The sequence below is a fragment of the Centruroides vittatus genome, unplaced genomic scaffold (assembly GCF_030686945.1).
Source record: "Centruroides vittatus isolate TY-2023 unplaced genomic scaffold, ASM3068694v2 contig_157, whole genome shotgun sequence".
Taxonomy (NCBI): Eukaryota; Metazoa; Arthropoda; class Arachnida; order Scorpiones; family Buthidae; genus Centruroides; species Centruroides vittatus.
The window spans coordinates 21,521-309,878 of NW_027120963.1; the positions used below are offsets into that span (position 1 = coordinate 21,521).

A 288,358-nucleotide genomic window follows, 5' to 3' on the forward strand; every position below is an offset into this window, starting at 1 on the left:
TGGAAATATTAGCAAGTACACAGAACTCGCCCAGGAAATAAGGCATCTGTGGAGGATGGATAGGGTGCTTATTGTACCTGTTGTTCTTTCCTCTACAGGTGTCATACCACACAAACTACACAAAAGCCTGGGCACATTACAATTGAATAGAAACACATACATCACACTACAGAAGGCCACTATATTGAATACTTGTCATATTGTGAGAAAATTCCTGAATACAGACACACACACTGATACACTTCTTTAATTTCTGTTTTGGTTACTTGCCTTGACTTTGGTCCGGCATAGTACACAGCAACCGGTGTTAACCGAGTATCTCTCACTTAACCCAACATAATAATAATAACGTCATCCGAAAAATTAATGAGATTTTCGATTTCGATAATTAAATATAGATAACGTAATGCCAAGATTTTGTTATTTGATGTTTATTATTAAAAAAGAATATTTGTTTTATACAACACCAATGTATTTGATCGAATGATTACATCAGATAAGAGTATATTAAATTGATAATAAAGAATATTTAAATTCTTATATAATAAAAGACGAATACATTTCAATTTTGCCTGTAATGTTTACTACTTTCACCTAATCTTAAATGGAAAATAAATCTATTTTATGCAAACAATAATTTATGCATCCGCTGTTCGTATTGTAGAGCAAACTGAAGCTTTATTTACCTTCACTCACATGAAAGTATAATAATAATGAGTACAAATTCGTGTATGTGTATTTTATGATAATTATAAGTCTAAAAGTGAGTCTAAAAAGTCTAAAAGTGAGGGTGCGGAGCAGCGCCGTAACTAATCTTTTATGCACCCGGTGCGAGCATCTGTAATTACGCCCCAAAACTATGATCCAGAACTTGGTCCAGGTCATTTCTGCGCCCCCAGGGTCTACGCCTTGTGCCTGGGCACCGCTGGCACCGCCCTAGTTACGGCACTCGCGCAGAGTGCTAAAAGAAGCAATGAATCAGATTGATTGGTACATTATGTATTTGTTTTCGTGGCAAACACAAGCAGAAATACTGCAAATTGTATTTATGGCCTGTACGATAATTTTTAAAACTAAAATATACTCGATTATTCAAGGCTTGTTTTTCCCTTTATAGTACATTACGGTATGTTTCGCCACATATGTAAATTCCAGGTATACGTGTATTATGATGCAATTACAATTTGTTTACATGTTGTAATGAACTAATGATTTGTGAAAAAGCAATGGTTAGAATTCATTACGATAATTTTCACTGTAAACAAAATTTTCATGTAAAAAAATTTGTTTTCAAAATATAAAAACACAATAATAAATACTTTTATGTTTTACAATGTGTTATTGGGCGGCAATTTGAAAAATTGTACATGTATAAATACATACTATCGAATGTCAGGTTGTCTGTCCGTTTTTAATCTCGAAAATGGTGTTATATAAATGAATGACAAGGCCAAAAATGGAGAGCGTAGGAGAAGGAAGCCCGACTAACTATATACGAACATCCGGTCTACACCACAAGTCACGTGACATCGATTCAAAATTGTTCCTCTGAATGGCGTTACATAAAGACTGGCATGACTCTGTTGTTATCAGGAAAAATATGATGTATAGGGCAAGACCCTATTAATTCGAGATCGGGACATATACAGGAATGTGTTTTAAAACGTTTGTTAAACAGTCTATTTCTCTTTTTCGAAACTTAACTGAAAATGATGGACATGTCATTGAAAACTTGATGACTTTTGTCAATGTTGACTGAACCTTTTTAAACCAATAAGTGTCTTCTCACAACCCTGTAGCCATAAATATGCAGTAAAACTGGATACTCCGCATTGTAAAGTATTGAAAGACATTGTTTTCTATCCATTCATATGCAAAGTACTGGTATCCAAAAATTTTAATTACTTGCAAAACATTTATAGAATGAAAATTATAAACAAAAGTTTATTAACGTTATAATTATTCAACATTATATTATTTATAAAATATAAATATTTTATATACAACAATACTTGCGAAAATTCAGCATCAATTTTTAAATGAACTAATTTGCATATAAAGTGAGACACGAATGACGTAATTCTTTCTAATTTGGTGAATGTAACGTGAGGGAAAATACACTGCAAAGCATCAGAAAAGTATTCGTTCGGTAAAAAATTGGGAAAATATTCGATATTATCTCTAAATTGGCGAGCATATTATTGATTTAATTAGTGAGAAGGAACGTGTCAAAGGTAAAAGTGGAAGAAATGTTTAATTATGACGAAGTGACTTTACTCAACGACGATGGAGAATCTGTGGTAGTATTACGAGAATCCTTGATAAAAAAGGGAGGATTACTAAATAACTCCATAATTGTGTGTCCGAATGAAAGGAAATTTATTCTCAAACTGCCACTTACGTTGGAAATGCTCAATGAATTTGCCAGGTTTGTACAATTATAATTATACAGTTCTTATTGTTTAAACACATACGCAATTGATCTTTATGGTTAATGTTACCTATGGTGACTCAAATGGCAGCGTTTCGGTTAGATTAAGTATATTTTTAGGAGACGTTTCCTTTCCTTTTTTTACTTTTCTCAAGAACTACCGTGAATCAACGAATAGTGACGTTAAACACTCCGCGGCCTGCCAGCGGCTCCCCTCCGGGAGGTCCATTGGGAGCAAGAACAGTCGGAAGCGCGGCAATTTTAGTCACCATAGGTAACATTAACCATCTTTAGTATATGTTTTTGCGATATTTACGAGTAACCCGTTGATGAGAAAAATTCTTTTTATTTTAAAAAATCAATGAAAATATTTAAAATTTGCTTGGAATAAAATAAAATTCATTAGTCGATTCGGTTAATATTACCTATGGTTCCAAAATGACTGTTCATCTCTGATTCCAGCAAATAGAAGAAAGGAAATAATGGGGACGCATGCTCTAACCTAACCTATTCTAATAATAATGTTGGTAATAATTATGGTAATTTATTAGAATAGGTTAGGTTAGAATGTGTGTCCCACTGTTTTCTTTCTTCTGTTTTCTTGAATCAGAGACGAACCGCCATTTTGGAATCATGAAATTCTTTTATTCGAATGAAAAAACGAGATAATTCATTCAATTGATCAATTTTATTAAATAAGAAAACAGTTAGTAATTAATTATTTTCGATATTGTTTCGTCGATAATTTCATTGTTCCAGATAAGTCACACAGCCAAAAAATAGTCTCGTTAGTATATATAATTTCAACAAAATAATTTCAAGTGATAGAACTTCATGTATAATCACAGCTATTAGTGTTTTTTATAATTTTATATTATTTTAAGTAATTTATGTATGACTTTATAACCTTTACTACAATGTACTTTTATTTCAGATATTTGAAGATAGACGTTTTTAACTGCCCTTCTGCGGATAGTGGATTCCAACTGTACTTAGTCAGCAAACGTTACTTCATCAGAGACCTGGAAGGAATGTGTTTATATTATTTCGTACGGTCGATTCTGCCCAAAAACATTTGTCGTGTCCACGATTTGGCATGCAGGCACGACGAAAAACAGTTGAAATATCGTTGTTGGGAATATTTTATTAGGTCCAAAAAGGACTTATTCGACACCGACGACTTTAAATCGTGTGAAGAAACCACCATGCACAAGTTATTGATGTGCTCCTACTTTTACGAGATGGATGAATTTGATTTGGTGCGTGGACTTCTCGAGTGGGTCGAGCAGAAACTTCGTAAATTGAGAAGGATAAATGATAATATATCGAAAGGAGACTTAATAAGACCTTTCCTCCCGTTAATTAGACTTTTTATTATAACACCAGAGTTAATAGAACGTCTTTTTACTTACATTACACGAGTTTGCATTTCGACAAGAGAAATTTAATCCATAAGAAAATATCAAACTCAGAAGAATGTAGCCACCCTTCCATCAATGATATTTGCTTACGCAACACAGCGAGAAATGTTAGATTATTATTCTATAGTTGCCGAAAACTTTAGGACCACAGAAGAGTTAAAACGAAACATAAGGATGAAAGCACACTTTCGGTTTATGGCCGATTTGTGGGTTCCTAAAAATTGTGTGATATGTGCATTTCAACTGCCAATAAAGCATCAAAACCAAAGAAAAATAAAGGTTTTGATGGGTATGAAGTCGACCTATTCACAGGATTTCGTATACGAAAGACACGTTTGTACTATGGATGGAGTCGTACGTTTTCCAAAACTGAAATACTTGAAGAGGCGCAGTTTTCACATATTTTTAATTAAGATTCTGAAGGAAGAAATAAAAGGAAAGGTCCACCTTCATACAGGTTTTAAAACTCAGTTCCAGATATCACCCGATCTATGATTTCAGAGATGAAGCTACAAGACTTTTGAAGGAGGAAACAACATTCGATTTTTGTATTTTCCTAACTTTCTAAAACTTGTAAACATGCTTTCTATTGGAAAATTTATATATTTTTAAACGACAGATGTTTCATTCGTCGCTTTCTTCGATCTTACGAATGTTTTTCCATGCGTTAATGGAGGTAATACAATTCAAAATAATTATTGCATTTCTGCTGAATTATGATGAAATGAATTGGTTATAAAACAGAATACTTTTAAAATATCTAATTTTTTTTCTGTATTTATTTGTTTTATGCAGTAATTTCTGAAAACAATTTTTATTTGAAATTTTTTATACAGTGAAAATTACCCAAATCAATTTTCACCATTTCTTTTTCGGCATAGTTACTTAGCGTCGGACTTAATTGCGATTTTACTCGTTATTAGTATTTATAATTTTTTATAAAACCCATCCATAATCTCAAAATTCAGCTTTTTGCCATTTTATAATAATTAAAAATACAATATTTTATTAGTAAATACATTTTATAACAGATGGTGCCACAAACGCAGTTTTAGCAGAGTTGATAGATATACTGGCGGATTCCAGTGTGTTCTCTTGTTTAGAGATCTCGGTGAATTCTGTGCCAGCAGTTTTAGCATGTCGTCCTCACGTCCTCTGACTCTTGCGTCTATAATACAGTTATTTCAAGAGAAAATAGACCACGCTAAAGCCTCAGTCGACAAATCGAAAAATTTCAGCAGAGAGCTAAAAGATAGCATGTGGTATAATCTAGGAGAAGCTACTTTCCTGTTTAACCATTTAAAGGATTCCTTTATCACAATAGCCGAAGAAAACAAAGAATTATAAGAAAAACTACAAAACAAAACTGGGACTTTGGCTTCCGCGAGCCACCCAACCCCACAACAAGCCACCTATGCGGATGTTGTCAAGCGTCCTCCTCCTCCCTCTAATGATAGGGTTATTTTAATCTATCCTAATGAAAAGAAGAAAGTCAAAAAGGTTATGGATAAAGTAGCAGATGACATTAACCCCTTCTCTATTGGAGTAGGTATTGAGAATATTCGGAGAATTAGAAAGGGATTTGCAGTCAGCTGTAACGACCCGGATGGTGCCACCAAACTAACTGAAGTTCTAAAAAAAGGGATGACATTAAGGTTAAATCTCCGACCTTACGGGACCCTACAATGATCATCTCCAACCTACATTGGGATTTGTCCGAGCAGGACGTGAGAGCACGCGTCCTCGGACAAGGCACAAAATCATCTAATAACGATGACATCAAACATATCTTCTTTATGGGAAAGGAGGAAAGAAAGATGAGATCTTGGGTGATCACAATTAGCCCCAAACTTAGAAGGAAACTAAAAGATCAAGGCGACAAGATTTACGTAGGATGGATGACAAAAAAATTATTCGACTTCCACTACTACAGGAGATGTACGAACTGTTGGTCGTACTCACATACTAGAGCTCAGTGCAAAGAGCAACGGATCTGTTCCGATTGTGCGTCGGATGCTCATCCATCCAAAGACTGCCAAGAAGCAGAAGAGGACCATACCTGCATCAATTGCCTAAAATATAACAAAACATGCAAGTCACCAAAGGATCGTGTTGACCCTGGTCATAGCGCCAGGAGCAGGCATTGCCCTGTACTTAAAGATGGATTGTATCTGATTAAGCTGTCGTAACCTTTTGAACCACGACTAGATCTGAATCCTAATGCTGTACATACTGTTTCATTGGACCATTTTTTAAAACACATTGATATTCGAGAAATGCAGACTAGTTGATCCTTTTTAAATGTGTTTTGTACAGCTGTCTTAACTTTCTTATCATTTTCTCAGTCTCTAAATTTTTGTATTCTATTCCTAACTAATCTTTTATGAAGATTGATTAATTTAAAGTGTAATTTAAAATTATCTTATCCTTTTTCAATATACCGCTTTTTAACTTATCAATTATTTTATCTTTATCTTTACATTCTTCAGAACTGTAGTCTTCATTGAATATTGTAGAATTATCATGTTGAAAATTATCTGTTGCTGGTTCATAACTTCATGCTTGTTGAAGACAACTTGAAACATATTTTGAAATTTTACAGGCTTTTGAAGGAAGTGGGTTTCTTGCTGGTGGAGACTTTCTAAGATCTTTTAGGTGGTTCGTATGAAAATATAAAAGGAACAGCATTATGGTTCGATTTTCTAGTTTCATCAATTCTAGTTTTTTCCCACTGATCATCAGGAAAATATACCCGAAAATCAGATTAAGTGTGTCATTTCAGTTATTAAGACAGCACATCTTGATTTAATCAATTTATGCTATGGTTTTTATGCAATTAAATATTGCATGGAACTTATTAAATATTTATGCAATTCAACACCATAACGTAACTAACATATACAAGTAAAAATTATAACAAGTAAAGAGCCTCATATTAATAATACATACGAGTTATTACTAAGAAATAGATTGATATAATATTATATAATATAAACCTATACATATATAATGTATAAAATATATAATTTATACAAATTTATATTATATGATATTATATCAATCTATTGCTTTTCGATTAAAGTAGTATTTTTATTTATTACATGCAAGATATTTATAATATTTAAGAATATTTGAATTTGAATTTTTTATTTTTATTATTTTATATAATTTTTTTAAATTTACGTAATAATGTAATTTAGTAACATAATACTTTAATTCTATAACAGGACTTTTAGAAGAATGTGTAATATTGTCTTTGAATACAGAGTTTTTAAATTATAATCATCTTATATGAAAATGTTAACTTAGAACGCTTTTCAGTTTTGGGCTTTTTTGGCATTGCATATGCATAATATATGTGAGAACCCGGACTTGACAAAAATTTTCCGGGTAAAAATTTAATTTTTGAAATTAAAACTTGCCATAATTTTTCCCACGATTGTTAAAATTGTGAAGGATATGATTTAATCCTTCTGTGGAGCCATTTCCCTTTCAAGATGAGACATCAAATGTGCCACCAGGAGCATGGCGACGAGAGTTTGCTATTGGACATAAACGTTGCAACATTGCCAAAAAAAGGCGATGGAGAAAAGAGGGAGGACCCCCAATAAAACGCAATGATTAATGATGACACTGAGTTCTTTCGTCCGACCGAGGAGTCCGTGATCATCGAAAGTTCGCCCTCGTCGGAATTACCCAAGCGCTCGGATACTTTACCTACCTAAGTGACTTTCTCCCTTCCAACGATTCATCCATTTATGCATCATTCCTCCATCAATTCGTTAAGTCGTGAACTCCATTAATCCGTAGTATCGAGAACACATCCTCAGATCCTTTACCTGGTATCTATGTAAACTCTCTCCAACTTACAACTCGCGGATTAGTTAATATCGGGGATGTAACCCTTATTAAAAAATATTAACCTGAAGAAAATAAGTACCGAATGACCATAATGTTCCACTCTCCAATTGTAAACCGCACATCTTTCGATTACCTGTAAATAGCTTAATAAACGGATATTTGTTATTGTTAGAATTGTGTGTGGTGCACTTCCTACGTCAACGCCTCGTAAGGAGTCGAGAGTTAAACGTACGATAAGTTTGGAATAACAATAGTTTGTTGGTTGTCTAAAAAGTACTGTACGTTAAATAATATAAGGACAAAGAAGCTAGACTTAATAAAGTTTCATATATTCAATTCTTACTTTTTGCATATGTACGAATAGCTATAAATTAAAAGTAAAAAAGAGAAATGGGAAATTAGTTTAATTTGCATAACATTTGTTTTCTCTTTCCCGTTTTTACTTCTGATACCTCTTAAACCTGAAAGTTGTTTTGCAGATGCAGATGTATGTCAAGGAATGGTTCTTGACATACATCTGCATATACAGTACATATAAACGTACATATAAGTACGTTTTGTACTGTACGTATCTGTAGCTTGTTTTCGCTTCTCGGTTTTTTCACTCTACGGGTTCTTTTCTGTATTATAATAATCATTTTCGCTCTCCGTTATTTTCCAATTTTTAAAGTTAACATTTTCTATTGATAGCGAGAATTACTGCAGTGACTCCGCGACAAGTGAAAATATCACCGATCGACTGTACTGTACATAAATTACAGTTGCGATTTTCAGGGCCGATTTTTCCGTCTATAGTAATTCTGAATATGTCGTTCGAAAGATAATTGTTTTCTTATGTAGTGTGCAAAATTCAGGTTTTTCTATAAAATGATTGAGAAAATATAATTGTGAGAACTCTCGGTGACAGAGATCGGAAGAAGAACCAAACTCCTATTTTGTTTTGTTTAAAAATCGTGAGATCTTTGTAAAGCCAGGAGCCTGACACCAGTTAAGAAATTTGATAAGAAAGCGATAAAAAGAATGTTTGAAATTTAACTGAAATCCGAGTGATTAATGTATGTGGTAAATCCTAGTGGTAGGAAGGAAATGCCAATTTGGCAATGAAATTCAACTTCGTGTAATATAACTATTTATTTACACAATGAAACATAATAAAAAGAATACATTTATATGTATACGACATGTACAAGTAAGCAACAAATATAATATCCGTATAATATCTCAGAAATGAAACAAAATATACGCCTTTACATAATCAATTTCTAAATTGAATTATTCCTATCGAGAGAACTTACATTACTAATTACAGTTACCCGTGAAGGTGAGGCAAGAACCTTTACCTCAGATCCTCTTTTCTTTATTTGATGAGTGAACAAGAACAAAAGGAATCTTAGTCAATAGGCTAAGGTTGACATAAACTAGGTGGCTAGTGACACGGTTAAACACGACGAAAAGCGAGGAAAAAGGTAACCCCCACCTTTTTATAATAAATCAGTGGATTATCAGTGTGGTGCTCGCCAAACTTCCAGGTTGATAGGTCAAAGTTCACAGGAGTTCCCCATACGACTAATTTACTTTTTTCGCTTAATTTCGTGCTTATAAGGATAAAAGCTCCCAGCATTAAAGGTTACTTCTACATGTTAAAACTATCTTTACCACTCACACCCTCAAAGGTGCACGCATCGCAGGTTAGAGTAATGACACTAAAGTTATTTTAATCTGAATCCATACAAAATTAGTTTGTTTCCGATTTATAGTAGTATCAGAAGTAGGATGTTTGTTTTAGACAGGTTTAACCTTAAAGAAAAGTATCGCCTTGACAGTATGATAATAGTTTGATAATTTATTGTAAATGTAATTTTTATTTAATGTCGTAACTTACGGATATTCACACAGAAAACATTTGCATAAGTATTCATTATTTATGACAATTTTATCTTTAATTCAATGTCAAATTATGTATTTTTTAAAGTTCTTTGATCTCGCAACATGATTCTATTAATTGTTTAAAACAAATCAACATATTAGCCTAAAGCTTCATATTTTTATTATTTTATTTTATAGTATTCTCTTCTTTCCCTGTTTGCAATACACCTGTCTGAGGAATATTTTATCTTTATGACCTCGATACTGTGATACTTCCTGGTAGCTTCGGACAATTAAAATGTAGGACAGGTTCAATACATCTTTACAATATATTTTTGTAATTTATAGTATAAAAATTTAATTAATTAATACCACAATAAATTACTTCAATGAACATTCTGTATTAACGATACCATAGGATTGTAGCATAAGTTAAAATGCAGCACTAGGAAGGACTTTCAATAAGGAAACAGGCTCCCATTTACCTGTTAAATTGCTAACTTATAAATTATTTTATTATCTTTATTGTGTTATATAGAAGTTCGGATATTATTTCTATTTGTTTTATATTTCTTCCTTGTTCGATAGCCCGAAAAACAATAATAAAATATAGCATGTAATCCGAATTTTATGAACTTATCATATTGCATCACTCTATTGTTTAGAATTTTCAAACATTTATTATTATTACTGGAGGAAATATTTTGATAAAGTTTTTTCCACAAACTATTGTTCTACGTATATTATATAAAATATATGGTTAATGTTACCTATGGTTCCAAAATGGCGGCTCGTCTCTGATTCAAGAAAACAGTGGGGGACACGTTCTAACCTAACCTAACCTATTCTAATAATTTTGATGGTAATAATTATGGTAATTTATTAGAACAGGTTAGGTTAGAATGTGTGTCCCACTGTTTTTTTTTTTTTTTCTGTTTCCTTGAATCAGAGACGATCCGCCATTTTGGAACCATAAGTAACATTAACCAAATTTATTAAATTAAAGATTCGAGCCAAACTGTACGTGATGGCCGAAGTGGTTAATTAATTAATTAAAAATAACAATTGGCATAAAACGATAATTATTGGAAGTGTCAATTTTAGATTTTTCTATTAAAAACGCAATTTTTAAATACAAAATATTTAAATCGCTAAAAGCATAATACGAAACAAAGCGTAATATTACATTGTATCCATTACTTGCAACGTACATTTTAAATTTATTATTTTAAATAGCACAAAATAGTTTAAATTTTGTGCCAAATCGAATTACATAAACACGAAATTAAAATTAACTTATTTTGTAAATAGAGTTATGTGTATTACATGTACAGTAAAATCTGTGTAAACCGGATTCGCAGATTTCTGTCTTAAACGGGGTTTTTCAACAAAAAAAAATCGCTAAGTTCCGACTAAATTTTTTTGTTTTGGACAGGTTTTTCTATGTATACAAACATATTATATACAGTATTATGTTATATATATGATCAAACAAGGAATACTACAAACCGATATAAAGTTTCTGATAATATTAACAATAATAAAACCCAAATTAGTAGTGTCTTGCCCTTGTATATCATACTTTTCTTGATATGGCAGTCATGCCAGTCATCTATGTAACTCTATTCAGGGAAAAAGTTTTGAACTGAATTCACGTAACTTCCGGTCTAAATCGAAAGTTCGTATACAGTTTATCTGGGCCAATTGCACCAAAGCTTTCCACGTCCGGTCTAAAGTTTTCCATGTCTAACACATTTTTTGAAATTAAGGTAAGACAGGCAGCAGACAACAGTGGGAATTTATAGGTCTACAATTTTTTCCAAATTGTAGCCCAATTAATAACAGAAAATCTAAAAATATAAATACAGTATAGGCGTAAAATGAATACACACGATGTAGTTATGTAAATTTCATGATATTATAAGCGCCCTTAGTCAAAAATTATAATAAACTGAACCCGGATGGTAAACACACCAGTCATTTATATTCAGAACGTTCCGTGCCCTGGAGCATCGCGGGGGATGGTAAATGTGTTTGAAAAATTTACAACATACAAGGTTAAATATTTCAATTATGAATTTGTCTGTAAGAATTCTCGGTATAAAAACATTCAGTATAGTGATACATGACACAAGTATTAGTTATTGCTGCAATCCTATAAATAGTAGAACAGGAAAAATATTCCAACTATTGACACTTCAACCATGGAGGAAATTACACAACTCCCGTGTAAAGAATCAGCAGATACATCTCTATATTACGAATACAGTTTATTAATATCCGGTTTTCTTGCCAGTTTCTACATTTTATCAGTTTTCAGTTACTTTTTCATTCGGTTCGTCTTCGTGTATATAGTTTGTCGTTTCTGCAATCCTCTTCGAAATGAAAGAGGAAGATGGGCAATCGTCACTGGTGGAAATTCGGGCATCGGCCGCAGTTACGCTTTCGAACTGGCCAAAAACGGGATAAATCTAATAATTGTGGCCAGAACAGAGCAAACGCTACGAACTACGGCCGAAGAAATCCGGAAAACTTACGGTGTTGAATGTCGTTACATCCCTGTCGACTTAGGAAATGACATTGCTTTCCAACGTGTGGCCGAGGAAGCGAGAGGTAAGGATATATCTGTGGTAATCAATAACGCTGGCATTATTGGAAATGTTCCTTGTCTCTTTCTATCAGAAACCGATAAAAATCTTCTGTCAATGATTAATTTACACGTTAAAGCAGTGGTGAATTTATCCCAGTTGATGTTACCATCCATGCTCTCTAAGAAACGAGGCATCGTAGTAACTATATCATCGTTTTCTTCCATTTATCCTGTTCCCTGCTTCAGTCACTATTCCTCTTGTAAAGCATTTTCGGATCGCTTTACTAGAGCAATTTCTTTCGAGTACGAAAACGAAGGACTTCGCATCCAATCCCTTATTCCTAATCTTGTATCGACTCGAGTTATAAACTTCGTTCGGTGCAAATATCTAATTCCTACCGGCGATGCGTTTGTTTCGGATGCTGTGAGAACCATAGGTGCCTCACGTCATACCACTGGATATTGGGCACACGAAATACAACGATACATAACAGAGTACTTACCTAAGTCATTATGGAAGTACTTAATGTTAAAGTTTGCCAGAAAAACCAGGAATTTTTTTAGAATGTCAGTAAATGTAAGCTGAATTACGTGTTAATGTAAAATTCATATAGGGTTTATTCATCTTAATTTAATACTAGGCATGCGGAAGATATTCTCTGCGCTGCACTTTTGCGACGTTATTATTTTTCATTTAAAATAACTGTATATTTTGTTAATATGTAATTCTTATATATTTTAAAAATTTGTATGAAATTTTACTCTATACTTGTATGGGTATTGTTTCAAATCGATAGTTCAGTGTAAAATGTACTTAAAATTAATAAAATTTGAATAATTTTCAGATTTTTAATTATATATATGTATAATTTCAGAACAGGTAAATATCAAGGATAGGAAACAATAAAAAATCCTTTTAAATTTACCGTTACAAATAAATACTTTCTTGTATTTCTTGCTCATTTTGCCCTGTAGGGCCTTTTTCCATTTTCGTGGATTTGGTAAGGCCCACGAAGGGGGCGATTGAATTATGAAGAGTGGTTTTCGACATACAGAGGTTGGACTTCTACACTAAGAAATTCTCGGGGAATTGCTTGCTAGATTCTATTCTGAGTCCCCCAGAGCAGTAGGCTGACGTTTTACCGCCTCAGCCATCAGGCGTTGTTGTTTGTGAATAAAAAATACATTGGGCATTTTTTAATAAAAATAATTATTTCAAATCTTTTAATTTAAAACTGTTTCCGCCCTATGGGCACTAACAGGACCTCTTTTAGAACCCCATTATGGGTTCGGCCAGGCCCACGATAGGGTAACCTTGTGGTATCGGACGAGCTGAAAAACTCTTAGGGCTTTTTTGACTCGTACGGATTCGATCCCGAGTGCCCCAGAGTAGTAGGCTGCCAACCGCTCGGCTAACCGGCCGTCGAATCTTAGTGAGATCTAGGAACCATTCTAAGACACAGTTCCTACCAAATTTGAAAAATGACTTCAATAAACCCAGTTTTAAGTAATCAAAAGTTACACGGGCAACGAGGTGGCCAGACAGTAGAAAATACATGAATAATCACTCTGTTGTTGATAAAATATTATCCCAGAAACTGCTGTATACATCTTTCAATATGTGGAGGCGGTCCATCTTACGTGAAAGTGGAAGACTCATGGTATTGCTACCGTTGCAATTGGTAAACGACGAGTGGGTCAAGCATCGGGCGATCACAAATCATTTCACAGACCTATTAGGATTAGTTTGTTCAAAGAAGAATTTTCCGAAGATAAATATAAATATAACTATAAATCTATATCACATTGTAACTCTATATTGAGTGAAGTGTGAATCAGCCGGAAAACACGAGGGATTATCGTGTCAGTTCAGCTGGGTTTATCGTTAAATGAGGAAGTTACAGATGTTCATTGTTACGCTGACGTGAAAACGTGCCTTGTCGCTCTATAAGAGTTTAAATGCCTACGACATTTCCTTTTATTCTGATTTGGAAAGTAAATGAAAAGGTGGTTGTGTTTTTCTATTAGAGGCATGCAGCTGCTGTTTCCGGCTAAGGATACGGATAACAATGCAGTACGTAGCGGATAACAATGCATCGTAGCGGATAAGAACGACATTTTAATTACTGTGGCCACTTTTATATTCAAAACTTGGATATAAAAGCGAAAAACGTGTGCTTATATGAAGAAACTTGTTTTTTCGTTGCTTGTAGCACCAAATGGAAATGTGTCCTGAAGGGTCAGTATGCCAGATTCGATTGCATTGCAACTGTTAAACACTGTATACATAATGTCTAGATAGGGCTGAATATGGGACTTAAATTATCATCACCCGATATTTAAGGTAAAAACTTTTGAGAGCTGCTTTTTCTATTACTATATGCTTATTATGTATTAAGATGAAAGTAAATTAATGTCTTTTTAAGCAATAAAGAATAAGATATTTTTAATTATATAATACTAAAAACAAAGCGTAACTTCATCAATTCATTATTCGATTTAACAGAAAAAGGTTTTGCAACAACAATTTCAAGATAAATACCAATTTTTACTTTGAGAAATCCATTGTCTTGTTTGGAAAAATATTACATTTATCATCATTTACAAGAACAATCCGTAACAACCGACAAAACCTTTATCTCCAAGAACTAATATCTCATCTGAAACGTTCTCACAATAACACGTCCAGGCATAACAATAGCCATAGGAACTCCCAGCTTTCGTGCAAGCATCATCACAAGTCGGATTGTTGTCTCCCAGTATCAAACAGGGAACTTCACAATTGTCAAGTACTGGATAACCTGATCTTCCAGATGCACGAAGTATGCCTATATCTATTAGTAAGTAATTTCAAAGTGTTAGTAATTACTACTGTTACTAGGAAAAATACTACCTAGAATAGAAATTTACCGCAACTCTTCTATATTTAAATTCTAGCTACATTGAAATATTATAATTTAACAATTGTAATTAAAATATAGTTCAGTTTAAGGTACTGTACTTCTTATCATTAATGATATCGCAAATTATATGCAAAATAACATACCTGTATTTAACAAACACAGAACAAATAAAATTACAAACTGCATTTCATGCAATTTTCGATCGATAATATTCACAGGACGGAACTTATTTATATTTATAATATTTGTGTTCATATTTAATATTTGTAAATACAAAACGAACTTGAGTGTTGTTTACATAATTTTTGTCTGTGTCTATTTTATTTTTAGTCAACAATTAACATAAATTTTAATTGATATGCGTGTAAATAAATAATCAAAATTTAAATCTTATTCGGGTGTTTCCTTAACCGATAAAGTTGAATTCTCCTCTACTGTTTTCTGCCATTGTCTTTATCTTTCAATCTTTATTAACTCATTAATGGCCGAATGAATAAAGCCAGTGAACACCGGTAGTTGGTCGCGAGTTCGCGCCTGATTAACGAACTGTTCACGTGGAATTTTTCCGGTTTTCTTCACGTGTCTAACACCAAATGGGGGTAACTTTCTCGGGGAAATCTTCCCGGAACGAACTCTCCCTTTGACAGATCTTCATTTTTTGTGTGGGACTTACTGCAAGAAAAATTTTGTTCTATATTTTGTCAGAATCCACCGTAGTGAATCAACGACAAGGATAAACGGAAAAAACGAACGAAGAACAGCATTGTATTATTACTGTACTGTTATGGATTGAGTAGTCGATATTTCAATTATTTAAATACACTATTCATTTTCTTTCTTTTCCTAGATTACTGTTATGTGCATTCTACGTAAATACGTTAGTAATGAATTAATAAATTAATCGGATTCCTATTTGCCAAACCTAATCAGTGCTTTCAAATTACAAATAATTCTAAACTTCAAAATAATTTTAACAGATCTAAAACTTCCCTCTAAAACTAACAGAATTCCCCTAAAACCTGAAACAAATTTCTTTAGATAGTTTTTCACGGGATGCTACGCATATCGTAAAAGTATTAGTCTTTTGACAATCCCGAGAAACAAATTTTTACTTTAAAGTGCAAGTGGCAAGGGCACAGATGACCAAAAGCGTCATACGACCCTCTTCGGATCAGGCCGCAAGATTCTCTCCCGAAAACAGTCGTGAGTTGTGACTTTTGAAGCTTTTACTTTACATTTTTCTTCTAAATTTCCATCCATTCTGCTGATTTTCCCCTAAATTTAGGGGAAAACCCCTAAGTTGGCATCACTGATAATTTATGGCTTTCATTTATTACGTTGCAAGTTTACTACAATTTATTTCTGATCATCCACGTATGTTTCGCGTGTTTGCAGCCAGTCTGTAATTTGGTATCTTCTAGCCAAGTATCTATGAATGACAGCTTGTGCAAATTTTTCACCTTTACAAATGCTCTCTAATTACTAGTTTCTGTTTTTGGTTTGAAGGCCCCTCCCAACCGGACCAAAACCACTCTTCATCCACTTGTATGGAGATTTTGCTTTATTAGTTGTAAATAGTTAATTATTTATTGCAGCCCTGGGGCATTTCGTACCTCCTTTCTCCCTTCTGAATGGTTTAAAAGTGGTTTAGTTTGTTTTGGCAACTGGCAGTTTATGTTGAAAAACGTGCAGACCATAATAATCGTTGTCTTGCTTCAAATGTATCAATTATTTTAATAAAATATAAATATTTTTTCTCCCTATCATCATCCCTTACATTGCCGATGTTTTTCGGGTTGATAAAATATTATTACTGTTTAGAAAATATGTCGATTGTTTCTAAAATATGACACTATAAAACTGTCCAGTATCAAATAATATTTGTTTTTAATTAAGATTTGCAAAACATGCAAATAATATAAACATAAATAAGCACAGTTCTCAACTGTTAGTCTTTAGGGCCGACAATGGCGGAAGAGTGGCGTTTGGATTCAATGGCGTTTCACGGTGATTCAATGGCGTTTTAGCCAATGAATCACAGTGTATTTTAACCAATAAGAGCACTTCTATGAAATTTGCAAGTTGATTGTGCATAGAATGAAAATCGCATGTGTATCGAGAGGACGATGAAGTCAAACTACCGCTTTTTGAATCGTGCGAATGCCGCTTTCTCGGCCATTTGTATGTCCACAGAAATCAGCAGAGTGATATGATAGCTATAACATCGCGAGCAACGAGAAGGCGCTCGTTGCGGTAGGTTAAGCTTGAAATTAATGGTGAATCCAGAACATTCACGTGACGTGAATCACAGTTAGATGGGCATGTGATGAAGCATAATATACACGAAAAGGTTTTTCTTGGGGCACAAATGGCTCAAAAAGTTACCAATTTGTCTGTTAACGGAGTTTGGTTTGGTTTTATGAGATACGGCAACACACCGCACAGGCGACTTGCGATGAATATCCGGTCCCTATTTTAGTGGCGTAGCGAGGGGAGTGCAAGGGGGTCTATCATGCACCGGGCGCCACTCGCAGAGGGGCGTCCAAATGGTTTCCAAAACAAACTATATGTTTCTGGAGGGGGAGGGGGCGCCAATAAAGTGTCGCGCCCCGGGCGCCAGTTATGTTCGCTACGCCACTGCCTTATTTATTAAACATTGAAGAAAACTCAGAAATACACGTCTCAGCCCGTTGGTCAGGCGCAAGTCCACGCCCGTAAAATCAAAGATTTCATTTATATAAATTTTTTAATAAAATCTCGAGTTTATATTATATTAATAAATTATCCAAGATACAAGTAATTAATAAAATAACAAATTAATAAACTAATAAAATTAAATTTAATTACCTAATTAAAAAAAATCCGTAATCGGCGCCCTTATCGCTCATTCGCCATATTGGATCGGCGAGAAATTGGGATATTTCGTTTAATAGTAAGAAAAATAATCAAAATGTTACGGAAGAAGAGTATTTTTGGTCAAGTGGACGGTCCGAGTTAAGTCGTAAGGATGAAGTTCGATGGAGTTACGTTTCAAGTAATTGTAAGATATGAATAATTCGTGTCGACGTAGAAATGATTGGTTGCAGAATCTTAGAAAATGTGAAGGATTTCAATGCTTTTGACCATTTCTGTTTATATCTGGTGCATTTGCAACTGGTAAATCGGATAAATCGACCACAGTTAATGTTTTAATCGCATTTCGACAGTTAATTATCAATTAATGCGTAATGTGTACTTCGTAGTTAAGAAGAATGGATTCGTTGTACTAAATTTAGCATTATTTTTAGTGTAAAAAAAAAAAACATTCCAAGATGTCAAAACCACCAAATGAGAATTTGACTACGTACAAACTGGTTGTAGTTGGAGATGGAGGAGTTGGAAAATCTGCACTCACCATTCAGTTCTTCCAAAAACTGTTTGTCACCGATTATGACCCGACCATTGAAGATTCGTACATTCAGCATACGGAAGTGGACGGTATCTGGTGTATTTTGGACGGTACGCTCTGTCTTTTATCTACGTCTTTACCGAGACGTGCGTCGTTTTCCCTTCGCGATCCTTCTCTAAAATGTGGAAGGCGTGCGTGGATTATTGTTTGTGGTCGCGGTTTTTCTGATTCTGCAGTTGTCTCGATATGCGACTCGCATTAACCGGTCGACTGGCTAATGTGAGTTGCGCTGTTTGTATTTGTCCCGGTGTGTTGTGCAGTTAAGTTGTCTTGCAACCGAATATTTTCTTGTTCTTGAAATTTCCTGTTTTTTGCTTTATTAGAGATCCGGACAGTCGTTGTCGAGATCCACATTCGTTTGAGAAGTTGATAAAACTAGTTTATGTTGTAAAGATTTTCCTACAGTTTTGAGTCGTCTTTGAGGGTACGGTTATTCAAAAACAATATTTTAAATTTGGTAATTTAATTAGTACTGGAATAAAGCAAAGGTTACCGATGTGATTAATATCTACATTTTTCCACTTTGTATTTCTTTTCATTTTGGTCGTGAGCAACCAAATTTGGTCCTAGTGTGTTACCCTGGGGCTTTGTCGACAATTTTATTTTCCCATTTTCTGCCTGCTGCACTAATTAATATGATGTTCGGGGCAGAGAACATTCAGATTAAACTTGACCAGTGAATACGTGAGAATAAACTGTATATTACTAGTTTGCGTAATATTAGCATCTATTATTTTAGTACCTAGTCTAATGGCAAGTATGGAGTATATTGGTACTTGGCACACTTTAAACCTACAACTCTATAATGAAACATGCATGTGGTCTGCTAGAAGCTTAGTTTTTACTTGAGACCCGCATCTGGGAAAGGTTGCTTGTCACTAGTTTAAATGTTTTAATTTAAAATTTGAATTCTTATATCTAATATTTGTTTTAATTTATTCTATGATTTCAATATCATTTACATTTTCAGAGGAAAAAAGAGATTTTATAATAGAATATAAGAAGAATGATGTTTTTGCAATATGTAAGCAGTTTAGATTTAAAAGTATCTCATTCAGTTTGATATTTATGTAGTTTTTTCTGTGGATATATTCCTGATGATCAGCACCATATTTAGCCTTTTATGCGCCCGGTGCGAGCATCTGTAACTACGCCCCAAAACTATGACCCAAAACTTGGTCCAGGTCATTTCTGCGCCCCCCCCCAGGGTCTACACCCTGTGCCTGGGCACCATCCTAGTTATGGCACTGCTGATGATAAGCCAAAAAGGCTTGAAAGTACTTGTGAAATGATGTAATTATTGTTAGGGTTTCTGATATAACAGGAAATAGTGATGGTGTTTTGCAATTATATGAACCATGTAGATTTGAAATTGCTTCTGCAAACATTTCTGCCAATGAGAAGATGGTAAAATCATAAAGCATTCTAATAACATGACTTTAAAAAATACCACACTTTGCTTGACAGAATGAATTAATTTCCTTTATCAAAAATATTCTACAATAAGAGACATAATAAATAATGAATAGTAAGATGATTGCTTATTTGTATATCTAGTAGTAGCATGTCTTTGTGATAGTAAATGTGGATCTGTTTGAAAATATTTCCTAATAGCAGTAAATGATGATATCAGTATTTGATCAGTCATTATCTAGCTCTCCCTCAAAGAACATTGAGTCTGGTAGCAACTGGTATATCACCGGAAACTTTATAGGTAGGCTTTGAATGATATCTGGTCTCATTAATTGAATTCCAAACAGACCTTTTCTTACGTAGCAACACTTATCAATATCACTAATTTAAACTTTTCATTTTAAATATAATAGTCTTTCCCGTATACATAGTACAATTCAAAACAGCCATTTCTCCCTCTCACTTTTAACCAATTTAGGGCAAATTGTACATATTTTGATCTTAAGGTTAAATACACTTTAAAATATATCAAGTATAATTCTGAAGATTAAAGTAATTCATAGAATTATCTTGACGCATTGTGGAATAAGCTATAAAGTAAATTAACTGGTTAATTTTAGGCAGTTAAAATCTTATCTGTATTGAAGTGAAGAAACAAGATGGCTAGCATTAATTCTGATTCCAGTGTGATATGCTTTATTTAGACTATTTAAGCAAAGTTTATTGCAATCCGACAGACTGTTTTGAAAAGGATGAGATCCTCTGCTTCCAATAATTGTAAATTTAAAAAATTGATTTTGATTTAAAAGCAAGTTTTACATTCATTGACAGAGTTAAATGAATCTCATTTTATATAACATAATTATGTTTAAATATTGTAGATAAGTTTTGCCCAAATATACAGTACTAACAAGGGGAACCCCGAAGGTTGTCGTCACCAATTTTGACAAAATTTTGTGGACGTGTAGTATTTACTCATACTTAAACTCTGCTAAAGCCATAGGATCCACTATTTAGGCATTCTTGAGAAAATGACAAAGTTTTTCTAGAACAAATAAACAACAACTAACCCGTTATACATAAAGATCAACCACTGCCGAATTATCAGGCTAGCAAATGGCTATAGCAATATTAATAAATTAAGATAATTGGTACTAGAGTTAGGCGTTAGGTGCCAACTCTTGCTAAATTTAATAATTAGAATTTTAATTAAATAATTTAAATAAATTTAGGCCTAACTGGAAGAAAAGAATCGGCCCGAAGCGGGACTCGAACCCGCAACTTCTGCTATCCGTGCAGACACGTTACCAGTTACGCTACTCGGACCTTCGGTTCGATCTCCTCTTCCAGTTGATATAAGATTACCGACGACCATCGACGGTCATTACAATGCTGGCTGGGGACACATTAATTGCCCATGTCCTCCCAAAGGCACTCAACCGGCCATCGCAACCTCGGGTAAGGCGTATTAATATAAATAAACAACAACTAACCCATTATACATAAAGATCAACCACTGCCGAATTATCAGGCTAGCAAATGGCTATAGCAATATTAATAAATTAAGATAATTGGTACTAGAGTTAGGCGTTAGGCGCCAACTCTTGCTAAATTTAATAATTAGAATTTTAATTAAATAATTTAAATATTGGCGCCTAACCCCTAACTCTAGTACCAAATTATCTTAATTTATTAATATTGCTATAGCCATTTGCTAGCCTGATAATTCGGCAGTGGTTGATCTTTTTTCTAGAACTATTAATACCTACATAGAAGCGCCATTCATGCATTCATGGAGTGGTGTGATTAGTTAAGGCATTCATTGAAGAGTGTTAATATGTGGGTTTGAATCCCATGTGAGATAAAATGTTTATATACATTCATAATTTAATCTTATTGTTATTAAATTTGTTATGTACAGTTTCTGAAATCATAGAAAACTTATTATTTTATTTTGATCTCTCCAGTTTTAGAAAATACATATGACATTATAATCACATTTTGTATTGTTTAACTTAATGTAGGTTCTTATATTATACATATCAATATATTTATATTACATTTTAAATATAAAGATACGAAGATATTATAATAAGCAACTCAACATCATCTATACTTTTTCCAGCAAAAAATATATTCTATATATTGTATATCAGGGATTCCCAACCTTGTGCCCTTGTGCCTATTTACATGCACTTGTGGCAAAGTGTTGAAATAATAATAAAAAAATTAAATATTAGAAATAAAGAAAATAAAAAGTTACTTTAGTTTTTAAAATCTTGCTAGATGTAGTGAGAAATTTGGTAAATTGGCTGCACATGGGCTACAATGACCACTGTCTAATCCATCACGCCTATTATAATCACGTCTCCAATGGCATCTCTATTGTATTAGTAGTATGGTATTAGTTGTTGTCGCTTGCTGTCGTAAACTCGTACCGTTGTCACCACATGCTATCGTTGCATTGTGTTTATATATATATATATATATATAAATAAACATTTTACCCAAAAATGAGTAATTCAAGTAAAGAAAAAACAACAACAAACCTATCATTTTAACGAAGATTGAGCAGATTACTTTGTTATCAAATCTGAGGAGAAATGTATTTGCTTAATATGCAACAGTGTTGTGTCAATGGCAAAAAAAACACATTGTCGAACATCATTACAAAACCAATCACAGTTCTTTTGAGGTTAGATATCTGCCTAAATCCGCATTAAGAAAAAGGAAATTCAATTACAAGATTTGCCGTTCTCAAACAATACAAGTACAAGAAGAATTCAGGCGATTTCAACAGATTTACAAAGTCAGTTGACAAATGATTTGGAAGAATGCGAGTGTTTCTCATTACAATTAGATGAGTCAATGGATATATCAGATACGGCGTAATTGGCAGCAATGATTAGAATGGTATTCGGTGATTTTAGTATGAAAGAACTATTAGTTTTTATCGATGCAAGAGCGAACAAGGGGTGAAGGTATTTATAATATTTTGAGCAAATCCTTTATCGCATAATTGTTTAAAGCCCTTGTAGAAAAGGATGAATCTTCCCAAGCTGACTTTATCTTACGTACAGATATAAGATGGTTAAGTAAATGCAAAGCACTTGGATGATTTTTTGATCTTTTGGAAGAGATAAAAAATTCCTTAATTCAAAAGAGCAAATGTTTGAACGATTGGATAACCTACAAAGGTTGATGGACTTGGCATTTTAACTAACATAAGTGAAAAATCAAACTTACTAATGCCAATCCTGAAGATTGTTTACAATTGGGATTATCATCTTACGCTCCCAACTGTGAGAAATTAGCAAATGAAATGCAGTATCAAAAGTCGCACTTTCGGGTTTTATAATAAATATATAATATGTTTTAGTAAATATATGTTACAAAATGCATGTTATAATAAAGGACATAATGACTAATTTTTTTTTTAAATTCGATTTGTGCCCGCTGCTATTTTTTTTATCTGGAATGCACCCACGTCACAAAAAGGTTGGGAACCCCTGATGTATATATTAGTAGGTAGATATGCCTAATCTAACCACGAAAGAAAACTAGACAAAGATTATACTTTCTGTCTGGATGGTTCAATTTTACCAGAGAGGTAAGGATGCTACTAGAATTCATCAGGTAGATGTAGAAAGGGAAGCAACCGAAGTTGACGGCAATGATTCTCTCTTTTCGTTCGCTAGTGACCCAAATAATGGACAGTATAAATAAAACCGTACAATGTATATCAACTAAATAAATAAATAAATAAAAGGATGAAAAAGTGCCTAGTGTTTGATTTAATTGCACTTTATAGTGTTTAAGCAACAAAAAAAAAATGAATGAAGTTTGTTTTTTACCCTTTGTTGTTCAAACAAAATGCAAATCAAATAACAATGATTTTTTGTGCACAGTGCACTGAACCATTGTCTTAACTGTTTCTATGATAAATACCATCCAAAATGTTGTCATATTCTTGTGAAACAGTAATTGTACGTAACAGTATATTTTTTGTGCCGAAAACTTTAAATTGTTGAAAAATACTTTTCAAATTTCCTGATATAAAGAATAATACATTTAAAATGGCATAAAAATTGTAGATAACAAATTTAATAACAATAAGATTAAATTATAAATGTAAAAAAACAAAGGATTTATCTCATATGGGATTCTAACTCAGATAATAATGCTCTTCATGCAATGCCTTAACTAGTCACGCTACACCATGAATACGTGAATGGTGCTTCTGCATAAGAAAAGCTTTAGTTGTTATTTTTCTTAAGAATACCTGAATAGTGGGTCCTGTGGCTTTGGAAGAGTTTAAGTATAAGTAAATATTACACATCCACAAAATTTCATAGAAATCGGTGATGACAACCTCCCACGTTCTCCTTGTAAGATATATTTTAGTCTTCACTTCAGCCCGTGCTTTCAACTTGCTCATTTTTCACACTTCCATCTTATTTAATCCCTCTTGGTAATGAAACTGTGCAATAAGGATTTTTCAAATAACTGGCTGTTAGCTTTCTGCTTAGTCAAAGTGGCTTGTGTAGCAAATGTAGCTCTATTCTTTATCTTTGAGATATGATTAAATTTATTCCATAGATAAAAATATTCTAAGATAAAACTTCTGTGGAAATTGGGCTATACTATAATGTACAAAAATTCATTACTTTGATGTTCTAATATGCGAAATGCAGAAGAATTCACATGTAAATTCAAATTTAAAATCATCTAGAATTGACTAATAGGACGTGTTCAAGTGTAAAAGTTATAAAATTGTATTTCATAATGATGTATCAGAGAGGGTCTGCCACGCTTGTGAAATGCACTTCTTCTCTTCAAAGTTTATATATATTGTCCCTGCTTCTATGCTTTAAAAATCTAAACTGCCTATAGTACTTTGCGTTGGTCATGTTTGCTGCTGTTCTAATTAATGTAGTATGTTGTAAACCAGGTTTAACTTCCTCCTCCTCCCCTGCAAAACTTTTCACGTGAAGCAAGTCTTAGAAGTAGACCGAAAATGTTTATTTTTCTGAAAAATCAGCTGGGCGAATATCAAGGTAGTGAATTTTTGTAAAATAAATTCTGTAGTATAAACAGTAACACGAGCATTATCCTCAATCAATGAAAAATTTAATAAATCTACCAGATTATTTTGAAATGGAAGCAGAAATTGAGCATTTCTGCCTTCTCAATGATGGTGAAACAGTCTTCACACAATTATTATATAATTCTTCTAATTATTTACTGGGATACTTATATATTCTGATAAATTCAAGATATTACATTTAGCAATATTACTCAAGTTTGTTTCAGCATGTTTGTGACTGCGTTTCTTTATGCAGCGAGAGTGTAGCGAAATGACGTCACGAGCAGTGTCAGCCAATTAGAAACTAGTTTCAGTGTGTTTGCTGTAAAGTTTTTCTCGAGCGCTGTATAAAGAAACATGGCCTGTTTCTCTTGTTTGGATGTACTCGATTTTACAACTAATTACAACCAGAATCTTATCTCCTAATTCTAGAAATAAATACAATAATATATCTTAACATTAAGTCATTAAGTTATAAATTTTAAAATATGACAGTTTTATAGCATAAAAAATTGATGACGATTAGCCTAGCTTGACACATTTTGCACATCTTGCTGGACATTAAAAGAATACATTTCTTAATTTTCATATTTATGGTATGATTTTGAACATATCAATTACGTTATCATAGAGCACAGTAGCACTTGATAGTAAAGCTCAGCCACACATGAAATGTTAAAGTGCCGCCAACTTTGATCTTTAATATCTCCACAACCAATGCACCAATTTGGATGAAATTTAAAATAGTTAATGTCCACATTAAATAGTGTAGCCATCTTAACTTTTGAATAAATTTGTTGGATTGTTTTGGATTAACCTTATTGGCATTTTCTTGCCTGGATTTACAAGAGAGAATCGTGACACTGAACTACTGAACAATCTAGGAGTCTGCATATGTTTAATGGCTCGTTTGAGAGCTGACTTTCTCCTGTTTGCTCTTTTGAAGATTTTATTTTAGAATATTGAGTATTTATAAAATAATAGTGCATTTATTAAATCTAAATGATTGGCAAATTATATCGGGCTATACTACTACTACTACTACTACTACTACTACTACTACTACTACTACTACTACTACTACAACAACAACAACAGTAAGCAGGAGTTGTAGGTCTGAGTTCTGTTTTGAGCCAATTCTTTTCTTCAGAACCTTCTAAGTTAATTATTAAAACATTAATTTAATTATAATTATTAAATTTAGCAAGAGGTGATACCTAACATCTCCAATGTTACTGTGACAATAAATCATGATTTGAGCTTTATTTCGTGTGTTAAAGTTCTTTCACTGATGTTGCTCAAAGATGCTCTAAATTTCAGACATATTGTGGATGCAACAACTTTACGACACAAAGTAAAGCTTGAAGCTTTTTTCTATGATGATGCTTGCTTTCTTGATTTATTATCTCTGACATTGCTTCCTCCAAAACGTCCTATAGTTGTAGTCTGTGTAATATGCACTTTATTCAAATGTAAGTGTTAATGTCAAATATGTTCTGGTGTTCTTATGCCACAACTTTCAAAAGTTTATTTAGGTGCTTTCATTGAGCTTTTTAACCTGGTTCCACCAGACGTTTTATGGGATATCTAATGTTGTTTGTTTGAATAAGAATACTTATTTATAAACAAGAATAATACCGTATTTTACGGACTATAAGACACACCTTTTTCTTCGAAAAATTGCCTCCAAAATTCAGGTGCGTCTTATAGTCCGTAGTGTCTTATAGCGTAGTGTCTTAATTTTTAAGCAATTTTTAAAAAATTGCTTAAAAATTAAGATGCGTCTTATAGTCGGTAAAATACGGTAATATTTACAGGTTTCCACCTCATCAGTGGGCTGGCTAAGCTTTCCAGATTTTCTTCGCTTATCTAACACCTAAATAGGGGCCAGTTTTCTATTGAAAGTTTTTCCATTGGCGGATCAACCAACTGTTGCATTGCCGTGTCTCGTCAGTTCAATCTACTATGTAGGGTCTGTTTAGAAATGATTACCAGTTCACCCACAAAGTCTGGGTGTCATTTAAAATCATTAACTATAAAGTTCCTGGTTAAAGTACCAGTTTCTACCAGTCTTACTGATCTTCAAGGGTGAGTTAGAGTGACCGACCAATGATATAATTCAACGCTAATAACCAATCGAGCAATAAGCATTTCTAAGCAGACCCATAAACACTCTTTGTTGTTCAGAAATGATTGCAGAAACATTATTTTTATTGACATCAATGTCTTTGGAATTGTACACATTCTATCTTTGAAGCTATCAAATGTCATAGCAATTTATTATTATCTAAGATCTTTTAATTCCTATCTACAAATTTGTGTGCTTGATTTTCTGGATGTATTTTTATATAATAATGTATGGTTATCATGTTATTCAAATTATTATCGTTCTAAAACTTAAAATTTATCCTTGAAGTTCTGGATACTGCCGGACAAGAAGAGTTCAGTGCAATGAGAGAACAGTACATGCGTAAAGGTGATGGATTTCTTCTCGTCTATTCCGTTACAGACAGGCAGAGCTTTCAGAACATACGTAATTTCCACACACAGATCCTGCGTGTCAAAGACCGGTAAGTAATTATTTTTCTTACTTCAGATATTTACAAAGAATTTTTTAAGTAATAAGTGCAAAAAAGTTAGATCCAATCTACTAAAACAAACATCTTTGGTACCTTGAAATTTATTATCCAAATAAAAAACCTTAATTGTTATAGGAATTGAAAGTATAGATGGTGTACCATAAGAGAGATGACAACAAGTGAATATTGAGTCATATGCAAGTATTGAATATGAAAACTGGTATCATTAATTACTAAAAGTTTGGCATTTCATTGATATAAAGAGGATAATAAATTATTCATAATATTTCAGTAAAGCATATAAATAATAGATGTTTCTTATAGTGGACTGGAATAGACTTTTCAGTGATAAAAAATGATTAATACTAATATAAATGCAGTATGCTTTTGCTCAAACCTCTCAATTATTCAGCATACTCACCAGTGTGATCACCTACAGGAGTTCTGTTTCCACAAAAATGTTAGTCATGCCACACATCCTGTTTACTCTGTTTTCATTTCTGTGTACAGTATTGCATGTCAGTATGTATTATTTTCCACTCGTCTCCAAACAGGATTGGCGATCAAAGGATGACAGGTCACTCACGTCATTTGGGCCTTTAATAGAAGTTTAGTGTAAAGGATACTTTTATAAATTGAACATTTTCAATATTTTCATATATCTTCTTTGGAAACAACATAATCGAACTAGAGCATGTTAAACAGAAAGCTTTGAAAATTTCAACAATGATTTTATAGTAGACCCCCTATAACACGGATTCGTATAACACGCTAAGAGAGACTCGTACGACACAGTAAAATGTCATCGCCGACTCATGTCACGACAGGATCGGTCGAATCTGAACCAATAGCGGATATTGTACAAACCATTGAGTTTAAATGAGCGCTGGACCTACTAAAAAACATTTATTATTCAACGGCCATAAAAATAATATTTTTATTAATGATGTCTCCAAAGTTAAGTTATTTTTCTACGAAAGATTCGCAGATCGGGAAACACGCGCCCGCCGTTCGACAAACCGCTCCGCGACGGAAACAAGCTTAAGCAATGGCATCGTCGAATGGTGCACACTTGGCAAGTAATCCTACAATTTTTTGTTTATAGCTTAATTTATATGGATTATTCCCAAAAAATTATACGTGATTTGGAAATATTGAGTCAAATTAGTCTAGAATCGATTAATTTTATGGAAGAAAACCTTTCAAACAGCCGTAACCCCTAATTGCACGCGTGCCGGGCTGTGATTGACTCGTGTATTTAAGTACTCGTACAACACGGATTCATATAACACGGAACGTATCTACCGTGTTGTAGGGTCTACTATATGTATTTTTATAATATTTTTAAAATATGTAAAAATACAGAAAAACCATTATATGTTAATATAAGGAACACAGTTACATGAACAAAATTGAAACTACAATATTAACAATTAGTATACACTTCCTATAAATCATATGTAAGACTTAGCATTATTGGATCACTGTATTCAGTGATTCAATAGTGCTAATGACAGAGAGTTTTTCAGCTTTAGTTCTGTAATTAAAAGTGTTTCCCAGATAAAAAGACGTCTTGGATTAGGGAATCGTTTTTTTCCTCATCTTACAAGGAGTTCGTATCTGTTGTCAAAATTCATTTTTGTAAGCTCTGTATGTGTCCTATTCTCAGTTAGGGGATTTCAGTCATAAGTTATAAGTATCAAGTGTTTGAGGAAAATCTGTATTAGGTTGCAAGTATATTTGATTAGGCCTCTATTCTCCAGAAAAACTTCAGATCTATTTCACCAACATATTAGACAAATCAGAGAATTAATGACTATTTTAAATCTGTGATTAGTGACTTTGCATTCCACCATTTTAAGATTAGATGTGATTAGTGCATTAATTAATCTTGACGGATATTTTTTAACAGGATTTATTAAACCTATTCTTAAAATCTCAAGATATACTTATCATTCAAAAATCTTCAAGTTCCAAGTCAGCTCAAGACACAGTATTAATGTGTAGAGTCTCGAGTCAACGATACAGACTTTTTTCGCACTCTGAAATTGTCACTGCCGTCTAGTAGTTGCTTAGGTCTATAGGTTGGTATTATCAATCAAGTAGGAGAGAGGGGTAGCATGTATGTCTGATTATTTAAAAATAATTCAATAAATTCTGACTCAAACTAAAAACTTCCTTAGATCCTAAATAAGGTAACATTCAGAGGACATAATAATTGTATTTGAAAAACGGACACACCAACATTAACTTTAATGGAATGTCGTAAACATAGGTATAGATATGGAACAGTATTGCTTCTAGAGCCTATCAAAACTGACAGATTTTTCTTCAGATGTAAAGAATCTTGCATTAAGATAACCTGCATTCTGTAAAATTATCCTTATGATTACAAGTTTATTATTTAAAAATTCCCGAGAGGACAAAATAAGGAAATCTCTTGCAAAGAGTGCTCTAATTGCATGACTCATATATCGACAATCATTTTTAATAACCCTTATCAGCTTCTCATAAACCTTAAACATTACAGGAAGTTTCATTTAATCTGTGAAGCTTAACTATCTTCAAAATAAATACAATTGCTACTGTAGAAATATGTAAAAGGATTAATATTTCTGCTGGTCATGTTTTTTCATTATTAATTGATAAATGAATTGATTTCATCACAATTACTTCCACACGTCAGATGTTCTTTCAATGGCAATGTAGTTTAAAAAAAAAAAATATGAAATTAATCGGCAGTGTAATAACAATCTACTCGTTTAAAAATAGAAAAATTCTTTCAAAAATAGGCAGTTGACACTGAAAATTAATCAATTGGATGTGATAATTTGCACCAAATGAGACTGAAACTTGTTCCATAAACAAAAATATTATATATATATAACATTATTTTTTAATGTTTGTTTTAAAGTAAAAATTATTAAATTATGTTTTTCTAATCGAATGATTATTTACTGATTACTCTAATTATCGGAGAGTTAATCTTCACTTAATGATTACTCTCTGGAGGAGCCAATTAATACAATTAGTAAATCATTAAACGATATCTCTCTTCTTCAAAGAAATTCTAGAATTAATTGCTAAAAGTGGGATAGATTAAATTGAATTTACAAGAACTTGAATGTACAGTACAAAAAGGCAAATTATAATGAATTGACTTAATTTAATATCACAAAAATGATTAATTTGATATATTTCTTAACTGGAACAATATTAACAAATTAAATTGATAAAATTTATTTAATACAGAGTGAAGCAAATATTTTTTAATATTAATAAGAATTTAAATAATAGTTTTTATACATCAATGGAAGGACGAAATGAAGTATTGAAACTCTATGAAAAGTATCGTTTTTCCAATAGATTGATTATCCTTATGATTACGAGTTTATTAGCGAGGTTGAGGCCGAAGTTTTCAACACGAAAACGTGTACGTCTGACATTTGGCATCGCTTTCCTGTAAGCCTAGAAGTTTGACAATGGAGTTTGGAATGTCGAGCACGATTCCACCGACTTTCCAAACGCCATTGTCAAACTTCTAGGCTTACAGAAAAGCAGAGCGGAACGTCCAACATATGCGTTTTCGCATTTAAAACTTCGACCTCGACTCGCTATTATTTAAAAATTCTAAGTTTTATTACTCGTGACCGATAATGTCTTTAAGGTAATTTTTCTTCAATTGCTATACATTTATTTTGTAATAACGACAGCTGAAGTTTTGTGTACCTCATTTCATCTCATCTTTGCAAATGGGTAATTTTACAGATTGATGAGGTCCTTTTTTCTGGAACAGAGTTTGTAACTGTCATAATGTGTAGAATGCACTCCATAATGCATGTGAAATACATGACATTGGTTCTTTTTGCACTATATGTCTGTGTGTCTCATGCACTTTGAGAAGCTAAGGATATATAGGGCTTGTAAGGAAAATAAGGCCATAAATTTCAAAGATAGCGACACCCTCCCTCTAGCGTGGAGATCTCTATTTGAAGTCCAGTAATAAATAATATATGTAACGACATAAACAACTAATCAAACGACTTCTCTTCCTTTAAATTGTGATGCTCAATTCATCTACATTCTAACAATGATAGCTAGTTTTATCAAAAAACTTTTTCTTATTAAATAATTTTTCATTTTTTCTACACTGTTTGTTATCTGTTTCTGTATTGTTTATATGTCAGCAAAATAAAGTAACTGTTTGCATAAATTAATACATAATGTTGCTTTTTATCATTTACAGTCTGAAATTCTTTATATCTTACACTATAAGTTTTAAAATAATTCCTTGCTGTTATCTTTGCTTTCAAGAGATAGGAAAAAGTGTACATATTGCCACAGAATCACATGCAATTTACACATGTCCCATTTTTGAATGACCTAATGTATTTTATTGTAAACGTCACAATGGTACTAATACATTCTTATGAATGTACTCGTGCAATACTCAAAATGAGTCTTTTACTCCTGGATTAGAAAGGTTTTGTCTTGCTGTAGTTAGTCATCAATCCAGTTTTTGAGAAGAAGGCAATTCAACATTATTTTTTTTGACAGTATATAAGATAAACCAAGTATAATTTTGTTGAAATGATAACAGATGATCAGGGACAAGACTGATGATTCAGACAAAATTATATTTGGGTTGGTCACGGACTCCTCCCTCACTGATGGGCACTTTAACTTCTCTAAATATGATGTTTCAGCCTCAAAACATTTGCTTCTGAATCATTAAACAAATTTATATATGTCTGAGGCAACTGTTCAAAATTCCCGTGTTGGAGAGAAGGAAATATAAAGATTATGTTCCTTAGTGTATAGGAATACTGTATATATATTTGTATAAAATATTGTAACATTGAAGGATTTGGTTTGATTTTAAAAGATTAACTGAAGAATATCCTTGTTATAGATTTTTATTTTGCATATGAATATGAACATTCATGTGTGTAGGTGTCAGAACTACAGCAAGACTCTACTTAACACTGCCTTGCTTAACTCTGATTCGATATAATGTGGTCTGCTTGGAGCCTAAAAAAAGCTCAAAATTTACGCCGATTTAAATTATCGCAGCATTTCATTGAGTCATATATAATACGATTATTTACGAACACGAACCAATCAGCAAAAGATGGCAAAAAGGTGTACTTTCTTTAAATCTACGTTTGGTGAAATTTTGGAAAAGACATAACATCGTGGATTCCATAGGCAATATCAGCTTTGCTTGGCAAGAATTAACTGATAAATGCATGAACAAAGTGTAGAAGAAGTTATGGCTGAAGGTATCCAAGAATTCTCAACAAGAAGAGCCTATCACTGTACCGTTAGGTTGACCAAACTCAACCTAATCGATACAGCGGGACTAGGAGATGAAGACGAGCAGGATATTAAGAAGTTACCGCAAGCTTCTGGTGAGACCTTTATCCGCGACTATCTTCAAGAACTGGCAGAACAAGGAATTCATATAGAACTGGAAAATAGAGATTCTGAAAACGAAGTACCCAAAAAAATTTCTCCAAAAAATTCGTTAGTAAAAGTTTGGTTCGATAACCGAAATCTTTGATCAAATTGTAGCGAATGATCTAGATTTTGAAAGAAGTGCAAAAGCAAAACAACACGTTTCGGATTCGATTTTCTGCTACCGACGTTTGCTCAAGGAAAGAAAAAAAAAGACAAATGAAACTCTCAAATCATCAATAAAGTCAGAAAGATAGCTAAAACCTTTCGTAAGTCACCCGTGAAGAATAATGTGTTACAAGAATACGTTAAACGGGATCATGGAAAACTCTTACATTTAATGTTGGATTCAAAAGCCAGATGGAACAGTCAACAGTCTTTTAGCTATGCTAGAACGGTATATTAAGCTAAGACCATTTGTGTTGAAAGCTTGCTCTCATTGATCTCAAAGAAGATAAAAATAGTATTCTTAGCCTTGAAAAACAAGAAGTCGATGTAATTCATGACATTGTGGCATTGCTAGAACCCTTAAAACTAGCTGTTGAAAAGCTAGGTAGAAGAAAATCTACTCTACTTTCAGCAGAGGATACTACCTCTTTCGTTTTTAATGAATTAAAACAATTGAACACTGCTTTTTTAAAAAAGTACATGAATATTTTGTCTTCCGCATAAAAGAGAGAAGAAACGAAAAATTGATGGGGACTGTTACTTTACCTCACTGGTGAAAACAAGTATAAGAAGTTTGAGATTGACAGCACATTCCAACAATCTGAGGCAATTATAATTTCATCAGCAAAACAAATATTTGATTGCCTTTTTGGAGAACCTGCTATCTCTGATTCTAGTGAAGGTAATGAACTCAAATATGTACAAGAATCACAGACTTTCACACTACCGAATGAAATGACTAGCCGACAAGCTAAATGCATATCTTGAAGCATTCGAGAGATCAAGAATATGACAAGAGGAGAGAGCAATAAACAAAGAATTAAGTGCTGGAGAGTAGTTAGAAACTGAGTTAGCAATCTTCAGAAAAACATGCGTAAAATCTCAGAAAATTTCTCTTCTTTCAAGAGCTTTGAAAACTATTCCACCCACCTCAATAGAGTCTGAAATGACATTTTTAGCTGCAAGTCTTTCTCTGACCAAATTGAGAACTAGATTAAGTGATCAAAGTAATAATTATTATGTTCATTAAAACTCCCAATGAAATGCTTTATTTTACTTTCATCTTATAATGTAGGAGAACATAAATTAATTGAGCCTGACACGTCCGTACGGGTGAGATTGGCCGTAAACTTTTAGTTACTTACTAGAAAATAAATTAAATTATTGAAATTTATGATATTCCTGTATGATATTTTTTATTCATAAGAAATTCTATTTTATCATCTCATCCTGGAATTTCCCTGGTCCCGGGAAAAGAAATTATTTTTCCCGTAATCCTGCTGGAGGCAAATTTCCCAGGAAATGAGAAACCCTAATTTGTGCGTATCTAATCTGGATTTGGACAGGATTCCGGGATTGCAATTCATTGTAAGTGTTTTATCACTTACAATGAATTGCGATCCCAGTGATAGTAGATGTTTGAATTATAGAAATTATTATTTATTTAAATATATTTTATAATTGAAAGTTTTTTATTTTATTTAAACAGTGATTCATATCCAATGTTACTGGTAGCAAACAAAGTGGATTTAATTCATTTGAGAAAAGTGACGGAAGATCAAGGACGAGACTTGGCTGCCCAATTAAAGGTATAATAATGCATTATATGATAACGTACAAGAAGACGTATTGTAATTTGTGATAAGAATTAGTAATACTACAAAACTTATTTAAAGTATATCTGTCTAGATCTTAAATGAATAAATAACATAATATTAAATAAGCAATATTCTCAGATATGACTTTAAATATACTCAAAAAATAAAGGTCTGTTTAAAGTTCAACGGCAATGTGGTGATACAATAGCAAAGTTCCACTATATTCACCGTGAGACGTGCACTTTTGATCTAGTGAAATGGCTCCAAAGTTGAATGATGTTCAACTTTGATGCCAATGCCACACACTGCCAAGTCAGCTGCTAGCCAGAGTTTGACTGTAAACCAATGTGTTTGTTGGCCCCAGCTGCAAATGGCTCCTTGAGACTCCACCCTGCCATTGAATTATAAACTGACCTTAAGAGTTATCCAGATAAATAGTACAGTAAGGCATTCCAGATCCAGATATGCATCTAATTTAGATTCCCCTAATGTATTAAGGATTTATTTTGATTAGGATGTCATAGCCTATCTCTCATTCATGCTTGCTGACCTAACTGTAGATCCAATCTGTATAAAATGGTTGAAAAGTCAGTCTGGTCATATGTTTGGATGTTATATGTCAAAAACAAAAACGGCAATCGATGTCAAACGTTCGGTAGGATGTCACCAAGCATTATCACCGCTCGAAGGTTTAACAGACATCCACTCTTATTTCAGTATTATCAAAATTCTTTAAAAATCTCTGGCGTGGCTTCGGTCTGTTCTTTATAACTCGTCACACACGTCTTTCAAACAACATATGCATCTTTATTAAATTTATGTATCATATTTTCTATTTTCAGATCTCTTACATTGAGACAAGTGCCAAAGATCCACCACTTAATGTGGACGCTGCCTTCCACGAAGTAGTTCGAATCATAAGGTCAGTAATTATTAAACTGGTTATCCGTTAACATTACCCATTATAAAATGATAGTTACTCGTGAATTTATAGTTACTGGCAATAATAATTAATTTGCTTGTCCCTTTAGAAATTTGCCACCACAGACCGATAAAAAGCGCCGTCGCGAATGGTGGAAAAATAGAAAATGCATTCTTCTCTAGCGTAACTTCGATTTTAAATCCGGAGAAAAATTACGTTTTCGTGTGGAATGTTAAAAGTTGAAAACGAAATGTTATTCTGTCATTCGTGCGAAATCGTAAAAAAAAAAAAAAAAAAAAAATATATATATATATCGGTAGTCAATTCTAAATTGTTGTTGCCTACAGTTGCTTTGTGGTATATACAATATATATACTGATATATTATTAAGTATGTATATCTAATATATACTGTATGTATTTGTGCGTATCTGTTTCACGTTTTCCATTCGATTATCGAATGATATTAATACGTTCCTGTAAATAATTTAGTTGCAGAATGAATTTATGATGTAAAAAATTTCCAAACGTGGGAAACCAATTCAGGAGATTTTGTTTTGAAATTGTTAATTGACGAGATGCTAAATCAAAATATTTCTTTTTTTGTTTCGTTTTTCATTTTTAATCGTTAAGCATAATACGGTTGTAATTATAGCTATGTACGAGGACATGATGTTCCGCGTGTTGATGGAGGATGAGATTTTAGAAATTTGAAATTGCAGCCAGGAGCACAAGTTTTTTGCCTACCAGGGGTTGCTTTATCAGTTAGCTTACGACAAAACAGTCTTACGGAGTTAGAGAACGGCACATGCTAAATTTTATAGCCTCTCGAATAGCAATTAACATTCAGAATAACCAAAATTATTAATATCCCGTCATTTTTATTCGTCTACATTGATTGGTATGGCAAAAAACTTAAATTTCGAACGGATAAATACCTAATGTAGTAACTCTGTCAAAGGTATCGAGTACCAAAGGCAATTTTATGATTTGTACAAGGTAAATTTTTGTTTACTAATAGCATCGCAAAAGGCGGACGAGCGGGAAGAATTTCATTGACACAGTTTTGGACATCACAATATCTAGATAATCATTTGCATTTTGTAAATACTGGTTCTAGTGCCATACCAGTACCTTCTGCGAAGGAAATTAGTTTATTGTATATCTATATACCATTTCAGAATGTGATGGTGTGTTTTATTTGGCTTTTTGCCAGAAATTTCTTACTGAAATATACTGTGTGTATGATTATTCATTTTATATACTTCTGTGATTTAAAGGCCATCTATTCTAATTAGTCGTTATTTTGCCGAGAGTAATCCGTATGTTTTCGACGTTAAACGATTCTTTTAAAGAGATAAATTCCATTTTCTATTGTGATCCTCTCGTTGCAGCTGAATTCATGTATGTGTTGATTACTGTTGTAATCATGTGAAATTTTCTGTATTTTGAAAGAAAGACTTATAATGAATATAAATTTCTTTACAAAATGTCGTGTGATGATTATTTCATTTATATTTACATCTTAACACTTTTTATTTTGAACAATATCATTTACAGTATACGGATAATGAAGGAAATCGAGTAACAATTTCATTATACGTGATATATCTACTGCCCCGAGTTCTAGTTCTGCTCTGGATCCTTCTGATTTCATGAAAGTTGTGAATTGAATCGTATTGCAGAAGAAATTAGATTATAAAAGATGAAATATGACAAGTATGCATTATCTACCTTACATCTCAAACCAGCCCTTAGTTTGGAGGTGGTCCATCTGGATATGTACGACCTCATCCCATTGTAGACTCGGCCATATCTATTATGAGCTTGCTAAAACAAATCTTCGAGTCCACGGGCAGAGTTTTAGAAAAACCAGCTTTTAATTTTTTTATAACACTTTCTAGAGCTGTTAACGACTGGACTATCTCCAATTATTCGAAGCAGTGGAAGTTAACTCGTGATATAAAACAGAGTAAGACATTTTTGCTCAGCTCGCTCTGGACAAACTAAGGATTTTTTGGTTTTGATCGGATTCGTGTTTGATTTTTGGTCGGAGTTATAACTGGTTTGTCACTTTTTCACAAATTCCCTCTAGGAGGAGGGTCAATACAATGACTGTGGTACAAACTTCTTCAAATAAGTAAAATACAGAATCAAGTCTATAAATTTGTTCTAGTTGGGTTTCTCAGTGTCCAGTGGATGAAGCTGCCAAACACTAGTAGTATATGCGTCTTGCCAATGAGCTGACTACCTAGAGTTTTCTTTACGTGCGTAATACCTAGATGGGACTTAAAAATCCTATGGGGGCATCCTCTCGACCAATCCACCCATGTGTTAATTCTAATCCACGTTCTGTATAATTGTCAATAACTTTGTTTGCTTTCAGACAATAAAAAACAAACATAATCTATTTGTGGTGATTGTATTATTTTCTTCTGACGTCATTCAGATCCAATTAATTACACTCAAACCTGTTTTTGTGCGGTCTTTTTTTTTGCGATTTTTTACACGTGCAACGTGTTTTGTGCAATTATTTTTGTGCAGTATACTAATTTGATGGAAATTCATATACCGCACACAAAACAAATCGCACAAAAATAGACCGCATAAAAACAGGTTTGAGTGTATTTAAACTGCCAAAGAATCTTCACAAACTCTCAATTGTTCATAATAACGATAAAAATATCGACCACGTTTAAGTGAATTGAATATTTGGCTGTAATATTCATTTCAAAAAATGCTAAAATGTCCTCTGCAGGTACAGCCTAAAGCACTGTTTTGGTGTCAATGGAACCAGTTTTAAAAGATGGGCATAGAGTTCAGATTTTCTCCCTAAATTCCCCATTCTGCTATTTTCCCAAATAGAACTGAGGACAAATATAACAGCATAATTCAACAAAAGATCACAAAACTATTTCAGTGCCATCTATCAGCAGAAAATGTAAGCTTTTATTGAAGTACAGTAGAGCGTCGTTAATCGGAACGTCGGTAATTGAAATGGCCGGAAATCGGAACGATTTTCAGTCGGACTGTGTCGTGCTGAATCGAACGTTTTTGATACTAGATTTACTTATAAAGTATAATTTTCATGTTTTTTATATTCTTCGATATATTTATTTTGTTTGTACAAAATGCAGAAATAATTTTTAACGATACGATAGCCTCGATTATTATTATAAAAATTTTCGTTAGGCTTAAAATCGACGAAAATTCAACACGAAGCGACACGCAACGGAGAAAAATTTGAACATCGGACAGGTTAATATATTTTTTCGTACAAAGTCGGAAATCGGAACAAATGACTAATTGGAACAACCCCAGTCCTCAATTGACTCCACTTTTCGACGCTCTACTGTATCATTTTACCAGTCTTACATAAATTAACAAAATATGTGTTTCTGTAGATTTTCTCCCAAGTAATTAAATTTAAATCTCATTTAGTAATCGAAGGAATTAAAAAGAAAAGGGACAGGTTAGCAGTCCTGTCGCCATCTATGGGGAAGAATAGAGTATGATCTTGTTTTCATAATAAAATAATCAGCGTATACATTAGTAGTCAGAATTAATGCTTAAAAACATTCCTCAAGTCGTTTTAAATAATATACTGAAAATAATTCATTGAAAAGATATTAAATGCCGAAACTTGGAAATTAAATAAGCAGAAAAATAGTTTTTATCCACAGATGGCGCTAAGACAATTGAAATTTTTTCAGAATTTTGTCGCAAAAAAGCAACACGCTGTTGATTTATAATATAAAAATTTAGGTATTTTGTTAAGCTTTTAAGTAAATAAAAAAATGCGAAAAATTATTTTGTTGGAATTATTTAATTAAAATGTCATATCTGCCATTAATTGGATTATTAGAGGTTTATTCGGCATTGTCAATTTTACTGTAGTTCTTACTGTGCTCACTAGGGGCGCACCATTCGGATAAGAATGCAGACGAATATTAAAAGTAATAACTTTTAGACTCAAACTAAACAGAAAGACACCCAAAATATCACCAAAAGTTATTTAAAACATTCTTTATTTTGAAATAATAAAGCATATAAAAGCAAATAAAAAAATATCGGTCGCATGTCCAAGAGGTTTTTTTTTAACTCTTTCCACCCTGTGGGCACTAAGAGGGCCTCTTTTAGAAGGCCCATTATGGGTCGGCCAGGCCCACAATGGGGCGACCGGGTGGTGAGGTGAGGGACGGAACCCGACATATCCGAACGGACCACTCCCCGAAAAATTCCTGGGGATTATTCGACCCGTTCGGATTCGATCCCGGGTCCCCCAGAGCGGTAGGCTGCCACCTTGACCGCTCGGCCATCCGGCCGTCTGTCCAAGAGGTTAAAAAGAGTATAGCCTATATGGCTAGTGAGAATTGACTTTTACTTCAACACCTGGACAATCTGTCAAAGAAAAGAAGTGTTAATTGGAAGGACTATTATGTGAAGTTGGACCATATTTAAAGGAATTTTTTTTAACTCTTTCTTCGCTATGGGCTACTCTTAGCAAGCCCATTATGGGTTCGCCAGGCCCACAATGGGGCGGCCTGATGGTGAGGGACGCGAACCGACATATCTGAACGGACCACCCCAAAAACTTCCTAGGGATTTTCCATCCTGGTTTCCCCAGAGCGGTAGCTGCCACCTTGACCGCTCGGCTATCCGGCCGTCCATATTTAGGTGTTAGACACGAGAAAACCAGGACCAACTACTATTGGTTTTATCCAATCGACCACTGGTGGACCACACCTAATTGGAATTGAATAAATTGTGGTTTTAATTGACTGATTAGTTTACTAGTTAAAGCCCCTTTACATCAGCACATTAAAGCTAAGTAACATTCCACAATTACGTTTATTACGAACGGGCCTGTTTTTTAATGCGATCGAGTAGTGTAATAAAAAACGGTGACACAACGTTTCGTATAAATACAAATCAGAGCATATTGCGTGTAATATGTTTCTTTCTATGTTTCAATTGAAACTGTTCACGTTGATAGTAGCATTCACAACTATTAAATCATTGTCCATGAAAATAATGAAATAGGATTCAGATCATTTGTAATTAAGTTTATGTATTAAACATTACACTTAACATTTAATATTTTTTATCGCTGTTTTGTTAATGAAGTGGAAGTTATTCTCTTTATTTATCTAATTTCTTACTCATAAAATTCTAATAGAAAATCCTGTAATACGAATTCATTATTATAAAACCGAAGGAAGATAAATCTTCTACGTGCTTTTTGTCGTCAAACGGATGAAAATGTTTGTAAAATTAATTTAATAAGAAGCAGTAAGCGTATATTTTAAGCAGCAAGTATTTGTAATAGGACGAAGCGACATAAACATAGAATCAGGAAAACTTCAATCGTTTAATGCGTGGCTAGCGAAAGATAAAGATTTTTGACATCAGACGATGAAGTATTAACTGAAGCATTAAGCATAAAATTACTAATTTTTACTTTTAATTTTTTCAATACGTTAAAAGCATAACTGGGAAACTAATCGCGTCACTTATTAAGCTGGGTTTAAGTTTTTGCGTGATGTCATTGCTAACGTGGATATGATGTCAGTTTGATGCCATTTTGCTGCATCTTTTATGCTACAAACAACATTTTAAATCTAGCTTTACCTTTTTATTAATGTACTTCAATATCCGAAAAACGTAAAAATGAAAGACAATTTTCATATCTAGTCATAGAATGTGAAGTAGTGATTTTTAATCTATGATTATTTATGCTAATTAAATGAATTAGTATTAAATATTTTTATACGCTTCTATAATTGTTCATTGGCATGAAAAATTGAACCGGAATAAGTCTGTTTCAAGTGGTAGCAGGCGAATTCATGCGAGCTTTTTTTAATCTTTCCTCTCCGTGAGCACTAAGAGTATGTTTTTATCAAACCCGTTGATAAAATTGCCATAATTTATAATGGGCTCATCTCCCATAATTTATTATGAGTGTCCCGACATATCAGGGACGGATTGCTCATTAAAACTTTTCCGAGGTTTTTCGATTCCGTGCCCCTCAGAGCGGTAGGTTGTCGGTTTAATTAACTGCGCGACCATCATAGCGAATCGATGTTTAAAGAAGTAACTTAAATGGATATAATCTGCGTATCAAAATTTAACTATAACTATATTTATCACAGAGGCCAGCAGGATCATTTGGCTAGTGCTTCTGATTTACGGAAGCCCCGAAAATATTTGTAACAAATCATTCATTTCAATTGACTTTCTTGTATATTAAGAAGAAACTTTTATATCATTAAATAAAGCCTGAGAAGGGTAAGTTATCCTTGCCTGTTGGCTTCTGAAAAGCCCTAATGATAAATTTATCATAAATAATGGATTAATTTAACTCAAAGAAAAATTCAATAAGAAGGGCATTACAGATTAGACGTATTTAACATCGAACTTTCTTTCTAACGTATTGAGAAATTTTTAATTTCCCGAATAAACCACAAGATCTAGTTTATTCTGAATAATCTTCATAAAAAATTGAGGAAGTAGTGTAATATTCATCCCCATTTGCAATGTTTATGATCTTACTTTTCATTCTATTCATTATAGATTTGTAAATTTGATCACATTGAAAGCAGCAGCAAATTTAAGGATTGAATTCAGGAAAAAAGCGTACAAGTTTGTTCATTTAAACTTGTTAACTGTAAACACTCATTTTCTCTTCATTTAGCCAATTAAAGTGAAATTCAGTCATGCGTAAACTGACTGCAAACTTTACTTTGTAATTCGAGAGGATTGAGGGAACTTTAATATAGTTTATATCATTTCCCGTGAGTAGTTTAGAGTGTGGATGATTCATAAAATATCACATCGTGAGATGAATATTAAATAAATGGAGGCACAAAATTAGTGACGTTTCTGGCATCCGTTTTTTCACTTATCTAAAAAAATGTTTAAACATCTACAGAAGCTTCTGTTTGATGATTCTTCTTTTCTTCCTCGTCCTTTTGTGTCTTCTCTTTCCTAAATTGAAGACCTGATATCCTGAAAATAATTATTATACAATTGCAGCTATAATGCAATTATTGGTGTATTAAGAATCAAAGCACCAGTTTGTTCTGCCAAGAATAGGTTTACAACATAAAATAAACCGTTCAAGAATTGCTTTGAAGATGTAAGAAATACAAATGAATGTGAGTAAATTGAACAAAAAAAAAAAAAAAAAAAAAAAAAAAATCATTGATTTATCAAACGTAGTTCCTGATTACGAAACAAGAGGAAAATGTGCGGAAGGAACACAAGCTGTTGTCGATATCTCTAGGGAGGGTGAGGCTTCCGATAGCCTATTTCTAGGTCAGTTATAATTTCCGACTATACGATAACACGTACAAGTTCAATAAACTTGTTAAATGTAAACATATTTTTCACTTAAAACTTTTAAATTAAAGCGAAGTATTATTTTACAATTTTTGTTCTTTTCCTAATTTGCACGTATCCAATTCCTAGTTAAGGCACTCCATTCTGTATTCTTCTCTGTTATAAGATCATCATCATTATCATAACGTAACTTCAAAGATCTTCAACATCTCTTGTAGCTATTGTCCGTTATTGTATTGTTCTCCATTCAATTTCCCACGTTGTTTTTTTTCTTGGTCTGTGTTCCACTTCGACACTTCCCATCATTCGCTCCTCGTTATAACTCCACTCTCTATTTTAAAAAATTGAAGGGACTATCCCTAAATTCAATTCTGTGAAATTTAAGTATTTCAACATTTAACTTTCATTTGTATACGAAAAATTCATGTTAAAAGGGTTAATTTTAATTTTTTACTGAATTTCATGTTTTTAAATTTGTTTATGAAATTCGTTTCTAGAACAGAATTCACATATATTAAATAATTTGCAATTATAAAACATACTAAATTTAGCCTAAATTACAGAATTTAGATTATAATGACACAATTAAATATGGTATACATATGTAAAATGGACCGCCATTTTATGAAAATTGCTTATGTTTAAGCTTTATCGTAATTAGTATATTATTTTATATTAGTTTAAGCTTTGAGAAGAATGTTTAGACAATGTACAACAATGATTAAAATAGAAAATTTGCGCGAGTGTTATCTGTTGACGTTGCAACATGAAACGGGCTTTAGCGGGGTGTTAACGGGGGATCCAGTATCGATTCGTCGATTTTCAATCTAAGTAATTCAACCGACCCTAATTCGATTTAATTAATAAAATGCTGCCAGCTCGAACATAAAACGGATTTTTTTTTAAGTAAAAAACGTTTAATAAATAAATTATATTATTTGTTACGTTCAAGTGTATTTGTATAGCGTACGTAATAAAAAATAAATGAAATTTAATAAATTATGTATTTAATATTTTTTTTAAAATATGAAATCTGGACTGAAGGTGGTTTTTTTACAAACCGGAAATCGTCTGCAGTCGTACATAGGGTCACGTGACCGCGTTGTTGACAACCGCCATTTTAACGAAAATCAAAGAGGGGCGAAGGAGTGTTTCGTGTTTGGGTGAAAGAACCGGAAAGTTTTTCTAGCGAATTTGCTAAGCAGGAACGTAAAATTGGTAAGTTTCACGGATAAAAAACACCCTTACGTGCTTAATTCGCGAGTATTTTCGTATAAATTCCGGTTTTTTTTACTGGTAAAAGTCGTATTAATGGCGACAGTTGCCGAATGGTTACTTACTATTTTGGCTGTTAATTCGATACGATTATGCAAAAGTTAGGCGTTTTTTAACGTTTACAAGCATCAAGATCATATTAAAGTTTATTTACTCGCGTAAATTTAGCTGAAATCGCGCTTTCTTACGCTGGTAATCCCTCCACATCGACCTATTTTTTTCACATCTAGGGTTAAAGGGGTCATTTAAAAAGTATTTTTCTCCGTAATTGTACTCAGTTAACTGCTTTAAATATTGTATTGTTTAAAAGTTTTAAGGGAATTATGTCACCGTTAAGTGATTGTTGAACGTGAAAGTTTAATAGAAACTAGACAATCGTTCTACTGTTTGCTTTCTGTTAGCCTGACTCAAAGACTCGATTGTTCGCTTTTGTAAAAGTTTAATCGCCATTTCTCAACTGTAAACTGTGTTAAAATGAAAAATTACTCGAGATTTTCTATAAATACATACATATTTCTGAGATACGTATTCGTTTAAGTGTTGTGATCGAGTTGTGTGTAAATACCAAATGCATTTTTAATGTCATTACTGTATATTTACAGATCTATGGACGATACTACTAAAATACGCCATTAAATCTGTAAATATATGTGTTTGTGATCTTTTTGGTGAGGAGAAGTATTGTTTGTTTACATTTTAAGTGACTGTTTACAAAATTTGGCCATTTAGCCAACAAAACTTGAATGTCCGGGACTTAAAAACTTGAGATCGGAACGGTGTTTTACGTGCATTGACGATAGTCGAAGTCGGAACTACCGTGGTATATAAAGATGTCGAATGTGCCTTGCTTTTCTGGCAATTAACTTTACATTTTCATTAATGACAGTTTATGAAACTTGGTTCTGTGTCCTTTACGAACGAACGAAAAAATTGGTTAATTTGCACACTTATATTAAAAGAAACATTCGATCATTCTTGACTTATGATAATCGAATTAACGAATAACGTATGTGTAAAACGTTCCGATCTTGAGTTGTAAGTTCTGGATGATGAGATTTTTTGGCTAAACGATTGACAGACTTTGCTAGTTGAACTGGGCAATTACTTTATTACTATATCGTATTGTAAATAAAAAATGATTGTTATATTATAATTTGATTAGTTACAAACAGAGTTGGAGAACATGCATTTATTTGGAAACCTTAAAAGTCTCTGTACTTAAGAATATCTTATCAGTACTGTTTGCAGTTCAAAGTGTATAAAAATTAGTGGAATACATAGTAAACTTTTATATTTTTCAATTGTTTTGTTTTCCTAAAATAGACATTTATATATAATTGAGAATTACTGTATTTTAATAGAGTATATTATATACTAAATTCTTTGGTGTGTTGTTTGTCTGAAATTATATTATTATAGCCTATTTAAGAATATTTTTAATTTTGTTTGCAATTTTAATACTAGCTGTATAATTATAATTGTTTGATGTGTAATATTTTGTTTATATATTATAACATTTATTTTAAATTGAAAGTTTAATTGTACATTTTATGAATTATCATTTTTATGCAACTTGATATGAATATTGAAATTGCCAAAAGTGTTTTTGAGATAAAATGTATTTTTTATCCTGCTTTAAACTACATTTTAATGAAGAGATTAATTAATTTTGTGTTCCCATCTTGAAGGAATTGCTTGTTTGTCTGATCCGAAATACCCTATTATATATCTTATTGATTTGCTTCGATAAATGTTTCGTCATAATGATCGTTTACTCCACCAACCTTATTAAGTACTATGATGTTATAAGAACCATATTACTATTTTTAAAAGCTATAGAATTTTCAGTTATAGTTTTAATTTTGGAGTTAACGGAAGAGAATTATTTTTGTTGAAATAAGACCTTAAGTGATAGAAACAAATCAAGAATTTTAAATAAGAGTAATTGAAAACAATAAAAACTATATTCTGCTGGGTTAATTTAGTAGATTTTGAAAAAAAATTTTTAGCATAGCATTGAAATATATTATTACGTCTTAAGGTTTTTGAAATTTTATAATATTTTTATTGAGTTTTATTGGATTTAAATAATATATTAAAAATTTTAAATATCCCAAAACTATTTTGTATTTTGAAATTATAAAATTTGCTGAAAAAAGCAAATAAATATTATTATATTTACTTCTATTAATATTATTTGAACTTTGATAATGTAAATGCTTTTATTGTAATTATTTATAAATTTTAAGATTTTGTTACCATTCAGCAATTTGAATTGTTTATTTTTCTGTTAATTGTATGAGTATTTTACATAAATTGCTAATGTTATCTGTCACTTTCTAATGAATATAATGTCCCATTCAGTAGAAAATATGAATGATTATTGATTTAAAAACATCCTTTACAGATATATTTATTACTTATGAATCAATTGTCAAATATAAGCACAAATTTTGGATTTAAATTCCATACCGAATTAATCTGTTTTTCCAAAATTTTTAAGTTTTTAATTAATTCAAAATGTAAATCGTTATAAACGATGATGTAACTATCAACCTTTAGGCCAGATTTTATCAATTACTTAACTAAAATTAGCTCTGGTTTAGCCAAAAGTAATCTGTCAGTTTAGAATTTGCCATTTGATATAAAAATTATGATGACAAATAATAAATTTAATTAAAGCAATAAAATTAATTAAAATATAATTAAATTACTAGAAGTTTTCTTTTTAAAGAAATTAAAAATATCTATTTGTATATGTAAGCCTTAATGCTACCTTTAATAAAATACACCTTCTACACCAGGTTTTAACCGGTCTCTACTAAAACACCTAGAGAGACTAGAAATCTATGGTGTTCTTTTAAAACTGCAGTTAACTATTGGGAGGCTGAGATCTTCAATTGTGAAAATCTGTTTGAAATATCTTTTTAGTCCAACACACATTTTTTTACACAATCTACATGCAATTTCATCGTAGATAAGTAGGTATTTCTAACATACAATTTAGATATGATTCTAACATGCTATAACATAGGATCCTCATAGATGAGAATACAGTAGAGCATCGATTATCCGACTCAATTGGGGACTGAGGTTGGTCGGATAACTGAAAAAACGGATAACCGAAAAGTATGAAAAAATGCGTTATTGGTATAGTGTATTAGTATATCCCATGAACAACAATAATATTAAAGTAGCCAAGACATAGCCAAATATTGTAGCGCCACATCACTAGCAGACATTTGAATTTGCCGACTAGAACGCGGTCGGTTAACCGATGTGACGGTTGATCGGGGGTCGGATAATCGATGCTCTGCTGTAATTGACTGTCTTTAAGAATATGTTAGGCTCTATTTAATTCTCTCGTAAGCCTTGTCACCAGTGCTGCCAAAGTTTGTGCGCTAACGTTTTCGGCCCCTCACTAGGTCCTTCTTCAAGCGAAAAGAGGATATTCTTCGTTTTAACGGTCAAAAAGAAAATGAATAAATTTTGCTTGAAGAAGGACCTAGTGAGGGACCGAAAACGTTAGCGCACGAACTTTGGCAGCACCGGTGACAAGGTTTACGAGAGAATTAAATGGTATCACCCCGGTGTGGATAGGTGAATTGTATGTTAGGCTCTTATGATATGCCTTACTTATTTAACCTGTTTAGTTGGTTAATCTTTCTGTAATTTATAAACAAATTATTAGAATCTCCTGCATGTTGGACCTTGTACTATATATCTACAACCTGATATATTATAAGATTATCCATGTTATGTTAGGTAATATCAGAGAACAAGATCCTTTACAGACTAGGTATATTTGTTTACTTTAAAATTTTAAATGTAAAAATGTTAAGGATAGTTTAAATTTATAGATTTTTATAATATATTATACTTAGTTTCCTTTAATTAAAATTATTATATTTTAAAAGCTTTATGATTGTTTAAATTCTGTAATTACTATTTAATTTTAAATATTTCTCCCCTATCTCTACTGGATACATTAAAATTAATATTTTGGGTTTACTTGATTAAAAAATTTCTTAAATATCAGATTTATCATGAATCAAAAATGACATATTTATGTAAATTGCGATTATAATAATTAATTATAAATATATTATATAATAATTACATTTACAATTAACATAAGTATGTCATTTCTGATTATTTGAATAATTAATTTATTTAAATAATTTATTTAAAGGTAAAATTATATCAATTAAATGTTTTAACAGATTTTCATATTTCATTATTATTTTAATAACAATTATATAATAATTATTTTATTTTATTACAATTACAAAATGTCATATATTCCAAAAATATTTTTCCCAATCTCATTGGAATGACAGTGCATTTGGTAAAATTTATAAATTATGAAATAGAGAGTCAAAAGGGTGTGGTTTGGAAAGCACACCCATACGAAATTGATTTAGATATAATTAATAATTTATGTATTTTATTATGTTCTTTGATATCATTTATCATTTGTAACTATAAAAGAAAATAATAGATGTCATACTTTGATTTCCTTGTTATTTCAAGGAAGATTTACTTGTTAAAAGCATAAGATTTAAAATACTGTACTGTATTTTTTCAAACTGTTTTTAAATGAATCATTGAATTCTTCAATGATAAACAATTTTAAAGAGATGGAAGTTTTGTTTTGCAATAAAATTAAAAGACTTAGGTGAATAAAAACTTGACACTTATATAGTATTAGTAGATCGTATATAAACTTTAAAATCTCACTTAGGATGCCAAATATATTATAATGAAAAAATTGTAATGTCTTGGTGTTGCATTTAATTTAGCAAACAAATAAATATAAGTACTTAGACATTTCAAAATGTTGAAGTAATTCAGCAAATAATGCCAAAAGACAGTACAATTTTTTCATTATAGATATATATATATATATGCAGTAGAGCATCGATTATCCGACCCCCGATTAACCGACTTATCGGTTAACCGACTGCGTTCTAGTCGGCAAATTCAAATGTCCGCTAGTGATGTGGCGCTACAATATTTGGTTACGTCTTGGCTACTTTAATATTATTTTTGTTAAATTTTTGCGTGTTTTAGCTGGCAGCACTGGCTCGACTATGAAAGGGAGGCTAGTATTTAAACCAGGCCTAATACACTATACTAATAATGTATTTTTTCATACTTTTCGGTTATCCGACTTTTTAGTTATCCGACCAACCCCAGTCCCCAATTAAGTCGGATAATTGATGCTCTACTGTATATATATAATGTGTTATATAATTGTTGAAATAGAAATAAAATTGTGCCTGTGGAGACTTTTAATTGGGACCACTAGAACTACAAAGTATCAAAGAATCAGCCAAATCCATTGGGATCCATTTCCTGTAAGATTTGTGTAGAGTCCTGTAAACAACGAATTTGGAAATATTTAATTTTTGAGTTGAGTAATTTTATTGTGTCGTATTTAAACACTGTCTGACTTGCTTTTCTTTATATACAACCTTGCTAATTTGAATGATTGTTCAAATTAGCAGGGCTATATTAATAAATAAAGAAACCTCATACAATAATTAGTTTAAATTTTTGAGCATGCAATGTAAAACAGTAATCTGAGTATAACTGTATTTTTTATCATTACAAGAATATTTGGATATATAAAGATTTATTAAGGAATGTCAAATGAATTGTTGGATTATATTGGGCTAGGATATTGCTGCTATCACTTGCTATACTATGATTCAACTATAATCTGGCAGTTTGTTTGGCATTTTTCACATAGTACAGTTATGGTTTTTTATTATTAAGGAAATTCCTCAAACATATATTCAAGTTTAGTAGCTCTTTTTAGAACAGAAATGTCTTAAAAACCAGTGCTTTTAGACTATACACCTACCAGGTGGCAAGATTTATTTTGATGGCTCTTGATGGATGTATAGTCTAAAACATTACTTTACTTTCAAATAAAGTAGTTTGAATTTGATCAAAAGATTTGTTAGCAATTATAAATTTTCCTTCCTATTAATCCTTATAATTGAGGATATTCTGTGTAATGTAACTAACTCAAAACTGGAAACAACTTGAATGAATAACACAACCTTGATATACATTAAACACTGGCTGCTCGCTCAATATTCTGTATTAACACACCTTTGTTAAACCGATATTCTGTATGTTTGGAGTAAAATAAACTATTCAAATGTTCTTATAAACATAATACTGTAAGGCAAAAAATGTACCCTCCGTAGCCAATATCAGGCATGAAAATTCAAAAACATAGTTTGGCAAACGCTAAGAACCTTGGAAGCGTTGGAAATATTCAAAGCAGATCGCAAATTAACCTGCATCAATTTTAAAGAAGAAATGAATCTCTCAACAGCTTGGCAATATTTATTGGATGACAAATCGTAATTTATTTTATGATTATTGCGATTATTATATCATGCGCACTTCATATCTCCACTTGTAAAAAATTATATATTTTTGAAACGGCACAAGATTGCCTTCCATATTTGAACATCTGGAAGTAAAGCACGTTCTGATTTGAAAAACATTCGATTGTAAGAATCCAGTTACAGCAAATTTGGCCTGAAGAAGAGCCCAGGAGGGGCATCAAAAGCGTTTGCCAACCTATGTTTTTGAATTTTTACACCGGATATTGGCTACAGAAGGTACATTTTTTGTCTTCTATGACTCTGTGTGGGTGAAACATATGTTTTTATTATAATACTATAGCCACTGAATCATCTTGAAACTTTTTAACCGGTGCGGTATGCTCAAAGTTCGTAAGCGAACGTTTTCGGCTCCCTCACTGGGGTCTTTTCTCAAGCTAGGGGCATCAAGCTGATTATAATACTGTAATAAATTCTGAATGCATAAAAAGCTTAAATTTTTATAATATAAAAGAATCATAAGATTATCTGAACCCTTTCACATATATTTTTTAATTATTTAGAGGGAAACATCTTTTTATTGAATAGGCATTCTGTATAATTTTATTTTATTAATAAAATAATTTTTATAAGAAATGTATATTAATATATTCTTAACACAAACACAAACATTTAACTTATAATTCATAGTTAATAAACTGTCATTGAAGACGTATTGTTACATTTCTAACTTCATAAAGATTAAAAAATTTGTTATTAAATAAAAGTATTGCAAATCACTCTTATTGATTAGTCAGTCATTGCTGAAATGAATTAAATTTCTTTTTTTAAAATTAAGTAAAATTTTGAGGAAAGAATATTAAAGATCTTTATCTGGACAATAGCTTTGTTGATATGATTCCAAATTACTTTATTTATAAGATCTACGTTTGTGCCAAAAGTTTTTATGAAACTGTTTAAAACTCTGCAAATGTATTATTATACATTTTGTTGTGCTTGTAACACAGTGTAAAATGAAAAAATTCATTACGGTTAATGTGTGTTTATATTTATAAATATTTGCAAATTTTATTGTATTCTTTGAGGTTAATGATTAGTTTTGAGTTATATTGATGCTTCATTATCTTAGTAAAATATAAAATTAAAATGAATGACTAAAAACGAATTCATTTTTATATAATTAAAATATCACAGAGCTATTTGAAATTTGCAATACATAATTGGTAAATCAATGATTTTTAAGAAAGAATGGACTTGCCTACACTTTATATTTCAGTTTTTCAGATTTAAGTGATAGCTCAAACATTTTTCGATGATTTTAAATTATATTCTGTAATTTTTTAAAAGCTTTGTTTAAAAATAAAAAGTATTCTTTCTTAGGGTAGATTTCTATTGTTAGTAGGCAGTAATTTCCCATTTAATAGTTTAAAAATATTTTTAAAAAATTTAATTGAAAGTCAATTGATAAATATCAGATAATAAGTGATATCTTTTTTACAATTATTAAATTACTTTAGTTTCCTTTATGGAAAACAGATGGTTAGCTTTGGTACTGTCTGTATGAAAAAACTAAGACTTATAAATAGAATTAGTTTAAAAAAAAAAACTTCTAAAAACAAATCAAATTATCCATTAATAATATCACCATCTAAATTTAACACATGCATCAAAATAGAGAGAAGTGTTCTAGATATTTATATTCTAATTCTGTTAGCCGGTGTAAAAAAATATCTGTATTTATAATATAGAAAATAAAAAACCAAAGACATTAAAACTATTTTAAATTGTATTAAGAGGGAGGAATCTTTTTAAAATGTCACTAAAGAAGAAACACTTGAAAATAATAGCATTGATTCTTTACTTGTAGACTATTCTGTCATTTTTAAGTGTCTATATGTTTGAAAAAGTTGTATATAGATGATATGAAGGTGTCTTCTCACCACCCAACCACAACTTTATTTCCGTATTGTGAATTTTTTTTAAATCTAACTACCAGAGGAGCTGACTTGCATTAACTTGTTTGCATTGTGAATCTTGCAAGAGACGTTTAAAAATTTGCTGTTTATCAACAAAGTTTTTAATGTACATGAAAGCTTTCGGTAGTCTTCAAGCTACATTACAAAAGAATGCATTTAAAATTCACATTCTTTGAAATTTGTATACATTTGAACAGCTACGGATATTCTTACATTGAACTTAATACAGTACATAAAAAGTACATATAAAAATCAAATTATATAAATTAATTATCTTAATAGTGTAATATTCACCAGTTGTAATTATATTGTTCATAAAAAATTTGATATGAATATTGAGTTGCATTCTCATTGTGGATTGGCAGTAAGAAGACACTTTGTATACAGGACTTTTTCTCAAGTACACGAAACAGTGGAATAGCCCATAAAGATTAAAGCTGTTATTTTCAAGTACTTTCATTTTAACAATATTTTTAAAAAGTTCTTTCATTTTATAAATTTTAAAATGCTTGTATTTGTTTATGTAGTATGCTGAAGACAAAAGTCTAGATGTATGTATATCATTCATAAATATAATTAAAAAATAACACAGATTTATCTAAATAAATTTGTTCGATATTGCTTTTGTTAACATTCTATTAAAATTTATTTTAATCCGTCGTAATGTCATAATTGAGAACAAATTTATCATTCATAATGACAAACCACCTGTTTCTATTTACAAAAATAAAAGGGAAATGCTCTATTATCCTAGTAATTCGTAATTTTTGTTTTTCTGTAAAAGAAATTTGTTGTTTTGTTTCTTTTATTGACATTTTTATTTGGATATTAAGATTACATTTAAATATATTTTGAGTTATACATGTTCAAAAGTATGATAGTATTTGCTTATATCAGTACACGTTCCTTTATTGAGTGCTTTGCAAACTGAACTTTTAAAACAAATTTGAAAGTTACTCAAGTATATTTTCTTTGAATATTTTCTGTATTGAAAAGATAAAAGTCAATAATTATTTTGTTTCTGTTCCAAACAACTACCAGATTAAATCAGGCTACTTCTCAGTGAACACCTGCCTCTAGTGACAAATTATTTAGAAATTAATTTAAAATAATCACGGAGAAGTAGCCTGATTTAATCCGGCAGTCGTTTGGCATATTACTATTATATTGGATTTCAAGATGTTTGTTTCTGTTCTGTTTCCACATTGAATAGGGCAAAGATGTACAATTCTGAAGTCTTAACAAAAAATAATTTCATTAGTTAACTTCTGCATTTGTTTACTAAACTGCTAATTCTTTTAAAAGCATATATAGATGGCCAGAAAACCAAGTCTGTAAAAGTTTCGGCACATTGCCATTCTAGGGGATTGGATTCAAGTCTGGGCTGCAGTTCAAGAACTTTCCGTGGTTATCTGAGATATATCGGGCTCAATTTCTCATCACTGGCTCTCCATTATGGACTTGGCTAAATCCGTAATAGACATGGAAGAGCAGCATAATAGGCAGAAAGACTTTTAAAAAGATAGTTATAATTTTATGCATTTATCTGTAATACAGTTATACCTTGGTTTTCTTTGATAATCAGTCCAAAAACAATTGTCCAAATTCGAAACTGACGAAAATCGAGGTAATTATTTCCATATGAATCAATGTAAATCCAAAAACGAAAGGAAAGCAATGGAATTGTTTGGCTAGAGGTGTGGGGTAATAATGCTCACACAATGAGAAATAATGCCACACTGACCAGGAAAACCCATGGATCGCCCTTTGTTTTCTCAAAATTAGCAGCAAGGTTGCATGGGCACACTGACAAAATCCGAGGTAACCAACAAAAACTAAGACAAGTTTTTCACAGAAAAAATCGACGACAACTGAAACTGATGATAACCAAAGTCAATGAAAACCGAGGTATTACTGTACTCTAATTTTATTTCATTTTAATAATAATCTAAAACAATTCATTAAAGTTCAAACAGTAGATAAATATTAGTCAAAATTTTTCTTAACTTCAAATCTTTCTTCTTATTCATTCACTTTAAACGGATCTAAAGCCAAAAGAAATGTCAAGTATTTATCTGTACATCACAATATCTTCTAGTCTGAATACCAGTATTATAAACAATCTCATACTCACTCGTTTAACCTTTATCATAGGTACTGCTTAAACTTCAGAAAACAAATGTGCGTTACATAGCATCAGCTATTTCTTGTTCTTCGCATATGTGGCACCAAGTGTATGAAAGCGGGTTGCCGTCTTTAGAGTTTATACATCTCTCTGTCTGGCCGGCCCTGTATATTTCAAGAGCCCTGTTGTGGTCAGTATGAAAGGCTCTATTTATCAATCTGACATTGGATAGTTCTGCGTGAACCTCTGGGTCGGTGGCGTAGGTGGATAGGGAGGTGTCCACCTACACCACCAAATCAGAGGTTACATAACACACACATATGTTCGAATTTATTTTAAAAACTCAACGTCATTTTAAGATTAGAAACTGGTTTTTTCTTTTTTTTTAACTTGAAGCAGACCTTGGGTGAGGCCGAAAACGTTTGTTTTCCGAAGTTTAAGCAGTACCGGTGATAAAGGTTAAATGAGCAAGTACAAGATTATTTTTCTGTATGTAATTTAGTTCTTCTTCGTTAAGGAAACAGTCAAAAGAATGACAAAATATTATTTAAATTATCAAGAAGTTAAAGGAGAATGACAAAATATTATAGAATTATTTTAATACTTCTTCCATTTCTGTTACTCAATAAAATGCATTGACTTAATTTTAATTTAATTTGCTCTCTCAAATGATTTTTACTCAAAATGGCTTAATTATTGATATGTCAATTAGAACTAATAATCATTTAAACAAACTGCTGTTAAATTTATATAATAGAATGTTTTCAAGACTTGAAAATAATTTTTGTTCTTCTAGACAGCTAATAATAGCTTTAAAAAAGTAATTAGGTTTTAATATTTAAAAATAAAAAACATCAGGAAATAAAAATTGATTAATATATATCCCCTTTGAGATTTTTATCAATTTCTTTCTTTCTGTTCATAAGTTAAAGGAAATTGCTTTTTTCCCCCTTGTCACGTATAAATGAATTACCGTACATCAGATATTAAATTTGTTTTTGTCATTGAAAGTAAATTAAAGTTTTGCTTTCTATACCAGAAATAAATTTTGTTTTATAAAATCTATTTGGTTGCAGTGTAAAATTATTTATGTTATTAGTTTTTTCTTGTTTTTCTGAATTAGACAGCACAAGTTTCCTATACTAGCGTCAAAACTGGCTCTCTGTTATCTGCTTGGTCTTCCGTTAGACTGTATCCTATTGGTTTGTAGTCCAGTGCAATATGGGTTATATTCTGAAATTTGCAATCTCCAAAGCAATGCTTTTTTGGATTATTTTATTAAATATAAATTAAGAAATGATTTTTTTATAAGGTAAAAGTTCAAATCTTTTCCAATGTGTTTGTAGCAGTATTGTTTAATGTGTCCTATATGTTTAAAAATAAACATTAAATTGAGATGATAATATTGTTCTAATCCAGATGTAGAAGATCCTATATATTTTTAAAATTTGTTAATTTTAATAATGGAAAAACATTAAAAAATTTAGAAAATAAATGGAAAAAATTGAGGATTTTCAATATTTATTATGCCCACTGTTGAATTTCCTGATCAAGTTTGTCCACTTTATTTATAGATGAATGAACAAATTTATTATTGCGGATAAGTGTGTCACCATTCATTGATAACTTTATTAATCACATCATTAAATAAAATCATTCAGATGGAAAGGTTGTAGAAAAATAATGATCCAGTACAGGAACTTGAATCTGCAACCTTGCATGCAGGGGATATAAATTTTCAATTATCCATTTGACTTACAATTGATACATATGATGCATTGTACATTCCATCAGCGCTAGTCAAACTCGTCTGTGAACAGTAATATTACTGGGCCCCTATGAGATTATACTTTAAATTTCATAATTTTATATATTAGGTTAATAAAACTGTTCACAAAGTCTTTAAAAATATTTTAAAAGAATATAATTTAATAGCGAGGATGAGGTTGAAGTTTTCGACACGAAAATGTGTACCTCGGACGTTCAGTGCGGCTTTCCTGTAAGCCTAAAAGTTAGACAGTGGTCTTTGGAATGTCGAGCATGATTCCATTGACATTCCAAACGCCATTGTCAAACTTCCTGGCTTACAAGAAAGCAGCGCCAAATGTCCAATGTACACGTTTTTGCGTTTAAAACTTCGGCTTCAACCTCACTATTGACTTTAATTTTTCTTTAGTAGTTAGATCTACAGGTAGACTGAAGATCAAAATCAGCATAGGAAATTACTTGAAAATGGCCCAAAAAAATTTTTTTTTTTTTTTATTTAATGGTTTAAATCAAATTTTATTAGTATATTCTCATACTAATTTAGTCTAACAATTAAAAGAAAAAATTGTAAAAATTAATTTGAAGTCAGTTCTCTTTGTTTTAAAAGATTTTTATTTCACAGAAATGCTCATTCATGAGGGTTGGAAGGAAAGAAAAAAACTAGTCTGAGAACACAAAGTTTGAAAAGCACCGTATTATATTAGGATACAGATGGTACTTTAATTGTATATCATCACATGAAAATATAAAGAAAAGGAATTGCAATAACAATATAATATTTACAACTTGATTTTGTCTTCATTATTGAATGCTGTAGTATTTAGAAATGGCATTGTGTGGCTATTATTATGATATTCAGCGAGAAAGATATAACATGAAGATATGAAGGCCAAATGTGTATTTAATAATCTGGTTTGTACATCAAATTTTAATATGTAACAATTGTATAACAACTGAAGAGGGACGATACGAGTCCAAAATGCCTTTTGTTAAAGGTACTTAAAAAGAATAAAACAAGAGTGTTATAACATACAGAAGTTGTTGTGATAAAACAGCACTATTAGGTTGAAATAATAATTTAATACAAATTCAAACAAGCTAAATGAAGAATGTTACATGATATATTATGCAATATTTTAAAATTGTAATTTATGTAATGTACAGGGTGTCCATAAAGTCTAAGTCAAGTTTATGGAATTTATAGCATGAGCACAGTAAGAGCTGCTGACAGCATGCATTGCCACAGCATAGACAGACACTCACAAGTCAGTTTCTCTCCCATTCACTATTTACACAATGTTGACTGTCATTGGTTACAAGTGAAAATGGTATCTGCACAGAAGCCATGGTAGTATGAGAGGAGTACAGTAACAATTCACCATCACTTCAGACGATGGTATGGATGAACCATCAATTCTGGGAGCTTAAAAGTGAGGTTTACAAAGTTCAAGGACATGGGAAATGTTGCATGCTTTCCAATCATATGTTAATGTACAAAATGTGGAGGATCCTTGCAGTGCCTAGATGCTCTGTGGATGATAAAAGATGGCCATATTGTGGTGTACTGATATCCTGACTAAAACTATTTGCATTTACCTATGTTTTAATGTGGGAACTGCATCTGTAAGTTTCATATTGTTTTTAAAAAATTTCTAAAACTTAACATACACTTTACATATGTAATAATTTATAATGTAATTAATGTTATATGTTTTATATATTATTGCACAATTTGTGTTATTTTCATGTAATAAACATTGTAGTATTTTAATATGAATTGTGATATTCATAATGGCATAGTTGTATATCTTATTGAATGACTTTAAAATATATGACAAGTCCTATATGTTGCATTACTTTATATAAAAATTTTAATGTTGTTTAGTGTTCTGTAATTCATATTTACACAGTGAAGAAAGCTAAATTGTAAATCCAGTCAAAAACAACGTTTCTTGGTGCAAAATTGTACTTTTAAGCTACATGACCAATTGGAGTCAACAAGAGAAATCTCTCTTATTAGCTATTCAGATAATTGCCATGTGGCCTGAAAACGCTTGGATTATTTAAAAATACAGTAGAGCATCGATTATCCGACTTAATTGGGGACTGGGGTTGGTCGGATAACTGAAAAGTCGAATAACCGAAAAGTATTGAAAAAAATACATTATTAGTATAGTGTATTAGGCCTGGTTTAAATACTAGCCTCCCTTTCATGGTCGAGCCAGTGCTGCCAGCTAAAACATGCAAAAATTTAACAAAAATAATATTAAAGTAGCCAAAACATAACCAAATATTGTAGCACCACATCACTAGCGGACATTTGAATTTGCCGACTAGAACGTGGTCGGTTAATCGGGGGTCGGATAATCGATGCTCTACTGTATTTACACTGAGAAAAGTGGTTTGAACTGCATTTACATAATATATTTTTCCGTTCCTGTAGTGTTAATTATGCACACGCTTTTTTTTTTCCTAGAATAAATGAATTTAAGATTTTGGGTGCTCTTATTTGCAAACAAAAATGCTAAAAAAATTATTTGTTCTAGAAAGCAGGTATATATAGTGTAAATACACAGATATAATTTGAATAAGTATGTTGTGTCTAAATGATAGATATCTGTTACTAAATACATAATCTGACTTACTTCATTTTAAATTGAATAAACAGACATAATTTTTATGAATTTAAGATTAAATTTATACATACGTACATCTGACGACGAAGCTAAAGACCAAAAGTATTGAAATAAATTAGACCTATATGGTTTGAAAATACTTTTAAACTGTAGAAGTCTGATTTAAAAAGTATAGTTTAAAAGTATCTTATTTGTTACTAATTATTTTTCTGTATTTGAAATACACCAGCAAGTTTTCTACTTAGAAGATGTAATTTGGTTTAGAACAATTGTAAATTTAAATCTGTGATATTGAATTCAATGAAATATTGGGTACATTGTCTGCTAAAGTAGATATAATGCAGCTGGATAAGAAAGCCAATGACAAAAGTTGTTTCAAATGAAATGGGCTATATCATATGTGTATCATAGAGTGTGGTGGTGCTCTATAGTAGAGCTTAGCCACATGTTTAATGTTAAAATTCCAAATTTGACTGTTAATATCTTGGCCAATGAACCAATTTGGATGAAATTTACAATATGTAATGTCTACAATAAGGACTATGGAAGATTTGAATTTTAAATAAATTTGTTGGATGGTTCTGGACTTACGCAATTCCAAATTTAGCATTCTTTTCACTATATTCACAACAAAACATTTTTGCAACACCAAGCTACTGAAAAATCTAGAAGGAATCTGTGTATGCTTAATGGCTCTTCCAAGAGCTGACCGCCTCTCTTGTGGTTCTTTTGAAGGTTTAATTTTAAAATATTGAGTATTTATAAAATTATAGCCCATTTTACTTTTATGATTCTTATGTACCTATACATGACAAGGGAAAGTATTGGAATCGTGTGAAATTTTAGAGCTTTTTTTATGCAAAACTCCATGTTTTCAGACCTTTTGTCCATTGCTATATATAGGTGATAGAATATTTGTCTCTCTGTTCTTAGCTTTTTATTATATTATATTATATATATATATATACACACACACATATGCCTTAAAGTTTTGACATTACACTACATTACATTAATTTACACTATACTAATTTACCCCCACTACATTAATTTGATTGAACGTTAGAATATATTTGAGCAGTATCAGCAAAAGAAGATTGGGCACAAGTAAAGCTCAAAGCCTTTTTCTGTGATGATGCTTATTTTTCTGATATGTTATCATGATGACTGCTGCTCCAAAACTTCCTGTAGTTGTAGGCTGTGTAATGTGCACTTTATTCACATGTTGAGTCTTACTGTCAAATCTGTTTCCACTGTTCTAATGCCACAACTTTCAAAAGTTTCTTTTACTTAGATGTTTCTGCTGAGCTCTACTTTTTTAACTTGGTTTCACCAGTTTTTTTTATAGGATAAACAATGGGCATACTTATCCAAATGCATTAAATCTGCTTTATTAGGCAACTTGTGCACCAATTTAAGTAGGCTGAAACACTTACTTTATAATTCAACTGGTTTTAAAAGTTGGTATATTATGTTATTCTCTGTAAAATAAAAGAATTTTTAATGTTTAAGATTTTATGTATTAACAAGTAATTTTCCTTAAAATCTTTGTTTGAAATTAAATTATTTAAGAGAAATTCTGGAAAGTTTTAAATGACAGAAAGAAAATTTAAATTTTACAATTTCAGTTAATTTGTTTAAGATTTCAACTAGTATATGCTCAGTTTAATACAACCTTTACAAAAATGTTTCTATAAATTACTGTTGCAAATCCTTATCATCTTATGAATCAGTACAAAAAAACTGTAATTGCAGATTAATTGCTAACCCAATTAACTAATGTTATTCCAGAAACTCCATTAAGAATTTCTTTCACACACGAAACCAAATACAGAGAAATTTATACTCTTGTAAATAATTTCACATATGTAAGTTGCGTGTTAAATGTGTGAATTTGAAATGTCATTTTAAAAAAATTAATGATAATTTAGCCTTAGAAGCAATATTTGTTTTATTTATAAGTTTGTGTTATTGAGTAGTTAATACAGGGATGATCCAAAAATTGGTTTAACAAGGTTTGTTTCGAGAACAGTTAAAACCAGTTTAGAAGAGCTGCACACTATTACTCGTGATGAGATCACTTTGAATGATTTTCCAAACACATCTTGGTTAGCCGACTTACGCGCAATCCTGCATAATTTTAATTTACTGTTTGAATGTAATTTATTAGATTTTTTTAAGATTCTGAAGTGCTGCAGCAGAAGGGATGTCAAAACTCTAATTTATAAAAGAAATATTGTCTTCAAAATGAACTAAATTTTAGAAAAATATTTGGAATTTGCGTTACATGTATTTGTTTTGTGGATAAGTATTTTAGGAGTAGTTTTTTTTAATCCAAGAAATATTTATAAATAGCATTAAGTTTTTAAGAATTTGACAAATTTATGATAACCAATCAGTTTAACCAAAGACTACTTTCTAAAAGAATAATTACCGAGGGACGAAACAACCAAAACATAGCTTTTTCTGGCAAGAAATCATTGTCATCCAAAGAAAAATTGTTTAGGATAGTTATCTGGGGAGAAGGGAGAGGAGAGAGAGAATTGTCTGGGGAAACACGTGAAGAATTATGTGGAGAACAAGTGTTGGAAGAAATTTTTGAAAATTCTGTATGATGAATTGTCTGAGGGGAAAACTATTGTAAATGAACTGTACAGAGATGAGTTTATTTGGGAAAAAATTGATTTGATATCCAGAAAATTTTCTTGTTACATTTTAAGAAAAATTTTATGTTAGTAAACACATTAATTTTTTATACAATTTAAGAAAATAATCTGTGATATAGAAAGTTGATTTTATTGATATTATTTTTTATTATATTTCAGTATTTATTTGAAAATACTGAAATATTTATTATGATATACTGAAATACTGTTTATTATGATTTGACATAATAAACATATAAAAATTGTATTTATAAACAGGTTAATATATAACTTAATAAAAAATTTAATTTGCAACATTACACTAGCGAGCGTTTCCTTAAAAAAAAATTTCCATTAAAATTGGAAATCACAAATATCTACAGCCAAAATGGGATTTAAACCTGCAGTCTGGTAAACTAGAAATGTCTTAACATATTCAGAATAAAATTAAAGATTTAGTTTTTGTTTGGTTAGCATACAAAACCATGTACCAAAATCATTATTAGAATTAAGGAGAATATTTTTGTATGTCTCTTATTGTAATTTCTGTATTTATTTGTCATTGCCGAGTCTTTGTCTAAAAGCTTTAGAACATATTTATATTAAATTACGACTCCAATTAAGACATGATTAATTCAGCTATTTAATAACATAAATCAAAGCCTCCTTATCCCAGATTTTAACTAACAAGTAATTTTAGACTGTGTGTGTCCATCTTTAGGGGATATTTATCTCTTGTGTTAATCTGTAGAGTGAGATACTTTTAAACTAAGCGTGTCCATTTTTAAGGAATATTTATTCTCCGAAGACAGATGTGTTTAGATTGAAAGTATCGCACTTAGTTCGTGCCTAGAACAGAGTATGTGTATCCATATTCATTTGTATCTGAGATGGACGTGTCGTCCGAACTAAGCAGTTATTGTGCATGGTCAAAAGTGACTTCTTGACAAGTCATAAATTACTATATACTAGTATTACTTTTGTACTTGGTCTGATATTACAAGACCAAGTACAGCAGATAAGAGGGTGCATGTAAGACTCCAAATACTAATGTTGTCTGTGGTTTTAGTTTAAATAATGAACTGCATGATGTGGAAAATTTTAAACCATTAGCAACTGGAGACATCATTCTACTTATTATAGTAATATAATAGACTACTGAAATTATGCACTTAACAATAAATTCTGCAAGGATTTTTTTGGATATATTTGTGGTTGTTATATTTTTAATGCAGTCTAATTACATTAGAATTAAAACATTGATTATTATTTGATTTTCAATAAAATGTGTTGGTTAAACTTATAATTTTCTTACAGGTTAGTTTGAACAAGTATTAGTACTTGCAGGTTGACAAACATAATAACATTGACACAATTATGAGAGGGAGACAAGAAAATAAGACATTTTACTAGCATATAGTTAATTACACGTAGATATAATGACGTCAGTGATTACTAGAAATTTGTGACAGAATGAGAAAGCATCTATTCATCACATTTTTCCTTTTTCTAAAAGAAAAAGACAATGACAACAACACATTCTTACCAAATATTAGTGTTATGCTGAAAAAACAAAGAAGTGAAGCCTTTTCTCTCTTGTGACAATAAAAGTTAAATTAATTAAAAAGCTGTGAGATCGTCTACCAAGATAAATTCTTTGGATTAAAAGGACGTTATACATAGAAATTAAATTAATGAAGTTAAATTAAAGTTAATTTTAAGGATGTGTGACTTGTACAAAGAGAGGCCCACACCTGCTCAATGCGTAGCCATCAGGAACTAGAAAAGACTCCATATTTATATTTTTTGCTGGGCCCTGCAAAATATGGAATTGATTCTAATGAGAGCTGTATAATGATTTTTATGGATGCATTGACAGATTATGGGAAATTTTTCATTTCATTTATTATGCTATCAAGAAGCTTTCTAAATAGAACACATGGAAAAAGCCATCCTGAAGAAGCATTTTGTAATGTTGAAAATGTTTGAAAGAGAAAAATATATAAGTTTTTATCTTGAATGTTATTTTTATCAGTTCTCAGTAGGAGAAAACATTTCTGCTACTGACAATTGATTTTATTTATTGTAATTGCACTAGAATTATTTAAGTTGAGACATGTATTTGAATCAACCTAACTTTAAATCAGGAATTTAGTTTAGTTCGTAGACCATATAAAATTATTTTCTAGTTTAATAATTTATAGTTTAAAGCGATATTAAAACTGTTGTATTTAGCTCAATTAAGCGTAACTAAACTAATTAGTTAATGCTGCTTCAATTTTTCAAATTAAAGTTCTTGTTTTTCTACATTTCGATCATTTCCTTAACGCAACTATTAATGGACATTAATTACCAGAGAAAGAGAATATAGAGAAATTAATAACAGTACTTCATAGGTAATTTTTAATTATTAAAAGTTAAGTAAATTACTGTACATTAAATATATTGTGGTTTTAATTATATAATAATGATGATAATTAAATTATTTCAAAGTAATGACGTTTAAGTTACCACATTTAAAAGTGAGAAGGTTACTTGGGAAAGTTAACGAAACTTGCCGGAGCATAAAAAAGTACTTTTACGAAGAACATTAATGGAGCATTTAGAATTGATGAAATCATGGGAAATTAATTGAATTAATGAGAAGAAAAATGATTGTGTTACAATTAATTAAATTATATTTATGATAAGAATTTTTGTAGAAAATTGTCATGCAGAACAAATGCATTTTGGATAATTGGGTGTTTAGATCCGGATTTTTATAATATAATCATAACATATTCTATTAATTATGGCTGTACAATGATCTCAATTCTGTTATAACATTGTCATGGATTATATGATATCTATGTCACTGTATACTATATAGTATCGGTTCATCTTCCATTACAAATTGACTTATTTATGTATGTATATTTTGAATACTGCTTGAGTTTTTGATAATAGTTTTAAAAGACACAAGTAAATACATAGGTTAATGTTGGCTATTTCCTATCGAAAAGCAGGTAGTTTGAAAGTATTTCTAATCAGTAAATTGTGGATTTCTTAGTATCAGTCCATTCTGTTTTTGTTTTTAATTGTTTAGATTTTTTTTTATTCTCTTCCTTAAATAAACAAGTGTGGAGGGTTTGAAAGACAATACATATGGTATGTTAGCCCTTTATGTGGAGTCAAAATAGCCAAAATAGTTTTTATTAGAATTAAATTTTATGAGATGGTGTTAAGGAATTATGTTATCATTTTAACCCCACTTGTTATTTGTATACATTTATAAACTTAGAAGAGTTGTAAAGAACAGTCAAAATTATAAGTATATGTAAGTAGAATTTTTCAAGTTATCCCTGCTTTTTTAATGTAATTTCAGTAAATAAGGGAAAAAACTGATTGAAAGTTAGATTTATTCATTAAAATTCATTAATTTTAAACAAGAACATGATTTGGATTGTTTTTAGAGTTAGAAGTTGTGTTATGTATGTCTTTAATAAAACAATGAATTGTTATAAATAGTAGCAATATATTTAAATTGACTTAAATCTACATTAATTATCTACATTTGTTATCATATTCTAATCCCCACACAAACATATATTTTGATATTATTGCTTGCTTACAATAATTTTATCAGTGTTACGGATATGTCGAAGGTAGTAGCAAAATACAGTAAAACGTTTTCTTTTATCAGAAATATATTTAGTTTGAACACACATTGTAAAAACAGATGCTTGTAATCTAGCAAGACAGAATCATTCCTTTGCTAGATCGTGGGTTTACTCTTGTCGATGCATTACCATAAAGCCTTAACAAGTGCTACCACCACATTGACAGAATTTGTTAAGGCTTTATGGTAATGTATTGATCTCCGTTCCGGAACGAGTTGCTTAATTTCATTAGCATAGGTGTAACATATGTTACTTGCGATTATATTATAATAAATGGAATTTCCGGCAAATTCCCTATTTGTTTAAAACAAATCTGTAGTTTATTTCAACTAGTGTTTCGCAGTTTGTAAAGTTAAATTACAGTGATTTAATTATAAAGCTTGTCTATTAATTTTATTCAAAGTAATAAAATAAATTTATTTTCATAATCTATGTTTTCCTGCTACATTTATTCTTTGTTTTCAGTTAAAATATTTACTAGTAAAATTCGGTTAAACTAACAAAGTCAATATCAACTATGTATCGTTACAGTTAACTAATTACTGATACACGGTGTATTATACAATTAATTTCGGGTTTGAGATAAAGGAATTTTTAAACGTCTTAGAATGGTAAGAACCAGAACACATGATAATTTTTAAAATTATAACGCACATTCACTAATCTCAAAAACTGGAGAAAAATTATGCAACATTTGTGTCAGTTGGACAATTGAAAACAAATACCCCACGAAAGTTTTTATCTGTCAGTGAGAATGGCAGACAGAAATTTCGTACACTAAAATCTTAAATTTGTTTATTTGTTAAATAATTCAATTTTATTTCAAATTATAATTAAAATTTCATTTTAATAGCTTCTTTTGTACTTTCAGATTTGAGTTTTCATTCATTGAAACACATTCAACGTCGGCAAGTTTGATTGTATAGACTATGTTTGGAAGAAATTTTCTCACAAAGTGGAACTATTTGCTCGAAAAAAACATTTAAAGATTCGAATTTAATTTTACTTTTTTTCTCTCCCTCAATATCACAGTCGGCTTTGTGTTTAATTCTATCCTAGTAGCATTATTCTTTTGAAAACAAAGTATTTCTTATAAAAATTGTAATTTTGGCCATACTATAATAAAATAAGATCAATATTCTCTATAATAACACCTGAAAGAGCTTATATTTGCTGTAATTTAATTTTAAGTGGACACATCTATCTACTTTGAAAGCAGATCAGGCAATTCATCATTTATTTTAATATTGTTCTGTTTAGTTTGGTGTAATCTGTATAATCCCTCATACAGATTACACCTGGCGAGTATTTACAGAGTATACGTTTATTGAATACATAAATTTCACACGATAATAGTAAGTTTAAGGCAGTTTTTGTAAATTTATGGAGCTGGCTTATACCTTGAACTGTTTGGAGTTATATCTTTGTATCGAACAGTAGTAAAGATTTCCATACAGTTATGGGTGACTTGAAATGTCTACAAACACTTGCTTAACATTAATGATTTTCAAATAGCATGCACACTTTCAGTGAAGTTTCTTTACTCTTAAACAGAATTCACACACACTACATCTTATGGAAGGAGTTTAATCTTTAATTACCTTATTACATTTACAATTAACCACTGCATAATTAAATTCGTAAGTTCTCGTTCATAGAGTGCCTTTAATCGTACAACACTCCTTTTCCAGACACCCTTAAAGGTAATCGAGCAAAACACTTCTAAATGCTTCACTTCTGTGTATAAATATCGGTTTTAATGCATGGAATTGTTCAACAGTGATATTAAAATTATCATTAAAAAAAGATAGCCTCTGCAAACAAAATCGGAAGGATTCTTTAAATACTAGTTACATTTACAGGAATCATTAAATAAAAAAAAGCTTAGTTTCACATCAATTGTATAACTGGTATTATCAGGTTTTAATGCATGGAATTGTTAGATTTATTTTAGAGGGGTCTGTTCTAAGCCATTCCCTAATTATCATTTGTAAAATTGGCTTCCAATTGTTACGTTGTGTTTTATATTAAGCAAATGCCTAATTTAAATTAGAAAAGGACCAATTCAAGACATAGATGCTTATACTTTATTGTAATTATAGTTGAGTGTGAAGATTAGGTACTAACTTTATTGTATGAAACTGCTATTGATGTATGTATTTATAAATTTATGTAAAATATATGGAATACCTGGAAGATTTATGCTTCATTTATGTCAAATTCTAAATAAAATTAATACAAATCCATTCTTGGTAGACTGAAAGGCCTTAAACAGATTACTTGTTTACGTTATACACTACTGTAAACAAACAAAGGAACGAAAACAAATGGAGAAAAAGTTGAAAATTTGGGAAATCCATTCGAACTCGTTTCCTTCGGAAGTGGTTTCTTGTGTTTTCGTAATTGTGTTCGAATTCAAAAACCCAAAGTCTTGCTTCCTACACCTCCACGTAATTCAGAAGTTTCGGAATTATTTGAAAATGTTAGGAGAATTAAGCAACATACGCGATCAATTCTCGAACGGAAGTTTAGGAAATTGGTCGAATTAAGTGATATTTATTTTTAAAAAATGACGACGACGACATCTTTTACTTTTAACAAACTGTTTCTATTCTTTATCATTTGGCTTTTCTCCAAACTACTCATCAGTTGATACGAATTTTATCTCGTTTGTAGCTCGTCTACTTAGTTGATACGCTCCAACGATTTCATTCTAATCAAAAACACTCGCTTGCTAATGCGGTGTACTACTACTACGAATTATGAATTTTTTTTTGTGGCACCGATACAAGAATTTCCCTCGATATCGCTGCTTCCCAACCGATTTTTTTTCCCTTCCAGCGATCGTTAACACGTGCCAGACGTGAACACACGTGTAGAATGGCAAAAATTTTATAACTTAAGCCACATTTGTAAAGAAGGATTCCTGTGTCGACCGAAAAGTCGGTTAAATTTTTTCGTTTAAATACGCGTTTTCGTCAATTTTGCCATAGAAAAAACGCCTTTTTCTGTAGTCGGGTGTTTGTGCTCCTATTTACGGTTACATCGGGAAGAGAAAGTCCAGTTTTAATTAATTTTTGGGCCACCCTACAGTTTTTAACCGTAAGCACTTTGTTATAGAATCGTCACTGTTGCATTGATTTTATACGACAATTGCAGCTACGTAAATTCTTTAGTGCTACAGTACTGTACATAGGGTGGCCAATCCACATTTTTATCGCGTTTGACCGATTTTGTGGATGAGAAGCAACTAAAATTAATTTAGGTCGCAACTGGAGCAGTCGCCGGCTTTCGTATAGACTCGAGACACGGATGATTGGTTACAGCAGCTCCATTTTCCCAGATAGAAAATATCGAATCCTTCTCTAATGATTTGTCTTTAATGCCATTGCAGATCGTTAATTAAACCACCTGTATCGTAGTAGATTGCCTAGTCACGACTCTGACCATTACCTCTTAATCCTGCATCCAAACTGATGGAGTTAACCCGCTGTTGGTCAATAATTCGCCGGCGTGTACCCCCGCTAGATGTTGCTCTAGTAATATCGAATGTTTGACTTCCTTTTGCTTTATCTATATTTATAGCATGTTTTTCTTATGCGATGCCGTATTTAACCATGGGGAGGATAACCGCATAAATCTGTTCTTCCGAATCCTCAGGTGAACGTATAGGTACAGTCAGGCCGATCCGAATACGGAATTTGGTAGTGTAAATAATCGAAAATGTATTCTGTATCATTCGATAAAGCCATTTCCGTTTCCTAAGCCTCTATGGATCGAAGTTAAGTGGTAAAGATCTAAAAAAACTAGATTTAGATTTCCAATATTTTGGGGTTTTAAAATGCTTTCCGGAAGCATTCGTTCGCTTACGAGTCGAAGTTCGATACTTTAGAATTGATTTCCGCGAAGGTCGAAACTTCTGGTTAACGCACCTTAACTTAAGGACCACTCTAAGTTTGTTATCGTTTCATTAATTAACACAAACGGATCGCTTATATGGGGGGCGAAGCGAGCGTCAGACGAAACTGTAAGCGTGCTGTACGATAGAGGTTAGAGAACACGCGATTTAACTGCTTTCTAATCGTCCTTCCCTTGTGTACGAGGGGAGGGAGAGATAGGGAAGGAGTCCTTGCCGTCGGCAAGCGACAAACCGATTAGATAAGTAAACGGAAGGCATGAATCAACTGGCATTTTTCGACTTTAAAGGGTTATCGGCGCGTAATGAAGCGAAAATCTACCCCCACGACAAATAACAGGAATTAGGAATTTCCAATGGAAATTAATCTGCACCTAGCATTACCTCAGATCGATAGAGAGAGAGGCGAAGAAATTAGACACCGAATTTTTTTTCCTTCTTTCCCGGCGAAGGTGTTAGTAAGTGGGGTCGAGAACGTCGATACAATCGAAGAAGTCTAGAAAATCTGTTTTGTATAGAGCCATATAATGTGGGTAAGCTTAATTGTTGGAAGGTTTTAAATTCTGGCCGCTTATTTTCCTGGAAATCGAATTATTTAGTGTTTGGATTGGCCGATCAATCGATGAAATTGTGTGTTACAACAAAAATTCAAGTGTACATGCACACTATTTTACAGTAGCATCAGAAGAAGTATGTGTTCAGCGTGATTGTTGGAATTCGTACAGGGGAGGCGAATTCGTTAATCTTCGCGACGTAGATGGAAGGTAGACAATTAGTCGTAAAATTTACACGGGGGAAGAGTAAATCGATGATTGTCGTTTCGATACGGGATGGAAGTCGACCACTTCGGGGCTTAAACGCGAGCCGGTGGACCGGAAATTCCTCACTTCTCGACAGGAAACGAATGCTTGGTTTGGTTCTTATCTTCGGACTCGGATAGGACGGGCGAAGAGACGAAATTTGCCCGACTATGAAATTAACATTTATCATTATGAAAGGCGGCCATGCTCCCAACTAAATGCATCAATCACAGATAAATATCGCCTTGACAAGTAATGAAATTAATGTTAATCTGTGTAAGACTACGATCCGCAGACGGTGGAATTAGTTTCTCTTATCTGTCCTTTGGCATCCTTTGTTCCGTTTCCTTCCTCTTCCTCCCATAATCGCATTCTTTTTTCTTTTTTCCGTGTCGTCTAGAACATGGATTTCTACTTTATCGGCTGGGTTTTAACGTAGAAAATTCGGTATTATCTCGAAAACTACCGGTTTCCTTTTTTCCCTCCCCCCTTTCCATTCTTACATCACACTTATCTTTACTTTCGTCTCGTTTGATGAAAACTTTTCTAGGTGAATTAATTGTAGGTGGGTTGGCATTCTTCTTCGACGATTCTCCGATTACGTAATTTCCTGTTCCTCTCTTTCTTACAAAAATTGATTTTTAGCGGTATTAAACTGTTGTAAAATGTGTTCAAACGAACAAATTTTAACACCACGTAACTCTTAAAATGGTTTCCTGTGCTAGACCAATGTTCCGCAACCGGTATGCCGTCACAAGGTAAAAGGTGTGACGTAAACTTTACATATATTTACATATTTTATTAATTTCAAGTTTTATTTATATATTTTTATCACAGTTGCTGTCCTTATGCTTGTATTTCATTCTCTGCTGCAGCACTGATGAAATAAGATGATGTTAATACAATAAACACATATGTCGTCCCAGTACTCACTTATTCTTTTGGAGTTATACATTGGACTCACACAGATCTTGAGCAACTCCAAATAAAAACAAGAACAACACTTACTAAGCATAAACATCATCATCCTAAATTCGCCATAGAAAGATTAACCCTTCTACGTAAAGATGGCAGATGTGGCCTGATCGACATATCGTTGTTAACCACTACAAACAAATACAGACACTGCGAGAGTTTTTCTACAAAAAACAAGAAACACCACAGTTACATAAAGCAGTAACTCCAGCAAACTCAAATAATACACCATTAAATTTATACCCACAACCTATGGACACGACACAGCATATAAATAGCAGAGACACCATTAAGCAATTATGGGTGAGAAAGGCACTCCATGGCAGGCATCCTTATGATCTGGCCCAGGATTTTGTTGACAAAACTGCGTCAAACAGCTGGTTAACTCGGGGATGCCTCTTTGGGGAGACGGAAGGATTCATGATCGCCATACAGGATCAGGTCATAAATACTAAAAACTACAGAAAACACATACTCAAAGATGCAACACTCACAAATGACACATGCAGAAAATGTCACATCATGCCAGAAACTATACAACACATCACCTCTGGTTGCAAGCTCTTGACACAGACAGATTATTTACATAGACATAATCAAGTAACAAATGCATTAAGAGCTTGCAAAGAAACACAAATTATTAGACATCCACGAACCATACTATAAATAGTCCTACATTCAACAGACAGTATTGGAAAACGACGTAGGACAGAGCCATAATCACAAAACAATTTACCACAACAGACCAGACATCACACTCATTGACAAACACAGTAAAATCGCATACATTATAGACATATCCATTCCAAACACTCACAATATACAAAGCACATGCACTGAAAAAAATCAGCAAGTACACAGAACTTGCCCAGGAAATAAGGCATCTGTGAAGGATGGATAGGGTGCTTATTGTACCTGTCGTTCTCTCCTCTACAGGTGTCATACCACACACGCTACGCAAAAGCCTGGGAACATTAAAATTGAATAGAAACGTATACATCACACTACAGAAGGCCACTATATTGAATACATGTCATATTGTTAGGAAATTCCTGAATACAGACACACACACTGACACACTTATTTAATTTTTGTCTTGCTTTAGTACACAGCCATCGGTGTCAACTGAGTATAACTCACAAAACCCAACATAATAATAATAATAATAGGTTTATGGCATTACGAAATTCTATTAATAGTATCATATTATTCGTTTTTGAGGGGAATAACATTTTGGTGTGCCGTGTTGAGTCGTGTCGAGTGATACGTGTGCCGCGAGTAGTAAAAGGTTGCGGAACACTGTGCTAGACGACATTCATAATCGGTGTTTAGAACAGAAATTCTACGTTCTTCACGAAGGATATTCGTTTAGGTGATCAAACCTCTTCCCTTCTATCAAACGTGATGATAAAGTAGGGAGCACGCGGAGAAATCCGGAAGAATTCGGTTTAATGTCTGTACCATTCGAAGCCCGGATAGTCCAAGATGAGGACAGTCTCCCGATAGCCGGAAAATCGAAAGACTCGAGAACGGGAAGATCAGACGAAAGCGAGAAAGTCGCTAGTAAATCCACCCTAATGGGAAGGCATTCAGTATCAATATCAGCGCTGTCATCACCATATCTATCGCTTGGGACGGAACTTTAGACGAGGTGAAAAGCCGGATACAACCATCGACTTCTCTTCGATAGTTGATAAGTCTTCTAGATACGGTGTGCCAACAAATATAGAAATAATAGATTGCCCCCCTTTCGAGTTGGGAGGTGTTTAGTAAACCGTCTTGGCGTATAAAGTTTAAATAGGTAGCGTGTATACGTCGAGGGAGAGGGCAGTTAAGTGTACTCTTTGCAAGGAGAAAGACGAGTAAAGTCGTGCCGTTGGAGTGTGTTTCGAAGATTTCCGGACAAATTTCTCTTTGATGGCTCGTAAATTGAACGCGAAAAGGTAATCTGTGACGAGAATTCCCCGATTGTAACGTCTCGATTGTACTATAAGTTAGTGTGCTCCGAGCATTTTAAAGTCGGACAATGAATTCTTCCGGCGTGCAAGCCTGTCTTCTGTCCTCAGTTTCTAGATACATGCTCGTTCTACACCTACACACGCGAGATGATTAATTATGTAGGTTTATGCTATACACAGACACGAGTTTACAGTTTATGCAGTTCTTTGGTGAATCTTTCGATAGAACGCTTGATGCAGTAAAGAAAGGCGCGGGTTCGAGCCTAAACACAAGTTTTGTAGTGTACTGTACACCTGGTTTCTGCGCCAGGCTTTCTACTTTCTACCGTGAATGTAGCCGAGAGCAGAAAGTGACGTTGATGTTTTATCTGGGTGTTAATCTTTGTGTTTTTCTGTCTTCGTCTGCGTCCTGCACTTTCGCTTTCCGTTTCGTTAATACCCGTGGACTGATGGGGTGTAGTGTGGCAAAGCCGGAAGTAACCCCGACGAAGGAGCACGGACGGGTTATAGGAGGACGGTCGAAGGGGGGTTAATCCGCGGGGTGGCGGGGATTATACGTTTCGTTTACCTCGCGTTTACCGTTCCGGGAGTCGGAAGGGGAAGCAGCCAAGCGAGATGGCGGCGCGCGCGCCGGTTATCAATATTCGTTACCTCTCGACTTTTTCCGGGACCGTTGCGGCCCCCGCCCTCTTCCATTAGTCCCCCGTCCCGGCAGGAGGAGGATTAAACCGCCGTCGGGCGTCGGAAATTATAAAAAGACGCTTTCCATCCATCATCGTTTCCCGTCCTCTCTTAATCCGCCGGCTAATGGGAGACGGGCGCGCCGGCGCGACGCGTCAACGCGCACCACCGGGGGGAGGGGGAACCGGCGGGATTAGCGCCCCGGTAGAGGGCATCTCGGGTTACTCGGCCCGACGACGCGCTTCCATTAGCGCCCTCCTCCCTGCGGCCTATCCCCTTACTCCTCGACAGATTGCTTTCCCGTCGAGTTTAAAAAAATAATAATAGAAAAAAAATGCCGTTTTAAAAGGCGACACCCGATACCTGGGTACGAATTTCGCATACGTCTCCCGGGTGCGAATTATTTCAACGTCAGGCCCGAGGAAGCAACCGATCCTCGTGGAAGACGAGACGGAGAACGAGTTCGTATCGAGACCGCCACCCCGAAATCCTAGAGGTTCTTTTAGCGAGGGGCGCGCGATATTGACCGTCTTAACCCACCCGGAAAGCGACGGAAGAGAAGAAACGATAAGTGAAGATGGAAGGGTCGATATCTCTATCGACTGGTTACCGTCCATTAGGGCCTTATCGATAAAATTTGAGGGAATTCGACGGAGGTTATCTGTGACGGGAACAGATAAGGGGGTCTTTGGACACACAGAAGAACCCTTTTCGAAGTAGAAAGCGGGAAATTTCCCGCTTCCCTCCTAAATTGGATCTTCTGTCAAGGAAACAGAGTCGAGATTCTCTTCGAATTCTGCAGTTTTTGCTACATTTTGCGGAGTGGATCCACCTCGAAATGGAAGAAGTGACGTAGTAGGACGTAATTCCACCCTTCACGGTTAACCTTTGACTTTTCTCTTATACTCGATGTACTTCGAGCTCTGCTTTCTAGTCGAAAGGTTAAAACTTACCGTCCGTCAAAGACGGAGGAGGATCCGAGCGCGTGTCGTACTCCGCGTCTACTTCCGGTCTCGTATCTCCCCTTCCGGAGCACCGATCGATGGAAGTTGGCGCCGTCGGGCTTAGGTCCGCTCGAAATTTTGTCAGTTCGGCAGTTTGGCACTGGGGAGGAAACGGCCAACGGAACGAACTCCCTCGCTTCCCTTCTCCTTCCTCATCTTCCACCTGTTGGATCCCGATCCGTTCCGATCGGGAGACGGCGGTCCGACCGGGGGGGTGGCGGAGCACGTGCGGTTTCTCCGCAACCCTCCTCTTCCGAGTGGTTGCGACCCGACAGGACCGCGCGCGCCCTCATCGATTTATTTTCCCTATCTGCCCGGTTGCGGATGCGCCGGGATTCCGGCCCCAGGCCGCTTCCGGTGAGTTTCCACCCTGTCGTCCTCCCGACCAGGAGATGAACGGCTCGACTGTTTCCTCATCCCTTCGTCTTCCGGTGCTACCTGTTGGGTAGTTCGCTCCTAGAATCGCTCCCGACTCTACCTAGTTCTAACGCTTCTCCCCCGGTAAATCGGTAACTTTTCTCGAAAATCTGTTCCGTATTGGACCCTTCATTTATCTTTTGTGTGTTTCTAGTAGCTTCCTCCCCCCTTTAGTTTTTTTACGCGCTTTTCGCTTTTTACTTACACTCCAACCCTTTCGGTGTCCATCCGAAATTTAAACGTGACCGGAAATGACGTGTATCCCGACAGATTTTTTGGTTATTTCTGTTCTGAAACGGGTGTAGGATGGAAGCGCGTGGAGCCCGTATCACGTGTCAGTCTACTAATTTGTATTGTTTTTTAATTTTTTCTTCTAGCCTCCGTCGACGGATTCCCGAATGACGACGGGACTGGGTGACCTTGACGTCTCTTGGACCTCCTCTGGCAGTCAATGAATGTCTTCTACCTTCGACCATCGCTTACCTCGGGTTGCCGGGGTGAGTATCATTAGTTTTTTTTTTCTTAATACAGTTTCTCTCACCGGATCCGGAAACCCGTGGAGAGTTTCCGTTTCCGGTCGGGGAGACGCGCGTGGCCGTTGTTTACTGCGAAGCTTAATGGAGCGCGGTTACGATTTCGCGATGTGGATAGAGTTTTGTGCATCCCTCGCTCCGTTTCTCTCATTCTCCAGCCGGAATGGGCGCGTTTTAAACCCGATTCGGACGGGTTACCGCCGACGGGAGCTTCCCCGCGTTCTGCTAATCCTCTTCTCCCCGTGGGGGATGGCGAGGTGACTCACTCCGTCCTCCCCTTCGAAACGGGTTTTCTCGTTTCGTGTTCGACCCGGTCCGGAAGACGTCGCGAAGTGTGACGTTTATGGATTTCCCATCCTTATCCCGTCCCGGAGGTGACGTCTGCGCGGTCAGATAAACCGCCGATCGAACGGAACCGGAAGTGACATTGTGTCGGCGCCGACGGGAGCGTGCCCAAATTGCCGTTGGAAGTAAGAGCCACCATTTACCTTTATCGACGTATTTCCGCCCCTTTTATCCGTCAACAAGTGAGGGAGGTGGTTCGACTCGTCCATTAAAACTCCCTTTTCTCTCGTCTCCTCCACCTTCGGTCGTGTCGCGTGCTTTACGGTCGGCTCCCATTTTTCCTCCGAAGGGGCATTAACGATTCCGGGTGGCTTTGGGGGGATAGAACGGGCGCCCGGCCCGCTTTTTGTGTCGATTGTTAGGCGGTCGGAATAGGAAAAACCGCGATTTCCATTCCCAGAATGATGGTTTTAGGATGGCAACAGTGCTTCGTGTCTTTCTACCGCGGTGGTTTGGGACCGGTGACGAAACACTCATCTCTGGGAAAGGAAAAGACTCGTTATCGGCGCGTAAACATCAGAAAAAGAAAGCGCAAAGGAAAAAGTTAGCTTTGTTTCATCGTTCCATCTGACAATAAACTAACATTTGAGTTTATTTAATAGTCCAAAACAGTTACGGAGTGATTCCTATAACTGTAGTAACAAGAACCGGGTTAAGTATTAAATACTTGATAGAATTACTAATACTTCGGATCTCTGATGAAAGACATTACGCGTAACGGACGTAACGTAAGGTTTTAATCCTCTCCAATCGATAGGGGACCGGAATATAGGCTACGTGTGTGTGTGTTAAGTCGTTACGCGGTTAAAAGCGAATTTTACTTTCCCAGCTGTTATGTATACATAACAAGGGAAAGTGTGGGAATCGTGTCAAATTTGACCCTCCGAGTTTGTTTGCAAATCTCCACGTTTTGAGACCCCCTGAATCCAAAAAAGTAAAAGGAAAGGCGAAACTACGTGTGTGTGGGCATTATTACGCTTAATATCTCAGGATTAAGGTTAAGTAACAAAGTTTGGCATGGTAACTTGTATATGAGGGTCAATGACGATATTAAATTTCGGCGGTTAAAGGTCGAGGGGGTGGGGAGATAAAGGGGGTCGCGTGTATCTCCAGTAGTGTCAGACTTAACGACGGTTTTACTCGTTAATAACACGCTTTTTTTTTGTTATAAAACTCGTCCCTACCTTCAAAATTAAGGTTTTTGTCGTTTTATAATAAGTAAAAATATTAGTTTTTTTTATAACAAACTTTTATAACAGATGGCGCGACACACAATTTAATTTATTATGATTAATTAATAATCTAAAAGTTATTTTAATAAAAACTCGTAACGGCCGAGATAGTTACGCAACTCACTTTGCCGTATTTTTTTAAAGATGGAGTCGGGATGGCGAGATTGATGTTCCTTTCTAGCCACGTGCGTAGTTCTAAAGGGTCTGGGTTATCTTTCAACCTGTAATAACGGGATACGCTCGGCTCGCGCCTCCTTAATTATCTTCTACCGGTATTTTCCCCTCCCGTAAATCCCGTAAATATCGAATTTCCGTGTTGCTCGTGTTTCCTGCGAGTCTCACTCGTGCGCTTTTCCAACTTCCATTTTTTTCTTCCCCCTCCCCCTCTCCTACTCCTCCTCCTCCTCCACCTTTCCTTAATTTGTTATTGTTTTATCAGCTGCGATTCTGCTGGGAGGTGGGTCGGTGGACCGATTCGAAATGGTTTCTACCCCTGCCTGAAAGTTTTAATTCCCGTCTGACTACGGAAAAATGATGCTCCCGCTGCCACATCTCGCAACAAATTTAGTTTTGCATGATTAATTGCGTAAAATGTGTCTCTCTTGTTCGAAAATTTTACCGATTACGCACTTCGGATGTGGGTGGAAAGTCGAATTTCCCCCCCCCCGGAAAGCCCCGTTAATGACGAAAAAACGTTTTAAAAATTATTAGGAAAACTTTAACTGGATGTTAGCCACTGTTTTTTGTGTACATGTGTTAGAGAATTTTGAAATTTACTAGAAATTAAGAATAAAGTTGTTGTAAAGGAGGGATGCTGCTGCTACTTTCGTTTGAGGAAAATGAATTAATTATAAACACTTCGAAGCCCCGACGAAAATATTTCGCTGTACGTAGTTCCAGGATGAGAAGCTCGATCGGAATTTTCTCAGTTGTGTTTGCTTAGAGCTGATTATTTTCAAACAAATTGTGAAATGTGTCAGTATAATTTCTAATAAAGCAATTTGTATTGGTTTTGTGAGGTTTTCCCCTTTGCTTAATTGCATTTTTTAGTTTCTAGTGGTGTACCAACTTTGCTAAAACTTTGTTTCGCATTTGCTTGGATACAAGATGCGAATCTGGTGAGACACCATTTCCTGGAGAAAATACGTTTATGATTAATAATTAAGCCATAGTTTCGAACAAATTAAACTAACTTATCCGTATCTAAACTTACATTTTGTTGATTTGATTTTTAATTTTTTTTAAAATAGGTTAACTGAAGTAGGCTTTCTGATACTATAAAAATTAAATTTTGAGCATATCAATTTACATATTAAATAATAAAGAGAAAACAACACCTTTCTTAAATTCCAGCAAAAGTTTAACTATATAAAAACGTTTTCAACTGATTTCATCAGTCTTCTTCAGTTACTCGAACAAAAAAACAAAAAGAAAGAACCAAATTCAAATTTACAAAATCACGAGAATGGAAAGAATTCTCGTGATTGCGCAGACTATGCAAAAACGATGTATCGATAAACGGTAAAAAATGCAAATTCTTGACAAAAAAATGCAGATTCTTGACAAACTATATATAATATCACAATCTTACGTTATCCAATGAATGATTTCCAAGCAGACGATAGCCCATCTGCGTCCCTGTGGTTGATGCAATGGGATGTTAATTGTGCCCTATATATTTCTAATTTCTCCAAATGTCTAACGGCCTGTTTAGATCTAGTGGCTTTTATGATGGAAGCACTATCCCAGTGTACCGTGATCTCCTGTTGCTTAGCAAATGCTGCTAGGACTGTGCTGTCAACTGTCCACTTAACTGATTGCTTATGCTCTTTTATATTTGCTGTAAACCACGCAAGGTGGCCCCAATGTACACTAGATCGGATTTAAAACGTTGGTCCCTGATTGGAATTGAGTACACTCCTGTTAGCTCATTTGGTTTCTCTTTCCTCTTATCATTCCTTAACAGACGGTATACTGTCGGGTTGCGCCTATATATTATGCGTAAGTTCCTTTCTTTGGATACCTTCTTAACAATACTTTTAATAAACGGAATATAGTCCATGACCACTGTTTTTTTCTGCTCAGTTCTGTGTTGTTGATGTTTACGTCTCTGTATATCCGTAATTAGACGGTTCACTACCCTTCTCTGATAGCCAAACTGTGTTGCTACGCTTCTTACGTACTCCAACTCCTTGTACGTGTCGCAAATACTTGAGCAATGTGTGTAAGCTCGTTGTATCCATGCTCGTAAAGCCGCTAACTTAAACTGTTCAGGATCCACGGAGTTTCTGGATATGATGCTAGGTTGATATACCGGTTTCCTGAAGATATCTGTCTGTATCTCCCCATCCTTACATGTGATCGTCAAGTCCAAGAAGTTAACCCTAAAGTCACTCTCTTGGTCCAACTCCACTGTGAGTCCGTAGGGGTTGCTGTTGATTGCATCAAGAAAGCGACGGGTATTGCGATCATTATGCCATATGATGAATATGTCATCAACATATCTGGTATAGAAAACTACTGGAATTTAAGAAAGGTGTTGTTTTCTCTTTATTATACCAGTTCCAGTAGGTTCGTTATTCATTTTTATATTAAATAATAAATGTAAAACAGTGATTTGAATTATAAAAATACAAAGTAAAACGAGTCTTTAAAAACATATTATCTAACAAAGAATAAAAGAAACGAAGAAGTCCGATAAAGCATTTTCGATATTTCTCTCGGCTTCTGCTCCTTTTCTTAATCGTTTCCATCTCAAGAAAAGGACGTAGAGTCGAGAAGTCTTTTCCGTCCGACGTCGCGTTTATAACCGTTCCGTCCGAGGGATCGTTTCGGACTTTTAAACAGCATAAAATTAATTTTTCTGCACTTGTATTCCCTTGTAGTAAAAGTACATTACAGCAATTCGGAAATTTATCCGGAGGAAAAAACTCTGGCTCATTTTTCTTGGTTTTTTTTTTTTTTTCATTTTGTAAGTAGAAAATGCATTCTCCATTTTGTGCCAAATGGCAAATAATTTTTTTAACACCCAGTTTTTAAAAAAATAAATAATGGTATTTTATTTTGTTCATAAAAATGAAAATAGTAGAATGTGTAAGTAGCGGACATAGAATTGATTAAATGGCGTATTTACTTCTCTGACATATTCGATACTTATCCTACTTGTGTGTATGAGAATGAAAAGAAAAAAAGAATAAGTCAAATGCTGTTGTTTATAACAGAAAGTTATAAGTGAAATTTTACCTCGCTCAATTGATTAAAATGTTATTTCACATATTTTGCATCATTAACTTGTTGTTTGTTGACAGCCCAATTGTAGTTGTTGTTTTGTATGTCAGGGTTTATGTGGCAATGCATTCTCTTATTGATTTTCTTACCAGTCGATCAACATTTTCTAACTAAAAGTGATGCAAACATTATCTGTTGCGGATATTTATTGGCCCGGTCGACTTTGTCGACGCGTCGAATTTTTGTCGGAAAAAATTCGAGTACTTATTTTAATTGGGCGAAGGGATGCATCTCCATTTACTTTGTTGCCCCCGATTATTGTCGTTAAAAAACAATTTACTCGCTGGTGTTGGTTGGTTGCATGCCAAGGACTTACATCAGATCTCTTTTACTCATAAATTTTCTTGTTTGTCTACTTCACAAAATTATATTCTTTAAACCAGATACATTTCTGTGATTTAGAAATGAATTTTGACATAAAGTTTCATTTTAAACATTCACGAATCTCTATTTCTAAATTTTAAATTGCATTAAAATTTATCCATTATAGATGTGACATTTTGTCTTCAAAAAGCAAGATATTTTGTTGCGGTTTTTAAAATTAGGACACATTTTTCGTCGGACGATTAGGTTTTCTCGTACAAGATAGTCTTTCGATGTGAAAATAGGGCGCGCAAACAATTTGTGCCATATTTGTCAAAATATGGAAGCGTCGGTTGTTTAGATCATGTCGTATTTATCAAATTTACAAAATTAATTAAATTTTGCAAAAGAATACCCGTAAGAAAGCTTTAATCAAATGAAAAGTAATCAACTGGAGAAGTTTTTAGCTAGTAAAAATTAAAATAGTTATTATTTATTACTATAGTGCATGGATGGCGAACCTATGGCACGTATAGAGAAATCATCCGGCACGTAACGTATCATACGATTTCGATTGATCATTTGTCTTTTTCAATCATCCTTTTTAAAATAAGCTTTTTGTACATTTATTCTAATTAAAGCATATTCGTTTAATTTCTTTAGATATCCTTATTCAAAGTCTAAAATTTTGGCACACATAAACATCTTTAAAGCTAAGTGTACTTACTATATGGCACACGGGCTCAGAAAGGTTCGCCACCCCTGCTATAGTGTATATTCCATTATTGTAGTGTAAGAAAAATATGACATTTTCCATCCTTACTCTGAAAATATGTCTTATCGGTGTTTCTTTAGTATCTAACACCTAAATAGGAGCCGCTACCAATATAAAGTCCTCCTAGGCTTTTGAATATAAATTTTGTAAACAGGGATCTAAGTTGGCTGAAAAGTATGACTTATATTCCTCATTTCATGGAGAGATTTAAAATATCTTTTGCTTAAATGAAACAGATTTTAAGACCTAAATCAAAATTTTTCATAGCGATGATGACAAATAGAATATTTACAAATTTGTCGTTGATAAAATAGTGATTGTATTGCCGAGGACAATTACTCGAAGGGAAAAATAGTACCAAGAATCTTTATGTATAGTTGAAAATTCAAATATTACATAAGTTAAATATTTGTTTTATATATTAGAAGTTATTAATTATACAATTTAATAATAAGAAGAAAAGCTCTTTCGCAGTTTCCATCATCAAGTAAAATAAATTTGGTAACTCACGCCAAGTTTTAACTGGGTTCTGGTAAAGAAACTTCACTGATTTCGGCGTTAAACTATTTCTTTTTTATTATCACAAGCACTTTCGACGAGTTTATTATCGTCGTCTTCAGGTGAAACGAATAATTTTTAAAAAACGAACGTGCAGAATGTTTTTTTTTAAAATAATTTGTTTCACCTGAAGACGACGATAATAAACTCGTCAAAAGTGCTTGTGATAATAAAAAAGAAATAGTTTAACGCCGAAGTCAGTGAAGTTTCTCTACCAGAACCCAGTTAAAACTTGGCGTGAGTTACCAAATTTATTTTACTTAATGATGGAAACTGCGAAAGATCTTTTCTTCTTATTGCTGAAGCAAGTGAAGCTGTGGCAAAAATTATTTACAATTTAATAAATAAATAACATAATCATAATTTCTTGAATTTTTAAAATATTTTAAAATTTACCCAGAGAATTTTTGTTCTTCTGTTACGACCTGTTAACGTTACGTGATAAGTAATAAATTCTAACCGGTGAGTTCCAGAATGTAATTTCTTGACCGAAAAGCCAAGGAATTATATTTGTGCTTCTGTTTAATAGAATTTTGTGCAGGAAAGTAAGAGTGTAATCATAATTTTCGCTTTATAGGAACACAAACGTTAATTGTAATAGTTTCCTAGTATTTTCCTAGTAGGGAAGGGAAAGTAAGTGGGAAGATGTAGTGTGGAAGGTGCCGGACAGATGCCACCGGATACAACATACGTATATTACGTAACAGACTGAAGAGGGGGTGAAAGCCCTCTTCAGTCTCTGTGAAGATTATGGATTAAATAGATGAATTTGCCAAGTGTCTATAAATTCACCAAGTCGTGACACCAAACAAAACAAGAAAAGGAAGACATGGTTTCGGCACCTAGCGGTTTTTAGCATTGTCACCCATCATTAAAGGTTTACGAAATAGGCGTAAACTTCGAAAGATGAGTTGACAAAGCTTGAAAGTACTGAAAAACTATTAAGAACAGTTTTTATACTTTAGTAAAGCAAGAAAGGTGTGATTAGTTTATCAAAAATTGGAAGTTAATCTTAGATAAAATGATGCTTTCACAGCTCTGTAAAGTTTTCCTTTCTGTTTCTTATCCTGTTTTTCAATTGTAGCTAATTACATTTTAGTATTGTCAGTTTATTATGCTCTACCCTACAAAATTACAAAATATAATACATAATTTTTGATTCTAAAAAAGATGACCTCTTAGAATATGATTTACGTTAACACTGTAAATGTTTACTAGTTGTTCTAAATAATGATTATTTGTGCCCACTCGAGGTTTGTCAAGATTATAGTTTTGTTTTTAAAATAATAAATTATTATTCTTATAAAATGCCAAGCTTGCAAAGCGTGTAATATTTCTTCCTTTTTTTTTTTTAAGAAAAAAGACCCCGGAGAGTATAGAATACTCTGGCATTTAAATATTTCTTTATTTTTTTGTGAGAGAATTGATCTCTAGCTCTTAACATTGTATGTAAAGATATGCAATATATTATTTTAGAAAGATTGATAAATTATGTGTTTGTATATATATATATAATTTTACATATTTAAATACTCCGTATGTTGTGAGTTTTATTTGTATCGGATATCTGATTTTAACAGCAAAAAGCTTTTTATACAGGCAAAGAGTGGAGACAAATTTCCCTCCCAGTGCCCTCCTATTCTAAAGAGAATTTATAAAATGTAAAGCCTATGTAAACTCTTGGCAATTCGTAAAATAAAGTGCCCTCTGACTAATCTTTTAAAAGCATTTTTTATCGTCAATGTATATGTATTGTCATTCTCTTCTCGGATATTTTCCTGTATAGTTAGGTCTCGAAATATATTCCTCTCGACTACTCTCGAGAGCGGAATTTAATGCATTATATCGTGTCATACACGTACGTAAGCTTATTTTGTTATGTATTACTACAGTATTTTGTTAACCAATCTTCTTCAAATAAGACATTGAATAATATATAAAGTTACAGATGAAAGTTTTAAATTTTTATTTCAAATTTTATGTATTTTATGATGATTTTAAGAATGTAATTTCGAAATCATGAATAAAAATTATTGCAAACTTAAAAATAGATGGTGAATCATCTCTTGTTTAAAATATATAACTACGTGTGTGTTTTTATGCAAATTATTAGCACAGACATTTGTCAAAAATACAGTTTACAAACAGTAATTTATTTCATTTATACAGTTGTTAAATATTCTAAATGTGGAAACAGCTGTATCATAGAGTTGTGTTTTAGTACATCGTTAAGCTGTATTAAATATTAAGCAGATCTTTCAGGTGACAGAAGTAAAAACAAGGGATTTAACAAAGTTTTGAATGTTGACCGATGTATTAAAAAAATGTACACACTAGTAATAAATAACATTTGACCGAGTTAAACTTTAAATTACTTAAAAGTAATGTAATGAATCTATCTCCTTGACGTTTTTAAGTTTTGGAATAGCTCATCCTTCTAATAGCGGTATTCGTGACAGGAAGCTTTTCTTGCTTTTAGAAGATCGGCATTCTACCGATGCTAATAAACAAAAATGGGCATTACGATTGATTGGTTTGCAATCATTATTTTGTTTTCGTTAGGACTACTTTATTGATTGATATGGTTTTCTTTGAAGAAATTTTTCCACAGTTTTTAAATTACAAAACTACTTCGGTTGCTTTGTCAAAAGCTTTCGACAATTGGCAAAAAATGCTCCTAAGGAGCTTTCCGTTAAGCCGCCGGGTTTTGCCGCAGAACCTGTATTAATGTGAATGAATTGGGAAAAGTGGTACCTTTGTGAATTTTAAGAAAGTTGCAAGAAAAGTTATGGATTTATACCCCTAAAACTGGTTCTTATCTTTGTCATGTAGTGTAATCAGTAGATTGTTTACATCTTTCACTTATCTCATTTTTTGTCTAATATCCCTGTGTTATATTACCAAATTGGCAATCTGGCAAACTAGCAAATTATTGTGGTTACCCAATGCAATGCTAACTGGAATCTTTACATTATGTCTAGTTAAGTCTACTTCGAAAGAATATTTGATTGATGGCAACTTAGATATAAAAAGTGATAGAGTTATGTGTAATAGAACAAAATAGTAATTACAAATAAACATCGTACTAAACCCGATAACATTAAGCCAAAACATCGCCGACTGCCGTAAATTTAGTTAGCCCGATTATTTGCGGCAGTTGGCGGTGTATTGGCTTAAAATAGTAATTGATAAACTTGGTGTTAGTAATGCTTGTTTAATAGTCTAAGAGTGATTAAATACTGTTAAAGAGTCATTCTATTTAACAGCAGTATGACTGTAAGTATATGCCATTATACCTGTGAATAAGTACAGATGTTGTGGGGATGTAAATCTGTAAGGTTTTTTTACTATGAGCAGCTACTAATGTGCCCCCCTAAACTACACCTTACTTCAGGGTCTGTAGAGAGACTGATCTAACCATTCTGGATTACTAGTTTAAAAAATTGTGGTACCAAAAACAATATTGATAATAATTGAGGCAGAGCATTAGTGAAGCCTCTTCTACGTGGTTTACAGACTTCTGTTCTCAAATTTGATGGGCCAATTTTGATAAAACTTTGCATTTTCCATGAATTGGAGTCAGGAAACCAAAAATGTAATAAAAAATGGAGATCCGTGACTTTGTTTTCGAAATAGTGAGGCCAAAGGGATAATGTCCGTGCTCCCCGACACAATTTAGTGTTCCTGACAGTATTTAGGGGGAAAGCATCGCACATGCTAATGGATAACAGGTGTAAAAAATGAACAAAACACAAGAACAAAGCAACTGATTATTGGTGATTGCTTTTTTCTTGAATTAGCTCCTCCGTAGTGGAAGTGCAAGGATCACCTCTGTGAAAGCAGTACAAGGATTATCTCTTTTTTCTGGCTCTACCTCAATTCTATCATGATACAATAAAGTTGCATGATGTCCTAGTAGTAATTATTATACCAAAGAGATTAATAATAACAATAAGTTTTAATGATTAGCAATAAACAAAATGTTAAGATTCATATAATACAGTAAAAAAAAAAAAAATTAACAATCGTTCTCTAATTCAAGAATGCAGAATACTGTTTTTACTCATCTAATATAGCAAGTATACTTCTCAGTTTGCTACTTGCTTTTGTCAATTTATACCCATTCAGTGTATTGTGTATTGACGTCACGACAGTCATCCACTCATTTACATACATTTGTAATAACATTTCTTGTGTGCCTTTTATTGCAATGTCCACGAGTCACTGAAATGTGGTCGATGCATTCTGCAGGCCAAACATGTAGAGTTTGCCGTTGATCGACAAATGCAGTTGTTTCTCGATTGTTCTTCTCTACAGGCAACTACAGGTTAATATTCAACTGCCAAGTCCAGCATGGGGTTAACTTTTGTTTCCTTTAAAGAAATAATATACAAGAACAACAAAGAAGTTTTGAATGGATTCTTCCCCAGAAATTCCCTGTTTGGGTGCCAACCGTAAAGTTTAGTTTACGAGAGACAGCACTGCATGCTCACAGAAATTAACAAATTTGATTTTCAAAATTCTAAACACTGCATTTAATAGAAGAATTAAATAAGATTCTAATCCAAGAAAAATCATTACATTTTTACACGTTAATTTCATGCAAAACATTGCCAAAATTTGGTAACAAATGAAGATTATTTAGAGTATTTGGTTAAGATTTTTTTGTATAAGACTGTATTTTGTTTTTGCATTTAATTTTCTTACCATATGGGTCCTGAAAATTTTTAAGAAGAGGACCATATTACTAATTATGGCAGCAGCAGGATGGAGCAATTTAATATCACACACAAACACAGAAAATAATCATAGAACTTTATTAAAAATTTCTAATGATTTTGGTCATTAGAAATCAATGGTTAAATCAATTATACATAAAAGACCACATTGCACCAGATTTTTCAATTTATTTTGAAATTCCAAAATTAATTTGTTAAAAAGCTTAGACTAAAAGTACAAAGAATTCTGTCTTGTATTAAACGTAAAAACACGTAAAGAGATAATAAAAATATCTTCTTTACTCGCCACGTCGTTTAATACTGTATTTCCGCCAGCCCTATTTTACAAAGAATTCTGTCTTGTAGTTTAATAATTAGATTTAATTATTGTTTTAAAATTTTCTGTAAAATTATTAAATTAAAATTCAATTACCAAGCTTTGAGAAAATGTGGCATTAATGCCAAAATGAAAATGCTTAGTACCTTCTAAGGTAATTTTTCAACTAGACGTTAGTGTTTGGCATAATTGGTTCTCTGTTGAAAGGTGACTTTGTATTTACATCTTCCATAAGATACAATGCTAAATAATTTTTAAGGATCCAGTTTATTACTAAATAAAACAATTTTCTAGCCTTTGTCTTATCCAAACCTAGTAATGATAAGAGTCGAACGTAAAAACATAGAAACTACCAGTCAACGGACATTTTTAAAGTTTTGTTTACCAGTTGCTTGTTCAAATTCAAATATTTATCTGTTGACTGGTGGTGGTTCTATGCTTTTTACCTTTAAGCCTGACATCATTAAGTCAGGCTCAGTCTATCACTATAGTGTGTGTGTGTGTGTGTGTGTATAAATGAGGATGTATGTTTGTTTGTTCACTATGCATGCCTGGGCCATTGCTACAAAACTCAGAAGTTACATTCATATACTTCTAACTTAGATCATGTTGTACATCTCACACCAAAGTATTGATGGATTTTTACAGATCAATTAATTTCTGTTGATATTCAATTTTCTAACTTTACATGTAGTGTCATCTATTGGCAAAAAATTTAAGAAACTAATAAAGTAAATATAATTCTTACAAAAAAGGATATAATTTTTAAAATATATATATTATATTCACTAACCCTGTGACAATGATATAGTGTGAAATATACGTACTATTATGTGCCATTACTGTGACAGGTAGTGCACAGCACTTGCCTGCGTGGTGTGTAGTAGTGTTTTGCCCCTGTACATCATACTTTTCCTGTTAGCGATAGAGTTGTGCCGGTTATGTATCAGGGCAAAATTAATTGAAATAACATGACTTTCAGGGCAAAATTAATTGAAATAATATGACTTTCAGTTACCATTGGAAGTTCGAATATAGTTAATTGGGGCCTCCTGCCCCTAAGCTTTCCTTATCTGATCTTGGCATTCATTTATCTAACTGTGTTCTTTAAATTAAGGATAGACAGCAGACAGTGAATTTATAGGTCTGCATGTTTTTCAAGGTGCAGCCCAATGAGTATTCTCCAGTAACAGACACCAAACACTTGTGGTTGGTCACGGGTTAGTGCATCACCAACAGACCGGCCATGTGCAATTTTCTGGATTTTATTCACATTAGTAACACCTAAATAGGAGACAGCTTTACATAAGTCTTCCTGAGATGCATCCTCCTTGGCAGATCACTCATGTGTCATATCATAACCAAATAAACCAAACCAATTCTAATAATTTTTCTGTAAATGCGATATTCACAAGGACACGAAATGGACACCCCGACCCTCCTCTCCCCTAATTTCATCTCCCCTTATTAACTCATAAATTCATTGACGCAAACTTCCTTCACTGGTACTGCTTAAAGATGTTCTAACGTTCAGCCAAATTAATGCAAGTACAAATAAACAACAACTAACCCGTTACATATAAAGACCAAACAACTGCCGAATTATCGGGCTAGCAAATGGCTATAGTAATATCAATAATTAAAGTTAATTTGCTACTACAGTTAGGCGTTAGGCGCCATCTCTTGCTAAATTTAATAATTAGAATTTTAATTAAATAACTTTAAATAAATTTAAGCCTAACTGGAAGAAAAGAATCGGCCCGAAGTAGGATTCGAACCCGCAACTTCTGCTATCCGTGCAGACACGTTACCAGTTACGCTACCCGGACCTTCGGTCCGATCCTCCCTTCCAGTTGATATAAGATTACCGTACTACCATTGTAATGACCGTCGATGGTAGTACGGTAATCTTATATCAACTGGAAGGGAGGATCGGACCGAAGGTCCGGGTAGCGTAACTGGTAACGTGTCTGCACGGATAGCAGAAGTTGCGGGTTCGAATCCTACTTCGGGCCGATTCTTTTCTTCCAGTTAGGCTTAAATTTATTTAAAGTTATTTAATTAAAATTCTAATTATTAAATTTAGCAAGAGATGGCGCCTAACGCCTAACTGTAGTAGCAAATTAACTTTAATTATTGATAAAACTCCTCTAAAAACACCGGACTATAAGCATATCTTCCATTCAAAACCTAATAACCGGTGCAAAACAATTGTTTTGCACCGGTTATTAGGTTTTGAATGGAAGATATGTTTAATTATTGATATTACTATAGCCATTTGCTAGCCCGATAATTTGGCAGTTGTTTGGTCTTAATGCAAGTACAACAATTTTAAGGCACAAAGTCTTTTTCTGTGCCTATGTTCATTTTTTCCTATTTATTATCACAGCGAGATTACAGTAGAGTGTCGTTAATCGGAACGTCGGTAATAGGAATGGCCGGTAATCGGAACGATTTTCAGTCGGACTGTGTCATGCTGAATCGAACATTTTTGATACTAGATTTACTTCTAAAGTATAATTTTCATGTTTTTATATTCTTCAATATATTTATTTTGTTTGTACAAAATGAAGAAATAATTTTTAACGATACGATAGCCTCGATTATTATTATAAAAATTTTCGTTAGGCTTAAAATCGACGAAAATTCAACACGAAGCGACACGCAACGGAGAAAAATTCAACACGAAGCGACACGCAACGGAGAAAAGTTCGAACATCGGACAGGTTAATATATTTTTTCGTACAAAGTCGGTAATCAGAACAAATGACTAATCAGAACAACCCCAGTCCCCAATTGATTCAGATTTTCGACGCTCTACTGTACTTCATCCAATGTTAAATAAAAGCATTTTGTAATAAAAAACATAAGGTATACCTATTGTGCATAGTACTAGTTTCTACTTCTAATTTTTGTAGTCTGGCATAAAAAAGAATACATTGGGGGAGACAATTTGCCAATAAAAATTATTAGGGACGTCCTCTTTATCTCTTGTCAGTTGATCCCCGTGGATCAGAGATGAGATACAGTAACAAAAGAAAAAAATAAACTTTTATCTAGTAATAAATTGTCTCCCTAAAAATTATTGGCACTGTGTCTTATGGAGAATAATGCAGTTTTCAGATTTGTTGCACTATTTTCTGATGGCATTTTTAAGAAAATGTACGTATTTTTACATTTTATTCAACTCAGACTTAGTGTTGGAAATTGTTCATCCTTGTTGTCCTACTTTAGATTTATGGTTCTTGAGCGATAAATACAGTAGAGCATCGATTATCCGACCCCCGATCGACTGTCGCATCGGTTAACCGACCGCGTTCTAGTCAGCAAATTCAAATGTTTGCTAGTGATGTGGTGCTACAATATTTGGCTATGTCTTGGCTACTTTAATATTATTTTTGTTAAATTTTTGCGTTTTAGCTGGAAACACTGGCTCGACCACGAAAGGGAGGCCAGTATTTAAACGAGGCTTGATTTTATTTAACGACGCTATCCAATTGCTGTTTTTAGACGTATGCGAGATTTAGCGGCAAAAATAACGAGTGTCAGCTGTGAAGCAAAAGAAAATTTTGGATTTCTTTTTCTAATGTATAGGCCTACTTTATGTAAAATATGTAACTTGAATATATATATATATTTTTTTTATATTTTTCAATATACAGTACAGTTCTGTATTTATTTTGTGCAAAATAAAGAAATAATTTTTAACGATACAATAGCGACGATTGTTATTTAGAAAAGAATTTTGTTTGGCTTAACATTGATGAAAATTCAACGCGAAGTAGGTTAATAGCGATATACTAATATACTATACTAATGTATTTTTTCATACTTTTCGGTTATCCGATCAACCCCAGTCCCCAATTGAGTCGGATAATCGATGCTCTACTGTAATACTTTTACGCAACTTCAGCTTATGAAGTGTTTTAAAGAAAAACCTGTCGTTTAATTCAACATGTAATTTAGTATTTATGTAAAAATGATAAAATCTTACAAAAATTTTGATTAGTTTTGTTCAAAAACAATGCCCATGTGTAGAATAATGATTAATTAATTGAATATTTGTTATAATAATAAGCAATAGAAGGTTTAAGAATCAAAACATTTATCTTCTGTTAATAGTTGTAGAGCTACCGAAAACAATCTGGTTAATGATTTAAAAATGTCAAGACGATAATGATATTTAATGAATCATGACGATGCAAATTAGTTTTTTTATACGTGTCAGCATTTTTAACATATTAGTCGCTTATTGATCTAGAAGTTCTTCTTTAATTAATAATACTTTTAATTATCCTGAATTGTCAAAGAATTTTCGCCAAATTATGATGTAATATTTATTTAGCGTTGTTGCTGTACATTATAAACTTTTGAACTTTGGAAGGTATTTTATGTTCCGTGCAGCTAACAATATATTAATATAACAACAATTTATTTATCCGGAGTCGTCGAATCGGAAAAGACTGCGGCAGTTTCTTGGCGTACGAGCGAATTTATAATTTTATAAATTCATATGCTAAAGTACATTTTATCCATTTGGTATTGGAAGTAATAATGATATACTATATATTTATATTTAATCGATATTATGATTAAATATGTAAAGTTTTGAATGTCGTAATTAGATTACGTCATCAATTAAATGCGATTTTGAACGGGAAAAAGAAATTATGGGAGAAGGGAGCTTCATTTATCTAATACGACTCAATTATATTGATTAATACAATTCATTAAAGTTAGACAATCTTAATATAAACTAATTATGTCGAGGTTGACAATCAGAATTAATTGATGTTTTGTCGACAGACGAGTCTTCGTTCTTCTAATTGAAATTGATAATCATTATTATTAATATTTTATTTCCATTTTTCTCAAGAGGAATACGGGATAACATTGTCGACTTAATGATTTTCGTACGGTTTTAACACATATTTAGGGAAAATAATGTCAAAAATTGTTTATTAATAAAGCGTGACTGATGTTTTGCAGGTGTTTACTCACTCCATTTTGATTTAATGAATTTGTTTCAATTAATTTTGTAACAAGAAGAAGTAATTTATATATATTAAATTTCGTATTACCTGAAAAATGGAATTTATTTTACAAAATAATTTTGTTTTTACTTTTTTAAAGGTGTATAATATATTGCAGCGTCTTAAAATTTATAAAAGAAACATTGTTGCGCGTGACAAGCAGTGATGTGGGGTTGTAATTCCATCTTTCGTGAAATAGGTGGGACCACTCAAACAATTAATGGTGGTAGAAATGAGAATTTTATGCTGACTGTGAACGTCGGACTGTTGTCCAATTCTGTGAACATTAAAGATACAGAAACTTTTGTATATTTTCGCAAGTTTATATCAACTTACTAATTAACAGTTAATTAATTAATGATTGGAGGAATTTAGTGTTGAAAGTAGGCTTATGATACCCATTGATAGTTTTATTGATCAAATAATTTTAAATATTAATTTAATTTAATTTTAAAAACTTACGAAAGAAGTGTCTCATTTGGAGGTTTAAGCTGATACAAGTATGGTTACATTAGAAGTTACACCAAGCAAACATTTGAAATTGAACATCTTTAATTTACATTAGGATTTAATCATATTTACTACATTGCCACAGAAAATCAATGTGTGATAATTTATTAATATCTGACACAAATAATAACTAAGTGAACACTAATCTGTCAAATTACTTGATAAAATTTAACTGGAGCCATCTGTGATGTTTCTCCACAGTTGATAAATCTTTCTGAATTTATAGACTTTCAATTAAATTTAAGACAATTCAAACCAAAGTGTTACTGGCCGTATGCTTCTTCAAAACTGTGTGCGTCAACTCATAGTTTACGTTCTATGCCTGAACTATACATTACTGTTTAAAATACACAAGCAAAGATATTCTATCTGTAATGATAATAACTACAGGATATCCAAAAAACATGTATATATGCTTTGATTATTAATAATGTCAATGTTTATTTTTATTAATTTTAACTTTTTTAATGAACGAAAGATATTGGACTAAAATATGCAAGTGTTTAAATCATTCTCCATTCTCATCCAGACATTATTGACATTGTCAAGAAACTGAAGTGCATACTTCAGCTAAGATGATATTGTTGATATTTCCGCACATCCTGCTTTATTAACTTACTGTAATTCAGTGACAATTGATAACTTCGTGGCATAAACTTTGTCTTTTAAGTGTTTCCTTAAATAAAAATACATTGGTCTTAAATCTGGAAAACATAGATGGTACTTGATGCTTCTCTTTTGTTCAATCCATCTGTTTGGGACAGATTATCCAGATAAGTGTATGGAGTGATTGATTCTTGAAGTAAATTGAGGTAAACAATACCAGTAACACTTGCATTAAAAAGGAATGGTTCAATCATGCTCAAGGATGGAAACTCACAACACTTAATGTTCAGTAAATCCACACGTTGTTCTGTGGATTTACAATTGTACATATTACGTTTAGTGTGAGTATTTCCTCATCAATTCACATGATTTTATAGGTGAAATAATCACCCCTGCAGTTTTACATAAATACCACTTGTAAAATTCAACAGTCGGGATCATCTTTGTTTAGGGTCTGCACCAATCTTGGAATATAGATAGCTCTTTTATTTTGGACAGACTTCCTCGGCATTTGTCAGAAAAGTCGAAGTCCATCTTACAATCTGCTTCTAATCTATTAACAATGTGTAAATCACAAGACACGTGGCAATCAAGTATGGTATTCATTCCTAAACTATTTCTGGAATTTGTCAATATTTTTCAACTTTCGATGCCACTTCAATACAAATGTTTGTTGTGCAAATGCGAGTCTAATATCACAGAAATTACTGGTATTTTTACATCCTATTTTTAAGTCGATATTTTCTGTTATACTTAATTTGCAACTGAAAAAAAGAAAATAAACACATAAGTTATTAAAAATCAAAGTGTTTACATGTTTTCAGACATCCTGTATTTAATAATAATAACATGCGTGGGAAAAATTTTTATATTTTTATTATAGACCCCTTTCTGCCTGGGGAGCACTAAGAGGTCAAGAGTGTTATACTATAATAGCAACAAAAACTCTGCTTCAAAAAAACTGTTATTAAAGTTCACTTTAATAATAGTTTTTCTTGAATACTTTTGAACAGTGGAGCCCATTGTCAATAGAGAGACGAGCAAATCGACTCAGTAGCTAAGTCGCCTAAGTTCGTTAGCATAACAACTAATCTTCATACAGTGTAATTATAATTTAAGATTGATTTTAAAGTATCTTGTTACTCACTACATGCACCATTGTTTTCTATATATTTTAAAATTTTGTTGGAAAATTTTTGTCAAATGTAATCTATAGAATATGTATTTTTTTAGTGGTCAGTCGTGGAGTATGTCCAGGAGGGCGTTGGGTGGGTCAAGTGGCACATACAACGTGCGAGCGTCGGAACTTGCTCGAGACAAGAGGATCAAGACGATTCGTTGCACCGTATTCTTCCTTGATGACAGCCAGCAGATATTTGAAATCGACGTGAGTTCTTAACATTTAAATTACATAAACTATTACGTACGCGTTAAGATGTCATAAAATATTAAAACCTATTCAATAATATTGTACTTTAAAATTTGTGGTTATGTAATTTTTAATTACAGACTCTGTCTATAACTTGGCAGTCTGTACTTAGTGTATAGTATCATTTGAAACAGAAATTATGAGTAATGAATGAACATAATTTGGAGAGACTTTCTGATACAATAAAGTACTTGAGCTGCTGTAGTTTAAGTACTTTGTTACATTGAAAGTGTCAAATTATATTTATCCATATTGGAGAAAATTTTGTTTAAAGTTTGAGAGTCACTCTGTGTGTGTATTGACAATGATTTTTCTCCGGCAACCGATAGCTCGTTTTTAGTACAATTTTATTATTTAAAAATCAAGATTTTGATTGCCGTGATGATAGAATAATATATAAATGGTAATTTATTACTGTGAAAATATAACAAAAGAAATTCATTACAGAAACGTGCTAAAGGTCAGGTGCTGTTAGATCTAGTCTTCCAACATTTGGAACTGATAGAAAAGGATTATTTTGGGTTACAGTTTGCAGAGATCGCACCATCTCCGGATGCCATGGTCAGTTAATTATTTTTTTAGAAGTATTATGGATAGTTTTATAATAAATTATGCAGTATGCAATATATATTTGCGATACAAATAATGGAGAATAACTTATTTTCAGAGGTGGCTGGATCCGTCGAAATGCGTACGAAAACAAATGAAATGTGAGTATTGCGTATTAAAAATGTTCTTTTTTTATATAAAAATCGTAACAAATTACCAAGTTTGTCAATAATCGAACATTAGGTTGGCTTAGTTGTTATATTAATATCAAAACATTTTAATGAATTGCTAAAATACATCTGGTTTCACTAATCAAATATTAAGTAATTAATTAATAATGGGAGAGTTTGGTGGCGTAATTAAATGTGGCATTTTGATGGCGATACTGACAAAGTAATCACATGCACATTCTATTCTGATCTGTTATTGATCTTTCTAAGATTAAATTTAGAGTAAAATATATTTATTTTAGGCATTTATAATGAAAAATTGCACTTAAAATCAAATCGTTTTAAAAACATTTTCCAAAAAGAAACTGCCATGTTTCAACTTTAGATTAATTTAATTAAATTTAGAAAGTTGTTTAATTGTTGAAGTTATTGAGGGGTGGTGACATAACCCTATAATATTGTTACCAGTGGCAATGCCTATAACGTCAAATTCTTATAATTATTAATGAATTAATAACTAATTACTAGTACGGTACAGTTTTCAGTAATTAATATTTAGTGTTAATTGCAATCTAATTAATTATTGGTTCTGTAAGTTGTTATCTTAAAAGGTGTTATGTACCTGATTATATTTATTCATACAACCAAAGCACTCATTTTCAGTAAGTTATATTCTACGGAGAGAATAAATATTGATTGTTATTATGATTTTTAAACAGTTTATTAATATAATTATATTTACAATTGTGTAAAAAAAATTGTTTAGCCTTACGATATAAATTTTAATCTTCTGGGTGGAAATACTTAAAATTGTGAGAATACAGTAGAGAGTGATTAATCTGAATCAATTGGGGACTGGGGTTGTTCGGATTAATGAATATAAAAACATGAAAATTATACTTTAGAAGTAAATCTACTATCAAAAACGTTCGATTCAGCACGACACAGTCCGACTGAAAATCGTTCGGATAACCGGGGTTTGGATGAACGACACTCTACTGTAATCCATTTATAACATGTAACATTTGAGTCTTGCAAGTTAAGTAAATTAAAATATATGATTAATATATCAATATTTTTAAGAAGTAAGCATTAATCAACTGTATCTTTTTTTCAGCCGGTCCTCCGCATTTACTTTATTTTCGAGTGAAGTTTTATGTTTCCGATCCAAGCAAACTACAAGAAGAATACACGAGGTATGTGATCTTAATAATTATATATCTATAACTGCATTTATGTTTCATCTAACTTTTCTAATCATCAATATCTATTGCAGGTATCATCTCTTTCTTCAAATAAGAAAAGATATTTTAGAAGGAAGAATTATAGTGCCACCAGCCACTGCCACTCTCTTAGCAAGTTATGCTGTACAATGTAAGTGCAGCTTTGTTTGTTTCTTGTTTCTCAATATGGAAAGAAACAAAATAGAAATTGACTAATTTTAATGTTTTTGTGAAATATTTAAAAGTTTTTTGTTATGTCATTCATTATTAAAAGTATAAGTGATGTCAATATTTACACAGACTATCAAATAAAAATGGCAACTAAAGTAAAATGTCTGTCTGCATATAGATGACATCTTAGTGCGGTTCATCCAAATTAGTCACTTGATTAAAGCTCTAGTCTCATCTGTCGGTGTTGTAAATAGACTGAAAACATATCTGAATTCCAGAATCATAAGAAAAGCTGTCATTTGTAGAGCAAAAATTAAATTAAAGAAAAGAGCATGCGTATACAGTGGAGCATTGATTATCGGACTCAATTGGGTACTGGGGTTGGTCAGATAACCGAAAAGTGTGAAAAAATACATTATTAGTATAGTATATTAGTACAGTGGTACCTCGTATAATGGACGCTGTGAACAACGGACTTTCTGTTTGACTGTTACGTGACTCGAGCAACAGACTGGCTGCGAACAACAGACTTTCTGGCATAATTGGTGACTGCTCCATGGGTGCGTCCTTTAAAAGCGGTTGCTCTGCGTCTCCGCTACTACGGGAGTGCACTGCTGTTTGTAGGCATTTAGGAGCGACGGTGAAAGAAAGAAAGATTGCAACGCTCGCACTATCAATAGTATCGTGATGGAGGAATCTATAATTCTAAACTATGAGCTTTAAAAGGCAAAATAAGGGTCCCAATTGTAAAATTTAACCATAAATGGATTATTTGTTGAAAGTGCATTCAAACTAGCCTCGAAAAAAAATTTGTAAAGACACTTACATCACCACGTGCGCTAACTCGCGCTTTTACTTTCTAAATTATCATTCATAAAACCACATAATGGACCCGGAAACGAAACTATCTGAGCCATGGAGGACGCCATGTTGTTTTCCACCGTAAACTACTGCTACAAGCGGCCGCTTTTGTCGTTCGATGGCGTGCACTCCCACCGGAATTTAGGAACGTGTTCCGCAGGAATTTTTAAACGGATGTCGCTCGCACAGAGTTACGCGGAGGAATAAAAGAACGCACCTCATGTTCATTTTTTTTATGATACAGTACGGCTATTTTATGCTGCGGAACAAATTAGATGTTTTAACATGCATTTCTATGGGAAAATGCGTTTCGTATAATGGATGTTTCACTTAATGGATGTGCACCTGGAACGGATTAAGTACGTTATACGAGGTACCACTGTATATCCCATGTAATTAGTATATCGCTATTAACCTACTTTGCATTAAATTTTCATCGATGTTAAGCCTAACAAAAATTTTTAAAATAATAATCGTCGCTATTTTATCGTATAAAATTATTTCTTTATTTTGCACAAAATAACTACACTACTGTACTGTATATTGAAAAATACAGTATAAAACAAAAAATATATATATTCAGGTTACATATTTTACATAAAGTAGACCTATACATTAGAAAAAGAAGTCCAAAAGTTTCTTTTGTTTCACAGCTGTTCTTTTGCTGCTAAATCTCGCACATGTTTTAAAAACAGCAATTGGATAGTGTCGTTAAATAAAATTAAGCCTCGTTTAAATACTGGTCGAGCCAGTGTTTCCAGCTAAAACGCAAAAATTTAACAAAAATAATATTAAAGTAGCCAAGACATAGCTAAATATTGTAGCGCCACATGACTAGCGGACATTTGAATTTGCTGACTAGAACCAAGGTCCTAGAATATATTCTAGAACCTTGGACTAGAACGCGGTCTGTTAACTGATATGGTTAACTGATATGGAACTTAATGTTTTTCCGGTTATGTATTACGGCACCGGTTATGTACCTTTGGTATCTTTTTAATTAAATAACTGAACTGTTAACTGATATGACAGTCGATCGTGGGTCGGATAATCGATGCTCTACTGTAGTTACAAAATAACTTTATCCAGCCATACTTAAACAAACATTATCTGTTTTACTTTGGCTAAACTTTATTATAACCATCAAAAATTAAATACTATTAAAATATTACATATAAAGGAGACAATTCTATTTATTTTCAAGTATTGGCTATTAGATATCATATCTTTATGGTTTTGTTTCTTTTGACTGTACAACAACTATAGATTTTCTTTTAATATACAGAGTCAAAGGCAAAAGCAATTTATCCTGAAATATAGATTGACTGTGTGCCAATGCTTTCTCATTCACTCTAGCTTTAACCTTTCAGCAGTGGGATAGTGAGGTATGGTATGGTGCTATCCCAAAGTAGTGGAGAATATACCTGGGAAATTTTTAAAGTATTTTTTCACGCATTTTTTCTCATTTCCATTTCGGAAAAAGATATTGTAAACAGTTATGTCTAGTAAAGAAAAGTCTTTTTTATTGTTACATAATTCATTTTTTATGTGAATTTTTTGGCTAGTTTTTGCCAATACCCCGAAAAGAATTTAGTGGATATATGCGTCCCTCACCACTGCCCGACGATTGCCCTCGACGTATATATACGTCCCTCATTGCCGAGTGGTTAATTAAATTGCTTTTCTAATTGGTCAATGAACTTTACGAAACGTAACCAGACTACTGGTTTCCTATAATTTTGTCATGCCAAAAGACACTCGACTTCATTAAAAACTTAAATAAATGATTGTGATTTCGTCATAGGTCTTTCAGCAGAATGAAATTATATGAAAACCAGTAGTTTGCATATTCTTTACAGTTAACTACTTAAATTGCATCTGTTTGTAAAATTTAACATATGTATGCTATTTAATAAGTAATTCCTCTGTGCAAGTATTTCACACAGTTGTTTGTTATCTGGCAAAGCAGTTAGATGACAGATGACTCCTTGTTTCATTAGCTGCACTTTAATGTGTATTAAGAGAATCAAGTATGTTGTAGTTCAAATTTAATTGTGTTTGAAACGGATAATACTTTTCCAAGTGTGTCAATGTGTGCTGACCAACAATACGTTATAGTTTTTAACTTGCAAACACGTATCTCTCAAAGAAATTCGCGAAACATTAGTGGCATTTATAACACTGGATTGTGCCATAAACTGCCACTAGCCTTTTGTGTTGCATGGCCATTGCTAAACATTACACCAATGCTTTTTCATCAGAAGCCATACAAAAATATGGGGGTGAAGTTCTTGACCATTCTCCTTTAAGTCCAGATTTGGCACCTTCAGAGTTTTGTTTGTTTTCTACTTTTGAGACTGGATTTTAATAATTTGTTAAACATTGGCATACCTGTATTGAACACGAAGGGAATTACAAGTGTGTTAATTAAATTCAAAATACTGAACTTTGTTCTTGTTTTGATTTCAGTTTGATATTTTATCACTGAGCTTCTATATAAATACAATAGCATTACTTGTTGAATAGCCATAATCAAAAATATTTAGTGTTTATCTTACAAATTATGAAATAGCAAATAGGAATTCATGTGTAATATGTTTTTAATGAAAACTTAATATAAAATTTATTTTAAAAATATTAATTTTTATAAAAATTTACTTCAAATGCAACTATGATAGTCTGTTTTAATATTTGATGTCTCAGATCCAATATTAATTGTCAAGATTATATTGGATTCAAGATTTAATCCAATATAGCTTAGCATCAGCCTGGCATCCAGGAAAACTTGCATTTGAATATGAATCTAAGTCAGAAATTTTTGTGAGTTTGACCAGAAATGTTGGGATTTATCATTTACCACTCAGATTCATCAACGGTTCTCTTAGGGCTCAGAAGACAGAGAATTAGAAAAAGAAGTTTGTACAGAATTAAAGCATTAAAAGGTTTTAAAAAAAAATTGCTTTGATGAATCGTGAAAATTAGAAAAAGTCAAAAATGTCCGAGGTCTTTAAGCTGTTTGTACCTGTTCTTAAAATAGAATTTGTTTAGAAAGGTTAGAATTTCGGCTGAAATTTGAAAGTATTTAAAGATTTAAATGGTTGAATTTGATGCATTTATTTACCTTTGGAAATGAGCTAAAATTGAGTGTTAGGAACAAATGTGTTGTGTGTTATTTGTGATATAAGATTTGCTGTTAAAGCAGAATAATTAAACTTATTATTAATTTTTAACTTTGATGAAATAGTGGTAATGATTATTACATTTTAAAAGTTATTAACGAATTACATTGATGTAAATTATGCAATTAAATATTTATAAAGATATAAAGCAGATATTTATACATAATATATTAATATATATTATTTATTTACATTATTTCTAGCTGAACTTGGTGATTATAATTCAGAAGAGCATAAATATGGTTATTTAGCAGAACTAAGATTAGTTCCAAATCAGAATGAGGAAGAAGAAAAGAAAATTATTGAATTGCATAAATTACACAAGTTTGTATTTCATTTATTAAAGCTTTTAGCTGTATAGATCTTAGTCACCAGTTTTTACCTTATTTTAAATCAATTATTGTATAGATTAGAGAGTATTAATAATATATAAACTGAATAAACTGATTTTAAATAATTTATTGACTTAAATAATATGCAAAATTTAAATACTGTAGTTATTAAATTTAACAATTCACAAAAAAAAATTTTATGCTATTATCGAGAACTTGAAGTATATCGCAAACAAATTTGATTGCATATAATATTTTATGAAAGAAAAATGCTTAAAATCCAAATCATAAACATTTTCTGACTCTAAGCATTTGACATTTCTAATTGATTTTTTGAATTCATGTTTACAAGACTAGAAACTTAAATATAGACATGACTATGCAAGAAATGCTGACTTATAAGAGTTTTTTTTTATGATTATTTGATGGATTGTTGTCCTTCGGAAACCTGGATTATATCTATGTATGTGAAATGATTCAAATAATTTGGTACATTTCAGATGAAACCTTTTACAATTTAACTTCTTTTAATTAATAATTTAAATTTTAAAAATAACAAACTGCTATCCAAGCATCTTAACTTATAATTTCTTGTGTACCTTTGAAAAGTAAATTGCCTCACTCTTTTAATACAAAATAACATTAGAACATTAAACTTTTCTTGTTGATCAGTTAACAAATTGAACTTGCATACATTAATTCAAAGTACTTTGTACAGGTTTTACAACAAAATAAATTAAAATATATGACACTCATTTTTTCTCTTTGTCACTTGAATTTAAATATATTTTTACCATTTTAAATTTATAAAGAAGATTACGATTACTTATTTAATACAATTAAAGACTTCACGAATCAGAAAATGTATTTTAGAAAGGAAATAGCTACAGCCGAGATAGATTGTTTGAAATTTCGTTTTCAGTAATTTAAAATGAGTATAAATTGAATTTAAATATAAACTATGTAATAAATAAATATAGGAAAATAAGTACTATAAATTATTTTTAGTTAAACCTTAAAAAATACTAATTTTACTTAAATTTAATCAGTCTATAAATTTGCAGTTTTAATTCAGAAAATTAACAACATAATTTCTTGGACCAGTAAATCAATAGTAATTTGTTTTAAAAGTTGACTATTTTCTTTACATTTATATATTAATAATTTGTGTTTTTCAGAGGTCAGACACCGGCTGATGCAGAATATAATTTCCTGGATCACGCAAAGAGGTTGGATATGTACGGGGTGGATTTGCACTGGGCGAGGGTAAGGGTAAGCACCAGTAATATTTTACTGCTTCTATTATTATAGATCAAATACTAAAATAATTTACTAATATTTCTTAATTTAAATTTTAATGGTTTAAGAAATAATGAACTTTATTTCATGCAACTATTTTCACATTAACATGATTAATACAATTTATATACAACTTAAACAATTCTCAATTGTTTAAATTGTATATAAATTGTTGATATAATTAACAATTGATTAATTAAACAGAATTTCAAAACAATAAACTTTCTACAAGCCGAATTTATATACATATCAATATAACTGGAGCCTGAAAGTTACCAAGTATAAGCTTAAATTATTGGGTTGTTTTTATATTAAAGCTAATTTTAGGTCATATTTTGATAATTATTTTAGTTGTGTATAACCGAAAATTATGTTGTAGTTTATACACCTATTTGAAAAGTTAAAAATAAAATTTAGTAGTATGGTGTCAGGTTTTTTTAAAACATGAACAAATAAATAATACACCATTATGTTTATTATTTAGTATTTTTATATATATATTTTATTATTTAATATTAAAAATACGCATATGACATGCTTGAATTCCTCTGGAGAATTAAACTAATTGATATTTTTTTTACTTTTTATATAAAATATGTAATAAATTAGTGAAACTGTTAAATGTAACATCTTTTAGAAATGTGAGAGATATTTTTCACAGTTATCCATTCAGAGTTAAAATGACAGATTTTAATGAAAATATGTTAGGAAGTAAACATTCATTGAAGACACAAATAGTTACTTTATCTATCTTTTGACAAGTAAAATGAGGAAATGAATAAGCGATTTGGTAGTAATCTTCAACTGTTACCTTTAAAATTACATATTACATACCTATATTGTAAACATTCCCGAAGACTGTGGTATTTATCAGTCATTAAAACTATGCTAGTCCCAAATGACAGTTGTATCAAAAACTTTGTAATTAGAATTCTTGATTCTGATTTCTGATTGTTTGTTATAATTTACATTTGGCAATCTGAATATTACTATATTTCACAGAATACAAGATTCAATTTTTGTCCAAAAAGCAAAAAAGGCTAAAAATTGCCTGTGTCTTACAAAGTTGCAATCTCCGTTAGGCTAATGAATTTTCCAAATGGCCTTTGGTAGGCTACAGGTAACCTCTACCCAATTCTTGAATAAAAATGTTATTGTGTAATTAAACAGTTTATAATGATAACCATTCAGTTGTTGCCAACCCTGGGACACCCTACAGATCATATTCCTTCTAACCATAAAAGTTGCTAGCACAGAGGCAAGCCATTGTCTGCCTTGATCATATCTAACCAGCAAGTTCTCTGGCATCCATATTGTTTTAATTTTGTTTTAGCCAAGCAGCTTTTGCATATATTTATGTTGAGTATTTTAATGGTAAATTTATTTTAAATTCTTTCTGCTCCATGGATACTAACGGGCATTTTTAGCTAGTCCTCTACGGGCTTAGCCAGGCCCACAATGGAGCTGCCGTCGGTGAAAGGGCCAAAAATATCCAGACAGACCACCCCGAAAAATTACTGAGGTTTTTCAACTAAACTGGATTTGATTCCCAGTTTTTCAGAGTGATGGGCAAGGGAAGAGATGGCTTGAATACATTAAATACTTTTTCCCAAAATATTCTGTACAAAAATGTGGGTTCATCTTATATGCCATAAATTACAGTACATTAAAAATAACAGAAACATTCACTGGATATTTGTATAATTATTTATTTTGATGTTTTATTCTGTTAATTTTATTATTATTGTCAATTTCTACATATAAAACTATATTAATATATATCAAAATATATGTGAAATTACTTTTTATATTCATCAGTTTATAAACTTTCTCCAAAGATGACAAAAATTACGTTTTAGAATATTATACTTAAATTTTGCATGCTTTTTTTTTGTTGTTTTAGAAAAATTTTTAAAAATAAACATAAATATTTGCAGGATTCGACAAATGCAGAAATTCAGTTAGGAGTGACGTCTGCTGGTCTGGTTGTTTTTCAGAACAACAGAAAAATTAATACATTTTCTTGGTAAATATAACCAACTTATTTATTCTTAAGATATTTTCAGTTTATTTCCTTACACAATTTTTATTTTAGGGCAAAGATTGTGAAAATATCATTTAAAAGAAAACAATTTTTTATTCAATTAAGAAGAGAAGGAGTAAGTAAAACATTAAAATTTATATAGGACAATATTTTATTTAATAATGATAATTTTGTAATACATTTAAACAAGATAGAAGCTCTGTTATACAAATACTCTTTTACTCTTTCAAATATTTAACTTAAAAGATTTGATGATATGAATTTCTTTTAAAATAAAATGAATATTATGTCAAAATTGCCAGTTTTTGAAATTTTGTCTGTTGTTAAGAAAATGTCTGCATTTATTAGACTCAACAGTTTCAACTGAGCAAAGTTGTGGTAGGAATCAATAACATAATGGCAATGAATTTGCTGAATGATGAGTTAATGTAAAAGGATTGTGGTGCTACAGTAGCTTCTGCTTGTTTTCAACAAACTTAACATTCAACAGAATAATTTATATTCATTTCAAAGTTTTATTTTGTATATATTTGTTTTCAGATGATGATAACTATTTTAGATGAATTAATACTGTAATATATGCCTTCATATGTGTAAATAATATATACTTCGTATGCTATGTGGGTGTAGCTATTTTCTCTCAGTTTTAGCTACCCAAAAGGTGGGTAAATGAAATCCGCTACTAAATGTGACATCAAAACACCAAGCATGTTCCAAAACCAGCACTACTATAGAGGATATTCAGCAGAAAATTATGCAATTACTCTGAACTGTTCAGTCTGCTGAATGCAGCTAATATGATCTAAATTTACTTATTGATGTGTAAAACTACATTTTAATATACAGTAATACCTCGAGTTTCTTTGATTTCAGTTATCGTTGGTTTCGGCTTTCGTCGATTTTTTCGCGAAAAATTTGTCTAGGTTGCCTTGGATTTCGTTGGCATCCCCATATGACCTCGCTGATAATTTTGCAAAAACAAAGGTTGACCCATGCATTTTCTTGCTCAGTGTGGCGTTGTTTCTCGTTGTGTGAGCATTAGCCCGTGCGTCTAGCCAAACAACTCCTCTATGACAGCCGGATGGCCAAGTGGTCAAGGTGGCAGTCAACTGTTCTGGGGACCCAGAATCGAATCCAGATGGGTCGAAAAATCCCCAAGAGTTTTTCAGGTGGTGGTTTGTCCAGATATGTATGGCCTGGTCTCTCGCCACCCGGCCGCCTCATTGTGAGCTTGCCAAACCCATAATGGGCTTGCTAAAAGAGGCCCTCTTAGTGCCCACAGGGTGGAAAGAGTTTTAAAAAGCCAAACAATTCCATTGCTTTCCTTTCCTTTTAACTCCATCATGGGACCAAAGAAAGTTTCCATAGCCATCAGCTCTTCGAATACCATATTACATGTTCATTTATTCATTAGATTAGTGTTTTATATTCATTATATATTAAATTCTTATTGTTTTCAGTATTAAACACTATATTTATTCTCTATAAAATGTGTTTTTGATATGTATTTTGGAGTGTCTAGAACGAATTAATTGGATTTACATTGATTCATATGAAAATAATTGCCTCAGTTTTTGTCAGTTTCGGATTTCGACGATTTTTTGGCCGGATTATCGACTAAAACCGAGGTATCACTGTATTGTGCATTTATGTTTGGTACACAGAAAAATTTCAAAAGATATGTTTTATTGTATTAATTGAATGCTCTACATCAGGAGTAGACAAAATTTTCATTTGGTGGGTCACATTGAAAATTTTTGGAAACTTCAAGAGCTGTATTAAATATTTTTTTTTTTTCTTTTTAACATTTCAACAAACTTATAGGCAAAATCTATTTATTTACAGATTTAAACTAATCTTAATAAAGCTTCTTAGGTTTCGTGCAAATTCAAATTTTATAATGCTGAGGAATTTTATAAATAAGAACTTGCTCATGTACTCTATGCAAGTGCACCTAAACAAAATAAAACTTTCATAACAATAAAAAGCCATCAAAATGAAAAAAAAATTAAATTACACATGCTTATAATATTTGTCACTGCATGTAAAATCGTTTGTTTAAAAACATATTTTTTTATCATTATCATCTGGTTCACAGGCCATAGTTTTGCCATCCCTGCTCTAAACAATGCTTCAGAATGTTATTAAATTTTTACTGACATTATTTTCATTACTGTACAACAACAAATTTTAATGATTTGCATGTGCATATTTACTATTGATTGTAATAGAGAGGCTAGGATACTTCTGTCAATATGAGTAATTTGAGCTTTGAATGACCTCTTGATCCCAGTTTTATTTATTAGTCAGAATACTGTACATGTTTTATAAGGTGCGTTTTTTATGATGTAATATATGTTAAAAAACCTTTCCAATGATCTTACTTTTTAATATAAACTCTATTATTTTCTATTTGACTACTGAAATACATTGTAAATCTCAAACAAGAAAAAGTTTTATTATTCATTTAGCTGCTTAATTGAGTATATACTATGTATTAAATAATATCTTCATATATAATTTTTAATTGGAAGATTTGAAAAAAGAATTTTATATGTAGAGATCATCAGATGGATTACAACCCAAATTCACTAGGGAAATTCAAGATACAATTAAATAGTGTAAATTCCAGTTAAACAGTTAAATGAGTAAAGGCTGGTTTTCATTTCCATTGATAGAAAATATGTTAATTGCATCAACAGAGCAGTTTTTATGTCATCCCACAATAGAAAGAACACTGTTACTATAAATAGTCTTGTCTCAACTTTCCTGTTACGGTAAAAATTGATCACTCACATTGCTTTGGATCAATAATTTTTGTGTGTTATATTCAACCTGATAAACAGCAAGTGCTTTGTAAATGCTGCAATTAATTTTCAACAGTCACAGCAATGTGCTAAAGGATTTCTGGGAAAAATTTACAAAACCAAGAATTATGTCAAGGAGAATCAGTAGGCATTTTCTGCTGTGGTTATCCACGACAATTTTAATTCCTTCTCTTTATGTGACACATGATGGGAACCAGCTGTAATAGCTTTATTGTGTGAAATTAAATTAAATTACACAATCTAGAAGTATCTGTTCTAAATGTAAAAATCATCATATTCAGTTGACAAAAATTAATGGTTTATAAAATGTTTTGTATTAGTCAAAGCATAACATATATGAAATTTTTATTAAATTAAAAACTTTAAATAATGTCGTTTCATAGACAGAAAGTTACGATAGCCTTTTGGGGTTTAACATGCTCAGTTATCGATCTTGCAAGAATCTGTGGAAGTCTTGTGTGGAACATCACACGTTTTTTCGTCTTCACATACCCCGCCCACCCACACGAAGACTTTTATTCAGTTTGGGTTCAAAATTTCGCTATAGGTGAGATGATAATTTTTATCAGATGTTTATATGTGCGCAATTAGATTTGAAATTTGTTCAGTAGTGAAGTTACTGTATTAAGAGTTGATTTACAGATCGCTTATTTTTTTTGAAAATAGTGGAAGAACAGAGTATCAAACATTAGAGGAAGGAAAGCGGAGAGCGAGAACAGAAAGAACATTTATGAGGTAAGCAGATCTGTCGTAAGCTTTTTAATATTAGTATTTTTATTAATATTTTCTTATTTATATTTATTTTATATTAGCAACATACAAAACACCAATTTCATAATTAAATTTTATAAATTAATTTGTATTGTGTATAAATGTGCACAGCTTTCTCAGAGTTTTGTATTTGAAAAACATTCATTTTTCCATTTAACTTATTAGTAAATTATTGTTGTTTCAATTTTTTTTTTTTATTTACAAATTAATTACAAATACAGTAGAGCATCGATTATCCGACCCCCGATCAACCGTCACGTCCATCAACCGACCGCGTTCTAGTCGGCAAATTCAAATGTCTGCTAATGATGTAACGCTACAATATTTGGCTATGTCTTGGCTGCTATAATATTATTTTTGTTAAATTTTCGCGTGTTTTAGCTGGCGACACTGGCTCGACCATGAAAGGGAGGCCAGTATTTAAACTAGGCTTAATTTTTATTTTGTCTTTATTTTTGTATTTCTTTTGTGGAAAATAAAGAAATAATTTTAACGATACAATAGCAATGATTATTATTTAAAAAAAAAATTTGTTAGGCTTAACATCAATGAAAATTCAACGCGAAGTAGGTTAATAGCGATATACTAATATACTAATTACATGGGATATACTAATAAAGTATATTTCATACTTTTCGGTTATCCGTTTTTTCAGTTATCTGACCAACCCCAGTTCCCAATTGAGTCGGATAATCGATGCGCTACTGTAATTTTAATATTTACTTTACTTGTTTCATTTGCATTATTACTGTAAATTTTAGGTCCCCAAGTAAACGATTTGTAAGGCAGACAGTGCCTGCAGTGATTATAGATGGAACAGAAGTACGTGAGAAGAAACCGTCCAAACCAGTTGCTAAAATGAACGGGACCACAAACGCTCATGTCCGCCCGTATGATAGTTTTAATCACAAGATTCAAGTCTCCGAGCCCGAGTACAGACCAAGAAAGGCCTGGGCCGAGACACCGAGGCAAGTATTCTTTGCTATTAAAAATTATGTGTGTAAAATTTTAAATTTTGCTAAGAATAAGAATTGCAATTTGTGAAATTATTTGATAAATCAAGTTTATTTGGATACATATTAAGTGGTTTGTCTTGTGCATAAAATAAAAATGGCAAGTTCCAGACATCTGTTTGGTATTATATAATGGATAATATGGATTAAATAAATATTTAGATTTAGAAATATGATCACTATCAGATTCCCAAAGTTTTGTTTTGTTGATGAATTCCCACATACCAGCTATAACCCGATGTGGGATGCAGTATTCGACAAACAAAAATTAAATTAAAATGGACATACTGCTTTGTAAACTGCTTATATAGCTGTATTAAAGTTGTTATACCAGACAACACACACGTCGTCAGCATGTTCCAATGGTATCTCTCGTTACTGGACAGCAAATACAAAATATTTAGGTTTTGAAGAACCCAGAGGTCATAAACAATTAATGAATTATTGGTATTACAAATTTCACTGGAGTTTTATAATTTTGTCGAGTCTTAAATAAAATAGACCAGATTTTTGTCATCTAAGTACAGTAAGACACTGCTTAATGCTGCCTCGATTACTGCTGATTTGATATAATGTGGTCTGCTCAAAGCCTAAAAAACCTAAAAATTTACGCCGATTCAAATTATTGCAGCATTTCATCGATTCATATATAATACGATTATTTACGAACACAAATCAATCAGCAAAAGGTGGCAATTCGTCATAGCACTGTACTTCCCCTAAATCTATGTTTGTTTGGTGCAAAGTTTGAAAAAATATAACATCATGGATGCCATAGGCATTATAGACTTAACTTAGCAAGAATTAACTGATAAATGCATGAACGGAGTGTAGAAGAAGTTATGGCTGGAGGTATCAAGAATTCTCAACAGAAGAGCCTATCGCTGTATCATTAGGTTGACTAAATTGTCAACCTAATTGATACAGCAGGACTAGGAGATGTAGACAAGCAGGATATTGAGGAGTTACTGCAGGGTTTCTGGTGAGAGCCTTACCGATGACAACCTTCAAGAACTCAATTCAGAACAAGGAATTCATGTAGAACTGGAAAATAGAGATTTTGAAAATGAAGAAACCAAAGAATTTCTGTACAGATTTCCTTAGTAGAAGTTTGGTAATGATAACCAAAATTGTTAATGAAATTGTAGTGAATGATGCGGATTTTCAAAAGATTGCAGAAATAAGACAAGGTGTTTTGGATGCGATCTTCTGCTACTAACACTTGCTTAAGGAAAGAGAGAAAAAAGCAACAAATGAAACTACATAACTTTATTGCAAAAGAACAAGAATTTCAGAAAAGCCAGGACCTTCGTCACAAAAATTGAACTTTACATTTCTGTGCGCATATGTTTGTGTTATTTAACATGTATTATTATGCAAATTAATATGAAAATAACTTAAAATTAAAGTAAAATCTGTTTATTTTTGGTTGCGTGTTCCCCTTTTCCTATTTACTCTGTGTTAAAATGACCTTGTTTAACGCTGTTTCATTTAGCACTTTGTTGTCTAGGAATGCAACCCCCGCATTAAGTGGGGACTTACTGTATCATAAATTTTTGACCATACCTATTCATTTGCTGAGAGAATATTTTTTATTCACTTACATTTTTAGCCTACTTCTGTAGGCTATCAATCAGGTTTCTTAAAACTGTATAGAAAATGTTCCACAAATAGAACATTTAAAATTTAACTTTTGAAGTATTCTAAATATGAGGGTTATATCCAGAATAAAAAGGCAAGAATGAAGAATAAAACCACTTTATTTGTAGAAGGTAGTTACAGTCTTCAGCTATTTTTTCATATAATTGTCTTCTCGATACAGGCAGACATCGTACCGTGACACCAGCTTTTGTATACCCATGTTGAAGAACATTGCCGCCAGGCCATTCAACCAACCTTTAATACTGTCAGTCAGCAGTATACAGTGTGGACCTTGAAATTTGAGGAAACTCCTCAGTGAGTTCAAAAATCGTGAACCGACGCCTTTCTCACACCAATTGATCCACTTTGTCCACCAAATCGTCGGTCGTCACACATTTCCTCCCTTGACCGTCCTCATCATGTACGTTGTAACATCCTTATTTGAATTTCCTGCACCATTCACACATCGGGCGAGAAAAGGCAGTGCCTGAACACGAGAGATGCAAATGCATCTCTCGTGTTCAGGCACTGCCTTTTGATCTCGCTCTTGTAAATTTCTATTTTTCTCATATCCATAGAGATGGTTGGAGAATGTACCTTTTTAATGACGATTGCTTCATTCCACTTTAAAACAAAGCTTACCACCTGTGACATTACTGTGGCCTTTTTCTACATTGTATTTGTGTTCCTTGAGTTGCACCACGAGATTTCTTTTTATGACTCTAACAAAATCTTTTTGAAACCCTAACTGTTGATTTTCATAAGGTATTTTGTATACTCCAGCCTGTTCTTACTTTAGTTTGTCTTTATCATTTCTCACTAAACTAAATATTAGGAGCTCTTTTGTAAACTATCCTCAAGTTTTTGTAAGTTGCCAGCTCATTTATAGTGCCTCTAACTGTTTGTTGTATGTGAATTTATTGATTCTATCAATGTTTTTTGGAAATTTATCTTTGTTTTCTTTATAATTCCTAATGAGCTCTTCTATAGAGGATGTTCTATACCCTAAAGTGGGATGAAGCGAACATCATTAAAAAGGTACATTCTCCAACCATTGCTATGGATATGAAAAAAATAGAAATTTACAAGAGCAAGATCAAAAGGCAGTGCCTGAACAGGAGAGACGCAAATGCATTACCTTCACCCTGAAAATATATCATTTAAAAAAGATCCAGACATGAAAACATCTGAATTATGCATCCCCCTGTAATCATATTCAGCTTTTGTGTTATACTACGTAGAGGAACTTGGTAAACTTCAGACTTCTCCAACATTATTATGTTGGTCCCCATCATTAGAAATTAACCTACGTAGGACAGCCAAGGTCGGACGGGTAAAATGTACGAAGACACAAAGTAACCAAAATAATTTTAAAGAAATACTCGACACAAATCTATTAATTTAGCTAGGAGTTATTTCTTCTTTTGCTTCCGGTACACGATATCAAGTTTTAATAGTAGCATTTTGGAAGATTTGACGTAGCAAAATTCCGTTCTTTTCCGACTAACCGGACGTCTTCCGAAAAATAACCTCCATAACCAAAATTCCAGCAGTTTAAAACACTAAATTATAATGCCCAAATAAGATGATCACCTTGAACTTTACACAAACCTGTCCTTATTGGTTGCACCATCATTTCAGTGTTATCCAGTCTTTCTCTCTCTCTCTATCTCTAAACTCTTCCTACTATTACTTGTAAGTTCTATTTTTGGTTCCTCCCAGTACAATTCTAATTTAATCCTAAATCAATTACTATAATATTAGTGATTACGCCACCTTCATCTGTCCACTTATCAAACATTATATTTCCACCAGTTCATATTATTAATTTTTCACTTCGACAATGTACCAACAAATGTTCTAAAGTTAATTGTTTACTTTCTAATACTTAGTAAATTGATACTACCCATTTTCCAGTCGTCGGAAACCCGAAAGAAACCAAATCATTCCGTCTTAGGTAAGCCATCCGAGTGCTCTCGATAATTATTCAAACTTAAAATTAGAATTAATCTAATTTAACTGCTTGCGGGGAGCAAAAGCTTTATAGAAAACTCAAGCGCTTAGATGCTTAACCTTTGTCATCCATTATGGACAAGAGCGTGTTTCCCAAATTGGATTTGGAGACCAGAAGTTTAGAAGCGGGTCTCTAGTGGTAAATATTTTCTAAACTATATGCTGTTACAATTACACCAGATTTCACTATCACTTACTTGTCTACGTAAGTTACTTCCTTTGGCAGAAGTCATTCCATTTCCACCATTGTGTTTATGTTTACGCCCTGGGCTATTGGAAAGAGGATTAAGTTCTTAACACAGTGTGTTTGGTAAGTGCCTATCTTTTATGGTCTTCCGAATTATCTAATACATATATACACATACGCACGTTTGTGTCCAAATGTAATTTATTGAGTGTCTAGCTAAACATCTCATAGTATTGTACAAAGTCTAGGGCCATATCCGGCACCGAATCAGAATACCCGTTACTGACGAGAGCGTGTTTTAGGTGTATAAGCAAAAGCTAACGTTTCCTTCTCCTAGTTTACAATTGGACCAATCGTGTTTGGTTTCCTGGTAAATTTTAATTCAGAATATCCGAAAATACTATGAGATTTAGTGAAAATTTTCAGGTAGATCGTAATAAATAGAATACATACAAACAAAATACAGTTATACAATGTTATACAGAAGTCTGCTACATAACCAAATCGTAAAGAAACAGCGTGTGGAGAGACGAGGAAACGTATTATTCTTTACTAATTCGACTGGTCTCGCTGATTTTCTAGACGTATTTTATTCAATCATTAATATATACATTGTACTTTCTACAAATTCCACGTCTTTCGACGTTTCTAGCGTAAAAATTTGCATAAATACCGTCGAGTTTTGTTGTTTTCTGGTCTTTAGGTCGCTTCAATTTCCTACTTTCTAAACAGTTCCTTGACCACTTACTGTCGAACTTACTTTAATGTTTTCACTAGAATTATGCGAATTGTCTTCTACAGTGTTAGATAATTATGTAGAAACAATTCGGGTTCCTGTTACTCCTTTAAATGATCTCATTATGGAGGGAATATAAACAGAATTCCCATAATAGAAGTGGAAGTGGGCACTAGACCGTTGTTTACACCGACCGTCGAGTCTCGTGTTACTCCGACCGTCGAATTAAGTGATGTGTCGTAACGTTTCCGTAGTTAGCGGACATAATAATAAACGGCTTATTTTGGGGGGATTTAAGCCACTCTTCGCGTATTTTTACTTGTAAACGTCTTCTATAGGAGAAGACTGTACGGATCATCGTTTCTCGTAGAAAGGGTGGTTAACTCTTTCGCCCGAATTTATAAAAACTGCAGCCAAAAGTGGCCGTTAAAGCGGGATCGATAACGGGGGCGTCGACAAAAGGAGCAATAAATAATAAAGAAGTCGTCGTAAAAGTCTTATCTGTTCGGGTTTGCTGTTAAATAAAGAGTTTTATCGCCGGAAGAGATGCTCTCCGGGCTTTAAAAAAAAAAAGAAAAATAAGCAATTAATATCTAAATAAAAACGCTCGGGTGTATTTTGTGCTCGTTCTAAACGGTGGTTCTCCTCCGTTTCGGAACCGAACCCGCGCCTTTCGATAGGCAATCCGTGTATTACGAGTTCTGATTTCTTTCCGACGTAGAAGACGTGTACAGATTTTTTTTCTTTCTTCTAAATATCTTGTATGGGAGGGGATCTTCGTTACTATGCAGTCTTTGTGTAATAGTCTTTCTATTGTGTGTGTTTTCTACGCTGTCTTCTCTGAAGACCTACAGCAGCTGCCTTCTTTGCATACATACTCCTAGAGACGGTTAACATCTACATCTTAATCCTCACTTTAATCTGAAGAGCAGAAAATTGGGTAAGCTTCCATCAAAACGTCAGTCTCGGATTTGACACTTTAAACACAACGAAAGCACACGACAATAACAAAATAATCAATAATATTAATAAAACCGTCGTGATTTTGATACTTCTCGTTACTAAATTTAAATTTTATAAAGTCACGTACGAACGAAGTCACGCTCTACCTGAAAATATGACGCAACGGGGTCGAAACGCGTGACGTAGTACGGAGCTACGTTTCCAGACTTATCCAGAATATTAGTGTTAAAAAAATCTCGTGTCTAGTGTGACGTAGGCGAGCTGCAACCATAGAAAGAATCGGTAATTAGGAGAATTCGAAAAATCGGCGTGACGTCTGTTACGTTTCCTCAAATTCCGCGTGACGATCGTCGACGTTTCGGGTGACTAAAACGATAAAAAAAAATAAAATAAAACACGAATGATTAGATATCGCGTGATGTGTGTCAATAAGTGACGTTAAGAAACATTCCAATTTTGTAATCGTTACTTCGTTCGAGACGCTGCGTAACATCGGTTTACTGGCTCGACTTATGTGTAAGGATTAAAGCCATTGTGTTTTGAAATCGGAAGCCCCTTATACGTCAATATTTGAACTGGGTGAGTATCTCGCTTATCTCCGAGTGACCATTCTGGTAATGTTTAATTAAAAGTACTCCCCCCTCGTGCGTCACTCGTCACGATAATCACGAACTCTCGGATGGAGGGGGGTGCTTTAGGTATAGAAATTCACTTACAGCGCGTGTAGATTTGCCCGATCCCGTGACTGTTTTGTGCTAGATTTTGAATTTTCTCGTCGTGTTTCGTCACACCGAAAGTACGTATCTAACTGTAATCCGTTTGACAACCGGTTGCGTAATCGCGTCGCTAACTTATCGCTTTCGACGTCGTAACGCTTGTTACGTCGAGGTTTGATGAATGAACTCGCCGTTATCTCGCTTACGACTCGAAAGCCGGTGTTACGGCGTATTTCGGGCACGACGCGACGTTATTGAATTAATACGAGGCGTGTTCCCGGACTTTTCTAGACGACAGTTCATTTTAACGCGCCGAGTACTGATTTTTGTCTAGAAATAACAAACGATTAGTGACTTTTGCCCCCCTTCGAAAATATTCGAACGGGCGTTAACGAAACGTAAACATAATAAATATAGGCGTATCTTTTTGCATACACAAGTGGCACGTGCCTAGTCCGTACCCCTGGAATGAAGGGGTGGTTGTCGTAAAATCGATTCGCAGGCTGGGGCGTTTCCCGTAAGCCAAGATGCCAATTCTGTGCTAAGGTCCTTACACCCTTCTATCGAAATTCGAGGGGTTATACGATTCCCCCGTTAGAATCGTCAAGGGGTAGAACGTGTTAAAGGCATTGAGAGACGGGTTCGAACTCTTCCACTGCGAAACGACCCGTACCTTACCGGAAGTACCCGCTTACACCGGATGCGAGAGGTATTTCCGTTTCCGATCGCTCGATCGAGCGAGAGACACGCTCCGTCGCCGGCGTGACCGAGTGGAGAGGAGCTCTACGCTCGCCCTCTCCGTCCAAAAAACGCTCGAGCGCGTAGCGTACCCTTCGAAAATCCACGTGACAGAGTGGCGCCGGGCCCCATCGATCGGCCCGTCGCCGCTCGGTCCGCGTGACTCACCTGCGCGACCATAAGTTTCGGGGGTAATGCTTCGTAGGCTCTCCCTCTCCAACGTTTCGTTGGCGTCCTGGTTGAGAAACAAGCGCGCGAAGTGGGGGTGAGGATTCTTCTTCCTCCTCCCCCGACGGCGTCCCTCTAATTTCTCTTATTTTCTCGTTTCAGTAGCGAAACCACCGCCTTCACTCCGGCCATTCCGCCCAAACTCATCGGTTACGTGGACGAGGACAGCCTGACCGATCAGACCTACGAATTACCTTCTTACGCATCGGACACAGCGCTGGTGAGTGCCCTATTCTTTCTCTCCCGCCCCCCTCCCGTGTGTCGTAACTTCCGTTTCGATTTCTCTTCTCGCAGCCTAACGGCCACGACGAAGTTCAGGGTCTGGTGACCATCAGAATGAAGCCCGACGAGCAGGGAAGATTCGGGTTCAACGTCAAGGTTAGCGCTTCCGGTCGACCCGGATTTTTATTCTATTTATAACGCCCCCGCATCCGCTTCCGGTTTATCGACGTCGCTTCGCTTGTTTTTCCCACTTCCTCCTAACGTAAACCCTTCGCTCCCTCCCGTGACGTCACTCCGTTCCGCCCCGCCGATCGTCGCCGACAGGCGGGGTCGAAGGTCACTCGCGATTTATTTTGGGAAGCGTCGTTCCCTTATATGTCGGCGCGTAGTTTTAAGAAAACGTGCAAAGTTGCGAAATTTTTGCGACGTCGCCACGTTTTTGCCACCAGAACGTTCGCTACAATGGACTTTCTGTTCCATCCCCCGTTTGATCGTTAACAAATTCTCCAGACGCAAATATTAAAAGGAATTTTATTCAAATTTTTGTGGTAATAATAAAACACGTAAGGTTTTTTATTTGGAGCTGTCCATAGATTACTACCGCATTTTTCTTGAAATGTTTACTCCCCCTCACCCTCTGGGTGTGGACGTCATTTATGGACAACTCCTTTGATCTCCTTTAAAGCATTTTGAGTTCTTACTGTTCTGCACTGGAATCGCAGTACCGAAACGTGCTACGTTTATTTATTTTTGTCTCGATGCCGATTTGAAAATCCGGCAACTACTTGCATAACTTTCTCCACCGAAAATATTTGTGTTTAAGAAATGCTAGGACGTGTTACCACGAAGATAAAATTTTGAGTGGTGCCCCTCTAGAGAGACTTTATTATAAAAGGCAAAAGGCTTAATTCCGAGGGTAGAGACGAGTTTTTCAAAAAGTAGTAAATGTCGATAACTAGTAAAATTTTCTGAAGTGTGGCCCTGCTCTGGTCTCGTCTCCGCTTCCACGACTTATTACTTCCCAAATTTAATGGTGTCCGTGCCCCTACGTGCAAGTTACGGTGCCAAATTTTGTTTCTTAATCGTTACCACGTCCCAAAATATTAAACAAAATAGGAGCCCAGACTACACCGTGTACTCGTCCGGACGGTCAAATCCAATAAAGTAAAACCTGGTACTTCTAAGAAAGTTTTTGTGAATTTGCAATTCGTCTCCAGATTGGCATCTTTGATTTTTGTCGTTTTTATGGAGGTCGTCGAAGAAACCGGTTTAAAGGCCGCGCTTTACCAAATACGGTAAAACCCCGCTTAACGCCGATTCACTATAACGCGGTCTGCTCGATGCCCGAAAAATGCTCAAAGTTTACGTCGATTCAAATGAACGCGGTATTTCGTCGATTCGTACAAAACACAATTATTCCCAAACGGGAACCAATCGGCAAAAGGTGGCAATTTGTCGTAGTGTTGTACTTTCCTTAAATCTATGTTTATTTTGTGCAATTTTGGAAAAAATATAACATCATGGATACCATAGGCAATATAGACTTAACTTAGCAAGAATTAACTGATAAATGCATGAACAGAGTGTGGAAGAAATTATGGCTGAAGGTATCCAAGAATTCTCAACGGGAAGAGACTATTGCTGCATCATTAGGTTGACAAAATTGTCGACTTAATCGATACAGGAGATGTACATGAGCAGGATATTGGGGAGTTACAGCAGGTTTCTGGTAAGAGCCTTACCAGTGACGACCTTCAAGAACTGGCAGAACAAGGAATTCGTGTAGAACTGGAAAATAGAGATTCTGAAGACGAAGAACCCAAAAAATTTCTCTACAGTTTTCCTTGGTAAAAGTTTGGTAACGATAACCGAAATTGTTGATCAAATTGTACCGAATGATCCAGATTTTGATAGGATACCAAAACGAAATGAGGCATTTTGGATGCAATCTTCTGCTACTGACATTTGCTTAAGGAAAGAAAAAGAAAGCGACCGAATGAAACTACATGACTTTATCACAAAAAACAAGAATTTCAGAAGAGCCGGGACCTTCGTCACAAAAAATTAACTTTACATTTCTGTGCGCATACGTTTATGTGTTATTTATACATTCATACATATATTATTATGCAAAAATTTATATAAAAATAGCTTAAAATTACAGTAAAATTTGTTTATTTTTTGGTTGCGTGTTCCCTTATCCCTATTTACTCGACGTTAAAATGGTCTCGTTTAACGCTGTTTTGCTTAGCGCTTTGTCGTTCGGGAATGAAACCCCGCGTTAAGCGGGGTCTTACCGTATAACTGTGGACAAGGTATCGGTAAACGTTGGAGTCCTGGTCGACCGGGACCCGTTCGTCCGAGATAGAGAGAGGAAGGCAACTTTGTCGACAAAAGAGAATTTGTGACCCTCTTGGAATGGCGATCGATAATTAGGAATCTTTGCTCTAGAAGATCCGCGAAGTATCATAGTCTTATACTGGTGTAAATAACAAATCTATCAAAAGTAGCAATTTGTAAATGTTAGCATTTGTAGAAGTAATTTTTTCGGTTGAACACAATTTAATTTTGTTAAAATGTGAAGTTAAGTTTCCTTTTTGGAGAGTCCAGTTTTGGACGGCGGAAACTGAATCGGAATTTGTCGGATGTCTCGTCTGTTTTTAGACGGAAGACTAAGTAGATTCGTTCCGTACGTCTCTTACAATTTCTGTTCAAGATAGTTTGCATTCTGTCCTTTCTATGGAGGCAGACATTCTCCACTCTGTCGAGACATTTCGTTTATACTGACGGAGGAATGCTAAGATTACAGTTTAATTGTATCATGATGCAGTTACGTAAATATTACTCTTCTCTACTATCATGTACTAAATAAATCTCATTGCCAATTCACTAGTGGAAACTGTTATTGCTATCGGTGTAGTATTGGTGGTGATTATTTCTGCACGTATGAATTTTTTTTACAGTAAAATGAGATAGATTTTTTTAAAAAAAATGTGTTTTGATAAATTATTTGTTGCATTTAAGGGAGGAGCTGACCAGAATCTTCCAATACTGGTGTCCAGGGTGGCACCGAACACGCCGGCCGACACGTGCATTCCTAGGCTCAACGAAGGCGATCAGGTGCTTCTGATCAATGGACGGGACGTTGCCGGTCTGTCACATGAACAGGTAATGTTTGTAAGAGTTGTTGCATTTGTAGAAGTGAGTTTTGTAGAAAAATCCTTTGTGTGTGTGTGTGTGCGATTCAAGTCTGATCATTAGAGTGAACCCAATCCACTGGTATGGACTAACCATTGGAATAACTTTGTATGATTCCAATGATCCAGGCTGACAGTCATCTTACAAGATGAAGTGTCATCTTGTAAGTCATTCAGTTGGTCACATCAAAATACTCCAAAATGTTGAGAAAGATGATCCTAGTGATAAAGAAAAAGTCATGTGAACTGTATATCTCTCTTATGGTGTCTTACAAAATGCAATTTTCTGTCCCTATATTTGGTTGTTATGTAAGTCACGGAGACCTAGTCGGGTGAATAATGTGGGTGATAAAGCACCTCACAGCTCTCCCTACCAAATGAAAAGATTGCTGACATTTGCAACCACATTACAGCATGCATTGTCATGTAAAATAAGGAATGTATTGCTCAGAAAGTGACATCACTCTTCTGCGAAGCTGCTCGTAGATTGTGTTACAAGAAATGAGCGCAATACTGAGCATTGATGGATTGTTCTTTGCATAACTTTGTGATTAGGATATCATCATTGTATTGGTACATAACAATGATCATTGCCTTTGTGTTACTGTAGTTCTGTTGCATTTTTGTCTGTCGAGTAGAGAAATGATGATGAAAGCTGTGTCTTCAAAAGTATTTGTAATGTTTAATAAATACATGTTTTTAACATTGGTTAGGTGTGATTTCCCTTCTGTTTAATTAAATCATTCTGTATATTTTTGATACCGCTTACCGAGTTTTTGTCCCTGTCCAAATTTGGAAGCTTCATCAAAGACACCTTGGATAATAATGCCACAAATCCAAATACAATAAATTGAATTGGAGTTTTACAATTCTGTCATTGTTTTATTATATATACCGAAAAAAAATTGTGGTAAAACTGTGAATAAAACAAAAATTACTAATCATTATTTATAGAATAGCTAAAGTAATTATATTTAAATAATTTCAAATAAAATCGACGACAAACTCGTTTCAGGTTGTAAAGTTAATAAGGAGTTCGCGTGAGACTCCTGCGGGCGAACTAGTTCTTACGGTACGCCCAAATGGTACGTACGCTTGTAACTGTAAACATTGTTAGAATGCTGTAACAAGGAGTCGCAGTACATTTCAATTGTTGTATTGTATTTGTTAGTTTACGTTGGAGAAGAAGTTGAGGAACCGGATTTTCAGTATATTCCCGATGTGCCCCACGTTTCTGCCAAAGTGCCACGCTGCGATGCCTTAGCTGAGTCCATGTTGTTGTTAAGTGAGGCTCTGGAAAGTGGTGCTGCACTCGCTCAGTTTGAGGTATAATATATTATTATATGCATTTCTGTCCTTATTAATTACATTGAAAATTTAAAATGATTTCCTGTTTGTTCAGCAACTATATAGGAAAAAGCCAGGTGCAACTATGAATATTGCAAAGTATCCTGAAAATTTATCAAAGAATAGATATAGAGACATATCACCATGTTAGTATGCATTGATCTGCTAGAAGTTATATTTCTTTTGTATAGGTTTTCACAATTTTAATTCTGTTTTTCTCTATTTAATAGATGATAGTACAAGAGTTGTGATACTAGGAAGCATGAGTGGGGATTACATAAATGCCAGTCATGTGAATGTAAGTAAACAATGCACCAGATCTAGCTTAAATTTTCTGTTCGATGAATTTCAACAAACTATTTTATAAAAATAATTTAATTTTCAGATGGAAATTCCAACTTCTGGAATAGTGAACAGATACATTGCAACCCAGGGGCCGTTACCGAACACCTGTGCCGATTTCTGGCAGGTGAGTTTTAAAAATAACAGAGGCAGAATTAATTTAATTGATATAACCATCACATTTACGTTTTCAGATGGTATGGGAACAGCAGTGTACGTTAATAGTGATGGTAACCACGTTGATGGAACGCGGTCGCGTCAAATGCCACAAATACTGGCCCGACCAGTACGAGACGATCGACTACGGACAACTGCAGGTCAGGTTTTTGAGCGAACAGGAGAATCCGTCCATTGCCTTCCGGGAATTCAGTCTTATTAACAAAGAGGTATTCGATTAGTTCAAACTAGAGAATGACGGCATTTTTGCTTGCCCGAGCGGAAAATTTTTGATTTTGCTCAGTTTTATCGAGACATTATCTCAAGATTAGAAATGTCTCTCTTAGATGATGATGATAATAATAATTGTTATACTGTATTCTTTTTAGAATAACGAAAAGAGGCATATATCCCATGTGCAATATGTCGCATGGCCAGACCACGGCGTGCCTGATGACGCAACGGATTTCTTGGAATTTGTGACAAGGGTCCGTCAGTCCAGAATCGGCATGGTGGAATCTACGGTCGTTCATTGCAGGTATTACTAAGTTTCAAATGTTTTAATAGTCTATTTTATAAAATAATTTTTCTTTTAGTGTAATTAGTTGTACAATTAACCTTTCTTACAAGTTAATTTGCTGCTATGCATTATAATAAAAGCAATTTTAAAATCAGTGTATTACTTGAAATATTGTCAAATTTATACGTGATGATTTCTCCAAGTGCCGGAATTGGTCGAACGGGAGTGTTAATCCTGATGGAAACTGCCATGTGCCTTATCGAAGCCAACGAGCCCGTTTATCCCCTGGACATCGTTCGCTCCATGAGGGATCAGAGAGCAATGCTTATTCAAACTGCTGTGAGATATTTTTATATCTTAATTTTTAATCACAAACTGTTTGTAAGCACTAGTTTAAATTAATTTTTTCCCTAATTTCATTTAACTTTATCTAATAGCAAATCCATTGGCATTTTAATAAGAATAACTTAGCAGGGCTGCAAGCGAGTTACCTTTTCAACTGTTCTCCAGTTACTATTTATCTGTCAACAATTAAATGCGAACTCAGTATGAGAATGTACATTAAAATATGCAATATTGTTCAAATAGAAGAAAAAAACATCAAACACAAAACATTCAGATAAAATTCATTTTTAGTGGCATCGTGCTTGAAGACACTCCATTTTCACAGGTGTCATTCATGCCGCAGAGTCTAGAAACACAGTATAGTGAAAGTTATTCAGTACAGCAACACAATACCATAGAAATGACAGCTTATGCAAACTGCAGATTACTTATGTGTTGTATGTTATCTAATCTAGTGATACTAAAGGGAGAACGTTGCAGCTTATTTTGGTCCATAGTCTGAACTAATAGAACGAAATTATCTGTGTTGTTCAATCAGAAAGGTATGTTTCATTTTTTCTGAGACGAGTGCTACACGTACTACATAATTTCTGCATTAAATTATCAACACAAAAATTTACACCTTTCTCTGATTTTCCAGCATTCATTGTTTAAAAAAAACAAACGTTTTCAGTGACATTCTGTAGTAGGTTTGAAGTTTGGAATTTCAAACTTCAAACCTGCTACAGACGTTTGATATAGAATCTGCTTAACCCGACGCAGGCCCCCGAATGTGGCCGAAAACGTTTGTTTTTTAAAACAGTGAATGCTGAGAGGAAGGTGTAAATTTTCACGTTTATAAGATAGTTCCAGCTTTTGGATTTAATAAGTAAATTATCATTTCTAAGTGACAAATTTGGATACATTAAAGCAGTGGTTCCCAACTTTTTGATTCTCGGCGCCCTTCTATATCCAAATTTATTCAAGGCGCCCTATGTCAAATTCTAACAATTGAAATTTACAAAATAGCCAACAGTTTTTTAAATTAAAGAGTTAGGATGTTAACTTAAAAATAAATAAAACACATTAATTTGTTATAATTAAAAAAGTGAATTTCATATTAATAAAGTAAAATGGAAGTTTTATGATCATCATTATTCTTTATATGTTCGTATCATTTACAAAAATTCACGATAGCGGTCTGCGGAATTCAAAATTATCAGTTTAGCGGTATGCGAGACATGTAAGGAGGTGACCGGTGTTCTATAGAGATCTCGAAGATTGCAGAAACTTTTGCGTCAACCCAATAGTTTAGGTTGCCTTGAAAAATTACACAATCTGGATAAGTTGTCAATGGTTATTATAGTGAACTTTACCTTGCAATCAAACAGGCTTAAGTTGTAGATATGATAATAGCCATTGGATGTGATGGATTTACCCATTATTTACCTTACAGTTACTTTCTCAACTATTTTCAGTCTCACTTATCACATGCAGCCCTAATTTAGTTTTGCTCATAAGTGCACTAAATTAGAGCATCTTTCATTGGGCGCACATATTTTTTGGCTCAGTTAGAAATGACTGTCTCTTCAGATTTATGTTATATTTGTTCCAGATTGAAATTTCAGAAATATTTTAATATAGTTTCTTCCTAAAATATATTCTGTACTTTCTTTTATAAGATAAAAGTGATTCGTTGCTAATACAAGTTTTACGTAATTTAGTAATTTAAACAAATTTAGAGTAATCTGCTCATTTCTTACATATCAAGCATTTAATTTGTATTTTTGACATAACCCAAAAACAATTATTACAGACTAATGTACAGTGGAACCTCTATATTTGTAATATTCGATATTCGTCACATTTTGACGACTTTTAACTTCCACCGTATTCGTCGTCGTTCCCAATACTGGCAGTGATGCTACAATCGCACGCCACACTGATAAGCTAGCTGTGTTAGCTTAATGTTGCCAATTTAGCTAATTTTTTGCTAGATTTAGTGGATTTCTGAACAATCTAGGTATGCAAATTACCTAAATTATAATGGCATTTGGAACGTCATTGGAATAATGCTCAACATTCCAAATGCCACTGTCAAACTTCTAGGCTTACAAGATGGCGGTGCTCAACATTTGACGCTCATGTTTTAGAGATTAAAACTTCAACCGCAATCTCTCTAGCGTTTTCAACTTAGCCAAAGTATTTAATATGCCAAGATCATAATTGAAATTACCTAATGTTTTAATTGATGGTATGTCTTCCTAAACAATAATAACCTTACTCTTCTTCCCCTTTCTACCACTATACTGTATTTATTTAATACAATAAAGATAATGTTTTACAAGCAACAAAATTTTTATTCTTGTGTATCTTTCTTTAGGATGGAAACGGATTAATTGAATATCAGTTATTTATTATGAGAAAAATTGTTTCTATATTCGTCATTTTCCGTATTCGTTAGATCCTTAGGAACAGATTAATGACGAATATAGAGGTTTCACTGTATTATTATTCTCTGTATCTTAGACTCTGTCTTATGAAACTCTCTAAAGAATTTAGAAGAACCTGTTAACATCTATTTGAGAAAATAATACATTTAGTATTTTTTTGTGTGATGATTAATTTTTTTTGCCTTCACTTTCTTCTTAAATATTTTGAGACACTAATATGTTGATTTGAAATTGATTTTCGGTAAGACTAGCAAAGTTAAACCTTACTAATGAATGTAAATTCTTGTTTTTGCAGAGTCAGTACAAGTTTGTCTGTGAAGCCATTTTAAAAGTTTACAATGGTAATTTTTCATATAATTTTTTTTCGTAATCTAAAAGTGAGTTTAGCATAATTAAATGCAAGTTTTATAATATAAATTTTAATTTGTTATAGTTTAAACAACAGAAACAAAATAAACTTGAACAGTTTCTTCTCCTGACTGAAACTAAAATATTCCACATTTACAAGATGCATTTTGAGCACTTCCACTCGTCTGTTATCAAGTGCTTATAACTTCATCATTTATTAAGAGAATTTAAATTATGTAATACAGGCTGTATGAGAATTATCTATATAACATTAATGTACTGTTGGTGTTGGATACAGACATATACTATTCATGTAATGCCTGACAGAAAAGACTTAAAGTTTTTCCTACACAATCTAACTGCTTCAGTAAAACATAAAACCAAACATACATGTACCTTTTAAAATTGCAAATTGTCCCTTTAATAAACAATAATCAATGTTTTTGATCACTAAAAATGGCCAAAAACATTAATTATTGTTTATTGTTTATTAAAAGATAGTTTGCTGTTAGAAAAGGTTAAATATGTATATTTGGTTTTTCTGAGATTAAGGAACAACTTTAAAGTTAAACACTGAATATGGGAACCATTAGTCATGTGCAAAATATTTGGAGATATTTCAGTTTTTGCCACATGCACTGCACTATGTTTGTCAATGATTCCAATTGCAACTGTAATTCTCTCCTTTGGTTTGTTATTATCTGTTACCAGTGTCATACACACAGTCTTTAACTTGTCCCATATTGTTCTCGAGTATTTTTGTGTTGACCTCATTTGACATAACACTACTAAATACTAGAGGGTCGTGGGTTTGTGCCTGACTGAAGGCCCAGCGAAATGAAGTTTGCTTGGTTTTTTTTTACATCTTACATCTAACTATGAACCAATTTCCCATAGAGTCCTCTCTCAGCAGATCACCCATGTTGTGTTGCTGTATCTCATAGAACCAAACCAAACTTAGAAGTTTTGGCCTTTATGCTTTTCATTTTTAGTAACACAAGCTTTATTGGGCTGCAATTTTTAAAAAATGTAGACCTATAAATTCCCACTGTCTTTCCTTAATCTCAAGAATGGAGTTACATAGATGAAAGCCAAGACCAGATATGGAAACCTTAGGGGCAGGAGGCTCTGACTATTTACGAACTTCCAATGCAAACTAGAAGTTAAGTGATTTCAAGTCAAAAATTTTCCCCAGAAAAGTATTAGATAGATGACAAACATGACTATTGTTAAAGGAAAAGTATGATGTACAGGGGGGAAGCCATTGTTAAAATATATGCTCTCCTCCTCAAATTAAGTTAAATAATTTAAAAATTGCAGCCTGGCATTGTGCTGATGTCACACTAAATAATTTTTGTTTATTTTGAATTTGTTTCTGTTGTTTTAATATTGTCAGAACCAGAAAAAATAAAATAAATGTAAAATTAATTATTCTTCTTACATTTTGAACTACAATTAGAATTTTTATTCTTTGGCAGATGGCATTGTTAAACCATTGGCAGAGTACCAAAGGTGAAAATCCGAGAAGGGGAGCTACCGATCTGGGTCTTCCGCCGCCTCGAGTTGCCGGCTTAAAAATTTTTAAATATGCAATACGACAAATCTTGCCTTACTCGGAGATGCTGTGACATCTATAGACTTCCTTATCATTTATGTAGTGTGGTTTTTTCTTAGTAGTGATATATTTCGTTGCTTATTTTTTAAATGTATTAAATGATAGTCACCGGCCACTGCGGGTCCAGTGCTGCGGTGCGTGCCGAGCGTCGTCTATTTTCGTCCATGTTCAGATCTTTCAGAATGCCAAGTGTAGTGTTTGTCTACGATTCTGTTTTGGCTCTCAAGACCGGTAATTTATTTTCATTAACAGAGAGAGATGGGCAAGAAAAGAGAGTCGTACGGACCGGCACGAGCAAAGGGAGAGGAATTCACTTGGCTCGTCGCGGCCATACCTACCTCTTCGGAGCACAAGGGTTGCCCGTGGCCGTCTGTATATAAATGTATGGATCGAACGTACCTAGAACTTTAAAAACTTTCTAGAGATCCACTGCCACTTTTATGCTTATCTTCGACATCCGATCGAACAGACATAGCTGCCAGATTATATACCATAACAAGATATATTTTTGTAGAATACACCCATTTTGTACATAAACACTTGTAGATATAATGTTAATTAGAATAATTATGCTTTGGGATATTTAGGTGTTTGTACAGAAAGTGGTTAGGACTTATCCTGGTCGGCAGCACCGGACAGGAACGTGACTCACGCGATTTCTGTCCGTCGGATCTGAGCGGCGAATCGTATCTCTGCTCAGACTGACGGCACCGGGTGCCGGATGCAAACGAAGCCAGAAAGACAGGGTAGGATCGAGGTTGACTTATATAATACAATTTTCATATGTATTTACATTGTCATTGATAAAATAACAGATAGTTCCCTCTCTTATTGTCGTCCTCCGATTATACATTATCATTTTATCGATTAACAAGTTTTGTCCACAATTAAAAAAAGCCATACTCTTTCACTCAGTTTATCGTATGTATGTGCTATAAATTCTTAACAGTCTACCACATTCAATAATAGTCGCACTGCATCTAACTGTCACATTTCCGACATCTCCAAACCAAGGCAACGTATTAAAATGTGTTAATTTTCTGTCAGAAATTTAAAAACAAGTACAGTAAGTGGAGATTGTCTTTTTAAAAAAGTATTCTAAAGGTTAATTAAGAGGTTAACTTTAAACCTTATTGCGTAATGCAATATGTTTTTGTCTTAATAGTTAATTCTCTTATTTTTTATTGCATATACTTTAAGAAGTAACTTATTCACTGCCATTTATCTAAAGTTAGAACATGTCGCTTTTGGTATCGGAAAGTTGCCGTAGTGCCTGTTCAAATGACGGCACGGCCATAGACGTCCTGGACATCGAACCAAAATTATATCCATTCAGTTTGGAAAATGCATTTGCAGCCTCTTATGTAATCCATAAAACTTTTATGGCAGTCTACAGTAAATATCCATGATGTCAATTTTCTTCTAAAAATCTGACAATCACCGGTTTTGGTATATGTCCACAATAGGGTTCTGCATATATATTGAATTTAAAAAAATAGACTAAATTTTGTAAATGCAGTTTCTATTGTTATTTATGTTATTTATTTGTGCAATTATTACGGAAAAGTTTTTCTTTTGTCCGCGTATGAGTGTAGTCGCGTCAGAAATGAGCCGTAATTTATTTGCAAACTTTGTCAGAATTCTTGAGTAGAAGCGACTTTTTTAAACGTTGATAGACATATCACTTTATACGACTTTGGTGTTATTTGTGCAATTAACGCCTTTAGATTTGATATACTTTTATCTGTACAAACTGGCAGTTACTACAGCAGCTATTTTGTGATGATTTTGTTACAATAATGCCCACTTTGCTATTCTGTTGTTATTTACCATGAGTATTTTGTACGACGAGCCAGGAGCACACTAGTACTTAAGCTATTATTTTGTACTTATCGACATTTGCGTTGCATTAAATCATCTACGCTTTTATCGACTCAGAACAGATGACCCGGTTATGTTGTGTGCATGTTGTCTTAACATGCACAAAACTGATCTTTTTAGTGTTCCTGGCCATCTCATTGTCGGTTGCAGAAATTTCATTGAACAGAAATAAATGAATTTTCATGTTTTCTGAAAATAAAGTGTCATTTTCTTTTATTATAATCATTACTAATACTATGTACACCTATAAATTTCATGCAGTAAAGTTACTTTAAGTGTATTCACAAACAAAATACTACTAATCTAATTCACTTCTATACTTTCCAAAATTTGCTGTTCTTTTGCCTTCATTGCTTTCAAATTATCCAGGCGGACAGTCAGAGGTAACGTTACGGCTCTGATGAGTGTCTTCCTGTTTCCGTGCCAGGTGAAATACTTTTCACCCTCTTCTCCCATTAAAGTCCTCAGGGCTACATTTCGCTTCAGACACTTTTCATAATATTCGATTCCTCCATTCAGATATTCCGACGACGTCTTGGCAGCGGCCCTGTCGGCGTAACCGTCCCAGTATTGACTTGCAGCATCTTTAGTGGCAACGAAAAGGAAGAGACCGAGAGAACCGCAGATGGAATACAGGGCTGCTCTAAGTTTTAGGGGAAGTCTATACAGTTGAAATCGAACTGCCAGTCCATTACCAAAGAGATAGGCGACAATTATGGCAATGGTACCCCCCATCCCGTAGGCATACACGTAACTGGTGGTGCAATAGTGTATCTCCCTGGCTGTGGCAAATTTCTGTGCTGCCCTGCTCAGCACCAGCGAGTCCAGCAGCGATTGGCCTGCCCGGGTGCTCCAGTGAACAGAAGAATTGTTCTGTAGTTTTATGGCGTGCTTTTCCACGTCGTCCTCTTTGGCGTAGTTGAAGTGGTTGGGCAGACCCACCAACCCCCCCGTATTCAGCTGTGTGCTTCCCGCATGAAAGGTGTCAAATCCACACACCATGAAAAATTTAAAGGACTCTTTCTGCTTCTTTGTTAAATTGCTCTCTTCCAATACCTAAAATGTCACGGTAGAAATCTATTTTATAATACAATTAAAGCATCACCACCACACTTGTATTCCACTTACCTCTTTGCTTAATGATTCTAGTTCACTGCTCAAAGGTTTTTCAAATCCAGAACTAAATATGAGAAAAAGTTATCATTAATGCTACCATTTAAAGAAGAAAGAAAATACAGTAGAGCATCAATTATCCGACTCAATTGCGGACTGGGGTTGGTCGCATAACTGAAAAAACGGATAACCGGAAAGTATGAAAAAATACATTATTAGTATATCGCTATTAACCTACTTTGCGTTGAATTTTCATCGATGTTAAGCCTAACAAAATTTTTTAAAAATAATAATCGTTGCTATTTTATCGTTAAAAATGATTTCTTAATTTTTTATTTTGTCTTTATTTTGTGGAAAATAAAGCATGGTTTAAATACTGGCCTCCCTTTCATGGTCGAGCCATGTTGCCAGCTAAAACACGCAAAAATTTAACAAAAATAATAATAAAGTAACCAAGACAGCCAAATATTGTAGCGCCACATCACTAGCAGACATTTGAATTTGCCGACTAGAACGCGGTCGGTTAACCGACGTGATGGTTGATCGGGGGTCGGATAATCGATGCTCTACTGTGTGCTATTTTTGAGAGAGAAAAATGAAAACTTGTTTCTGTATTTTTCATGCTTGGTAACTCGGAAATGCAAAATGTTCTATTGCTATTGAGAAAAGTCATTCAGCATTAATTCTAATACATGTTCTGTACTTGTTAGCTAAAACATATTTAGAAAAATATAAAATTACTCCTAAGCTAGTTGAAGTTAGACAGGGTGCATGTGCATGTTTTCATATCTGCATCCCTCAGTGCAGTTTTCTTTGTGGTCTTGCATTAGTATGGTTACTTTTAAACATCATGTTTATGTACTGTACATAATAAGAAGACAGCTTTTAGTTGTTGTAATATCATTTTATCCAAAAATACAGCCTGAAAAAAATTGCAGAAAACTACATTGCTAATAAACTGACGCCAAAAAATTAGACACGGCAGCACATGCAATATTATTACTTTCTACCCACAAGAGAAGTATTTTGAGCCAGAACATTTGCATGTGACACCATAGGTACGATACATATGTGTGAGCTGGGTTAGAGTAGTAATGGGTCATGTAAATTATTGTCATTTGTTCATGGACGGATTGTTGGAGCAAGACGTACACCACTATCTTGCATTTTCTCAGGCAACAGTTTCAAGGATTTACCAGGAATACTTAAATTTCAGACAGATATCCACAACCTGTGTGCAGTGTCAGCATTCACAGCTGATGCAAGAACATGACTGCTGGTAGCTAACCATGTTTGTAATCGCATAACAAAGAATTCTGCATCATATCCCGTCAGACTTCAACACGAGTACTACTGAACCCGTCGGTCAACACACTGTACAACATACACTGCAATCCTTGGGGTTTGGTAGTCGTCGACCCACTTGGGTGCCACTACTAACATCCAGACTTAAAGATATTGTGCTTCACCTGGACCAGAAAACATTGAATTTGGACGATGGATGACTGGTGCCATGTTGCGTGGTCTGACAAATCTTGTTTTCAGCTCTCTCAAAGCTGTGAGCCATGTTCACATGTGGCGACGACCACTTGAAGCCATGGATCCATCGTGTCAACAAGATGATGTGCAACCTGGTGCATACTCTATCCTGATTTGAAGTGTGCTCTGTTAGAATGAACAGGGACCAATGGTGAGATTGCAGTCAACTTTGACCAGTGTAATGTACAATAATACCATGGCTAATGTTTTGCACCTCTTTATACTTGCTGTTCTCCAGTGGTGATGGTTTGTACCAGCAGGATAATGCTATTTCCCACAGGGTATGCATAGTTGGCACAACAATGGTTTGAGGAACATTTGATAGATTTTCAGCTACTCGGTCACCAGACATGAATCCCATACAGCACTGACACTGTGCAAATGTCACTCAATGCCTTGCAGAACTAGCAAGCAAATGCAACTGAATTATGCAGAGACTTTGACAGGTTTTCAAACTTGGACACCTTGTCATATAGCCACTGTTATTCAGGCTCAGGTAGGTGTGTCTAATTTTTTGGCACTTCAGTTTATATTAGCTTGCATTTCTACAATTTTTCAATGGTCATTCCAGAAAATTAAATTACCATTTTAGCACAATTTATAGAGTGGCTGACCATGTTGATATGATACATGGCGGTACAGACAGACACTTTTTACGTTTATGCCAGAAAGATTGCAAAAAAAGGAATCAAACCTATTTTACTATAAAAGTAGTTTGACAGTCGTTAAAGGAGCATGCTTTCGAACTAAGATTAAAATTGATTGCTTATTAATGCAGGCTTATATATAAATGCAAACTTATTGATGTCGGGCACAAATAATCTGCATCTTCCTATTATTAGCCTTTGCATCTAAAAGCAATAAGTTTTGTGACGCGTGCCATTGGTTCCAAACAGATTACCAGCATAATATTCCCCGAAAAACGTTAATTTGCTGTGTAAATTAAGTTATTGACAAATTTTACTTTTAACACCTAGGCTAAATAAATAAACATGCATACATGCAGGTTTATCTTATCACATTAAAGAATTTGTGAATTAAACAAATCTTAATAAAGTTCTACTATAAACTGTAGCTCTTTTAACATATATAGTACATAAATAAAGAACACTCAAAATACATCTCAGACACAATAAATAGCCCCTCTTCGGTCGGCGTTTGTACATTGATAAACAATATGAAATACATTAAAAGGCCATATCTCGACAAGTGTAATAATTTCATAATCGTCAATTCTTAGTCTTGGAACACTAATACAAATTACCTAAATTACTATTTCTATAATTAAAGTACTATAAACGTAAAGCGACGGACGTATACTCACAATAGACACTTCGACCGAATCGACAGAAACATCTTGCAACACAATTGAAATGCTGCACCGATACAATGCACTCCCACTGCTAGAGCACTATAGCTAATTTGTATATTTATACACTTCAAATGTCATCAACTATTACGTCATTAATTAATTATTGATAAGGTTAAAAAAAATAAATTAAGTCATACTATCCTACATCTAACCGTATTCCAAAATTGTCATGAATTATTTTTTTCTGTTTTGTCTTTTAAAATTTCAATATGTTCGTAATATTTCCGTCACAACCTTTTACAAATATATGTTTCAGGCAATTTTCAAGATCCCACAGAGAAGATTAAAAAGAATTTAAAAACTAAAATTAAGAAATTAGAAAATATGTCATTACAAAAGTAGTAGTTAAATACATAAATAATAATCTTCGGGATCCTACGACCATAAATATTAGAGTAAAAACGCACAAAGATCCCATATCCTATAAACCGGGCCTCGGCAACCTACTACCCGCAGGTCACTAAGTGACCCGCTCGAGTTCCGAAAACGTACTTTATTTTCCATCTTTCCACGATATCGTGTCGGTCTTCACTTCCTACGAAGTTTTCGTCCCGGAAAACGTTGGCTTTGCCATTTTGTTCGCATTCGGTTCAACTTATAAATGCGAGCAAATATTTCCACGCACGAAATTTATTTCGAGTAAGAACAGGAGAAGCTTAACTACCGAAAATTCGGATGCTTGTATTCGTCTTAAAGCGACGAACTATAAGCCAGACTCGACTGAATTGACGTCTGAAAAATTTCACAGGGTTCGAAATGTGTAAAAATAGAAAATCATTTTAAAATGTTATCGTTAGATGTCAAAAATACGTATTGTCTATAAAATTGATAGAACAAATTAACTGTAAAGATTGGCTTATTTATTTGGTACAATTTGTGTTAATAAATAATTTCCAATTATTATTTCCAATTTGATGGCAAATTTTATACCCACGGGATCGGTTATATGATCGATATCGGCAGTATGGTCGATGCCAACACATCTATAAATAATATAAAAGGTATAAAATTCTGTAACGGGGTATGTAGATGATTGTTTCATTCTGTATAATAGGGATGAAATTAATCCTAATAGTTTGTTGAATATAGTTAGTATATTATTTTGTTGTTCTATTTTATCTAAATTATTAAGTTACTGTCATTTTTATGTGTGTCAATGTTAAGAAAATCTAATTAAAATATAGTACAAAAACATAAAAAAATCATGTAATGTTAATAATAAGAATAATAATCCATCACTTTAAGAAAATTTAAAGCAGGGCTGCGGAGTCGGTAAAAAAACACTCGACTCCGACTCCGGCAAAATTAAATACCAAGTCATTTTATGGGGGGCAGAGGTCCTACCTTGAAATCTGAAAGGAGCCTTTACATGTACCAAAATACTTTTAAAGTTAGTATTTTTAATACAGTCGACTCCACATAAGTCGACACCCGGATAACTCGTCGCTCGTCGGTTACGTAGTAAATTTTTTGTGGTCCGGGCCGACTTACATAGGCATTAATGTTATTAATGTTAAAAAACTCGGTTTACTCGACATCGTTTAACTCGTCACCACTGGATAAAGCAACATAATTTTTCTGTTTCACACTTTTAGAATTCTGATAAGTCGACTCCCCCCTGAAAAATGAGTTCACTCATTTATCAGGGGGGAATCGACTTATCAGACGTCAAAACAGTGTGAAACAGAAAAATTATGTTGATTTATCCAGTGGTGACGAGTTAAACGATGTCGAGTAAACCGAGTTTTTTTAACATTAATAACATTAATGCCTATGTAAGTCGGCCCGGACCACAAAAAATTTACTACGTAACCGACGAGCGACGAGTTATCCGGGTGTCGACTGTATTTGTATAAAAAAAAATAATTTTTAAGAAATCTACTATATAAAGCTGAAAAAATGGGCAATTTCTTTTTGTCACGGTATGCCAAAAACGGCCACTAGGTGCACTCCTAGCTATTATTTAAATTAATTTAAATTAACAATATAAATTATTTTATATTTTTACAGTATAATACTCAGTATATTAATTTTATTTGTAATTTAGTATGCCCCGATGCCTGCATCGGGCCTTTCGACTGGTATTTAATAAGAGGAAAAAGAGGGAGCGATAAAATTCTACATCTACATATCTTTATTCTAGAGCATTTGCGCTTCAATTCACCCTTGCAGAAAAGTTAGTCCAACTAAAAAGTGTCCGATATAGCTACTTCAGCCCCTTGTTCAGAAAAGAAAAATATGCACACTGATCAATTAGTCTGGCTCATTTTAATTTATCACACTACACCTTTTGTGTTGTCAAGAGAGTTTATTGAAGCCTGAGGATGGCCTACTCTATAGGCCATCCTCAGGCTTAACAAGAGAAATGAAACATTGGCATTCCATTAAATAGAATACATATGTTCAAAATTCAAAATCTGGACAGCAGAAAAAACAAGAAAATAACACACACAAATCTAAATATATGTTACAGTAAAAACACGTTTTAACTAGCTGAAACTAGTTTTTACTGGATGTCACTGTTATAACCCGTTTTGTCTAGTTAAAACTAGAATTTACTGCTGTACATGTTTTGATTTTAGATAAAACTAAAATCAAACATTAACTTTTAACATTAGTTAAAACTAATTTTAGCTACATAAATATGTTTGGGGGAAATAAATAAAGTGACGATTGGGTTTAAAACATTTGTATTATTTAATACGATATTTATTGAAAATATTGGTCACACATCTGTATTATCAACATTAATTAAAGCGATACGAAATTCGTCATACACTATAGGAACGTGTTAGCTGAATGACTTGGTCGAAACAGTTTTTACTAAGCCATTTTGTTAAAACCCGTTTTGTCTAGTTAAAACTAGTTTTAACTCAAATTCATTTTTGACTAGCAGTAAATTCTAGTTATAACAATGACATCCAGTAAAAACTAGTTTCAACTAGTTAAAATGCGTTTTCACTAAAAACAGGTTTTTACTGTAACATATACAATAAAGTCAGACATAGTAATAGAAATAAAAACTAAAAATAAATCCTTTACTTTATATGTACTATACTCAATCTCAGAAATACTTTGTGAGCTGGTCGTTAGAAAACCGGAGAAAAGAATCCTGTATGATTTTAAAAAGGATATAGTATATTTTTAAAAGATAGTGGATGATGTCCTTATCTTACAATTATTCTTCCATAAGATAAGTGAATTCATAGAAGGGATAAACAATAATGACAACAGCCTAAAATCGAGAATGAAACAGAAAAGTTCCTTAGTTATCCATTTTCTAAGATATTAAATGCCCTTTTTTGAACAGAATGTTATCTACCAGTGCATTCCAAGCTCTAATCGGAAGAGCATTTCCATATTGTGAGTGTTGTAGACAGAACAAAGGAAATTGATAGAATAGTAAAGGTAGCCAAAGCTCCGGGATACAAAAAAGGCACAATAGCAGGAACAGTTAAAAAAATACGAGATGGGCACAGCAAGAAGTTCAAAACACAATCCCAGTAAACTCACAAAGTTTACATATAACAAGAATACAAAAGGCATAATGAAAGAAATTGCAAACAGCAAAGAGGCAAAAATGGTTCTAAAAAGAGCTCCGAACCTGTATACAATCTTAAGAAATGATAAAGATCACATTAAAAAGGAAGAAAAAGCAGGAGTGTACAAAATTCCTTATGAGAACACACAACTAGGAATCAAAAAAAGACTACATTGGAGTCACAACAAGAAACTTGGGGACGAGACTTAAAGAGCACGAGTGTGACGTCAGAAAAGGATCCAACTCGACGGTACTTTCGCAGTTCGCGCAGACCCAAGGCTCGATAATAAACCGGGACGAAGCGGTTATTGTCAAACCCTTGCGCTCCCCGACGTTAGCAAATACTGCTGAAAAAATTGAAATTTAAAAAAGCAAACTGGAAGAGACACGCATAAATGCAAGGGACGCGGATGGCCTGCCGACAGCGTGGAAATTTATAGTCGAAAAATTTAACACGAACTTGTAGTCTTACATTAGTTTATAGTTACGTGTTTCATCAATTATTCCTTAACAATTTACTACTATGTTTATATAAAGTATTACTAGTGGATTTATTTTTATTTTTTATTTCTATTACTATGCTTGACTTTATTGTATATTTATATTTGTATATGTTATTTTTTCAGTTATTTTCTTGTTTTTTCCGTTGTCAAGGTTTTGAATTTTGAACATATGTATTCTATTTAATGGAATGACAATGTTCCATTTCTCTCATTAAGCCTGAGGGTGGCCTATAGAGTAGGATGAAAACGTTAGTTTTTCAATAAAACTATCTCAGCAACACAAAAGGTATAGTGTAATAAATTAATTATTTGCTGAGCACATTCTGTTTAGTGTTAGTTTGGCTCATTCAGAAAAATAGAACACTCATTTAGAGCAGAGATAAAAGAATGAATCAATAATATTCAAATTCGATTGCGTCAAAATAATTTAACTACTAAACACAAATACAGGTAACCCTCGTATAACACGGCACTTCTATAGCACGGATTCACTCCGACATGGTTCGAGAATTGAGTAAAACCCTTATACAACACGAACATGTAATAAATTTTTACGTACTTAGGTACTAATAGTTCAGCGTGCTTTTTAATTTTTGAAACCTAACCCCCCTTTTCGTACTAGTTCTTTGTTTCGCATAACAGAGCAATTTTTTGGAACATAACTCCCGAGTTATACAGGGGTTACCTGTACTACAAAGAAAACTATTGATACATATTTAATAAACTAAATTGTTGCATTTTGAATTTAAAATAAATGAATTATAACAAAATACAAAAACATTTTAAAAAATTAATAAATATAAAATAAATTTTCTTTCATTTAAATAAAAGAAACTAAATTAAATTTAAAATGCCAGAGGTGATGGCGGAGTTGGAATCGACGCATTTTTCCCGACCCCTCTGGCCAGAAATTCTTCCCGATTTAGACTCCTCGACCCTGCTTTAAAGGCTAAAGTATTAAAGGCTATTTTCCCAGTGAAATAAATTTTACCCCAAAATGCATGTTGGGCTAAGTTATCATCGGGCACAAGACAACACGAAGCCATGCTTTACCTAATCTACGTTTAAACATTTTTGGCGCATTTGATAAGTGTGTGATCAGATTACATTACAAAATATATGCGGTGGCTGCAGCATAGACTGGCCACCTCATAGCCCCAATTTGAATACTGATTTCTTTTTGTGGGATTATGTTAAAGATTTTATTGAAGAGTCAATAGAAAGAAATATAACAGATGTGTTTAAAATGTGTCATTCCGTAAAAATGTTCCCTTGTAAAGGCTTTCTGCACTTTCTGGAAAACATCTGGACGGCTATTACTTACATTTTTAATGATCAAAATTTACACTTTAAAAGAACTTGCCTGTAAAATTGAAACACCTTCCTGTAGTTATCCAGAAACCAACTATGCAGACACACGTATCCGGTAAAAGAACTGACAGACGCGGCCATCACTGCGCACCTGCTGAAGATCAGGCCATTCTTTGTCAGGAACCAATTAGTATTTACCATTTTTTAGAATTCTGAAAAGTACAAAATGTGTTTTAATTAAATTTGTTTAGTCGCCGTATATATGTTTAATAGGTGGTTGTCTCTTTAATCCGAAAACATTCGGTAGACTAACTTACAGCTGAACAGGCTTAAAACTTTTTATTGGTTCTTCATCAAATGCATTTCGGACCAGTTTTATGAGTCCTGGTCCCTCATCAGTGCTACAGGAAATCAAAGGTTTTTTATTAACATGGGTGGCGCGAGTACGTACATAATAAGATTTACAAAAATTCTTTAAAAACATTTTAACTGAATACATATTTTATACCTTTTTCGTATACTCTTTATTAACAATACATTGCTTACTGGTATCTGTTTTCATATTCATTTTTTAATTCCTATTATCCCTTGTATTTACAGTAGTACTATAATTATAAAGTTTTCTTATATAAAATCTTTTACAAAGATCTGTGTAACTAATATAGAGTTTTCTAAAATTAAATACGTACTTACTATTTTTTCGGATGTATTTCAAACATTTTACTGCAAATTTTGGTCCTATAAATATACACTTAAGGTTGTTCGAAAAGCATTGCGCTTTTTACAATACTAGAACGTTTTTGCAGTAGGGTGCCACACACAAAACTATTAGTCTGTTGCGCCCTCTATTACATAATACCACTGTTGGTCGATTTGCATTCCATTTGACAGATTTACTAAGTTACTATTATTGCTACGTTTTTTTATTTCTATGTGTTCTTTAAACTTACGTTTATATATATTTTTCTCGGAATGTAAAATTTTGGTGTTATTTTTTTCTATTTGGCAACTATTGTTTATTATGTGGTTAAACCAAGGGGAGGTGTTATGTTTCAACCTGATGCCAGCCATATGTTCATTGATCCGTGATTCCAATTTACGTCCAGTTTCACCTATGTAATATTGTGGGTGTTGACAATTGCAGCTGATTTTATAAACGACTCCTGTTTTTCCCATATATTATTATTATTATTTGGTTTTTTAACATTACAGATTTGTTGCGATATTTTGTTTGTTAATAAAGGGGCTAAAACAATATTGTCATTTTTTAGGGATTTAGAGCATTTTTCATAAATATGTTTAGATATATAAGGGAACGGTTTATGGTTGGTTTCCTTCTTGTTTTTTATATTAAACCTGTGTTTGTAATATTGTGTTTGCCAGATATTTAATAAGTGCTTGGGGTAGTTATTAAGTATATATTTATGATTTAACTTTTCGACCATAGTTTGGCGTTCGTTATGTTGACTCGTCCTAGTGTATATTTTCTTTAAGTCCATAATATATGTATTCTTTTTTATGGTACTAGGGGTGTAGGAATAATAATTGATTGTTTTGTTTACGTCCGATGGTTTTTTGTAAGTTTTAAAAGTGATAAGTTATAATAAAAAACCTTTGATTTCCTGTAGCACTGATGAGGGACCAGGACTCATAAAACTGGTCCGAAATGCATTTGATGAAGAACCAATAAAAAGTTTTAAGCCTGTTCAGCTGTAAGTTAGTCTACCGAATGTTTTCGGATTAAAGAGACAACCACCTATTAAATTAATACAAAATGTGTGTTGTTAATTAAGATGTTTGTTTCCCTTAATGAGTAACCATTTATCACTCGGTACTGTTTGTACCGAGTGATAAATAGATAGAACTTTGGTCCATCATATAATCCAACAATAAAACAAATATTTTCAGTTCCACATGTACAAATTATGACTTGATAACGATTTGTCAATGCAATACCAGTAGACAATAATCCCTTTCCTGCCTTTGGCAGCAAGGCTATTTTTCACTCGAAATACCGTAAGACATCACAAAACACATCGACAACCACCGGTACTAAGTACCTGCAGTTGTTCGATAAGAAAATTCCTATACATTTTGGCAAGAAGTCTGGTGACTAGCAAGACAATACACAAACCGACCACTCTATTTACCACGATGCATGCCACGGGTTGGCCAGAGCCAACAAAAAGACTAAAAGGGGTGGGACTACCCTTTATTGTCAGTTTTATCTTTCGACAGACAGACAGTGCCATGCATCTCTATGTTCTTGTCCAGAAGCATTAACAATATCTTGAATGAAAAAGATAAATGATATTACAAAAAGGGTGCCATTTAGATACCAACACTAAATCAAAAACAAGAAATATAGGAGAGTACAGGTATATATACACAAAAATTTGGAGAGTACTATAGATGTGGCAATGTAAACGTGTGCATTTACAAAGAAAAAATAAACATTCTTCTTTAGAAAAGGAGCACCGACCGACGGCATCTACAAATATTTGTGATCGTTTCCTTGCCATGCATCAAAAAGTATCCGGGCAGACCTCAAATTTGGAACAAAAGTGCACACTGCTTCCGCATGCCCACCATTTTTGCAATGTGGAAAATTTCACTTCTCACTTGTAGCTGTATTTTGCAAAACTAGTTACCCATCCCCTGCATTTATCCACTTGACCACTAGTGGGCCGGCCTACTGGAGGGATAACCCTCCAATGGGCCCACCAGTAGTCAAGCAGTTCGGCACCTTGCCCGAATGGGATGGCCACGTTGCGTTTTTCAGATTTTCTCCACGTCCGTAACGACCGAATAGGGGCCAGTTACCCTCTTAATGTCAGAAGGGCATTTAAGGGGTATTTTACTCCTACCCACAATGCAAACGGCCGGGCATTAAATATAAAATTTTAAGATTTAAAGAATTTAATTTCGTTATTAAAAGATGGAGCTTCATCATATACATACATACATACATTCCCTTCATTTCGACGCCATCTTTGATTTGCGCACGCTAACTCCACCGATCCGCTTACCTGCATTCAAAAATGCAGTTTTTTCTTATTTTTTTTTTAGCACAGTTGTATGTTGCACCAAGAGACGAAAATGATAAATCAACTGGCGCTTATTAAGCTAGCTTCGAAGGTTAAAACATAATTCTACATAAACCTTTGCTTCCTAAATAATTACAATTAAAAATGAAAGACAATATGATTCTTTTCGAGATATACGCGTCATTGTATCGAGTATTGTGAAGGCATTATCATAATTCATAGAGAAATAAGTATACTCACGTGTTCTTGTTCTTGTTCGTGGGTTTATGTTGGAAGGTATACTCACGTGTTCCAAACCACACCGAAGACTGCAGCGCCCTCTCACTTGTTCGTCTCGATCGGACGTACTAATAAATTTAAATTAAAATTAAAAATAAATTGTTTGGCATTCAGATAATTAAAATAAAATTAACTCCCATTCAACTATAATATAGTGAAAATAACGATCGGTCGAGTCGGGTTTAGTTACATTTGTTTATTATTTTTTTGCCATAGCTGCGATATTAATTTTGGCTCGGGTAGCGGCATAAAATTAGCGAAACTTTGACTTTTAAACGAATTTGTTCTCAGTAAAAAGTGACTTTTCACATAGAATAAAGGCTAAAATTTTCGTAAATTATTAAAGCTTTGTTGCGATTTTAAAAATAATTCGTTAAAACAGGAAAAATTTAAAGCCCAACCAACTGCCGAATCATCGGGCTATAAGCTCGAAGCTGCTATTAATTTTTTTTTTTTATTTCTAAAAATTACGTAATTCAAAGATAATTTTTAATACATATTTTACACAGCATTGTTATTATTATTTTGGAGGTTTTTTTTTATAACTCCGCCCCGTGGGCTCTAAGAGGGTCTCTTTTAGCAAGTGCATTATGGGTTTGGCCAGGCCCACATTAGGGAGGCGAAGGACAGAACTGAAGTACCCGGTCGGACCATTCCCCGAAAAATTTCTGTGGATTTATCGACCCGTCCGGATTCGAACCCGGGTCCCTCAGAGCAATCGGCTGTCATTTTGACCGTGCGGCCACAATATTTTGAAGGTTGCAGGACATAATATTAGCGAGGTTGAGGCCGAAGTTTTAAACGCGAAAACGTGTACGTCGGACGTTCGGCGCCGCTTACCTGTAAGCTTAGAAGTTTGATAATGGCGTTTGGAACGTCGAGCATGATTCCACTTTCCAAACGCCGTTGTCAAACTTCTAGGCTTACAGGAAAGCGGCGCCGAACGTCCGACGTACATCTTTTCGCGTTTAAAACTTCGGCCTCAACCTCGCTATTTATTAACTATTGTGAAGATTTCTGCTGTGTGAGATTTGTAGAGATGGGGAGAAGTTCAGTGTGTGTCTAATGAAATTTTGACAATCATTAGCCATTATACTGACTGAAGTTCCTTCGAGACATACATATATTACTTTTGATGCAATACAGAGTACAGCTGTAAGTTTTACAAGACAAATGAATTGTAACCATTTTATGAATTAGCCTAACATTTTCAGAAATTCATGACTGAATCCAGGTACTGTACATACAATGTTTTAACACACATTTTCTCAATCAGAAGTATATTCAAAAAGTCAAATTTCTTGATAGTAAACAAAGCAATATAGAGAGAAAATTAAGTGGCGGGAAGTTTAGATGACTTGTTAGAAAAACCAAGCAATTGTGACCAAGTACAGCTTCTGGGAGGATGCAGAAATTCTTGTTAAGCTAAGCAATTGAAAGCTTGTTGGAGGACATCAATAGAAGATGCACTGGCAGCCATTCCTCCCTCACATTACTCAAGATCTCTGCAAATTTCACTGCTGAAATGCACATGACAAACCTTTGTGATTGCAGATTCTATTTTACTTTGAGAAACACAGGTTAGAGGGTTCTTGTTATAGTTCCAGATATATTTGTTTAGTATGTGTTTCTATTTTTATCTTTTTTTCCACATTATTATTACTATTATGCAATAAGGACACTGATGAATCTGTTTATATTAATACATATTTTAAAATTACTTAATACTTTGTATAAGGACCGTCTGTGTATTAGTTTGTCTTGTTAGGTTCTCTTTACTGGGGATTATAGTGTATCAAACCAAATAAAAATGGAATTGAATTGTAGTTCCCGATGTAACTTTGTATATGTTCTGCTTACAAATTTTTACAGTAATATGCTTAAATGAAAAAACTAAATACAAATTATAGATATATTCTATAGGTATTTCTATGTTAAATAATAAGTTGTTAAAGAATAGTTAGTTTGAACTTCCCACAGTAACACAACTTCTAAAAATAATTCCACATCCTGTGCAATTTAATATATGAATGGACATTATTTACGTGGAAAAAAGAAAAAAGGAAGGAAACGTGCATTTCCTTCCAGATTCTCTTCATTCTCGAAGGAAATGCACATTTCCTTGATTTTTTTCGGAATTATAATTTCTCGTGATAATCATAAACCAAGAAATTGTTTATTCAATGCTCCATTTACAGTACTTAAATGGTCCTGGATCATTTAATTCTCTTTAGATGCATTGAACCAGGATCTTCAGATGAATGCAAATTCCATTATAGAGTCTCTGAAATTTTTTGTGATCGATATGATCCAGATATTCTGGAAGTTATTTGACACCATTATGTCTATTGTGGGATCAGGCCTGTAATACTGATGAAAACTATAAAACTTGCAGTGTTGAAACTTCAAGAAATCAAAATCAATTATCCTTTAGACATTAGCTAGAATGACATGAAATGTTTTTTATTAACAAATTCTATAAAATTTGAGCGATTTGTTAATTAATATGAGATTCCAAGTTATATATCTAGTCGCAATTTTGGCCTGTGTAGGCAAACAGTGAACCACGATGCCCCAACCCATACCTCTCTCGATACTTTATGGAATGTGACAAAGGAACTTACTTTAAACCCTGTCCAAAGTATATTGATACTGCATTATACCGCTGTAAGATAATGTGAAGTAAATTATTATGTTGATTGTTCGTCTTAGAATTAATATACAAGATTAAATTTGGCAAATTATGTAGAAGCTGATTAAGTTATCTGTACAGTAATACAGATAACCTAACAGTAAAATTATCATAGGATCGTATGCATCGGGTACATATACAAAATTGGAAAGATCTCTTTATTAAAACATTCAATTTAAACACGATTCTTTTACACCATAGATTTTGATTATAACATTTCATTCTTTTTCAAAATATACCTCGTAAGATATTCTACAAAACATGCTTTGAAAGTATTCCATAAAACTCCGACGGGAAAGTAGAAATCACAGGATGTCGTGGAATGTTTTCCCTACGTAACCCACGTTTGATTTGTCCACGTCCACAAAACTTATATACATCCTAGAAAAAGAAAAGATTAAATTTTAAAGTACTAATGATGGTTCTATGCAGACGAAACAACATTGTGTGTTGATATGAATTTTATCTAAAAAAAACAATTTTTCGTTGTGAATCATAATGGTGGAATGAAAAAATTATCCATGCTAATAGCTCAGAAATAACTGTCAGATTTATTTAAACAATGCTTCCTTTCATATATTGTTGAGCAAACCTGTCTCCATTAACAGCAATGTGTGTGTATTTGTTCAAATGCTGAGTTGTAAATGGAGGAAATCGTTTCCACAGTTAGTGTTTGACAGGCTATTACAATTTGTCTTTTGAAAATCTGTGACATCCAATACTGGCATTTCATATATGTAATCTTTCAAATATATAAGAAAGAAAAAATGGTCCATATGAGTAAGATCAGGGGATCTTGCAGGCCATTGCAGTGGACTGTGTGGGCCAATCCACTGTTCTCCAAAGCAGTCATTAATTATCATTTTTCTCCAGCAGTATGCAGTGGTGCACCATCATGTCAAAACCAAACATGCTGGTGTTGGTATCCAACTACCCATCAATTAGTTTGTAAGAAATACAGATTCCTCCTTCCAGTAAGAGTCTCTTAAAGTAAAATATGACCAATGAAGCGACCAATTGAAATTTCAAATTTGTTTTTCCCGAACGCATACGTGCAATGTGTTTCTCAAGCTCAGTGCGTGTTACGTGCTTATCAGTGATGTAAGTGTACTGGATGCCAACCTTGAAAGAAAGTGTTTGACAGGCCTTCGGGTCCTAACACCAGACATGATTTCCCACGTTGACTCAACAATTGAACAAATACACATGTTGCTGTTAATGAAAATAAGTTTAGCAGTATTTTAAAGAAATTACTCAAAATAAAGTGTTTATGTATTTTGATGTAAAACTGTAGTGTTTCAAACTACTTAAAATGTGATAGGTAAACACTTAAAAAGCAGCTTATCACTGCAGGGAAACTAAACTTAAACAACCCTTTATATTTTTGGGAGTACATAACTCACCCTCTATCTTTTTTAATTAAAAAAAATATGGAATGTACTAATTTTGACTTGCTCTACAATTTTACAATTGGAACTGTAGTTCCATCTGCAATAGGAGATACTTTTAGCCCCTCTTTTTTTTGGGGAGTAGGGGTATTCACTAATGCATAGCTCATGCTTGACAATGTACGAAAGCAAGCATTGTTTACGTGCATCAGATTCTGAGCTATTAATCTGGATCACTCTTTAAGAGACACCATGTATATAATAAACCTGGATTTAGGAGTGGTGTGTTTGAATGTCACAATATTAATCTAAAAATAAAACTGAAAATCTTGTTTGACAAGTTTGACGCAAAGAAAGCCAACAAATGACATTGCTGAAGATAACCATGGTATTTTTTAAATGATATTAATGAGAAACATACAATACATTTTGTGCTTAACAGAGGTTCTAGAAAATAAAAAACATACTGCAGTTTTGTCTATAGCTCACCAAAGTTATTGTCCACTTAAATGAGGTAAACATGCATCAACAGTTTTATTATTAAACCAAATGTATTGTCTACAGTAAGTAGTTGTACCTGTAAATACAGGTATTCGCTAAAAGAAATTTTACCGTATATAAATACCAATAAAATTTTATGTAACAAGATAAACATCTTTAACACGATCAATTAATAAAAGAGTACATACATACAATGTTGAGCATTCATTATCACATTAATAAGCTGAAGCTGGCTCAAGACAAGCCAAAAATATTTGGCCACCTACAGAATCAGTTTTTTACTTTGTTGCATTATTTTCTGTTAATAAACATTTATGCAATTTGACAAAACCAACTTTAATCTGTTGAGTTTTCAATTATATTTATATGTTTAATTAGAAAACTATACAAAATTTATAAAATGATGTTTACCTGTCTCCTGCTATGCCCAAATACTTTTCTACCAGTTGAAAGAGAACGGCAGAGTGCTTCTTATTCTCCTGCACTCCCAGTTGGCCGATGCTCATCACCGAGGCTATGGCGCAGGGATCGGAACCTCCGCCCCAAGAAATCATCTGGTCGGGTATCACTTGGACAACAATATACTAAATTGAAAAGCATTAAAAGGGAAGTAAAGTCTTTGCAAATTAACATTAGAAAGTTATTCATTAAAAAACATCAAGTAATTTAAATTAGATGTTTATTTGATTGTAAACAACAGAAAAGATATTATCATCATAATTTTGTATTCTGTGTGAATCCTATAGCTGCATGTTACTGTTCACGTTAACACAGATGTCATCAATACATCGACGTATTCAGCCATGGCCGGGATCTCCCCCTTTTATCAGCCTCATCTTGCTCTAGAACCCTGTTACGACCCTCCTACAAATACATCCTCTGGAAAACTGAAAGGTGGCAAGCTAGTCTCATGATCTCGATCTGCCCAATCATTAAATTGGATAGAAAATTAAACCTGTTGTGGCCAATATCTACAGCACGTGTTTCTAGTCTTACGCAGCGTATATTCCATTATCTAAGCTATTAATTCTTCCGAGACTGCATATTACTCAATAAAAACGTTTGAAGTTAATAAATTTGGCTGCATGATTAAAAGGTTTTTGAGTAAGTTTTTATCTAAGCAATGTCCACCAATCTAGACAATTATAAGTTTCTTGCAGATTCTACTAGAAATGAGATTAGACAAAGTTCTTCAGTAGCCTAACTCTGCACCTTTTATTCACTGACTGCAAGACCTCTGCAGTTACTTCATAAACATCTTACATAAACACTATAGAAATTAAACAACAGAATCAGTATATTTATAACATAAAAAGATGTAGTGTAAAGTTTTTAAGTCTCCTTGAAAATTGGTAAAGACTGAGAGGGATACCTTCTCGTGGTTGCCTTTTTTAAAAGAAGTTTTAAAAAGTTATTTTAACTTTTACCTTTTTTAAATATACAACCTTTTTACCTGGAAAATTCCATGTTGGCCACGTGGAATTTTCCAGATTTTATTTGCATTAGTAACACCTAAATATGGGTCAGTTTTCCATAAAAGACCTCTTGGGAGGCATCCCCTTAGAAGATCGCATTGCCTTATAGAATACAACCAAACAAATTAAATGTACTGTACCATAAAGCAAAAAAGATCGACTATGAAGATAATGGTACAATTTTCTGGTATTCTGATGGCATGCTGTTCATAGATTTTCTTGAAGATCAAAGAATAATACACAAGCTTTTATGAAAAAATTGCCTGCAGCTCTAGAAGTGAAACAACCTGGAAAATTCATCAGCGTGTCTTTTCCACCACAATGGCTATGTTCGGCAGATTCGACAATTGTAACCGAGCAAATCAATAGTCGTTACGTAGCAACCTGGATCTGCGTAATGACGAGCAACGCAACGTTGCTTGTCATTATGCAGATCCAGGTTGGAACAAAAAGCTTCATTCGTCGGTTTTGGGTAGCATAAACGAAAGATGCTACCGAATGTGACGTCAAAACACCAAACACGTTCCGATAGATCGCTACCGTAGAGGGCATTTGGCAGAAAAATACTCGACGGCTCTGGATCTGTCAAACGCAGCCAATAACACAGACTCACTCTGCTCGATCTACCGTGGCAGTATGCTCGAATGCCAATGGGCCCTAGTGTGAATGATACCGTTGGGACAGCGGCATTCATACCTGCAATCTTACCCGCCCCCCCGAAGGGGTATGGTTCAGTAGACATTACTTGATCGCACAGGGGATCTACAATTTGGGGGGGTTTCCGCCCCCTCAAGCAACCCTAGAATCTTACCACTACTCCGGTGTACTTACCGATAACGGTTTACCCAACGTTTTAGCCAAAGTGTCGGCCGCTACTTTAAGAAAGTCGGCGGGGATTTTGTCTTTAGGTAAATTAGTACTAATAACGAAAGTAGGCATGATCGACGTTAATTGATAAGTGCAACAGATACCTGACACACTTAAAAATGGCAATCGTTATCCCCCTGACGGAGTTTCGAAACCGAAACTACAAATAATTACTTTTCAAATATTATATTTGATTTTATAAGCGTAATAATTTATTTTATAAAATACTTTTAAATATATTAAATTAAATTTTATATATGCTTAAACCTTATTTCTTTCACAAGTCGAGGGAATTTCCCTATCTTATAAATATTTTTATGATAAATACAGTATAATGAATTTCGTTAATAGTTTATAATCAAATATATTTATATTAAAATTAAAATTGAATAAGAGTTATTAGTTTTTATTATTGTATATTTAGTTTGTATCGGTAAGTAAAAAAAAAAACAAAAGGGAAATTTCCCTACTAGCGCGAAGTTAAAACAAAATGGTAGACGATAAGCGGTGTATCTTGTCAGTCAATTTAAGAGAATATGTTGAAAATTTGTAATAGTTTTTGTATTTGACACGTAGTAATTTAGAATTTACGTTTTTGAAGTTTCGTATGTTTGGTTTTTTTTCCTCAATTTATAAAAATGCATTAGATTGACTACGAATAAATCTAGTTAAACAGCTTTAAGTAAGTTTCCTTTTACCTCCTTTTCTTCTATAATTTATACTAGATCTTGTACATAAAAATTTAAAAATACCTTTATTTTTTAAATAAAATACGATACAAGACGTACTAAACGACTACCGTCATTTCAACGCCATGTTTGATAGGAAGCGTTATTATTTATGATGTGCGCTGTCGATAATAGGTTGCAGCCGAAGTTTTCAACGCGAAACGTGTACGTCGGACGTTCATCGCCGCCTTCCGTAAGCCTAGAAGTTTGGAACGTGTAGCTAGGCTTGGAACTTCTAGGCTTACGGGAAAGCGGCGCTAAATGTCCGACATACACGTTTTCGCGTTAAAAACATCGGCCGCAACTCTCTAATATATTTGCCATTCGATTTGGATCTGTTACTTGTACTTCGTTAAATACACTCTACGTACAGTACATTTAACCCATTTAGGCAGAATTATTATCGGTAAAACATCTCGAAAGCATTACAGCTTCCAATTTCAAACATAGAATCGTAATGACGGTAGTTTACTCGTACTTTCCTAGTGAAAGCTTGTGTTATTAATAAGATTTTTTTGAAATTGCTAATTTTTTTATAATATCCAAGGATACAATAACAAAATGAAGCTATATTGGTATTTATTCTGTTTATAAAGTTGCTAGTTGAAGAAATCAAACACAAATAAAATTAGAGAGGTTGAGGCTGAAGTTTTAGATGCGAAAACGTGCATGTCGGATGTTTGGCGCCACTTTCCCGTAAGACTAGAAGTTTGACAATGGCATTTGGAATGTCAGTGGAATCGTGCTCAACATTTCAAATGCCGTAGTCAAACTTCTAGGCTTACGGGAAAGCGGCGCCGAATGTTCGACGTACACGTTTTTGCGTTTAAAACTTCGGCCTCAACCTCGCTACTATTAGACACATGGTACCAATTTTGCATATTGTAATGAAATAAAATCCATCAGCCATTTAGTAAAATTGATAACGTTACAAAAACATAACGACAAACGAAAACCTAACGCCAATTAAAAGGCACTCGCGTAGAGCTGGCAATGTACAGACGTAGGATAGAATATAGATTTTTTCATTGTAATTTTGTATTACGTCTTTAATTTAGATAAGATTTTACCCTCTAAGCACCTTAAATTTATCGAGCTTGTCGGCCAACAATAAAATGCTAATTTGTCGTCTAGATACGTTTTACAAATTTATTATCGTTATTTTTTATTGTACAAATTGTTTAACATTGTTTTTATTCTGCTGTGCCTCTTAACAAGTTATTATTTATTACATCTATTATTAGAAAATGTAGCCAATTCTAGATTTATAATAGAGATTATTGTTGTAGACAAATTTTTAGGAGTCAGTGTTACTGGTCTTTACAGAATTGAGTTAATTAATTACAGATGACATTAATTATAAAATCTAAACAGAAAATCTTGGTTTTTTTTCCTTTGTTTTTGTAAATAGTTGTGGAAGTTAATTTCATTTTTATAAATAAATATTGAAATGTTTACTGAATGAACAGAATGGATACCAATATAACTTTATTTTGTTATTGTATCCTTTTTCATTTCTGGCTATTTGTTTAAAAGTCGAAGTTGTCGATAAACCGCAGTTAGATGTAATTATCTACCATTTAAATTCTGGCGAGTGAATTGAAGGTAATTCATCATTTTCTTTCAGTTTTTTCATAATTATAATTTGTTTAAATTAATTAATTATAGAACTCAAATTAGTTTAATAACCATCTCCTCCATCTTCTCCTCCTTCATAATTGTGCTGCTTTCTGTTTGGTTTCTTGATTGGCTTTATATGCTTTTCCTATTGCCGACTCTCCCTCTTTTGTTCTAGACTTGGACCATCTACAGCTATTGAACTTTGTTTGTGGCAAGTAACAGCAATAGACATCCCTCTCTGTTATACTTTCATTAATCATCCAATCCCACATTATTTATATAGTGACAAGTAGGTGTCTCATCTGGGCTATAGATACAAAGAAAAGACTAAAGTAACTATACTCGAGATGAGCATTGAGCTTGGAAACATTTGAGTAATTTTTACCTTTTTTATGATAAAGCATATTTACTTATTATTAATTAAGACATTTTCAGAAGCATCTCTGTATATTAACGAATCTCTTATATATATTATATAAGAGATTCGTTAAACATATCTCTTATTTATATAACGAAAAACATGGTTACTTTTCGACATAATCATTGTGAAGATTGAGGCATTTGTTATATCTGCGGACGAGCTTTTCTATTCCCTTGTTGTAGAATGTCGCCGCCAATGACTTGAGATGGGCCTAACGTTTTTAAGATCGTCATTAGTCTGGAGCCTCTGCCCTCCTAGCCACTTTTCCTGCTCAGAAAAGAGGTGGAAGTCACTTGGTGCTAAATCGGGGCTATACTCTGGGTGTTTAAAGGTGGTCAAGACTTCCACCAGCTTAAAACTTTTCCTGAATTGAAAATGTGGCTAGCAGGGCAGAAGTTTGAGACTAATGACAATCTTCAAAACAATGTTGTTAAGGCCATCTCAGTTCACTGCAGCAACGTTCTATGACAAGAGGATGGAAAAGCTCATCCACAGATATGAGAAATGCCTTGATCTTCACAATGATTACGTCAAAAAGTAACCACGTTTGTACCTAACTTTTGCTAATAAATTCATTTTGTTATTTACACTTGTCTCTTTTTTTATGGACCATCGGAGCTTGAAAAAAAACAGCCTATATACTTTGAGCGTGGTGCATTTGTTTTATTTTTATTGGTAAAAGACTATCCACAATTTGTTTATTGTTGTTCTAATTATACCCTTCTGTCTTCTTTCATTCTTTTCTCTTATATAATCTTTTAATTCTAATAATTTTCTTATCATATTTAGATAACTATTTCAACGAATTAACATGTCTCGAGTTACTTTTTTAGGCGTTTTTCCTTGTTCAGTTTGAATATCTTGGAGTTTATCAGAAGCTTTGGTTGAGGTTTTAAGTGAGTTACAATTTCTTCACATTATTTTTATCAGTTCTTCATCTCCTAGTAGAGCATCCCGAACAACAAGGTTTAAGCTGTGGGCAAAACAAGGTAGATTCCCGATTTTTAATATGCTGCAAGCACCTTACACGTTGGCTGCATTATCAGTAGTCGATATGATTTTATCTTCTAGAGACTATTTTAAACAAACTTCTTTCAACAAATTTGCTATATTCTCTGATGTATAAGCAGTAGCCACTATCGGCATTTCAAGTACACACAGTGTAAATATATCATTAAAAATAAAATGGCACGTTACAGTTAAATATCACCGACTATCTACAGAAGTTCACATTTCGGAAGGTTATGGATACACGTTTCACTGTATTGATCATAACTCGAAATTTTTCTTTACGCCCTTTGTATAAGTTGGCTACAAGTATGTTGACGATATATTTTGGTGAGGGTAGTTCATATCGTGGTTCTAATTCGTGTATAAATTGCACAAATCCCTTATCTTTTACAATAGAATATGGTTGTGAATCACATGCAATGAATGTTGCCAATTTTTTATTTATATTAGTTGCCCTTTTGCTATTTATACGGAAAACATCTGGATTGTTGGTAAAATATTGACTGTTTTTCTTGTTGTGTCAATGGCCACTTCGATGATGAGTTTTCTAAATCTCAAGCTCTAGATATTGAAGCTGTTTGCCTTTCTCATCAATCCCAAATATTAGATTATTTTCTGACGGACATTCTACAATTAATTAAAGATAACAGAACTTCACAGCTAACGGTTAAACTTAGAAAGAATAGATGGTGTTTACTCAAAGGTAACAATATTAAACATTTTAAAAATTTATTTAATAATAAAAATAATAATTGGACTATCGATAGCGATGATATTGTTAAAACGTCGATAGTACCGATAGCGCTATCGATAGTATCTGACCACTAGTTCAAATTTTAAAATTAACGATGGCTAACAATAGTGCAATGTGTGATACTTATAAAAAGCTTTTAGTTAAAAGCTATTCTAATGATTTTAAAATTTTATTTTTCAGTTAGAAGTTAGAAATGTCAACCGCTGAAGACACCGTTATTTTGAAAACCATGTTAATGGACATCCGTCTTAAATCTCAAAATGCATTGTCTCTTTTAAAAGAAGAATGCGATTATTCAATGTATGATGATATTCACAAACAGCTAACGGTTGCAACTAACGCTATAGATAATTGCATAGATATGATTCAGAAAAATAAGGTAAGTTATTGTTTTCTGTGTTAAACGTATTCTCTTATTTCATTTTCATTTAAATCTCAAACTATTATAACATCTCTTCAGGCTTTTTTAAGGTCTTTCAAGTAATAAAAAACCTAAAAGGAGACAATTCCTTTGAGAAAAAAATGTAGCAGTTTAGAATTCATTATTTTTCATAAAAACATACCTTAACTTTATTGATAATTATATTATAGTCATTGACAACTTCAGGTACGCTCCCAGTTAGAATGGTGTAATTAATGAAAAATTTGCCATACAGCTGACAGCTATATAAAAGATTACAGTTGTCTGATTGCACGTCAGGTAGTGCTCCAAAGTGCTTTAAAATTGTTATCCCAGTATTTATAAAAATACTTGCAAAAGCTTGTTGTGTACAGAATTTTTAAGTGTACCTATTGTTTGGATGTGTTTGAAAAGTAGGCGTGCCTGTATAACAGAGCCAGCCTTTCTCACACTCCATTGTGTGAGAAAGGCTGCATCATTGGGTTGAAGGAAGCAGGATGGCAGTTTGTCACATTATTCACAATTCACAGTTAGATCAGAATGGCCCAGATGTCCATTTTGACTTAACTGTGAATTGTTGTTTGTTGGGATACATGAGGGCATACTTGCATGGGATGCAAGCTCTAATAGAATACCAGTAGAAATGATTGTCTGAGTTTGAGACAAGTATGAACTGTCTACCATCGAGAGATATGTGAAAGCCCTGCTACAGAACTTTATCACTTCGTGTACCATTGACAATGACTAGTAGAGACAAATTTGCATTCATGGCGACCAACCACTATGCATTCTGTCATTAGTACTCTAGCATTATCAGCTTTATTTGCAATACTGCCATGACATAGATGCATAAACTGCTACAGACTGGAAACTTATTGTCTTTAGCAGTGAAGCTGGTTCTCTTTGGGAACAGACACCCAAACGGAATCAGGATTGCCGATGAGTGCTTTCAATTCCACTTTTCCTATTGAGCAACACAATGCCCTCAGTGCTGACGTGCCACTCTGGAGAGTCATTGTATGGTGGTCAGTCATCCTAAATAGTAGTACAAGGGACATTGCTGACAGTGTTATGTTCAGGAAATCACGCACACATTGTTACATTCGCACTAATAAAGTTTAGTTTGATCCCAATGCTTCCTTCTCGGTGCATAAGAGTGTATTTATTTTATGTACGATCTCGATTTTGTGAATTAAAATTAATCACTTTTCACATAGTTACCAATTTTATAAATGAGTAATATATGTCAGTGGTTTCAAAACATGTTATGACTCCAAGTGGGTTACCAATTTTTTACTGGGTCGCATAAATTCTAAATTCTTTTAGTAATCGCTGTCACTCTGCTAGAAATATTTCAAAATGATTCCTAATAAAGAATTCAAACCAAATGCAACAAATTTTGTTTTAAGTGACAGTATCAATTGATTAATAACATTCTACTCACATAAAGTTTTATTTTTTATAACTTCACCAACAGTTTTCTTGTTGGTGAAGTTATTAATCTATTAATATATTATTATTATATATTTATCTTTATTTATTCCCGATACCGCCAGGGCATAATCAGGTTAAATACAGAGATATACAGAGATATATCGAAGCACAATTAAATACATACATAATAACAGAGAGATAACGTACAAACAGTATGACAATAGAGAAGAGGTATGAACAGATGGCGAGATGACCGATACGAATCAACCGATATGATACCTAGCTTGAGAGTAGAAAAACACGTACAGTAGTATAAAATAGACAATACTAATAGTAATAATAAAAATTACACAGATATATGTTGCAGCAGAATGAGTAATGCTATGTACAATAATGTGAATGAAGATAGTGCCTGATGACAGACATGACCAGCTTAATAAATGACGGAGCGTATGTGATATTTATGTATCAATTTTTTGAATGTTTTGTAACTGACACTATCCTTAAGAAGGACATGAAGATCACAAGGCCAATTAATACCCCTCTGGCTAAGAGCAAGGGCAAGCTCATGCCAATCATCCTCGGTCATTGGACACATGTATGTATAGTGCTCAACCCCATCACGGCAATTACAGATGATACAGATGTCTGTTGCAGATTTGCCAAACCTCTGCAAGTAGGCCCCAAATCTCCCGTGCCCAGTGAAGAATTGGGTGGTTTCAAAATCCGGCCTAACCCAGTGGTGAAAAAGATGGTCATGAATAGATGGAAAAAGTTCCTGGCAAGGCCATTGTAGCTATCCCATCTCTGCTGCCAAAGATCCAAGCTGTAGTTCCAATGTTGGAGCTTAAGAAAAGAGGCAGGTAACACTGAATACTTGAAAGGGCCATTGGTACTGGTTGTTGCAGCCCCCTTGGAAAGTAGTTCATTACCTAGGACACCTTGATGACTCCTCCCTTATTCTCATCATACAGTTCTGTTTGTATGGTGATTATTCCTGGAGGTAAAATAATTATTCTATGGACACTGAATATATATATATATATATATATATATTGGTGTACTGGAATAACAGATTTTATTTAAAGGTTAATTTCATATGTAGTTATTAAATATCTTCACTGTCAGAATACAGTTTTTTTTTTCTCCAAAGCAAAAGATGTTCATCTGATAAAAACATAATGACATACACTGCAAGTTTTCTAAGAGCCGCTCCAAACTACAGGAAGTGGAGCGTCCTCGGTACGCTCGGTCGCGCTCCAAAGCCTTGACTTCTTTCCCCAAGGCTACAAGCCATTTTTGCTAGGTAAGCTATGCGGGCACGAAGCAGCTGCAATCTACACAGTGTTTGTTTGCGTAAAAAGTTCTGCATCGTGGGAGATTAGCGACTAGTGTTGCCACCAGGCCAGTTTTCACCCGGACAAGCTGGTTTTTAAATTCATGGTTTGGGTTAATTATTAATTTGTCTGGTTTTCATTGAAATTGTGATGAAACAAAATAAATTTATAAAAATATTTGCAAGTATTTTGCAAATGTTAGGTTTGTTCCAACACAAGTCCCTAACTGGTTTAAAACTGGCATGTGCTTTGTTCAGTTCTTGACTGTAAAATGACATTGGCATGTTCCCTGCTTTCTCTTGCTAGCATGACTGCTCGGTCTGTTGAATTTTGTCAACAGCAAGTGTGTGCTCATCACTGCGCTAGAAAAGGGATAACCGTGCGGGTGCGAAGAAAGGGGTGGGGCCTTTGACGCCATCAAGTGTGCTAGCGTACATTTGCTAGTGTTTTGCTCTTGCAAAGCTGTAGTTTGCGGCGGATCTAATATCTACACGACCAACAAAATCCCAACATAAAATGCTGGTAAATATTTTAAAATTTTAATTAAATATAATCTAATTTACAGGTGAAAGATGCTGTTAATAATAATTGACAAATTTCTATAAAATATGTTTTAGTTCACAATGAGAATAATTAAATTTATAATGAATATTGCTGTTTAAGAAAAATAAATGAATAGATTAAGTGTAGATTTAATGTCAGGGTTGCAAAAGTTAATGTTCAAATGGAGCTGTGGGAGAAAGTCTGGGAACCACTGATATACATCAGTCCTTTGACTTGCACATTTTTGATTTTGATCAAGCCAAATATTTTTTCTGCAATTTATGTAGAACACATCAATTTTACAAAATATGTCAACTGTCAATTGTATAGATTTGAAACTTTTTACATTTGTTGACACATGCGCATGTGTGAGGCAAGTCTGTTGAGGCGTTTGTCAGTGCAATAGCATCATTGTCATTTCAACTGTTTTCTTAGAAAAATGGATGCTCCAATCATCAATGCATGTTTTAGGAAGAGTTTTGTAATCTGCTTTTTGGAGGGCATGGAACCTATAAAAATGCACCGAAGAATGTTGGCACAGTACAGAAGCAGCTGCATGTCTCTGAGAAAACTTTATTGCTTCGTGACAATGGACCTCCTCATACCACATCCAGAACTGTGCAAATCATTGGAAAGATTGAGCTTGATGTTCTTTTTCATTCGTTGTACAGCTGGGACCTCATTCTGAAGAATAAGCACTTGTTTTTCATATTTGTTATAAAATGATGATCAGTCTGCAAGACTGCACGGTGGCATAAGTATAACAGATAAAGAGCAATGATATTTAAAGGTTAAATAAGCTAAGCGTAGTAATTTCAATGGTAAAAATTTGCAGCAGTCTGGACAGAGTTTTGTAATCTGCTTTTTGGAGGGCATGGAACCTATAAAAATGCACCGAAGAATGTTGGCACAGTACAGAAGCAGCTGCATGTCTCTGAGAAAACTTTATTGCTTCGTGACAATGGACCTCCTCATACCACATCCAGAACTGTGCAAATCATTGGAAAGATTGAGCTTGATGTTCTTTTTCATTCGTTGTACAGCTGGGACCTCATTCTGAAGAATAAGCACTTGTTTTTCATATTTGTTATAAAATGATGATCAGTCTGCAAGACTGCACGGTGGCATAAGTATAACAGATAAAGAGCAATGATATTTAAAGGTTAAATAAGCTAAGCGTAGTAATTTCAATGGTAAAAATTTGACAGCAGTCTGGACAAAACTGTATAGTCTATTTCTGATTGCCATTATTGCGGATGGAACATTAACACAGAGTTTAATTTATCACAAATATAATTCCAAACAGCATTTTTCATTCTATAATTTTTCCACATGCCAAAAAAGACCGTAAAAAATGCTAACAAGTAATCAGTGTTTGGCAACACTGATTATTTGTTAGCATTTGCTGTCATGTTAAATTACTAATTATGTTTGTTATTACTCGAGAAGTATGCGGCATAAACCAATCAATAGAGTAAATGTCTAAGTTTCACCTGTCCGCATTTAAACGTCTCGTTGTCCACTCTCTGTAGGAAGTGCCATGTAAACAATAAAAGTGATCGTACAAAATAAAGTGGAATTGACTATTACAAAGATGTATTGAAAAATGTAAGCTATAATATATTACTTTATGATATAACATAAGGATTGCATTTATCAATATAACAGTTACGTGATCAATGATTTTGTAGAAAGAAGGTATGTGAAAGATTTATTTTGAATATTTTTAATATATAAACATTTTATTACCGCTTACAAATTGGCTGTCATTAATTTGAAATTATCATGTTCGATACAAATATTATTTTTCATTCAGGAATCTCGATTGCCTTTTCCAGTAATCGTGTCGGAGTCCAAACTGAAAAATACGAAAATGTCGAAAGACAATTCGACAGAAACGACAGATTCTTCGTCCGAATCCGAATCGGAAACTTCTATAGAGGATGCGTTAGAGAAAATTAATATCTTCTACGATAATAAATTTAACAGTCTTTCTTCTTCCGAGGAAGAACAAGAATCTAAATATCTTTCGCAAAATTATGTCCACAATACGACACTCATCTCTCCTTTGTACTTTTCCACATCCTCCGCAACGACTTACGCTACAGAAGAAGATTCTGAATGCTTTAAACATTCAAAACAAGTTAATGGTACTGAAAATTTGAAGTCTACCAATAATTTAATTAAAGGTGGTAACTTATCTGATTTAGAAACAGAAATTTTTCATTGGGAATCTCATTCTTCTAGTTCATTAACGTGTAATAAGTCTCGATCGGAAACTTCGGAACCTGTAATGGAAAAGTTAACGGGAAGAACGATAACGTCTGTTAAATCTAAAACCAAGAAATCTTCGAAACAGAAAAGGTCAGAAAATGCAACTTTTTCCAGTTCTTTGGACTCCCGTTTTTTGTATTTACACGGAGAACTTCCTTTATATAAGTACGACGTTTATCCGCCTAATACTTTGGTTCCAGCATCAAAATCAACCTCTCAAACAAAGTCTTGCAAACATCAAAAAATACCTCAACAGAGGAAAAATAAAAGTGACTGCCAGAACCGTATTGTTTCGAATTCTAATCTCTGTTCTAAAAATAATTTAAAAACTTCTTGTGGCAGTAAGAAAAAGCAGAATCAAAAGAACACCTTAACTCAGATTGACGTAGGCTGGTAAATCGATAAACTCTTGTTTTTCTTAGAAAAGTCGTGTTAGTCAAGGCGAGACCATTGGCCTTTCATGTCGAATTTGATATAGAACCAAAAATTTATTACATATATTATAAATTAGAGTGTCGTTTCTCACTCTCGTCCACGTTGGTCTCGAGCTAGTTGCCTTTATGCCCACCTGTAACGAGCAGAAACACTTCACATAGCCTTTAATCTGTAGGAGTTTTGTGTTGGAAACCAGAATTGACTTTGGCATCAATGATATTTGACCATTTAAACAATAAAAAAAACAAAATTTTTATATTAAATATTTAAATATAACTTAATTACAGTATCTTTACCCATAAATTGTGGGTCGTAATTGCCAACCGGTCGTCAGAAAACATCGCTTCGACAATCTGCCGTAAATTACAAAGCTTCGAGTTACACGATTTGTTAAAGTATGAAAGGTGAAGTTTGTATTACATTTAATAAAAATGTAGTATTTTATTTAATATTTAATTTTGTTGTGTACTTGTATTTATCATCACTTGTTAACGATTTTTCAAACAAAGTATGGGCAGAAATTGCTCTACTACTAGATGATTTTAAATTCCTGGGGTGATGCAATATTTTGTGAAATTTTGTTTACCGTTATCGTGTTACTTGGTATGTATTCGACTGCACGGTATTCATAACATAATGTAATTCTTATATGGTATATATGCGAACAAAAGTACACTTGGAACCTTAAACTCGTATTGCGACTAAGCCAACATCTACACGTCATTCTCATATATCTGCTAGAGCTGCGATTCTCAAACTTATTCAATTCGTAGACCACTTAAATAGTCTGAGATGAACTGCGAACCACTAATGCCCTGTTCATTTTTTGCCATGCACCACATACCCGTATTTTGTCATTTTTCGTTAATGAGTGATGTATGGCTTTCAAAACTTTTCTCTAGTTAGTTGGTGCTTCTATTTGGAGGTAACATTTCAGTAGAAACTTCGTTGATTGTGAAGCATTCAAAAAACATACCTTTTTGAGTAAAGCTGAAGATACTTTGCATATCTGTGATTTGTCCAAAAAGTATTGGGGAAATGGGGTTGCCGAATCCGAAAACAGCAGGAATGAGTAACCGAGAAAAGTCTAGATTGAGTAATGACTCGGAGCCAGACGGAGATATGACTTCTCTTTCTACTGCTGCTGACGTGGCTGGTCACCAGTTCCTTGGCCCAAATACTAGTTGGAGTGCTAGATGATTTAGATGACGGGAAGAATGCAAAAGAGGAAGAACTGATATCCATACACTTGTAGCCACATTGGTTGCTGCACTGTCTGTGTCTTTCAATTGACAAGAAGAGGCAGTCTAATTCAACAATTTGACTTTGATATATTTGACCAAATGGCTTGCAAGTACTCTGTCGAGACGTGATGGCCAATTCACGTTTTCTTCAACGGGTTCGACGTGGCGGCAATGTACTCCTGGATTTCGTATAAGGACGTGGCTTCTGCAAACATCAGCCACCAAAACTTCATATTGTGACTTTGCGAAGGGCTACTCGGAAAGTAGGCAATGCAAACGAGGCTCGAAAGAAGAAACTTTCGCACGGATTTATCAAACTAGCAAATTATTTTTACCTGTAATATTTGCATGCATATTTAAGTAAATGTATATGTGGGGTCAAAATGACCCCAATCTAAACAAAGGTATGGCATTATTTCAGTAAACCAAGTGTTAAGAGTCTGGTTACAGCCATGTATTATATGTGGCGTGTGCCTACATTGCTTAAAATAACACGTGACGATATGATAACTTAAAGATCATATTGAAAATTGTGTGATTTTTTTCAATCCAGAAAGCACAAGAGACTAAAGAATCACTCAAAACAGTGGATCTTTAATTTGGAGAGGTTATTATTTATCGGTATTTGCATATAATATAGTTATGATATGGTTGGTAATTTATAGAATCTGTCATAACGAAATGTGCAAGTGGAAATGGCACAGGCACTCAAACATGTATCGAGATAAATGAAGAACTGTCAATTGAAAAACCGAGTTTATGTAATGGCAAGAATGGAAACAAAGAAATATGAAGAAATATAAATAAATAAAATAATCCGAATAAGGCAACAAGCTGTTACAAAATGTTAAACATTTTTCAGTTTCTTTTTCTAAATGTTCTAAGTTTAACATAATACAATTCTAGAGAATGAAAAATCTCTTACGTGCCAGACATTTAATGTTTACATTGTTTCCTGTGAGAATTTTCCCGTGAAGTGCGTGATTAAAACGTGTTATCGGCTTACGACAGTCAGCATTTTGTTGAATTGGACGGGTTCTTTCATATGCACATTCTTAAAAATGAGCTAGAAAGCATTAGGAACATTGTTTCTTATGTGCAATTTGTGATGATAACTTTGCCAATAAAATAGAACAAGATTAATCATAACTCGTGTACCTTTCAACTTTTTAACGAACACAGCATTTTATCTTCTGTCTGATAACCTTTACAAAGGACTGAGATGGGTTACCATTCAATTCAACACGGTGTTAAATTCCTGCGTGTAGGAATGGCACACTGCCATCTTTAATTACTATCTTGGTTATCTGGCTGTTGACCAAATATAGTTGTTAGTACATTGACTCAAGGATGGATCTAAACTATGTTTTTACAAATTGCACTGTTGTCAAGTAGTTGAATATCTACAGAATTTGACAATAGTCATTCCTCAATGAATGAACAGATTAATAAAAATACAGAATAATTTTGTGCGGATGATTGGATTATTTTTGTGCTTTCCATATTTTATAAAATACACATATCTCTTCTAAAAAAGTCCAGAGTTTATTTGTATTTCATACCATGCTAGGTTGTTTCTTAAATCTGAAGTATTTAAGTTTTAAGAAACACTTCGTCTTCAGTCACATTATCACTTTGTCGTCAACTATTTACTAATTATTTACTAAAAAATTTTCACGTGTTAACGAACAGTTCGGAATACGAACAAATCGGATAAGGAACACTTTCGCGAAAGATTTTCGTGTTTGAACACCAAACACCTTACAGAACAAATACGACAAGAAGTAACATAAAATAATGAATAACGATTGGTCTTCCCTTGTCTTCGGGAACAATTCGAAACCTTTCGGAACACAGGAGACATCGACATCGATGCTCAATCCGGTATATACCGATTGGATGGTATCCCTCCGTACTTTGAAACTCTCCCTTGTAATTTCAGCCTTTTATTATTCTGACAGAAACAATTTTTTTTATAATATTTGCAAGACTGTCGTGTGGGCACTCGTTAAGTTTTGCATTGGTTTTTATTTTCAAAAGGTGAGAGTGGGCAGAAAATGTTTGATGTTGCTAGACAGTATGGCTTGAACAGGTCTACAGTTGGTACAATCTTAGCTAAGAAAGATGCAATCAAGAACACTCAAGCAGCTGACGGAGTAATGAAATTCACAGAAACGGATCTGATGACAGAAGTTTCGAATGAAGAACACCAAGAAACTCGGCGAGATATGTTTTCTTTTGTAAAAGAGGGATTAATGCCAATATCTGCTATTAAAGATCTTTTGAATAAGTGGGAGGATGCCAGAAGGATGGTCTTAGAATGGCATGCAAACCAGGTTGAGGTTAATAGGCTTGGGGTTCTCTACAGTTACAATGCTATTAATTACTTCTGAAAAATCTCGAAGAAGTGAGAAAAGCAATCGACATTAGACAGATTTTTTAACCTCCACAAACAGAGAGAACACGACTAATAAAAATGCAAGACTGCGTGTTTATGTATTTTTATTATTACATGTAAATAAACGTAGTTAGAAAGTATATATGTTTTATTTTTTCGGGTCTCCAGAACGAATTAATCAAATCCCCATAAAAACCTATGGTAAATTGATAATTGATTAACGAACAATTCGGATAGCGAACACAGTCTTGGAATGGATTATGTTTGTTAATAGAGATTGTTTTTGTCAGATCACATCATTTTCATAGTATCAAACTTAAGACTGTGAATTCTTCATAGGACTAGCCATTGGTCTTCTAGACGAAATTCATGGGTAATTCTTATTGAAGCATTTAAGCTCCTTTTGCTTTGGTTTGAATGTAATTTGGTTGTGTTTTCATTAAGTACGTGCCGACTTACGGCTTTCAAGAAGAGCGTAGACTACTAAATATTAACTTAATGCATTAGTAACAGAACTGGTAAAATTATATAAGATTGTCATAATTTTATTCGAGAGTTACAAAAATAATTAATTCTGAAAAAGTTTGGATAATTAAAAGTTGCGTTTTTTGGTCCCTTGAGCTTCGAAATAATGAGGTTTTTATCGTAACATGTGGTTTGGGTGGAGATATTAATTAATTGTTCCTTCAGTGGGCAGAGCACAAAGGACACACTTGCCGACACAACAACTATTTTAGGAATAGCGGTGGGAAAATCCCTTGACGACACACGGGAACGCCATCACCTAGACTTAGTCCTCCCTTTGAATGTACTGTACTAAAGGCTAACACGATTGCCTGATGTTGTCCTTCTAGCACATAGACCATCATAGTCCTCGTAACAGGCACTCAGTCATAAAATACAGTTTTTTTTCTTGTACCATCTTCTTTGGGCTCTTCTTCCCTCTGCTGTTTAGTTTCCTTCCTTTCATTTTGTCGACAGTTCCCACGTCATCTCCGACGACCATTCCCATTTGTGCAATACTTTACATCCCTCGCTTCTCTAATTGACATATTTCGTCTTTCATTTGCCACATCTCCCAAAGAAATTTGCATCTTATTTTCCCCTTCTGCAAAGGATAATATTTTAGTTATTTTCGCATTGACAGTCATTCTCTGAAAAAAGGAGAAAACGTTTATCTGCCAAACCTAACACAACAGTTGTATGCTTTGCATACTAACAAAGAATCCTTGCAACTGTACATTACTGCGGCCCAAGCAAGATTCGTGAAAACACTTACATTCACTTCACGCATTAAATCTAAATGTTGAACTGTTTAAGAACAGTTACAAAGCTAAACACTTAGATAGGACTATGAAAATATTCACACAAAATATTGAAATATAATTTTTTCTTACAGGACGGAGAATATTTAGATGAAGATTATATTGAAGATGGATTTAATGGCGTAAGAAATATTTCTTGAATATTGTAAAGTCCTTTTTTAAATATAAATGTAACGTAGTTTATTGAATACGAAATTTGTCTGCTTATTTTAGAATTTGTTAGAAACAAACTGCAAAACCTTGAATAAAAATACGGAAGAAAATTTATATGTTGATTTACTCAAAGATGATGACGACGATTTGTTGGAGGTATGTAAAATGGTATCATATGTGTCTGAATTTTAAAGTATGCTTAATTTATAAAAGCATTTTAATCTCATCTTCGCTTGCGGAATGCCCTTTATCGGGAAGTTTGTACCGGACTTCGTAAAAGTCGGACCTTTACTCGAAAAAATTGAGCGTAAGAAGAAAGAATTGAGAGAGAGAGTTTTTAAGTGGGAGTGCAGATGGACTTATAAGTGATTGATCTAACAAAACAAGGATGTCCAGAACCGATTCCGACCAAAAAATAGTCTGACTTTTAAAGAATCTGGCACAAATCTCTCGATAAAGGACGTCCTGCGGGTGAAGATAGAATTACAGTCTGGCTTAACGTGTTTTACTGCAATATGTTAAGAGAAACAAACAACGTTTTACATTTATAAATAATTTATTTAATTTAAAATTTCATTATTATTAATAAATAACTCTGCTTTTTCTTTTTCCATTGATATTATTTAACATATTTGTTTTTTACATACACGAAAAAGTAAACGTAGATTAGGGCTTATCAAACACAGCAATCAAATTTTTAAAACATTTATTGAACTTTGGTTATTGTAAAAACCTTTAAAAGGGAATAACGCCTGTCTACTTTATCTATAAACACACCCGAAAACATTTTTTGTTGTTCTCCATGGACTTGTTTTTTTAATTCTTTCTGCTATTTGGACACTAAAAAGACCTGTAATCCCATCCGTTGTGTAGATTTACCAGCCTGCAATGGAGGCTTCTGATGGTGACAGATTGGTCTTGACATAGATTATTTTCAAGATGAATTAATCCAGATGAGTCAACTCGGACTCAAACGCTCATCCAGAGTGATGGTTCGGTGCCTCTATTGCTTTGGATGCCATCATGTTCAATGTGGCTCGAACCTGTGATTTTTTGCACGTTATATGGATGCTGCTAATTCATAAGCGTGTCGACGAACTTCTTTATTTTGAGGAGTGTTTTTTTTTAAATTAATTAATAATTTATGTATTTTCACAAACAGGTGTGCGAAGAAGCCGAGAGAGAGTTTTTGAATCAGAGTGTGGATAAACTTGAAAATGACGGGTCTAGGGAAGAAAGGATAGCACAAACCGATTCCGACGAAGAGAAGACGGATGAAGATGTCTCAGATCTTTTAGATCTTGTAGATGACATAGAAAGTGAAGGTATATACCAATTATACTTTACATTTAAAAATCTTTTATTTGAAAACAATATATCTAATGTAATAAAGTTACATTGTCATTGCTGGTTCACTTACTCAATAACATGAAATCTATATAATTACACAAAACCAATTGATGAGTCTTAATAAACAAACCTTACAGCAGATTCTTATTAGGTTATAATATGGCTAATTAATTATTAAGGTACTAAGTAATTTAGACTATAAATTGGTTGTTAAGCCATTATCTTACATTAAAATTAATAATTAGAAACAAATTAACTTAGAATATTCTGGAAGAAAAGAGTAGTGCTTATTGAGACTCTAACGCACTCTGAGTCAAACTTTTCTTGATTGTTGATCAATTATTAACAGATGTCCAGAGTGTTGGAATGCCACGCAAAGTGAAGCGTCGGGATGCTAAATATGATCAATGATAGAGTATCTAGTAAAATTATAATTGTATAATTTTGAATCCTATTACTTAATTTTAAAAGCGATCTTATGATTTGAAATGTGTAAAAGGGACGGACTAATTCCACAATGATACAAGTTCTTTTGCTCACAACAGACCTTTCGTTTGTTTGTTCGTTCAGTTCATAGGGAGTTTATTGCTATTCGCTTTTACTCCGAAAGACAGGTAGATGATTGTTAGGCAACCGAAGAGCTGGCCTTATAGAAGATGGCATACGCAAGAGGGGGAATAGGAGGCCTTCTGGGAGGACTCTGGCTCCTATTTAGGCATTATCGGCAAGGAAACCTTTACCTAGAAAACTCATTACCTAGAAAACTCCAAGCTGCCAGCCTGTCTGATCAAAGCATGATCCCGACCGAACTCCCAGTGTTAGGGGTCTGGTCTCTGCCGCTATGAGCGGAGACGGAGTCCGCTCGGCCACTGGTGGGCAACAGACCTTTCCATGTAGGCTGCTATTGAAGACCAAGTTTTATATCCCGCACTAATGAACTTCTGCCAGAACTGTTAGTCCATCATACTAAGATGTGTGATAAGGCTAGTAGTCCTGGCTGGGACAATTGCCTACAAGGAAAGCACTGTTGTGAGTGAAAGCATTTTGTTGTTGTGGAATTATTTTGTCACTTAAACGTGTCTCCTACACAAAAAAATAAATTTTGTACTAAAAAAATTATTAAAAAATTACTGAGTCAATTCCTTTTGTGTGTTAAGAAAAATTGAATTATTCTCTGTTAAATGAACAAAATGGAATGTGATGTAGAATTAGGTGCCGTGAGACTAAAGGCAATTGCTGCTAGAATGAAAAACCGAGAACTTTATTTTGAGACAGCAACAGAACTGTTTTAATTCAAAATAGTCTGTAAGAGATTGATATTCAAAAAGTACAAAAGAAAAGACACTGGTACAAACTCACGTTTAATTGTTATCATTTCATTAAATTTATATATAAAATATTTTACTCTGATGTCATTACAAATTTGAAATTCTCAAATTTAAATTGAAAACTTTGAAAATAATGAAGTTACATCAGTTTAACTACTGATTTTTCATCAACTGGAAGTTTGACACCCCTAAGGGGGACAAAATTATGCACTTTAAGTAGCTGCATTGCTCTTGTGTAAATTTATAAGAAAAATAAGTTTCTAACAGTTTGCGACATCTTGGAGACACACGACAGGCACATTTAACGTGTAAGGACTGTATCATTTAATTATTATTGTGGGTTATATTTTAGTATATAACCCAGCAAAGCCGTGGAATTAAAGATACCGAAAAATTGGTTGTGCGCCCCATATTATTTCGATTTTTATTTATTAATCACCGAAAAGTGAAACGTTTATTTCATATTTTAATGCTGTCGGCATATTTAGAGAGACGTTAATTACGTTAAAATTATGAAATTAAATCTGGACGTTTAATTTTTTTTTTGTTTGATGCCTTAATGCTTTTAACTAATTCATGCGAACACATTGAATTATGAATTTAACCAATGGAAACCAATTCTACAATTTGATATTTTATAAAAAATTTTGAGCGAGATTTATAAAATTAACTGTTTTAAAATGTATTTTGTGTACAGAACATGTGGAAGTTGGCGAAGATTACCTGAAAACACTAAAACAGCATTTTGGATACAGTCACTTCAGGCCGTAAGTGTAATTTTTTTTTCGTATGAAATAACATTGCTAAATTGTTAATTATTATAACTTCTTACTAGCTTGCAATGGGACATAATAAAAGAAACTTATATTAATAGAAGAGATAGTTGTGTAGTAATGGCGACCGGTGAGTTCATATTCTTATATTTTTCAAATTTATAAATTTTTATTCTGAAAACGTAGTGGTTTCAAAAGTAAAGTATTGAAAATATTTTGTACGTATATTGAGCTGGATATCTACTGGAGCGATTTTGCCGTGCAATTTGAATGCTTTCTACAGTGCACATGTACAGAACATTCTAAAAAACAATGTCTGAATTGTGGGTTTATGTCAGGTTTAGATCCTTCAAGTAGACACATTTTTGATGTGCGAATTGGATGCAGCTAATTGGCGATGATTAAATGATGATGCCAGTTGGTTCGGCTCTGTAGACGGATGCGGCAACCGAGAAATTAAAAGTGGTTTGTAATTTTCCCGAAGTTTTTCATAAAAACAATTGAAAGTGTTAAAATCTGTTTGAAAAAATTTCTCTATTGCTGTATTAGACTTTTGCATCACACTCAATGCAGTTATCTTGTTCTTAGAGGTGGTATTTTAAGACGAGAACTCCATCTTAACATACTATATCTTGTTTACTGAAAGCAGCTATATCAATATTTAAATTGATCAAAGAGTTTTCTGTTGTGATATATAAACAACAGCCAGAAATATGTACAGTACTGTATTAAAATCTTTTACGTCGTGATCCAGAATGTAGTCGTAATTAGTTATTAGACACATCGGTATTTACCTGTGAATTGTTAATTAAACTTTTGATATTACAGTTTTCTAAAAGAAATTTAACCATTGCAGGTTCCGGAAAAAGTCTGTGCTATCAGTTTCCGGCAGTTCACAGCGAGAAGACAGTTGTCGTAATATCGCCATTAATTTCTCTAATGGAAGATCAAGTTCTGGCGATGAAGTGAGTAGATTGTTTTTTTTCTAATTCATAGAATTTAATTAACTTTAAGAAAGAAAACTGATGTTCTGATGAAAAATTTTCAAAAACAAAAAATGCACTCATTTATGATGGAACCTATCCTTTAGCTACTTCCAGATCAAGGGTGCAACTAGGCTCTCTTGTCAATCAGGGCAAACTGTGATCTTGATGCCCTCTCTCTTGTTTTGGTGATTTGGGATGTCGATGCAGGTGGATGCAACCTATAGGCAAACTAAGCTGCCATCTAGGGTGGTACCATGATAGACAGATTTTTAAGAAGCTTAATGCTATAAGATGATAAAGATAAACTCTATAACAAATTAATAGAACGGAATGCATTATTTTTTATTTTAAAACACTCAAATTTAGATTTCAAATAGGTTTTTACAAAGATGAGAGCCATCACTTTGTAATTTAGAAAATTCAAGAAGTAAGCACATAATGGTTTAATGAATAGAAAGCTTTTGTACGCCTTGTATGCTATGTGCATGTGACATCTAATAGCAAATATTTTTTACCTGACACTGTTCATAGTTGAGGGATGGCACATGGGACCATCGCAAAGTTTGCTCACGTTGGTTCCATGTTGATAACGCGTTATGAGTTGGTCCACGCTGCTCCCAGTCCCGCTTCCCTCTTATCCACACACTTTTCTCTGGGCACTACCTTACCTGGCTCCAGTAAATTATCCCTTAAAATTTATTTTTTACATGATTACAGAACCTCTTTCAGTGTCTCCTTGCCTGGTCTCTTGGACATGTGCCCCGCCTACCCCATAGCTGTACTTGTGTTGCCTCATAGCTACAGAAAGGATTAAAATGCTAAGCTCCTGTCAGAACTATTATCACAATAATATTTACATAATAAAAATACACATTTTAAGTACAACTGTATCTTTACACTCCTTTAATTAATTTTCTTCTTTCATTTTTTTAATATAGAAAAGAAAGGAATTTATCTACAAAACAGAAGAATCTATTTTAACACAGTCACAAACATAACTTTCATTCATATCAATCTCTTGAGGGCTTTCAGATAAAACTATTTCTTAAAATAATTTAAAGTGACATATTCATCAATATGCACTTTACCAAAATGAATGTAATTGATAATTTAATTAAGTTAAGGATAACAGAATCAACTTGTACATTCAATTTGTGTGAATTGTGACTGTGGATCAATAAACAAAGTAATTTTTATAATTTTATGACTAAATTCCAATTCATTTTACATTAATATCGTATTTTTGTGGAATGACCAGCATGCCAGTCTTCTGGGGAGACCGTGAAGTCGGATATTACCGAGTTTAAGTTGGTCAAACTACAGTGGTATTATTTTATTGTATTCGGAAGAATGTTTTCTTTAATGTTTAATTGACAACTAGTTTTTGTTACATCTGATTAATTTTATAATTTAGATGCAATTTAACTGGCATGCCGGTAACCCTAGGGTTTCTTGCATGCTGGTCTTGCCCATTTTTATGCAGCATGCCGGTCATTCCACGAAAATATGGTAATATTTAATATTAATTATAGTAATCTAATATTTGGATATACTAATGATTTATAAATTTACATTAACATTTCTTCCATTTATTTTTTAACATATTGAATGTAACATATCTCGGACAGACTGTCCATAAAAATTTTCTGGGGCGTTGCCCTCCACGGATTATTCTGTATTGTTACGTTTGCCGTATTGGTTTCTAGAGTTATCTTAACGATGTTTTCATTTCAGTGTAGCTAACATTCCGGCCTGTTACTTGGGATCAGCTCAAAATCAAAAGAAAGAAGTAATATCCAAGCTGTATAAGTAAGTCTGCTTTCAGTATTTTGGATTTAATGATATATAATTTATTTTTTACAGTAAAATATTTTCATTAATACACGGTAAAAATCAATTTACATTGTTTTCTTACAAAATAATTTTAAATAATTTTTCATAAATCTATCAGAGATACCTACTTTATTGAAGTCGGAAATTAACGTAGAACATCTTCCTGCATGTTTAGGACTGATTTAAGTCTGATTTTAAGACTTAAAACTTTTTGAAAAATTCAAAACATTTAAAAAGTCTGGAATAAAATATTACAGGTGAAAGCAAGTATAAATTATTTGTGATCTTTTTCTGAGGTTTCCATGTTTGATTTGTCAATTTTCTTGTAACGACACTTACAACCTTGTTGTGAGCGGTGGTTGGTCCTTGATGGAAGAGACTATGTTAGATAAATTAACAAATAAAAAATGCCCAATGTTGGACAATCTAATGTTTTACTTTTTTACTTTGTCCAATCACTTGGAGAACCAGACCATACTTAGTGTTTTATCCGTTAGCTCAAATGACTTTGTCATTCGAGTAACCACTTAGTTGGCTTTACATAGACACATGGATGCAGAGAGAGGAACTGCGGACTTTCCTCTGAATCCAAAGAAAACTTAAGAGCTGTAATGGTTTTTATCCCTATAAACTAACTGTTACTTTTACTAACAGATAAAGTTTTTAAGATTGCTTTTTATTATAAAGTAACATTTCATGTATTTCATTTCTTCAAAAAACCAAAGGCTTTTTGAAGAAACTGTTTTATAAAAGATTTCCATCCATACGACAATAAAATTTGACTATTTAAATTAAATAATTGAAAACGATAAAGTCGTAACTTTATGACTGTTTTGTAAAAGAAAAAAGGATACCTTTGTAAATTTTATTGTCGTATGGATGGAAATCTTTTTAATGTAACCCAATATACACCTACGGTTTTATAAATAAACAGAAACAAAAGTACTGTATGAGTGCAACAAAAAATTGGAAAGGAGGTGATCTTTTTTTTTTGTATTAAACTGAAGAGGGGCTTAGGAATTAAATAAGCCTGAAATGCATACGAAAAGACAATAAAAGAAGTACCTAACCTCAAAGCTGTTGTGATAGTCTACCAAAATTAATTTTTATTTGGATTAAAGAGACATACATTTACGGAGCGTTAAAACAGCTACCATACTTGTAATTATAAAGTTCTGAAGTCGAGATGTCAGAGGTTAAACTGGAACAAGAGCTTGTGTTGGTGATGTAGACCAGACAGGAAGAAAACTATATTAAAACAAACGTGATGCGATGATAAACAATGGAGGGGAATGTCAAACGAGAAAGAGGGAGCTTTGTCGAGGTGCTTGCAAACAAGTGTTGGGTCTAAACAATTGAGAAAAAGGAGGGTTTAATGACCAAAAAGGACATTTGTTAAGTCATGTGAGCCTGAAACTGATACATCAACTTTTAATCTTAATGTTGTGTATGATTGTAACTGGTATTTTTTATAAAACTAATTCTCTTTGTTTCAGAGGTGAATATAGATTACTGTACATAACTCCTGAATTTGCAGAAGTAGCTACAAATATACTTAATGAGATACATAGTAAAGTAGGTAAGAAAATGTGTGTAAAACCTTTCTATTAAAAAATAATTGTTTAAGTTAGTAGGTCAAATTATTTTGCAAGTTAAAAATGTGAAAAAACTTTAGAAAAATCGATGATAATATTAACTATATTAAAAATAGGGATAATGATGTTTGCAATTGATGAGGCTCACTGCGTGTCTCAGTGGGGACATAACTTTCGTCCACAGTACAGGAAATTGGGCTGTCTCAGGGATCGTTTTCCAACTGCAAGTATTTTTATTTAAAATATTTCCTTGCATATATTTTGTATTAATTGCGATGCGTGTCTTAGATTCCTTTCATGGCTTTAACCGCCACGGCGACGCCACTGGTGCGGAAAGACATCATAGATTCACTTCATTTAAAGGACTGTCGCTTGTTTGTTTCGTCGTTTGACAGGTGAGACGATTTTATTTTTCAAGAATTTAAGACGAGATATAATACAAAGCTTATTTTATATAGTTTATAGAGATATTTGCATTCTATGGGTCGATCAAAGAGTTTATTCGCGAGGAATAGACTCAATGTTTAATGTTTTACAGGATGTTTTATGTTCCCAAAATGAACAGGAAGGCTCGAAAGTGCTTAAATTTTGAACATTTAATGTATTATTCTCTTACATTTTCAGTTTTGGTTAGCATTTTGGAGATTTGTTTGTTTAATATTTTAAGTATTAAACTAATTCAAAAAATTTGAAAGACTTGCCAATATTATTTTTTCTGTTACAGAAAGAATTTGTACTTTGAAGTTTTTCTAAAGAGTAACTCGATTCGAGACGATCTACTTTCCGTGATGCAGGTGAAAGACGGTCGATTGACGTTTGAAGGTCCGACGATTATATATTGTCCGACAAGAGATAAAACAGAAAGCATCACTAAAGTTTTAACCGGTTAGTGTGATTTGATAACACACAAATTAATTTTACTACATGTAACTAAATCTTTGCAATCTTGGTAAAACTTGTACATTCAGAATTTTTTTATTAGATATATTAATAAATTACATGTAATTTAAAGACAAAGATAAAAGTAGCTTGGCACCACAGAATACAATTAAATACGAGCAGAGTTAACTTCATAGGTTCTTCCTCATCTAAAACTATACAAGTTTTTTCAGATTCTGATGTCAGCGGGATTGAGTTTTGTGTAGGTTTAGGTAAGAAAGATGCTTTCGACTCTATTGCAGTTTTGTTCCTATAGCACAAGAAAGTATTAAGCACTCCAAATTATTGTTGAGTTTGTCTTTAAATTATCTACAGTTTCAATTAAATTCTGTTGTGAATTATTATTTTAATTATTTGTTTCTATGTCCTGCAATATTTCAATTATTCTTTATATATTATCCACGTAGACTTTGTTTATAAATAGCACTTACAGATCCGAAGCGCACAAAAAGAGTGTACAGGCGAAAATAAAGATATTTTGTCTTATTTTTGGCTAAGTTTTCTTTCTTTTGCTAATTTTGAAACTACACCAGTATAATAAGTTCTATTTATTAACAAGGTGTACGTGGATAATATATAAACAAAAGTTGTATTATTTTCATTTAATTTGGTATTTTTGGTATATAACATTTAACTTAGTGTAGTGTAGTAAAACGCACGTGGTGAAAAAGAGTCCGACGAGGGGATAGGTGAAAATTAAACTTCTTTATTTTATTTTTCACTGGCGTTTGTTAATTTATACAGGATTCTCGATTCTCATTTGTATTCCGACACTCCTTGGACATAAATATTTTGACACTTGGGCAGAATCGTTATTCTAAAATCTCACGACAAAAGAATTGAGGTACACGACGTGTTACAAAAGGAACACGAAAAAAGAAACTTATAACTAATTACTTAAAACTACTTATACTAGAGAGGGAAAGAGAAGGCGTAGATAATAGGATAGAACCAGACAAGAACGGGTACCTAAACTTAGCTAGCGAACTCTTGGTGGTGGCTATAACTCAGGCCTTCTTGGACGATACAAGATTCGATGACTGTAGAGTTCGAATTTTCTCCTTCGTGTTTCCTTCGATAAACTTCCAGAAGGGGCTTTTGTATTAGATTACTAGAGTTCCTCCCTAGATTCTGTTACGTTCGGCTTGCTGCCTCCTTCGTGCTCCCGTTGGTGCGAAATTCTTGGAGACCTCACCAAGCATGTCCTTACAGCTCGATGTCTCAGCCAAAAGTGGCCAGTCTATCACCTTTTTAGTTCCTGCAGGCTATCCGTTTCTTTTGTCTTATAACCAGTTCGTTGCCACCCGCTGAGAGAAGTTTCCAGAAGAAAGGGGACAGGGAACAAAGGGTAGAGAAATAAAGGGAAAGGGGAATATATATGTATATATATACACAAATAAAATATACAAAAAAAAAAGATATGGCATAAGACCACAGTAGAAATGTTGATTTATAATACTGCGATTTCATTTACTAATATGTTATCGAAAATTATGAATAACTATAAGAGACAATCTAAGTATTTGGCACATACAGATCACACTAGATGACTCTTTATTTAGGAAAATACATTGAAATTTTGATTTGCCCGCAAGAAAAGGTTGTCAGTTTTATTTTGCAATTTTTAAGTCTCTAGCTTCTTACATCAGAACTAAATTATCACAGAAGAATACATAATTCTCACAGAAAATTGATGTTTTAGTGCAAACGGTTTGTTAGCTCCTTGTTATAAATTAATTATGTCGAAAGTATCTTATTACATACTTTAAAGTCAGTATGAAATATTAAACTTTGATTGTAAATTTAGTTATTTTTCAAGGATTTACACATAGTTCTGTTAGAAGAATTTTTATAGGTTCTTTTTCAAACATCAGGATTTTGTAAAAATTGGATAACAATAAATGCAGTTTTAGATGGGATTGATTCAAAACATAATTAACAGAGTTTAAAGTCAAGAACTATGTTTTAAAACATTTTGAAAATACATAAAATTCTTTAAAAAGTTGCATTAATTTCAAGACATAAAATATTTACAGAAATGAAGATATCTTGCACTCGTTATCATGCTGGAATCTCAATCACCGAAAGGAAACTAGCTCATAGAAAATTTGTGGATGATCACGTGGACGTAAGTTACATTTACTACATTTATAGATGTTTCAACGCTTGTTTTTAACATTAATAATTACTTTTTGTTAAAGATTTATGATTATAAATATTAAACTTTATAAAATAACAAGATTAAATTAGAAAAAATGTTTCACGACAGGTAATCGTAGCGACAGTGGCCTTTGGCATGGGCATCGACAAACCCGACGTCCGTCGCGTCATACATTACGGAGGTACTTTTTCTTAAAAAAGAATACTTATTTTCATAGTTTTCTTTTATGAATTAAAGATTTATTCTGTATTTTGGAAATGTTTTACATGAAAAATTTCAATTTTAGCTCCAACAGACATAGAATCCTTTTACCAGGAGGCAGGTAGAGCTGGAAGGGACGGATTAAGAAGCATCTGCCAAATATTTTATTCTCAGGGAGATTTTGGACTTTCCATGTAATAATAACAATTTAAAATATTATTTATTTAATAAACACTGACTTCTTACGCATGTGTTTTTACGCTATAAGTTTTTTTTGTCAAATTTTTAAATGGGTCAAAAACCAGAATTTAAAACTGTTTTAATTCTAAGATTTGTGACTGGTTTAGAAGTTTGACAAACAAACAACTTCCAGTTGTCATTAAGGAAAAATAAGTAATAATTCATAAATGGGAAGACAAAATTACAAATTTTACTTACATGTTTTAGGTTTCGTCTACAAGAAATTACAAACGATAAGTTCTGTCAACATAAATTAAACATGATTGGAAAGATGAAAGAAGTCATTTTGACCGGTAACTGTAGACGTCAGCTTATACTGAGTTATTTTGACAAGAAGTGGAACGCTACCGATAAGTCGAAACCATTTAAAAACTGTTGCGATAATTGCACCAAGAGGTAAAAATTAAATTATTTTATACTTTTAATACTTTACTCTTCTTGAAAGCCAATTTTAATTTCTTAATTAAGAAATATTTAAACAAATTGACTATCTACCAAAAAGTGCAATAAACTGAAATATAATAAAACAATACAAAAATAAATTCATGGAGATGAAATAATGATTAAACTGTTTATATTTAACATTATTCAATGAGCTAATCTTTGAGGTTGCTTAAAAAATGGTATTATTTTTAGTCGTTAGCCTAATATGAAATCTGGGCTTTCCAGTCTAACCCATTCACATACAGGACGGAAATATTTATTAGTTATTAAAGTTAATGAGTATATAAATACCTTAATTTTCTCCTGATACCAGTTGAGATAAGTATCGCATCTCAACTTTTGATGAATCTATTATTTTATTCTTCGAGTGGTTAAAGAATAAATACTTTAACTGGAACTTAGGGGAATATGTCTAATTCAAATGTAATGTGTTAACATGGGCTGACAATGGAGTTAAGCATAAATTAATCTAAGCAACCATTTAGAATATAACTATATTTATTTAACAAACTTATAACTAAAAGTAAATTCAACAATCCAAATATATATATGAGGATATCTAATCTTAAACCTCTAATTCTATCCTGAGAGAGTTTTCATAGCATAAAGTGTATTACCTCATTCCTACCCTCAAAATTAAGCCTTTTGCCATAAAACAACTGAATAGTTTTTATCGAAAAGGTTAAATATTGACTTTAAAGATTTTTCAAAGTAGATCGGACATATTACGCTAAACGTGATTAATTAATTATTAGTTAATTCTGTTCGTTAAATTTATTATAAGATAACAAAAGTCTTTAGTAGCTTACTCTTTAATAATTGAATTGAATTATTGTGTAAAAATTGCTTATAAATTCTGGCTGTTTACATAAGCTTAAAGTGAATTAGTTTTAAAAACAGCTTTATAATAATTGTCTAAAATAGAATTAATGCAGTATTTTAAAAAAAAAATAAGATAAATTATTTTGTATTTTAGGCTAAAAAGAGAAGAAAACGGTTGTTTGGAAGAAACTAAAATAGATTATGGCAAAGAAGCCAAGTTAATTTTTGAAATGATAAAGGTATGTTATTAATTTTAACTTTGTTGAAAATATAATGTAAAGATTCGCTGCCGATCCTCTGCAATTTTTGGTTTGGCGTCTCTTAACCTGGACGGAATTACGAGAGAGCACTGAAATTACTTATGACCTCCAGACTTGTTTACCATACAGTCACGGATAAACTATTGTAGCTCATGCTCTTGGATAATCTACACCACGGTTATTAGTGATCCTCTATTTGGTTTTAGCGTACTTTACTTACATTTAACTTTAACTATAACTTCTAAAAAGGTGACACGATTGTTGAGTTTTTATTATGTGACCATCGCTTTAGAATTAAGCATGTTGGAAAATTGGTGAGCAGAGTATGTTAACATTATACTGTGATCAAATTTACTTGCAAGAAATAGACATAACCGTTACATTTTAATCGGTTAATGGCAGATCCTTTGTGGGGATTTGGATTGCATTGACTAATGGTATGCAATCCAATGGTGACTCTGGAACTACTGATGTCAAGTTCCCCTATCTCACTCTGTGACCCAGAAAGACTAGCATGATACTGGTTACTCCACTCCATGCACATTCCTCCACAGTGATATCAAGGAATCCCTTCTCTTTCCTCCAAATTTAGTTTTATACAAGATTTGGCCATTACAAATCTCTTGTTCTTTTAATGTGTTCTAACTATAAATATTATAAAAAATCTTGTAGTTTTATAATCTTAGCTGTTTTAATTTATTGAATGATGAGTAACCAATAATTCAAGTGCAAGTTGTAGCTTTGGCTGGTAAATATTTTTGGTAGAAAGAATAGTATTATTAAGTAAAGCTTCTAATCCTCAACATAAATTGAGATTAAATTAACTAGCCAATGGAATATTTGGATACACAATATTACTTTTATTTTTTGCGGAGAAACCTCTGACCTTTGTTAAACAGAAGTAGCAGTCGTCATAATGATTTGCTTGTTCTCACCAAACCATTAGTATAGCAACGGGCAAATGCTCCTTTTCTCCTTGTAATTATTGCGGAGCTTCACATAACACCTAATACACGTTAAATGCGGCCCCCATTGTTTGTCTCGATCTCCGAGCGGACATCCGAAATAAAGTCCATAGGCAGTTTTCATCAATTTTGAAATGGATTTATGTTGACTCTTCGTTGCGAATTTGCCACATACATAACAAAACACATCCGGAGAGTTTATACACAAGCATATTTGCCACCACATATTTCAATAAATGTTGAGGTAAAATTTAAAAAAGAAAAAAAATTCCAAATTTATTTTACCTGCGATCGAACACGGATTATCACACACAACTTCACTCGCCAATGTCTTGAGCCGCACCGAGATAACACGTTTTCGAAGACCGATAATGCGTCTTCTTTGTTCACGGTCGACGATTGGTTAAAGCAAGGGTGCCGGAATAATTAGGTCTTATAAACTGACGTCAATCAGGCGGCTGTTCTTTCGTCACCAATCTTACTCATATCTGGATGTTTCTTTTCTCCAAAACTACTGAATTGTAAAAATGTAAATGTAAAAATGTTGACTTTTGAAATTGAAATTTTAAATTTAAGAATTTTTTTGACAAAATCTTTAAATAAAAAACGCGTTAAAATGTGTACCACAAGAAGAACAAGTCAAAGTTTGCCATTTTTTCACGGCTGGGATTGAACATCTGACTTCCCTTAAAGTCAAATAACTAAATAATGTGACTAGATAGAGCATTTCGTATCACACTTTTCGTTTCAGCATGAAAAATACATTATATAAAAATCACTGATGTATCTGTTCCAAAAATCACGTGGACTAGTGTTATTTTTATTTATAATTTTTCAAAATGAACTTTTTTAAAATCCGTCCGAAGTGTAAATTGAGAAAACAAATCTACGAAATTTTTTTTACAGAATTTGGGAGGATATGGATGCCGGAAGGCCATACTTGCACTTATCGGTTCTGTAAGTATTTGTTTTATTTCTACATAAATATACTTATTGGCGAAGCCTTTATCTGCACACAAATTAATTTATTATATAATTTGTACAGTTGTTAATTTGCATTAAAACTCGAGATGGGTCTCGATTTATTAAATTAACGTGCAATTTCCCTGCTCGTCGCTTTGGAGGGTTTCCCAAACATCAGTCCTTGGTCAAATTCTGCGAATGTGAATATCCATTTTCCAAATGAAAAATTTTGAGGGTGGATGTTCACACGGTTGGATGTCGTTCAATTATTTCATTTACTCATTGATTTTTTATATGTTAATATACTTGCTTGCTATTTAATATAACGTTATAATGAAAATCTTTAACTTTTATCTAAAACAAATATTAATATATTTGTTGTTTGTAAATATTAATAGTCCTCAGTTGATGCAGTAGATGCATTTGTTGACAGTAATATGTTGAAAAACACTCTGTATTGAGCTTAGTATAGTGAGTTTCTTTGGATCCACATGATACCAAAAAGAAATGTCATGTACTATGAAAATTTCCATAATTAATGCATTATTGTTTAAATATGATTCGTGAATGAACACTGTGTGTATATTTATAAATAATGGAATTAAGGAAAATTTTTCTCATTTTCTAAATTAGTATTAATCAATTCTAGTATGAACAAAAATTAGGAAATCAACTCAATTTTGTTATTTTTCTTTGCCAGAAAATTAAATGTTTATTCAATACAATACAGAACTGTTGGTCCTGTTTGACACCAAATGGTCATAGAATTTCTACAACATTCTTTGAAAAACAAATGCGTTTATTTTTGTTAATAGCGAGGTCGAGGCCGAAGTTTTAAACGCAAAAACGTGTATGTCAGACATTCACTGCCACTTTCCCGTAAGATTAGAAGTTTGACAACGGCATTTAGAATGCCGAGCGCGATTCCACCGACTTTCCAAACGCTATTGTCAAACTTCTAGGCTCGCAGGAAAGCTACATTGAATGTGCAACGTATACGTTTTCGCATTTAAAACTTTGGCCTCAACATTGCTATTATACATCATAAAATTTTACATCCAAAATCTAATTTATTTATAAAGATAATTTACAGAATTGTTGCCCGATTGTGAATTATTGCGGCATTATAAATGTAAGCAAATGGGCGTCTTGTTCATGAGAATTTGGCGTGATAGATTTATGGTTTTGTCTTGAAAGCTACAGCATACCAAATATAATCATTTAAGGTCATCTCTCTATGAAACTTTCTTTGACTTTTTTCCTCTCTGTACTTTAAGAATTTTTTCAATTTCCTTTTTTACTTTTATTCCTAACTTTGGGTGTTTATAATTACTTAATTTCTAATTACAGAACAGTAAAGATTTGCCCGAATGGATAAAACGTCATCGAAATTATGGAAAAGGAAAGTGAGTGTCATTATGTTTCACATACATCAATAATGTGAGTTTATTAATACTGGTAATTTCTTTTGTGAATTTTTTTTATTTAGGCACAAGACCGAAAAGTGGTGGAAGGATTTTTGTAAGTGTTCTAACTTTGTTGATAATTTGAATTTATTGTTTAATTTGCAGATCTGAATCCATAACACATCTGCTTTAACATCGTTTAATGTCTCATAAAAAAGTTTTTAATTTTAAAATCAAATTTGTAAAATCTTTTGCTAACATAATCTTTTACTAATTTCAGTTAGTAGTCAATTCAATCTCTAAATATTAAATTATCTTTCCACAGACCAAGCTCTGATAATGGATAGTTACATCGACCAACACGCCAAGCGCATACCCGGAAGCAAGGTGGTCTATTACGTGCCGACCCTGTCGCAGAAGGCCGAGTCTTGGCTGAAAACTGTTCCGACTCAACACCTTCCCTGTTGATAGAACCTTTTTCCAAATTACTTAAAGTTCGTCCCAGAAGTGAAGTCGTGAAAACCCTAGAGAAGACAGAAAGGTAAGTAGAAAGTTCAGTTAATCAGTTACGACTTGTGAGGATTAATGACAGTTCTGAATTTACATTGGACACAAGCAGTTTCTGTGCAGACTTGATGATTTACGATATCTCACCACCACTTTTTCAAAAGGTAGGCACATTTGGGTCCAAACAAATGCAATGCCAATCAAACGTACTTCATTAATAGACCCTCCGGTAAATCTAGATATTTAATTTTCACATTCAATTTTAGACTTTCTAGTACAGAATTTATGGTATCTCTTACTATAGTCCATGACGAACCTCCTTGTTTGAGTAAAACTCACTCGGAAAAACGTAAATCAAAACTCCACATCTTAAGTTGCTGAGAAGTTTAATAAAACACGCAACAAACGTTTTCACTCAAATCTGTTGGCCATCATCAGGTTAAACAAATTCGAATATAAACAAAATTGTTAATTTATTTGTATTTAAATTTTTGTTCCATTTTGTTTATATTCGAATTTGTTTAACAGCACAATGAGCAAACTTAATACTTATAAGTGTGTAGCTTTTCTTTCAAAACAAAGATTAATAGGGAATTCGTAAAAACGAGTTTGCAGTTTGATGACTAATTCCGCCATTATTATTTTAAAGCAGATTTGCAGAAAGGAAAACCGAACTTTCGACTTACACCACAGAGAAAAATGAAGAGAATGTCGTCCCTTTGGATCCCAGGGAAGAGGAACTGAAGGTGAGTCTGCTATCTCCACCGAACTCCATGCGAATTTCTTTCGTCACAGCTCCGATGGTTTTGAAATTTCTAAAACCGAATTTAAGACATTACTGGAATCGAACTTTGGACTGTCTCATACATTTTGCTGCCTCTAGACTAATTTCAAATAAGTGTTTAACCGGCATTTTTGTCTGCTAAATGTTTTGTGTAAGGAGGCAAATTTCCGTTTTTGCACATTCCAGAATCCAGGTGGAAAGTTTTGGATTTTAAGCCAAAGGAGTTTACAAAAATTACAAAAGCGTGTCTCAGAGATTGCCAAAGATTGCACCAATACTCGCACCTTGCGGTCTTGAAAACAGATAAAGAAATCGATTTGGCAGATTTGACTTTTGTTGCAGTGGTAAATTTTCGGGCCTCATTGCTCCACCTGGAAATTCTGTCCGAGAAAGAAAGTGTTAATAACTGATTGTATATTAACTTTTTGTAGAAGCTTTTATGTAACAAGGAGCAAATTTACCCTCGATAGATACATAAAGATACCGTCTTGATTAAGATATGTCGTTTTGTATTTTCAGGGAACATTGTACAAGAATCTAATGCAAATAAGAAATGAAATTGCCAACGAAGAGAAAATTGCCCCCTACATGGTGTTCAGCAACAAAAATTTATTGGACTGCGTCTTGCACCGGCCCACTTCCCTGCAGAATCTGGCAAGACTGGAAGATGTTGCGGATTCACGGGTGAAAAAATTTGGAGGGAGAATAGTGGCTTTCGTGTCTGACTTCTGCTCTAAAAACCATCTGGAAGGCGACGTATTTCCCCAAATTGCCCAATCCGTGGTAAACTATTCGAGCGTAAGTATTGTGACATTTTAAATGTGTTTTTGCGTTGGAACTTATGGACAAAATAAGAAAGAATTTCCATAACATGAGATTTAACATGCAGTAATACAGTATGGTAGTTTTTCAAATAGTATTTACCTCTCAGATCGACGACCAACATCGGGACAAATTGGGACAACTGTCACAGACAGAAGCCACATCTTACACCATGTTTGAAATCGAGGGTAAAGACCTGACAGAAATAAAATCCGCCAGGGGTCTGGCTCCCTCCACCGTAGTATCTCACCTGCAGAAGTCCATCAGAATCGGTCTCCCGCTGAACGTAGAACGTCTGGGCGTCACCGCCGAAATGAGAGAGTTGATCGAGAAGACGGTGTTTTCGCCACCGATAAATGGCAGTGGGTGTCCTTTTCTTCTTAAATTTCTGTGTAATTACCAAGTCAAAACGTTCTAACGATTGTTTTTCAGACATCAGTCGCATAACGCCGATTAAAGATCTCTTGCCGGAGCACGTGGGATTCGATCACATCAAACTGGTCCTGGCCCTGTTGGAATGCAAATACGGGGCGAAAGAGAGCGTCATAAAATTGCCACCGGAAGAGTCCGTCGGTCAGGTACGATGTGCTTTGACACCAGTTTGACCTAACCAAACTTTAACAATTCGTCACAATATACAGGATTGACGTGCGTGGTAGATGGGACGGGTGGCGAGCGATAAGAGGAGGCAAATAACTGTTTCGGACCCAGGTCGGTTCCGGCAGCGTAATGGCACAATAAGTAGTTGTTCGAGAAAGTATTCCGAGCCAGGTCCCAGCTTCCTTGAGATGCTATGGGAACATAATCAGTTATGGAAACATTAAATTTCATAGCAGAAATGACGTTAAAAGACGCATCTAGGAACCCTTTCCGGGCTGTTTTTCGTCTGACGTAACTTGGAAGACGAAATTAACGACGGAAATTGCCCGGTGGTAGTGCTAGTCATTAATTAGAACATGGTGAATTGTTAATGTGACCCGACAGATTCCGCGTCTAATCTCGTACATTTTTACAAATTTGAATGTTTTTTTCACTTTAATTTTCAGTCCGAACCGAGCAAAGAAACTTCAGAAAGTTTCCCGAAGAACGAAGGAAAGAGGAAACATTCCGAGCCAGCCGCATCCTTTTCGTGTGTGGGCAGACACAAGAAAAAGAACACACTATTTAATTTGTAAAATGGAGTTGGCGTGGCGAGTTTTGGTGGACGCGCATCGCTTCCATTTTACCGCCCGCAAACATTTTTTCTACGTAATTTTCCAGACAGCTCGAAAATACGTACCGAGCTTCGAGAATTATTGTAAAAAGTTGTGTAAATATTTTTCGTACATTTAAATACGTTTTTATATTGTTTGTTTATTGTCAAATTTTTGAAAATACGTAATCCTCAAAAAACTTTCGGTCGCACATCGTTACCGTAGAACTGGAGTCCCCAAGTTTTCGAGAGGAGGGAGGGCCGCGTTACTAATTCCGACAACAACGGCAGGTCGAAGCGATTTAATATAACACGCACATTTACATGTAAATTAAAAAATAATAATGGTAGAACTTTATTAAAAACGAGATTTGCTAGAGATGCGACTCTCTCAAACTGCTTCTGAGTCATCGTCTGTGAATAAAGACGTCAATGTGACTTAAAAAGTTGTTTAACTTGTGCAGTTTATTTTAAAAGTTAAAAACAAGCAAATTACAAATAATTTGATATACCATTCGACCCCATTTCAACCGCGGTAAGTACAGTTCAATATACCAAACCACAACATACCAAGAATCGCGTAGTAAAAAATCTGTGTAGTTTGGATTTCATACTTTAGTAGCAATTGCAATAAGTCTTGTATAAAATCCACTGTTTAATACACATTAAAGTATTGGATAAATGTTTTGCAAGAGTGAAATGCCGGTAAGTGCAGGGTAGTTTGAATTAAATTGACGAGAGTTGGCTGTACCGAACCGTATCGAATGAAACTCCGTACACACACGATTCACACCATAGGAAAAAGATTTACGAATGTGGCCCCGTTCAGTCGAGGAGTTGTGTTTATCGTGTGCGTATGGCACTCTGAGACGAACGATCCTTCATTGAGCGCACAAAGTATATTTTACACATTTACAGTAAGTAAAAGTAGTAAAATATAATTTTATTCTTCTAACAATATTTTGTCCACTTGTCTATGTCATACTTATAGCGGCACTTTTTCACCTGGTGGAGAATATTTTAACTAATTCTTCCCCTTGTAAATGTTTTTCCCATTGTTTGATTTTTATATTTCATTTCACCATTTTAATTGTGGATAATCAATAAAAAGCTGAATTACAGATTGATATTATTTAATTTCATTCAGATTAAGTGAGTAACGATCGTTAACGCGTGATAAATATTTAGTGTTGAAAGAAGTGAAGTAATTCTAATTGTGAAAGCGAAAGTGGTGTCAGTCAGTTTTTCCAGAAAGTAATTAATGCTCTGCTTTAGTTCCCGGCACATCTATATATATAAATGAGGATTATTTGTTTTAATATTATACAAATGAACTGATACATTTGAAACTACAAACAACAGAATAAAAATTTGACTGAAGAGGGGTACTAGAGACCCGAAACGCGTATCGACCAATGAATAAAGCAAAAATGGGAAAAATCTTGTGTCTAATTCAACGCACTTTAGGACTTGTGCTGAAGAAACAAAGATTGTTTGAGTGTTTGTTCGCTATGCACACCTAGGCCGTTCGACCAATTGCTACGAAACTCGACAGTTATTGACATACTTCTAACTTACAAAATATCGATTGGATTTCTATATATTAATTAATTTCTGTCTGTATTTATTTACTGTCTTTACATGTAGTGTCATCTATTGGCAAAAAATGTAGAAAATAAAAGTATATATAATTCTTACAAAAAATATATATTATATTCACTAAATTACTGTGACAATGATATAGACGTGCCATTATGCCATTACTGCAACAAATAGCATCTGCCTGCGTTCTGCCCCCGTACATCATACTTTTCCTGTTAGCAATAGTCGTGCCGGTTATGCATCTCACTCCATTCGGGAAACATTTTTAAATTGAAGTACATGATTTTAGATTAGAAGTGGAAGTTCGTATATACTTAATCTGGGCCTCGTGCTCTTTTGATTTCCATATCTGGTCTTGGATGTTCATCTATCTAACTCCATTCTCGAGAGTAAGGAAGAACACAGACACAGGCTGAAGAAAGTGGAAATTCATAGATGTAGAATTTTTAAATTGCATCCCAATAAGTAATTTCCAATACCGCAGTCTATAAAACCGCCAAACACCTGTAGTCGGACATGGGTTCGCGCACGGTCAACGGACTGTCCACATGGAGTATTGTAGGATTTCATCACGTTAGTAACATGTAAATAGGGACCAACTTTACATAAAAGTTTTTCTGGGATGCATCCTTCTTAGCAAATCACTTACATGTCACCTTACCTTAACCAAATAAACTAAACTAATTCTAATAATTTTTCTATAGACACCATATTTATGAAGACATACTTAACTACTATGCTTGGTCACCCCACCTCTCCCCTAATTTCATCTCCCCTTATTAATAACTCATACATCCATTGCCCCAAACTTCCTTCACTGATACTGCTGAAAGATGTTCTACCCTTCTGCCAAATTAATGTACAGTACATGCAACGATTTGAAAGCACAAAGTAGACCTGGAAGTCTTTTTCGTGCCAATGTTTATTTTTCTTATTTATTATCATGGCGACATCATTGAAAATTTCCCGTAGTTGTAGTCTGTGTATGTCGATTACTAGGGTTTCTCATTTCCCGGTCTTTTGCTTGACCCGGGATTCTGGGATAGAATTAATTATTTTTAAGATATACAAAATACTTTGACATCGAATGATATAATTATGTTTATTTTTAAAGTAATTTAATACGTTCTGCACCCTTCAAAATCATATTAATAATGCCGTGTAAGATATATATTAGAAATGATTTTTGATATACAACAGAGCATCGATTATCCGAATAAATTGGGGACGGGTTGGTCGGATAACCGAAAATTATGAAAAAATACAATATTAGTATAGTGCATTAGGCCTGGTTTAAATACTAGCCTTTCTTTCGTGGTCGAGCCAGTGCTGCCAGCTAAAACATGCAAAAATTTAAAAACAATAATAAAGTAGCCAAGACATAGCCAAATATTGTAGCGCTACATCACTAGTGGACATTTGAATTTGCCGACTAGAACGCGATCGGTTAATCGAGGGTCGGATAATCGATGCTCTACTGTATGTAGAAATTTTCACAAATAGAAAATATTTATTAAAGTTTGCTGGAAACTGCATACAACAACAACACAGAAAAAAGAATGCTTTGAAAAAAATGAACTACGCTTTAAAAGAAATTAATGGTAATGAAACTGAAAACACTAAAAACTTTATATCTATAATTTTAATATTGTTAAAGTCTTTGAATAAACATACTAGATTAAAGAATGATGATTTGAAAGCAATTTGTTTTGTTAATCAAAAACAATTACATTGTTTAAGAGTTATTTTAATTTTGTTAAAAAAGTGGGTAATTTTATCAAAAGGAAATTTGTATAATGGCTTCAGTGACAGACTTGATGCATTCCAGCAAACTTGCTACGGATTGTATGGCTTGTAAGTAAATTTTATATTATTTGGTAAACGGCTAAGGATACCGATAAGAAGAATTTAAAATTCTTTGCTTCTCAGGTGGCTGTAAGAAGATACTCTTATAAGATACCTTACGTGTATACTTATAATGTATCCTTCTAAGTGACCTTATAAGTGTACTCATAAGTATTCTTTCAAAATTTATCTCTTCTCATTTTATACACAAAAAACTTACGTTTTGCTATTCGTTACTTTGTGGTGTTCTATATGAGTGTGGCAGTACGGCCCGCGAATGAAACGTACAGAAAAGGTTGGTTGGTTGGTAATAGTTTTTCGGCACAAAGGCAACACAGGCCAAGCTGCGCCACAACACATGGTATAAATAAATACATAAATAAATAACAATAATAAATAGAATAAAATAGAACAAAATAAAACAACAGAAAAACATAGAACCGATAACAAATATATTTCGAAGCTGAATTTTGTTTATAACTTTTTCTGCCATGTGTCCACCAAGAGGGCTTCTCTTAGCAAGCCCATTATGGGTTCAAATCAACCCTATACACATTTCCATGTGTGACACAGTTGATTCAGTATTAGATGCATATCACGCGATTGCAGTTTGTGACTTTTTGTCAACATTACGCGAAAGGATCTGTGTTGTCACTTATTTTCGTTTAATAATTTCAGGAAAGTGATTTAAGATATTGATTTGTTTTTTATGATATTTATTTTTATTAAAAAGGTTACATCGTTCATTGCATGATGTTGGCTTTATTGTAATGGTTTTTTGTTTTTAGGTTTATAGTAAGAATTGTTAGTAATTACATGTTAATTGCGACCTGAAGGCGTGGTTTGATCCTTGGATATTTGGGAAATACCTGATTTGAGAATAAGAGAATAAACTGATTATTTTTTCATTTTCTAGGTGAGATATAGCCCAGTTTTTTGGTAATTATTTTAATTTGTTTTGTTTTTGGATTGTTCTCCCACTTTTAGGTTTAGTAAAACAAAAACTAAATTCATTCTATTGTGTTTTAGGTAAAGTTTGTGCATTTATTTGTTTTGTATTAGTGAACATGTTGTATAATCTTGTATGATTTTTTGTATGTTTTTCCACCTGTCATGGTTGAAACAGTATGCATAAATAAATAAATATAAAATATATTACACGATGAGAATTGTATATCGTAAGTAGAAATTTACCAACATTTAATATTCATTAAAATTATAAACGCTATCGGATATTTTATTTATAATATTTACGAAATTAAATGTAATCAGCAACACCAATTATAAAGAAAGGAAGTAATTTATATTAATCGATATAAATTCCATTACAGGAAATTCAATTAAAATTAAGTTAAGGTTCGATATCCTTTATCGATAATAAATTATTATAAATTCTTAACTTTCGATGTAATTAGGACGACATTTCAAATCCAAAGATGAATTGTTTAATTACATTTGCAGTGGTTTTCTCTATTATTATAGCGGATACTGATGAAAAAAGTTTCGGAGTCGAGCGATTGAGAAGTAAGTGTATTTTATGAATTTTCTCGGATTGACTATAAGAGAAACAAATATAAAAATAGTAATATTTAATTTACATTTGCAGAATTACCTGTGATCGAGAAGAGAACCGTCGAAGATGTGGCAGATGCACAGGATGTTCAAGTAGATTCTACACCACCATGTCCGGTGATTGACGTTCTGATATTGATTGATAGTCCCAATACTAGAGTTTTTAGCGAAGAAGAAATAAAATCTAATGTAAATCACCTGATTCGTGATGTAAGCTTTAAAAAATTCATTTGTTATGTAATCATATTCCTTCAATTCTTTATTATATCAATTTTCTTGTGTTTCAGGCACAGAAAAGGTATATCGATGAATTAGAACTCAATATGACACTTCGTTTGATTGGACATATCACATATACAGTAAGTTAAATCATATTGTAGATTATTATTTGTATTTTTACTTTTTTCTTTATGCATACTTCAATTTCAGAACGAAACCGAACCGGATTTCATTAAAGACAGTGTCTATATGGGAGATCGAGAGTTCATCGTTGCTGGTGAAGTCATTTATAAAATGCGTGATATTGAAGACAGTCCTCTGGTATCAAGAGCCGATGTTATTATTCTTGAAACTGGGTTAGAATGAATTATGACAATTATTTGTATTATGCTTCAACGGCAGTTCTAAAAGAAAGGAAACTATCGTTTAATTTTTAATTATCGAATGTTAATGCTAATTGACATGATTAAATTTCAAATATCGTTGATATTTGTTTTATACTTAATCGATTTGTTCTTAACTTCATCACTTACATTTGTTATACAATTATAGTGTTTATAATCACATTTATTCTAGTGCACTGGTCAATACAATTAGGGAGAAAGAAAGGAAATCACTTACGTCAAACGATTCTGAATGTCAGATGTTACTGTTATGTAACGTATAGTGTTATATACAGTAACGTGAAAAATTTGCATTTGAGCCGAATTGTTGTTGTTATGTTATAATTTTTTTTTTGCAGTATAGTGATCAACAATATGCTCGTCTGCTAAACAGAACCAATAACGTTTAGGATATTGAACTGCCCTTACTAGGACGTAAGATATTCGTCAACAGCTGAACCCGCTGCACATGTGCGTGACTAAAATTCGACAACGTTACCGATGAGGTATTGGGGAAGTTTTTGCCATTCCTTGGTAAATGCAGTCGCGTGCTCTCCTAATTGTTTTGACCAGTGCACTTAACTAATGTGTGTACATGAATAAAAGTAAAATATGTTATCAATTTTAATAAGTTTTAATCTCAAAAGAAAGTATTTTTTAAATTTAAAGAATATATTTTCTGTTTTCTTCTAGTAAAATTTAAGAAAGTTGTTTTTCTTGCAGACGTGATGTAATTCATTCTCGCCCACCCCCAGGAGAAGATGTATATCACATTGCCGGTAGCTAATACAGCATTTCAAATTAAAAGTTTAGTTTAATAAATATAACATTACGTTTTTATTTTAACATTTCTTTGCAGGTATGGCTTGGAGTTCAACTGCTTGTAATCGGGTAGTGAAATTTGCGGTTGCACGCTATTACGCCCAAGACATCTACTCGGTTGATATTTTTATTCACGAACTTGGACATCTGTAAGTAATTTAATTAAATACTTTTAAATTCATGTAACATTTCTAAACACATAAATGATGTTGTAGAATCAATATTGGGGACAATTATTATAATGAAGGTTGCTCTGTCGACTTGCTACCTGGAAAAAAAAAATACTCTTTTTGCGATAAGGAACGCGTAGAAAAATTTCTAGAGTAAGTTTCATTTTTAATTAAATTTACAGATAATTTGCGATAAATATTTTAATAACTCAATTTTGCTTTGAACAGATCATCGCACTCGTCATGTCTATTTGATAACTGTGACAATGGTGAGAAATGAGGAATGGATAATTGTTCCTATATTAAAATTAATCTACAAATATAGTAACTCAATAGCACGAATGTATTGGGTATAAACATTCATAAAATTCTGAATGACAATGTAACTATTTTTAATATCTGTTTTGTAATATTACTTGAATTTAATTAAAATAAATTATCTCAATATTATTGATTGATTTATTTATTTATTACTACAAGATATAATACGCATATTTAGCGACATACATAAAAAATTTAATGATGATACAATAACAGTTTTAAAAAAATCGAAAAAATGTATATTAAACTTTAACCGCTAGAACGAACTTGGATTTCTTTAATACATACGTTACGTTGCTAATTGAGATGACACTTACGACACTTATCGATGAAAGATTTCTTAAATAATACAACAAAACAATGATATAAGAAAGTCTAGAAAGGAAGATTACTTTTGGGATACTTATTTCCGGATGCGCTCCTAATTATGAGATGAAAGAATATATTATTGAATAATTTACGCTACTATGATTTCGCGTCTGCGTATTATTTACAAGAAAACTGAAGTATGAACACACTGCGTTACAATAGGCAAATCTTTTTCTTTGATATCCTCCCTGATATTTCTGCTTTGCTACAAGGGAAATTGCCAGTTATTTTGAAACTTTAATCAACAAAGTTCAATCATTATATGCTAAGAAAACAATGAAGTCTACGTTTATAAATAATTTATTATAAATAATTAATTTTTGCTCGTGATGTGATAATCTGGAGTTAAGGGACATATTTTAACCAATTTATTAAAATAATATTTTTTTTAAATTAATTATTAATTTACATAACTTTTTCTATCGAGTTTAATTCATTTTTGTAAAAAAAAGCACTTTTTTAAATTCACGGAGAAAACAGTTTAATTCCTTCTAATTTCATAATTCCAGTGCGGAATCTCACATCACAGGCCCACCAGTGGCTTAGCGGTTCCATTTCGTAAACACAATGTCGTCTTAATTACATCGAAATTTAAGAATTATTAATAATTTATTATCGATAAAGGATATCGAAACTTGACTTAATTTTAATTGACTTTCCTGTTATGAAATTTATATCGATTAATATAAATTACTTCCTTTCTTTATAATTGGTGTTGATGATTATATTCAATTTCGTAAATATTATAAATAAAATATTCGATAGCGTTTATAATTTTAATCAATATGAAATGTTGGTAAATTTCTACTTACGATATACAATTCTTATCGTTTAATATATTTTATATTTATTTATTAATGCATACTGGTTAGGGTTTCTTATTTCCCGGTCTTTTGCTTGTCCCGGGATTCCGGGATAAAAGTGAACTGTTTCCCGGGATCCCGGGAAATCCCGGGATATAATAAATTATTTTTAAAATATAAGAAATATCTTGAAATCGAATGATATCATTATTTTTCATTTTTTAAAGTAATTTAAGTGTTCTATAACCTCCAAAATCGTATTAATAATGATGTGTAAAATATGTATTAAAAATACCTTTGAATTACGTAGAAAATTCACAAATAAAAAAAAATTTGTTAAAGTTTGTTCGAAACTGCTTATAACAAAAATTGCCTACGAATTGAGTTAAAAATTTAAAGAAAAAAAACTGAACTTTGATCAAACTTCTAACTTAGAAAATGATATTTTTTATTTAAATAAAACATAATACAAATATTACTGTAAATTTTTATAATGAGATTTTAAGAAACAAAGATGGTCGATACTCCGATCACTCAATCTGGTTCTTAATTTGGTAATAAAAAGTCCTGCTGCCGAGAATGCCCTTTCTGATTCAATCGATGTGGGTGGAATCGTTTTTAACGCATTTAACAGAAGACAGATGATGTGTGTTTTTTCACCTGTAGCCTCAAAGATTTCTATTTCGTTCTCGAGACGCGTTTCAGTACTGCTTTTGTTGTCCACTTTTCTTGATCTGTCTATCTCAGCTTCTTTGATAGCAGCATCAAGCTTTTCAGCTAAAGTCATTGCAGATGAGCTTGCGACATCTGGTAGTTGATCTGTATCACCGGAAGTAGAATCAGTAGATACTTCAAAAAGACGATCTAACATCTGTTTTGCTGATAAAATTAACATAGTCTTGGTTGGTAAGGCTGGCAAACTTTTTTCACTTGGGAAAGTTGAAACTTTTCCATAATTCTTTCCACTATTGAGATATTGTATGAGGCCAGTCAGTTTTACATTTCTTCTCTCTGCTATGCGTCGAATAAACGACTCTTTTAGTCTTCTTGAAAAAGGTGTGTTTAGTTGATTTAACTCATTTATAATAAAAGAAAAAATACCTTCCGATGAAAGTAAAGTCGATCCTCTGTTGCCAAGCTTTTCTGCTCCAGCTTTTAATGGCTGCAGTGATGCCACGATGTCACGAATTACAGTAACTTCTTGTTTGTCAAGATCAAAATTGTCCGTATCTTTATTACAGTCAATGATTGCTTTCGATATGGATGATCTTATTTTAATAAATCGCTCTAACATGGCTAAAAGGCTATTCCATCGGGTTTTGGAATCCAGAAATAAGTGCAAATTTTTCCCATGTTCCTGTTCAACGTATTTTTGTAAGATGTTATTCTTTAAAGGTGATTTGCGAAAAAATTTTGCTATTTTTCTAACCTTATTAATGATTTGAGAACAGACTATTTCATTACCTAGTGTGTCATGTAATTCAAATGAAATATCTATATCGAAAGGATCTTCAGCCAAACGCTCACACAAAACACTTTCAAAATCAATACTATAACTAAAGTCTTCTTCATCTTTCTCAATATCATCATTGCGCTCTTCATCTTCAGTTTGAATTTCTTCAGAAAGAGGGACTGCTACTGAAGTGGTTGACTTTTGGTACAAAACATCACATACCGCTAAATGAATTCCGTGTGCATAACATAACTGATGCTCACATTCAATTAACCTTCCAAATTTCACCATTACAGCTGCACCATCAGTAACACAGGCTTAAATTAAATATAAATGCATTCCGGCATTCTGACAGTTTATGAGTTAATTATACTTTCTATTTGTAAAATTTCTTCAATCTTAACACAAAATAAGAAAAAAGTGAACTTTTAAAAAAATTGCGGGATTTCCCGGGATGAGAAAAATTTCCCGGGATATTTCCCGGGGTAAAAAAACAGCCGGGTCCCGGATCCCGTTTCAGAAACCCTAATACTGGTACAACCATGATAGGTGGAGAAACATACAAAAATCATACAAGGTTATACAACATGTTTACTAATACAAAACAAATAAATGCACAAACTTTACCTAAAACACAATAGAATGAACTTGGGAATAAATCAGGTATATTTGGGAAATACCCGATTTGAGAATAAGAGAATAAACTGATTATTTTTTCATTTTCTAGATGATTTATAGCCCAGATTTTTGGTAATTATTTATTTTAATTTTTGTTTTGTTTTTGTATTGTTCTCCCACTTTTAGGTTTAGTGAGACAAAAACTAAATTCATTCTATTGTGTTTTAGGTAAAGTTGGTGTATATATTTGTTCTGTATTAGTAAACATGTTGTATAATCTTGTATGATTTTTGTATGTTTCTCCACCTATCATGGTTGTACCAGCATACATTAATATATAAATATAAAATAAATTAAACGATAAGAATTGTATATCGTAAGTAGAAATTTACCAACATTTAATATTTATTAAAATTATAAACGCTATCGAATATTTTATTTATAATATTTACGAAATTAAATGTAATCATCAACACCAATTATAAAGAAAGGAAGTAATTTATATTAATCGATATAAATTTCATAACAGGAAAGTCAATTAAAATTAAGTCAAGATTCGATATCCATTATCGATATTACGATAAAGCATTCTGCGCTAAAATATTTCTTTCAAATATTGATTCGTAAATTTAGTAAAATTAATGTATTCCAATCTATTTATTTAGAATGCAATTTTCCCTAAAAATATGTACATTATTATTATTATTAAACTTACTCAAGATACATGGAACACTTATTTTTTCTCAGGCAGTTGGAAAAAACTTTAGTTTTGTATTGTTATATTTAAATCGTCTAAAAAGTAGCACATCAGAAGAAAATAACAGAATCGCTTTTGCTTCTGCAAAGTGAATCCTGATTCGAATTTGCAAGTTAGCGGTTAAAAATCATAATACTGTTTTATACTGGAAAATTCCACTTTTTTTTCGATTATGTTTAATCATTGATACCTAAAATGTTCTGTTTCCTACTTATTATTTTGTGTAGCAAATAATTTTGTTCCAAATATTTATTTACCATTTTGCAGAGAGTCCATTGTATATGATTATAATGTAAAATAAATATGTAGTAAATAAAATCGACAAAAAGGTTTTTCTGAAAAATAAACTGTTCAGCTTATTGAAATTTGGAATGATTTAGAGGAAATGTCTCGTTTAAGCAAAAAGAATACAGACCGTGTTTTTGAAATTATTAAATGAATATTGTAACCACTTTGATACCTAAACCTGCAACATCATGCACAGTAAATGATGATGATAAAGTCACTCAATGAAACCAATACTTTTTACTAAGTAATTGTTTTAACATATCCTTTTTATAATGTATAAATCTGAACAATTATTAATTATAGTTATTATTAATTAATAAAAAAATGTATTCGGTGTTGTTTGTGTCTTCTACCAATTTGGACAACATAAATTGCATAATGCCAGCAATTAAAACACAGGTTATTTGCTCACATCAAAGTTTATAGTTCATCACTTTAATTATTAAGACTAATGATAACTTTCTTCATGCCAGCCGTATATTTGGATTGTTAGTTTTTTCATGCTACAGTAGAGAGTCGTTAATCGGAATCAATTGGGGACTGGGGTTGTTCAGATTAGTGATTTGTTCCGATTACCGATTATGTACGAAAAAATACATTAACCTGTCCGATGTTAAATTTTTCTCTGTTGCGTGTCGCTTCGTGTTGAATTTTCGTCGATTTTAAGCCTAACGAAAATTTTTATAATAATTATCGAAGCTATCGTATCGTTAAAAATTATTTCTTCATTTTGTACAAACAAAATAAATATATTGAAGAATATAAAAACATGAAAATTTTACTTTAGAAGTAAATCTAGTATCAAAAACGTTCGATTCAGCACGACACAGTCCGACTGAAAATCGTTCCGATTACCGGCGATTCCGATTACCGGGGTTCCGATTAATGACTCTACTGTATTTATCCAAATCTAACAATACAAATTGCTTACTGTAATCGGAATTCAGTCAAGTTTTTGAAATGTATTATAACTTAAACATTTCGGAACCTGCTAATTTCAATAATATTAACCGATGATAATATCATATCTGATTAAAATAAGTGGAATCTATGTGTTTGTATATTAAAATTTAAATCTCAAGCCTAGATAAAAAAAGCTGATGACATCTCAATTAATTGGATTACGTATTTGAATGTCATTTACTCCATGTAGTGATTAATTTGAAAAGACCAATTTAAAAATTTTGAAAAAAAATAAATAAATAAAATTTTGTAAATGTTAGAATTGAAGTATTCGGGTTAGTAATAAACACAAACTGTTCCAGTAAACGAGAACTGTACATAAAGATAGAGATCACACTTCATTAAATCTCTTTGCTGAAAATATTGAATTGACGTGTAATATTTAATAGTTAAATAGATGATTTTTTAAATATCTGTAAAAGTATATATAATTCCTAAGAAATGACAGCTTTTAATTTTAACTAATATTTAATATTTACCTTGACAAACATTCTATCCATATACTGCATACTATTAAACATCCTTAAATGTTTTTGAATCCGGTATTAAAAATATTCATTAACCAAAACACAGCCAATTTCTTTCTAGAAGTACATTTTCTGAACTGAAAAATAAGTATTTGGTTGAATAGCTTATATATGTAGAAATAGTCATTTATGTATATAAAAATGCAATTAGTATCGTTTTGCCCCTTACAATTTAAACTGTAAAAACGTTAATAAATAAAAATGTTTAATATATTATTTAATTTTAATAAACATATTCACAATTAAATTAAATAATTGAATGTACAGTAACAATCGAAAGATAAATAATTTTTTTTTTTTAAATAAAATTTCTCTGAAAGTTAAATTGTTTTTACATTTCACATAATGTTTTATACTTTTTATTAGAATTAGCAACAATCATCTTAGTATCCTAACACTGTTATCAGATTTTGTTGTTTACATAACTGCAAATGGGGATCGCATTTTGGAATGGATATTTTTAAAATATAATTTGTATAACGAAAATACTAATATTGATTTTATCTACATTTAGAAATTAATACTTGTATTCATACATAAATTTATATTTTATTTTAAACTAGATTCTATTGGATTAATTTACAAACAGTATTGAAAAAATGTTAAATTTAACCTGATTTATTAAACAATATTGCTATGATTTACTTTTTTTCAACAGTGAAATGTCTTTTATGGCTATAGATGAAACTCCATTTTCACTTTACATTTTTATTTTTTTCAATATAACTAAATTGTGCATTCTTGTTTTTAAAGTGTACTTGTTGCAGGTCTTTATTTCCCCTGACTTTGTCGAGTCAGCTACACTTGTGGACGTTATTTTCTGTGTCTTTGTAGTCAAACTTGTTTGTTTTCCTTCTCTGTTTTTCAATGTTCTCTACTGTTTTATTTTATAAACGGGTGCAGACGGAACCTTTTCAGGTTCAAGCATTTTGGTGTCTTTACAGTCCTTGGATATATAATACCGTCCAGGACAGTTACAGTCCTTGGATATGTTTTACAAATATTTGGAATCTTTTTTATGGTTTTTTAGCCGGCCAGGTTTTCTTAATACATAAAAAAGTAAATGTATAAGTTGGATAGTGCCGAATGCCATACGTTGCAAGCAGAGAGTGCCAAATGAACGACAAAAGTCCACCACAAGATATATTGCCGAATTTGTTCATAAATGTAATTCCGTAGGCAGAATACTTAGTTTTACATTTGCTACATCTTAGAAAACTAGATTTTCTGTTATTCGTTGGTATAATTTACATGTACAGAAGAGCATCAATTATCCGACTTAATTGGGGACAGGGGTTGGTCGGATAACTGAAAAGTATGAAAAAATACATTATTAGTATAGTGTATTAGGCCTGGTTTAAATACTAGTTTCCTTTTCATGGACGAGTCAGTGCTGCCAGCTAAAGCATGCAAAAATTTAACAAAAATAATATTAAAGTAGCCAAGACATAACCAAATATTGTAGCGCCACATCACTAGCGGACATTTGAATTTGCCGACTAGAATGCGGTCGGTTAACCGATAAGTCGATTAATCGGGAGTCGGATAATCGATGCTCTACTGTATTTGTAAATAAAATGCACACAGAATCAATTTTTGTATTCCTAAATTTACAGAAAATTTAAAAAGGATTATGAACATCACGTTACAAACGTGATTCCAAATCTTTGGATTTCATTAACAGGCAGAGTTTGTGGGTGGTATAAACTGACCAAAATTCGGCGGAATTTGTCTTCAAAACTGATGATCACAGTATTAGCAAAAAACTACATGAATTGAAATACCAAAAATAATGATATTTAAAAAATAAATAAAAATACTAATGTTTGAATGAAATATATTTACCTATTTATTTTTTTAATAATAAAATATTATAGAAAAATGAATCACAGGTTACATTACATATGCTATGCACACTGTCGGTAACGACTCACTATTAGTTAATTTGCATATTTTCACCAGAAACATCCAACTACTACGCCATAACTAACAATTTGCATATTCACCCACAATCATATTTACATCATGTTTAACAAATTTCGTCACGCTTATGACCAGACAGCTCCCTCTATCAACATTACCACATAACGCTCTGATTCGAGATTACCGGAAGCGCCGCCATCTACGTTAATGTTACCTATGGTAACATTAACGTAGGTTTATATTAATTAATTGTTAATTTATATATAAATTCATAAATTAATTCATTAATACAACTTTACCTTTTCCAATGTTCTCTACTGTTATGTAATCATCGATTTTATAATCCTTTCCGTTGCCTAAAAAAAATTTTTTTAAAAAGAATAATCGTCGTTTTTTGTATCGTAAAAAATTTCTTTATTTTGCATGGTAATTATACAGTTTAAAAAAATATTACGTAATTAAAAAAACCGATATTAAAAAGAAGTAAAATATTTACGACTGTATATTCCTTTTTATCTTTATACCAAATCGAATATTTCCTATACAGCAAACACGAAATAAAAAAGACTATCCTCTTAATTCGCGTGATTTGAAAACATTAACTAGAGTACAAAAAATTTTGACATCCACATTTTTACACAGGGAAGTACTCCATTGACAAGGCAGTTTTCCATTTTAAGATAACTTAGTCTATAAATAAAAGAATTTATATATTACACATGTATACAACATAAGCATTCGAAAACACACACCAGTACTTACGTTAGTAATTCGAACACTGTCTTCAAAGTCAAAGCTTTTTTTTATGGATAGCTTTTAAAGCTATCCCTAAAATATATATATATAAATTTATGTCACCAACAGCCCCAATGATCTTGCATATCTTGAATAGAATTCCGTTATAGCTAGACCAATTAAATCCTGTAAATACACATTTACGTTAAAAAACTAACAACTTAAATAATTATTAACGAAAGACTTACATTAAAAATAAAATCCATTTTATTGTCCAAAGCACGGTTACGATCACAGTCTCTATTTTGAAGAGGATGGTATAAACAATTAGCCTTTTGATCGAATCTTTTATATCATCCTCTTCAAACTAGTCCGTGATCGTGTACGCGAAAATATGCAAAATAGAATTTTATATTCCGTATTATTTTAATTGTGAATTGTGTTTCATAATTAATTGTAGTGAAAATTAATAGAATAAATTTTAAAAATTTTCGAATGAATATTTGTAAATATTTTCTTCGACTAAATCAGATTTAAAATATTATAAATGTAAAAGGCTAAAAAAAGTTATAAGTAATAAATTATAATTATAATTATTATTATAATTAAATTATAAGTAATAAATTAATAATTGGAATTATAATTTCAATTTTTATTGATTTTTATAAATCAAAATTCATTAAAACTTTTACATCTACACACTTATTTTATTTTTGGGGTGTACTATAGATTACCACCTATGGAATTTCAGGACTTTGATTATATATTTGAACTCAGGGGACCGAGATGAGTTCAACGGTACCCTATTTTTGAGCCAGAGACGAAAAATAAAAAAAGTTATCATACTTTTTTAATGCTCTCATGAAGACGACACCATAGTTGCTAGTACTGCCATCTTGCGGTAAAGTCTGCAAACCATGACGTCGGACTACGGTCATCTCCAGGAGGATTAAACACGCGATACGAGAGCAGAGAGAACGACGCGACTTCCGATCATCACGCGATCGCTGGAAAAAAGTATGATAACTTTTTAATTTTGCGTCTCCGGTCCAAAAGTAGGGTATCGTTCAACTCGTCTCGGTCTCCTGAGTTCAGATATATACCCAAAGACCCGAAATTCCATAAGTGGTAATCTATAGTATCCCCATTTTTTGGCAATGTCAATATATTTCACGATTATGAAAAAACTTTCTTAGAAATCACAACAAACTCTTGGCCTTTTTCATTTCTACTTAATACTAAAATACAACTCATTTCACGTTAAATATACTAATTTCTTTATGATTTAAAAAGTTACTCATTTTTGTAATTATTCCGATTTATCAAACAGAAAATTCCAATAAATTTAATAAACTCTGTAACCTTTGTATCGGAGAAGATACGTTCTTGCATTATTTGGATGACAATTTTCAATATAATTGGTTCTTCTTGTAGATGTTCCTCGTTGTTCAGAAAAGTGTCCGAACATGGACCATGAATATTGAAACATTCGTTCGCTCCATTTAAGATGGATGGAATAACAAACGCGTGGTAAGTACTTTTGTAATTATGAGTAATTTTACCAAATTATATGTACCGTATTTACTCGCATATAATACGAAGTTTTTATTCATTTTTTACTGCTTTAATGTCCCCGGTCGTTCTATACGCGCGAGCGGAAGATTCTTTTCGTTTTTGCGATAATTTCTTGTGACCTGTGTACACTTCATACTGTCATTGTAGGTCTACAGTCTATCTATCGTAAGTCGATACCTATTGTAAACAAATTAAATCACACTTTCCTTTGTTTATTGGCTTAATTCTACGTCCATTAATTAAAAACCGCGTTGCATCTCAGAAAATAGTTACTACTTATTTATAAAAACATCAATGAAATTTATAGTTATTGCTAAGTAACCTGTATGTAGTTATTTTATATTAGGTAAGTTGTTATTTTTAACAAATTTTATTTGTGATTAAACGAAAGAAAATTAGAATTGTATTAATAAATCTAATTTTCTTTATTTTGATCTCTAAAGTCACATTTCGTTCTATACGCGAGATCGGCTTATACCCTAGTAAATACGGTAATTTATTTTATCTGTATAATTACGGAAACAGAAGAAATAGACAAACTGAGGACGTACAGAGTCATTCCTCCCTGCTAAGTGTACTTGAATAAAAGAAACAACGGAAATAAAATTGTCAATATTTCCAGCTGTTGAACGCTTTCATATTTGTAATTGTCCGTTGAAACTAAGTGACAGTGAATTCTTCTTACTCAAAAATTACACTATTAATAAAAAGAAGCACTTGAAGAATATATGCCATAGAGTAAACATACCGTTTGAAAAAACAAAGTGTGCCATTTTCTACGAGGATTGCGCAGTAAATTCGCATGAAAACAAAAGTGATTTAGAAAGGTTAAAATATTTTGTTGGGCGAAGGCAAATTCTCTTTTTCTCTTTATATGGAATGCTAAAAATCTGACTTTATTTAACTCGCGTTGGTGAATACGGGGGTTAGAGAGTTGACGAACTCGAGTTTAGATGTAACTGGAAGTCAGATTACGAGTTACTCTTCTTTCGTATTCAGATAAAAATTTAACTCTAGAGTTTCGCTACTCTAGAGTTAATATTTAAAAACAATCCTGCGTTCGAGATTAAACAAGTTTTCTTTCGTAAGCAGCGTGTTTATTGGTTGAAAGCAAACACGTGTAGAAAATGGCGGAAAATGAAGAGAAAAGTAGTGTTCGCCGTAATTTCACGAGTTTTAAAAAAGAAATACTACTTGAATTAGTCGAGAAGCATAAAAATATAAAAATTTTCGTTAGGTTTAAAATCGACGAAAATTCAACACGAAGCGACACGCAACAGAGAAAAACTTGAACATCGGACAGGTTAATATATTTTTTCGTACATAATCGGTAATCGGAACAACCCCGTCCCCAATTGATTCCGATTTTCGGTTCTCTACTGTAATATATATTTAATAATATTATATATTATATATATATAATATAATATATATATGTTTTATATATTATTAAATATATGAATTGTATGAAAGTATATGAGTTGTATGAAAGTTTATACTGTATGTACTATTCAAATTGTGTACATCTTAATACTTTGAAATATTGTTATAAGTTACACGTTGTTTCATTTAACATTTCATTAATAAATCAAAACAGTCTAGATTATTTTCAGTTACAAATGTCTTGCAAGTTTTAAAAGAACTAGTATTAATATTAGTAGGTAGTAATATAGTTTTAATGCCAAGTTCACATATTTAATTTTCAAATAATTTTTTATCTTGCAGGTTTCAGTTACACCACATTTAACAGAAATTACAAATTTACAAATGTAATGGCTATGGAAGTTATTGAACCTGCTGCAGATTTTTATATTCAAAATATTGATAATCAGCAGGTAAATGTAAATCTTAAAAATAATTATATTCCATAAAAATACTATTTTAGCTTGTAATGAAATAATTACCTTTCCATCAGAGTTCCACTAGAAAGAAAAGGAAACAACCTGAAGCAGCTGAAGCAATCTACGAGCATGCAAAAAGAAAAGAAGAAACTCTTAAAGAAGAGCACAGTTTAAAAATAAAATTTTTGACAGAAGAACACAACATGAAAATGCAATCGATGAAAGCTCAGCTAAAAGTTCAAGAAAAAATATTACAAATTTTAGAGAATAACCCATCTAGTTTATGTCTTCAATTAACAAATTTATATATGTACTTTTCTGCAAATATATATATATATATATTAGTGTAAAAAGTGTTAAACTGTTTTTATTTTTTAATATAAAATTTCCTATGAAGTATTTGTGACCTATATAGTTTCTTTTTAAAATAATAACACAGTAATAACAATAAAACTTATTTAGCAGTGGCGTGCCGTGACATTTGATGATAGGGAAGCTGTGTTTCTGTAAGAAGCCGACTTTCAGGGGCAATCAATTAATTGCGCGTCAAGGCCTGTTCGTATTCGTCTGTTCGATAAACCAGTAAATACCGTATACTTCTTTAAATGTATTTTTAATAGATTATCCGACGTACTTAATAAATAAGAAAGTTCAATATAATTACCTCCGTTATTAGATTCAATAAATTTCCTACGCCCTCTAAATGCCAATTCTCGCTTTGAGAAAAAACATATAACATCTATTAATTTAGATATATCTATTAATCGTAATTATCTCGTTATAATTTTCAATATTTATTTTATATTGTCTACCAATGTTAAATTCTATTCCTCTTTGATTTCCAAATTGCTTCAATTTTACGAAAGAATCGTCATTCGTCATAAATTTTATCGTCAAAATGTCGAAATTTTTTTGTTGACGTATTTATATTTAATTTCGGCATTGGTCTTTCTCTTTTAATAATGTTTTCTTTTTCATTATATGGTCTTGAGCCAAAACTTTTTTAAAATAAATTTTTGATTCACTAGCCACGATATAAGGGCTAAAATTAAAATTATCAGAAAAACTTACTTGGTAAAACAAAATGTGTGACGAATATACATACCTAGTACAAAAAATTCTTCAATTGTATGAATATACTTTTAATGAAACTTATAATTAAATATAACTTTGTGAAGAAACGTACATAAAAATAACAAAATATTCTTTACTTTTTAAATCTTAAAACAATCCACTTAGTGAAATACTGTAGCTCCCTACGAGTGGCTAATGAATGGAATCGGAGACGGTCCAGGTAGGTGTGTCCGTGCCAAATCCCGAGGGTGCCGATACCGGTCGATGTCAAATGCCTCTTTTGTCGCGTCACTAGTATATATCAAAGGACGCGACGGGGTTGTTGTAGATTTTAAACGTTTCTCACCTTAGCTGTAAAAATCTAAATATGTTAAACTTAACAGATTGTCCGTCGTTCGTTTTCTAACTAATTCGTTTTAGGACCAAGTGTTCACGGAAATTTCCAAAATTTACAACTTTTCGGTCACTCTCATTGAACTGGAGAAATTTCTGTCTTTATTACATCTAATATTACGAAGAGATCAGACCCCACTGTACTCGGCAAGAGATTGGTTCGGTTAAGCTTCTGTTTAAGTAAAATTTTGGCTCTTTCATCGGGGTTTTATTTGTTTCTAATTCCCTAATCGCTTAATTATTTAACTACTACTTAAATAGAAATAAGTCGAAACCGGTTACTTTGTACTTGAATATTTGTAGTCTTGAGAAAAAGTGGAAAGAAATTTTTATGACAACGGATACATAAATCGTAAATTTAAAGAAAATAAATTCTAGAGCTTTTTTTGTACCATTGTACGTCTCATTCATTAAATTTGGTTGTAAATGATGCAGCCAAAGTAACAGTTAATTTTTTATCACTGTACTAGAATTGTACACGTTTTTTCTGCACCCCCTTTCAGATGGGACGTACTAAATCGTAATATCACCGGTTTAACATTGAAATCCATAAGTAATATAAGATGGGAGAGCAGAATAAACGCGGAATAAATGTATCAAATATTTTAATAGATTTTTTTTAAAACTCCTGTCAACTATACAGAACTATCATAAAAACATGCCAGGAAATTCCTATCGGTTGGGTTAAGTTATAAATTTAGTCTACAGTGGGCAACCTTTTTTATAACATAAGCCAAAATAAATTTTACGTTTTTTTCCCGCGGGCCGTAGTAGTTAATTGACGCTTTCTTGTGACTCTTTATTTATTTATTTCATATTTGCAGACTAAAAAAATTACAAGTTAATTACTACATTTATTTCTCTTATCGTTTTCGAAAATTACAAAGAATTGGAAAAATAACTATTAATTAGTTATTTTTCCAATTTAATAATCTATTAAAGATCTCGCGAGCTGGATAGAAACTTTTCGCCAGCCGTAGCTGGCCCGCGAGCTGGGGGTTGTCCGCCGTTGATCTAGTCTGCTCATGATTTACATAATCGGGCGAGGGTGGCCGAATATCTAGCAGGCAGCTAACAGCCCACAACCGCTCCGGGATATAAAGTCGGACTCTTTACGCGTGTGTCGCTTCTACCAACTAAACCGTGATGTTGGTGCTCTGTAAAGCGCATGCGCCAATGCCTATAATCTGGCTGCTTGGAAGTTGACAGGCAGGTGGCTAACAGCCACAACCGCTCCGGGATATAAAGTCGGACTCTTTACGCGTGTGTCGCTTCTACCAGCTAAACCGGGTGAGGTTGGTGCTCTGTAAACCGCATGTGACAATGCCTATATAATCTGGCTGATTGGAAACTCACCTGGTTTCAACACTCCTTCCGCCACCGAATTATTCGAATATACAATAGCAATCTTATCGTTTTTTTCACATGTAGTATAGAAATTTGTAAAAGATACATAATGCAGTTATAATAAAATATTAATTTTAATTAATGCAAAGTACGTTAAAATATGAAAATTTATATTTTATAAAATACAAGGAAAGGTCATTGGAAGGTGGAATCAGCACTTCCATCGCTTCCAATGACAACACGCCACTGTTTTTTAGAAATATTTTATTACTTAACTTTTATGGAGAATTACTTCTTTCAAAAAGTAACTTGTTTTCATTATTATTTGTTTAAATAAAATAAAATTGTTTATAGAATTTTTTTAAAAATTTTCTTCAAATTGCAGCATCTTTATGCATATTTATATTTAATATATTTATTATCACTAATCCTTCTTCAACATAAAAGAGTTTCTTGAGTAACAAAAATATCTTTTATTTCAAAAAAAAAATTTATTTGGATAATCAAATTGGAATGAATTTTCACTCCATTTAGGTAAATTTCGGGATCCAGGTGCAAACCACGCCTTCGGCAAAAGTGGATGCACGAGGTCTTCTCTATGTTAAAACTAAAACCATTGGTCTTGAACCAATTGTCTATGCGATTTAAAGAGGTTTGCAGTTGTCTCTCAATAAAACTCATATTACTAGACTGGCAGGAAATCTGAAAGTCATCCACATACAAAGAGTGTTTCAAACTGAAAGGGAGACACTTAGCTATGCTGTTAATTTTTATTAGGAACAGAGTCACACTCAAAATAGAAACTTGAGGGACACCCTCTTCTTGTGTGTAAAACCTAGATAAAATGTTGCCAATCCTAACTTAAAATCCGAAGATTTCAAGTTAGATTCTGCAAGAAGTTTTTTATAAAGATTGGCAAATTACCCCGCAATCCGAATTTGTGTAGATCACAGAGTATCCCGTATTGCCAGCAGCGATCATAGGCCTTCTCTATATCGAAAAACACAGACACCAAGTGCTGTCGTCTAACAAACGCTTTGCGTATGGATGTTTCAAGGTTTACTAGATTGTCTGTGGTACTTCTGTTCCTACAAAATCCACTCTGATGTGGTGAAAAGTAATCCTCTTCCTCTAAGAGAGAAAAAAGTCCGCTTACCATTCTCTCAAAAAGTTTACACAGACAACTCGTAAGAGAAATTGGTCTATAATTAGAGGAATTCTTACAGTCTTTACCCGGCTTAGGAATGGGAATTATAATTGATAACCTCCAAGAGTCAGGAAAAGTATGTTCTGTCCATATTCTGTTAAACAGATTCAGAAGGTTACTAAGGAAATTGTCAGACAGATTTTTAATCATGCTGTAATAGATTTTATCCTGGCCTACAGCAGTATTCCCTGAGCAAGAGATAGCTGTACATAGTTCTATTATGCTGAATGGCACGTTATATTCCTAATTAGATGAAGAGTGGAAGTTTAAATATTGTTTTTAGTTTAGACTTTATAAGCCTGAAAATCCCTTGTATACATAATATTGCTGGATGAAGACAAAAATGTTTCACCCAACAAATCAGCAATACCTTTTATGTCACTGATTATTGTGCCATTATTTTCCGAGAATGAGAAGCATATTTCCCATTAATTTTATGGATTTTATCCCAGACTGCTTTTGAGCTGGAGGAAGATGTTATGCTAGAAACATACTTTCTCCAAGAATCCCTTTGGCTTTGCCTTCTTATTTTTCTGGCATTTGCCTTTGCTTTTTTAAAAGCTATCAAATTCTCAGCAGTGGGGTATCTTCTCAAAATCCCCCATGCTTTCTTTTGCTTTTTAAATGCTGCCTCGCAATTCTGATCCCACCATGGTTTCGGATGTTTTGGATATCTGGTTGACGTTGTCCCCATTGTTTTTTCGGCTGCCTGAATAATACTCGATGTGACGGCTTCAACTGCATCATTGATATTAGCAGCATTGACCATTTCCTCAGTGATGTTAGCCAAAGAGGAGAATGCAGGCCAATCTGCCGTTTCAAGTTTCCAGCGTGGTGTACAAGCTGTTTCACAGCTTTCTCTCCCTCGATATTTTACAAATATTGAAAAGTAATCACTAGAGATTGGATTAGATCCAACTTCCCATGTAAACGCTGAAAACAGGTTCAGGGTTGCTAATGCTAGATCAATGGCAGTGAATGTTCTTGTTGGGGCATGGAAGTACATCACTTCTCCAGTATTAAATAAATACAGTTGGTAATTGCCTATAAATCTCTCAATGGCCCTGACTCGACGATTGATGTCCGGACTGCCCCACATTGGATTGTGACCATTGAAATCACCGACTAAAAGAAATGAAGTTGGCAGCTGTTCAACCAAGGGATCTAGTTCATCCTCATTAACTCTGACAACTAGTGGCAAGTATAAAGAACAAACTGTGACAGTAACGCCAATTGAAATTCTGACTGCCACAGCTTGCAGCTCTGTTGTTATTTGTACCAGTAAAGAAGGGATGCAGTTTGAAACCAGTATAGTCACACCTCTACTCGCGCGAGTGTGGCTATCATCATCATCCTTGCAGTAGAGATCGAATCCTTTTAAAAAATTCTTTTTCCAGATTTCAAATGTTTCCTAAAGTGCCACTCAGATAGATGTGGTAGATAATGTTAGGTGTTTAATGTCAGAAAAGTTGTTGCGGAAACCACGACAGTTCCATTGGATTATTTTATAATCCATTATGTGTTTGAGGCAGCATTCTTTGTAAAGGTATCCCTCTTTAATCTTACAGCCGATTTGCCTTTTGGAGGTGAGGTTGGTGGTGTAACCACCTTATTAGTCTCCTCATCCGAGAAGTCAGAGAACTCACTTATAGACTGAGTCTCTGATCTTTTAGATTTATAGAAGGCTGATTTTAATTTTTGTTTGTTGAGTGGGTTCTTATTTGCTTTTTTTGAACCCACATTTCTGGTTACTACCCCTGCTTTAGGTAGGGGTGTTCTTTTCTTTAAACTCTCCTTTTCTTCTGTTTCTTTAGATTCAGTTAACAAACATTTAGTATGGTGAATGAAAGATTCCTTTGGAAAAACAGAAATATCTGTTTGAACTCCACATGTCTTTGTAGATTTCAGAGCAGCAGCAAATGTTTTTTGTTTCAGTGGTGCACTTGAAGTGACCATGCGTCGAGCCTCTGGGTAAGGTATGTTGTTAACCGTTTTTACTCATTGGATTTCTTTCTCTCTCTGCCATGCAGGGCATTTCTGAAAGTAAGCAGGATGGGCATCTTTGCAATTCACGGTTGGTTGGTTGGTTGGTTGGTTGGTTAAAGTTTATTGGCACAAGGGCCACATAGGCCAAGCTGCGCCACAACTTATGGTATATATATATACATAAATAACAATAAAAATTAACAAAACTAAAAAACAAAAAACCAATAACGAAAATATACAACAGTTAAACTGTATATAACAACAACATGTATATGGATATAAATAAATAAATAATTAAATTTCTTTATAAATATTTGTAACTTTTAGAAAGTTCAATAATTTATCAACATTTGGCCTCTGGCCCAAAATCTCTTTAAAACTTGCATTTCCAAAATGCTGCCTACGAATCCGTTCAGAGGCAATGCAATTGCTCAGTATGTGCTTAACACTTACATTACAGTTGCAATACTGACATACAGGCTGGTCACCACCCTTCAAAAAGTATTGATGAGTCAGTCGAGTATGTCCAATTCTCAAACAAGTAAGAATGACCTCAGATCTCCTGTCATAAGGTTTCTTCTGTGTCCAATTTTCTATCACAGGTTTGATCTCGTGTAGATTATTGTGGACTTGTGCGTTCCACACATTTTGCCATCTCTCCTCTGGTCGTTTTTTAACAACTAGCTTCAAGTCACCTCCTTCAATATGCATTGTATACTGAGAAGGGCTTGCTGACTTTGCAGCTGCGTCAGCTTCTTCATTCCCTCTTATACCTACATGACCTGGGACCCAACAAAATTTTATAGAGAAATTCCTCGCAAAAAGATGGCAAATCAGCTTACGAATTTTAATCACTATAGAGTGAAAACTAGGTTCATACGAGATCAAAGCCTGAAGTGCACTAACTGAGTCAGTGTAAATCACGCAGCAACGATGACCTTTCCTATTTATATACTTTAGGGCTAAATAAATAGCCTGCAACTCCGCAGTAAAAATGGAAGACTTCGGTGCTATTTGCTCTGCCACGATTTCATCCTGGCAAACAAAGGCTAAGCCAACATAGTCATCCGATTTAGATCCATCTGTGTATATAGGAATTAAATTCCTGTCACGATGTTGAATTTCTGCGAAGTGCTGTCTATAAACGTAGTCTAGGGTGGTTTCTTTTAAAAACTGCTTTAAGCTTAAATCAACGTTTATCACAGGAATTGACCAAGGTGATATATTATCGACCTCGACCTGCGAAATGTTGCTTGTGTCCAGGTCAATCGTGCTGCTTACATTCTCCATTCTTATGTCAAATGTAGGGACACTACTTGGGCGAGCTGCAAATAATCTCCTCAGCTGACTATCTGAACAATCAGCTAAAAGTTTATTTTGAGATCTCTGTTTAATGTAATAAAAAAGAGACAACTGTTCTCTCCTAAGAGATAGTGGAGGCTCATGAGCATCCACATACAAACTTTGTACAGGAGAAGTTCGAAATGCACCAGTGCACAAACGCAATGCTTGATGGTGGATTGGATCCAGCATCCGAAGAGTAGATTCACGTGTAGAGCCATACACAACGCATCCATAGTCCAGCTTAGAGCGAACAAGGGCCCTATAAATCCTGAGCATCGAACATTTGTCTGCTCCCCAGGATGAGCAGCACAATACCTTTAACAGGTTTAAAGCTTTTAAACATCTACTCTTCAAATTGCGCAAGTGTGGTAAGAACGTCAATTTATGGTCAAACACGACACCCAAAAATTTTGCTTCGTTGACCATTGGGATTTTAACCCCATTTAGGTGAATTTCAGGGTCCAGGTGCAAACCACGCCTTCGGCAAAAGTGGATGCACGAGGTCTTCTCTACGTTAAAACTGAAACCATTGGTCTTGGACCAATTGTCTATTCGATTTAAGGAGGTTTGCAGTTGTCTCTCAATAAAACCCATGTTACTAGACTGACAGGAAATCTGAAAGTCATCCACATACAGAGAGTGTTTCACACTGGGAGAAAGACAGTTAGTTATACTGTTAATTTTTATTAGGAACAGAGTTACACTCAAAATAGAACCTTGAGGGACACCCTCTTCTTGTGTGAAAGGCCTAGACAAAGTGTTGCCCATCCTGACTTGGAATCTTCGATTCTGTAGGAAGTTTTTTATAAAAATTGGCAAATTACCCCGCATCCGAATTTGTGCAGATCACAAAGTATCCCGTATCGCCAACAGCGATCATAGGCCTTCTCTATATCGAAAAACACAGACACTAAGTGCTGTCGTCTAATAAACGCTTCGCGTATAGATGTTTCAAGGTTTACTAAATTGTCTGTGGTACTTCTGTTCCTACGAAATCCACTCTGATGTGGTGAAAAGTAGTTCTTTTCCTCTAGGAGGAACATCAAACGTCTGTTGACCATTCTCTCGAAAAGTTTGCAGAGACAACTAGTCAGAGAAATTGGTCTATAATTAGAGGGATTCTTGCAGTCTTTACCTGGCTTGGAAATGGGAATAATAATTGATAGCCTCCAAGAGTCAGGGAAAATACATTCTGTCCATATTCTGTTAAACAGATTCAGAAGGTTACTAAGGGAATTGCCTGACAGATTTTTAATCATGCTGTAATGGATTTTATCCGGGCCTACAGCAGTATTCCCCGAGCGAGAGATTGCTGTACATAGTTCTATTCTGCTGAATGGCACATTATATTCCTCATTAGAAGGGGAGTGGAAGTTTAGATATTGTTTTTCAGTTTGGACTTTATAAGCCTGAAAATCCTTTGTATACATAATATTGCTGGATGAAGACGAAAATGTTTCACCCAACAAATCAGCAATACCCTGTATGTCGCTGATTATTGTGCCATTATTTTCCAGCATGGACAGAGAGTGACAAGCATATTTCCCATTAATTTTATGAATTTTATCCCAGACTGCTTTTGAGCTAATGGAAGATGTTATGCTAGAAACATACTTCCTCCAAGAGTCCCTTTGGCTTTGCCTTCTTATTTTTCTGGCATTAGCCTTTGCTTTCTTAAAAGCAACCAAATTCTCAGCAGTGGGGTATCTTCTGAAAATCCCCCATGCTTTCTTTTGTTTTTTAAATGCTGCCTCACAATTTTGATCCCACCATGGTTTCGGATGTTTTGGATATCTGTGACGTTTTCCCCATTGTTTTTTCGGCTGCCTGAATAATACTGGTAGTGACAACTTCGACTGCATCATTGATATCGGCAGTATTGACCATTTCCTCAGTGATATTAGCCAAAGAAGAAAATGCAGGCCAATCTGCCATTTCAAGTTTCCAGCGTGGTGGACGGGCTGTTTCACAGCTTCCTCTGCCTCTATATTTTAAAAATATTGGAAAGTGGTCACTGGAAAGTGGATTAGATCCAACCTCCCATGTAAACGCTGAAAACAGATTTGGACTAGCTAATGTCAAATCAATGGCAGTAAATGTTCTTGTTGGGGCGTGGAAGTATGTCACTTCTCCAGTATTAAATAAATACAGTTGGTGATTGCCTATAAATCTCTCAATGGCCCTGCCTCGACGGTTAATGTCGGGACTGCCCCACATTGGATTGTGGCCATTGAAATCACCAAGTAGAATAAACGGAGTTGGCAGTTGTTCAACCAAGTCATCCAATTCATTTTCATTGACTCTGACATCTGGTGGCAAGTATATGGAACAAACTGTGACAGTTACTCCAATTGAAATTCTGACTGCCACAGCTTGCATTCTGTTCTTATTTGTACTGGTAAGAAAGGAATGCGGTTTGAAACCAGTACAGCCACACCTCCACTAGCGCGAGTGTGGCTATCATCATCCTTACGGTAAAGATCAAATCCTTTTAAAGAAATTTTTTCTCCAGGTTTTAGATGTGTTTCCTGGAGTGCCACGCAGAGAGATGTGGTAGATGATGTCAAGTGTTTAACGTCAGAGAAGTTGTTGCGGAAACCACGACAGTTCCATTGGATTATTTTATAATCTATTATGTGTGTAAGACAGTATTCTTTGCGAGCGTATCCCTGTTTAATTTAACAGGGGGTCTCTCTTTTGGAGGTGACATTGGTTTTGTAACCTCCATATTATTCTCTTCATCAGAGATATCAGAGAACTCACTCATAGATTGAGCCTCTGATTTTTTAGATTTAGAGAGAGCTGCTTTCACTCTCTGTTTGTTTAATGGGTTCTTACTAGCCTTTTTTGAACCCAGGTTTCTTGTTATCACCCCTGTTTTAGGTAGGGGTGTTTTTTGTTTTATATTGTCCTTTTCTGCTGTTTCTTTTGAAGGGATCAGTAAACATTTTGCATGGCGAGTGAAAGATTCCTTTGGGGAAACAGAAATGTCTGTCTGAACTTCACATGTCTTTGTGGATTTCAGAGCAGCAGCAAATGTTTTTTGTTTCAGTGGTGCACTTGAAGTGACCATGCGACGTGCCTCTGGGTAGGGTAAGTTGTTGACTGTTTTTACACGCTGTATTTCTTTTTCTCTCTGCCATGCAGGGCATTTCCGGGAGTAAGCAGGATGGGCATCTTTACAGTTCACACAGCATGGGGTACTTTTACATTCTGTACTGTCGTGACCCTCAGTCCCACACTGTGCACATGCGCTTTTTCCTCGGCAGGATGTTTGTGAGTGTCCAAACCGCTGGCATTTGAAACAACGCAGTGGATTTGGGATATATGGACGGACTGAGCAACGTAGGTATCCTGCTGTTATAAAGGATGGCAATGTTGGTTTGTTGAAAGTAAGAATCAGGTGTTTGGTTGGTATCAACTTTCCATCTCGACGAATTGAAATGCGCCGGACAGCAACGACACCTTGATCTGAAAGACCAATCTGAATATCTGATTCGTCTTCAGACATCAGATCAATTTCAGATATCACACCACGTGATGAGTTTAAACTTCCGTGTGGTGTGACAGTGATTTCCATTTCTCCCAGGGTCTTTGTTTCTAGAAGTTTTGCAGATTGTTGTGGGGAGGATGTTTCCACCAGTAAATCACCTGATCTTAATTTCTGAATTTTTTTCAAATCTCCAATAGTCGACTGGAACAATTTTTGAATGAGAAAAGGAGAAGCTTTAGATAAGGGTTTGTCACCAGTTGCGTGTACTATTAAGTATGCTGGGGTACTGAGACATTTTTAAATTTTTCGCTCTTTCGGATCTTTTATTTTTGAGGAATCCATGATTAAAAGTAAAACATTCAGCTTCTGGTGACCCCACCCACCATGGGGCCCAACAAGGGGATGCCGTCACATGGGAGACTCCCATAGACCATCGCACCAGGGTTTCCCAGGAGCTATACCCTCACAATGCAGTCGAGAAAAGCACACCTTGTCTGACGTGTCTGCCCGGTCTGCATCGATCGGTTGACTCCAGGCCAAGGTCAACAATGACTCAACGACCAGCCGATTGACTCAAACGGAGCCTGATTTGAGCCTCCCGTTTATCCGAAGCAGGGGCCAAAGCAGTGTGTTGGGGACGGTATGTTGCCCCTCAACTACCAGGATCCCCCTTTCCGGCATACGGGCCACCACGCACGGCAAACACGTGGGTGGGCGTTCAGATCCCAGGGATGGTAAAGAAGAAATACTAAACCATCTCTGGGAGGTCCCCTCACTACGGACAGGAACCCACATCGAGGGGCTTTGCAATTCACACAGCATGGAGTATTGGTACACTCAGTACTCTGGTGACCTTCAGTTCCACACTGTGCACATACGCTCTTTCCTCGGCAGAATGTTTGAGAATGTCCAAACTGCTGACATTTGAAGCAGCGCAGTGGGTTTGGAACATATGGTCGAACTGGGCATCGAAGATATCCTGCAGTAACGAATGATGGCAATGTCGGCTTTCCGAAAGTGAGAATAAGATGTTTAGTCGGTATCAACTTGCCATCATGACGGATGGAGATGCGTCGGACAGCGGTGACACATTGATCTGCAAGACCGATCTGGATATCTGATTCATCTTCAGACATCAGATCGATCTCAGATATCACACCCCGTGATAAGTTCAAACTTGCGTGTGGTGTGATGGTGACGTTTATGTCTCCTAGAGATGTCGTTTTCAAAAGCTTTGCTGACTGTTGAGAGGAGGCTGCTTCTATCAGTAGGTCCTCTGACCTCAATTTTTGTATTTTCTTTAAATGCCCAATAATTGATTCAAAAAACTTTTGAATTAGGAAAGGGGAACACTTAGTTCTGGTGAAAAACCTATGTCTATGTACAATGAGATAAGCTGGTTGGTTGGAGGGACTGACCTCGTTTGGTGGTGATGCATCAGTGCTTGTAATTTTTGATTTTAATGAATCCATGTTTAGAAATAAGTATTCAGCTCCTAGTGACCCCACCCACCATGGGGCCCAACAAGGGGATGCCGTCACATGAAATACTTCCATAGACCGTCACACCAGGGTTTCCCAGGAGCTATACCCTCACAATGCAGTCAAGAAGAGCACATCCTGTCTGATGTGTCCGCCCGGTCTGCATCAATCAGTTGACTCCAGGCCGAGGTCAAGAATGACTCAACGACCAACTGATTGACTCAAACAGAGCCTGATTTGAGTCTCCTGTTTATCCGAAGCAGGAGCCAAAGCAGTGTGTTGGAGACATAATGTTGCTCCTCAACTACCAAGATCCCCCTTTCCGGCATACAAGTCACCACACACGGCAAACACGTGGGTGAGCGTTCGGATTCCAGGGATGGTAAAGAAGGGTTACTAAACCATCTGTGAGAGGTCCCCTCACCACGGACAGGAACCCACATTGAGGGGCTGCACCCTGAAAAAAGTAAGTTTGTTATGAAAGAGGTTTGCTATTTAGGACACATATACGGAGATGGTATCCTCCCGGACCCTAAGAATGTTCGTGCAATTAATGAGGTTAGCCCACCGATGAATGTGAAAGGGGTATGAAGTTTCCTTGGGATGGTAGGTTTCTTCCGTGAATTTATCCCGAATTTTGCAAAAATTGCCCTACCTCTAACCAAATTAACAAGAAAAGGCAGAAAGTTTAGTTGGGAAACACAGTGCAACAAAAGCTTTGAAAAATTTAAAAGCCTACTAACAAACCCCCCAGTTCTAATTCATCCTAATTTTTCAAGTCCATTCCTCATGTATACAGATGCATCTGACTGGTCTGCTGGCGCAGTATTAGGCCAGCTCAGAGAAGATAAATTTGCCCCAATCAGTTACTTTAGCAGAAAGTTCCACGGTGCAGAGACAAAATACTCTACCATCAAAAAGGAGTGCTTATCCATCATTTTAGCATTTCGCCATTTTAAACCTATATTAGGTCAGGATGTAAAGATTTACTCTGACCATAAACCCTTAGAATACATAAAAACTATGCAAAACCACAACAAAAAGCTGATGCGATGGTCTATGGAGCTTTCTGACTATAATTACACCATGTGCCATGTAAAAGAAAAACTAAACCCAGTTGCGTACTGGCTCTCCCATCCTGAAATCATATCCAAGGATTCAAAACTTCCTCCTAACTGTAACATGTGTACTACCAATCATAACTTTTAGGATAGGGTGATCAAGTCACAAAATGAAAATGAGTTTTTAAAAAAGTTGAAAGATCATCATGCAAAGCAAACCAATTACCATACGGTCAATTTAGGAGGAATACAACCCGAATATCAATTGGAGGGTGATGTTTTGATGCATGTGAAACCCGACCGTTACAGTCTACGCCATTGGAGACGCCCATGCGTTGGGGCTACCATGGTAAACGAAGTTATTAAGGTGTTTCATGACTCAAATGTTGCTGGACATTTTGGTTCAGAAAAGACCTGCGATTTAGTTGACCGGCACTACCATATCTATGACCTAAGCACCCAGGTTCATCATTACATTAAGACCTGTACAATTTGCCAAAAATTTAACCTCCACTGCCACCGTGCCTTCTTTCAAGAAACCGAAAGCGCTGAGTATCTGTTCCAAAAGATCGCGGTTGATATTGTGGGCCCACTTCGCGTAACTCAGCAAGGGAATAGGTATTTGCTTAAGTTATTCCGATGAAAGATCAATCTGCAGGTTCCATAAGCGATGCGATCTTCAATCATATCATATGCCGGTACAGTTGCCCAGAGGTTGTTATATCTGACAGTGGTAGCAACTTCACTTCTAAGCTTTTTCAGGATGCCTGCAAATTATTACATATCAAACACAACACGACTACAGCTTATCGCCCCTGCTCAAACTCTGTTTGTGAGAGGTTCAACAAATCCATTTGTGGGGTTATATCTCGCATGTCTAAGAAAAACAACAGGGATTAGGACATGTTTGTCAGTCCTGCTATTTTTGCATACAATAATACTACCCATGCTTATACTAGTGAATCCCCCTCCTTTTTGTTGTACGGATTTGATCCACATCTCCCTTGGTCTTTCCCTAGTAAGGATAAATTGAGCGACCATGACGAAAATGTTAGAAATAAATGGATCAACAGATTAAATGTTATTCGTGACAGTGCGTTTGTATCGGGGAGAATAAAGAACTCCCAGAATGGAGATCGGATCAACTGTAACCGTAACTATAGGGCGTGGAATGTTGGTCAAAGAGTGTGGTTACCTCAGAAGAGCTCAAGAAAAAAGCATGGAAAATTTTCGGCTAAATATTTAGGTCCGTTTCGTATCTCTCGTATGTTGGGACCGGTGACGGCTGAGTTAGAAGGAAATTCGCGCCGGAATTGAATCTCAGTTCATGTTGGTAGGATAAAACTCTGTTACGTCCCTATAAGAAATGACAGACAATGACTAATAAGCAAGGAAGCTCTCCAGGGAAGAACGACCGACGAAAGCGAACCCGGAAACGATGAAATGTTGGCATACATCCGGCACATTCCCGTCAGTTCCAAACCATGTCAGAACCAGTTGCAACCAGTTGAGGATAGGAATCAAAACGAACCAAGAACTGCTGATAGTGAAAATAATAACCGACCTAATCCGGGCCATGGTTACCACGGTTTACAACTTACGAAGTAAAAAAATCAATTATTGTAAGTTGCACTTTGGTAATTGATCACTTTTTGTATGGGGCGTATGTGGCTAAATGCCATTATTGTACAGTACTGTACAGTTGTATTTTATTTTATATTAGAATATATATTTTCCTTTCTTCTTCCTATTACTATTATCTTCCCTTTCTGGAATCTTCTCTCAACCGGTGCTTAACAGCACAACAGCAGGTGGTCTCTTGAGGACAATGGGACGGTATGCGGACGGGGACTAAGTGGTCATTCTTTGGCTAGGACTGGACAAGGAAAGACGCGCCAAAGGTAGCTCTCCACCACATTTTTGGGACCACTTGGTTAGTTAGTTAGTTAGTTGAAGTTTATTGGCACAAGGGCCACATAGGCCAAGCTGCGCCACAACTTACGGTATATATATGTACATAAATAACAATAAAAATGAACAAAACAAAAAACAAAAAACCAATAACAAAAATATACAACAGTTAAACTGTGTATAACAACAACATGTATATGGATATAAATAAATAAATAATTAAATTTCTTTATAAATATTTGTAACTTTTAGAAAGTTCAATAATTTATCAACATTTGGCCTCTGGCCCAAAATCTCTTTAAAACTTGCATTTCCAAAATGCTGCCTACGAATCCGTTCAGAGGCGATGCAATTGCTCAGTATGTGCTTAACACTTACATTACAGTTGCAATACTGACATACAGGCTGGTCATCACCCTTCAAAAGGTATTGATGAGTCAGTCGAGTATGTCCAATTCTCAAACGAGTAAGAATGACCTCAGATCTCCTGTCATAAGGTTTCTTCTGTGTCCAATTTTCTATCACAGGTTTGATCTCGTGTAGTTTATTGTGGACTTGTGCGTTCCACACATTTTGCCATCTCTCCTCTAGTCGTTTTTTAACAACTAGCTTCAAGTCACCTCCTTCAATATGCATTGTATGCTGAGAAGGACTTGCTGACTTTGCAGCTGCGTCAGCTTCTTCATTCCCTCTTATACCTACATGGCCTGGGACCCAACAAAATTTTATAGAGAAATTCCTCGCAAAAAGATGGCAAATCAGCTTACGAATTTTAATCACTATGGAGTGAAAACTAGGTTCATACGAGATCAAAGCCTGAAGTGCACTAACTGAGTCAGTGTAAATCACGCAGCAACGATGACCTTTCCTATTTATATACTTTAGGGCTAAATAAATAGCCTGCAACTCCGCAGTAAAAATGGAAGAATTCGGTGCTATTTGTTCTGCCACGATTTCATCCTGGCAAACAAAGGCTAAGCCAACATAGTCATCCGATTTAGATCCATCGGTGTATATAGGAATTAAATTCCTGTCACGATGTTGAATTTCTGCGAAGTGCTGTCTATAAACGTAGTCTGGAGTGGTTTCTTTTAAAAACTGCTTTAAGCTTAAATCAACGTTTATCACAGGAATTGACCAAGGTGATATATTATCGACCTCGACCTGCGAAATGTTGCTTGTGTCCAGGTCAATCGTGCTGCTTACATTCTCCATTCTTATGTCAAATGTAGGGACACTACTTGGGCGAGCTGCAAATAATCTCCTCAGCTGACTATCTGAACAATCAGCTAAAAGTTTATTTTGAGATCTCTGTTTAATGTAATAAAAAAGAGACAACTGTTCTCTCCTAAGAGATAGTGGAGGCTCATGAGCATCCACATACAAACTTTGTACAGGAGAAGTTCGAAACGCACCAGTGCACAAACGCAATGCTTGATGGTGGATTGGATCCAGCATCCGAAGAGTAGATTCACGTGTAGAGCCATACACAACGCATCCATAGTCCAGCTTAGAGCGAACAAGGGCCCTATAAATCCTGAGCATAGAACATTTGTCTGCTCCCCAGGATGAGCAGCACAGTACCTTTAAAAGGTTCAGAGATTTTAAACATCTACTCTTCAAATTGCGCAAGTGTGATAAAAACGTCAGTTTTTGGTCAAACACAACACCCAAAAACTTTGCCTCATTGACTATTGGGATTTTAACCCCATTTAGGTGAATTTCCGGGTCCAGGTGCAAACCACGCCTTCGGCAAAAGTGGATACAGGAGGTCTTCTCTGCATTAAAAGTAAAACCATTGATCTTGGACCAATTGTCTATGCGGTTTAGCGAGGTTTGCAGCTGTCTCTCGATGAAACCCATGTTACTAGACTGGCAGGAGATCTGAAAGTCATCCACATACAGAGTGTGTTTCACACTGGGAGGAAGACACTTAGCTATGCTGTTAATTTTTACTAGGAACAGAGTCACACTCAAAATACAACCTTGAGGAACACCTTCTTCTTGTGTGAAAGGCCTAGAAAAAGTGTTGCCCATCCTGACTTGGAATCTACGATTCTGCAGGAAGTTTTTTATAAAAATTGGCAAATTACCCCGCAATCCGAATTTGTGCAGATCACGGAGTATACCGTATCGCCAGCAGCAATCGTAGGCCTTCTCTATATCAAAAAACACAGACACTAAGTGCTGCCGTCTAACAAACGCTTCGCGTATAGATGTTTCAAGAATTACTAAATTGTCTGTGGTACTTCTGTTCCTACGGAATCCACTCTGATGTGGTGAAAAGTAGTTCTTTTCCTCTAAGAGGAACATCAGGCGTCTGTTTACCATTCTCTCGAAAAGTTTGCAGAGACAACTAGTCAGAGAAATTGGTCTATAATTAGAGGGATTCTTGTGGTCTTTACCTGGCTTGGGTATGGGAATGATGATAGATAGCCTCCAAGAGTCTGGAAAAGTATGTTCTGTCCATATTCTGTTAAACAGATTCAGAAGATTACTGAGGGAATTGTCTGATAGATTTTTAATCATGCTGTAGTGGATTTTATCCGGGCCTACAGCAGTATTCCCCGAGCGAGAGATTGCTGTACATAGTTCTATTCTGCTGAATGGCACATTATATTCCTCATTAGATGGAGAGTGGAAGTTTAGATATTGTTTTTCAGATTGCACTTTGTAAGCCTGAAAATCCTTTGTATACATACTATTGCTGGATGAGGACGAAAATGTTTCACCCAAACAATCAGCAATACCTTTTATGTCACTGATTATTGTGCCATTATTTTCCAGCATGGACAGAGAGTGAGAAGCATATTTTCCATTAATTTTATGGATTTTATCCCAGACCGCTTTTGAGCTGGTGGAAGATGTTATGCTAGATACATACTTCCTCCATGAATCCCTTTGGCTTTGCCTCCTTATTTTTCTGGCATTTGCCTTTGCTTTTTTAAAAGCTATCAAATTCTCAGCAGTGGGGTATCTTCTGAAGATCCCCCATGCTTTCTTTTGTTTTTTAAATGCTACCTCACAATTTTGATCCCACCATGGTTTCGGATGTTTTGGATATCTGGTTGACGTTTTCCCCATTGTTTTTTCGGCTGCCTGAATAATACTCGATGTGACAACTTCTACTGCATCATTGATATCGGCAGTATTGACCATTTCCTCAGTGATGTTAGCCAAAGAGGAAAATGTAGGCCAATCTGCCGTTTCAAATTTCCAGCGTGGTGGACGGGCTGTTTCACAGCTTTCTCTGCCTCGATATTTTAAAAATATTGGGAAGTGGTCACTAGAGAGTGGATTAGATCCAACTCCCCATGTAAATGCTGAAAACAAGTTTGGGCTAGCTAATGATAAATCAATGGCAGTAAATGTTCTTGTTGGGGCATGGAAGTATGTCACTTCTCCGGTATTAAATATATACAGTTGGTGATTGCCTATAAATCTCTCAATGGCCCTGCCACGACGATTGATGTCGGGACTGCCCCACATTGGATTGTGACCATTGAAATCACCAAGTAGAAAGAATGGAGTTGGCAGCTGTTCAACCAAGGCATCCAATTCATCGTCATTGACTCTGACATCTGGTGGCAAGTATATCGAACAAACTGTGACAGTAACGCCAATTGAAATTCTGACTGCCACAGCTTGCAGTTCTGTTGTTATTTGTACCGGTAAAGACGGGATGCGGTTTGAAACCAGTACAGCCACACCTCCACTGGCGCGGGTGTGGCTGTCGTCATCTTTACGGTAAAGATCGAATCCTTTTAAAGAAATTCTTTCTCCAGGTTTTAGATGTGTTTCCTGGAGTGCCACGCAGAGAGATGAGGTAGAGTATGTCAGGTGTTTAACGTCAGAGAAGTTGTTGCGGAAACCACGACAGTTCCATTGGATTATTTTATAATCCATTATGTGTTTGAGGTAGCATTCTTTGCGAGGGTATCCCTCTTTAATTTAACAGGGGGTCTCTCTTTTGGAGGTGACTTTGGTTTCGTAACCTCCGTATTAGGCTCTTCGTCAGATATGTCAGAAAACTCACTCACAGATTGAGCTTCTGATTTTTTTGAAACTTTAGAGAGGGCTGCTTTCACTCTTTGTTTGTTAAGTGGGTTCTTACTGGCTTTTTTAGAACCCACATTTCTGGTTGTTACCCCTGATTTACTTACAGAGGTTTTAGTCTTTGTGATCTCCTTTTCTTCTGATTGGGTAGATGGGATCAATAAGCATCTTGCATGGCGTGTAAAAGATTCGCTTGGGAATACAGAAATATCTGTTTGAACCTCACGTGTCGTAGTAGATTTCAACACGGCAGCAAATGTCTTTTGTTGCATAGGTGCACTTGGAGTGACCATGCGACGAGCCTCTGGATATGATATGTTTTTCTCAGTTTTTACCCGTTGAATTTCTTTTTCTCTTTGCCATGCAGGGCATTTCCGGGAGTAGGAAGGATGGGCATCTTTGCAGTTCACACAGTGTGGAGTACTTTTACATTCAGTACTGTCGTGACCTTCAGTTCCACACTGTGCACATAAGCTTTTGCCTCGGCAAGACGTCTGAGAATGTCCAAATCGCTGGCATTTAAAGCAACGCAGCGGATTTGGAATATACGGACGAACTGCACAGCGCAGATACCCGGCTGTAACAAAGGATGGCAATGCAGGGTTGTTGAACGTGAGGATTAAATGTTTTGTGGGTATCAACTTGCCGTCTCGGCGGATCGAAATGCGTCGAACGGAAGTGACACCTTGGTCTGAGAGGCCGATCTGAATGTCTGATTCGTCTTCAGACATTAAGTCAAACTCAGATATCACACCACGTGATGAGTTCAAACTTACGTGTGGTGTGACCGAAATTGCCATGTCTCCAAGAGTCTTCATTGACAAAAGCTTTACTGTTTGTTGAGGAGAGGCTGTTTCTACTAGTAGATCCCCTGACCTCAATTTTTGCGTTTTTTTTAAATGCCCGATGGTTGATTCAAATAGCTTTTGAATCAAAAAAGGAGAACACTTAGCAAGGGGTTTTTCTCCAGTTGCATGTACTATTAAGTAAGCGGGTTGGCTGGAGGTCTGGTTCTTTGTCGCTTGTTTGTTGTTTTTAGGATCCATATTTAAGAATTAATATTCAGCTCCTAGTGACCCCACCCACCATGGAGTCCAACAAGGGGATGCCGTCACATGGGAGACTCCCATAGACCGTCACACCAGGGTTTCCCAGGAGCTATACCCTCACAATGCAGTCAAGAAGAGCACATCTTGTCTGACGTGTCTGCCCGGTCTGCATCGATCGGTTGACTCCAAGCCGAGGTCAACAATGACTCAACGACCAGCCGATTGACTCAAACGGAGCCTGATTTGAGCCTCCCGTTTATCCGAAGCAGGGGCCAAAGCAGTGTGTTGGGGACGGTATGTTGCCCCTCAACTACCAGGATCCCCCTTTCCGGCATACGGGACACCACGCACGGCAAACACGTGGGTGGGCGTTCAGATCCCAGCGATGGTAAAGAAGAGTTTCTAAACCATCTCTGGGAGGTCCCCTCACCACGGACAGGAACCCACATCGAGGGGGGGAACCACTTGGAGACAGCAAAGAAATACGAGGGAAAGAAGGAAAATGCCGACCGAAAAATCATTCAAGGGTATTTTTTTTGTCCCTGTCTGTTAAGAAATTTACATTTTAGAAAAGAAATTAACATTTTTCGTGATTAAGAAGAAGATCCGTCTAACATTATATATATCGCACCGTAATAACGCCGAAATATTTGGGCACCCCTTTCTTTTTCATTTTATTCTTTACTTTATTCTTCTACATTTATCCATCGTCCTACATTAATTATAATTAGTTATAAGTTTAGTTGTAAGATATACATATATTTTAATTACTCTTAGTAAACTGGTTATTTTGTAAAAAAAAAAATAAAGAAGGAATCGTCGCGAGATTTAACATATGTCGGTATTTTCGCCATAGTGTCTGTAACTATACTAATATATATACCTGTTGGAAAGAGACTTTTTTTGCTGGCATCCCACAAAAGTTCCTGTATCCTGTTACGCGAATTAAAGATTCTGATTTTAAAAATTCCAGTTTCTTTGTGTACGGTATTCGCGCACTTCACACTGTACATAAATACAGTGACCACTCCATATAGTAAATAACATTGTTAAATTTTGCTAATCATCATGCATATAATTAAATCCAGTGGTGAATTTTCATTAAAAGTAAGTTGTAGATTACAAAATTCACAATTTTCTATTATCGGAAAAGTTATATTTTTTTAACATATTACAACACATACCGCTAAAACCATTTTAAACTGTTTCTCAAAATATAATTGTGTGTGCATCAATTGTTGAATTACAATACCACTTAATAAATTTGTACTCTGAAGCTTTATTTTTAAAATCGGTTAAATAATTAGCCACCATTCTTACAAACACAACAGACATAGTTACATGACCTTGATAACAATAACTTTTAACAATGCTAACAATTGCTTAGATTATTCCATGTCCATTTCACACTGACAGAAATAACATACTAAAAATCACTTTATTCCAAAAAAATGTGCATAGACTTCACCAAACTTAAATAAGGATCCATAACCCACACACTGACAAAATAAAAAGTAACAACTTACATTTAATAGAAAGAAAAAAATACGTGTTAAAATTGCTGTATTTAATGCCTGTTTTCTATTTTAACTATTCAGCAATTTGAACAATAAACATGCTTTGGTGTGATAGATGTCCATAGTTTGATGTGATAAATGAATAGAACATCAATGAATAGAACTTTTGTCTAATTCATTTGTCATTTTTTTAATAGAAATATAAATACCAATAGAAATACCTAATAGAAATACCAATTTCAATACTGAACACCTTAGCGGACAATTCTGAAAAACTACGTTCTTTTGTCAGACATAGTGATAACTTTCAGTACTTATGGTTCTATTTTAGTCCATATTGTCTCAGACACTTAACTATACCGACAAAAGATGAGCTATTCCGTGTCTTCTTCCATGAAAATATGAATAGCAAGTATTTGCATTTTTCACAACTATCGTATTTATGATGTACAGTATTCACGTTTAACCATTTATTCAATTAATTAGCAGAAAACGTCCAACTACCATTTAATGATCACTTGTCAACATTAGATGAAATCAAAATAAATATTGCAATGTTTCCATCAGTTCCAGGCTTCAATATTTGTGATTTTTCATTTACATTCGAAGAAGGCTTTACAATTGGACAAGAAGAAATGCCGTACGTATCAAGGCTACTCAAGATACCAGAAGAGAAATTAAAGTGCGTCATCGAATTTACAGATTATGAGATCCATTTCTATGACAATGGGAATAGTGCATACAGTGGTTACTCGCTTGAAAAGAAGATAACTAGGGGCATTGCATTCTATGGTAAGAGAGTTCAGATAGTTTCTTTATTTATCGATCATATCGAACGCGATTATGATAAAGTTAAAGAAAAGTTAGATAGACTAAAACGTTTGCAACCAAAAATAGTGCAAGAGAGATGTTTTGCATTCATTTTTTCTCAGAGGAAATGGAAGAAAAGTATAAATGCAGTACTGGAAGCGTTCAAAGCAGAATTACCTTTCGTTACTTTCCCCTATTTTCCTAACTTTGTAGTGTTGAATCCACAGGACAAGTACAATTTTGATTGTGTTGAAGATTTTTCACTTGAATTTGCAGAAATAGTTTTTGTATGGTACGAATGAAAACGTAGTAATAAAATGCAATATTCTTCGTTTCAAAGAAAATTAAATTATGTTACAACATTGTACATTCTTCCTGTATTGGACTTAATTATGTTTTAACAATACTTCAATATTGTATTGAAGAGTTTATGATGGAGTGAATACTCTTAAGATGATATCAGCAATTATGTGAATGTCGTTGTAAAGAAGAACATTAGTGAAAATTTAGTTTGAAAATAAAAATTTACACGTCAAAATCTATTATGTTAAATAATATAAATTTAAGAACTAACACTGTACTTATTTCATTAATCTTGAGTAGGAATTTTGAGTAGTAACAGAGTCACACTCAAAATACAACCTTGAGGAACACCTTCTTCTTGTGTAAAAAGCCTAGACAAAGTGTTGCCCATCCTGACTTAAAATCTTCGATTCTGTAGGAAGTTTTTTATAAAAATTGGCAAATTACCCCGCATCCGAATTTGTACAGATCACAAAGTATCCCGTATCGCAAACAGCGATCATAGGCCTTCTCTATATTGAAAAACACAGACTGTGCTGTCGTCTAACAAATGCTTCGCGTATGAATGTTTCAAGGTTTACTAGATTGTCTGTGGTACTTCTGTTCCTACGAAATCCACTCTGATGTGGTGAAAAGTAGTTCTTTTCCTCTAGGAGGAACATCAGGCGTCTGTTTACCATTCTCTCGAAAAGTTTGCAGAGACAACTAGTCAGAGAAATTGGTCTATAATTAGAGGGATTCTTGTGGTCTTTACCTGGCTTGGGTATGGGAATGATGATAGATAGCCTCCAAGAGTCTGGAAAAGTATGTTCTGTCCATATTCTGTTAAACAGATTCAGAAGATTACTGAGGGAATTGTCTGATAGATTTTTAATCATGCTGTAGTGGATTTTATCCGGGCCTACAGCAGTATTCCCCGAGCGAGAGATTGCTGTACATAGTTCTATTCTGCTGAATGGCACATTATATTCCTCATTAGATGGAGAGTGGAAGTTTAGATATTGTTTTTCAGATTGCACTTTGTAAGCCTGAAAATCCTTTGTATACATACTATTGCTGGATGAGGACGAAAATGTTTCACCCAAACAATCAGCAATACCTTTTATGTCACTGATTATTGTGCCATTATTTTCCAGCATGGACAGAGAGTGAGAAGCATATTTCCCATTAATTTTATGGATTTTATCCCAGACTGCTTTTGAGCTGGTGGAAGATGTTATGCTAGATACATACTTCCTCCATGAATCCCTTTGGCTTTGCCTCCTTATTTTTCTGGCATTTGCCTTTGCTTTTTTAAAAGCTATCAAATTCTCAGCAGTGGGGTATCTTCTGAAGATCCCCCATGCTTTCTTTTGTTTTTTAAATGCTGCCTCACAATTTTGATCCCACCATGGTTTCGGATGTTTTGGATATCTGGTTGACGTTTTCCCCATTGTTTTTTCGGCTGCCTGAATAATACTCGATGTGACAACTTCTACTGCATCATTGATATCGGCAGTATTGACCATTTCCTCAGTGATGTTAGCCAAAGAGGAAAATGCAGGCCAATCTGCCGTTTCAAATTTCCAGCGTGGTGGACAAGCTGTTTCACAGCTTTCTCTGCCTCGATATTTTAAAAATATTGGGAAGTGGTCACTAGAGAGTGGATTAGATCCAACTCCCCATGTAAATGCTGAAAACAAGTTTGGGCTAGCTAATGATAAATCAATGGCAGTAAATGTTCTTGTTGGGGCATGGAAGTATGTCACTTCTCCGGTATTAAATATATACAGTTGGTGATTGCCTATAAATCTCTCAATGGCCCTGCCACGACGATTGATGTCGGGACTGCCCCACATTGGATTGTGACCATTGAAATCACCAAGTAGAAAGAATGGAGTTGGCAGCTGTTCAACCAAGGCATCCAATTCATCGTCATTGACTCTGACATCTGGTGGCAAGTATATCGAACAAACTGTGACAGTAACGCCAATTGAAATTCTGACTGCCACAGCTTGCAGTTCTGTTGTTATTTGTACCGGTAAAGACGGGATGCGGTTTGAAACCAGTACAGCCACACCTCCACTGGCGCGGGTGTGGCTGTCGTCATCTTTACGGTAAAGATCGAATCCTTTTAAAGAAATTCTTTCTCCAGGTTTTAGATGTGTTTCCTGGAGTGCCACGCAGAGAGATGAGGTAGAGTATGTCAGGTGTTTAACGTCAGAGAAGTTGTTGCGGAAACCACGACAGTTCCATTGGATTATTTTATAATCCATTATGTGTTTGAGGTAGCATTCTTTGCGAGGGTATCCCTCTTTAATTTAACAGGGGGTCTCTCTTTTGGAGGTGACTTTGGTTTCGTAACCTCCGTATTAGGCTCTTCGTCAGATATGTCAGAAAACTCACTCACAGATTGAGCTTCTGATTTTTTTGAAACTTTAGAGAGGGCTGCTTTCACTCTTTGTTTGTTAAGTGGGTTCTTACTGGCTTTTTTAGAACCCACATTTCTGGTTGTTACCCCTGATTTACTTACAGAGGTTTTAGTCTTTGTGATCTCCTTTTCTTCTGATTGGGTAGATGGGATCAATAAGCATCTTGCATGGCGTGTAAAAGATTCGCTTGGGAATACAGAAATATCTGTTTGAACCTCACGTGTCGTAGTAGATTTCAACACGGCAGCAAATGTCTTTTGTTGCATAGGTGCACTTGGAGTGACCATGCGACGAGCCTCTGGATATGATATGTTTTTCTCAGTTTTTACCCGTTGAATTTCTTTTTCTCTTTGCCATGCAGGGCATTTCCGGGAGTAGGAAGGATGGGCATCTTTGCAGTTCACACAGTGTGGAGTACTTTTACATTCAGTACTGTCGTGACCTTCAGTTCCACACTGTGCACATAAGCTTTTGCCTCGGCAAGACGTCTGAGAATGTCCAAATCGCTGGCATTTAAAGCAACGCAGCGGATTTGGAATATACGGACGAACTGCACAGCGCAGATACCCGGCTGTAACAAAGGATGGCAATGCAGGGTTGTTGAACGTGAGGATTAAATGTTTTGTGGGTATCAACTTGCCGTCTCGGCGGATCGAAATGCGTCGAACGGAAGTGACACCTTGGTCTGAGAGGCCGATCTGAATGTCTGATTCGTCTTCAGACATTAAGTCAAACTCAGATATCACACCACGTGATGAGTTCAAACTTACGTGTGGTGTGACCGAAATTGCCATGTCTCCAAGAGTCTTCATTGACAAAAGCTTTACTGTTTGTTGAGGAGAGGCTGTTTCTACTAGTAGATCCCCTGACCTCAATTTTTGCGTTTTTTTTAAATGCCCGATGGTTGATTCAAATAGCTTTTGAATCAAAAAAGGAGAACACTTAGCAAGGGGTTTTTCTCCAGTTGCATGTACTATTAAGTAAGCGGGTTGGCTGGAGGTCTGGTTCTTTGTCGCTTGTTTGTTGTTTTTAGGATCCATATTTAAGAATTAATATTCAGCTCCTAGTGACCCCACCCACCATGGAGTCCAACAAGGGGATGCCGTCACATGGGAGACTCCCATAGACCGTCACACCAGGGTTTCCCAGGAGCTATACCCTCACAATGCAGTCAAGAAGAGCACATCTTGTCTGACGTGTCTGCCCGGTCTGCATCGATCGGTTGACTCCAAGCCGAGGTCAACAATGACTCAACGACCAGCCGATTGACTCAAACGGAGCCTGATTTGAGCCTCCCGTTTATCCGAAGCAGGGGCCAAAGCAGTGTGTTGGGGACGGTATGTTGCCCCTCAACTACCAGGATCCCCCTTTCCGGCATACGGGACACCACGCACGGCAAACACGTGGGTGGGCGTTCAGATCCCAGCGATGGTAAAGAAGAGTTTCTAAACCATCTCTGGGAGGTCCCCTCACCACGGACAGGAACCCACATCGAGGGGTCGATGCTAGAGAGTGTATAGTATTGACAGTCTTATCGTATATGTAATATACATGGTTCTTCCAAGTCATCTTGTTGTCTAGTACGATACCTAAATATTTAATCTCTGTGCTGTTCCTGATTCGTTGATCATCCATTTTAATTATTAGTGCTTTCTTAAGCGGAGTGGATTTTGGGAATACTATGCACTGACATTTCCGTAGTTAATTTTCAGTTTCATCATTTTACTCCACTGCGAGATTTTCTCAAGAATTTCGTTCGCCCTGTTCTGAAGAACTGTTTGGTTACTATGTGTAATTGCTAATAGCGTGTCATCTGCATAACCCTGGAGTTTACAGTTAAACTCCTTTGGTATTGTACCTTCAATTTTCAGTAGACTGTTATATATGAGATTCCATAGGAAGGGACCAGATCTGGACCCCTGGGGGCAGCCCCTTTTTATTTCCTTGTTAAGATAAGTTTTACCATTATTGATTATGAAAATTTCTCTTTTCTTTAAATAGTTCTCGACCATCTTAAAAATATTCTTAGGACATTTTGTATGTTTAATCGCTTCCAGGATGGCGGGCCACCATGCGTGGTCGAACGCCCCTTTGAAGTCAATAGTAATTAATAGAGTATGCTCCCCTTTTTTCTTAGCTGTTTTGATGTATGTGACCAGTGAGTCTAGAGCACTTATTGTATTTTTCCCTTTGCGGAATCCAAACTGATTTTTATCTATGTAATTGTTACTCTCGCAATGGTATTGTAATCTATTCACCATTAAGCCATCCAGTATTTTTCCTATAACTGATAATAAGGATATAGGTCTATAGTCCGATGGTTTAGTTGGATTTGCAGTCTTTGGGATGAATTTGATATTGGCTCTCTTCCAAATGGTGGGGAAAAATCCGAATTCCAAACATTTATTAAAAATGATTGTAAATGTGACTGGTATGGCCTCGTATGCCATTTTTGCCATAATTGGTGTAATACAATCAGGACCGGGTGCCTTGTTCAGTTTAAGATTTTTAAATTCTTTGTAAATTTCTTGTCCAGTGAAAGGGGTGTCGTCTGCAGAGAGGTTCTCAGTGTTGTTATTTTGTCTAATTTCTTGGTGTGTACTTTCGTCTAATAATGGATCATCTTCTGGGAAGAGTTCACTAGTAATGATTTCGTACGTTTTTTGTATTGAGTTTTCATTGTTGTTAATTTTGGTAAGTAAGTTATCCGGAATCCTAGCTTGTTTTGTCTTTTTCCTTGCAATATAGTATGGAATTGACCATATTTGATCTTTTCCTAGGCTTGTGCAAAACCTCCTCCAGGATTCAGTTCTTGTCTTGTTAATATTTGTTTTATATTCCCTGAATTGTTTCAGGTACTCCTGCCTAAGGGTTTCTTTCCTGTTTGTGTTAACTTCTCTTCTAAATTTATTTCTCGTTTTCCTGAGTGTTCTCCGCTGTGCCGTAAGATCTGCCGTCCACCATGGAGTAGTATGTTTTACTGTCCTAACCGTTGTGGCATGATGGTAAGCTGAATATATGATTTTATGTAATTCTTCCACTTTGTTGTCTAGTTCCGCAGTATTTCGTATGTTGACTATGTTCTCACAGTTCCAGTTTCTCTTAATGTGATTTTTGTATTTATCCCAATTGGTGTTTTGTTTAATTGTATAGCTCTTTTGTATCCCGGTTACCATAATATTGATGTCTATATAGTTATGATCACTTGCCGTGTGATCATCCAGTGTGTTGCACTGAATGTTGAAACTATTAAGATGGCTATTGGCTAGACATACATCTATCCAACTCTCTCCTGTAGTTGACGTAAAGGTTGGGAGTGTACTTGTGTTTAATGACACCATGTTGAGGCTATTCATTAGTTCTACCAATTTAGTTCCTCTTGGATCTTCTTTTGGACTGTGCCAAATCGAGGACTTGGCATTAAAATCCCCTGTTATCAATATTGGAAAGTTTTTCAGATGTTGTACAGTTTTGTTGAGTTCTTCTAGTGAATCTGAGATTTCTTCAGATGGGGAACAGTAGAATGAAATCATAATTATCGATATATTTTGGTGATTTATCATGATGGTGGTAAAATTCCTATTAGTGTGATTACTCAATTTTTGAGCATTGAGATTTTTATTTAGAATAACAAAGCCAGATTTTGGGTTTTCGCTTGGATCAATGTTGTTTATCACCTGTAGTTTCCCGTACATTGCTATTCTCTTGTCGTAGCAATATGGCTCTTGAAGAGCTAATATATCCGCTTGATACTTGTTTGCGACGAACAGTGCTTCAGAGGTGGCAGCCTTGCTATGTTGAGTGTTAATTTGTATCACTTTAATTTTACTCTGTGTATTTGTATTTGACTGAGTACTATTATTATTTAGATTACTCCCCATAGTTTGTTAACTGTACTTTCCTTGTTTTAAATCTCTGTAATATTTTACAACTTTTATGAAATGCATTGTGATTTGTTGGGATTTTACGATTTGGAGGTTGGTTTCTGTTGTATTTGCAACAATTTATGCAACAGGGTGTGCTGTTTTTATTCTGGCACTCTGTATGTTTGTGAGCCTTTGTACAGTGGCTGCACCTTGTGTCCTCTTGGCATTCATTTGCAAAATGATTAAACCCGCAACAGCGGAAGCATCTTATTATCGGGATGAAGTCGTCGACTTTAATGTTGGCCCATGAGACTGAGAGGTATTGTGTGTTTATTATTTTTCTTCTTAGTTCCGGTGTTACTGATAATACATAATGCTTACAATTTTCTCTTAGTTTGCCTCTACCAATAACAGTGCTTATTTTACAACTTTCCAAAAAGTCTTCTTTCCCAATTTTATCCCAGATGTCGTTTTGTCTGTATAGGGTTTCTATAAGTTGATCCTTCTCCACCGATTGCGGTACGTTTAGCAAGATTATTCTTGGTCTGCGTCCCCCAGCCACATGGTTGGTTGGTTAAAGTTTATTGGCACAAGGGCCACATAGGCCAAGCTGCGCCACAACTTACGGTATATATATGTACATAAATAACAATAAAAATGAACAAAACAAAAAACAAAAAACCAATAACAAAAATATACAACAGTTAAACTGTGTATAACAACAACATGTATATGGATATAAATAAATAAATAATTAAATTTCTTTATAAATATTTGTAACTTTTAGAAAGTTCAATAATTTATCAACATTTGGCCTCTGGCCCAAAATCTCTTTAAAACTTGCATTTCCAAAATGCTGCCTACGAATCCGTTCAGAGGCGATGCAATTGCTCAGTATGTGCTTAACACTTACATTACAGTTGCAATACTGACATACAGGCTGGTCATCACCCTTCAAAAGGTATTGATGAGTCAGTCGAGTATGTCCAATTCTCAAACGAGTAAGAATGACCTCAGATCTCCTGTCATAAGGTTTCTTCTGTGTCCAATTTTCTATCACAGGTTTGATCTCGTGTAGTTTATTGTGGACTTGTGCGTTCCACACATTTTGCCATCTCTCCTCTAGTCGTTTTTTAACAACTAGCTTCAAGTCACCTCCTTCAATATGCATTGTATGCTGAGAAGGACTTGCTGACTTTGCAGCTGCGTCAGCTTCTTCATTCCCTCTTATACCTACATGGCCTGGGACCCAACAAAATTTTATAGAGAAATTCCTCGCAAAAAGATGGCAAATCAGCTTACGAATTTTAATCACTATGGAGTGAAAACTAGGTTCATACGAGATCAAAGCCTGAAGTGCACTAACTGAGTCAGTGTAAATCACGCAGCAACGATGACCTTTCCTATTTATATACTTTAGGGCTAAATAAATAGCCTGCAACTCCGCAGTAAAAATGGAAGAATTCGGTGCTATTTGTTCTGCCACGATTTCATCCTGGCAAACAAAGGCTAAGCCAACATAGTCATCCGATTTAGATCCATCGGTGTATATAGGAATTAAATTCCTGTCACGATGTTGAATTTCTGCGAAGTGCTGTCTATAAACGTAGTCTGGAGTGGTTTCTTTTAGAAACTGCTTTAAGCTTAAATCAACGTTTATCACAGGAATTGACCAAGGTGATATATTATCGACCTCGACCTGCGAAATGTTGCTTGTGTCCAGGTCAATCGTGCTGCTTACATTCTCCATTCTTATGTCAAATGTAGGGACACTACTTGGGCGAGCTGCAAATAATCTCCTCAGCTGACTATCTGAACAATCAGCTAAAAGTTTATTTTGAGATCTCTGTTTAATGTAATAAAAAAGAGACAACTGTTCTCTCCTAAGAGATAGTGGAGGCTCATGAGCATCCACATACAAACTTTGTACAGGAGAAGTTCGAAACGCACCAGTGCACAAACGCAATGCTTGATGGTGGATTGGATCCAGCATCCGAAGAGTAGATTCACGTGTAGAGCCATACACAACGCATCCATAGTCCAGCTTAGAGCGAACAAGGGCCCTATAAATCCTGAGCATAGAACATTTGTCTGCTCCCCAGGATGAGCAGCACAATACCTTTAAAAGGTTCAGAGATTTTAAACATCTACTCTTCAAATTGCGCAAGTGTGATAAGAACGTCAGTTTTTGGTCAAACACAACACCCAAAAACTTTGCCTCATTGACTATTGGGATTTTAACCCCATTTAGGTGAATTTCCGGGTCCAGGTGCAAACCACGCCTTCGGCAAAAGTGGATACAGGAGGTCTTCTCTGCATTAAAAGTAAAACCATTGATCTTGGACCAATTGTCTATGCGGTTTAGCGAGGTTTGCAGCTGTCTCTCGATGAAACCCATGTTACTAGACTGGCAGGAGATCTGAAAGTCATCCACATACAGAGTGTGTTTCACACTGGGAGGAAGACACTTAGCTATGCTGTTAATTTTTACTAGGAACAGAGTCACACTCAAAATACAACCTTGAGGAACACCTTCTTCTTGTGTGAAAGGCCTAGAAAAAGTGTTGCCCATCCTGACTTGGAATCTACGATTCTGCAGGAAGTTTTTTATAAAAATTGGCAAATTACCCCGCAATCCGAATTTGTGCAGATCACGGAGTATACCGTATCGCCAGCAGCGATCGTAGGCCTTCTCTATATCAAAAAACACAGACACTAAGTGCTGCCGTCTAACAAACGCTTCGCGTATAGATGTTTCAAGAATTACTAAATTGTCTGTGGTACTTCTGTTCCTACGGAATCCACTCTGATGTGGTGAAAAGTAGTTCTTTTCCTCTAAGAGGAACATCAGGCGTCTGTTTACCATTCTCTCGAAAAGTTTGCAGAGACAACTAGTCAGAGAAATTGGTCTATAATTAGAGGGATTCTTGTGGTCTTTACCTGGCTTGGGTATGGGAATGATGATAGATAGCCTCCAAGAGTCTGGAAAAGTATGTTCTGTCCATATTCTGTTAAACAGATTCAGAAGATTACTGAGGGAATTGTCTGATAGATTTTTAATCATGCTGTAGTGGATTTTATCCGGGCCTACAGCAGTATTCCCCGAGCGAGAGATTGCTGTACATAGTTCTATTCTGCTGAATGGCACATTATATTCCTCATTAGATGGAGAGTGGAAGTTTAGATATTGTTTTTCAGATTGCACTTTGTAAGCCTGAAAATCCTTTGTATACATACTATTGCTGGATGAGGACGAAAATGTTTCACCCAAACAATCAGCAATACCTTTTATGTCACTGATTATTGTGCCATTATTTTCCAGCATGGACAGAGAGTGAGAAGCATATTTTCCATTAATTTTATGGATTTTATCCCAGACTGCTTTTGAGCTGGTGGAAGATGTTATGCTAGATACATACTTCCTCCATGAATCCCTTTGGCTTTGCCTCCTTATTTTTCTGGCATTTGCCTTTGCTTTTTTAAAAGCTATCAAATTCTCAGCAGTGGGGTATCTTCTGAAGATCCCCCATGCTTTCTTTTGTTTTTTAAATGCTACCTCACAATTTTGATCCCACCATGGTTTCGGATGTTTTGGATATCTGGTTGACGTTTTCCCCATTGTTTTTTCGGCTGCCTGAATAATACTCGATGTGACAACTTCTACTGCATCATTGATATCGGCAGTATTGACCATTTCCTCAGTGATGTTAGCCAAAGAGGAAAATGTAGGCCAATCTGCCGTTTCAAATTTCCAGCGTGGTGGACGGGCTGTTTCACAGCTTTCTCTGCCTCGATATTTTAAAAATATTGGGAAGTGGTCACTAGAGAGTGGATTAGATCCAACTCCCCATGTAAATGCTGAAAACAAGTTTGGGCTAGCTAATGATAAATCAATGGCAGTAAATGTTCTTGTTGGGGCATGGAAGTATGTCACTTCTCCGGTATTAAATATATACAGTTGGTGATTGCCTATAAATCTCTCAATGGCCCTGCCACGACGATTGATGTCGGGACTGCCCCACATTGGATTGTGACCATTGAAATCACCAAGTAGAAAGAATGGAGTTGGCAGCTGTTCAACCAAGGCATCCAATTCATCGTCATTGACTCTGACATCTGGTGGCAAGTATATCGAACAAACTGTGACAGTAACGCCAATTGAAATTCTGACTGCCACAGCTTGCAGTTCTGTTGTTATTTGTACCGGTAAAGACGGGATGCGGTTTGAAACCAGTACAGCCACACCTCCACTGGCGCGGGTGTGGCTGTCGTCATCTTTACGGTAAAGATCGAATCCTTTTAAAGAAATTCTTTCTCCAGGTTTTAGATGTGTTTCCTGGAGTGCCACGCAGAGAGATGAGGTAGAGTATGTCAGGTGTTTAACGTCAGAGAAGTTGTTGCGGAAACCACGACAGTTCCATTGGATTATTTTATAATCCATTATGTGTTTGAGGTAGCATTCTTTGCGAGGGTATCCCTCTTTAATTTAACAGGGGGTCTCTCTTTTGGAGGTGACTTTGGTTTCGTAACCTCCGTATTAGGCTCTTCGTCAGATATGTCAGAAAACTCACTCACAGATTGAGCTTCTGATTTTTTTGAAACTTTAGAGAGGGCTGCTTTCACTCTTTGTTTGTTAAGTGGGTTCTTACTGGCTTTTTTAGAACCCACATTTCTGGTTGTTACCCCTGATTTACTTACAGAGGTTTTAGTCTTTGTGATCTCCTTTTCTTCTGATTGGGTAGATGGGATCAATAAGCATCTTGCATGGCGTGTAAAAGATTCGCTTGGGAATACAGAAATATCTGTTTGAACCTCACGTGTCGTAGTAGATTTCAACACGGCAGCAAATGTCTTTTGTTGCATAGGTGCACTTGGAGTGACCATGCGACGAGCCTCTGGATATGATATGTTTTTCTCAGTTTTTACCAAGGCTCGGGAAGCAAGTCCATAATGCGCTTTAATTGTCTGCTAGCATGACTCAAAATTTCTTTTTCTTTAGCACTGGTTGTGTCTAAGTCAATTGAATCAGCTGGGGGTTTTTCTGAACATGCCACCATGGACTCGTCATGAGCGATGTGGTCTACAACGACAGAATCCTCCATTGTATAAAAAGCAGCTAACAGCTAAACAAAAGAACACTAGCTACTGGGCAGCTGGGAGGCAGAGAACCAAGCCAGATGGTCAAGCCGAATGGCTAAATGTTAGTAGAAGCGGTGGAAGAGGTCGTTGGCAACAAATTTCACAGAATGAGCACAGAAGGGCGTCCAAGGCGTTGTTACGAAGAGACGAGACAAAAAGTCAAAGCAGGGACCCTTGAACAAAGAGACGCCAATCGGCTACACCCAAGCCGAACGGCGAAATACGGCCGGTAAAAAAAAAAAAAGAAAAAAATCACCGGAGCAAGAAAGTTAGCCAGAAAACCAAAAAGGAAGGCATGAACACCTCAACACGTCCCGAACAGGCCCGAAAAGCACAGCGAACGTCCGTAAGAGGCAAAACGCCGGTGCGGCTAAAACTCGCTGAGTGGCTGAACCGACCACGTGGCGCGATACCCGTCCCTTGTTTAACGGAAAAATTTAAAACTTTAATAACTCCGTAAAAAATAGACCTGCAAACACCGGATTTGGATGAGCCATAGAGTGGCTTGCGGGCCAACAGAAACCGTCCGAATAACTGCCGGATTGACGACCACAGGCCCGATGCGGGCCGACAAAAGTCCGAAAAAAAAACAGCGTAAACACGAAAAATAAAGAACCGATTTTAACAAAAGTGACCCTCACGGATAGCTGACACTACGGTGATTCCAAGGATATGAAGAAGTCCGATAACCATATAGTATTCCAGGCGAAAAACCGATCGAAACACGGAGCCGATGCTTCGCACGTACCAATCCGGTTGCAACTCCGGCCTCACTCCTGGACCCTATAGGACAGTAGCAGAGACAAGTCCGGTCGACTTTATTGTCCAGCATGTGCATAACAGGAAAACGATACACACTCACGCTAACTGGATGAAACCCGCTCTGGCGCGTATGGAATTCAGATTTTTTGCAACAAACGAACCTAAGTCCGAAGCAAGTGCTACCGAGTCATCCGCCTCAGAACAACAGTCGCCCATATCCAGAGACCCTTGGAACGAATTTATTTTAGAATCAATTCAGCCGAGCCAACTAGACACAACAGAAACACTAGCAGTCAACCAACAGACATCCACTGCACAACCTTCACATTAATTATGCTCTTATAGTTACTAAACCATCTCTGGGAGGTCCCCTCACCACGGACAGGAACCCACATCGAGGGGCATCTATAATCACACTACTGATTGACGCAACGAGTACAGACGCGGAAGAAACTAAGACTTAACCACAGCGCCACGGTCATGAGTGTTTGCTGCCTCCCACCCCAGTTAAATTATTTAAAGATTGTAAATGGTAATCTCTTTTATCTAGTAAAAGAGACTATCATAAAGAAAATAGAAAGAGTCACAAGCTATTCGGAATAAGTTGCATTTGTAAAAAGAATAGAGGGGAATTTTATTCTCTAATATTATGTATTAGAAAGCATAAATAATGTTACTTTTCTTTATAAATCAGAAAAAGAAAAACACACTTCATTAAATCTTTTTGCCTTGATTTTGTATGTTGCGCATGAATCTGCCACCTTTGTGCCACCGTTGACCATTTTCCTACCACAGGGCAATTTTCTAATTACGACAAGCCAATAATTGGTTGGTTAGTTAGTTGGTTAGTTAAGGTTTTTTGGCACAAGGGCCACATCGGCCAAGCTGCGCCACATCTTATGGTATATTTAAGTACATAAATAACAATAAAAATAAACAAAACAAAAAACTAAGAACCAATAACAAAAATATACAACAGTTAAACTGTGTATAACAACAAGATGTATATAGATATAAATAAATAAATAATTAAATCTCTTTATAAATATTTGTAACTTTTAGAAAGTTCAATAATTTATCAACATTTGGCCTCTGGCCCAAAATCTCTTTAAAACTTGCATTTCCAAAATGCTGCCTACAAATCCGTTCAGAGGCAGTGCAATTCACAGCCCACGCCAATGTCAACAATCTAGCCACGACAGACCAAGACAACTGGAAACCGGCGAGCTCCAAAGACTCTACAGGGTGAACCGGAAAAGAGCATTTGACTACACAACTGAAAGCAACTCACATTACTGCAAAATCGACACTAACAGCATATACCAACACTTTAAACAGGTAAATGAATGCTCTTCCTTTACTTGTAGCTCTCCTATCCCTGTTGAACAGGACCAACTGGAACCGTCAGAAGACCCGTTCTGCACTCCATTCACCCCAAAAGAAGTGGCAGCAAGGATGGCCAAAGGACGCAACACTGCTCCCGGACCGGACCAAATACGTTACCTACACTGGAGAAGAGTAGATCCAGATGGAATAATCATCTCTGCCATATTCAATGCCATCACCAGAATTGAATATATCCCCGAGTCCTGGAAAACTTCAACAACAGTCCTTATCTACAAGAGGGGAAGTGAGCACAACATCAACAACTGGCGTCCGATCTGTCTGTCAAACACTTTAGGCAAGATCTACACTGCCTGTTTGGCGGACAGATTACTTAAATGGTGCATCAATAATAATCGTCTTTCTTCCTCTCAGAAAGGCTTCCTGCACTATCAAGGGTGCATCGAACACAATTTCCTACTAGGTACTGTAATTCAAGATGCCAGGAGAACAAGAAGAAACTGCCTAATAGCATGGCTAGACATTGCCAATGCTTTTGGTAACATTCCCCACAGTGTCATCTGGGAATCCCTTAAATGGCATGGAGCACATCACAACACCATCAGTACCATCCAGCGCCTATATGAAAATTGCACCACAAGGGTAAGAACCTCCACAGGCTACACCAACCCAATCATGATGAGATCGGGCGTGAGACAGGGCTGCCCGATAAGCCCACTACTCTTCATTTTAGCTTTAGAGCCAGCACTTCGCCGTATTCAAAACCTTGGGAAAGGCTACAAAATCCACAACCATCGCATAGATGTATTAGCCTATGCAGATGATATCGCTCTGGTAAGTGAATCTGCACAAGGACTCCAAGATCAGCTAAACTCCATTTCCACATGGGCGGACTGGGCCAGATTCCACTTCAACATCCAGAAATGTGCCACTCTGTCTGTTGCGGGTAAAGCCCATTGTACTGGCCCCGAGCACTTCACTCTCAACCACGACCGTATTCCAAACCTGCGCGAGGACGAATCCTACAGACATCTGGGAGTGCCAACGGGATTTACAAAGTGTGACACCGAGGATGCAACTTTCGACAGCATAATATCCGTAGTAAGCAAGCTCAAAGAAACACAGGCTGCCACCTTTGATAAAGAAAGAGTATTTAAAACATAAATCATATTAATCTCATTAAATTCAAACTCAAAAATCCTCACCCTAACTATTATATTCTATAAATTATACTAATATTTTATTAATTGCTTCAATATGGTGGACCGGGACATACCAGTTCACAGTTATGAGGAGGCTGTGAGGGAAGCACAAAGGAACGGTGCCGCAGACATAATTACGTTCTACCCTTCCTTACTGGTGACAGTTCCCAGAGGAAACCCATTTGTCCAACGAATGCAGGGTAGGACTTATAGGGAAAAATCTGCAATACTGGGCCAATTTTTTAATGACGCCTCTGGGAATGCGGCACCCATGGCTGGAATGCTGTGGCTTCACAGCAGGGAATTTTTCACAGCGGCACTACGTGCAATGACTAATGAGATCATGGAGCCGCTAAACAGAATTTACGAACAATTCACACACGGACAGCCAGGAACTGAAGAATCTTTGCAAACATATAGAAACGCCGTTAACATGTTTAGAAACAATCTCCGTTCCGAATTAAACTATGCGGAATTTTTCGCAATTGAAGGCCACACCACAGCCGAACTGCGAGTAGGTCAGGCTGTACTAACAACATTAGTAAGGATGCTGACCGTGATGAGAGAGCAGCGTGCAGAACGTCTTGCTGCAGGAGGAAATGTGCGTAGACCAAGACCAGCATACATCGATGACTTTGTTGAATGGATACAGGATCCCACGCAAAACTATTTGGGTAGAGTGCCTTTCGACAGAAGACAGGCTACCCATCACCAGCAGGCAAATCGATATCCTGGAGAAGAGGATAATAACTTCAACAATAGAGGTTTTTTGCTAATGTCAACAGCCATTGCCTATCAATCTCAAAAAGTAGATCCGGGTTTTGTAGACATTGCTGCCAATATTCAAGATCCCATTGTCAGGACAGCAGTGGATGAAGCAAGACTGTTAATTGCCGGTCTAGAAGGGCAAGAAGCCAGTCTATTTCAGCAGCAGATCGCAGCTGCTGATATTATCTTCAACTCGTATTACTGGCTGAAAAAATTAGGCGTAAATAGCCATAACGAGTTCAAAGTTGTCAATAAATTCCTCTACCAACTTGGCCTTGCCCCAATTGGTACAGAGAAAAAAGCGGAATTGGTCCGCAGGAGTAGAAGCGAATTAATCCGCCGCTTCACAGAATTCACAACAACCGTGACAAACATCTATACCCCTCCATTCATTTGCACCTATTCAAGGTTTGATGATATGGTGCCAGTGTTAGGTAGTGTATGTGTTACTAACTATGAAAACACAGTCACAAGACAATCGGCAAGCTGGAGAAACAGCATCAATATGCGGCTGGAGGTAGAAGAGACACTCCGAATAGTGACTGATCTCTTCATGGTCGAAGAGATTGCGAATTTAGGAGAGGGTAACAACATTTTCAGGAGTTGCCATTTGCTGCATCAACTCCTGCTCACTAAAAAGTCACCCTATGAGTATGCAGCTGGCATCGTGGGTAATGCGTTGCAGGTAGAAATTTATGGGTGCGGGCACATAGAGAGGCCAGGCGCACAACAAAGAAGAGCGCGTGCAGCAGGTCTCCAGCCTGAAAATTTAGATGACATGCCAGAACTTGAAGGGGATGCCAATCAGGCTGATGGTGAAGTGAATTAAATGTACCACTATAGAAGTGCATTCACTTGAAATTCAAAAACTTGCCTGTGTTTCAAGAGTTAATCATCATAGTTTATAATCTTACTGTTTTATTATTTTACATTTAAATTTAAATTTAGATTTAGTGTTCAAAGTTTTATGATTTTATAATTTTAATGTTTTAAAGTTTATAGTTTTAATTTAAATTTAAGTTTAAATTCAATTTAAATTAAATTAAGTGGATAAATAAATAAGCTTTAAATTAAAGCAGTTGCAATACTGACATACAAGCTGGTCATCACCCTTCAAAAAATATTGATGAGTCAGTCGAGTATGTCCAATTCTCAAACGAGTAAGAATGACCTCAGATCTCCTGTCATAAGGTTTCTTCTGTGTCCAATTTTCTATCACAGGTTTGATCTCGTGTAGTTTATTGTAGACTTGTGCGTTCCACACATTTTGCCATCTCTCCTCTAGTCGTTTTTTAACAACTAGCTTCAAGTCACCTCCTTCAATATGCATTGTATGCTGAGAAGGACTTGCTGACTTTGCAGCTGCGTCAGCTTCTTCATTCCCTCTTATACCTACATGGCCTGGGACCCAACAAAATTTTATAGAGAAATTCCTCGCAAAAAGATGGCAAATCAGCTTACGAATTTTAATCACTATGGAGTGAAAACTAGGTTCATACGAGATCAAAGCCTGAAGTGCACTAACTGAGTCAGTGTAAATCACGCAGCAACGATGACCTTTCCTATTTATATACTTTAGGGCTAAATAAATAGCCTGCAACTCCGCAGTAAAAATGGAAGAATTCGGTGGTATTTGTTCTGCCACGATTTCATCCTGGCAAACAAAGGCTAAGCCAACATAGTCATCCGATTTAGATCCATCTGTGTATATTGGAATTAAATTCCTGTCACGATGTTGAATTTCTGCGAAGTGCTGTCTATAAACGTAGTCTGGAGTGGTTTCTTTTAAAAACTGCTTTAAGCTTAAATCAACGTTTATCACAGGAATTGACCAAGGTGATATATTATCGACCTCGACCTGTGAAATGTTGCTTGTGTCCAGGTCAATCGTGCTGCTTACATTCTCCATTCTTATGTCGAATGTAGGGACACTACTTGAACAAGCTGCAAATAGTCTTTTCAGCTGAGTATCTAAACAATCAGCTGAAAGTTTCTTCTGAGATCTCTGTTTAATGTAATAGAACAAAGACAACTGTTCTCTCCTAAGAGATAGTGGAGGCTCGTGAGCATCCACATACAAACTTTGAACAGGAGAAGTTCAAAATGCACCAGTGCACAAACGCAATGCTTGATGGTGGATTAGATCCAGCATCCAAAGAGTAAATTCTCGCACAAAGCCATATACAATGCATCCATAATCCAGTTTAGAGCGGACAAGAGCTCTATAAATCCTGAGAATAGAACATTTGTCTGCTCCCCAGGATGAGCAGCAGAGTACCTTTAAAAGGTTCAGGTTTTAAACATCTACTCTTCAAATTACGCAAGTGTGGCAGAAACGTCAATTTATGGTCAAACACAACACGAAGGAACTTCGTCTCGTTGACCATTGGGATTTTAACCCCATTTAAATGAATTTCCGGATCCAGGTGCAAACCATGCCTTCGACAAAAATGGATACATGAAGTCTTCTCTACATTAGAACTAAAACCATTGGTCTTGGACCAATTGTCGATGCGATTTAGAGAGGTTTGCAGTTGTCTCTCGATAAAACCCATATTACTAGACTGGCAAAGAAATCTGAAAGTCATCCACATACAGTGTGTGTTTCACACTGAAAGGAAGACACTTAGCTATGCTGTTATGTTTAATTAGGAACAGAGTCACACTCAAAATAGAACCTTGAGGAACACCCTCTTCTTGTGTGAAAGGCCTAGACAAAGTGTTGCCCATCCTGACTTGGAATCTTCGATTCTGTAGGAAGTTTTTTATAAAAATTGGCAAATTACCCCGCAATCCGAATTTGTGCAGATCACGGAGTATCCCATATCGCCAGCAGCGATCATAGGCCTTCTCTATATCAAAAAACACAGACACTAAGTGCTGTCGTCTAACAAACGCTTCGCGAATGGATGTTTCAAGATTTAGTAAATTATCTGTTGTACTTCTGTTCCTACGAAATCCACTCTGATGTAGTAAAAAGTAGTTTTTTTCTTCTAAGAATAACATCAGGCGTCTGTTTACCATTCTCTCGAAAAGTTTGCACAGACAACTAGTCAAAGAAATTAGTCTATAATTAGAGGGATTCTTGCGGTCTTTACCTGGCTTGGGTATGGGAATGATGATAGATAGCCTCCAAGAGTCTGAAAAAGTATGTTCAGTCCATATTCTGTTAAACAGATTAAAAAGATTACTGAGGGAATTGTCTGACAGATTTTTAATCATGCTGTAGTGGATTTTATCCAGACCTACAGCAGTATTCCCCGAGCGAAAAATTGCTGTACATAGTTCTATTCTGCTGAATAGCACATTATATTCCTCATTAGATAGGGGAGTGGAAGTTTAGATATTGTTTTTCAGTTTGGACTTTATAAGCCTGAAAATCCCTTGTATACATAATATTGCTGGATGAAGACGAAAATGTTTCACCCAACAAATCAGCAATACCTTTTTTGTCACTGATTATTGTGCCATTACTTTCCAGCATGGACAGAGAGTGAGAAGCATATTTTCCATTGATTTTATGGATTTTATCCCAGACTGCTTTTGAGCTGGTGGAAGATGTTATGCTAGAAACATACTTCCTCCAAGAATCCCTTTGGCTTTGCCTTCTTATTTTTCTGGCATTTGCCTTTGCTTTCTTAAAAGCAACCAAATTGTTAGCAGTGGGGTATCTTCTGAAAATCCCCCATGCTTTCTTTTGCTTTTTAAATGCTGCCTCGCAATTTTGATCCCACCATTGTTTCGGATGTTTTGGATATCTGGGGCCGTATTCTGGTCACTTATCTCTCGTCTCTTCTTTCACCGACGAATGACGTCAAAGCGAGAGACGAAATTCGTCTCTCATACAAAGTGGCGATTCTGGTCGTTCGTAACGATCTCGTCTTTGTCGTTGACGTCACGATTCTATTCGGTTGATTATACATGTTCGGGTTATCTGCGCGCGCAACGCGGTATAGAATTTTAACCAATGAAATTGTACAATTTTCGAAAGTGCAGAATACGAAAATATAGAGCACGTGGTACGGCACGAGGTAATCAAGATGTCTCGACTTATGTTATCATCGGAACAAATGGAAATGTTGGTAACCGAGTTGCAAAAGCGTCCATATTTAGCTAAAGGAAAATTGGACGGAAATATTTCCAAAAATACTTTACGAGATGGATGGCAAGAAATTAGGGATAAAGTGAACTGTCTAGCTGATGGTCCACTGATCGAAGTGGAACAATTAAAAAAAAGATGGAGTCAGTGGCGTTCCCGAACGAAAAGTAAAGCGGCTGCTTTAAGGAAAGATATACTTAGAACAGGTGGAGGGAAAAGAAGTACTCCACCATTAACAGATCTTGAAGAAAAGGTGTTGTCATTAATTGGGAACGAAGAATTTGGATTGGAAGAAGAAAATTTATACGAGCTTGGAGCTTGCACTACAAGTTCCGTTGAACCTTTACATAATGTAAGTAATACCTTTTTATTTATAAATTCATTTTTTATATATTAAATATAGTCTATATATATATATTTATATTTATATATCGTAGATACAGAATATAGTTCCCGAAGGAAATGATGTGGAACCACATCGTGAAATAGTTGAGAGGGAAGATCTTGAATCTGCAAGTAAGTTATTTATTGTCAAGTAATTATATTTCTTGACTTCAAGTTTATTTAGTTTTAAAATTAAATGTTTTAATCTTCCCGTTCTAATGCCAGATTCTGGATGTCGTCGTCGTCGTCGTCGTCACCGATCTTCAAATGAAGATAATGTAACTTCATTTATAGAGCAATCTGTATCTAATCAAAATTCATTATTAACAAGGTAAACCTTATAATCTTTTTGGAATTTATTTTACTTTGAGGTTGACTTCATTGATTAAAATATTAATATAGTTAGATGAAAATATTAAAACATTTCTCTTTGATTAAATGCTTTGTCTAGTTTCATTAAAAGTATCTAGTCATTTATGTGTATATATATATACATTTTTTTTTTTAATGTAGGCTTTCATCTATAGATGAAAACCTAGCAGAAAATAATGAACTAATAAGACGACAAAATAATATAATGGAAGAGAAAAATATGATTCTCAAAGAAATCTTGCAAACTCTGCAAAGGGTATTTATTTTATATAATTGTTTAACATTTTAATACTTTTTAAAAAATTTATTGAGTAAACAATATTTTTATATTTACATGTGTGTCTTTTTTTTTCAGTTTGCGTGATGTGTTCGTACTGCTAGCCAATTTAAACAATTTTGTCTCTCTTTTTTTATTTTATAATGTACTTAGAAATGAAATAAATAATAAATAAATATTTCTAAATAATAACTTAGTGTGTTTACTTATTTATTTAGTCTCTAAAGAATAAAGACTGGAAACAAAATTAATTCACTGTTTTCATTCATGTTTATTTTAACAGAATCTCTGTAATATTAACTGTTGCCTGACATTTACAGCATTCTGATTTGCAGAATGTTCTATTTCATTTATGCTATCATCATCATCATCATCATCATTTCCACAGATTTCTTCTGTAGGAATGTTAAATGCTACACAAATATTATGTAAAATAGCACAAGCCATCACTATTTTTGCTGATTTTTCTGGAACATATTGTAATCCTCCAGCTGACTTCAAGTCAAGGCATCTAAATCTAATAATTAAAAATAATAATTTTAATATTTAATTTTGTAAAATTAGTAAATTGTTAGTAAGAAAAATGTGAGAATTTCTCATACCTCTGCTTTAAAACACCAAAACATCTTTCAATGGTGTTTCTGGCTTTTCTGTGAGCTGCATTGTAATTTAATTCTGCAGCTGTTGATGGATTACCTACAGGTGTAAGCAGCCATGTTTCTAAAGGATAAGCACTGTCTCCTGTAAACATAATTTAGAGAATGGTATTTACTTTTTCATACCAAATTAATAAGAAAATAATGTCTTTACATTTTTGTTTTAGTTTGGTATTACATGACACCGAAATACTTCAAAAGACAATATGTTTGTGAAATATATGCTTACCAAGCAACCATAATCCTCTTCCTATTACTCCATCTTCAAAATTTTCCCGCAGAGTGGAATTTCGCCAGATAAAAGCATCATGCGTGCGCCCCGGATACAATGGGTTAATATTCAAAATTCTCAACTGAGAATCACACACCTAAAAGCATAATTTTAGTCTTATAAACAACTATTATTCAATTCTAATATCTTGTATTCAAGTGATATTGATAGTGAAATGAGTGATTTGACATAGAAATTTAAAGATACCACTTTATTAAAGACATTAATTTTATTTATAGTTAGATGGTTAATTTGTATAAATACTTACAACTTGAACATTAATAGAATGAAATCCTTTTCTATTGATAAATGATTCTTCATTATATTTGGAGGCTGGAGGTGCCTTGATTGCAATATGAGTGCAATCAATAGCTCCTGCAATAAGTAAAGAAATAGTAAAAATCATCATATAATTAAATAAGAAACTTTATCATTTTATACACTAATTTTAAAATTATAAATTGTAACAGCTATTTAAAAAACTAAAAGTAATTACATACTATATTGTATTCTAATAAACAAATAAAAACAATTTACTCACCCACAACTCCTGGCATTTGACTGATGATAAAAAATCTAGAAGACACATCCAATTGTTGTTCTCTACTCCTAGGAAAAGAAATTTTGTGTCCCAATCGGCGGATGATACTGTTGACTACAGACGGCATAATTCGGGACACTGTCGACTGAGCAACTTTAAGTTGGCAGTGATCACCGACATTTCTTTGAAATCCACCAGAAGCAAAAAATTGTAAGGTTATCAATAACTGAACTTCTGGTGGAATTACGGTCCGTGACTTTCTCCGGACTAAATCATCCCGCAATTCGTTGCACAGCCACGCGGTAGCTTCTTTCGTTAGACGAAATCTTGAACGAAATTCATCATCATCTAAATCAAAAGCGTTATCTCTATCGCGAAATACTCTTTCTCGAGATAGGGAACGTTTTGTGATGCGATCGTATAGCACGAGTAGCATGGAGTCGTCCATATTGGATATAACGAAATCGAGGCGAAAGACGAAAGACCGGCTGAAAGACAGCTATCCGCTCGTCTCTGATAAAAGAGAGAAGCGAAGAGAGAAAAAGTTGTCCAGAATCGCGTTTAGAGAGACGCGACGATCTCTCGAGACGTAAACAAATGATTAGCCAATCAGCGACCGGCTTGGGAAAGACGAGAGACGAGAGACGATGACCAGAATAGGGCCCCTGGTTGACGTTTTCCCCATTGTTTTTTCGGCTGCTTGAATAATACTGGAAGTGACAACTTCGACTGCATCATTGATATCGGCAGTATTGACCATTTTCTCAGTGACGTTAGCCAAAGAGGAAAATGCAGGCCAATCTGCCGTTTCAAGTTTCCAGCATGGTGGACAAGCTGTTTCACAGCTTTCTCTGCCTTGGTATTTTAGAAATATTGGGAAGTGGTCACTGGAAAGTGGATTAAATCCAACCTCCCATATAAACGCTGAAAACAGATTTGGGGTTGCTAATGATAGATCAATGGCAGTGAATGTTCTTGTTGAGGCGTAGAAGTATGTCACTTCTCCAGTATTAAATAAATATAGTTGGTGATTACCTATGAATCTTTCAATGGCTCTGCCTCGACAATTGATATCGTAACTGCCCCACATTGGATTGTGGCCATTGAAATCACCAAGTAAAAGGAAAGGAGTTGGCAGCTGTTCAACCAATGCATCCAATTCATCGTCATTGACTCTGACATCTGGTGGCAAGTATATGGAACAAACTGTGACAGTGACGCCCATAGATATTCTGACTGCCACAGCTTGCAGTTCTGTTGTTATTTGTACCGGTAAAGACGGGATGCGGTTTGAAACCAGTACAGCCACACCTCCACTGGCGCGGATGTGGCTGTCGTCATCTTTACGGTAAAGATCGAATCCTTTTAAAGAAATTCTTTCTCCAGGTTTTAGATGTGTTTCCTGGAGTGCCACGCAGAGAGATGAGGTAGAGTATGTCAGGTGTTTAACGTCAGAGAAGTTGTTGCAGAAACCACGACAGTTCCATTGAATTATTTTATAATCCATTATGTGTTTGAAGTAGCATTCTTTGCGAGGGTATCCCTCTTTAATTTAACAGGGGGTCTCTCTTTTGGAGGTGACTTTGATTTTGTAACCTCCGAATTAGTCTCTTCATCAGAAAAGTCGGAGAACTCACTCATAGACTGAGTCTCTGATCTTTTAGATGATTTAGAGAGGGCAACTTTTACTTTTTGCTTGTTAAGTGGGTTTTTATTGGCCTTTTTTGAACCCACATTTCTTGTTATTACCCCTGTTTTAGGTAGGGGTGTCTTGGTCTTCTTGCTCTCTTTTTCTGGTGTTTGGGTAAATGGCAGTATTAAACATTTCGCATGGCGAGTAAAGGATTCACTTGGAGAGACAGAGATATCTGTTTGAACTGCACAAGTGTTTGTGGATTTCAAGACAGCAGCATAGGTCTTCTGCTTCAGTGGTGCACTTGAAGTGACCATGCGGCGAGCCTCTGGGTAAGGTACGTTGTTGACTGTTTTCACTCGCTGGATCTCTTTTCTCTCTGCCATGCAAGGCATTTTCGGGAGTAGGCAGGATGGGCATCCTTGCAGTTCACACAGCATGGAGTAGTTTTACATTCGGTACTCTCGTGACCTTCCGTCCCACACTGTGCGCATACGCTTTTCCCTCGGCAAGATGTTTGTGAATGTCCAAATCGCTGGCATTTAAAGCAACGCAGCGGATTTGGAACATATGGGCGAACTGGGCAGCGTAGATAACCGGCTGTAATAACAGATGGCAAAGTCAATTTATTAAATGTCAGAATAAGATGTTTTGTAGGAATCAACTTGCCATCCCGACGAATGGAGATGCGTCGGACAGCAGTGACGCCTTGGTCTGAAAGACCGATCTGGATATCTGATTCATCTTCAGACATCAGATCGATCTCAGATATCACACCACGTGATGAATTCAAACTTCCATGTGGTGTGACTGTCACTTCAATTTCTCCTAAATTCTTTGTAGCTAAAAGTTTTGCCGATTGTTGAGGTGAGGCAGTGTCTACAAGTAGGTCCCCTGACCTCAATTTCTGTGTTTTCTTCAGGTGCCCAATGGTTGATTCGAATAACTTCTGGATCAAGAAAGGGGAGCATTTTGACAGAGGTTTTTCTCCAGTAGCATGCACTATCAAGTAGCATGGCTGACTGGAAAGTGTTTTCATTTGTGTTTTTTGGCATGTCTGGATTTTTTGAGGTTTTAGAATCCATATTTAAGAGTAGATATTCAGCTCCTAGTGACCCCACCCACCATGGGGCCCAACAAGGGGATGCCGTCACATGAGAGGATCCCATAGACCGTCACACCAGGGTTTCCCAGGAGCTATACCCTCACAATGCAGTCGAGAAGAGCACACCTTGTCTGACGTGTCCGCCCGGTCTGCATCGATCGGTTGACTCCAGGCCGAGGTCAACAATGACTCAACGACCAGCCGATTGACTCAAACGGAGCCTGATTTGAGCCTCCCGTTTATCCGAAGCAGGGGCCAAAGCAGTGTGTTGGGGACGTTATGTTGCCTCTCAACTACCAGGATCCCCTTTTCCGGCATACGGGTCACCACGCACGGCAAACACGTGGGTGGGCGTTCAGATCCCAGGGATGGTAAAGAAAAGTTACTAAACCATCTCTGGGAGGTCCCCTCACCACGGACAGGAACCCACATCAAGGGGAAACCAGTACAGCCACACCTCCACTGGCGCAGGTATGGCTATCATCATCCTTATAATAAAGATTCAATCCTTTTAAAAAAATTTTTTCTCCAGGTTTTAGATGTGTTTCCTGGAGCGCCACGCAGAGAAATGTAATAGATGATGTCGAGTGTTTAACGTCAGAGAAGTTGTTGCGGAAACCACGACAGTTCCATTGGATTATTTTATAATCTATTATGTGTTTGAGGCAGTATTCTTTGCAAGCGTATCCCTGTTTAATTTAACAGAAGGTCTCTCTTTTGGAGGTGACATTGGTTTTGTAACCTCCATATTATTCTCTTCATCAGAGATATCAGAGAACTCGCTCACAGACTGAGTCTCTGATTTTTTAGATTTAGAGAGAGCTGCTTTCACTCTCTGTTTGTTTAATGGGTTCTTACTAGCCTTTTTTGAACCCAGGTTTCTTGTTATCACCCCTGTTTTAGGTAGGGGTGTTTTTTGTTTTGTATTGTCATTTTCTGCTGTTTCTTTTGAAGGGATCAGTAAACATTTTGCATGGCGAGTGAGAGATTCCTTTGGGGAAACAGAAATGTCTGTCTGAACTTCACATGTCTTTGTGGATTTCAGAGCAGCAGCAAATGTTTTTTGTTTCAGTGGTGCACTTGAAGTGACCATGCGACGTGCCTCTGGGTAGGGTAAATTGTTGACTGTTTTTACACGTTGTATTTCTTCTTCTCTCTGCCATGCAGGGCATTTCCGGGAGTAAGCAGGATGGGCATCTTTGCAGTTCACACAGCATGGGATACTTTTACATTCTGTACTGTCGTGTCCTTCAGTCCCACACTGTGCACATGCGCTTTTTCCTCGGCAGGATGTTTGTGAGTGTCCAAACCGCTGGCATTTGAAACAACGCAGCGGGTTTGGGATATATGGACGAACTGAGCAACGTAGGTATCCTGCTGTAATAAAGGATGGCAATGTTGGCTTGTTGAAAGTAAGAATCAGGTGTTTGGTTGGTATCAACTTGCCATCTTGACGAATGGAAATGTGCCGGACAGCAACGACACCTTGATCTGAAAGACCAATCTGAATATCTGATTCGTCTTCAGATCACAGATCAATCTCAGATACCACCCTATGTGATGTGTTAAGACTTCCGTGAGGGGTGACAGTGATTTCCATTTATCCCAGGGTCTTTGTTACTAGAAGTTTTGCTGATTGTTGTGGGGAGAATGTTTTCACCAGTAAATCACCTGATCTTAATTTTTGAATTTTTTTCAAATCTCCAATAGTCGATTGGAACAATTTTTGAATGAGAAAAGGAGAAGCTTTAGACAAGGGTTTGTCACCCGTGCGTGAACTATTAAGTACGCTGGGGTGCTGGAAATTTTTAAATTTTTTGGTTCATTTGGATTTTTTATTTTTGAGGAATCCATGATTATAAGTTAATGATTCAGCTTCTGGTGACCCCACCCACCATGGGGCCCAACAAGGGGATGCCGTCACATGGACTACATTCCATAGACCATCACACCAGGGTTTCCCAAAAGCTATACCCTCACAATGCAGTCAAGAAGAGCACATTTTGTCTGACATGTCCTTCCAATCTGCATCGATCAGTTGACTCCAGGCCGAGGTCAAGAATGACTCAACGACCAGCCGATTGACTCAAACGGAGCCTGATTTGAGCCTCCCGTTTATCCGAAGCAGGGGCCAAAGCAGTGTGTTGGGGACGTTATGTTGCCCCTCAACTACCAGGATCCCCCTTTCCGGCATACAAGTCACCACGCACGGCAAACACGTGGGTGGGCGTTCAGATCCCAGGGATGGTAAAGAAAGACATACTAAACCATCTCTGGGAGGTCCCCTCACCACGGACAGGAACCCACATCGAAGAAATTAATTCAATATAACCTACAAATAAAATTCAGAATAGAAAAACTAAGCTTATTTTATATCAGAAACACTTGCTGATGAAAGAATAGCGATTCCATAGCATGTATATATCTGTTCAGTAAAAGCCCAGAATTTTTATTACTCGGTTATATCGCGTTTTTTTTCTGTCTCCCGATAACCAGTGGCTTCTGTATTTCCAGTAAACCATGAATACTTGAAAAGTCTTTGGCTTCTGTAAATAATCAGTCATGAAAGATGATGTTCTTTTATTAAAATTATTCTGCATGTTATCAGCTTCTTTCTTTTTCGCTTCCTCTTGCTTTTGAACACTTAACACTAATAAGCATCACACGTGCTGCTTGTACTTCATTCATGTTCTTGCTGTTAATAGCCTTAGATGCCTCGTGTCTGTGGATAAGTAAGCAGTGTTACTGAAGTTGTCTTTGTGTTCAGGGTTACCACTCCTTAGTTTTAAAACCCAGATCTGGGTTTTTCGACCTTCTCTTGGTTTCGAGGTTGTTTTTTTTTCTAATTTTCGTAAAATATGGGTTTTGTTTTAAATATGACTTAACTAAAATAAAATAAAAGATAAAATAAAATGATTTAAATAATAAAAAAATTTAGGTTTTTAGAAACAAAAACGAAAAGCGTGGTACTTTATTTGCTGAATTCTGAATCATGTGGAGTTAAAAACAGTCAGTTACAGATGAAACGTACCAAGCTGTCATATTTAATACAGAATGGCATTGCTTATTATGAAAAACTGAAAATTGAAGACATTTGCAGGAAACAAAAATTTTCGACGATAGTTGATGAGGGCACCGATTTTTCAGTCTCGCAAACTTTAGCTATCGTTGTTCGTTTCTTTGATCATAAAAGAAATGATGTAAAAGATGTACTTTTCGACATAGTATTGGTGGAAAATGGAACATCTCAGGGTCTGCAAAACTCTATCGAATCAAGTTTTCAAGAAAGAAAGGTACTGTTGCAAAATATGATCGGTTTGCCAGTGACAACTGCGCTGCAGTGGTGGGTAACAAAACTGGACTTCTTACATTATCGAAGCAAGATTTTCCATAAATTTTTGCTATTGGTTGCCCTTTGCAGCAGTCACGCCGTGAAAACATTTTCTTCGTATCTCGAATCATTTCTAAAAAATATTACATCGTATTTTGCTCGCAGCAGCAAAAGGCAAAATGATTTTAAAATGATTCGAGAGGTCAACACGAGTCAACAAAAATACCAATATTATCACAAACAGGATGGCTTTCTTGTGAAAATGTTATCAACATTATTTTAAAACAGTAGGTTGCTTTAAAACTTTGTTTGCATCTCTGATTGAAAACAAACAAAATCAATGGTGCCAGAGATATATATGATATGCTAGTAAACAAAGGAACAAAACATACATTAGTTTTTCTACAGTATGCTGTAAATACTTTATTCAGTATGTTCTAAATACTGAATTTCAATCAGAACATTTTCGCCTACATGTTTTATATTCCATGATTTTGGCAGAGTATCGTAATATTTTAAGTATGTTTATAAAGGAAGAAACTTTGCAAACTACAAATTTGTCTGAAATTGACCCGGGCGATGTAAGAAATCACCAAGATGTGGTTGGTTGGTTGGTTAGTTCTAGTTTTTTGGCACAAAAGCCATACAGGCTATACTGCGCCATGACAAATGGTAAAATTAAACAAAGCTAAATATATATATCACAAAACGTCAATACAACACAAAAACACAAACAAGTGCAAACAAACAGTACAACACAAATATAAATATATACTAAATAAATAAATAAATAAATTAGTTAAATCTCTTTATTAATATTTATAACTTTCAAAAAGTTCAGTATCTTATCAAGATTTGGCCTCTGGCCCAAAATCTCTCTCAAATTTGCATTTCCGAAATGCTGTCTGCGACTCTGGTCAAAAGCAACACAGTCGCAAAGTATGTGTTTGACACTTACAATACAAATGCAATACTGGCATACTGGCTGGTCATCACCCTTCAAAAGGTATTGACGAGTAAGCCGAGTATGTCCAATCCTCAGACGAGTAAGAATGACTTCAGATCTCCTATCATACTGTTTGTTGTGTGTCCAATTTTCTATTATAGGTTTGATCTCGTGAAGTTTATTGTGGACTTGTTCGTTCCACACATTTTGCCATCTCTCTGCTACTCGTTTTTTAACGACCAGCTTCAAGTCACCTCCTTAAATGTTAGTTAGTTAGTTAGTTCTAGTTTTTTGGCACAAGAGCCATACAGGCTATGCTGCGCCATGACAAATGGTAAAATTAAACAAAGCTAAATATATATATCACAAGGCGTCAATACAACACAAAAACACAAACAAACAGAACAACACAAATATAAATATATATAAATAAATAAATAAATAAATAAATTAGTTAACTTAAATCTCTCTATTAATATTTATAACTTTCAAAAAGTTCAGTATCTTACCAAGATTTGGCCTCTGGCCCAAAATCTCTCTCAAAGTTGCATTTCCAAAATGCTGTCTGCGACTCTGGTCAAAAGCAACACAGTTGCAAAGTATATGTTTAACACTTAAAGTACAAATGCAATACTGGCATACTGGCTGGTCATCACCCTTCAAATGGTATTGATGAGTAAGCCGAGTATGTCCAATTCTCAAGCGAGTAAGAATGACTTCAGATCTCCTATCATACTGTTTCTTGTGTGTCCAATTTTCTATTACAGGTTTGATCTCGTAAAGTTTATTGTGGACTTGTTCGTTCCACACATTTTGCCATCTCTCTGCTAGTCGTTTTTTAACAACCAGCTTCAAGTCACCTCCTTCAATAAACATTGTATGCTGAGAAGGACTTGCTGACTTTGCAGCTGCATCAGCTTGCTTCATTCCCTTTTATACCTACATGGCCTGGGACCCAACAAAATTTTACAAAAATATTACTTGCAATAAGAATGGCAAAACAGTTTGCGAATTTTAATCACTATAGAGTGAGAACTAGGTTCATGTAAGATCAAAGCCTGAAGTGCACTAACTGAGTCAGTGTAAATAACACAGCAACGATGACCTTTCCTAATTACATATTTTAAGGCTAGGTAAATAGCCTGCACCTCTGCAGTAAAGATGGAAGAATTCGATGCAATTTGTTCTGCCACAATCTCATCCTGGCAGACAAAGGCTGAGCCAACGAAATCAACCGATTTCGATCCATCAGTATAAATAGGAATTAAATTCCTGTCGTGATGTTGAATTTCTGCAAAGTGCTGCCTATAGATGTAGTCCAGGGTGGATTCCTTAGGAAACTGCTTTAAGCTAATGTCAACATTTATCGCAGGAGTTGACCAAGGTGATATATTATCGACCTCGGCCTGTGAAATGTTGCTTGTGTCCAGGTCAATCGTGCTGCTTACATTCTCCATTCTAATGTCAAATGTAGGGACACAACTTGGGCGAGCTGTAAATAATCTTTTCAGCTGAGTATCTGATACTCTACAATAAACTGAAGGTTTAGCCAAAGATTTCTGTTTAATGTAATAGAACAGAGACAACTGCACTCGCCTGAGAGATAGTGGGGGCTAATAAGCATCTACGTACAAACTTTGGACAGAAGTTCGAAACGCACCAGTGCACAAACGCCATGCTTGATGGTGGATTGGATCCAGCATCCGAAGAGTAGATTCTCGCGCAGAGCCATAAACAACACATCCATAATCCAGCTTAGAGCGAACGAGGGCTCTATATATCCTGAGCATCGAACATTTGTCTGCTCCCCAGAATAAGCAGCATGATAACTTTAAAAAATTCAGAGATTTTAAACATCTACTCTTCAAATTGTGCAAGTGTGGTAAGAACGTCAATTTATGGTCAAACACGACACCCAAAAATTTTGCTTCATTGACCATTGGGATTTTAACCCCATTTAGGTGAATTTCAGGGTCCAGGTGCAAACCACGCCTTCGGCAAAAGTGGATGCATGAGGTCTTCTCTAGCATTAAAAGTAAAACCATTGATCTTGGACCAATTGTCTATGCGATTTAGGGAGGTTTGCAGTTGTCTTTCAATAAAACTCATGTTAGTAGACCGACAGATCTGAAAGTCATCCACATACAAAAAGTGTTTCACACTGGGAAGAAGACACTTAGCTATGCTATTAATTTTTATTAGGAACAGAGTCACACTCAGAATAGAACCTTGAAAAACACCCTCTTCTTGTGTGAAAGGCCTAGACAAAGTGTTGCCCATCCTGACTTGGAATCTTCGATTCTGTAGGAAGTTTTTTATAAAAATTGGCAGATTACCCCGCAGTCCAAATTCATGCAGATCACGGAGTATTCCATATCGCCAGCAGCAATCATAAGCCTTCTCTATATCAAAAAACACAGACACTAAGTGCTGTCGTCTAACAAACGCTTCGCGTATAGATGTTTCAAGGTTTACTAGATTGTCTGTGGTACTTCTGTTCCTACGAAATCCACTCTGATGTGGTGAAAAGTAGTTCTTTTCCTCTAGAAGGAACATCAGGCGTCTGTTTACCATTCTCTCGAAAAGTTTGCACAGACAACTAGTAAGAGATATTGGTCTATAATTAGAAAAATTCTTGCGGTCTTTACCTGGCTTGGGAATGGGAATAATAATAGATAGCTTCAAAGAGTCAGGGAAGATACGTTCTGTCCATATTCTGTTAGATTCAGAAGGTTACTAAGGGAATTGTCAGACAGATTTTTAATCATGCTGTAATGAATTTTATCCGGCCCTACAGCAGTATTCCCCGTGCGAGAGATTGCTGTACATAGTTCTATTCTGCTGAATAGCACATTATAGTTCCTCATTAGATGAAGAGTGGTAGTTTAGTTATTGTTTTTCAGTTTGGACTTTATAAGCCTAGAAATTTGTTGTATACATAATATTGCTGGATGAAGACGAAAATGTTTCACCCAACAAATCAGCAATACCTTTTATGTCACTGATTATTGTGCCATTATTTTCCAGCATGGACAGAGATTGAGAAGCATATTTCCCGTTAATTTTATGGATTTTATCCCAGACTGCTTTTGAGTTGGTGGAAGATGTTATGCTAGATACATACTTCCTCCAAGAATCCCTTTGGCTTTGCCTTCTTATTTTTCTGGCATTTGCCTTTACTCTTTTAAAAGCAATCAAATTCTCAGCAGTGGGGTATCTTCTCAAAATCCCCCATGCTTTCTTTTGCTTTTTAAATGCTGCCTCGCAATTCTGATCCCACCATGATTTCGGATGTTTTGGATATCTGGTTGACGTTGTCCCCATTGTTTTTTCGGCTGCCTGAATAATACTGGAAGTGACAACTTCGACTGCATCATTGATATCATCAGTATTGACCATTTCCTCAGTAATGTTAGCCAAAGAGGAAAAAGCAGGCCAATCTGCCGTTGCAAGTTTCCAGCGTGGTGGACGGGCTGTTTCACAGCTTTCTCTGCCTCGATATTTTAAAAATATTGGAAAGTGGTCACTGGAAAGTGGATTAGATCCAACCTCCCATGTAAACGCTGAAAACAGATTTGGGGTTGCTAATGATTGATCAATGGCAGTGAATGTTCTTGTTGGGGCATTAAAGTATCTCACTTCTCCAGTATTAAATAAATATAGTCTGTGATTACCTATAAATCTTTCAATGGCTCTGCCTCGACGATTGATATCGTGACTGCCCCACATTGGATTGTGGCCATTGAAATCACCCAGTAGAAGAAACAGATGTCGGCAGTTGTTCAACCAAGTCATCCAATTCGTCCTCGTTGACTCTGACATCTGGTGGCAAGTATATGGAACAAACTGTGACAGTTACTCCAATTGAAATTCTGACTGCCACAGCTTGCAGCTCTGTTGTTATTTTTACCGGTAAGGAAGGGATGTGGTTTGAAACCAGTATAGCCACACCTCCACTGGCGCGGGTGTGGCTATCATCATCCTTTCAGTAAAGATCAAATCCTTTTAAAGAAATTTTTTCTCCAGGTTTTAGATGTGTTTCCTGGAGTGCCACGCAGAGAGATGTGGTAGATGATGTCAAGTGTTTAACGTCAGAGAAGTTGTTGCGGAAACCACGACAGTTCCATTGGATTATTTTATAATCCATTATGTGTTTGAGGCAGCATTCTTTGCGAGGGTATCCCTCTTTAATTTAACAAGCAGTCTTTCTTTTGGAGGTGACATTGGTTTTGTAACCTCCATATTATTCTCTTCATCAGAGATATCAGAGAACTCGCTCACAGACTGAGCCTCTGATTTTTTAGATTTAGAGAGAGCTGCTTTCACTCTGTTTGTTTAATGGGTTCTTACTAGCCTTGTTAGAACCCAGGTTTCTCGTTATTACCCCTGTTTTAGGCAGGGGTGTTTTTTGTTTTGTATTCTCCTTTTCTGGTGTTTCTTTTGTTGGGATCAATAGACATTTCGCATGGCGAGTGTGAGATTCTTTTGGAGAAACTGAAATATCTGTTTAAACTCCACATGTGTTTTTGGATTTCAAAACAGCTGCAAATGTCTTCTGTTTAAGTGGTGCACTTGAAGTGACCATGCGCTGAGCCTCTGGATATGGTAGGTTGTTAATGGTTTTCACTCTCTGGATCTCTTTCTCTCTCTGCCAAGCAGGGCATTTTCGGGAGTAGGCTGGATGGAGATCCTTGCAGTTTACACAGCATGGGGTACTTTTACATTCAGTACTCTTGTGACCTTCAGTCCCACACTGTGCACATAAGCTTTTGCCTCGACAAGACGTCTGGGAATGTCCAAATCGCTGGCATTTAAAGCAACGCAGCAAATTTGGAATATACAGACGAACTGCGCAGCGCAGATATCCTGCTGTGACAGAAGATGGCAGTGTCAAGTTGTTGAATGTGAGAATCAAATGTTTTGTGGGTATCAACTTGCCGTCTCAACGGATCGAAATGCGTCGGACAGAAGTGACACCTTGGTTTGAGAGGCCGATCTGAATGTCTGACTCATCTTCAGACATCAAGTCAAATTCAGATATCACACCACGTGATGAGTTCAAACTTCCATGTGGGGTGACCGATATTCCCATGTCTCCAAGAGTCGTCACTGTCAGAAGCTTTGTTGTTTGTTGAAGAGAGGCTGTTTCTACTAGTAGGTCCCAACCTCAATTTTTGGATTTTTTTTTTAAATGCTCGATGGTGGATTCAAATAGCTTTTGAATCAAAAAAGGTGAACATTTAGCGAGAGGTTTCTTTCCAGTTGCATGCACTCTTAAGTAAGCAGGTTGTCTGGAGGTCTTTTCTTTCGCCGTTTGTTTCGTCTCTGCTTGTTTTGAATGTTTGGAATCCATATTTAATAATTTATATTCAGCTCCTAGTGACCCCACCCACCATGGAGCCTAACAAGGGGATGCCGTCACATGGGAGACTCCCATAGACCGTCACACCAGGGTTTCCCAGGAGCTATACCCTCACAATGCAGTCGAGAAAAGCACACCTTGTCTGACGTGTCTGCCTGGTCTGCATCGATCGGTTGACTCCAAGCCGAGGTCAAGAATGACTCAACGACCAGCCGATTGACTCAAACAGAGCCTGATTTGAGCCTCCCGTTTATCCGAAGCAGGGGCCAAAGCAGTGTGTTGGGGACGTTATGTTGCCCCTCAACTACCAAGATCCCCCTTTCCGGCATACGGGAGACCACGCACGGCAAACACGTGGGTGGGCGTTCAGATCCCAGCGATGGTATAGAAGGGTTACTAAACCATCTCTGGGAGGTCCCCTCACCACGGACAGGAACCCACATCGAGGGGTCAAGAGCAATTGGACAACTGATTATTTTGTTATGGAGCAGAATTCAAAAATTTTGTGTTTAATATGCCAGGAAAAAATAGCAGTATGCAAAGAGTATAATATTAAGAGACATTATACTACTAAACATTCTACCAAATATGATCCTATGATAGGCCAAATAAGAATTGATCATATAAATTACCTAAAAAAAAAAAAATACGGTTGGACAACAATTATTATTTCAAGTTCCAAAAGAAAATTCTGAAACCGTAACAAAACTTAGTTTCTTAATATCAGAAAAAATAGCAAAAAGAGGTAAACCATTTACGGATGGTGAATTTATAAAAAATTGCCTAGACATATTTGTATCAAATATTTGTCCAGAAAAAAAAATGTCTGGTAAAAAATATTAGTCTATCGCACCAAACTGTAGCTAGGAGAATCGATGATATGGCAGATAACATAAAAATTACATTAACTGAAAAATTGAATGAATGCAAATTTTATAGTCTGGCATTAGATGAGAGCACAGATGTTTCAGATACAGCTCAGCTATCAATATTTGTTAGAGGGGTGTCAAGCCAATTTATAATAATAGAAGAGCTACTTGACCTTTGTCCTATGAGAAGATACAACTACTGGGCGAGACATTTATGGTGAGGTCAGAAATGCTATGACTACTTTTAATCTTAATGACGAAAAGCTTTGTGGTTTAACTACTGATGGAGCTCCAGCTATGATAGGAAATCAAAATGGATTTATGAGCTTAATGACCAAATCTATTAAACATGAAATTATAAAGCACCATTGCATAATACACCAAGGACAACTTTGTGCAAAAATCTTGAAAATGGAAAACATAATGAAAAATTTGTTTCTACTGTCAATTTTATAAGATCAAAAGGACGTAATCACAGACAATTTCAAGCTTTTCTTTCAGAAGTAAAATCAGAACATGATGATATTATTTATTTTAGTCATGTTCGTTGGCTCAGTAGATCAGCGACATTGGCTCGATTCTGGTCTCTTCAAAAGGAAATAGAAACGTTCATGATATGTAAGGGAAAAGATACTTCTTACTTTAAAGATAATCAGTGGTTAAATAACCTTGTATTCTTAGTTGATGTTACAAAATATCTTTCAGAGCTCAACTTAAAACTGCAAGAAAAAGATCAGCTCGCCTATCAACAATTTGAAAATGTTCAAGCATTTACTAAAAAGATTGAGTTGCTGCAGGCACAGATGCGTACCAATAACACAGTTCATTTTGCGACATTGTCCACCAGAGACGGAGCAACAATAAATTTTTCAAAATATTCATTATTACTGGCCAACTTAAAAAGCGAATTTGATTCTAGATTTTTGGATTTCAAGAATTATAAAACAATGATGGAATTACAGTAGAGAGTCGAAAATCGGCACCCTGGTAATCGGAATCGCCCGATAATCGGCACGATTTTCAGTCGGACTGTGTTGTGCTGAATCGAACATTTTTGATACTAAATTTACTTCTAAAGTATAATTTTCATGTTTTTATATTCTTCAATATATTTATTTTGTTTGTACAAAATAAAGAAATAATTTTTAACGATACGATAGCCTCGATTATTATTATAAAAATTTTCGTTAGGCTTAAAATCGACGAAAATTCAACGCGAAGCAACATGCAACGGAGAAAAATTCAACAGGAAGTGACACGCAACAAAGAAAACTTTGAACATCGGACAGGTTAATATATTTTTTCGTACATAGACCGTAATCGGAACAAATCCCTAATCTGAACAACCCCAGTCCCCAATTGATGCCGATTTTCGACTCTCTACTGTATTTGCTAACCCATTTTTGATTGATGTAAATACTATTGATGCCAAGTTCCAACTCAAATTAATCGATATCCAAAGCAACAATTCATTGAAGACAGCTCATACAGAAAATGATATTTTGACATTTTATCAAAAATATATTAGAATTGATGAATACCCGAATTTGGCAAATCTTGCGCTTCAGCAAGTTGCATTAATTGGTAGTACATATATTTGCGAGCAGTTCTTTTCAAGAATGAAATATGTCAAATCCAAGACAAGATCATCTTTGACTGATAAACATCTCACAGGCATTTTAAGAATTGGAATATCAAAAATATCGGCAAATATTGATAAATTATGCAAGCAAAAGGAATGTCAAACATCCCATTAAATAAACAAGCTTATATGAAGTGGATTAATAAATACACATATCTTGATGTAAAACTTGCATGTAATAAATCAATAAATATATATTGAGTTAAAACTTGTATGATATGAGTAAATATATATATTTTATTAATTTGAAAATATTTTTTTGTCTTGGCCCGCGAACTAAAATAAATTTACAAAACGGCCCAATCTTGATTTTGGTTGGACACCCCTGATTTAGAGAAAGGTGTTTCACAGATAGCGTGAACTATAAGGTAAGTTGGTTGGTTGGATAAATTTTCATTCTTTGGTGGTAATTTTTCTGTACACCGACGCTTGGTGGTTTTTGGATCCATATTCAAAATTTAAATATTCAGCTCCTAGTGACCCCACCAACCATGGATCCCAAGGGGATGCCGTCACGTGGGGATTCCCATAGACCGTCACACCAGGGTTTCCCAGGAGCTATACCCTCACAATGAAGTCAAGAAGAACGCATCTTGTCTGATGTGTCTGCCCAGTCTGCATCGATCGGTTGACTCCAGGCTGACGTCAACAATGACTCAACGACCAGCTGATGACTCAAATGGAGACTGATTTGAGCTTCCCATTTATCCGAAGCAGGGGCCAAAGCAGTGTGTTGGGGACGTTATGTTGCCCCTCAACTACCAGGATCCCCTTTTCTGGCATATGGCCCACCACACACGGTAAACACATGGGTGGGCGTTCAGATCCTAGGGATGGTAAAGACGAGTTACTAAACCATCTCTGGGAGGTCCCCTCACCACAGACAAGAACCCACATCAAGGGGATGTCAATGTATACTCCAACCATAAACCTCTATCATATCTTAGGAGTATGAATAATCGGAATGATCTGTTAATGAGATGGGCACTTGAGTTGTCTAACTATAACATTATAGGGGCATATGTTAAGGGAAAGAATAATCCTGTAGCTGACCTCATGTCGCACCCTATAAATCCCAATTCCCAGCATGAGTCCATTAACCATCATTCAAGTGTTGAAGATGGTGAGTTTTATCAACGGGTTTTGAGATCACAGGAGGATGAGGAATTCCTAAGTACAACAAAATGGGGGCTGGTAGAGACCGTTGTAGAGGAGGACGAGTCACTGTTAGAAGAGGAATCCAGCCAGAATATCAACTTGATGGCGAAGTTTTAGTCCATATAAAGCCAGGTAAATATAATTTATATCAGTGGAAGCGTGTTTGCATGGGCCAAGGCATGAGTAGGGAGGTAGTTAAGACCTTCCATGAGTCCGGTATGGGAGGTCACTTAGGTGCTGAAAAAACCAGTCAGTTGGTTGACAGGCATTATCATGTAAAAAATCTTTATGCTATAGCAAAATTTATTATAAAGAATTGTAAAACTTGCCAACAGTTCAATCTTCACTGAGGAAAGGAGCCATTCCAAGAGACGGAAGTGGTGAGCTCCCTTTTTCAAAAATTAGCTATAGACATCATCGATCCCTTGACCGTAACCCATAACGGCAATAAGTACATCCTATCAGTTATTGATATATTCACTAGATATGCCAAGGTTATTCTCATATGGGGCCAAACAGCAAAGGTCATTACTGATATTATATTCGAGCAAATTGTATGCTGATATGGGTGTCCCAAGGTGATCATTTCCAACAGGGGAGCAAATTTCACATCCACATCATTCAAGGAATTATGTGAGACCTTAAGCACTGCACACAAAGTTACCACCGCTTACCACCCGTGTGCTAACTCAGTGTGTGAAATATTTAAACAAATCGATTTGCAGAATAATAGCCCGGTTATCTAGAGGCAAAAATTGTGATTGGGATAACTATCTTGCTCAGGCAGTTTTCTCTTACAACAATGCCACCCACTCCTCCACCGGTGAATCTTCCATGTTTCTCATATTTGGATTTAATCCTCGGATTCCCGAAGTGTTTCCCACAGGAACACAAACGAGTATGAATATTTCTGATTATCAGAAGGAATTAATTGAAAGGTTAACCATAGTTCGGAATCAGGCTTATTCCAAGGGTAGGCTGCAAAATCTAGACAATAAAGGGAGATGCAACTTACAGAGAAAGGCATGGAAGTTTGAAATAGGACAAAAGGTATGGGTGTTGCGAAAGCATCATCGTAAGAAATTTGGAAAGTTCTCCCCCAAGTATTTGAGACCTTTTCGTATCACCAGGATCCTCGATCCTGTGACTGCTGAATTAGAAGGCAATTCAAAAGAAAAGACATTTGTAATCCAATTTGATAGACTTAAGCCATATTTCTCATGCACGGTGCATAGAGATCATACATCATCCAAAGCTAAACAGGATAATTGCTCCGAACCGCACGAGGATGACGCCGAAGACGATGAAGATAACAACATATGCGGGTACCAACAACGCATAGCATCTCAGGAACATCGTGAAGAACTTATACACTAGGAAGATCGGCCAACGCCAAGTGGTGAACAGCCAGATTCATCATGTCAAAACAGATACAACCTCAGAGGGAGGAGAGTGGATTACCACAAACTCCACTGTGGAGTTTGCGCTCTCCTGGTGAGGACATATGTGGCTGTCCACCATTTTGTTGCTTGTAAATACTGTATATAGAATTAGAACTCTTTCTTCTTTCCAATGGGGTTAACGAGAATTTCTTGACTCTTTGTTGCAGCGATTCCATGTAGTACTTATTAAAGCGGATAAGTCTAAAGGTGTGGTCCTTATTAAGCGTGATTCCTACAACCATAAATTTCTTCTTTCCTTAATTCTTCTCCCTTCCCTTCACTTGACAGGAACGGTATTTTCCGTGGTCCTGATTGGTAGTTTTAACAAAAGGGACAGGAGGGGGTCCTGCCCGAAGCAACAGAGAATGAGTCAGAATGGTAAGAACAGCACTTTTTGGTTCACAACTGGAGAGAGAAGTCGAGCGAGAGTGACCTGGAGAAAAAGCATGAGGCCTAGGACAAAAAGAGAGAGAGGGCCAGTACAGACCAGGTGGAGACAAGGACTAGAAAATAATTGAACCAGCCATTCTACAAAGCTCCAACGATTTGACTGGCACCTTTTTGTAAGTGAATGTTCTCTATTTTTCTGGAATCTGACAGATTGGAGGTTTAGAGTCTGCAAGGCGCCCATCGTCGACATCACCTCAGTATCGGAACCCACTGAGGTGAAAAATCTAAACTACCAGTAGATTCTTCATCCTCTATTCTTTTCCACGTTTAGTTTTTAAGTAGCAATAATATTAGTTTTAAGTTTAATTGTAATTTGTTTAACTGCGCTTGTATATAATTGTTACATTCTTCGGAAGTCTGAACGAGAGGAGACACTGTAAAATCCTGTATAATATCGTCTCAGTGATAGGCATTCTGTTCACTGTTAGTTGTTTCAGTTAATAAAGCAACTTGCTCATTATTTCTTTGTTTATCATTACACATTTACTTCACAACTTTTCACAAACTGTTAGGTTTCCTCTAATATTTGGTGTAACTTTACTTAATGCATACACTGTATTAAGAACTCTCTCTGTATTTAATTTTCTTAGGTCCACTGTAATCTAGACCTTTAAGTAGTAGGCTTTTACTATTTGATGGAATATTGCAGTTTGAATTATTAATTAGTAAATTACATTTTTCCAGGTTTAATTTTTCAGTTATCGTTAAGTAGTATAATTTTTTTTATCTAGTTAATTATACAATTACTAAATACAATAATCTCTAATATTTAATTTAAATGCAAAACTAATACCTTTTCTTTTCAGTATTAACCTTAATTTTTTAACTCTTATATTCTTTGTATTTAATTATCGATTTTACAATCGAATGGTTAATTTTCTTCACTGCATGTTTTTGCATTGTTCTTGAAACAGACATCAGAAAGGTAAGTTTTGGAAGTTCGTTTTTCATTTATACATACATTAAAATACCAAACATCCACTAACAGCACTTAATCTTCAGTTTTCTCATCACTCCTTCAATTAATTATTAATTAGAATATTTCTTCAGTGAGTATCAAGATTTGTATATACTTGTTATTAAGGTTGAGGCTTATTCACAAAAATTGTGGAACACTATTTGGCTGCAATCACACGAGGAATAAAGCTAACAACTGAAAGTTTTCAGTTTGTAATTGATTTTTTTTTTTTATATATTTAACTGTTGTGATTTAAGAAATATTATCTTTTCATACTCTGTATGTCAAAGACTTATTTTTACTTTATTAATATTTTTAAATATTTACTTGCAAATAGGTATGGCATCAAAGATTCTAACCAAGGACTAGATATTCTTGTTTTTGTATCAATTTTGCATTCCATACTTAATCAACACCAGTTGTAACTGTTTTGTAACTGTGATACAATGATTATCACACTAGCAAGTCAAAACATTTTCACACAAGAAATTGTTACATATTTATTTGTAAGTATAAGATAACTTTGTTTTATAAATAATTCATAAATCATTTATAAAATTATTTATTAAATGAAGGTGGTGCCCACTGCCTACCTCCAGGCCAAATTACTTTACATTTAATTAGTTATTACTAATATTAATATAGCCCAATGTTATTCACAATTATTTGGCACTAAAACAAAATTTGAATTGTCAATAATTGATAGTATATGAATGTATTTGTATATTTTGTACAGAAATTCTTATTTTGAAGTATAAAGCAAGGATGTTTTATGCCAATTGCCTCAAACTGCTCCAAAACAAGTGAATTTACATGCTTTGTGCTCAAGCTGTGCCAAAAATTTTACAAAAATAAATTCCTATTTTAAAAATAACTTATTGTGTTCATCTTAATAAGACATTCCAAATACAACAAACAAATGTGATATTTTTGTTTCTTATCAATTTAGTTTTCACATATTGGACAAACTTCAAAATTTTTTGATCTTTAGGTGTATTACACAGTCCCAGAAGCATTCTATACTGACAGCATTATATTTGAAAAGTGTATTATGGGCCAAAACCAGAATGTACAAAATATGACCACTGTTTCTAACCAATAGGATTAAAAGTGTTTAGTTAGCATTTTTTACCCATATATCTGGCTAACATGTGAAAACAAAATAATAGGAAGCACATTTTCTGTTTAATTGCTTCTGGTTATAGCTTTTGATTTTGAATAAATTAATTAAAAAACGTTTTTAGGGTGATTAACCAAAATCATTTCAATTATGAGTTTGGTTTCACTAAGAATTTTAAAAATACAGAATTAATAGCTTATAAGATATTCCAGTGAAAATCTGTATAGTATTAAAATTGTTTTTTGATATATCTTTATAAAATCTTCACCAAAATAATTTTTGTATTATGAAAAGAGATTCAAAATAACAGTTGAATTATAGTAAAAATTATAACATTTTAATATTCCTCTTTTGTATGTATGCATGTGTAATCTCCAAGAAAATAATGTATAGAATTCAAATGAACATTTGAGATCTATTATGTTATTAACCAGAATTCATATTTGATCACTTTGATCTGCATGTAAGCTTCAAGCCACATATTTTAGTAGTGATTTTTGAGATTGAATTTAGATCGTTCTAGTAATAAATAAGAATAAAATTAGGTCCTAGATTCTTCGGAAAGAAGAAGAGCCCAGACAGGGCTACGAAAACGTTTGCGACCCTAATACTAACCACTCCGGTTATCTGGTTCTTACGTAAGTGTATTTTTGTATAAAACTAGAAATGCAAAATGCCTGAGCATAATTATAAATGAATATAAAAACATGATTTCTGGAAGGTAGGTGAAAATATATTCAAATTTTTCTCTATCTCTAACCCCCTATTTCACCAACAGACAATTAGGCAAATCGCAGGATTAACGGCTATCACTAATACAGGATTACTGATTTTTCGTTACACCATTCTAAGTTTAGACGTAATCTCGGCAAACATGGCAGAAGATTTGTCTTACTTTGCAGAGTACGTGTATGAGAACGAAATAATACAAAATTACTTTCGAATTCCACGACGATTAATTTGTGATCGATCCAATCCTATTGAAAAGTTTGACGATCAACTGTTTATCGAAAGGTATAGACTTTCTAAAAGAACTGTTGTACATGTATGTGACAAAATCAAGCCCCTCTTGCCATCATATAATACAAGAAGAAACCATCCTATATCACCTCTATTGCAGTTATTGATTACTTTACGTTTTTATGCCACTGGAAACTTTTATCACGAAGTGGGAGATCTGAGTTTAACATCGAAATCAAGCGTATGCAGGATAAACTGTATCTAAAGCTTTGGGGAGCCTTTCAAAAAAGTACATCACATTTCCATCGACCATGCTGGAATACAGGAAAGTCATTAAAAAATTTGGTTAATGTTACCCTAGGTCACAAAATGGCGGCAGCTGGATTTTTTCCCTACGTTGGAGACTGCGACGGGGAAAAAATTTTTCCCTCGATTCAAGATGGCCACGTGACCGGTCGCCATCTTGAATAGCTCGACAGTATACGCGGATTTTATCCGAAATATAACAAATTAAAAAAAGCGAAAAAGTAATTTTTTACTCACTTTCCGATGAACGTTGGCTACTTCTTCCTTTGTTTCTTTCCTGTCTGATCCAAGTTTTTCCCGGTTTCTCTAACCTCCTGATTTTCTTTCGGTGCATTTCTTTTCTTTCCTGTTCTTTTTCCTTCGGCCGCTGTTTTATTTGTCGATTGGCATTTTCCTTCTTTTGATGTGGAAGCACTTTCCTGCTTTTTGGCATCTTTCCCTTCTTCTTGTTTCTTGTTTCCTTTCTGCTTCGTAATCGCCGCGGGCGCCGAAGGAACGGTTTCGGGCTCGCGCCAAATCGGCACTTTTCCACTGCCAGGATAGATGTTGCGTAAGTGTTGAGCAAAAATTTGAAATCTCTCGCCTGGTTTCCTGGAGGGCCAATTCAAGAATTTCTTATACATAAACAAGTACATGTACGAGTCAGATAGATCACTAGTATAGTGTTTTAACAGGTGTTTCTTGTTTTTTAAATAGCCCCAGAGGCGTTCGATATTCTGAGTATGATCTCCTGTTTTGGGATCGACGAAATTTTTCGAATGATTTACTGTCCTATGTTCGACTGTCCCTTCGATGTCATCAATATGCATGTATCCTTTCCATTCGTCCGTTATTATAGTGCTGCCTGAATTTACGTATTTATACACGATCCAATTCAAAGTATTTTCTGATCTGTCGTTAACCTGACATACGAAGCAATTCTTGTCTTCCCGGCAGATTCCGCCAACCACCCATTTCGTGCTCTTTAATATACGCCCTCTCTCGTACTTTCTCTTACATATGACAGTCTCGTCAATCTCCACTGTTTTATTTGGCCCTCCGATTTTAAATGATGACATATTACTCATAGCAATAAGCATTACCAACCTTATGTGATTGGACCAATCGACACCCGCCTTTCTAGATATGCCTGCCGCAATCGCAGAGGTCGTTGCAGTACATTCCAGACAAAGATAGTTCCATATAAACGACAGAATGCTACCCCAGGAAATGCAACCAAATTTACTTTTAAATGTACCTTCGAAGGCTGAAGTCATTGTACGGCACTTCGTGCATCGCAGGAAACAGCTTTCTCTATTACTCCGGTAGTATAATTTGCATAGGGAATCACAATAAATGCAAATGGCCTCGGTCGGCTGTATTCCTAATTTCGCAGCAAATTTAAATGCGCTATCGATAAGAGGAGGTACACCTAACTCCAAAAATTCGCCTTCCATCAACTTGTAAAAATCACGGCAGGTGCATTTCGACCAAAATTCGTCGTTGGAAAGTAAATCGACTAAATCACTCATTTCCGAACAATTTGTAATAAACTAAAAGAGGGGAGGTTGGGATGTAGGTAAAAAAAAACAAAGCCTTTCCTTAATTTCTAATTAGAGGTTTTTCTAACGCTTAGCGAAATATTACAATAAAAGAAATAGGAATACTTACAAATACAGGAAGTAATAACAACAAATATTAAGCGCTAATAGTTATTTCGAAACTGATAAATCGTTATGAAAAGAAATACGACTGTTCAACTGAACTGTAACACAGCAGCAGGCGTTTCCAACTGGTAGGCAATTTGCATAAAATTGAATCGAAATGAACAGAATTCACGTCACAGATCAAGCATTTGCATATTCGTTCGTAAAACCACTACGAATTACCCGCCGATATTACTCTCGCACGACATCACGAAAAAGCTCCCTCTACCGACCCAAATTTACACACACGAAAGTTGCTGTTTCGAGGTTACAGGACACTCGCCAACGTCGAACTCAGGTATGAAACCGAACAGGGAAAAATTCTCCAAGGCGTCGACGTCACGACTCTAGGGAAAAAATTTTTCCCCACCGCGGTTGCCAGGATGGGGAGAAAAATCCAGCCGCCGCCATTTTGTGACCTAGGGTAACATTAACCAAAAATTTTATGACATTGCTAAGTTTCCAGGTGTTATAGGTGTTGTAGACTGTACTCATATTCCAATTTCATCTCCTGGAACAAATGCAGAATTATTTAGAAATAGGAAAGGTTATTTTTCAATCAATACCCAGGTATGTTATATTTTATATTATTTTTTATCAGAGTGTTTATATGAACAAATTTTGTATGTATTTAAATTTTAATAAATATTACATCTTTCATTCAATTAATATTTTTAGGTAGTCAGTGATGCTAATTTACTAGTAAGAAACATAGTAGCAAGATGGGCTGGATCAGTACATGATTCTACAATATTTAATAATTCAGAATTATGTCTGAAATTTGAGAATAGAGTTCCTCCTGTCACATGATATCTTCTAATAGATGGTGGCTATCCTTGCAAACCATATTTGATGACACCACTTTTAAACCCAACAACAAATGCAGAAGTTAAATATAATGCTGCTCATATTAAAACTAGAAACACAGTAGAGAGACTATTTGGAATATGGAAGAATAGATTTCCTTGTCTAAGGTTTGGTCTTCGAACTAAACTAGAAACATCACTTATTATTATTGTTGCTACTGGTGTTCTCCACAAGTGAAGCATCCTTGCATAGTATAGCTATGATGATTCACTTCTTTTAGATACGGTTATTCACCCCGAAAAATGTAATGGAGACGATGCTCAGGATTGGACTGTTCAAGGCGGAACAGCTGTTAGGAATACAATAATACAAGCTTTCAATGAATGAAAAATATGTAGTTATTAATTTCTTATTGAAATTTGGGTGTAATTACAGACTTTGATATGCATAATTCATAAATAAAGCATTATAAAACTCAAATAAAACTTTTGTAAAGTAATTTATTTTCTGTAAAGTAATTAAAGTAATTTATTATTAAAATTTGTTTATATATATATATAAACAAATTTTTGATAATCTATTTGATTATCATTTTATTATCAGTTGTGTTTGATAAGTTAATTAAACATAATGCAAATTAACCCCTTCGTACCCTTAATATAGACAGTATTGTATTTAATAATAAACAACAAAAGTTTCTTGGAAAATGTTAGTTTTTCAGATTATGCTTCCAGTTTTAATAAATTAGTAGATAGAAACATATTTCTAGTTAAAAGGTACAGAACTTGAAAACAAAAATAAATAAAAATTGTTATATATACTGTATACTAGTCCTTTTGTTTCTTTTCCTTTAAAATGTTAATTTAAATTTTTAATCATTAAATTAGTCTATTAATTGTTAATATGTTATCATGCTAAGTCAAAAAATCCCATTCAATAATTAGTTTGAACCTCAAAGAATTCTGTATCACTTTCATTAAATTTGAATGTATAATTAGAATAAATTATTGAATAAAAATTATAAGTAATTTTCAACAAAATAACTATAAAAATTAAATTTATTATATAAGACTATTTTTTAATGCTTTTTAATTTTTCTTGTAATAATTCTATTTTTAATTGTTGTTCTCTTTTTTCTTCTTGCAGGAGTTCAATTCTACAGTCATGCTCTCTCTTCCTTCTTAAATCTTCTTCCTTCATAAAATTCATTTTAGCTCTATGTTCTTTTAAAAAATGCATTCAAGCTTTGTGATACTCTAGTGCATATTTATCAGCAATTTTAAAATTACTGCAGCGATTGTTATCGAGTGGTTTACTTGTTGGATCGTCAGAAAATTCTGATGGATTCACTACACATAAATCCTGTATGAGTACTGTACCTAAAAATGTGTGTGATATATAAATGAACACTATTTTTAAAAAGTAATATAGCTCTAAAAATTAATTTCTGCTTGGCTAATTAGTTTATAGTATCAAAACATTATTATGATTAAAATACTTTACATAATTTATATTAACATCAAATTATAATTGTTGATAAAAGTTTTATTACTTTTATGCTAATTTTACAGTACTCTATATACAAAGGCTGTTGCAGTAATGCAGGAAATTCAGCCACATTGTCTGAAAATAAATACCAATGTTTATAACTGTATTTAATAAATTTTCATTTATTATTATTAAGTATTCTGTTTCTCGATGAGAAAAATCGGGTTGTCGACTTCGTTTCTTGTTTTCTGCCATGTTTTTATCTAAGCGCGTATTATGTCTTTCCGAAATATCCAATCAAGTAACGTGTAAGAAAATTTTCTAGTAACGCTGGTGTCGAGATTATCAGATTCACTAATCCTGTTCTTAATATCTCAGGATTTACTAATCCTTCGCTAAAATTTGTTGGTGAAATCCTCGCGTCAGTAATCTTGGTATTAGTCTAATCGCCGGATTTACAAATACCACAATTAGGCAATGTTGGTGAAACACCCTGTTAGAATTTCATAGGATTTAAATTGTAAAAATGTTTCATAGTTATTCATATAGTTATTCATAAAACATTCATAGTTATTATATATTGTGCATAAATTTCTCTACATAAAATTTATATTTCTTTTAAAATAATTTTAACAGAGCATACAAAAATAATATAACAAAATAATTTATGAAAGGTTTTTGAAAAGCAAGATAACACCAATCACAAGTGTTTGTTAATATTGCCCATGTAGTATGGCACAATTTCCATTCCTTCTGACTGCATACAGAAAATGTACAAGTTTGGTCCAAGACTGCTTTTGCTTGCAAAGATAAGTGATTATTACAAAACTACTACTCTATTTCAAGGCATAAATATACAACAAATTTAAAAATAGGGTAGGAGATGATATTTTGAAAAATATCCTAAGTGGTGATGTTTTTTTTCTCATTAACAAGGAAAAATATATACTAGATTAAAAACTAAATAAAATTGAGATAGAGTTAAATGTGAAAATTTCCAACCAGTCATTTGACTAACTTGTTACTTACAATGACTATTTGGGATTATTCTAGTAAATGTTATGGAAAACAAAGGCAATTAGTGAATATGTGAAAACAATTTTTTCGTGTACTTTGTATTTTTTAAAATATCAATTACAATATCAAATTTAAAACTTTTTATTATGGTATGAAGCAAGCAGTCAACATTTTTTTAAAAACATTTTTAGTACTGGTGTTAGACAAATATACAGTCCAACACTGTTCATTTTGTTTTTTCTATTGTTCTCTGCTTGTGTTTTTAATATCAATCACATTGAAATTATAAAAAAAAGAATTGATTTGCAAATTAAATCCTGAAAGAATGAGCAAGCATTTGCTCTTGCAAAATTTGAGACTCAAAAGTTGCTCACAATATCTTTATCTTGTAAATATTAAATCAAAAATCAACTTTGAATGTATGTCTCGAAAGCAAATTGCTCATAATAATTGAGGTTCAGTATAAAATTAAGATTTAATTGCTTTTTCTACAAATAAATAAATAAATTGGGATAAACCTTAAATCAAAAAATGTTAAAATGGGATTTTACAGTATATTTAAATGACAAAATAATCTTGCAAATTTTCAGCTTTTAGCAGAGCTGAAAAGAATATATGAAAACAAAGTATTTTAGTGCAAATAAAGGCAGAAAATTTACATAATATATTCATCTCGAAGATAATGTTTTTAATTCAGATGTCAGTGACATAGCAATTTCTATAAAATAGGAGAGTAACAGCTTACAAAAACCTGGGGTAAAAATCTACTGCTTATGATATTCATTGCAACTTCCTTAAATATTAGAAAATCTATCATTGAAATTTATTACGCTGCAATTTGAATAAATTTTAGACCTATAAATTCCCACTGTTGTCCATCTGTCTGTCTTTCCTTAATCTTGAGAATGGTATTAGATAAATTAAATTCAAGACCAAATATGGAAAATTTAGGTGCAGGAGGCTCTGAATAACTGTATATGAACTTCCAATAGAAACCAGAAAACATGTTATTTCAATTCAAAAATTTTTCTCCCAAAAGGAATTCAATAGCAATAGAGTCATGCCGATCATCTAAATGGAAAAGAATGACATCTAGGAGAAGATACTACAGTACTAATTTCACCTGAAGAGCATAAATTTTAAAATTAAATTAAAAATATGATTAAAAATTGCAGCCTGGCATTGTGACGATGTTACAATTAACAATTAAATTACATTTAAATTTCTTTAAATTTAAAATTTGTTTTAAGTTTATCAGTTCTTGCTGCATAATTGCTGAGAAACAATTTTCCACATTTCTCTTAGAGCCAAGACTTAGCAACTATCATATCAATATTTCTCAGCTTTCAAGAATAATCTGACAGAATGACATTTTGTAATAAATGAAGAAGTTCATTATGATTTGTTACTTTCTTCAAGAGTCTGCACATGAACCTTTTTTAAGAGCAACATAGAAAAACTCATTTATCCCAATGCTCGATGATATCAATAACTTTGGAACACTATTTCACAACAGTCATTATGGTCACCTCTTCCTTTAGGTATTTTCAAATATCCAACAAAAAGAAAATACTGTATTTCCTTACTTTTCAGAAATAGTTCATAAATAATTATTTACATAAATACATGTAGATGTACAGCTTTGAAATTGTAGATACAAAAATTATTTTTTATTATTACAGATCACCTAATGCATAAAAACTAGTGATGTAACGAATATTCGGTTACTACTGGTATTTGGCCTATTCGGTCGAATACTGAATATTTAAATCACTATTCGGCCGAATACCGAATACCTAAAAACAGGAGTAAGAAATAATAAAACTGTTTTTACACAGTAAATAATAACTACTGTGTTTTTACACAGTAAATTAATCATTTTGGTAACTTTTATTAATGCTGAACATTAAATTATCATTATTAAGGTTAGTAAGAAATAGCATCTAACTCTATTAAATTATTTCATAATTAAATAATAATATAGCCTTTATGTAGCCCAATATCTTTGGCATTGATGGCATGTAGGTTAGAATGTATCAGGCATTAATGTTATTGTTTAGTTAATTATGTTATATTCATATTCACGTATATTTTAATATTTTTTACGATATTTTAAAATAAGTTTCAATAAAACTTTTCGTAAATTATCGTATTTAATGAAAGAATTATTTATCTATTTCTAGAAGATGAGTAACTAATATATACTTTCTTTTATAAATAAAGCAAAGAATGAGCATTTCTCATTATATGCAAAAGATAACATTTGAAATCATGTTAATTTTAAAAATATTGATAAAAACAATAGCAACAAAATATCACAAAACTTCACAAATAGAAACCCCTAATAATATATTTGAACTGTTCCACAACTGGGGAGAAACTAGACCATACGTCCCTACTGAAGTATATCCTTATTCAGTCTACAAATACGCAGTAAAAACAAAATTTTAGTGCTTAATTAAAGAGTTAAAAAGATCAATTGTAAATAAAATAACTTATAAATTATAACTTACATCTAAATACCAACAACTGCCGCATCATATTTGGCTATTTACGGCTATTACATAAATTATAAACCAATTTGGCACTAGAGGTAGACGTTAGACTCCATCTCATATTAATTTTAATAATTATAATTTAATTAATTAATTTAAATAATTTAGACCTACTGGAAGAAAAAATCGTAGTGACAGCAGGCCAATAGAGAGCAGGATGCGCGACCCTTGCCATAATATGGTTTGCGCAGCAATTTTCGTATGTGCATTAACCAAGCCGAATAGTTTGGCTGAATATTCAGCCATTCGGCCTGAGCCGAATATACTATTCGTTACATCACTAATAAAAACAAGAATCACCACCACATTATCAGTGGCGGATCAAATCAAGTGGAGAAACTAAGCAGTAAACAACCCCAAATGACCTGGAACACTCCATTCCATGTCCTTCCCTTTAGATGTTCCAGTCAAGAATGTCTGTTGCTTCCCCAACTTAGCCCTCAAAGCTTCTTTCGTTTCTATCTTCTCAGCAATATTAGATACTTATACTAATAAACATACCTAATTTATATTTGTCAAGTTTTTCCTTTATTCTGAATGTTTTCAGCCTATTTGGATAGGCTTGTACATTAATCATTCCAAATGGAACAAATGGTTCCATTTGGAACAATGAATGTAAAAGCCTGAAGATGGCCTATCCAAATAGGCCGAGAACGTTCAGAATAAAGAAAAAACTCAGCAAATATAAATCAGGTGTGTTTATTAGTATAAGTTCTTTTGTTCTAAGAATTGATCATCACCACCCAAGGAGAAAGGGTTAAGAAAGAATATTCTAATGAAGAAATAGACAATGAAACAAAGAGTAAAAAAAGGGAAATTAAACTAAATTAATATTAACAAATATACAAAATATGGCATATAACCACATCTGCAACACAAACGGCTACGACTTTGGCCCCAAAATGGCACTTAGTCGCTTACCGCTTAATCCACCACTGCAATATCACATTAAAATTCTGAAATGTTAATATTTAAATCAGTACATATGTTAATATGAAAATTATTTAAAATCTGTTGGAAATATCAATTTATTTAATCAAGATTGCCATGTATTCAAAATTAAAAATTTCTGATAAATCAATGTGAAGTTGCAGCAGTTCCTTTCCATGCCTTTGCAGAAGTATCTTCAAATTTAATTTAGAGTCTCATTGCTGACAAAATGATAACTTAGATTATATATTCACCTGGAAAGTAAGGGATTTTCATTAGTGTTTGAAAAAGGTCACGAAAAGTCAGGGAATTGGTCGAAAATTGTCAAAAAGTCGGGAAATTTGTCTCCTTAGCTGCCTTGTTGATTTCGTTTGCTGAATATGGCCGACCAAGCGTAGCCATCTGCAGGCAGCAAGAAGCAATCTTTGCTACAATCTTTAATAACAAAATATACCAGAATCCGTTTTGAACTAACGCTTCTCCCACACCGGGTTGTATAAACAAAAATTAAATATCGATCTAGAATTAGAATATCGAATTAGAAAAATATAATAAAATTAACTTTTTAGATATAACTATAATAAAAAAACAAAATTTCTTATTTAAAACATATAAAAAAACCATCTAATGTAAACAAAACAATCAGTTATTATTCCTGTATCCCAGATACTGTAAAAAAGAATACATATATAATGGACTTAAAGAAAATATATACAAGAAAGAGTAAACAAAGCGAGTGCCAAATTGAATTAAACAATTTAGATTATAAATTCATACTTAATAACTACCCAAAGCATTTATTAACGAATTGGCAAACACAATATTATAAAAATAGATTTAATATTAAAAATAAGAAAGACACTAATCATAAACCTTTCCCTTATATAACTAAACATATATATGATAAGTGTTCTAAATTCCTAAAAAATGACAATATAACTTTGGCCCCATTTTTTACAAACAAAATATCACAGCAAATATATAAGGTAACAAAGCAAAGTAATAGTAATATATGGGAAAAAACGGGAGTAGTTTACAAAATTAATTGTAATTGCCAACATCCGAAATATTACATAGGTGAAACTGGGCGAACGTTGGAATCACGGATCAAAGAACATGAAGCTGCAATCCGGTTGAAACATGATGCCTCCCCATGGTTTACCCACATAATAAACAGTAAATGCCAAACAGTTAGAAATAAGACCAAAATTTTACATTCCGAAAAAAATATCTACAAACAAAGATTCAAAGAGCATGTAGAAATAATAAAATATAACAATAATAATAATGATTTAGTAAATTTGTCAAATGGGATGCAAATCGACCAGCAGTGGTATAACATGATAGAGGGAGCAACAGGCCAATAGTTTATGTAAATAGAATTATTGTAGAGGTGTGAAAACTGTACCGAGGAAAATGTTCTACAATTGTAAAACGTAGTGTTTTTTGGATTATTTTAAGAGAGCGTTATAAAACTTTGTTGAAAAATGTGTAAAGGTTTGGAATATTTTTAAAGAAGGTCAGTACGTATGTATTGTTTAAAACTTTGTACATAAAAATATATTGAATTGTTAATTAGATGCAAAACTTTGTAATTACTTGTAGTATTACTGTGGTACACTGGTGCAAGGGAAATTAACCATATTTTCAAATGAATATGTAAACAGAACTCGAGAGTGCTGTATGGGTGTTAGAAAGTATATGAAGAACTTAAAAGGTATTGGAAAGAGGGTTTTTTAAGAGTTTTATTGTTTTCTTACTCGCGTTAGTTGTGTTAATATAAAACCTTTGTTTTTATAGCACTAAGGAGGGATCAGGAATTATAACACTGATCCGAAATGCATATGTAAAAAGCCAATAAAGGAGTTTTAAACCTGTTTAGCTGTAAGACAGTCTACCGTTAATCGGATTAAAGAGACTACCACTAGATCAACATAAAATACAGCTACGAAAGAAAACTTAATTAAAAAAAAAAAAATTAAATACCTTCTTAAACTGATAACCGGCGTGAAAGATTTTCAAAATGGCAAATGTTGCACTAGAATAAAGAAGCATAAATCCGACATTACCCGCCATAAATACACAACGGCATTGTCCACGTATGCAGCAAACCCGGACATAACACCGATTTTTAATGAGGCAAGAGTGATCCGCACCACCCAACATCAAGAACATCTGAGAACTTTGGAAGAGATAGACATTTACAAGGCTGATTGCACAACAACATGCATCAATTTCAAAGAAGAAATGAATCTCTGTACTGCTTTGCAATTTTTATTGGAGGAAAGGTCATAAATCGGTAAACGTCACATGTAATTATCATAAGATGCGCGCATCGTTCTCCCAACGGAATAAAAGAAATTTAAATGTTTAGAATGGCATGCGGTTGCCGCACGTACTCAAACTTTTAAAAACGGAACACGTTCCATTTATTTAACTATTCGATTATCGAATCCAGTTCTAGCAAAAAGAATTGGCCTGACGAAGAGCCCAGAAGGGGCAGTGAAAACGTTCGCCACTTTGAAAATATTTCACGCCGATTATCGGTTTAGAAAGTATTTAATATCCATTTTGAATCTGAAATGGCTTTTTTACCCTTCTGAAGACATAGTTTTACAGTTGTGGATTAATAACAGGATAAATTAGTATTATGTAATAGTGTTTAATTTTTAATTTTAATGATTCAGCGATTATAAAAAGATGAATTTGTTAATTAGAATAAAAAGTATCTAATTAAAAATTAGTTTACAAACTTTTAAAACTTGAAATCTTAATTAGAATGTTCACTTCAAAATAGCTAAATAGATCAGTAAAAATCCGTAATTTAATTGTTTTTCATGTTTACAACATTACTATACAACATAAAAAAATTATAGATACCTGACATTTACAGTAAAATGCTGGCACCAACTACATAATACTGTAATAGTTTTTTCATTTGTTGTTACGATTTTCCTTGAAAGTACTGTATTGCAAGTGTATTTTTACCCCCCTCCCATTAATTTCTGCAATTTCAATACATAGTTTAATAATTAGTTTAACAGAAATGATGTTGAATAACAAATATCCACCGATTTTGGCAAATTTAGGGATCATACCTGTAATGGATATGCTGTAGTTATTTGAAAATTCTTAAATTTAACTTTTTGTTAAATTTGTTGCTGTTTAAAAAAAGTTACTCTTTTTGTTGAAACATTGATTTTAAAATTGCGTGTTTCTAAGTCAAGAGTTCATTTTAAGCACAGTACAGTACTATTTTTATATCACAGAATACCGTTTGTTGATTTTATGCTATCCTGCATTTACTAGATTTACATACAAATAATAATGATAAATGATAATAAAATAAAAAGCTCATGTTTTGTTTGTTGCTTATTTTTTCATTACATTGAAGTTGTGGATTCTATCAAACATTTTTTTACAGGATGTATGTACTGTATTTTTTTAATGTGGCAGTCTTCGAAACATATCAACTGTGCAAAGAGAAGGATAGATATACTCAATCAATCAATGTTAACAGTAAATAAAATGCTGTTTTATTATGTCAATATTCCACACCATAAGAAATGTAAGGATCAGAGAATTTGGACAAAGTTAGTCAGGGAATTGAAAACAAAAATTTCAGACATCTACTGTACACAGTGAGCCAAAAGTCCTTGAACTCTCATTTCAAAAAATTATTGAGGGTTTCTAATGAAAATAAAGTTAAAAACACTATATTACATATGTTTCTTGGGTTATGAGAAAACTATAATAACTATAACCAGTGTTAGAAGGGTTTAACATGTTTTTTCAAGCATTCACACGGTGACACATGTTTGAAGCTGGTGAAATGTTATTGATGATAACAAAAATTTTTTTCCTCAAGGACTGTTCTCTTGAATTATCCCTGTACGTGTATCAGTATTGCAAAACTAGGTGATTAAATTGTTTCTCGTGGACTTGCCTACCCAAATTTACGATAAAATCTATATGCATTGTGCATACGATTTAGTTTCAAAGTATGCCTCCAAAAAAACAATCTGCTGTTCTTGTGAAACATGCAGCATGTGCACAATTGCATATAGATTTCATTGGAGGGATTAACTTGCAATTCTGCATTATGATGTTAGAATTTGGCACAGGTTAGTATACGATGTCTGCGTAAGAAGAGACGTTGGGAACAGTTTGGCAATTTTCCCTTTGCAGAGCTAATTTAAATGCTTAGGGACATCCTTATTGTTTTCACATGTTCTCAAAGATTAGAGGAAGGCGATGATTTTGAAAATTAATAGCACACGTTAACGTCAATGTAAAATATAAATATTAAAATCAGAGTTTGGGGATTTCTGGCTCACCCTGTATATAAAAATATGCTACAATTATGGAATTGATCACACAGCCACAAATAAAGTGTTATCCTATCACCATTGGTGGGATTCAAATTAAATTTTCGTTTTTGTAGCATCACTTAAACGTTGTATTAATTTGATCATCTCATTAAGTTGGAATTGAGGTTGACTGTATAATTAATAAATTCAAATTATGGAAAAGATCATTTTTTGGTTTTTATTACTTATATTTACAGAATATAATAAACAATGATTTGAAAAGAACATTATTGAATGTTATACAATATAATGAAACTGCCATAATGGCATTCAGAAACAGCCTGATTGAAGAAAGAAATTCAAGATGTCTGTTTATTCCTGCAATTTCTAAAGGAAACTCTTCTTTAAAAAGAAGAGTTTTAATTAATATTTTAGTAGACTCAAGTTCAAGTAGACTATGATTAACTTATCAAAGCGACTCAAGAGTCGCTTAATTGTAGACACTGATTTGTTTAAATTATTTTAATTTCTGTTGAGAAATCTCAATTACTATACTTTTCGTATATTCAAACAGAAAATTATATTTATCCTTGTAACAACCTATAGTAATTTTTAATGGAAAGTTATCTTTCAAAAATAACAACTATTAGGTGAGGAGTTTTGTGGCATTATTGTCACTTAATTTGGTTTGCTCGGTATGAAATTCATCATTGTTTGGTAATTTTTGATCTCTAGGAGATGGAAACCAGCATAATTATCACTTTTTGATAACATTTCTAATGCATATTATAAGGTTTACTCCTAGTGATAGGTCAACAACTACTATGCACTCAAATGAGGTGGCAAAAATAAGTTTTCCTAATTTTTCGGTACACATTCATTGGTTATTATTCTGTTGGTCCTACTCACTCCACATAGTAGTTTTATCTGTGTCCCTCTTAGACCAACTCAAAATTTATCTTCTATGTCCTTAGTCTAATTCTTGTTTGTGTTTATCTGGATGCTCATTTTTTTGTTATCCTTCTCTTATTGAAATTTTAAAGGAGAATTTTTTTTTCATTTTTGATTATAAATGTCCTCAATGTAGTTTTACATTTTTGTTTCAAGAAGTAATTATTTGCTTTATAGCACTACTTACAAAATGTAAAATAAAGAAATATTCTGTCAGTTATATAAATTTAAAAGCAATCTAATTTTAACTTAACCTCATTTATACTTATTATTCAGACATATTGTCACTTATGAAAGATGAAAAATGTTAAATCTACTTCTGACTCTACTCCAGTTCTGACTCAGTTAAAATAAATGGTCAAATCAATTTGAATAAATATTCAAGTTCAAAATAATAATCAATGAATATTTGATAAATTTGCATACCTTCTGAAAAAGGTTTCTTGGTATTTGTTTATAAAGATACTCAAACATCTTGAATTTCTTTCTTCAATCAGGCTGTTTCTGAATGCCATTATGGCAGTTTCATTATATTGTATAACATTCAATAATGTTCTTTTCAAATCATTGTTTATTATATTCTGTAAATATAAGTAATAAAAACCAAAAAATGATCTTTTCCATAATTTGAATTTATTAATTATACAGTCAACCTCAATTCCAACTTAATGAGATGATCAAATTAATACAACATTTAAGTGATGCTACAAGAACGAAAATTTAATTTGACTCCCACCAATGGTGATAGGATAACACTTTATTTGTGGCTGTGTGATCAATTCCATAATTGTAGCATATTTTTATATACAGGGTGAGCCAGAAATCCCCAAACTCTGATTTTAATATTTATATTTTACATTGACGTTAACGTGTGCTATTAATTTTCAAAATCATCGCCTTCCTCTCATCTTTGAGAACATGTGAAAACAATAAGGATGTCCCTAAGCATTTAAATTAGCTCTGCAAAGGGAAAATTGCCAAACTGTTCCCAACGTCTCTTCTTACGCAGACATCGTATACCAACCTGCGCCAAATTCTATCATCATAATGCAGAATTGCAAGTTAATCCATATAAGTTAATCCATTGCAAGTTAATCCATCCAATGAAATCTATATGCAATTGTGCACATGCTGCATGTCTGACAAGAACAGCAGATTGTCCTTTTGGAGGCATACTTTGAAACTAAATCATAGTCTACTTGAACTTGAGTCTACTAAAATATTAATTAAAACTCTTCTAGGAAACTCTTCCTTTAGAAACTCTTCTCTTTAAAGAAGAGTTTTCTTTAGAAATTGCAGGAATAAATTGGTACTTCGTTGTTCCAGTCTGTAGTCTTTTTAAATTATTGCAATAAATATGCAAGAGAAAAGAAATTTGCAGATGCGATTGGTAGGGTATTAATACGAAGTAAGGTTGGAATTAAGTCGTGACTATTACCAGTGTGAAAGCTGTAGAATAACTGATTTTAAACACAGGTTTAATAAAAAATATTAACATATGCTTCATACGTAATATCTTAATTAAGACGACACATGAGAAATCACACGGGAGAGCTGCCATATTCATGCCACTTATTTTAATTTAGTTATTAAATTTAGTTTTCTAATTTGAAGTTGAGATTTCCAACTGTTCGCATGTTTAGAGATGTTTAGAGTTATTAAATTGTTTACTCTTAAGTAACAATAAAAGCATAACGTTATTATTTCTTGTTCATTGTTCTAAAATTAGATGGATCATTTTTATTAGAAGCTTCTCATATTTTCCTTTTAAATTTAAATTTTTATTTGTAAGTATTTATTTGTAAAATTTTATTATATGAAATATATTTGTAATTTGGCAAAGTGTTTTTTTAAAAGTTCAAGAAATTTTCAATTTTAATCTCTGGTCAGAATTATAGTAATTAGGTTACTATAATCAGTACATATTATACATTTTACCATAAGATTTTAACATATCATAGAAATTTGTGTTTCTATAAAAAATTTTTATTTAAGTTAAAAAATTAGTTAAGTAAAAATAATTTATTAAAAGCAGACAATGTTCCATTGTCCGAAGTGCGGAAAGTTTTAATCACAAATCAGAATTCGAACGACACACAATTGCTCACACTAATGAAAAAGAATATTCATGTGAAATACGTGAGCTGCAGTTTAGTACGACATTTACATTAAGGAGACATGAACAGTTTTCACGAAGAAACAAAAGATGAAGATAGTTCCTCATCTGTAAACAAAGTATGTAATCTTTTTAAAATGGGAATATATTTAAAATTTTATTAAATACTGTTTTTAATTTTTCTTGCAGAATTTGTCAATAACTACACACGTTCAAAATTTTTACGTCAATACCATGAATATAACAGTAAGAAACAATGAAGACAATGAACAAGATGGAATACTTGGAAATTAGATAAATTACTTAAAAAACTTCATGCAAACCATAATTTCAGCTTTCACCTTTAACCTAATCCATTTTATACTTACAAGAAACAATTAACATCAAACTTAATTAAATTTAAATTATATTAAATTTTAAAATATAATAATTAATTTTATCTTGATGAAACCATGTTTTATGTTTTCTTTCTTATGCAGACACAATGCAGTGACAGTTAATTTAAACACTGGGCAACTTTTCATCCTTTATTCGGTTGGAACGCTTTTTACATTGCGCATTTTGGGCTGATGCCCTTCTTCAGCCAACTAAACAGTAAAAGATGTTTTTTACATAAGAAAAGGATACAAACAAATACACAAATTAAGGCATACAAGGGAGCTATACTATACAAATATAAACACAACACACTATAAAACGTACCTTAAAAAAAAAAAAAAATGTTGGAATGTTTTCACGTGACGGAATTCGAAACACGGTTCTTTCCAAAAGGAATATATTCGAAATTCAACGATCGGCATAGATTTATTACTACAAAGCCTGAAGAAGAGCCTAGAAGAGGCTACAAAAACATTTGCGACCCAGATACTAACCACTCCGGTTATCTGGTTTTTACGTAAGTGTATTTTTTGTACCTTAAAATTGTTTGTATGTATTACAAATACGTGTATACAAACAGTACAGCATTTATTGGGGGTTATTAACTCCTGAATATTTACTATGGTGTTAAAAACTTGTATACTGGAATTAACAATACACATCTATATCTATATATATAAAAATGGACGTGCGTGTGCCTATATCTCACTCTGCAGCCAAAACTACACATCACACATGAATGGTGTTTGTGTGTGGTAGTAGCCCCAAGTCTCCCATCGTGCACTATGGTGGTTGCGTCTCAATAGCTATAAGGTTGTGGAAGATATGGGGCTTGAAAATGGTTGACTTCGAGAATGTGTGACGCTTCATTGAGAATGTTCCAGTTTTTTCTAGAATGTTCTAGAACCTAGAGGTGAAATTTGGTACACAGTTAGGGTACGTCATGAAAACGTACACTAAGGAAGGATTTTTCGAAATTACAACCGAGGTGGAGAGCGGGAGAGCATTAAGTCTTAACCTGAAAAATGGCTTCTAGGCCTACTGTACTATTTTAGATGCGATTTTTCGTATTTAACTATGTTTAGTCTTCATTTAGTACTTAGGGGTATTAAATTGATAACATTTCAGACATTGTTATAAATATTTTTATATAAATTTCGATTTTTTAACCAAAATGTTCGAACTGTTTTAAATTCAAATTTGTTTTTTTATGTAGGTTCAATTATAGAATGATTAATTAATTTTCTGGAACGTTTACAAATTGAAAACAATTTGTTTGATTCTCAGCAATTCTCGTCGTTCTCAGCAATAGGTGTTATATAACAATTTACTATGGTTGTTGAAATATTGAATGTAAATAGGGTTTGCTTGCAAAATCCACGCAAATGAAGTCACAGATAACAGCTGGAAGATATGTGGGTTGAAAGTGTTAACAATAAAAGTGTTAAGAATGGAAATGTTAACAATGGAAGTGTTAAGAGAAAGCGACGTACAAGATTTACAGGCGCAGATGCAGATTTATGCATTTTTGCAAGAAATTGAACATATTTTTAGACATCTAAAAATTCTCTAATTAGTCTCTGGAAACAGGGGTACCTAATTCTTGCATTCTGTGAAAACAGGTAAGGTTGGCTATAACATAATAATCTTAATCTTCACTATTGTTACTTTTTGCCCGAGCGATGCTAGACTTCTGCTAGGAAAAGAAAAAGTCTTTTAACGCATGTCTTTTATATTAAAAAAAACTATATTACATATAAATGTATGAACAAAAAAAAATCCAGCAAAGCGGGATTTTTTTTTGCAACTTGCAGCTAATTTATACATATAACTAAAAAGGTGAGTTTTTTTTTTATTAAAAGTTCCCAATAACATTACTCATTAAAGAATGGACCACACTTCGCTCGAAAAAATTGGATAGAGTACGAGTAGACCAACGGCATGAATCCTTGTAATCTTTAATATCTGTTTATATAAATATATCAAGTTATTCTTTACAAATCATATTTACAAAAACTATACCTGGAATTTGTCTCCCATCATGTTTTTTGAAGGTTTTTGCATGGTGATTGGAGTTGCTTCCATATACAAATCTCACACACAACCACTTCAACTACATAATTTGGTTTTTAATTTGCATACACTTGGCTAAGTACCAATAAACTAAATATTAATTGAAAAGAAATTTTTCCTTTCAACAAAATTATTCCGAAACATAACGACAATTCTTAGAACTTATTAATATACAACAAAGTGCTTATTGACAATTTTTCTTTCATTTTTAAATTTTAACATCTATCACTATGCAAATGGTGTAATATCAAATATTGAAAACATTTTTTTGAGTTTATGACATTTTTTAATATTTTATAACATTCCTATCTAATTTTCGTTGATGTTAGTTACGGAAAAGACCACATTTCCGTTTTAATCAATTAATTTTAATCACTTATATTTACAGAATATAATGGACAATGATTTGAAAAGAAGAACATTATTGAATGCTATACAATATAATGAAACTGCCATAATTGCATTCAGAAACCACCTGATTGAAGAAAGAAATTCAAAATGCCTGAGTATCTTTATAAACAAATATCAAGAAACCTTTTTCAATCCAACCTCAACACTAGAAGT

General features: G+C 34.2%; 9 protein-coding genes across 12 annotated transcripts; 6 read left to right on the forward strand and 3 right to left on the reverse strand.

Annotated features, from left to right (window-relative positions):
- Positions 1–11,783: 11,783 nt before the first annotated feature.
- LOC136968781 (inactive hydroxysteroid dehydrogenase-like protein 1) lies at positions 11,784–12,993 on the forward strand. The gene has a single exon (XM_067262813.1). The coding sequence runs from the start codon at positions 11,784–11,786 to the stop codon at positions 12,753–12,755; it is 972 nt and encodes a 323-aa protein (XP_067118914.1). The 3' UTR covers positions 12,756–12,993.
- Positions 12,994–17,967: 4,974 nt separating this feature from the next.
- LOC136968784 (ras-related protein M-Ras-like) lies at positions 17,968–37,232 on the forward strand. The gene is made up of 5 exons (XM_067262820.1): positions 17,968–18,570; positions 27,436–27,589; positions 34,713–34,812; positions 35,664–35,743; positions 35,853–37,232. Exons 1-5 carry the CDS (start codon positions 18,384–18,386, stop codon positions 35,923–35,925), a joined length of 594 nt encoding a protein of 197 aa, XP_067118921.1. The 5' UTR covers positions 17,968–18,383; the 3' UTR covers positions 35,926–37,232.
- A 6,943-nt stretch (positions 37,233–44,175) lies between these two features.
- On the forward strand, positions 44,176–129,216 carry Ptpmeg (protein tyrosine phosphatase Meg). 4 transcript variants are annotated; one of them, XM_067262815.1, is made up of 27 exons: positions 44,176–44,301; positions 75,660–75,779; positions 94,754–94,907; positions 95,397–95,510; positions 95,617–95,659; positions 96,786–96,864; positions 96,945–97,042; positions 101,306–101,426; positions 102,613–102,706; positions 104,671–104,759; positions 104,829–104,892; positions 107,989–108,152; positions 108,272–108,340; positions 109,138–109,344; positions 116,714–116,831; positions 116,906–116,989; positions 119,858–120,001; positions 121,046–121,115; positions 121,202–121,356; positions 121,433–121,523; positions 121,608–121,675; positions 121,763–121,846; positions 121,914–122,105; positions 122,265–122,413; positions 122,599–122,734; positions 125,468–125,513; positions 126,999–129,216. In XM_067262815.1, exons 3-27 carry the CDS (start codon positions 94,770–94,772, stop codon positions 127,034–127,036), a joined length of 2,655 nt encoding a protein of 884 aa, XP_067118916.1. In that variant the 5' UTR covers positions 44,176–44,301; positions 75,660–75,779; positions 94,754–94,769; the 3' UTR covers positions 127,037–129,216. The 4 variants fall into 4 exon arrangements, with proteins under 4 accessions (XP_067118916.1, XP_067118918.1, XP_067118919.1 ...); XM_067262817.1 differs by having other exon boundaries at positions 102,613–102,700; XM_067262816.1 differs by lacking the exon at positions 44,176–44,301 and adding an exon at positions 75,046–75,222.
- On the forward strand, positions 62,395–184,450 carry LOC136968785 (bifunctional 3'-5' exonuclease/ATP-dependent helicase WRN-like). The gene is given in 30 exon segments (XM_067262821.1): positions 62,395–62,411; positions 149,178–149,230; positions 149,309–149,326; positions 153,359–153,557; positions 164,643–164,690; positions 164,782–164,877; positions 165,884–166,046; positions 168,097–168,166; positions 168,235–168,302; positions 169,029–169,137; positions 170,893–170,967; positions 172,488–172,570; positions 172,703–172,809; positions 172,875–172,981; positions 173,311–173,471; positions 175,562–175,653; positions 175,795–175,867; positions 175,973–176,081; positions 176,335–176,523; positions 177,548–177,632; positions 179,525–179,575; positions 180,932–180,987; positions 181,071–181,102; positions 181,313–181,413; positions 181,416–181,528; positions 182,144–182,240; positions 182,798–183,076; positions 183,210–183,462; positions 183,533–183,678; positions 184,147–184,450. Coding segments are annotated over 27 exon segments (3,078 nt in total). The 5' UTR covers positions 62,395–62,411; positions 149,178–149,230; positions 149,309–149,326; positions 153,359–153,371; the 3' UTR covers positions 184,276–184,450.
- LOC136968783 (transmembrane protein 177) lies at positions 129,213–138,627 on the reverse strand. The gene is made up of 3 exons (XM_067262819.1): positions 138,448–138,627; positions 130,145–130,196; positions 129,213–130,072 (listed from the first exon to the last, which is right to left on the reverse strand). The coding sequence occupies exons 1-3, from the start codon at positions 138,594–138,596 to the stop codon at positions 129,320–129,322; spliced, it is 954 nt and encodes a 317-aa protein (XP_067118920.1). The 5' UTR covers positions 138,597–138,627; the 3' UTR covers positions 129,213–129,319.
- LOC136968788 (macrophage migration inhibitory factor-like) lies at positions 144,545–148,779 on the reverse strand. Its single transcript, XM_067262823.1, has 3 exons — positions 148,609–148,779; positions 146,714–146,886; positions 144,545–144,794 (listed from the first exon to the last, which is right to left on the reverse strand). The coding sequence occupies exons 1-3, from the start codon at positions 148,714–148,716 to the stop codon at positions 144,719–144,721; spliced, it is 357 nt and encodes a 118-aa protein (XP_067118924.1). The 5' UTR covers positions 148,717–148,779; the 3' UTR covers positions 144,545–144,718.
- A 4,631-nt stretch (positions 184,451–189,081) lies between the features above and the next one.
- LOC136968789 (venom metalloproteinase antarease-like TserMP_B) lies at positions 189,082–191,355 on the forward strand. The gene is made up of 8 exons (XM_067262824.1): positions 189,082–189,263; positions 189,346–189,521; positions 189,599–189,670; positions 189,741–189,886; positions 190,637–190,692; positions 190,773–190,884; positions 190,951–191,058; positions 191,134–191,355. Exons 1-8 carry the CDS (start codon positions 189,176–189,178, stop codon positions 191,183–191,185), a joined length of 810 nt encoding a protein of 269 aa, XP_067118925.1. The 5' UTR covers positions 189,082–189,175; the 3' UTR covers positions 191,186–191,355.
- Positions 191,356–245,358: 54,003 nt separating this feature from the next.
- On the forward strand, positions 245,359–246,821 carry LOC136968787 (uncharacterized). Its single transcript, XM_067262822.1, has 5 exons — positions 245,359–246,053; positions 246,139–246,217; positions 246,311–246,416; positions 246,599–246,713; positions 246,813–246,821. The coding sequence occupies exons 1-5, from the start codon at positions 245,643–245,645 to the stop codon at positions 246,819–246,821; spliced, it is 720 nt and encodes a 239-aa protein (XP_067118923.1). The 5' UTR covers positions 245,359–245,642.
- Positions 246,822–247,010: 189 nt separating this feature from the next.
- On the reverse strand, positions 247,011–248,650 carry LOC136968779 (putative nuclease HARBI1). The gene is made up of 5 exons (XM_067262811.1): positions 248,203–248,650; positions 247,930–248,036; positions 247,620–247,758; positions 247,337–247,475; positions 247,011–247,251 (listed from the first exon to the last, which is right to left on the reverse strand). Exons 1-5 carry the CDS (start codon positions 248,648–248,650, stop codon positions 247,011–247,013), a joined length of 1,074 nt encoding a protein of 357 aa, XP_067118912.1.
- Positions 248,651–288,358: the final 39,708 nt, after the last annotated feature.

Bases quoted from the DNA above. Each gene is read 5' to 3' on its own strand.
- LOC136968784 (XM_067262820.1), top strand. From the start codon at position 18,384: ATGTCAAAACCACCAAATGAGAATTTGACTACGTACAAACTGGTTGTA. The intron at 18,571-27,435 runs GTACGCTCTGTC...TTATCCTTGAAG, and splicing joins TATCTGGTGTATTTTGGACG to TTCTGGATACTGCCGGACAA. The intron at 34,813-35,663 runs GTATAATAATGC...TTCTATTTTCAG, and splicing joins ACTTGGCTGCCCAATTAAAG to ATCTCTTACATTGAGACAAG.
- LOC136968779 (XM_067262811.1), bottom strand. From the start codon at position 248,650: ATGGACGACTCCATGCTACTCGTGCTATACGATCGCATCACAAAACGT. The intron at 247,476-247,619 runs GTAAGCATATAT...TTATGTTTACAG, and splicing joins AAGAGGATTATGGTTGCTTG to GAGACAGTGCTTATCCTTTA. The intron at 247,252-247,336 runs GTATGAGAAATT...TTTAATTATTAG, and splicing joins TTTGGTGTTTTAAAGCAGAG to ATTTAGATGCCTTGACTTGA.
- LOC136968788 (XM_067262823.1), bottom strand. From the start codon at position 148,716: ATGCCTACTTTCGTTATTAGTACTAATTTACCTAAAGACAAAATCCCC. The intron at 146,887-148,608 runs GTAAGTACACCG...TTTTCAATTTAG, and splicing joins CGTTGGGTAAACCGTTATCG to TATATTGTTGTCCAAGTGAT. The intron at 144,795-146,713 runs GTAAACATCATT...TTCTTTTTCTAG, and splicing joins TTGGGCATAGCAGGAGACAG to GATGTATATAAGTTTTGTGG.
- LOC136968789 (XM_067262824.1), top strand. From the start codon at position 189,176: ATGAATTGTTTAATTACATTTGCAGTGGTTTTCTCTATTATTATAGCG. The intron at 189,522-189,598 runs GTAAGCTTTAAA...CTTGTGTTTCAG, and splicing joins TAAATCACCTGATTCGTGAT to GCACAGAAAAGGTATATCGA. The intron at 190,693-190,772 runs GTAGCTAATACA...ATTTCTTTGCAG, and splicing joins AGATGTATATCACATTGCCG to GTATGGCTTGGAGTTCAACT.
- LOC136968781 (XM_067262813.1), top strand. From the start codon at position 11,784: ATGGAGGAAATTACACAACTCCCGTGTAAAGAATCAGCAGATACATCT.
- LOC136968783 (XM_067262819.1), bottom strand. From the start codon at position 138,596: ATGGTAAATACTAATTGGTTCCTGACAAAGAATGGCCTGATCTTCAGC. The intron at 130,197-138,447 runs GCAAGTTCTTTT...TCTCATATTTAG, and splicing joins AAGGTGTTTCAATTTTACAG to TTCTGGATTTGAAAAACCTT. The intron at 130,073-130,144 runs GTAAGTGGAATA...GTGACATTTTAG, and splicing joins TAGAATCATTAAGCAAAGAG to GTATTGGAAGAGAGCAATTT.
- Ptpmeg (XM_067262815.1), top strand. From the start codon at position 94,770: ATGTCCAGGAGGGCGTTGGGTGGGTCAAGTGGCACATACAACGTGCGA. The intron at 95,511-95,616 runs GTCAGTTAATTA...ACTTATTTTCAG, and splicing joins CACCATCTCCGGATGCCATG to AGGTGGCTGGATCCGTCGAA. The intron at 125,514-126,998 runs GTAATTTTTCAT...ATTCTTTGGCAG, and splicing joins CATTTTAAAAGTTTACAATG to ATGGCATTGTTAAACCATTG.
- LOC136968787 (XM_067262822.1), top strand. From the start codon at position 245,643: ATGTCTCGACTTATGTTATCATCGGAACAAATGGAAATGTTGGTAACC. The intron at 246,054-246,138 runs GTAAGTAATACC...TATATATCGTAG, and splicing joins CCGTTGAACCTTTACATAAT to ATACAGAATATAGTTCCCGA. The intron at 246,417-246,598 runs GTAAACCTTATA...TTTTTAATGTAG, and splicing joins CAAAATTCATTATTAACAAG to GCTTTCATCTATAGATGAAA.